The 288,358-nt window shown below is 45.0% G+C and overlaps 3 protein-coding genes and 1 long non-coding RNA gene across 6 annotated transcripts in view; 1 reads left to right on the top strand and 3 right to left on the bottom strand.

Annotated features, from left to right (window-relative positions):
- Nucleotides 1–37,032, top strand: part of USP8 (ubiquitin specific peptidase 8) — a 69,036-nt gene extending 32,004 nt beyond the window's left edge. Inside the window, exons 9-20 of the mRNA XM_088472826.1 lie at nt 436–580; nt 3,887–4,098; nt 5,009–5,431; nt 6,200–6,280; nt 6,449–6,523; nt 7,379–7,632; nt 14,557–14,769; nt 20,658–20,868; nt 27,165–27,401; nt 29,554–29,696; nt 29,801–29,930; nt 35,569–37,032. Of these exons, the coding sequence (XP_088328952.1) occupies nt 436–580; nt 3,887–4,098; nt 5,009–5,431; nt 6,200–6,280; nt 6,449–6,523; nt 7,379–7,632; nt 14,557–14,769; nt 20,658–20,868; nt 27,165–27,401; nt 29,554–29,696; nt 29,801–29,930; nt 35,569–35,754 (2,310 nt within the window). The 3' untranslated portion in view covers nt 35,755–37,032. The remainder of the gene's footprint in view (nt 1–435; nt 581–3,886; nt 4,099–5,008; nt 5,432–6,199; nt 6,281–6,448; nt 6,524–7,378; nt 7,633–14,556; nt 14,770–20,657; nt 20,869–27,164; nt 27,402–29,553; nt 29,697–29,800; nt 29,931–35,568) is intronic.
- A 4,486-nt stretch (nt 37,033–41,518) lies between these two features.
- Nucleotides 41,519–84,487, bottom strand: USP50 (ubiquitin specific peptidase 50). Of its 3 annotated transcripts, XM_088472985.1 has the most exons (8): nt 83,490–83,571; nt 83,247–83,397; nt 80,820–81,008; nt 77,948–78,143; nt 75,692–75,895; nt 71,922–72,064; nt 48,817–48,949; nt 41,519–42,219 (listed from the first exon to the last, which is right to left on the bottom strand). In XM_088472985.1, the coding sequence occupies exons 1-8, from the start codon at nt 83,536–83,538 to the stop codon at nt 42,016–42,018; spliced, it is 1,269 nt and encodes a 422-aa protein (XP_088329111.1). In that variant the 5' UTR covers nt 83,539–83,571; the 3' UTR covers nt 41,519–42,015. The 3 variants fall into 3 exon arrangements, with proteins under 3 accessions (XP_088329111.1, XP_088329109.1, XP_088329110.1); XM_088472983.1 differs by having other exon boundaries at nt 83,247–84,487; XM_088472984.1 differs by lacking the exon at nt 75,692–75,895 and having other exon boundaries at nt 83,247–84,487.
- Nucleotides 84,488–92,053: 7,566 nt separating this feature from the next.
- On the bottom strand, nt 92,054–108,734 carry LOC148523619 (uncharacterized). The gene is made up of 4 exons (XR_015878431.1): nt 108,627–108,734; nt 100,696–100,793; nt 93,130–93,206; nt 92,054–92,313 (listed from the first exon to the last, which is right to left on the bottom strand). It is a non-coding gene; the product is annotated as an uncharacterized LOC148523619 (long non-coding RNA).
- Nucleotides 108,735–118,420: 9,686 nt separating this feature from the next.
- On the bottom strand, nt 118,421–285,177 carry LOC148523618 (transient receptor potential cation channel subfamily M member 7-like). Its single transcript, XM_088472824.1, has 35 exons — nt 284,997–285,177; nt 279,147–279,271; nt 278,892–279,063; nt 274,739–274,913; nt 274,527–274,650; nt 266,704–266,776; nt 265,023–265,123; nt 264,785–264,919; nt 262,607–262,660; nt 238,170–238,301; nt 236,070–236,192; nt 235,008–235,288; nt 234,504–234,732; nt 232,179–232,331; nt 223,557–223,694; nt 222,161–222,289; nt 218,703–218,981; nt 217,955–218,129; nt 200,743–200,869; nt 196,953–197,134; nt 196,623–196,755; nt 194,129–195,012; nt 191,798–191,841; nt 184,033–184,120; nt 173,122–173,192; nt 172,451–172,485; nt 172,338–172,363; nt 171,717–171,767; nt 171,576–171,641; nt 169,340–169,623; nt 166,087–166,169; nt 159,520–159,725; nt 157,590–157,641; nt 143,134–143,240; nt 118,421–119,452 (listed from the first exon to the last, which is right to left on the bottom strand). Exons 1-35 carry the CDS (start codon nt 285,160–285,162, stop codon nt 119,334–119,336), a joined length of 5,322 nt encoding a protein of 1,773 aa, XP_088328950.1. The 5' UTR covers nt 285,163–285,177; the 3' UTR covers nt 118,421–119,333.
- Nucleotides 285,178–288,358: the final 3,181 nt, after the last annotated feature.

Genomic DNA, 288,358 nt, shown 5'->3' with positions numbered 1-288,358 from the left:
AGAAGGTGGGACAAGGAGCTAAAGAATTATAACATAAGAGCCAAGGCTGGATGATCTTTATCCCAGTACTTTGAAAGTATTGGACTGCGATCTTTACTGATGTTTGTTTTAAGGCTCAAGTATATACAATGTGTTAAAAATACTTAAATGCTAACCATATTGCTTCAAGTACCATGCCAAACACTTTACTCAATAACATCTGCTCGGTCAGCTGAATTGATTGGCAGAAATGTTACAGTGGGTAAATAAGCAGGGACTTTTGGGATGAAGATGTCCCCATGCTGTGGATGTCAGTCAGTAGTTTCTCCAGTGTTTTCAGCACAGGGGATCCAACTGTTTAATAAAAACTATCCTCTGAAATGGCCATGACATTCTTTTGCTCCATCAGGTCTGGTAGTCAATATGTGATATGTTCATATTCTGTTTTGTTTCTAGTGGGAAACGAAGACCATTCTGAAAAGTGAACCTTTTATATTAGAGGGTGGTTATGAAAATTGGCTTCTTTGTTATCCAATGTACACCACAAATGGGAAAGTAGCTGTGCCTAGGAGAAAGTCAGCTGAAAACATGTTAATGTCATGTAAGTTTATGCTGCTTAGTATTTCATCTTCTGTAGTAAGAAAGAGAACCTAAAATACTTTTTTTTTTTCTTTATATAGTGTGTGGAACAGATACACTAATCATATTGTGGAGTCTGTTTTTATGTGAGGTTAGACTATAGCCTGGGTAAAATAGCATTATCACATCGTGCTTAACATCTGTTATAATGTTATAGCATATCATTTCATTATTATACATTTATTTAATTAAGTCAAATTAAATAGTAAAACTAACGTGTATAAAATATTTTTGTATAGAAAAAAACAGTTAAATGTGACCGATTGCTAATTTAATAGGAAATAATTTAATTTGGTTGTTTTCATGTTCCTGTAATCATTCAAGATAACTTTTGCATTGACTTTTGCAGTTTACTACTACTATTTCTCCACCAAACCAGACTTTCACCCTACTTGAGAATGCAGAGACTAATTTTTCTTGTAAAACATTCTTTTGCTGCTCCCTCTCTACTGTTATGATTCACGGTGGTGGATCATCTTGGTGACAGGTCCTGGCCGTATTAGGCGACTGGGACACTGCATCATGCCTTGATTTCAGTTCCGGCTCTTGTAGGTAGCTGGAACTCTGTCTGTGTGCAGCTTATTGCTGCATTCCTGCCTGTCAGTTTGTGTGCAGAGATCAGCTGCATACTATCCTGTGATTAGGGAGGCTCTCTGCAGGGATTGTGCTGATTTTAATTCCTACTTCTGATAAATTTCAGCCAGCCCTACACTTCCTGCCGGTGATATTGTCTTACTTCCAGGTTATGTGTTAGCCGGTCTCACCTTGCTCTGCAGTTCCTGCGTTCTGTTCCTGAACCTGTCGTCCTGGTTTATCCTGCTGCTGTTTCACCTGCTCACGTTCTTGCTATTGGTATCATCCGGAGCAGCGACTTCTGCAGCTGTGGCCTATCTCTACACAGTTTGCGCCATTTCTGTCACATTTCAGTCATGTCTTTGATCAGTTGCATCAAGCCAGCAATGTCATCCACCCCGCTGCCTCCAGCCTGTGTTCTGCAGCCCGCGCCATATCCACATAAGTCTTAGACGTGTCAGTCGGTGTTCAGCCGCTTCATGCCAGCAGTGTTCTCCACATCGCTGCCTCCAGCCTGTGTTTAAAGACACACCTGTGATCTTCTGTCGGCCGTACCTCAGTTGATAGCTTGTCGCACCTCAGCCCTCAAGTCCGTACCATGAAGTTTGTCGCACCTCGGCCCTCAAGGCCACACCGTGTTGTTCCTGTCGCACCATGACTTTCAGGGACTAACCTCGGCCCTCAAGGCCGCACTCTATTGTTCTTGCCACCCCGGAAATCTTGTCTGTCTAGTCCTTGTCCGTAAACCCTGCATTACCACTGTCCAGGTCACTCCTCCTGCACAACTTGTACTGGTTGTCTACCAGTATCATGCCTGGCAATCCAGCTGCACCATAGTCCCTAGATATACCTGAGATCATCACTGTCTGCCGCTGTTAGTGTACCTTGTCCATTACTTCTGTACAAGTAACAGCCTGCAGTCTCACTCCAGCTAGTTCTAGTAGTGGAAAAACTGCCACTTCTCAGTTCTACCTTGTTTCTAGTCGGCAGTCCTGTGGTCTCTCATCGGTTGTGTAAGCCTCTACTGCTGAAGGCTCAAATCCAGACGGCCACCTAAGTACCGGTGTGAGTATAAATCACTAAGGGAACAATGTGTCTGTTATTGGTGGAAGATCTTCTCGTTGGCTCTAGAGGTCTTACACAACCATGTGAGAACCGAAACATCTATCAGCTCCTACAATGGTTGTCTGTATTTGGCCAAATCCGATATAAAATACTTCTACTAACATATAAAGCCATAAACAAAATTGTACCAACATACATCACTTTCCTTGTCTCCTCTGCCCTCATATGCCCCAGATCTGGAGCTTTCATCCACATTGATTACCTGCTCCCATTCCAGATTACAGGACTGCACCCAATATGTGGAGTTGCCTTCCTTATACAACCAGACTTTTCTTTGCCTACAAACCTTCAAGTGTCCCATGATAACTCAACCTCAAATCTTTAAACATGTTTATCAGATTCCTGAACCATCTTCTTATCCCTCTCTCCTTCTCGATTACCACCCTACTACATAGTTCACTGAAAAAATGTATTTATTTAAATTCTATTTTCAAACAAACATTTTATTTCCAAACCAACACCACTGTGAGACTGGATCATATAGCCCCACCAAGCATGCTTTCCTATTGCAGTTTGATTGGACCTTATGACATCTGTGGCATTTAAGCTCATGTATCAAACTCCCCTTTCCTTATAAGGTATTAGCTTTGTCTGTTTTTGTATCATATATTTAACATTTTGAAGATAATCTTTTGTTGTTTCTCATCACAAAATGTACTTATGCAGTTAGGTTATTCTTATTTCACCACTCCAGTGCCAGGCATGCATGTAACTGGACCTCTTTATAGTCTATGCAAACTTAAGTATCAAATCCCATTGCATTTTCGCACAGAGAACGTAAGGGGTATGCATTGGAAAAGAAAGGGAAGTTAGTGTTTGCTTGGGACTGTTCTGTGGAACCGGACTTGTGCATTCTTAATGACTGTATACTAGTGCAGAGTGACTGTATTCAGTACTCCTATCATCACTATACTGGGATTTAATTGATACAGTGCTGAGGACATAATCGTTAAAAAATATAAAAAATTGCCTTTCTACGTCTTATTCATGGGGCTGGAAAATTACAGAAAGACAATCCTGCTTTATTCTTAGCATAATTGCCGATATGGCATCTCTATTTGTGCCTTTTCCCGTTTAAAGCCTAGCAGAGCCTTGCCTTGACCAGAGGTGGTTGTCAGATCCTTCTGTCTCAATTAAGGCACTAGAATCTATTCACTAGGTTAATTGCCAATGTAAGGACTAAGGTGTAGCCTCTCTAAGCCAGGTCTGAGATGTGAGGTTGTGGAAACCCCAGGTCATTAACTTTGCTTTCCAGCTGGGGTGACCCTGATGCATAGTGCACCCAAAGGAAACCCTTCAGGGGTTCTCCTCTTAACCTAATGACAACATGTAGAGTGTCTGTGCTTTTAAATTGTATAAAGTAGGGCAAGATCTCCCTTTTTTTATTTTTTTTACTAATCTTATAATCTATAGAGTCTGAGCATTATCCCAATAGTAATAACCAGGTTTCATAAATCAGCCTGGAGCTCAACTCTGGAGTGCTATGTAAAATTTTAAATAGACTATTGATATTTTCAAGTTGCATAACTGATACCTCCTAAACCTTATTTTTTTTGTCACTATGTGATAGTGAATTTCAGCTACCCATCTCTGGAAGAGCCACCCACTCCTTCATCCTCCACTCAAGTCGAACCACCTCCTGCTCAAAATTCAGATCTTGATAATGGAGAAACAATAGAAGTCATTAAAGTAGAGAAAAAGGTGGATCCTGTCAATATAACACACAAGCCAGAGCCTGCACCACAAGTACAGCCATCAGAATCAGTAAAGCCTATCCCACAAGTAAGTAATTCATTGCCTTTGCTTATAATGCAAACAATAATTGAATTTTTGTTCTCTGCTGCTTCTGAATCAATGCTTATTCTCATTATTATATTAAGTTTTTGGAAAGCTAAATGTTCCCAGCTTGCATATTTTCTTTATCGTCTGCTTATGTGATTAATTTTCATTACTATTATCAATTGATCATTTGCATGTCATTGTTTTTGTGACACTTAGGACTCTTTTACATTGACACTTTGATGTTTTGTTTGGGGGGTTGATAGCATGTAGCTTTTCTGGGTTTTTTAAGTACTTTTGCAGTGTTGGAATTGCTCAGTATTTCGAATGTGTGGTTTGATTTATTTACTTTTTTTATAGTAAAATGTTGACTTTATTGTCTTTCTCTGCCATGTTGTCAGCGGAGAGGCTTTACCAATTTACCCTGGGTTTCTCGAATACCAGACACTTGCTGTCAACTTTTGGGATTTTGGAGTATAGTCACACTTCTGTACAGGTGACTGTAGCTGGTTCCTCCTGACCGCCTACTTTGACTCAAGAGCAGAATAGCTAGCAGGGCCTTGACTCAGGATGTTGTGTTGAACACAGGACTGCTGTATGATGGATTAGACAGGTAGTTCTTTTATATAGGTCACAGGATTTCAGCAGGTGCAGATGCCTTGCAGGAATAGAGCAGGATCTTTAGGAACAATCTTGTTTATGGCTTAGAATCCTGGCGCCGGCATCCCGACCAGGTTTTGAAAGAATGGTTACGCACCACCATAAAGTAATAATCACACTACAGAAACAAATACTCTCTACATGAGGGGCTGCTGCAATTGGTATATGTTTTTCTACAGTATCATCAATGGTGAAGTTTTGACTATGTATAAAATTTGTTAAATTTATGCCTTGGTTCCAATTGTATTTTTAGATTGACCGCTCAAAGAAACCAACATTAGTTATAAATGACAACCCCAAAAAGTTTAAGCATGACGTGAAAGAAAACAAACCAGTGTTAAATGGTAAGATTATTCCAGACCGGTCCACAAAGCCGTCATTACAATCCAAAGGAGACAACCTTTCCTCGTCAGATACAAAGAATCCAGAAAAGAAAGAGAACTCGGATAGTGGTGTGGAAGAATTCCGAGTTGTCTGTACTCAAGAAGAAAAAGAAGAGACTGAGAATAATGTTAGAAAGACCGTACAGGAGGTCCCTAATAAAAAACAAGAACTGGAAAGAAAACCGCAAATTGTAATCGATAAAGAAACAAAGGAAATAAAAAAAACTGCTGCTGAACAAAGTTTTAATGATGCAAAAAAGAAAGATGTGACCATGTCAAGCAATCCAAAGAAGGTGAGGTAATTTTTAGCTTTAATATCCAAGACCACCTTCTTATTTGCCAAATGGAAGGCAGAATGTGTACCTCCTCCTCTACTATATGCTTCCGTCTAGTTTGTGATTTGTAGTCTAATATAAGGGTAGGCAACCTCTGGCTCTCCAGCTGCTGTGGAAATACACATCCCTGCATGCACTGCCACAGTTTTAGCATACCCTAATAACAAAACTGTGACAGGGCATGCTAGGGAGTTGGGTACGGGATGCCGGCGCTCAGGATCCCCGACGCCGGCATCCCGACCAGGTTAGACTGCCGACACCTCCCAGGTAAGTACGCCTAACCTAACCCTCCGTCTACGGTGCCTAAAACTAACCACCTCCCCTAGTGCCTAAACGTAACCCTCCATCCCCGCAGCCTAAACCTAACCAGTCCCCAAGGCCACCCCCCCAGTTTAACCCTCCCCCTAGCGCCTAACCCCTTACCCTAACCCGCTCCCTTACTCCAGTACGCGCCGGTATTCTGACCGAATTCCAGCGGTCGGCATTCTGACTGCATGCCTATGCTAGAAGCTGTAGCTGGAGTGCCACAAGTTGCCTACCCCTGGTCTAATACATGATTATACTTGTGAAGGAAGATGTTCATCTATAGCAGTGGAATAGAGGAACAAATGACTTATTTAAAACATTGTGTATTAATAGTTTTGATTAAAAATATCCAATTATAAAATGATCTTGTATCTATTTGCATGGTGTTAAAGTAAAATCTAAAACTATTTTGTTTAACAGCCTGAAACAAGTAAAGATCTTCTTCAAGAGGCTAAAGCTGAGGTGGTTTCAAAAGAGGTTGCTGAGGATGATCGACCCAGAGTATGTATTCTGGCTACATCAGAGAATGTGTTGCTGCTGATTATTAATATAGTTCTGAGATCTTGGGTTATGCTACATGCATATATGGAGATTAGTGAATTTTAGATGAATAACTGTGCCAGCACCCATGTCATTGTTTTTACGTATAATTTGAATATGTTGTTTTAGAGGGAGCCATTAATGCGAGCTCGAAGTGAGGAGATTGGTATAACTGTTCCAGGACTGCCTGCAGGTTGGGTGAAGGTAATAAAAATAGCACACACTCTCACCTTATTCCTGGAAACTGACTAAGAAACTCTTTCTATAACCTACAGCAACAGTGTTACTTATTCCTTAGGGAGAACTTTGCAGTAAATCGTCCATTTAGTATATAGATATGATGATCTGTGCCTGTAATGCGTATTTAATTTTAATTTTTTTGCTTTATAACTGCCCGTTTTAAGTAGAGAAGAATAGAATACTTTATTTCACACAGGCAGTCATCCATGCGCCATTGTCATTTGCTTTATTACAATATAGCACAAATATTCGTACTGATCACCACAGCAATGGGAATTACAGTAAATACCAATTGGAGATCAGCAATGGATACATCTTACTAGTGCGTAGGGTTTGATTGTCTCCTGAAAATAACTCTGTTTAATTCAGTTGAGTCAGACACAATCACAGGCTGCAGCATTGATAGAATTTTTTTTCTCTCTAATATCTGGTACTCTGCTGCAGGGCCATGACTAAGGGTGTCGGCGGCATAGTCACTGCCCAGAGTTTGGCGTTGGAGATACTATTTAGGCCTCGGCCGGCACTCTGCTTCCTGGTCCTGAACCCCTCTTCATAATGTCACATGTACGGGGTGACAGTGCCTCAACCCCCCCACGCTGACCATTTAGGATTGTTTTCCATATTTACATGCAAGTCTTCTTGTACAAATACACACTTTAATTACTATACATTGTTAAGCCACTGCACATCAATTAGTTGATTTGCCTTCAGCCTGAGTGTAAGGATACAGACTGCTGAAGTAATACATCATATAAGAAAATGGAAACATAATAACCACAAGTGCACCACAACCTTTGTGCCATTTTTTTCTCCCTGCAGTTCCTTGAACCTATAACTGGTACCTATCGCTATTATCATTCACCAACTCACACAGTTCATATGTATCCACCTGAAGTGGCTCCATCATCTGCTCCTTCCTCCACTCCGGTTCAGAAAGTGAAGCCTCAGACGCACACAGACATTGACAAGGAGCAAACAAAGTTGAAGCGATCATACTCCTCTCCGGATTTAACCCAAGCTATCAAGGAGGAAGAAAAGAAGAAGCCAACACCTATAATTAACCGTGAAAATAAGTAAGTGAATTTTCATACATGTAATTATATTGTATAGTTGGTTGATTTTAAACATTTACATACCATTTCCACAAGGCTCAGAACTTTATTACTTAGGCAGATTAGAATTTATATATAATTTCAAATTGTCTAATTCATACAAACCTTGTATTAAGAACTGATTTTTCTCTAACATCCTATCTAAGGCATACTGGGTGGAATTCAATTCTTTGTAGCCGTTATCGCGCCCGACAGAGCTATTCAATTCTTGCTCCTGTCGGGCACGATGAGCTGCCAGCGCTACATTTCAGCTCGCAGTCCCTGGGGGGTGAGAGCTGAAATGTGCGAAAAGTGACATGTTTGGGCGCCCAAACATCACTTTTCGCGATCGCGCCCAGCACTTTGGTCGGGTTTAGCTGCTTTACGCGGCTAAACCTGACCTCTATGGGCGCGATCAGCGCGAACATCTTGGACAATTGTATAGCGGCCCGCGATCTCCTTTCACTTTAGACGGGAGATGCGGGCCGCGAATACAATTGAATTCCGCCCACTGTGTCACAGTCTGATTATTTTGTAGATCTGGCTTGGGACCCCTGGGTCTGGCTGACGTGCTTGTGAAACGAGATGGTTTGATCCCGCTCTGGCTCATGAGCAAACAGAAGGCTAGACACTATTGCAAGTGTAGGAACCACAGACTAGTGATGTACAAGGATGTTAAACTGGAACCGGGGTGATTACCCAGGTAACTGGGCACTCCCTTGCCTAGTGACCACGGAGGCCTACTAAACCAGGAATATGTTCCAACCACAAGGGTGACCCTGGAACTCAGAATAGCATAGTACTGGTAGGTAGGAACTCAAAACTCAGACTAGGAATCAGCGTGTTATATATCCAGGATACAACTTTAGAAAGCTGTAACCCAGACTCTGCTTTGACGCAAGACCTTGAAGTGGAACCGGTGCAGAGCTCACAAACTGAATGTTAGGAAAAGTCATAGTCTCTGAACACTTTAGAGCACAGAATCTATACCTCACACTGAACCACAGCCCTGGAACTAGCACCCTTCTCTAAACCAGCCCAAGTCAACAGCACGCAGTTCAGGGAAACCAACACCACTAGCAGGGTATTATACTATATACCTGGATAACTACTGAGCACAGAGTAGAACAGAACAACAAGCAATGTCCCAGCAGTATGATGGTATAGACCGAGGATGTACCCAAGTAAATAGCAGAGTAAAATTGCAGGTTGGAGTGTGATGGTATGGCTGACTTGTATGCAGTATGGGAACTAAAATAAATACACTGCAGCTAATCAGTATAACTGAGAGCTCCAATGATCCTGGCGCTATGTAAAATAGTAAATAAAATTAAAAAATAAAATATACCAAAGTCTATTAATTATTTCAGTTAATATATATGTATGTATGTCTAGTTTAAGCAATGCAGCTGGACTTGCACTGACACAGAAATGAGAAAAACAACAATTGCAATTGTAGACCGCGCTATTGCTATTAGACCACCAATTAAAATAACTTGCTTGAATGATCTCAATAAAATCCTTTATCACATTTATTCACAGAAACAATTTGTAATATATAAGCATAGATAAAATGTATCAAGTACAATTAGTAACAATATATCTTGCAGACGGCTACCTCTAAAAATCTCTCAATGTTGATATTAAGCGCCACAGTTCAGTCGGTGCTAATCCAAAATGGAATATATAAAGTGTTTGTCTAATATGTGATACATACAGATTAAATAGTATGCTTGATGCTCTCCATAATCCCAACTATTCAACATGTATGGTAAATGTTCCTACCTTTATATCCACCTTTGTAAAAACGCTCACCACAATGTGTCCACCAATTCATTCGATCTTTGCTATACTTATAGCAGGATGGTACCTGTATTGCGCCGGTTTTGTCCGGCAATAAATTTTAAATTATCTTGCTGAAATCAGCGCTCTCTTTTTCTTTTCTTTTTTTTTTATATTGTCCGGCAATAACTCACCACAATGTGTCCAGTAATACAACCGGATTGTTATTACGCTGATAGCAGGATGGTACCTGTACTGTGCCGGTTTTCTACTCTCCCAGTACGGCCTCCGTATATTAGTAGTACAGTAAAAGCCTTTGAATTATTATCGGTGGTGCGGCAGTGTCAGTTTTCAGTTCATGCTGTGTGTGGATGTAGCAGCACTGGAGGCTGGTTCTCTGCGTGATGTAAAGACAGCAGTCAGCTGTTGTCTTCCAGCTTGTATTGACCCAGCTTTTTGTAGTCTGCTGTGGCAGTATCAACGGTCGGCTCACCTTGTGTGTGAGTACAGTAGCGCTGGAGAACTGTTTGCCGTATGATTTAAAAATTCGGTCAGTTGCTGTCTCCTGGCCGGTGTTAAACCCGGCTGTTAGTAGCCTTCCACTGCCGGTTCTACTTCCTCCTGGGGCCGCAAATATATAACCGTCTTGCTGTTCACACTAGTCCTGAGAAAAGTAATTAGCCAATGGTGGCGGTGGGTAAAAATGGTAGCAGGAGCTGGTTAGATATCCCAATCGACGCGTTTCGCTCACAACGTGGAGATTTTTCAGATGAATACATATTTCTGAATAAGGCACTTAGTACCTACTTGATTATATTGTATTAGTTTGATTACTAAATATTTTTCACTAGAAAAGCTTTGGGACTTATATACAGCCCTTTTTCGTCTGTGTTATCCTGTGCTACCTCTCCTTTCAGGGTTTATAGGTAGCATATTTAGATTCTACTTTTTCTTTCTGTTTGTATGCTACTGTTATGCTGGCCATACACTAGTACGATGTAGTACGATGCGATTCATTGAACGTTTTCCCTTGAACTCCCCGGCAGTCCCGATGGCACGATTTGGTGCTTTTTAACACACACGATTTGCATACGATTACGATAGATCAGATATCAAACAATATGTTTTAAGAGCGGTGAGAGCGCGCATCGGATTGTATCCTACCTAAATGCTGCACGACTTCGACACGATTCATCGTACGACGCGTCAAAAATCGGGAAATCGACCCGAAATCGCTCTAGTGTATGGCCAGCATTAGCGTGTCTGGAAGGGGATTGTCTTACTCAAAAGAAGAAGTGGTTGTTACTTTATAAGAACAGGAGTAGATTATAGATTTCCTGAAGTCCAGTCTGATTTCATCCCAGAGAATGATTTTTCATTATTTGACACCAGTTGTTGGAAGGTTTTTCTTCTGGAGTCCATTCTCCAGTGTGTCCATACTCTTCCCTGAAAGCGGTTCAGTTTTCTCCTTTCCATGAACTACCTGATCAGGAGCAGATTTTCCTAGATGGTCCAGAGCAGATCCTCGACTGGACAGATTTTTCTAGTGGTCTGCTCAGACCTGCCTGTTGCTTCTGTGATGGCTTCACATGCCCAACCTGACCAATGGGTATCCTATCTCGGTCTGCAAATTGACAATTGTAACAATAGTTACCAGCCAGGGTTGAACTTTGAGCTCCAGTTGCAGGGCCTATGTTACAGGGAAGAATCTACTCTTCCTATCAAGTTGCAGTCTTTATCTTAGAGGTAGACAACTGGGAGGCTGACTTCCTCAGTTGGCCCACTATCCACCAAGGGGAGTGGTTGCTACTTCATGACATTCATCCCGGTTATTGATCTTATGGCCTCCCTGTTGATCATGATCCTCTACCAGAGAAGCTTCCTGACCAGGGACCATCTAGTGACCTTGGTGTATACAACGATGGCCAGGTGATCTTTTCACCTGGGGAATTTGTTTCCCCCAATCTCCATGCTTCCGTGAGTGCTCAAACAGATCAAGAGGGAAAGGGTCTGTGATACTCAGCCATGTTGTTTAGAACCATTTTTGTCTTTCTATAAGAAGCGACCTTCTAAGACAGGGCTTGTTTCTTCACCCCGATTTGAATCGGTTGGCTTCAACAGCGTGGAACTTGAAGCTCAATGTGTCTCTAGTGACATTGTCCAGACCATGCTTAGGGCATGTAAAACGGACTACTGCAAAAATCTACCATCCGGCTCGGAGGACATATATTGTTTGGTGTGAGCATTGGAGAGAGTTCACTCCCAATTTAGACTTCCTTCCCTCTTTTCCTTTTTGCAGCTGACTTTGGATCACAGGCTTAGACTGTTGTTCCTTGAGAATCAGATCTTTTGCTTTCTCAAAGGAAGTTTGCCTCTAATCCTGAGGTTCATACCTTTTTTATGCAACGGTTGGTTTACATCTAACCACCTTATGTCCCACCAGTACCTCTTTGGGATTTAACTTTTGGTCTTGTAAATCCTACAAAGAGACCCATTTGAGCCATTGCTTCAGCCATATGTGTATCAGAATTTGCTGGCCTGTCCTGCAATCCTTCCTAATTGACTTAATATCCTGGCAGGTTGGTTCTGAAGCTTGCACACTAAATTTTTCCTACACAAGGTTGTGTCCATCTTACTCTTAAATCATGATCATTGTCTTGGTAGCTTTTCAGCAAACCTATTTAGCTGATTCCAGCAATCCTCTACATCTCCTAGATGTTGTGTGCGTTTGAAGATCTACATTGATTGTACATGAGCAGTTTGTTGAACTGATGGCTTCTTGGTGTTGTATGATGCTCAAAAACAGGTCTTTTGAACTTCAAATAAATCGGTGGCACGATGGCTTACTGCAACGATCCTGCAGACACCTTTATCTGCTGTATCCTTTTTGCGCATGAAATATAGTTTGGACAGATCATTGGGCAGCCCGGATGGTATAATGGTTAGCATTGCTGCCTTATAGTACTGAAATCTTGGGTTCGAGTACTACCACACAGCCCTAACTATGTAGAGTTTGTATATTCTCCCCGTTCTTGCATTGGTTTCCCTGGGTACTCCAGTTTTCTCCCACAGTAATATACTGGTAGGTTAATTGGCTCCTGACAGCCCTATTGTGTATGTATGTGTACATTTGGGAATATAGATTGTATGCTCCACTGAGACGGGGACTGATGTGAATTGCCAAATATGCTCTGTAAAGTCCTGCAGAATATTTGTGCGCTATATAAATAACTGGTAATAAATTATTAGGAATACTTAACCCTGAGTACTTTGTGGTACAGGTAAAGATGGAATTAATTTTCCTGTTGCAAAATAGGTTTATCTTGGAAATAGTTCAGAATCATCAAGACTTCTGATTTTACAGAGATTGGTTTGGAAATGACTAATAGAACTATACACTGAAGTGCCAGAATTCATGGGATAGCAGTATGTAAAATACATAGACCTGCATCAGTTGTAATCTGACATCTCATGTCATTTTGACAGCCGGCTAGGCTGTTCATGACAAGGCGACATGAATTATTGAAGTTCGAACGGGGCATGATAGTGGGCTCCCGACGGATGGGACATTTCCGAAGTTGTGCAGACGTTAAACACTCCTTGAGCTATGGTGCCATGTGTGTACCGTGAATACCTCATGGAAGGCATGACCATGGGTGCTTTATGATCGTGACCAGTGGCGTCTGCCCAGAATTGTCCATGGTAACAGACAAGCGACTTTGGCTCAAATCACATCCACATTCAATGCAAGAGGTACAAGATGCATATCCAGCAGGTCAGCACTGCTTTCTTTAGCTTCCACGGGATATGGGAGCAGAAGACCCACCAGTGTGTCCCCGTTAACACTACAACACTAGACACAACGCCTCACCTGGGCTTGTGACATGGCTAGTTGAACCATGGAGAGCTGGCAAAATGTGGCGCAGTAAGATAAGTCATGGTTCCAGTTGTTTCAGGCTGATTGTAGGATTCTGGTGTGGCATGGACCCCAGTTGTCAACAAGGTACCATGCAGGCTGGTGGTATTTCCATAATGGTGTGGGTTGGGTCCACTGGTCCACCTGAACATGTCATTGACCGGTAACAGCTACATTGCATTGCCCTTCATGGACTTCATGTACCTCTACAACAATGGAATATTCCAGCAGCATAATGCACTGTCATGGGTCCTAAGTTGTCCATAATTGGTTCGAGGAGCATCCTGGAGAGTTCTGAAGAATGGTGTGGCCACCACGTCCGCCTGACTTGAAGCCAATTGTGCATTAATGGGATGCGGTGGAGAGGTCCGTTCGCACCCAAGAGCCTGCGCCTACAAATATCTGGAACCTGTGGGAAGCGGTCCAGACGGCATGGGTCAACATCTCTCAAGAGGTCTTCTGTCCACTTGTGGAATCGATGCCACATCGAGTTTCTGCACTTTGCTGGGCTAGAAGGGGTCCTACGTGATACTAGGAGCTTATCCCATGACTTTTGGCGCTTAAGTGTATATTTCATGCTCCTTCATATTATAGGGTACCAAGGTATTGGTGAAAGACCTATAAAAGGGAGATCTGCAGCGACTACATGAGATTTATATTTGTGTGTTTTCGTATGTCGTAGCCAAATCCACCATAACCGAGATATAAAGGATGATGGATAGAGGGAATCCCTGATGTGCTCTATTACTTTTTCACCCTCGGTTACACAGGATACAAGACCATCAGATGAAGAAATGCCCAGTTCACCTTTTACTAATGTTTAGGGGTATGTCTTTTTAAAGGAGTATGGCATTATATTATTGGTCATTAAATATAATGAAACCTTGTCCGGTGCTTTTCAAAACTCAACATAGAAGAAATACAGCTTCATTTAAACAAATACATTGGTTGTGTATTTATTTAAAAGACTGAAATACGTGTACCTAAACTAAAGGGAGGAACATTCGGGCTCTTGGTGGTAATGCTGCATGACATCACCATATTAAATTGTATTAATTTGACCACAGTATGATACCCCCCATTAAGTACATATTTAGGCTGTATGGTGCTACATGATGTGGTGGTGGTAAATTATTTTGTGGCATTATAAGTCAACTCATTGCTATTTGAGGATTTTAATGTTAATTTGAAATGTCTTTGTGTTGCAGACCAACAGCTCATACTAAAGCTGAAATCACAAAGCTATCCGCATCAAAGATACGCAGCTTGAATCCTGTATTTGGAGGGGTAGGTCCAGCTCTTACTGGTCTGCGGAATCTTGGCAATACTTGTTACATGAATTCAATCTTACAGTGTCTTTGCAACACTCCACGTCTGGCTGAGTACTTTCACAAGAACCGTTACCAAACCGATATTAACAGGTAATAAGTACCAATGAAACATTTGTAAAACATACAATTTATAGTTGCTGTATGTCTACTTTTGAATTGTTTTGCATCCAAAAGTAAAACACAAAGAGGATTTTTGGGTACTTGCCGTTGAATGCTTTTCTCTGATTCATGCTGGAGGACACTGGACCATGGGGTTGTAGATGGGACTGCAAGGAGCTGGTAATTTACTAAACCTGTAGCTTTAACCCTAAACTCCTCCCATCTGCAACCCCATCATGCCAGTACATCTTTAAAAGTACCTGGTAAGGAGAAGCAATAACCCGGTGAAACAAAAAAAAAAAACTAACCGCAGGGACCAACCTGTCCAAAAACACAACGCAACACGACTGAGCATGAGGGAGGGAACGCAGTGTTGCCGGCATGAAACTGCGAAAAGGATTCTACTGCCCAAAAATCCTTTCTTCAATGCTTAGGGACACTGGACCATGGGATAGTCAACAGCCATCCCAAGGGAGGGAACGCTCAGGCTGCCTGACCGGAGAATTGAACGCCCAATGTGAGCTTTGTCAGAGGCAAAAACATGAAACCTGTAAAACCAAGCGAACATGTGGACAGAGGACCAGGTAGCTGCACGGCAGACCTGTTTACCTTTAAAAGGTACTCGTGCCGAAACGGATATGATGAAGCAGATCCGGCCAGCCAGGACCTACTGCCAGTTTAAATATTGCGGCGTACCACGACCTGTGCGGCCAGTTCGGAGCTACGAGGATCACCGATGCCTCTTGTTCTTTGATCTGCCAGAGTACCCGAGGTAACATGGGAATCGGCCGAAAAAGGTATGCCGGACGAAAGCTCCACGGAACGGCCATGGCATCCACTGTGCAGGCCAATGGGTCCCTGGACCTCGCACAAAATCGGAGAACTTTGCAGTTGTGATGAGAAGCCATCAGGTCCATGTTCAGAAGGCCCCTCTTCTGAACCAAACTGCTGGAAGACCTCCGGGGCAGGAAGGTGGTGCTGTTGAGGGAGTCCACCTCCCAATTGTCCAAGCCCGGAATGAACACTGCTGAGAGTGCCGGAACACAGGCTTCCGCCCAGGATAGAATGCGGGATACCTTCGCCATTGCCCCCGCGCTCTTGGTGCCCAAATAAGTACGTGTAGGTATGTGTCCTTGACATTGAGCGAGGCCAAAAATTTGTTGGCTGCCATGCTGTGGATCACCGATCGGCGTGATTCCATGCGGAAACGGTCCACCCAAAGTCTGGCGTTCAAGGCCTGTAGATTAAAAATCGGGTGATAGGTGCTATTCGGTTTCTGGACAAGGAAGAGGTTGGAGTAGAAGCCCCGTTTCCGTTAACGACAATGGAACTGGAACAATGACCCCTTCTGAAAGTAGAGACCTGGTCCAAGGCCACCCTCTTCTCCGTGTCCCGGGGAAGGGCAGTTGCGAAAAACTGTTACGGCGACGAACCACTGAGGTCGATTTTATAACTACGGGAAACAACGCCCCACATACAGGCTTCGTCCGTCGACTCCACCCACCGGTCCCTGAACTGGAGTAGGCGTCCACGTACCCCCAACCGAACTGGGTGGGCAGAGACCCCATCAGGCACTGTGCTTCTCCGGTGCATTGGCTCTGGAGCGCCTGTAGGTACCAGAAAACCTGCATCCAAGGAGCCGAGCCCCTGCCTGGGAAAAAACTACCTCGGGTAGGCTGACCTCCTAGGAGTAAACACTCCCCCTCGAAAAGAGGAAAGAAAAGCACGAAAATGCGGTCCCCGCTATTTTGGGGCAGCTACAGGTGGGAAAGTGCTTTTCCCCCTTAGTATCTTAGGCAATAATGGTATCCACCTCGGTGCCAAATAGAACCCCCCCCCCCTCCAATGGGAAGAGACTCCAAAGAACGCTTGGACGTTGTGTCTGCCTCCCAGGTGCGGAGCCAGAGTGCCCTTCGAGCCGAGTCGGCCGCAGCCGAAACCCTGGAAGCCACCTGAATGCCGTCCTGGACAGCCTCACACACATTCAGCCGCCCCATGAAGCTGTTCCGCCAAGTCCAGTAAAGCATCTCTGGACAGGTCACTCTGAAGTCCAGCAACAAGTTTGCCGGCCCATGTCTCCATGGCCTGAGTCGCCCACGCTAAGATCAGCAAATGGGCAAATAACCCTGGAACCAATAAAAATGGACTTAATGCTACCTTCCAATTTCTTATGCAGCGGTTCCTCAAAGGGACGCAGAGCCCTGAACCAGGAGAGCAGTGTGCTTAGCCAAACGTGTTACTGCTGCATCCACCTTGGGAGATTGCTCCCACTTGGTGACATGGTCTGCCAGAAGAGGGTAAAGGGACTCAAACTTACGAGGCACGGGGAACTTATCTGGGGCCTTCCATGCCTCCTCGACGAGCTCTGAGAGATCCGGGGACACCTGGAAAGTAACAGTCCCACTGCTTGTGCTTTGGTATCAAAGTCCAGGCAGTCCAGAGACTGCTGCACCGCAGTAATGAGGTCTTCCACACTGTGACCCAAAGAAGGCTCCAGATCCTCCCCCTCGGGGAAAACCACCTGCGGAAGTTCACCCTCCTCTTCCTCGGAATCCAAAATGTCTAACTGTCCCCTGGAAGAAGGAAGACTCTAATGCGCCTCGCACAGCTTAGGATTCTCAAAGAACCGTTCCATATAAGAGGAAACTTTCTCGAATCCAGCCCCTGTGCGCTCCATGGTACGATGCCTGCGCTCAAATAGGCCCCACCTGACACTGCCCCGGAGTCCACATGGCAATTTCACCTGACACTGGGTACACGTAAAAAACAAAGCTACAGTAGCGCTCTTCGCCCTGACGGCCTTCAGTTTATCCGCCATCATTGCCACCTGGTTCTGGTACAAGTCAACAGTTGACTGGCAACTGCACTCCAAGACTCAGGCAGAAAATAAAATACAGGTTACTTCATCTTCCTGGAGGAGAGGAGGAGAGGGCAAAGACACTCTAAAGGGGCCTATCCACTAGGCGACCTGAAAGACTGAACGTCTAGTGACCTTCAGGTCACCGAGGTGCAGTGCCCGCACTGAACGTCATTTAGTGCAGGAGTCCGACCTCCTATCTCTGAACATGCCGAACCTGACGAGCGTCGTCAGGTTGACGGGCATGTTCAGTAGATAGTCGGGGTTGGCAAGGACCCAGCGTGTGCGCACATCGATGGTGTTTGCCAGCTATCCATTACACGACTTTGTGAACCTCCTGGTTTTGGTCGGATTGTTCACAAAGTCGTGTACTGGATAGGCCCCTTAAGTAACACTGTCTAGACCGCAGAGGCAGAATCCATGTTTGCGAGCTGCAGGATGCCTGTCTCAGTATCCTACACAGCATATTAGGCTGAGTCAAGCAATTAGAATGTGGGGGGGAGACCAGCGCTGTTGGGCTCCGCCCGCCCTTCCCCCACCACGCTCAGCACAGCCACACTCCTGCGCCTAAGTGTTACTTCCCCTTTGGTGGGGAGAACACTTGGTATGCCCAGTGTGGGCTGCCTGTGCGAGGGCGCACCTCCCGAAGGGGCCGCCTCTATCCAGCCCGGCAAGATGGCGTCCGCCATTCAGGATAGCGCAGCCGCCAGCACCCTCTAAAAGGGTGAAGGCTCGCTCTGTCCCCGGGCCCAGACGTTCTCTAATGAGACCAAGGTGCTGTGGGGGTGCCGCTGGTGAGCACACCCATCCTCTGCCACGGCTGTAACTGGCAAGCCACGCTCCCTCTAGTCGCTGCATTTTCCCTGTGTGCTGCAATAGGCAGCGCACATACACCTTTACTAAAAAGAAAACTGAACTATTGCAATAGACAAACTAGCTGCAGCCCTTTCAAAGGGCCAAGTATGGGATCCCGGCTATCGGGATGCCGGCTGTCGGAATACAGACAGCGGCATCCCGACAGTCACGATCCCTACACTAACAGGTAAGTTCCCTAACGCTAACCCTTACCCCTAACCTCCCCCACTATTCCTAAATTTAACCCCCGATACTTACCTTCGGGATGCCGGCGGTTGGTGTTGTGGAGCCAGGATCCCGGCACTGGTATTTAGACCGTCGGCATCCCGTCTGCCGGGATGCTGACTACATCCCCTCCCAAATCCTGCCTAACCCCCAAGGCACTTAATCTACACTGGCATGATGGGGTTGTAGAGGGGAGGAGCTTAGGGTTAAAGCTACAGGTTTAGTTAGTCCCATTTACAACCCCATGGTCCAGTGTCCCCCAGCATAGCAGAAAGAAAAATGGAGTTTATTTATCACTATACAGCAACAAATTATCGCAGAAATTTCACAATAAATAAATAAAAAAAAACTTAGCTGATGGGATACCGGCTGGCAGCTTTACTGGATCACACATGCACACTGCACTGGAAGCCCAGACACTATCATCCAGCAGCAGTTATAGCAAAAATAAAGAATAGAAAAGAAGTAAAGAAAAAATATGTTTTAATATACTTTTCAAAAGAATTTGCCTTGAAAATTATCAGTTTGCAGGCCTTGTTAATTAGGGATAATCTGTTTTTCACCTGATTTGAGGACTATTTTCCACATTCATAAATAAACTCCTTAATGATTGTTTTTGTGGTCTTTCTACCTGCAGTTTTTTTTTTTTTTTTTTTAAATCGTATGTTTACCAGGTATACACCACTCACTGGACTGTCCGGGATTCTTGATGCCTGTTACGTTCAGACACTGTTTACTAAATGCTTGCATGTTTCAACCACTTTGAATAGTTATTAATGCCCCTACACCTTAATTTTCCCACCCACATAAAAGGTAATTACACTGTGGAAGGGACATCCAACATGCGATAGGCATTGGGATTGAAATATCCCTATAGCCGCAGGTGTGAGTTTTGTGTCTGATCCCCCTGCAGCTGTGAGGGATGGTCAATTCCTAACTGAACAAGTAGTAATAAAAAATAAACAGTGCTGGGGTATTAGGCCATCAATGGCATTGTTAACAATAATATACAGATAAAAGATGGAATCTAAAACTAAAATAACCTTGTTTGTCAGATATATAATCAATAAAAACAGAGATTCAGCTCATTCCTTTGAAAAATTTGCTACAACGGCAACGAAACGTGTCGGACTGCAACCAAAATCCCATTGCACTGGCTGAAAATATTGCATTATTTGTACAAGAGGAAATTTATTTGTTCTAATTTTTATATTTATTAATTGTGAACAATTCCATTGGTGTTCTGATACCTTAGCACTGTTTATTATTACCATTTAAACGTGATTATATGAGTGAACTTGTGTATGAAGGGGTAATATATTATGCATTGAATACTTTTATATATAAATCATACAGTAGAATGTGTGACGCTTTTCAGCGATAGTGGGGCAACTGATGAGCTTGGCATACTGCAAATTGGACAGCTGATTAAATAATAGTCATATAGTTTTAATGGGTAAGCTGTAACAAACACTTATTTCTCATTTGTGTTGCTGAGTATGCTTTAAGACTAACTTTATACAATATGCTAATTTTACCTGTACTTAGAAGCTCCGGTACCTAGATTATAATGGCTCTTTTGCTGTCCTGGATGACAACCCTCCCTCCTGATTAAAGCAGGCAATGCCCCTCCCTTGTGTATGCATTACTATTAAATGACAGCTAAAGATGTTGCTCTCCTAGTGCCCTTCCTTTCAGAGTGATACATGCGGTAACATACCTAACATTGCAGTCGCTCCAACCATCTAGGAATTTCTGTCACATTCTGTATTCAAATACTACTATTAAAACAAAAATACACTTATTAAATCAGTGCACACATCAGATAGGATTTAGTTATTTACATTTTCATTTCAGTTGTGCAATATTTCCTTCAAATATACTTACATTTTCCTGTTTCTGATGTTCATAACCATTACATAAAAACTTTTTTTCCATACAGATTTAATATTCTGGGTCATAAAGGAGAAGTAGCTGAGGAATTTGGTATTATAATGAAGGCTCTATGGAATGGTCAATACAAATTCATAAGCCCTAAAGACTTTAAGGTAACAATTGGAAAAATCAATGATCAGTTTGCTGGATACAGCCAGCAAGACTCCCAGGAGCTGCTGCTATTCTTAATGGATGGACTCCATGAGGATCTGAATAAGGTAATCCTCCTCTACCATTATTAATATGGGGTTCTATTTGATCTGTTTTCCTGTTTAAGTATAGCTGAAATGCCTGTTCATGTTTTTAATATGTCAAACTGTAAATATTAAATGTAATTTATTTTCTTTTTTCCCCCACTAATCCTAATCTGCATGTACTACAATACCCACCATACGTGATGTAAGGAGATGTTACTCATACTTTGTAATTGGCAGGTCAGGAATTCATCAACTTTATCTCAGAAGCACAAACCCCTTGCCATAACAGAATAGCAAAGGTGATAGATAAACTTATTATTCAAATATTTGAAAGTTAATGGTCATTTCCAAACCATGAAAAATGCAGACCAGTACTGCTATATTTATTTGTGCAAGTACATCTAACTGTCCACCAAGCAGACTTCAAGGTGCACACTGACCGAACAGGTTTGCAGATGCATGCAAACAATGCAAAGTCCAACCATCTACCATTTTATAACTTCCCTTCACTTGTTGGAGACTTCAAGTTCTTTTGCAGGGGAAATAAAAATTCTATACCCACCCATAAAATAGGGACTGCCGACCTAAATACTAGCATAATCCCTGAATAATAGAATAAATTACATTAAGTGAACAGATTGATAATCCAGGGAAAATTAATGGTGGACAAAAGCTTGTAAATGTAGTCACATCCGGCTCATCTTTTATACCTCCTCACAAACAGCAACACTGTTATCTAAATATCCTCAGTCCTCACAAAACTGTTTCCATTATGATTTTTCATCAGACACATTGCCACGCGTATCAGCTCATGTTAGTGTCCCACAGCTGGGTTCACAATCAGCTAATTTCTTCCCCCAAACCCTTACATGTCCTTTCTGTAATGGTGATGATCACCTTGGTAATACTACAATCGAGATTCACTGTCAAATAGGGAGGGGCTAGTAGGTTTTAAATATCTCTTCCACTGTAAACTAGATAACAGAAACTGCATTGGCATGGACCATCCTGTAGCAATCATCTCATAAATGTATTAAAAATCTATACAATATACTCCATTTTGTCCTATGGAAAGATATCATCCTAATGTTTTTTTGTTTTTTTTTATGTGCATTTAACTATGGCTGGTATTGTAGTTATTCTTCAGACCAGGGTAGAAACTGTAAAGAAGGTGAAGGAGATGGGCTTAGAACAGTATGCAGTCAATCGCAATGTTAGAATGGTAGCAGCAGTACTACATTAACATCATGTGTATGTATAGCGTACGATGCAGGAGGGGCTAAGCTAATGTTTGTCCAATTGGAGAGTCTAAACATTGACAGCAGTGAGTGCGCTCAGCCAAATAAATTGTGGGTCCCTGGGACCCCTTACTTTAAAAACTTGGGATCCTACTCCACTGTTTCTGGGTCCCATCGCACATTATGCTTTTGATATCCCCATATAGCATCAGACCACCCCACATGCCCTACACATACACCATGTAAAGTCACACTCATATTTTACTGTATGGATAATGCTTATAATTACTCGTACATTGCCTTGATCTCACGTAGCCACCTGGTGCAGAGAGGGGGGTGAGGGCAGGCAGCAGTTGGAACTGTGCTGGGAGCAGGCAGCAGTTGGAACTGTGCTGGGAGCAGGTAGCAGTTGAGATAAATGGGGTTAATTGCAAGAAGCAGTTAGGGTGGAGCTGGGGGGTAAGGGAAGGCAGTGCTGGGGCTAGGGAAAGGGGCAAGTGCAGACAGCAGTTGGGACAGTGCTGGGGATGGGTAACAGTTAAGGTAGAGGGGGTAAAGGCAGGCAGCAGTTGGGGTAGAGCTGGGGGTTGAGGCAGGGAGGGGGTAGAGGGGGTAAGAGCATGTGGCAGTTGGGGTTGGAAGTTGAGGAGGAGGTTGAGTGTAGATAGCAGTCTGGAAAGTACTGGAGGCAAGGAGGGGGTTAGGGGCAGGCAGTACTGGGGGTTGGGCAGGGATAAGGGTAAATAGCAGCTGAGGCAGTACTGGTGGACAGGGAGGAGGGAGTTATGGGGAAGTACTGGGTGGCAAGGAGTGGCTTAGGGGCAGGCAGTTCTGGGGGTAGGGAGGGAATAAGGGTAGATAGCAGCTTAGGCAGTACTGGGGGGCGAGGATGGGTTTAAGGGACATGCAGTGCTGGGAATAGGGTGTAAATAAGGGTAGATAGCTGGAGCAAGGAGGGGTTTAGGGGCAGGCAACTGCTAGGGGTAGCAAGGAGGTAAGGTGCTGACTGACTGAACACTAAATAACAGTCCTGTGGGACTACCCTCTGGACCCCCCTGCACGCCAGCCACATTGAACGATTGCACTGTTGGTCTTCGCTGCACTCCCAGCCCCCACCCTGTTTGTATTATTAGCTTAACCCGCACCAAAAGACACCCCGTCCGCCTTCCCACCCGCCACCTGCTTAATAAACACTTATGGTGCATACACACGTAACGATTTTTTTCAACTATTTAACTATAACAACGTCAATATCGTTCAATCGTTCAAAAAATCGTTAAGTTTCTGAGTTATAACGATGAACGAAAATCGTTCAAGCGCGCTCCTGTTTGTAGTTCATTTCAGACTGTCCTACAGAACGATTTTCATTAAGGGAAGGAACATTTTTCGTTCATCGTTGTAAATATCGTTTATTACACTTGGTTCACTTTTCAAGGGAAAATATGACATAATCAAAATCGTTAGTATGTATGCACCTTTACTTTGCTCCAGGTCAGAGAATGCAGCAATGCGCAGAGTAACGCCGTGTTCTTCTACTCAGCTCCTTGTGTAGCCACCTGTATTACGCCAGAGCCGCCATCATGCCTGGTCTGCTAGCCTTCTATACTGCCAGGGTGTTTGGGTCGCCTTCATGTCTGGGTACCGGGGCCTCCGTCCGTGCACTACTGTGAGGCTCCCTGTCCCTGTAGCGCTGAGTGCCAGCCAGGTCCCCCAGCTGCTGCATCTAGGAAGGGCACCGAAGGGCTGGCTCCTCCTCCACTTTAGTAGTCCTCCCTACCGCTGGGGCAGGGAGATATCAATCATTTAACAAAGCAGCCAATCCTGGTGGAGCGCGTCCACGGGGACTCACCCATTCTGAAAAAGCTCATTTTCAGATAAAATATGCGTGTATTTGCGATCACTGGATAGCAGAGTAAGGATGTGAGGTTGTAGTGAAAGTGGTGCGAATAGTGAAATGCACTCCTCTATGAATGAAAGTTACACATGGTCTATTCGTTCTTGTACTACTTGGGGCGCTTTGGTTAGAGATACATTATGGTTACAATATCCATCAAGCTATTGTGGTTCTCCAAACTCTGTTCTAACAGCAGATTTTGGAATGTATCATTAATGAATGTGCTTTTATGTTGGGAAATATGTGAATTTTCAATATAGTAAAAATCTCATTTTGTTTTTACTTTCTATTTTACGTGCCCTTTGGTGATGATTGTAGAGAGTAAGTAAGCTAAATCATTTATTGGTGTTTTTTGTAAAAAAAACCAAAAAAAAAAAGTACTTTTCTCCAGTTTCTAGAACAACAAATGTGTTCGTTGTGTGTGGTAGTTTAAATAAAAGAATAATCCAAGTTACGTAAATATAACTCAATTGCTAAATACAAATATTTATTATGTGTATGTAATGTACTGTGTTGTGTTGAAGATCTAGACCATTGTTACCATTACAACAGAATGCTTTTACTTCCTTTCTACATTTGTCTCGGAAGTTACTCATGGTAAAATTGTTTGATGATATAGAACAGGTCTTGTCTATTAAATGGGAATTATTGAATACTTAAAATTCCATTCATACCTTTTTTTATTTTTTAGATTTATTTCTAAAATCTTTAGCTTTCATTGTTCAGCCTAATGTCTCTCTCTTCACTTAAAATGTATTGTCATTGACGATCACATTGTCCTGGCCTGTTTAGTATAGCCTTTTGGCATGCTCCTTCTTTAATCATCTGAAATTTTAATTTAAAATATATTGAGGAATAAAGCATGAAGCAGAGGGCCTCCCTTTGATCAAGCCATGATTTTTGCTTCATCTGTCAACCTCATAACTTAGTTACCCTTGGGGTCCATTTATTAACGATGGCATTTGCAGTGTGATCAAGGCATGATATTACCACTCATGATCGAATTGCATGATGCAGTCATAACACCAGAATGTATCATCCGGCACTCACAGGGACAGGGTCTACGGAAGTAGCCTATCCCGGCGGTGTGCCCGGAGTGCTAACGGGGCTACTGCGCATACACAGTCCTGCTGACTGCACCTGCGCGGCCACCATTGCTGGAGATGGTTCTGGGGAAACAATCTCCCAGCTAATTATGCGAAGTGTAGCCCATAGGCTGCAACAGGCTAAAGGCATCTTCAGATGGCTTACCTGCGGGGGCTAATCTCTGGAATGCTTCACATTCCGGAAGTTGGTAAATCTGACAGCATCGCGGCTGCCGGCGGAAATGGTGGGATCGCAGCAAGTATCTGAGATATCTGCTGCCCCTCCTTTATACATGGGAGGAATACTAAATATTTGCGGTAACCCCCTGAATAAGGCACAAAAAATGTAAGGATAAATGGGCCCCCAAGAGAGGAGAGAAGTGTCCCTGCTTCTTTCGCAAAGGAATAAAGTTGAAGAGAAAAAGGAGCAAAAATAAAAATTTTGAAATATAAATGTATATTTATCACTTTTAATATGCAATGCTTCCCATTTTAATGGTCAATTTCATTCATTAAAATTCATTAATGACATCAGTGTGATGAGTAAGGGATTACGCTGCCTGAAGGGAAATCCACTAAAGTATCCTATTGTCCCAACAGATTTGTTTCTTTCAGTTTATCTTGAATTTTAGGGACAGTATCTTATATTACTCTAGTAGGACAAATATGGTTGGTATTTTTCTGTTTCTAAAATATTCCCACTAAAGAGAAAAATAGTCATGTGGTTCTCATACTGTACATAAATTGTAGAACATAAAACATATACATATATAAAAAGAGCGATATAAAATAAGGAAGATATGAGTCATAGAGTAATATAGGGCGGATTTCAATTGTTTCCAGCCCCCTTCGCGCCCGACTGAGCTATTCAATTGTTGAATCAGACGGCGCTCCATATCAGCTCGCAACCCCAGGGGGATGTGAGCTGAAAAGTGACCTGTGTGAGCGTCCAAACAGCACATTTCGCGATCGCGCCCAGCACATTGGTCGGGGGTAGTCGATTTATGCGGCTAAACCCGACCACTTATGACGTGATCAGCGCGAATAGCAGGAACAATTGAATAGCGGCCCGTGATCTCCCGTCACTTTAGATGGGAGGTCCAGACCGCGAAAACAATTGAATGTCGCCTATAAAAGTGATAAAAATTACTGTGCACTTGTACCTGCCTCCCAGTTCTTATATTTGAGAAACTTATTAGATGTAGAGAGAGGAGTAGAATATTGTCCACATTTGACAATCTTTTTCTCTTAAGTTAGAATCTTTTTGTACTGTAACTGTCAGTGGTAGCACTCCCCACTTTATACAGCAAGCTTAGAGGAGAATTATGTTATAAGTATTCTAGAAATATTTGGTATATGGAAGCAAAAAATTGATCCATATAGGTTTTCAAGATAAAACCTGTGCATCTAGTAAAACTTTTCTGTTGGAATTGTTCTGTTTCTAATAATATTTAGTGTATGTAATTTTAAGGAAAATCCATGATCTATCACAAACGGTATAAATCTGTGCAAGTACTGGTGCAACCATTTAAGGCTTGTTAACGGAATGTGTGTGAACTGTTGTGAACTATTTTATGTTTGCATGTGTTCTCCACACAACACAGAAATGTTTTGTTGAATTGCCTTCTCTTGCATTTGAAAGGACACTTTTATATTTTGTGGTACTGACCAGAATAAACTGCATTGGTGCCACCTGCGGATCAATAGGGAAATTATTCCTTTGGGGTATTCAAACCTCTGCTGCTATTGTTTTCAGTATTGCCTCATCAATCCCCATTCATTTATTTACTGTACAGCTTCTATATTGGAGTACTGTATACATTTGTACTGAGCCACACACAATGTAATTGTTAAACTAGTCATACTATGTGATAAGGACAGTACGTCCATTGTACAGTCGATTTGTAAAGCCCTTGTGGACACAGTAGGCTCTCTATAGTGCACATGGTACTCTGGCATGAATAGTGATAAACGCTTTGTGTTTTTACACAGAGGTGCTTACTAGTCAATCCTTTCACTTACAAGTAATTTAGTAATCCAGTTTATGCTAGTAAAATGTGAGTGACTGTAACAGATGGGCTGATTGTTGTCTATTTGTAGGCTGACAACCGAAAGAGACATAAGGAGGAAAACAATGACCATTTAAATGATTCTCAGGCTGCTGATTTAGCTTGGCTGAAACACAAGCAACTCAATGAATCCATCATAGTGGCACTATTCCAAGGCCAGTTCAAATCAACTGTGCAGTGTCTAACGTGCCACAAAAAATCCAGAACGTTTGAAGCTTTCATGTACTTGTCTCTGCCTCTTCCATCCTCAAGCAAATGTTCTCTTCAGGTACTTATCTACAGCTAATTGCTATGTTTTGTTTCATATAGTGAACTTTTTGTTGCAATAGATGGCAATGCCATAGTGTACAAGTACAAAAACACGTGCTAAGCTGTATTTTTACATTATTTTCTTCTGTGGAACTTTCAAAACCATTAAAAATGTATTAAAAGCATGTGCGCTTTTTCTAACAATAGGGATTAAGTGGGAGATTTACTAAGCCTAATGCTGGCTACACACTAGACGATATGTCGTCTGATCCAGCGGATCGGAGCGACATAGCGGGCACATCATCTAGTGTGTGCCCGCGCGTTGTCAGTGGCATGCATGCAGCTCCGACGGGATATGATTAGCGAGGGCCATGCTGCTGAATGTAGCATGGCCCCCGCCGTCGCTGCCAGCATCGGCAAGTGTGTATGCACTTAACTGATGCTGGCTCCCCCACCGGGTCCCGATGCTGTAGATGTCGGGCACACTAGAGATCGTCTAGTGTGCACCTGGCTTTAGAGAGAGATAAAGTACCAACCAATCTGCTCCAAACTGCCACGTTACAGGCTGTGCTTGAAAAATGATAGGAGCTGATTGGTAGGTACTTTATCTCCCTCTTCAAGGCTTAGTACATCTGATTACATATCAGTACATCTTGGTACATATGATTCCAAGTATCAGTTTGCACTTCATGATGTTTTGCTTTTCTTTATGGTTAACTGTAGACTTGTGAGAACCACACACAGGCTGAAGCAACTTGTTCACATTCATGGATAACTAGTTTTGATCATACTGTAGGCTTTAGATGAAAAAATTAAAAACCATGGTTAACTTTAGTATTCTTACTGTTTTTTTTCTTATATAAATGTATTGAATTTTTCTATTGAAATGCTTTTGGATATGACCTGTGCATATTTTTCATACTTTTGTGATCCAACCACATTTCACAGTTTTTGCTTTTATTTTTAGTTATTCCATGGGCACAAAGTGAAAATACAAAAAAAAAATTTTTCATAACGACGTTGACCCTATTAGTGAAAGCCTAGAAGGTGGTGATGGTTATGTTGTTTGACGCCACAAGCAGTAGACTTAAAACAAATACAGTAAAGAGCATAAGTACAATATACAACAGTGAACAAATCATAAATACTCACATTTCAGTAAAACCATAGCCAAGGAGTGACCAGTACTTGGAAAAGGGTAGGGTAACTCGCTGTACCGAGTCACAGGGGAAGGCACAACAGCTCTCAATGATCCTGTACCCATTGTATGGGCGAGCAGAGAGAAACAAAAGTCAAGGAGCACTGGTTGTAAGGTTCAAGGGAAGAACAAGAGGGAAGAGGGCCCTGCCCAGGACCTTACATTCCACAAGGCTGGGGTAAACAACTGGAGCGAGAATAGAGAAGGAGACAGGAAGAGTGAAAGAGAGAGCATATAGGGGGTTTGGTACGCTATAGTGAAAAGGTGTGTCTTAAGTTTACCAACAAAAATATATTGTATGTAAACCATAATGCAGTTATTGTGTCTAGGGAGAAAAATAGTTTTTATTTATTAAATTATACATTTTATTGTGGAATACACTGTCCAATTTCCCCTATTACAAGAATTGGGAGATCAATTGTAATGTAGATTTAGCAGCAACTGGGTTTGCGTTTGGTTACACTAGACCTATAAGTGTTGGCAGGTAAGGAAGATCTTAGGCCAATCTACCCTGCTACTACCTGAACTTACGAAGCTAAATTCATGGTCATATCAACTTTGGTCAAGGCAGAAGCCAAGTAGTTCCATATCTAACGGAATACAGTGCTCACTTTGAATGCTGCATGCAATGATTGGGCAGCAAGCAACTGTTCCAGGTCATGTCACTAGAGCCCGAGTCTTTCATTGACAGCTGGGTTCTGAGTATGTGTCCTTGCCAATATTTATTAACAATAATGTAATTAAAGACCAACTGCCATTGTTATAATCGAACAGACAGAGAGTAACGGGTTAAAGATGGTAGCCTTTTTTATTTATTTTTTTATTCTAACAAAAGCTAATGACTTTCAGGATTCCTTTGATATTTTATTTTCAGAACACATTATAAATTGTGATTCATTGTGTTTGTTCACAAGATAGTCAACCCTTAAAGTCATAGGCTATAAGCATCCACTAATTATTGTGTTCTTTCTAGGATTGCCTTAAGTCATTTTCCAAGGAGGAGAAACTCACAGATAATAATAGGTTTTATTGTAGTAATTGTAAAAGTCGAAGAGATTCCATGAAGAAAATAGAGATTTGGAAACTCCCACCTGTCCTTCTGGTGCACTTAAAACGGTAATTTTCTATCATACACTTTCATTATATTTATATTTTTAACCCCTGTAACAAATCTCTAATTTTAAATTGTTCACATGTATGCCTGTGACTCTGTTTCCTAGATTTTCATATGAAGGACGTTGGAAACAAAAGCTTCAAACATATGTTGATTTTCCCTTGGAATGTCTTGACCTATCACAATATGTCATAGGCCCCAAGACGTTTAAGAGATACAATTTATTTGGAGTATCTGTGAGTATCTAGTACTACACAACTTCTTACTTAGCATATTGTCTTGTTACTATGCATTGCATTTTCCTGTTTCTTGGAGCTGCCTTTGGCACAGTATTCCTGGAAGCCAGTTACTGCTTATGGTTCAAAGGTTTGAAGTGGGGTGAAAAATTTGCATCTCTTGATAGCGCTGAATGCAGAAATTTGATTTAGTTTCTCTGCCATCCTATCTGGGGGACACTGGATACCATAGGGTGTAGATGGCGCTGTTCAAGGAGCATGTACAAGTGCAAACTAAACTTATTTGTGGGCTGCATCCTCCCCCTCTGCATCCAATGGTGCAATTTTTATTTTGTTTTTCTTTTTGTGCCCAGGGAGTGGGCACCATTTTTGGAACGGCTGTAAATTTAAATTTTTTTCTTTTATTATCCACTGTGGTGTTCAGGTGCTGATGGGGGCAGGGCAGAAGTGCTTTTCTGCTCTCTGTCCACCACACCTGCTTACTTCTTAACTCTGCTCCCAGAGGTAGGTCCTCCGGTCACGAATCCCTGGGTGACCGGTGACCTTCAGGCTGGAACGCTTTGAAGCCCCGTCTTTTGCTGTGCTTGCAGCGATCTCACCCCCAGCTGTTCAGTGCCGCTCTGCTGGACTTCCACCGGCCGAGGGAATACTCTGCCTCATCGCTGAACTCTTTATTTGTATTATGGCTTCTGTAGTTGAAGCTATAATACAAATAAGTGCATTCATGAAGTGTTGTGCTGCAGATTGGTTGATCTTTTTTCCTTCACATGCCAAATGGATAGCTGATCTGTGTTGTGCAGCACGTTCTTTAAAGCTACAGGTAGTTTTCCCAATGTAGGCGATCCCACATGGGCATTTAATAATGTCAATTACATATTTAATGCTACAGCTTCACACGTGTTTGATAGGAACCTTCACGTCTGAGTGTGGATGCGTAATGTATGGCCCTGTTTCTAAATATCTGCAAGCCGTGCATCCCACACCTTTATAAGATCGAGGGGCCTTAGACAAAAAGTGTGTTGGATGCGAAATTGCTCTCTGCATTATATAATTTAGAATTAACCAGTTCTTTACATTTCTGCCCCTTTTATGACAATTCAAGTTCTTGGTGTATTTAAACATTGTCCGATTGGGGTCTGTTATAATCTGCCATAGCTGTTTAGTTGTCTTTACTATTGTGGGACTAGCTGTGGAAAATTGTCTCACATATGGCAAGTCTTGGTTGGATTTAATTTTGGGTATCAAACTTTGTTCTCTAGGGATAAAAAGAACTTTCTACTTGGCAGCTTCCAATTCTGAATGTTGGTATCCTCTTTGTAAGAATTTTTGTATGATATCATCCATCTGTCTTTGTGCTTCTACTTCACAACTTGTTATTCGTCTGATCCTTAAGAGTTGTGAAAATGGCAACCCTTTTTTCATGGATAATGGATGATGATTGTTGGCGTGTAAAAACGTGTTCTTATCTGTTGGTTTGTAATAAACACTGGTCTCTAAATGTTGTTCTTTTTTAGTAATTAACACGTCCAAATAGTGAATGGACACACTATTAAATTCACATATGAATGTAGTACTATCATTCATTTTATTGAGATGTTCCATATGTATGTCAAAATCTTCCTTTGTCCCTGCCCAAATCAGCATAATATCATCGATGAAGCGTGTAAAAAAGAACAACTTTTCAATAAAGGCTATATTTTGAAAGAATAGGCGTTTTTCTGTTTGAAACATATACGCATTGGCGAATGCGGCGCCACGTTTTGAAGCCTTCACGCAACCTAGTTTTTGTACAAAATATTCGCCATTAAAATAGAACAAATTTCTTGTCTGTGTTTTTTCCAACAAGATAAGAAAAAGTGTTAGGTCCGGACCTTGATATTTTGGATTATCTTTTAGCAAATCATGTACAGCTCTTAATCCATTAGCATGAGGTATATTTGTATATAAACTAGGGATGTGCAGGCTCGGATAGGTTCGAATTTGCACGCCGAGTTCGGATTATTCCCTTCAAAAATAGGGTCTCAGAAAGAGGCAAAACGTCATCTTTCATGGACAAACATCATCTTCCATGGACTTTTGTCCAGGAATGATGATGTTTGTCCATGAAAGATGACGTTTTGCCTCTTTCTGAGACCCTCTTATTGGAGGGAAAAATCCGAACTCTGCGTGCAAATTCGAACTTATTCGAGCCTGCACATCCCTAATATAAACTGGTGACGTCAATACAACACAATAAGAAATTGTCAGGTAGATCCTTTAAAGCTGGCCACATATCTAAAGATTATTTGTCAAGGCAGCCAGCTAGTTGATTGGAATGAAAATCTGGTAAGGTATGAAAGCAAATGACAATCAGCAATTTTCTCCCAAACGCTGGGAAATTGACAAAAATTGTTGTTTGAACAAATTGTTTAGATCAAAAATTTAACAAACTTGTCTGAACGACCATTTTCATCTGTTTTCTGGCATTTAGGAGCAAATTGCTGAACATCAATTACTCCCATACGTTACCAGATTCCAGCCAATCAACTAGTTGGCTGGTTGGACAGATAATCTTTAGATGTGTGGCCATCTTAAGTCTTGGAGTTTGAGCAATAGATCAGTGGTGTCTTTCAAAAATGTCCCCTAATATTGGGCAGTTATGTTGAATGATGAGTCACATACCGATATGATCGGTCGTTCAGGAGGACACTCCAGATGTTTATGCACTTTTGACAACGTATAAATTAAAGGCATGATTGGATATGTAGCCATTCAACTCCATGAATGGCTACAGTTGGGGTCTCCCAGACCAGGCTTGTTGGGGTCTCCTAGACCAGGCTTGTTGGGGTCTCCCAGACCAGGCTTGTTGGGGTCTCCCAGACCAGGCTTGTTGGGGTCTCCCAGACCAGGCAGTTGGGGTCTCCCAGACCAGGCTTAGTGGATTTATGTAGATGTGATGGCCTACATGGTGCTCTATCTTGCCCCGGATTCTGCATTTGGCCATGGGGCCAGACGCACTCTCTGGCTTAAATGTTGGAAGGCAGATGTGGAATTGGAACAGGCTTTAGAAGCTTTACCTTTTGCCAAATCGGTTCTCTTTGGTACAGGTCTTAATGCCATCATCGCTGACACTACAGGGGTAAGAGTACTTCATTTCGGTAAAGCATGCCACGAAACCCAGAGGACAGCAATATCTGTCCTTTCATGTCTCCAGTAGGATGCGAGGAGGTCCGCGACAAGAATACTTCAGTTACTCAAGGGGTCTACCAAAGAGGCAAGAGCAATAAGCCTGCTGAAAAGTAGTCCGCATGAAGGGGCTCTTCCCCACCTGGACCGGTCTATGGTGGGGGCCCCTCTGCTCTTCTTCCGCAACTAGTGGACGGCTACTTCCTGGGATGGGGCATCATCAAACGAGGTTATATACTAGACCCCTTATGGCTTTTCGGTCAAACGTTTTTGTTTTTCTTGCCACATTACTTGCACAGACACCTCACCCATCGAAGGTCAATATATTACTTAAAGTTGAGGGTGAGTGTTCCTGTTCGCCAGATGAGACCAGGTTGGAATTTTACTCCCACCTGTTCTTGGTACCAAAAACGAACTTGGCCTTTTGGCTGATTTTGAATTTCAAAACTGTCAATTCACATCTGAGGGTTACCAAGTTCAAGATAGTCCATATGTACGTCATCAATTCCATGGAGCAGAATGAGTTTCTTGCTGCAATGTATATAAAAGATGCATGCTTATATATCAAAATTTCGCAGAGGCATCACTGGCTCCTCAGATTTGCTGTTGGCTAGTATTAAAAAAACCTGTTCAGGGCATTGCCCTTCGATCTCGCCACATCTCTCCGGGTATTCACAAAGATCATTGAGGTACACTTGCGGTCCAATGCGAGTTACAACCATCTCCTATCTGGTCGATCTCAATTCAGAAACTCTGCTCTGGTCTCATCTGCGGCTGACCACAGAATTGAAGCTAACGCCTAGATGGTGATCAACTTCTAGGAGTTCTCCCTAGTCCTGTCACATCTCATGATCTTCCTAGGTCTCCTCTTCGACAACAACACATGTCACAACAGGTCAGAGGATAAGATTTTGGCCATCCAGAGGCAGTTTCTGCACTGCTCTCTGCCAAGTGGGTGTCTGTTCTGCTCTGCATGAAGTTTATGTGCAGGATGGTATCTTCAAAGTGATTCCATATGTGCGCTTCCATACGTAGACCTGTCAGCTGCAACCTTTTGCCTTTGTCTAGTACAAATCCCAACTTAGTGTGTCAAGTGTTTAAGTTGTCACATACAACTCTCCAATCCCTGTGTGGTGGCTCAGCAGACACTACCTGGCAGTGAATAATAGTAACCACAGATGCCAGTCTGCAGAGTTTGGATGCCGTGATGCAAGGCTTCGTCTACTAGTGGTTTGGACTTGGGCAGAAGCAAGACTTCCAAGAAGCATCTAAGAGTTAAGGACCATTCATCTGGCTCTCCTTCAGGTACAGTCTGCCCTTTTGAGGGTGGATGCTCAAGATCCAGTCAGACTATGCAATGACTTGCATCAATCACCAAAGTGAAACACACCGCTCCATGGCGATGACGGAAACGGTCAAGATCTTTAGATGGGTGGAAAGGCACATGCCAATGATATCGGAAATGTTCATCCCAGGTTTAGACAACTTGAAAGCGTATTTTCTAAGGCAGCACAAGTTCATCCCACGGGCTAGTCCCTTCATCTGGAGGTCTTCAACCATCTCCTGGACCAATGGGGTCTGCCAGAGGTGGACTTGATGGCCTCTCTATGCAATCGCAAGGTGCCAGGCATGAGGGATCCGAACGCAATCCTGGTGAATGCAATTACTGTCTCTTGGAAATTTTAGTGTATCGGTGTCCACTGATACATGCTTAAAAGGGAAAAGTCAAGCGAGTTCTCATCATTCTGGTGGCTCTGAACTGGCCAAAGCATTTGTGGTACACCGACATCCTTAGCATGGCGGAGGATCATCCTTGGCAACAGCCCATTTGACCAAATCTGCTTGTTCAGGACCCGTTTTTCCATCAGGCTTTAGCTCAGTAGGCCTCCAGTATCAGGGCTTCAACAGTCATGCTGTCAGAGTTAAGGGAGGGATTCTAAATTTTTTTTGCAGGAATTAAAAAAAATATATATATTTTTACACAACTTTGAAGGATGCAGAGAACCAGAATTCAGGCTATGCTTTAAATGGGGTAACTTCTGAATCTTACAGGCAGCCGTATTTCATGGTGTCAGATGTGCAGTCGGAAGATGATTGCTCAGACTGATGGCAGTCCTCTTCCTACCTCATCTACCAATGTTTCCATAAGATTACTTTCAGGTATGGGGTCCGCCTTGGGACCACACACACTGACATCCGTACCCCAAATATCGCAGCAGGTATTAAGGTTTATGTTGTTTATACCAGTTGTGCTTGAATATTTATTGATCTATATGTTTGCTTTATTGAGTGAATAATATATATTTCCTATGCATTCCAATGAATGTTTAAACTGTGGTCAAAATTTCAAAACATAAAATGCTTTTAAAACTGTAAGAGATTGATTTGTACATTTATATTGTACAGATACTGCAGTCTTTGCTGTATAACCTTGACACAATGTATTTGTAATATAAAATTGTGTTTCACATAGAATCACTATGGAGGATTGGACGGAGGACACTACACAGCATATTGTAAGAACGCAACGAAACAGAGATGGTTTAAATTTGATGACCACGAAGTATCAGAGATCTCAGTATCCTCTGTGAAGACCTCTGCTGCATACATCCTCTTTTACACCTCTCTGGATCTTCGAGCAACCGAGTTTTCAACATAAAAACACAATTTTTCTCAAATTCTGTATCTGGTGAGACCAGTCCTTGCCACAGAGAGGAAATGAGACACTTTGCTGATTCTTATTTTGCTCACTTCATAGGTGACTGTTCCAGTGCAGAAATATTAACTGGGGGAAAAAAAGATTTAACCTTATATTCTAATCTATAGACTCATTAGCAGTTGATAAAATAGATATAATTGTCTTGGAAATGTCCTTATTAAACTCTCAATATGTAACTACTCTTTTGTCTGCCGTGGCCATTTGATCCCTATTTCCATTTGCTTTTCTACTGTGACATAAAAACGGTCTAAGCAGAATGGTCTAAGCAGTATTTGAATCAAGGACTGCATACTTGCACATCATTGCTATGCATATATCTATGAAAAACTTTGTTTTGTTAGATACTCTATTTATATTAGAACTGTTAATCTTCAACTCTGCCATCAAACATGGCTGCTTGTTATCCCATTATGTTCATATGATGATATATAATCTCTCTCTCTATATTACACACTTTACAAATATTCATGAGTCTAGTTCCAAGTGAATTGAGATACACAGTGCATTATTGACAGTGATATTGGGCCTGTAGCCTGCACATTGCAGCATATGTGGCCCAAAATTGACCTTCAGGTCTATAATGGTATTGAAATGGATCAGTTAATTGTCAGACATGTAGCTAAATATGGCCAGATGTCAGGTAGAAGGCTACTGTGACTAGAAGTTATTAGAATGTGTGATTCTCATCCCATGTGGCCAGCTAAGTGTGCCTTCGGCTGACCAGAAGGTCTGATCCTTTATGGACTGAACCAAAATTCATAAGAATGCAGCAACAAAGTGCTGACCTGTAAGTTTACCCTTGTTTAACTGCTCCTGGTGACATCCGCTGCAGAATATTACCTCACTATTGAGGGTTCTTTCATAACAATGTGCTTTTCACCTTGACAACTTGAAGTTGAGACTGCATTTTGGATTTGTGTAGTTGAAAAACTCTAAAATAGATGCAAATCCATGTCTGGCTTTAGTGTATCCACACAGATGTGGATAGTATACATAGCAGAAATCCTGCTGGTATCACCATATTCTGACTTGGACTAAATATAGTATTGAATGGTTTGCCTTCATTTACCAAACCATTTCCTAATAAGTAAAATGCTCCATTCCATTCCTTACAGTTTTATTTTTCTGTTTATATTTTAGTAAAATATATATACTGTATATATGCACTTACTTTTCTTTAGAAATGCATTTTATGAAATAAAGATTTTTTTGTTTGTTTGTTTCTTTCACTGATGATGATATTTTACAAAGAAATAGGGCATGTGCTTTCTTTTTAAAATGGTCCTGCTTTGTCATGTTAATGTCCGTGTTGGTGCTAAGAACTCCCTTGAAAAAAAACAGTGTAAATGCCAGACACATATGTTGAAATTCCTTGTCTGTGTCTTGCAGAATATATTAGCCTTCTATTGCTACTCCGTAGCCCAAGATAAAAACAGAATTTGATAGTTTATTGTTTCAGTATTTGAGAATCCCTTTTGGTTATGTTTGCTGAAGAGGATGAGTGGGACGTCTCCCCCGGATATACAACTAGACTGCAGAGGACAAGCCCTACTTGCTGCATTACCAAAAAAACGATTTTTCCTTTGCCCCATTGCTCCTAGGAGGGGAGTCTCCTCTTGCCGCCCCCCCCCCCCCCCCCCCCTAGTAGTTAATGTCTGGTGATCGCTAGACAAAAAATAGAAACCATACACAAAAAAATGTAATTTCTTCTTCAGGGTCCATAGGGCTCCACAGGGTGACAATGGGGTGTAGGTGGTACTTGGAGGACTGGACACCAACTTCAAAGCTTTTTTCTATCCCACGATGCTCCAATCCTTTCCCCTATACCCTGCTCACAGCCTGAAGGCAACTCCATTTCGGTGGTGTCTGGCAGGAGCTGGATCACCATTGAAACAGCTTTTATTTTTATGATATATTTTTATTTTCATACAGAGCAAGCAGTACTAGACAGTTTCCTGGATGTCTGCACTGCTGCTCCATCACACCTCCGCGGCGCCACAACTCCAGCCCTCGGCTTGGTACTCGTGGTGCGGCTCCAGGGGGACCTAGCTAGCAGGGCTCCTCGAACCTCAGACTGCAGCCGGGGACTCAAGGGGACAGGTAAGGAGGGTCCCCAGTGGTAGAGTATGACCTATACTGGCGCAGGGGACCGCTAATGCCAGGGGCCCGGTGGTTGATGTCGGCATAGGGGAGAAAGCCCGCTCCATGCGGACCCTCCCCCAGCTCAGGGCGCCATTCCACTGTGGTCTTGCCGTCCTTACGCTGCTCCTCCCTCACCCTCAGTCCCCTCAGAGATCACAGCAGCCATTTTCTGCAACAACTTCAGTTCTCCGAAAATGCTGGGTCCAGTCTCCTTGTATACCTCTCCCAGGAGCCAGTTTATACAGTGCTATTTCCTACCAGCCACTGTGTAGTTGAATTTACTGCCCACTGCAGTTATATTGTATGCTCTGCATTGTATGTGACTTGCAAACGCTTGATTTCCTTTTACCCTCTTCCAGCTACTGATTGCACTAAATGGGAAGTTCCCCCTGCAGTGGATTCCCACGTGACATGCCTAGTTAAGAACGCTTCCTTACCTATCCACATTGCAACCGCCTTAAAGGAGACTAAGGATAGAAGGATTGAAGCTTGCCTAAAGTTTATATACTCTCTTACAGGAGCTATTACACGTACTGGCAGGGCTACGGCCTGTGTGGCAAAAGCCAATGAGAGTTGGGCAGAGGCCCTAGATGACACATTTCCCTCTGATGCTTCAAGGGAACAGCTGTCCTACATATCTAACATTAGAGATGCAGCCTCCTATTTAGGAGAGGCAGCTTTGGATACTGGTCTAGCTTCCAATGCATCTGCTACATCTGTGGTAGCCCGCCTAAACAAGGGTCGCCCCTTTTGGATCCCGTACTGGGCACTCCTCACCACGGACACAAGCCCCCTTATGTGGGGCGCAGTGACTGGCCAGCACTCCTTCCAAGGACACTGGACTCCAGCTGAGGCGATCTGGCCAATCAACGTCCTGGAACTGAGCCATTTACAAAGCCCTCACTCTGGCTCAGTACAAGTACAGTCCGACAACGCCATGGCAGTGGCCTATCTCAATCACCAAGGAGGCACTCTAAGTCAGTCAGCAATGGCAGAAGTGTCCCACATTCTCACATGGGTCCGAATGCTATCTCCCAGCCATCTGCATCCTGGGGTTTCCCAAGTGGGAGATGGATTTCCTCAGCCGTCATGATGTGCATGCAGGGGAGTGTTAACCCCATTCCAGAAGTCTTTCAGCTCCTGGTGGACAAATGGGGTCTACCAGACGTGCACCTCATGGCCTCCCGACACAACCACAAGCTTCCAGTGTACGGGGCCAGGACGAGGGACCCCAATGCAGACTTCTGTGGGTCCCTAGTGGGCAGTCTGCTGTGGCGCGTCTGCCGAACAACTATGCAAGGCGGCCACATGGTCTTCTGTCCACACCTTTCTTAGGTTCTATGCCTTTGATACTTTTGCCTCAGGATGTTTCCTTCGGGCGCCGAGTTCTCAGCTCAGGAGCGTCCCCGCCCTTGAACAACTGCTTTGGGACATCCCCATTGTCTCCCTGTGGAGCCCTATGGACCCTGAAGAAGAAAAGGAGAGTTATGGTAAAACCTTACCCTTGTTAACTTCGAAGTCCACTGGTCACCCGCCCTGATGCACCTGGCTTCTATGGTTTTCTTCTCTTGGTCACTTGTTTCCTTCTGTGTGAGAGTGTGATTCTTCAGTGTACCAGTCTTCCTTCTCTCCTATCCAGCTCCTGTCTTGGGCTTGTTAACAAAACTGAGTTGCCTTCAAGCTGTGGGCGGGGTATTAGGGGGAAGGACCGGAGCTTCCTGGGATAGAAAAAAAAGCTTTGCTGTTGGTGTCCAGTCCCCCAAGTCCTGCCTATACCCAACTGTCTCCCTGTGGACCCTATGGAGAGTTTAACAAGGGTAAGTTTTACCATAACTCTCCTTTTTTCACTGATGGTAATGGAGAGAGAGACAATCTAAATACCATATATTTAAGGCAGTAGGTTGCCTAGTTTGTAAAATAGTAGGCCCTGTTGGGCTGCCATATTCTTCCTATGCGCATAGTAAACGATTGAATTGAGACAGTGAAAAGTAAGTTTCATTTCAAATGCAGATTTTATTTTTGTCAAACCTGCTCATAAAATCCTGCTTTTTAGTATTTTTGAAAACAAAAAGTATTTTTTTTGCTTTGGTTTCCCTTTCATGAAATTTCAATTTAAAAAAAATATATATATATTTTTGGCTATTTGGGTTGAATACATATATTTATTTATTTATTTTTTACATGTTAGAAGGATTAAAAAGACTAATGGTATTTTATTTTTATTTTTTTTTAAATACAAAGTTATAATTTGTGTAGGTACCATCTTAAAAAAAATCAGTGATATTGGAATGTGACGAAAATGGCCTCAGCACAAGGATGGTAGAACCCTCAGTTGGGAAGTGGTGAAACGCCACATCAGTGTGACTAATTTTCTGTCCTTTTTAATATATGCTCTTCATTTCTTTTCATGGAAAGACCTGGACCAAAGGAAATTAATTTTAGTTTGTTTTTATTTTAATTTCTATGCTGTACTATGATTTCATATTGGGTGCATAACGCCTTTGTCTAACCACTTTGAAACAGTCATATGGACATTTACCATAATCTGAGCCCAACTTTGTAGCTACATTGGACAGACCTTGTCATTCATAAGGCGACAAGGAACAAATGGTTTGTAATGTGCCCCATGCTATGCACTCTGTCGATTACTGTGTGCACCCATCTATGCAGATTTTCTATTGTGTACAATTAAACCCAGGATCTACAGGACAAAATTGACATGCAGCATTAAATGTTATGTTTTGTTCATGGTTAATGTTTCATTGAAGCCTTTATGAACAACACATGCAATATCTTCTGTTCATATGTTCATCAATGCAAAATTAAGCATGGCACTCCATTTGGAATGTGACACAAGGAGACTATTGGTGGGAGCAGAGGGAGTTACAGGAATCTGCTATAAGGAAGCTTGGCAGGAGAATATAAAAAAAAATGTTTTCAAGCCCTTTAAAAGTAGTTGTAAGCAAAACATTATTTCTTTTGAATAAATTCACTCAAATCAAACTTGCAACATTTTTCTGGTTAAAACTGTGTTAGAATTCTCAGTACTCTTTATGTTTATTTTTAAAATCTAAGGCCCGTATTCAATTGCCAGCAAAAAGTCCCGGACTTTTCACATGCCGGAGTTTTCGCCGTCATCGCCAGTTTGGGCTCTGGAAAAGTATCGTGATCGTCACCGCGATTCGCCCTATTCACTTGCAAAGGACACGAGAACGTGTCCTGGCGAAACTGAGATTGGCAAAAAGTACTGTCAGGCTGATTTCCCCAAATCTGACACCCCCTTAAAGATGCACTGACATGGGTGATCCCTATGGATACCCAGGAATAGCCCTGCTGAAGGTATTTGGGTACTTGAATGGTCTCAATAGGTGCTATTTTAGCGTCTTTGCACAAGTGGTGAAGAATAGCATTTAGCAGTTTTTTATGGTTAAAATAAGTAGTCCCAGCAAATTTGGGTACATGAAAATGGGTGCAAGCATATTTAAAAATCGCTAAAGTGTGTTTTTAAAAAACGCACCTTCGGCAAGGACCTGCAAACAAACAAAAAAAAAACACGGGGCATACTTGGGGGACCCCCTGGAGTCTTTCTCTAGTTTTTAAGTTTGTCCAACAACTTTGGGTTTTTTTTCGCCCCCAAAACGAAAGTGCTTTTTTGGGGTAATTTAAAGTTTTTTTTCTTACTTTTTTTTACACCGTTTACCTTTGGGGGGGCTGTCCCAAGGCTGCAGGGGGTTTCCCCAACTTTGCACCCCAAACCACCAAAACTGCACTTTTTTACGCTTCCTTTCAGTGGCAAATCTTTTCCGCTGGTTACAAGGCGCAAACTTCGCATCGGCGGAAAGTCTTTGCAATTGAATACGGGGAAAATTTCTCGCCTGACGTGAGAACTTTTTGCCGATCTCTGCTTTTTCCCGGCAATTGAATATGGCCCTATATCTGAAACAATTCTAAACTACAGCAGGAAGAAGGATAAATTTAATTGCTCAGAGAGAACTGGTTTACTGTTGGTGATGATGGCTTTATTCAGACAGAGTAATACTAGGGTTGCCTCAGTATTGATTATTTGTATACAGGGCAAGATGATGTCTTTTTTGGCGAGTTGAAGTCCTGGCTGGTATAAAACAACATGTAAGCAAAAGGGGTTTGCACGGTGTATTCTGCAATGCTGAAATGGTTCATGTCATCAAATGCATTCCACTCTTTGGTCCCAGGATGTTTGCAGTATGCAGTGTAATGGCCAAAATCTAAATCTCCATAATGATTCTGAAAAATAAAATAAATATATTGTTATAAAAATCTTAGTGATATAGACAAAAATATTATGAGAATCTGCTTTTGTATGTCCGCCTGGTACTGTCTATGTATCACCCTATAACTTGCATTAACGTTATCTACTTCACTGTAAGCAGTTATCCTTTATTATGAATCCCAAAATGTTCCATTAAAGCGAATTTTTTAAAGTGCGGTGTAAATATATTTTTGTGGCATCACTTTTTTGGGTGGGAAGTGCATAGATTTGTGGATCGATGGAGGTGTATGTGAGGATAGAACATTTTTTCCTAATGGGAGAAGCTGGGCAGATCAGGGAAGTTCCTTGCTACAGATATTTCTATTTTTGTTTGTGGGGTGCTACACTGCATTTTTTTTTAGGGCAAGATTACATGAATGTTCCAGTTACGCTGAGGGTTCCAGTAAGCAGGAGTTTTCCCCCACTTTCAATTTTGTATACTCCAGGTGCATTTTTATAGGAAAGTGCTTTTCAGGATACACTCTGACCGATGTAATAAAGCACAGGTTCTCAAACTCTGTCCTCAGGACCCCAAACAGTGCATGTTTTGCAGGTCTCCTCACATAATTACTAGTGAAATAGTTAGCTGCACCTGTGGATCTTTTAAAACGTGTCAGTGACTAATGAATACACCTGTGCACCTGCTGGGTGATCAGCAAAAAGTGAACTGTGTGGGGTCCTGAGGACCGAATTTGAGAACCGCTGTAATAAAGCCAAACTCAGAACTGTCGTAATGTCATACAGTTTCAATGTTTTTTCACACTCATGATTAAGTAACCACATTAATGAGGGCACATGTTTCCAGGGCCGGTGCATGGTTTCTGGGCACCCTAGGCAGCATTTCACCTACCGCCCCTGCTCCCTCAAATTCAGATTATGCCAGATATTAGTGACCCCAATTTATAATATTCCACACAGCAGCGCCCAAAAACACTGCTCCCAATTCATAATATGCCACACATCTGTGCCACAAATTTATATGCCACACAGCTGTATCCCCATTTCATAACTATACTACACATCAATCCCTCCAATACATATTATGCCACACATTTGTACCTCCAATATATAATTGCCACAATGCATATGCCAAATATCTGTGCACCCAAATGATTGTATGCCACACAATGCCCCAATACATATGCCACACAGCTGTGTCCCCAATACATTCTTTCACACATCTATGCCCATTACATATTTATAACACATCTGTTATGAATGTCAGCACCCATTAACCTCCCCACATGTACACTGTACTCATTAACCCCCTCACACACTAACCCTTTTTGCACTCATTAACACACACCATGCCAAAACTCATTAACCCACATACACACTCACCCTGCCAGTACTCATTAACACACACATTATAAGTGCTCATTAACCCGCACACACACTCTTACCCTGCCAGCACTCATCAAACCCACACACACTCCCTGAGAGACAGGCTTGAACCCGGAGGAAAGGAGATGAATGGAGGAGAAGCAGAGTTGCCCACCGTCCTGCATCAAGGTGGGAGCTCCTGCAACCCTGCAAAGTAGGCTGAATCACCCGCATTCCCACAGCCCTGTATAAAATCTGGACTGCTTATGCGAGAGTCTGGAGGCAAAGGGGACGGGGCCTGAGCTTGACTGTGGCAGGAAGCAGAGTCGTACTCACAATGGGGCCCGGGTGCAGGGAGTCAAGTGTGGCTGCTATTGGCCCAAAGGTCTCCTGGACACACCTTCCCCTGCACACAGACTGCTGGGAGAGATTGATGCTCCCAGCATTCATTGGCCAGCCAGTGATAGGAGGAGGGAGGAGCCGACGCCGTAGGACTGAAGACAGGAGCTGCATGAGACACTGGGGCAGATGGATGAAGCTCTGGAAAGTGATAAAGTGCAGAGTGATAAACGACCAAACAATCAGCTCCTAGCTGTCATGTTACAGGCTGTGTTTGAAATATTACAGTTGGGAGCTGATTGGTTGGTCGTTTATCACTCTCCACTTTATCACTTCCCAGAGCTTCATACATCTGCTCCAGTGAGCATTAGAACTCACTGTAGCTCCTGCCAAATCTATTCATGTCAGTGCTGTGGGAGAGGAGAGAGGGAGGATGGGGGAGATCAATTAGTGTGATGTGTGTGTGCGTGCGAAAATCTATTAATGTGTATTATGATCAGGGCCGGCAACAGAAATCTTGGAGCCCGGTACACGATGTCTCTGGGTACCCCCCACCCCCCTATCCACAGCACCATCCTCCTCGGCCTAAAAACCCTGAACCCCCACACTGCAAGGTGTATTTATTAGAAAGACTCACATAAATTTCAGGGACAAAGGTGACAGGGAAAGGACAGAGATGCATGGATAGAGGTGAGGGCCAACACAGAACAGTGGGGACGGGAGAGAGGAGTGATGGGCAGGATAGAGGGGACAGGGCCAAGAAAGAACGGGAGAGCAGAGAGGGGTGACAGGCCCAGGAAAGGGAATAGGGCCAGGGCAGAGGTGACCGGGACAGGACGGAGGTGACAGAGCCAGGGCAACATTGACATGTCCAAGACACTAGTGACAGAGCAGGAATGGGGGCAGGACAAAGAGGGCAGAGTAGGACAGAAGTGAGGGGGCCAGAACTGTGCCCCCCTCCCATATCTTGGGCTCACTTGGCACCACCTACCCTTACTGGGCACACTTGGCAATCCTCCACCTCTCACTGGGCACACATAGCAACCCCTCCCTTAGTGGCCACACATAGCACCCCTCCCCCAATCTGGGCACACACAGCACCCCCACCCCTCCTTTGTACCCCCCTTTGGCCAGGCCTGAATGTGATGTGTGTGTGGGAATCTTAATATGATGTGTTTGTGTGGGAATCTATTGATTTGATATGTGACTGTGTGTGGGGATCTATTATGTGATGTGTGTGACTGGGAATCTATTAATGTGTGTGTGTGTGTGTGTGTGTGTGTGTGTGTGTGTGTGTGTGTGTGTGTGTGTGTGTGTGTGTGTGTGTGTGTGTGTGTGTGAATCTATTAATGTGATGTGTGTGACTGGGAATCTATTAATGTGTGTGTGTGTGTGTGTGTGTGTGTGTGTGTGTGTGTGAATCTATTAATGTGATGTGTGTGTGAGAATCTATTAATGTGATGTATGTGTGACTGTGAGTGGGATCTATTATGTGATGTGTGTGACTGGGAATCTATTAATGTGATTGTGTGTTTGGGAATCTATTAATGTGATGTGGGTGACTATATGTGGGAATTTATTAATGTGATGTGTGTGTGAGAATCTATTAATGTGATGTGTGTGACTGGGAATTTATTGATGTGATGTGTGTGAATTTATTAATGTATGTGTGACTATGTGGGAATCTATTCATGTATATGTGCGTGTGTGGGGGTCTATTAATGTCAATGTTGCAAGGCAAAAATATTAATGTCAGTGGGGAGCTAGGGTGTCGGCTTATAGGAATATATACGACCATAGGTGGAGCTAGACATTCCCTTTGGATGGAGCAGACCACGCCCCCACAACGGCACGGCACATTGTACAGCCATCTGCAATCTCCCTCAAAGTGATTTTCAACATAGGCAAGTATGAGGAGAGGGAAGGGGCCACCACCACTGTTGCTGACTACACTTAACAAGTGAGAGTGCAGTGCCAGGGATTGGGGGAGTTCATGTGTTAGCCTTGGTCAACAATAGTTAGGGCCAGCACTAAAAGAGTCATCTTTCTTTTTTTTTTGGACTCCGTGGCGCACTCCAGTTGCTGGCGCCCCTAGGCAGCCGCCTAAAGCTGCCTAATGTTAGCACCGGCCCTGCATGTTTCTTGTTGAACAATGATGTCACATAGAGGACATTGGACAGTTGGAATTTCCATTGTGTTCTATGAATTGTCTTATAAAATGAGGTATAGATTTTGATCTGTTAACACCCCTTGGCTGCTATGACCAAGGTGATCATGCCTTCTACATGCAACACAAAACTGTGTAGAATGAGTCCATCTCACCCTGCAGTACAGGGTTACAATAAAACCCACCAAGCAGAGCCCACCATAATTGGTATATTTTCTTGTAATATTGCAGCAAAAGAGTTTTTACAGTGACATGTGTACATACAAGTTGTGATATCATAACATATAGCCTCTTGGCAGTAACCTTGACCTACCTGAGACTAACAGTTATTCAGCAATGTATGACAATAACTCCTTCGTAACTGTTTGGCAAACTTTTTTTTTTTTTAAAGTAAATAACAAATGCATAACTTTTATGCTGTTGCGCTTGGTAGAGCCCCTATCCCTGCATGCGATTATTGGTACATTCAGGTAATACTAGTCACGATAAATTCTAATTATCAGGACCAATTCTTGATTAATGGTAAATATGCCCGTAAATAAGGCTTTTAAAAGTCATACATGGCAATTTGGACCAAAAAATTTTTCATAACTGCCTTAAGCTGGCTACACACTAAATGTCTGTGTACCCAGCGATCTGATGGGTGCCCCCCGACATGTTGGGCAGCCGGTATACATTAGACAATCTGATGCCCGACGTGTCGGCACCAGCCGCATACCGCTGCATGGGGTCGTCTGTCGCATCGTCAGGTTGAGCTACATGTAGGAACGACCGGACGATGCGGCTGACGACCCCACGGGAGCACGCACGCTCTGACAGTGCAAACATACTTCACGATTTGACGTCCAGATCCGTTAGGAATCGAGCAAATCGTTCAAAATATTGCTAAGTGTGTACCCAGCATTACAAGTACAGTAGACAGGTCTGGATCTAAAGTTGTATTGCTGTATTTAAATAAAGTCACTATGAATGACAATACAGGCTATAGGTTACCGTTCTTGTTCCTTTGAGCTGCAAGGAGCAAGACAGGTACCAAGCAAGACTGTTCTGATCCTTTCCCATAAAGTTAGACTTCAGAGCATTAAGCTGTTCCATTACTTCTGCAGGACTGTGTCTGAAGAGCCCCACATTGTTCTGGTTCTTTCAGCATTTAGAAATTGGAAGAATTTAGCCATCAGGAAGGGATGCTTAGTAAATGTTTCTCTTTTATTTAATGCCCCTTTACGTTTCTCTTCACTATACAATCCTGCAATTCACAACATGGTACAGTGTAAACCAGAGACTCAATGACCGGATTCAAGGTAAATCGAGCTCCCTGGATCTCCCACTCCACTGGGGAAGTCGGCAGGATCTTGGAGACTGTCTACTCTCCTGGATTGCAGGTGAACTCCCTGGAATTCTGTAGTTTTTCAGACATTCCGGGAGAGTAGGCGAGCACTGTATGTAGACAAGAAAAAGAACAAATGTTCCCCCAGCAATGAGACCTGAATACTACATGATAATAGAAATACAGAGATCTCAGTTTGCATATATTTGCAAAGATATGTCTAAGGCATCAGGCTGCATCAACACTTCTCTGTGTTGGCGGTCCCTAACGCTACATGATAATAGCATCCACTTCGGGTCATATAATTGCATATGGTTAGGCTACATGATAATAGCTTTATTCTATAAAAGGTCATTGACTTTAGTAGTACAATCTTCTTAAGTGGTACATCATATTACACTTAGGGGCATATACAATTGGGCGCGAGGTTTAGCGAGTTAAAAACCTTGCGCACCTTGTGCCCAATTCCGGAATACCACGGGTATGCACACTCCCGCTACCCGCGGTATTCAATTAAAAAAATAATGGTCGCGGGGTTTTCAGCTCTGAAAACCCTGCGCCGTGTAAAAAAAACAAACAAAAAAATACACCTACCTGGCAGGACGTCTCTGCGGCTCCCAGTGTCTTCCCTTCTCTCTTCTTACTGGAGAGGGGGCTGCTGGGAGTGCCGGTTTTGGCCAGTCAGGCAAGAACCGGCTGGCTTTTTTCTGGCACTCAGTGCCTTTCATAAGCAGCGGCTTTGAGACGCTTTTTATGTCAGGTGTTTTTTTTTCCCTATTGGGCATGCGCAGCAGCAGCGCTGCTGCACAAACCCGGCCGGCAGAAGCCAGTGTGTGTGAAAGGAAACATTGTTTCCTTCACACTACTGGCGTGCAGGGACGGCGCGGCCACGGCACGGCACCGACCTGTATAGTAGTTTTTTCCGGCTATATTACGGCGACCGTGCCGTGACCGTGTCGTGTGAAAGGAGCCTGTCCTTTCCCTGCAGTACTATATTTCACAGCCGGTTAAATACCGGGCGGCTTTTTGCCGCCCAGTCAAAACCGGCATGTGTGAAATAGCTCATACACACTTACATACAGCACACACACTGACATACTCACCCTGCTGCAGAAGAGCCGGATCCCTACGTTAGATGCAGAAGACAGCGCTTTGGAAGGTGAGTAATTAAGGACTAATTAAGCTAATTGGATACTTGCAATTGCTTAATTAGTCCTCGGGGGGTGCCGCGGGGTGTCAGAGCAAGTCCCGGTTATTTTTGCGTGAAAAAAAACTCCCGGTGCGTGTTTTTAAAAAAAAATACGCACCTAATAGAATTGCAAAAACCTGCATCTGCAGGAAAAACCTTACAGGTGCGGGTTCTTTGCTATTCTCGCACACAGTTGAATATGCCCTTAAGGCTCGTATTTTACTTACCACTACAGCATATAAGCTGTACATGGAGTGTTTTCCATTAACGGTTGAGACAAATGGAGACAGGTCTAAATCGTTCAGAGGACATGTGATGTTTGTTTTCAGTTTTCTTTTCACCCGACCTTGATACTCAAACCTGCAATTTAAACAGGTGTTAGGTGTTTGTTTACTTACATGGTTTCATTCATATATACAACTTGATTCCGCACAAGATCAAATAGGACATAATTTATATAATAGATCCCAACATATTGGCTGTTTTGACACAATAGATATAGTACAGCTCTTGGTTGGTGGTGCTCCCAAATTTTAAGTATCTAAACTTTTTATTTTTCTATTCTTGCCAGAAAGCAAGGAGAAGACAAAAAAAACTGCTTTTTGGGGCACACTTAAACATTGTAATTCAAACAATATGATGAGTATATTTATTAAAACACAAATTTTATTGGATACTACCCCTTTATAATATTCCCAGCATGTTCAAAATGGGGGTATATCAAAGAAAATATCATTAAAACAAGTATTAAATATCGAATAATATCAAATAAATTCCCTTCTGATACCCAAAAGAGTCTGGGTTATATGTATTCAGTTAGGCTATTTGTAGTAGGTGTGCAACGACAAAAATAAGTCATGAATGGTCATTCTAACACTTATCACCTATGCTCTACCTAAAAAGGGAAATCTCAAAATTCCACAGTACCTCCTTCAATAATTCTATTTGGCGCTCATCCACTTACATGGTTTGTAATACACCTGTCACACAATTCAGTGCCTACAAAAGTGGCATTAAAAATGTTAAATGTTTTTTTTTTCCTCTGGCAGTAAGGCTTTGGGACACTGGTCCATGGGATTGCAGGTTGGGGCTGGAGTTGGCACTTAAACTACTCTGTAGCTTTAAAATGAAGCTCCTCCCCCCTGCAACCCCATAATCCCAGTCTACTTTACGTGCCTATGGCGTAGCAGCTCCTTTTGTTGGCTTAGTTATTTTATTTTATTTTTTTTGTAATTCTTTTTTTTTTTTTACATTTTCATGTGTGTGCTGCTTGTGGCAGCGCAGTGTGAGTGCAGCTGTGGGAGGAGGGGAGTTGAGCTCCCTGCGGCCCCCCACACTAAGCACTCTGGTCTATGTTAGTCCGCCTGGATCTGGGGACAGGATGTGCTCTCACCTTTTTAGAGGGTGCCGGGTGGCAGCGCTGTCCCAGATGGTGGCTCCATCTTGCCAGGTTTTACTGAGGGTGGTTCCTTTACCAGGAGTGCACGCTTTATAGGCTGCTTGGGCGAAGCATGCCCAGTGCTTTCCTCATGGAGGAGAATGGCACTTATAGCAGAGGGAGAAAGTGCAGCCACAGAACGGAGGGCTGAGCTTGTAGCTGCTGGTCTCCACTGCACATTCCAGCAGCAGTGGTGCAGTCCTGGCTGCTGCTGTGAAGGAAGGTGGCTGCTAAACTCCTGATATCTTTTGGGACCCTACAGGCTGGGATCGTTGGCTGGTGCAGTCCTTTTTCCCAGCTCCTCTCCTCTGCAACTAATGGCCTCTCAGGAAAGCTATCTGTTATTATTGCCTCTGCTGTTCTGAGTAATTGTGCACAATTGTGCTCAGTGACCTGTGTTATTATTTTCCTGTATCTGAGAAATTGTCCGCTATATCTAGCGTGGGACTATGACGGACAAAGCCAAACCCGTCAAGGCAAAAGGCGTTGCTATGGTTTTGTTTTTCACTTGTGCCCAGTGTAATGTAAAATTGTGTGAGAACAGGTGGACTCTGGGGCCTTGCTTGCAGACTGTCAGACAAGGTCTTGTGTCATGCAGTCGTTTGGGGACGCCGCGCCTGCCCTTGCAGAGCCATCGCGGGCACAAGCTCTGTGTTGGCTGGTCTCTGACTTAGTTCGCCTTGTGACACTTCAAGTGGATCAAGCTTAAGGCAGCTGCCGTGCCTGTTTCTCAGGGCATGATTCCGAGTTGCCGGCTCTTGGTGTTGCGACACCCCGATCAGTGTCTGATCCACCCTGGCTCCGTACTATGGAGCGTACGGCATCGGGGTTTGAAAAAGTTTCCACTTATTTGGAAAGCTTTTTTTGCAAGGCGCATAAGTGCCTTTCTCCTTCCAGGGTTCCTTTAGATATTTCAGATTCCGAGGAGAAGGACGGTGAATTAGTAGAGTTTGACATCGTCCCAGAGAGTGAGGATTGGAGTCTTCATCAAGTCATGGAGTGGAAGACCTCATAGCTGCTGTGTGCCACTCTCTGGACTGTTTAGATGTGGATTCCTTGCAAGGTCACATAACTTTATCCACTTCCAGCGCATCATTTGTCCAAGTGGGAATTGCTTCTCAAGGTTGACACAGTGGGAAAGCACCTTTATTCCGATGGCTTCATCTAAACAGTAGGGTCTGTGGTTCCTAGTTTTTCGCTCTTTTCAGGGTAGGGCGTCCACTAGAGGTCAGTCTGTCAGAGGTTGCTTCCCCAGCAGGGTTTCCGATCCTAGGGGATGATTTTCTGGTGCCAATTTGCACTAGGGGCCAAGGCTCCGGAGAAGCCTAGTGCCTGACAAGATGTCTTTCTACCTAGTATGGTCTCCTGTCAGAGGATGGCTGCTCCAGTTCTACTGCTGGAACAAAAATTGGGGCTTTACTCAAGCTTGTTCCTTGTTCAGAAGCTGAGCGGTTCTTTCCGGCCAATCTTGAACCTTCGTGCCTTGAACACCAGGTTATGGGTGGATCATTTTAGGATGGAATCTCTCAGATCAACGATCCACAGCATGGAGGCCAACACATTTTTGGCCTCCCTAGATCTCAGTGATGCGTTTCTTCACGTTCCATTTTCGGCAAGTCATCATTCTTTCCTCTGTTTTGCAGTTGGATCTGATCACCATCAATTCCAAGCCCTACCATTTGCTATAGCCACGGCTCCATGAGTTTTGACCAAGATCATGTCAGTCATAACAAGCTTACTGCGCAGGGAAGGTATCACAATCATACCTTATTTAGACAATCTCCTTGTGAAGGCTGAATTGACATCACAGTTACAGAAACACAACCTGGAGTGCATGACTAGATCCTGAAATTTGAGAAGTCTCACCTAATCTCTTGTCAGCGACTTCAGTTCTTGGGGGTGGTCTTTGACACCTCTCTTCAGCGAGTTTTCTTGCTGGAGTGTAAAACACGGACCCTGCAGTCCTTGGTCAGGATGGTGCTGTCAGTGCCTCGCCCATCGATTTTGTTGTGCATGAAGTTATTGGACCTGATGGTCTCCATATTTGAGACCATTCATTTATGCCAGGTTCCACTCTTGTGAATTCCAGTGGGAGACTCTCCAATCTTGGACAGGGTGCTCAGTGTCCCTCTCCTTTCACATTCTTGTACTGTCCAACAGCACTCATCAATCTCTCACTTGGTGGCTGGTTTCCAATAATCTCCTCAAGGGACGATCCTATGTCATTCTGGATTGGGTCATTATGACCACGGACGCGAGTCTCCTGGGTTGGGGTGCTTTAACTTTACATATTTGGCTCCAAAGCCTTTGGTCACCATTGGAGACAGCTTTTACGGTCGTTGTGCTCGAGTTCCGAGCACAGAACAAAGTTTCTACTGTGGGAGTGGTCTCATAATCCGGAGGTCTTCCAACAGTTGGTACAGAAGTGGGGCCTTCCACAGGTGGATCTCATGGCGTCTCAACAAAACTTCAACGTTCTTCAGTTTTTTGCAAGATCCAGGGACCCACTGGCTTACTCAGTGGATGCCAAGAAAGTTCTGGGGGATTTACATCTTGCATATCTCTTTCCACCGACCCCAATGTTGCCTCAGGTACTCAAGGGCAATAAAGGTTTAACAGGTGTCTGTAATCCTAGTAACTCCGGAATGGCCACGCAGGACGTGGGACGCTGACATTCTCAAAATGTTGGTAGGTCCCGGGTAGCTGCCTTTTCTCAGAGATTTCACAGAAATCTCCTTCAAAGGTTTTATTGGAGCTGCAGATTGCCGTCCCAGTATCATTGTGCGTTTACTGGAAGGCATGGACCCTCCCTGTTATGCTCATGCCAGGTGAACCACTTTATAATCGGTGAATTAGCAGAGGAGGAGTAAGGGCAGTTCAGGGTCTCCATCAAAAAACAATAATTAATTTTGGTCTTAATTAACATAAGAGGGGGAGGTTTAGCTTGCTTCCAGAACTGAGCAATAGCTGCTCTAGTAGCAATAAGAACATGATTTACAGTATATATTCCACGATGATGTTCCAGTTTACCACAGATATTTTATAAGTATGTAAGAGTGCAGTGGAGGGGGACAGGGTCATCCGTAGGCAAGTAACCTTCAGAATTAAATCTTCTACCTCTAACCAAAGGGGGCATATAACAGGGCAATTCCAAAAAAAACATTAAATATCTCTCTTACTTGGCCACATGCACGCCAACACAGCCTAGATTGGTAAGGCCATATTTTGTGTAATCTGTCAGGAGTCAAATAAATGCGACAATTTCATATACATTTCAATATGCGAAATACATCTAGACATTTTAAAAAAGGAAAAAATTATTGGGACCATACATGTGAGTCTAAACATATATTTAGGTTTTGTTCACATTTCAAAATGGCTTGTGACTTATCCGGTTCTCCTGCTGTCGATATAAGAGAATACCAGAAAGATATACCTCCTTTGCGAGAAGTCGAAGTCACGCAGGAGAGAACATGAGGTGGGACAATACCAGTTGAGCCTACCATGAGTGGAAAAGATTGAATCCAGTGTCTGATTTGAAGAAATATATAGAAATCTCTGGAGGGTAAGGAAAAAATAGCTTGTAGTTGGGTGAATAACATAAGAATATTATTTAGAAACAAATCACGAAGAGTGTGAATACCATTGAAGGGCCAAGAATGTATATTCAAATTTGGAATTAAATATGGCCGACCTTGGATAGAGAGGTTAACAGATGGCAGTTGAAACTGTAGGAAGAATGGTAGGCCGTCCCATGCTTTAAGGGAAGCCAGTGTCGCCCTGGACATTGATTTTAAAAAGACTGTAGAGCTAGATGGGATCCACATCAAGTCACAAAGGGGAAATTTGCCCAATATGTCACTCTTCAGCTTAACCCAAGGTTTAGGGTTAAGGACTGTCGACCAATCACTAATTTGATCAACCAAGCACGCAGTTTGATAAAGTGCTAGATTTGTGTAGGCTAAACCCCCAACGATCTAGACATCATAAGATATTTTTTTTAGCAAGTTTGGCTCTCTTATTGTTCCATATATATTTATTAAGTACGGCATAAAATCTATTTAACCAGGAGGAGAGGAAGGTCCTAGGGACAGGAGTTTGGGAAGGAGTGTCATTTTGACAGCCGCCATTCTGCCCATCCAGGAAACCTTGTGATTCATCCAATCTTTTGTGAAGGCAATAAATTGTATTAACAGGGGACCATAATTATATTCAAGGAGAGTTTCCTGTTTAGCTGACAAAGAGATACCCAAATAACGAAGAGAAAGTGGTTGCCAGTTATAATTATGGTGTGATTTAAGAGAGAACAGAAGCTTAGGTGGAACATTTAATGCCAGACTTCCATTTTAGATGTCTTCAATTTATAATATTGTGCCACAGAATAATCATGATGCAACTGTTGTATATTTGGAAGAGAGGTTTTGGGATGTGTAACCAACAAAAGGACGTTGTCGGCAAAAAGACCAATTCTATGTTGCGACCCATTAATAAGGGGACCATGAAGAAGAGAGGAGGTATGGATATGGATATGTTCTGCTAAGGGTTCTATTGCTAGGAAAAAGATTTAAGGGAGATAGGGGCAACCCTGTCTAGTACCATTGCTAATAGGAAACATAGAAGACAGCAAACCATTGCTAAATAGATGGGCCCATGGTGTCCTGTAAAGTGCAATAATGGCATCTAAAAACCAAATTTGAGGAGGACAGCCTTCATATATCCCCAGTGTAACCTATCAAAGGCCTTTTCAGCATCTAATGAAAGTGCCAACAGTGGGTCCCCCACCTGCGTAAAATGCCAAACAATATTAAGGGCTCTACGTGTATTGCCGGAAGCTTGTCTACCCAGCACAAAGCCCACCTGATCTGGATTGATCAAGTCAGGTAGCAACGGGTTTAATCTATATATCAGTGTTCAGCAGGACTAAGGGTCTATAATTTTCTGCATATGCTGGATCCTTGTCCGGTTTTAGGATGGTAATAATTCAAGCCTCGAGCATTTCAGGGGGAAATGAGCATAAAGAGGTCCCTGCCTCAAACACCAGCACCAGAATAAGGTCCGCTTGAAAGGCTATATAAAAATTGATAGAGAAGCCATCAGGGCCAGGCGCTTTACCGCGTTTCAAGGACTTGTTGGCATCCCTCACTTCCTCATCTGTCCAGGGAGTATTAAGGATGTCTAAAGAGTGATCATTAAGGATGGGCAGGGAAAGATCTGAAAGGAAAGCAGAGATAGTCTCTGAAGTGTGTTGTAATGTGTTTACATCATCCTTCAAGTTATAAAGGTGAGAATAATATTCTGCAAAAGCTTTGGAAATGTCCAGTGGATTGGTCAATTTAGCTCCAGAACAATTATATAGGGCCCTAACTTTAGCACAAGCCTCTTTCCCTCTTAACATCCGTGCCAAGAGGCGGAATGCCCTACTTCCATCTACGTAGACTCTTCATCCTATCAATGGTGGTATAAACCTCAAGCTCTTCCATAATTTTTTATATTTTTGAAAAACCATAGAATTGGAAGGGTCAGTTTTATATTGATCTTCCAGAGCTCGAAGTCTAGTTTCCAAATCTTTTTGCATTTGACCTTCTTCGCGTCTAATTCTAGAGGCTACCTGAATTACCGATCCTCTTAAGGGCACACCAAAAGTTAAAGGGTGAGGTATCCGTGGACATGTTATGTTGGAGATAATCTGAAAGGGTTGATTGGATGGCCTGTTTCGCTTCTGCTGAGAATAGGAGAAAGTTATTAAATCTTCATGGTCTGGTGAAGGGAAGAGGCCAAGTAAGGTCCCATGTAAGTGTCAAGGGGGCATGGTCAGACCAAGTTATAGGGAGAATATCGGAACATCAGACCTGTTGCATTGACCATTTATCTATAAAGGCAAGATCTATTCTGGAATATGATCTATGAATACGAGAGAGAAAAGTGTAGTCACACGTTGTAGGGTGTATTGCCCATCACACATCACACAGACCATACTCCAGAATCAGCTGACCAAAGGCCATTGAGGCACCAGAAGGATAAGCAAAAGTACCACCTACTGCATTATTAGATTTATGGAACCGAGGGCCAAGGACTAAATTAAAGTCACCAAGAAGGATAACCTGGCCGGAGCACACTTTCTAAGTAACCCTAAGGAACTTTCTAATAAAAGACAATCGAGCAGAATTTGGGGCATATATAGATGCTAGAGTAACCACTTTTCCCTCTAACTCCCCTATCAGAATAAGGTATCTCCATAGAGCATTGGCTACTTGGAATTTTAAAATAAAATTGCAGTGGCGGTGAAAAAGAATTGGCACCCCTCTTTTTTTAACAGGACCATTTGCGAAATAACCAGATGAATAGTGAGGGTCGGAGAAATTAGGGCAGGCAGCTTTCGCAAAATGGGTTTCTTGGATTGCTATAACATCCTTTTTGTGGGTTCAGAAATAGCGTAGGGCAACACTTTGTTTCTGAGGAGAATTTAGACCTTTAGCGTTGATAGACAAAGTTCACCATTTAAACAAATCTGGAAAGATGCGGAGGCTAGACAAAGGCAACCTTTCTGTACAGGGTCGATCAATACCGACATAATAAATGCAGAGAAAATAAACATCACATAGCCTATAGACATAATGGGGGAAGGGAAGGTCTTAGAGAAAAACAGAAAATAAAAACATAAATGACTCCACATAGGGAGTCAGAGGGACCACGGAATAGAGTGGCAAAAATTGGACAACAGTGGGGGTAGTGACATGGTTCAACATGGGAACAAAATAGCATATAACACTAGACAGAAGTAACACACCAGATATAGCCTAAATGGCATACAAAACATAAGAATATAAAATTAAGCCTTTTTACGGCAAGTGTAAACATAGAAAATCACGTTACCGAAGTAATGTAAAGGGTGAGCATAGGAAAATAGCAATACAAATATACATTGTAACAATCAACATTGAAAACAAATATTTTTATTTACAGTGATCCGGATCTTCGTGGCTTGTGTGAGAGACAATTGGAACTGTAGGGCACTACAAGAACTATGAGGTCTCAAGGAAAGTTCCAATGTCCACTAAAGAGGATATACCGCAATCCTTTAAACAATGAACCAGGACGAAGAAAGGCATCTCAAGCAACAAGACAGTGTCACGTCTGAGACTGGAGAAGAGGACGTGGTGGGCCTAAGTTGGGGAAAGAAGCGGAGACGAGGGGCCTGGATGTACGTTCTCCTCATCCACAGGTCTTGAGTGTTGGCGAGACCTGGGCAAAGGTGCGGAGTCTAACCCACAGGATGGTGTTCGCCAGTGACCCCCCCAATTGGGATATGGGCTTAGCTGCACCCCGTGAGCAGGTCGCAGTCCTTTGACCAGGTACCCAAGCCCTGCAGGTATAGAGACACTACACCCGTGGCCCAGCGAGGATATGCCTGCTAGGCACCAAACAGTCCCTTAAAACACTGTATAGAAAACACCTTGACACGAGGATCAAATGTCAATAAGGATTTCAAGTGGGAAGCAACTCACGGTTACTTGAGACGTCACCAGAGATAGAAGGCACACGGGTAGAGGTGGTATACGTTGTAGCACGGATGTTCACTGGAGACGTAAGGCACACAGGTGGGGATGGTAACACTGCTGCATGGGTATTCACCAGAGACGTATAGGCACACAGGTAAAGGTGGGTACACTGCTGCACGGGTATTCACCAAAGACGTAAAGGCACACAGGTAAAGGTGGTAACACTGCTGCACGGGTATTCACCAGAGATGTATAGGCACACAGGTAAAGGTGGTAACACTGCTGCTGTACGGGTGAATAGGAACCTGGACCGGGAACTCACTAAAGCACGCTAGGAGACAACCGTTGTTCAGGCAATTTCCCATAACCTGTGGAACAGTTTTATACCCAGGGGAACCCTTAGACAGGTGCACAGCATCAGCTGAGAATGGGAGAAAATCAGGGAGAAGGGTCCAGTCACATGGGCCGACTGTCATGGCGGCGCCCATGTCTGGATTTGCGATGCCGGACACCAGCCCTCCACGAAGCCACAGCATGCGGGGAGAATACTCAGCTTCTCCCCCGCCGTCGCGCAGGCCGACCAACCACCCAGGATGAGAGGGGAAGCCGGCGGTGCGGTAAGCGGGCGCCGATCCCCGGCTGAGCCCTGACAGTACCCCCTCCTTTAAGGGTGGGCACTGAACACCCATCAGGCTTATCTGGAAATCTCCTATGAAAACTCTGGATTAGTCGCGGAGCATGTACATCAGAGGCTCTGATCCAGGCCCTTTCCTCGGGGCCGTAGCCCTTCCAATCGATGAGATATTGAAGGGTGTTGAATCTGTGCCAGGAATCCAAGATCTTCTCCACCTCAAATTCAGTGCCTTGTAATGTCTTGACTTGAGGCAATTTAGGGGAACAATTCTGAAAACGATTGAGCACCAGGAGTCGTAAGAGAGAAACGTGAAAAGTATTTGAAATCTTCATTTGAGGAGGAAGTTCCAATTTATAAGTTACCGGACTGATTATCTTAAGGATACGATATGGACCAATAAAACGTGGAGCGAGTTTCATGGACGGGACTCTTAAGCGAATATTTTTGGAAGATAACCAGACCCTGTCCCCGACTCTCAACAGTGGAACCGCCAAACGTCTCCTGTCTGCAAATTTCTTGTAATTCCTAGAAGATTGCTTTAGAGATAGGTGAATTTTATTCCATAAAACTGAAAAGGATTGAATCTCTTGATTCATAGCCGGAACATCTATAGATGGAAGCCTCTGGAAATCTGGAACTCGTGGATGTCTACCAAAAACCGTAAAAAAAGGAGTGGATTTAGAGGAAGAATGGAATTTAAAATTATGAGAAAACTCTGCCCATGGCAGGAGGTCCACCCAATCATCCTGGGAAGATGACACAAAGAGCCTAATGAAGGTCTCTAGCTCTTGATTGACCCTTTCCGTTTGACCATTCGACTGTGGGTGGTAGGCTGAGGAAAAGTTCAGTTTGATTCCACAGGTATTACACAGGGCTCTCCAGAATTTGGCTGTAAACTGAACACCTCGATCAGAGACTATTTCCCTGGGGAGACCGTGTAATCTGAAGATGTCTCGAATAGAAATTTTTGCTAATTGAGGAGCAGAAGGAAGGCCAACGAGCGGGATAAAATGTGCCATTTTAGAAAAGCGATCCACGACCACCCATACCGTGTTATGCCCCTTGCACCGAGGTAATTCAGAAATAAAATCCATTGAGATGTGGGTCCATGGAGCAGTTGGGATAGACAAGGGACGAAGAGGACCAACCATCTGTCTACGTGGAGTTTTATGTTGGGCGCATTTGATACAGGAGCGGACAAACTCCGTGACATCCTTCTTCATGGTCGGCCACCAGTAAGATCGAAGTAAGAACTGGTAGGTCTTGGTGATTCCAGTGTGACCTGCGAACAAGGATGCATGAGCCCAAACCAGCAATTGTATTAGGAGGTACAAAAATTTTCCCAGGTGGCAAGGACACTACTTGAGTAGGAGCAAATACAATTGGGTAAAAAATGGAACGAACTTGAGAACACTCCTCCTGCTCCAAGTTAGTCATAAAGGAGCGAGATAATGCATCGGCCTTCTTGTTCAACACACCAGGGCGAAACTGGAGTTTTAAATCAAACCTAGAAAAAAAAAGTGACCATCGTGCCTGCCTGGCATTCAACCGGTGTGCAGTTTGCAGATAGATCAGATTCTTATGGTCTGTAATAATCGTGACAGGAAATTTGGCCCCTTCCAGAAGATACCACCATTCCTCTAAGGCTAGGCGCATGGCTAGAAGTTCTTGGTCGCCTATAATATAATTCCTCTCAGCAGGGGAAAATTTACGGGAGAAAAATCCACAGGGATGCATCTTCCCACCTTCAGCAGACTGAGATAATACCGCGCCTACTCCAACGGAGGATGCGTCCACCTCCACAATGAATGGTTTGTCTATTTGAGGCTGACAGAGAATGGGAGCTCGAGAAAAGGCACCTTTTAGGTTTTGAAAGGCTTGTACTGCTGGAACAGACCATTTAGAAGGATTGGCTCCTTTCCTTGTGAGGGAGGTAATGGGTGCTACCAGTGTAGAAAAGTGTGGAATAAACCTCCTATAATAGTTTGCGAATCCTAGGAAACGCTGAGTACCTTTTAAAGAAGTAGGCAGGGGCCATTCAGAGATTGCTTTTAGTTTATCAGGATCCATCTGGAGACTCCCCCCAGAGATAATATGGCCTAAAAAAGGTACTGAAGTTTGGTTAAACATACATTTGGAAAGTTTCCCAAAGAGGTGATGAGTGCGAAGGCAGAACAATACCTCCCGTACATGAAGATGATGGCTCTGTAAATCTCTGGAAAAGATTAAAATGTCATAGAGATAAATCACAACAAATTTATGAAGAATATCCCGGAAGATCTCGTTGACGTAAGCTTGAAAAATAGCTGGTGCATTACAAAGACCGAAGGGCATTATGAGGTACTCGAAGTGTCCGTCTCTGGTATTGAACGCGGTCTTCCACTCGTCCCCGGTTTTAATTCGAATCAGATTATACGCACCACGTAGATCCAGCTTTGTTAAAACCTGAGCCCCTTGAACCTTGTCAAAAAGTTCTGAAATTAAAGGTAGAGGGTACCGATTCTTTATGGTGATTTGATTTAGTCCTCGATAGTCTATACAGGGGCGGAGTCCACCATCCTTTTTCCCTACAAAAAAGAAACCTGCCCCTGCAGGAGAAGAAGAAGGCCGAATGAATCCTTTAGCAAGGTTTTCCTTAATGTATTCTTCCATGGCCGCGGTCTCAGGCACGGACAAAGGGTAAATACGGCCACGTGGAGGACTTTTTCCGGGAAGCAAATCGATGGCACAATCCCAAGGTCGATGCGGAGGAAGTTTATCTGCGGCTTGTTCACAAAATACATCAGCAAAGTCTTGATAAGCCTCGGGCAACCCCGGCTGGGGGGAATGTTTAGAAGACTCTGGTCGAAGGGACTTCTTAGCCGGGTTGGAAACCGTCGCTTGGTTACATACTGGAACGACCTTGGTCAAACAATCTTGGAAACACTGTGAACCCCAGGATAGGATTTGCATAGCATCCCAGTCGAAAACAGGATTGTGTTTTCTCAACCAGGGCAGCCCCAATACCAGCTCATAGGAGGATTCGGGTAACACAAAAAATTCCAGCATTTCATGATGTAGGCACGTAATTTGAACAGACACAGGATGAGAGAGCGAAGAAATGGGTAGCCCCATCAGAGTTTTACCATCTAGACCAGACAGTAACAATTTATTAGGTAGGGAAATTACTGGAACACCCAAGGTGTGAATCAATCTCTCAGCAATAAAATTACCAGCGGCTCCAGAATCAATTAAAGTGTGAACCTTTCTTGTCCTGGACTTATGGGAAAGCGACACTACTAAAAGACTCTCAGATAATTGGGATGGCTTGAGAATAACCCCCAACTGAATGCTCCCTACTTCAGTCAGGGTTTCGCATTTCCCGCAAGTAAAGGCCAATTTTTCAGAATGTGGTTAGGTGCAGCGCAATAGATACACTATTTATTTTGGAAGCGTCTATTGCGCTCTGCCGGGGTGAGTTTGGTTCTGTTGACCTGCATCGGTTCCTCTTCACTAGCTAGGGTAGGTATAGGCGGACTAACAGCAGAAGAACGGACTGGTAGACGTTCACCTCTTCCCCTACTAGCCCATCTTTCCCGGTGGCGAAGGTCAATTTTGATACAGAGAGAGATAACGTCAGCGAAAGATTCTGGCAAATCTCTGGAGGCAAGCTCATCCTTCATCCTCTCAGAGAGTCCATGAAGGATGGACGCTTTAAGAGCTCCCTCGTTCCATTTTAATTCTGATGCCAGGGTCTGAAATTGGACTACATACTGCCCCACGGACCGTGTGCCCTGACGCACTCGGAGAAGGTCAGAAGATGCAGATGCAGAACGGCCTGGCTCGTCAAAAATTCCCTTAAATGCGGAAACAAATTCCTCGTAGGTAGATACGATGGGGTCGGCCCGTTCCCATAAAGGGGAGACCCAGTCTAACGCTGCTCCTGTTAATAATGAAATCACATATGCTACTTTTGCCCGAGACGTGGGAAAGTTCTGGGGAAGACATTCAAATTGGATTTCACATTGGTTGATGAACCCGCGTCACCACCTGGGATCGCCATCAAACCTTTCTGGAGTGGCAAGCTGTAGTCGGGGTTTGGGAATAGGAACCACTGGTGGAGGGACTGATGGAGAAGGTACAGGGACCGCAGGTGGGGGAACCGGGAGAATAGAAACCAACGTGGTTTGAATCGAAACCAGTTGCCTCGAGAGCTGCTGTAAATGCAGAGCCACTTGTTGTTGTTGCGCCTCCTGGTTGTCCATCCGAGAGGTCAACTCTTGCAGTGACCCAGTACCTTGGGATCCTGCAGCCTCCATTTGGCCTGAACAAACTGTCACGTCTGAGACTGGAGAAGAGGACGTGGTGGGCCTAAGTTGGGGAAAGAAGCGGAGACGAGGGGCCTGGATGTACGTTCTCCTCATCCACAGGTCTTGAGTGTTGGCGAGACCTGGGCAAAGGTGCGGAGTCTAACCCACAGGATGGTGTTCGCCAATGACCCCCCCCAATTGGGATATGGGCTTAGCTGCACCCCGTGAGCAGGTCGCGGTCCTTTGACCAGGTACCCAAGCCCTGCAGGGATAGAGACACTACACCCGTGGCCCAGCGAGGATATGCCTGCTAGGCACCAAACAGTCCCTTAAAACACTGTATAGAAAACACCTTGACACGAGGATCAAATGTCAATAAGGATTTCAAGTGGGAAGCAACTCACGGTTACTTGAGACGTCACCAGAGATAGAAGGCACACGGGTAGAGGTGGTATACGTTGTAGCACGGATGTTCACTGGAGACGTAAGGCACACAGGTGGGGATGGTAACACTGCTGCACGGGTATTCACCAGAGACGTATAGGCACACAGGTAAAGGTGGGTACACTGCTGCACGGGGATATTCACCAAAGACGTAAAGGCACACAGGTAAAGGTGGTAACACTGCTGCACGGGTATTCACCAGAGATGTATAGACACACAGGTAAAGGTGGTAACACTGCTGCTGTACGGGTGAATAGGAACCTGGACCGGGAACTCACTAAAGCATGCTAGGAGACAACCGTTGTTCAGGCAATTTCCCATAACCTGTGGAACAGTTTTATACCCAGGGGAACCCTTAGACAGGTGCACAGCATCAGCTGAAAACGGGCCTATCAGGAGAAGGGTCCAGTCACATGGGCCGACTGTCATGGCGGCGCCCATGTCCGGATTTGCGATGCCGGACACCAGCCCTCCACGAAGCCACAGCATGCGGGGAGAATACTCAGCTTCTCCCCCGCCGTCGCACCGGCCGACCGACCACCCAGGATGAGAGGGGAAGCCGGCGGTGCGGTAAGCGGGCGCCGATCCCCGGCTGAGCCCTGACAGACAGTCAACTGTTACTGCCTGCTAAGGACCAATCTGATCTAATCATAGGGATGGGCTCATCAGACAATCACTGGAGAGGTGAGAATGCGAGGTCTGGTGTGTATCCACAAAGATGGTGGGATAATAGTCACATTAAAGAGAAATCAAAGCCATGAGGACATATTTAGAGGCAGATGATTCCTTGTGGAGCAATGTAGCGTATTAGCCACACAATGGCAGCGGAGTATCACGGTTAGAGACCATGAATAATCGAATACACTCACAGCCAAATAGTACAGGTGAATAAAGTAGGGAAACACAGCTCCTTTTTCACTGCAAAATATTAGTAGAATGGGCACCCATAAGAATGGGGAAGAGGAGACAGAACGCCTGTTAGAGCACTGTTTCTCACATTAGTGCCTACCGCTATAATAAAGGAGCTAGAGGCAGAGTTGAGATCTCGGACCAGCCGTCAGGTAATACAATACTTGGAGGGTGGTTCTCCATCTAGGAGGAGAGGCCACTTTTAGGCAATAAAGGAGTATGATTTAGGGAGAGCTCCTGGCAGCATGTCCTCTCCGTCTCACAGGCAAGCCACGCCCCGAGTGCCGCGATTTTTAATACATACAGTAGGTCCCTAAGTCTCCATAAACATCAGCAAATATATGAAATCAGTTATTCAGACACTGAATCAAAGGGAATTCATTTGTTTTATCAAGTCAAGAGTTAAATGTAGTATTTTCTGCTAAAAGGCTTGATATACTAATTCAAAGGGAAATCATCAATTTTAATAAGCCAAAACAGAAATGCAGTATAATCTGCTAAAAGGCTTGATCTATTAACTAATGGCCATATTTGGGCAGCTCTCCAGCTTACTAATGAAAAGACGCAATGTATGAGTAACCTAAATAGATCAATCCACCTCATCAAGCCAAGATATTTAAATAAAGGTATACAAATATAAAGGGTCTATTTACTAAGCAGTGTTAGGAGACAGAGTGAAAAGTGATAAGAAAGTGATAAGGTGCCAGCCAATCAGCTCCCAAATGCCATCTCATTGTCTGGCATCTTATCACTTTCTTATCACTTTTCACTCTGTCTCCTAACACTGCTTAGTAAAAAGACCCCTGAGATACATAAATTAAGTACTTTCAGCTAAAAGACTTGATAACTCATACGGGATCCCGATGGTCAGAATCCCGACCTGGTTACAATGCCGAAGCCTAAAGGTAAGTTCTGCTAACCTAACCCCTAACTCTCCCTCCCCGGTGCCTAAACCTAATCTCCCCCCTACTGCCTAAACCTAACCCTCCTTCCCCACACCCTAAACCTAACATCCCCTCCCCTGCAGCCTAACCCTACCCCTAGTGCCTACCCTTACCCTAACCTTCCCTCTAACCCCAGTACTTACCTTTGGGTTTCTGGCAGTCGGGATGCCAGAATTCTGACCGCATCCCATTTTACATACTGAGACAAAATAATTCATGCAGTACCTACTTTCAATAAAGATCTGAAATGTACTCAATAAGAGAATTACTTATGACAGTGGTTCCCAAAGTTTTTTTTACTCAAAGCGTCCTAGAGTATCCGCATTTTTTCCACGGCACACCTGGGCCAAAAACTTTTTTATTGAGAAATTCATCAAAATTGAAATGAAGTAAATTGTGCTAATATGTCACCCTTAGATTCAGTTATGTGGTGGTTGACAGGGCTACTCATCTTTGTGTTCAATTTTTTTGATTGGCAGTTACTAGCACTGGTTTTGCCAATCACACTGACTAAAAATTATTTTATTTAGTACTGAACCACCAACCTGAGGCACCTCTGCAAGTGCCCTGATATTGAGCCAAGGTTATTTAACCAGTGCTTACTGCTAATCAGGATCTGATATATATATATATATCGACTGAATACCAATAGAATAACTTATATTAAATTCCAGCATTAACAGTATATATAGGTATTTATAGAGATTATATATAGTATCAGAAATTGTGTATATAATTGCCAAGCATAGCCTTTCTTTAAAATATTTTTAGTGTCTATTGTCATTTGATTTATGTTTTTTGTATATTTTCACAGATTTTATAAAAACGGATAAATTATATTTTATTATTTTTTGGAACCTAGGGCACCTTCCCTCAAAGTTCTTAATTTCCTTTCTTTTTGTTAAATATGGTCTACTGTAAGAACATACAAGGTTGCAACTCTCTATTTAGATTATAACAATACAGTGTATATTACAATAAAAAAAGACGTTTATGGCACTATGTATCAAGCTTTATTTCCATAAAATTATGTAGAAACTGCAGTTTCTGCATAATTTGATATATTGTAGCTATGTAATATAGCCCAATGCAGGAGGTTTCACAGAAATCTCTGGAAATGTGCTAATTAACGCTGCAGATAGCAGTCCCCATTATTTTCAATGGGGACTATGATCTGACCCCTGTATACCAAACTCCAAAAAGTGTGTATGCGCAGTGTCAGTTTTCCCTGGGGAAGTCTGTCACTTCTGTGAAATACATCTACACACATATATATATATAGAACTCGTAGGGACTAATACATACTGTAGGCCCCTTACTCTTTTCATGTAATATTAGGGATAAATGGTTAAATGCTGGTGTGGTGATTCCTCTCCATTACAAACTGCAACTGCAGCATATAACATACACTGCTGGGCTGATAGAGAAGTGCTACTGCTACTCTTTGGGGTTAATTCAATTAAGAGCAAATTTGTTTAATGAAACTCGCATGTATCGCACTAATGCTCGCAGCCGAGAAATGCGAGATTCATTTATAAAAGCCAATTTGAGGGACTTGCGGTGAGGATAGATTTGCAACTTTTCTACAAATTACGACCTGGGAGAAGTGCATGAAAAAATTGGGAAAACCATACTGGAGCCCAAAAAAGTGACAAAGGAGATAGCAGGACCATATAGAAGGCTGTTAGTGGCCATAAGGAAAGTATTGGAGGTTCTTACAAAATGTCAAATGGCGAATGGTTTTTCATTAAACTAAACTCTTTCCACCATTTTGGGGTACATAATAATGTCTTGTACTTTTTCAGAGTTTTTTTATACGAGTTTGTAAACAGTTAACCTAAACCACAGGGTTACTCAGATAGCCAGGGGAATGAGAGTGGGGGGCAGTACGGATTGCCCAGGCTTCCTGGAGGAACCCGGCAGTTCTGTTAGCGACAGCAGCGCCCAGCGTACACTAAAAATATACAACAATGCTGCAGTGAGTACAGGGAGACTGCTACCACTGAGTGCAGCAGCCTCCTCTGCCTGCACCTGATAGGAGGGGTGAGAACGATCACACTCCCCCTGGATCTATCTCTGGCAGAGGGGCACAATGGTGACGCAAAATATGAGATATGGTAAGAACTTACCCTTGTTATCTCTATTTCTACGAAGTCCATAGGGTTCCACAGGATACCTTGGGGTATAGGTGTGACGTCAGTCGCCAGGCACCATAGAGTTAAGCTTTTCAGCCTCCCAGGATGCACTAGGGTCCCCCTCCTATACCCCGCCCCCGAGCCAAGGCACCTCAGTTAGTTATCAAGCCATAGGCCGGAGGAGGAGAAGGAAGAGAGAGAAAAAAGATCTGGACACATACAAGAATCACATTCTCACCAGAGGGAGACGGAAAACCGGTGACCAGAGCAAAGCCCATCTGCAGCACAGGTGCGACAGGGTGGGAGTCCTGTGGAACCCTATGGACTTCGTAGAAATAGAGATAACAAGGGTAAGTTCTTACCATATCTCATATTTTCTACTTCAGGGTCCATAGGGTATCCACAGGATACCTTGGGGATGTCCCAAAGCAGTATCCTTTAAGGGTGGGGACGCTCCTGTGCAGAAAGGAGAATCCGCCGCCCGAAGGAAGCATCCTGAGAGGCGAAGGTGTCAAACCTGTAATACCTCACGAAGGTATGGACAGAGGACCACGTAGCAGCCTTGTAGATCTGGACTGCAGAGGCACCATGTCGAGCTGCCCACGAAGGACCCACAGACCTAGTGGAATGAGCCTTCAGAGAAGGAGGAACCGGTAGACCTTCATGAATATAAGCTTCAGAAATAGCCATACGGATCCAGGCTGCCAAAGTTTGCTTTGAGGCAGGCCAACCCTTTTTACGGAAGCCATAGAGGACAAACAAAGCGTCCGACTTCCTAAACGAAGAAGTGCGGTCAACATAAGTCCTTAAGGCCCGCACAACATCCAAAGTGGCCTCACCCACGGAAAGACCCGGTGAGTTAAAGGCCGGAACAACGATTTCCTCGTTAACATGAAACTGGGAAACAACTTTGGGAAGAAACTCGGGCCGAGTTCCCATGAAAAACCAAGAAAGGGGGTCTACAAGAAAGAGCCCCTAAATCAGAAACACATCTGGCCGATGCAATAGCCAGAAGGAAAACACTTAGCTGTTAGCCATTTAAGATCCACTGAGCTCAGTAGTTCAAACGGCGGTCCTTGGAGAGCCATCAGGACCACAGCCAAATCCCAAGGCGCCACAGGTGGAACAAAGGGCGGCTGAATGCGGAGAACACCTTGCATAAAGGTGCGCACATCTGGGATTGTAGCAATTCTACGGTGAAACCAGACAGATAGGGCCAAAACCTGTACCTTCAAAGAAGCAAGACGAAGCCCATGATCTAGTACCGCTTGCAGGAAGGCGAGAATCCGAGACAGACGAAACTCCCGCAGTGCATAACCTCTCGGTCGACACCACTGGAAGAACGTATGCCACACACGATGGTATATCCTCGAGGAAGACGGTTTCCGAGCTCGCAACATGGTACGCACCACAGAGCTGGAAAACCCCCGGGACCTCAGCATGGCCGTCTCAACAGCCACGCCGTCAAAGACAGCCGAGTCAGGTCCGGGTGAAGACAAGGACCCTGAGACAGAAGGTCCGGTCGTAGCGGCAACCGCAGAGGACTGTCCATGGACAGACCCTGAAGGTCTGAGAACCAGTGCCGTCTGGGCCATGCGGGAGCTATCAACAGGAGCGTCCCTCCTTCCTGTTTGAATTTCCGGATTACCCGTGGAAGAAGGGAGACCAGAGGGAACAGGTATGCGAACCGGAACGTCCACCGGACGGACAGAGCATCCACCAGAGACGCCCCTTCGTCTCTTGTGCGAGACCCGTACACCGGCAACTTGTTGTTGTGCCGGGACGCCATGAGGTCGATCTCTGGAAGACCCCACCTGTCCACCAGCAGTTGAAAAACGTCCGGGTGCAGGGACCATTCCCCCGGATGAACGTCCTGGCGACTTAGAAAGTCCGCCTCCCAATTTAGCACTCCCGGGATGAAGACCGCTGATATGGCTGGAAGATTGCGCTCCGCCCAAACCAGGATCCAAGAGACCTCTACGAGAGCCGCCCGACTGCGAGTTCCTCCTTGCCTGTTTATGTAGGCCACGGTGGTAGCGTTGTCCGACTGGACCTGCACCGGGTGACCCTGGAGAAACCGATGTGCCTGCTGGAGAGCATTGAAGACCGCACGGAGTTCCAAGATATTTATTGGAAGCTCCGCTTCTGTCGGCGTCCACCTGCCCTGGAACAAGTGTGGACCCGAAACTGCTCCCCAGCCCCGAAGACTGGCGTCCGTTGTCAACAGGACCCAATTTGGAACCCAGAACGGACGTCCCTTGTTGAGGTGGGTCGTCTGTAACCACCAAGCAAGGGACAGGCGAACTTCCGGGGTGATCACAATCATCTGGGACTTCAGAGACTGAGGCAGCCCGTTCCACTTGGACAGGATCAGGTGCTGCAGAGGTCTGGAGTGAAACTGGGCGAATTCCACCATGTCGAACACCGACACCATGGAGCCCAGTAACCTCATTGCCGAGTGTAGGGACACCCGGCGGCTGTACAGACAACTGCGCACCCTTGACTGTAAAGCAGAGATCTTGTCCTCCGTCATGAAGATCCTTTGCTGTCCCAAGTCCAATAAGGCTCCCAGATGCAGAATCCTCCGAGACGGGATTAGAGTGGACTTCTGCCAGTTGATTAGCCAGCCGTGCCGTTGCAGCAGTGCAATGGTCAGGTCCAAGTGGCGTAACAGGAGCTCTGGAGATCCTGCCACCAATAACAGGTCGTCCAAGTACGGCAACATGCGGACTCCCTGCAGCCGCAGAGAAGCCGCCATGACCGCCATCACCTTGGTGAAAACATGTGGTGCTGTCGCCAGGCCAAAAGGTAACGCCCGAAATTGGAAGTGGTCGCTGCGGATTGCAAACCTGAGGAACTGTTGATGGCGCAAAAGAATAGGAACATGCAGGTAAGCGTCCTGTATGTCCAATGACACCATGTAGTCCCCAGGTTCCAGCGCCAGAATGATGGACCATAGGGTCTCCATCCGAAACTTCGGAACCCGCAAAGACTTGTTGAGTGCTTTGAGGTTGAGAATCGGATGATACGACTCATTGGGTTTCTGTACCAAAAAAAGATTTGAATAGAAACCCTGGCCCCTCTGGGAGAATGGAACAGGCACTATAACTCCAGCCTGGAGCATAGTGTGCAATACCTTCCACAGGTCCGTAGCCTTGTTCCGGTCTGATGGTAGACCCGTGGTGAAGAACCGCGCCGGGGGTCTGTGCCGGAAGGAGAGGGCGTACCCATTGGAGACCACCTCGAGAACCCAAGTGTCTGTCGTAATGGCCGACCAACACTGGGCGAACTGCAGCAGGCGGCCTCCCACCCTGGGATCCCCCAAAGGGAGGCCCGGACCGTCAGGCCGCAGGCTTGTCATCTGGCTTGAGGGCCGGACGTCTGGTACTCCATGCCTGCTTCCGGGGCTTGGCCGATTTCTTAGGGCCAGCCTGTTGAGGAAACGACTGTGGTTTGGGCCTGCCCTGGGCCCTAGATGACCGAAAGGACGATGGTCCAGAACCAGAAGGAGCAGCGGCCGACGGGAGACAAGCCGATTTGGCTGCCGCCAGCGTGGCCACAATCTTATCCAGATCCGGACCGAAGAGAACTTCTCCGGTAAACGGCAACGCCTCCAGACCCTTTTTGGAATCTGCGTCCGCCTTCCAGGATCGCAGCCACAAGGTGCGACGAGCAGCCACCGCTGCTGAAGAAATTCTAGACACCAGAGTACTAATGTCTAGGGCCGCCTCGTTGATATAAGTGGCCGAATCACGGAGATTACCAATCAACTCTGCCTGTTCGGCCGGACAGTCGGAATCAAAAGAAGCCTCTAATGAATCCGCCCAGCGCTCCATCGCTGTGGCAACCCAGCAAATGGCCATAGCCGGCCGTGCTGCCCCCCCCCCCGCAAGGGAATAAGCGGACTTCAGGCAGATCTCCACCTTCCGGTCCGTAGCATCCTTAAGGGAGGACATGGATGGCATCGGCAATGTGGCACTACGGACAAGACGGGTCATGTGAGAATCCACCTGTGGAGGGGATTCCCACTTTGCAAAATAATTATCCGCGAACGGATAAGCCACCGCCAGGCGTCTCTGCGGCTGGTATCTTTTGCCAGGCTGTTTCCACGCCTCCTCTAAATGGTCCACTAACTGACCCGAAAGAGGAAAGACTGTGGCATCGTCCTTCACATCTTTGAAAAAGGCATACTTAGATTTAGCCGCTGGGGGAACTTCGTCCTCAATCACCAAGGCTGTGCGGACCGCCCGAATAAGTCCAGGAATATATACTTTGGACTTAGCATCAGCGTCCTTAGTGTGGAGAGGTTCCTGATCGCAAGGATCCAGAATCTCCCCATCATCAGACGTCCCCTCGTCATCCTCATAAGGAGCCGACAGAGACGCCACCGGCCGTTTATGCGGCCGCATCACAGACTCCCCTTGCAACACATCCGACAAGTGCTGTACAGAACTCGTCAGGGAGTTAACCCACGCTGGCTCCTGAGAAACCGGGAGCGGGGAAATAGGGAGACTGTGGGGTACCACCAATTGTCGTGGGAAACCCTGCATGGGTGACGACACCTCCGACAGGTGCACTCGACTCCGGCCGGGCACCAAACTAAACTGAGGTGCCTTGGCTCGGGGGCGGGGTATAGGAGGGGGACCCTAGTGCATCCTGGGAGGCTGAAAAGCTTAACTCTATGGTGCCCGGCGACTGAAGTCACACCTATACCCCAAGGTATCCTGTGGATACCCTATGGACCCTGAAGTAGAAATACTGTTTTGTTTTCTTTTTAAATTATTATTATTTAACTTTTGTAAGAAGGCAGTGATCACTTCTCTTTACATTAGGCCACACCCTCTTGCCAGTACCCAGGCCCGGCCAAGCTCTCTAGAGCTCAGCAGATGGCTAATTGTGTCACAGAATATCCGATGCTGCGTCTTAGAATTCAATACTCGGATCTGCAATGCTCTCAGGAGGCGTCTTTTCTCCTCAGAGGCCTCCTGCTTTATACGCCTATATAGTAATGTTATACATTTACCCAGTTTGGTGCTATACCTTTTTAAATGTAATATTAGGATCTTCGGAAGTTTGCATATCCGTACTTTGACTGAAGTATCTTGTTTGATTTTACAATAAGGGCAGAACATTTTATCTGTCCATGTTAGCATGACTTGCTGAAAAAAGCATTCAAGGCATTCCTGTAAAGTAGGAGAAACACAAAACAATGAAACATATAATTCAGCCTGCTTTTAGATACAAGCAGTACACTAAATGTTACATATGTTTATTTACATGTTGCAGTGTAGGCACTTGTTCAGTGTGCACATGTCCATATGTGATGTGTTCTGTATTGTGAGCTCAGTACTGTTTATGCTTCTTGATGGGGCAAATGCTGTAGTACAGTCAGGGGCAAACAGGATACACATACACATTATACATACACTAACGCATACATACACAGTAACACACATATACAGTACTGTGCAAAAGTTTTAGGCAGGCATGGACAAAATGCTGCAAAGTAATAATGCTTTCAAAAACAGAAGTGTAAAGTTTATTTTTTGTTAATTAACAAAATGCAAAGTGAATGAAAAGAAGAGAAATCTAGATCAAATCAATATTTGGTGTGACCACCCTTTGCCTTCAAAACTGCGTCAATTATTTTTGGTACACTTGCACACAGCTTTTGAAGGAACTCGGCAGGGAGATTGTTCCAAACATCATGGAGAACTAACCACAGATCTTCAGTGGATGAAGGCTTGCTGAAATCCTTCTGTCTCTTCGTGTAATCCCAGACAGACTCGATGATAATATAAATTTCAGGGGGCTATATCATCACTTCCAGGACTCCTTGTTCTTCTTTACACTGAAGATAGTTCTTAATGACATTGGCTGTATGTTTGGGGTCGCTGTCCTACTGTAGAATAAATTTGGAGCCAATCAGACGCCTCCCTGATGGTATTGCATGATGGATAAGTACCATCAGCATTGAGGACACCATTAATTCTGACCAAATCCCCAACTCCATTTGCTGAAATACAGCCCTAAACTTGCAAGGAACCTCCACCATGCGTCACTGTTGCCTGCAGACTCTCATTATTGTAATGCTCTCCATGGAGCCTTTCGGCAAACAAACTGCCTTCTGTTCCAGCCAAATATTTAACATTTTGACTCATCAGTCTAGAGCTTTTCTGCACCCCAGTTCCTATGTTTTCGTGCATAGTTTAATCACTTGGCCTTGTTTCCACGTCGAAGGTATGGCTTTTTGGCCGCAATTCTTCCATGAAGACCACAGCTGGCCAGACTTCTTTGAACAGTAGATGGGTGTATCTGGTTCCCACTGGTTTATGTCGGTTCTGAGCTGATGGCACTGCTGGATATCTTCTGATTGCAAAGGGAAGTAAGCATGAAGTTTCCTTGGCCGACCACTGCATCTACGGTCCTCAACGTTGCCCGTTTCTTTGTGCTTCACATCTTGCTGATGCAGTATAACTAGCTTGTGTCGTGTTGCTGTGCTCAGTCTTGCTATGGTGTATGACCTGTGACCTGAAACTGTCTTCCACAACCTCACCTTTGTAGCAGAGTTTGGCTTTTCCTCACCCAATTTTAAGCCTCCTACACACTGTTTCTGTTTCAGCTAATGACTGTGTTTCATCCTACATATGAAAACTGTGATCATTATCACCTGTTTGGTATGATTGGTTAATCATACACATGACTATAATCCTATAATGTCCCTAACTTTGTACCAGTGTACCTAGAAGAATTGATGCAGTTTTAAAGGATTTATATTTCTCTTCTGTTCACTCACTTTGCATTTTGTACATTTATAAAAATAAACTACTAACACTTCTATTTTTTAAAGCATTCTTACTTTGCAGCATTTTTTCCACACCTGCCTAAAACTTTTGACCAGTATTGTATATACACCAGTGGGGTCCCTACCTTTAGATGAACCTGGTGTGGGCATCGGAGCAGTGTAGCCACGCATCGGGGAAAAGGGGCGTGGCCTCACATGTGGGGGTGGGGTCACGCACGCGAACCACGGTTTAAGTCTCTCCGGGGATCTGGGAGGTGCGGGCTGCCCCTGTGGACCACTGTACTTGTAGTGCCGGCTCCCTTACTGTGACAGAAGCCGAGTGCTGCACGTAATTCTACAGTGCAGCACCCAGCTCCTGTCACTGAGGTGGAGTCTGCACTTTGGTGTCACCCTTTGGCAGGTGACACCCAGGTGCGCACCCCCCGCACCACATTGTGACGCCACTGATATACACATATACACAATAACATATTTACACACAATAACATATACACACTAACACATACATACACACTAAAATGGTACACATACATATTTACACTTTTGATGGAGCAGCTGTTGCAGGTGCAGGTTGCTAATGGGGGTGGGCACCTCACATAATTAGTCCCCACCCCCTTGCGACGCAATGCCTTAAATTGTGGTGAATATAGAGGTGTTACTTGCTGTATTGGCCCCGCCCCCCCTGCGGCCAGTGTACTAGGGAATCTGCCTGTCGGTGGGGGGGGGGGCTTAATATTCTAATTTTTATATTAAGTAAACTGTGCTTACCTGTCATCCTAAAGTTCAGTTATGTGGTGGTGGACAGGGCTGCACTTCTGTTTGTCCACATATTTTATGACTGGCAGCCACCAGCACTGGTTCTGTCTATCATATTAACCATCCGCTCATGCGCAGTAGCATAGCTGAGGGGGCAAAGGAGGAAGTAAAGTGATCGCAATGCGATCACATTAATCTCATTAATTGCTGGGATGGGATCCTGTCCCAGTGACTCCCCAATGGTGCATCTGGATTAATAATGATCCCTTATTGCTGTGCAATGCTGCAATAACGAATTTTTGGGTGCTGCCCGTAAATGATTATAAATATATTCCTTACATGTACTAATGTTCAGAGATTAGAGCAGTGAGACTGATGTGCACTATGACCAGTTCTCAAGTACAAGGATATTATATTTACATTACAGTACATATGTTATTCCAAAGTACAATACGAAGGATAAGATAAATGGGTAGAGCATTTTGTACAAAACACTGGGAAGGATAGAAGTAAAGTTCTGATTTCTTTCTGTCACTGTGTTAGGTGACAGCTTGTTAGATAACTGCTAGTGATTGCTGCATCTCTCTCTCTGTCTCTCTCTGTTTAGTGTGTATGGCCAGTGGCGTATCTATAATGGGTGCAGTGTGTACGGGGGTACACGGGTCCAGGGGGCCCTGCACCGCACACACTGCACCCATATTATTTTAGACTTACCTGTCAATGGTCCCACGTCGCGTGTCTGCGCTGCTCAGAACACTGGAAAATGACCACCGCTGCAATTTTTCCGCTGTTCTGCACATGCGCAGTAGACTCTGGGCACACTCTAGTGCCTGGAGTCTACTAAGGTTCCGGTGGCTGGCTAGCCGCTTCAGTCGGCTGCAGGCCACCGGGGAGAAAGGAGAGGGCCCGCACATGGGCCCCCTCCTCTCTTAAGATGCCCCTGTGTATGGCACTGTAGACAGGACACGTCAGAAAACCAGAGGTCTCATACCACTTAGAAGACACTAGTTTTCAAAAATTGTATAGGAATACAGTTTTGTACAAACTAGACAGGGATAGGCTCTCAATGTAGGAACTCTGCAATATTTGTGAATCATCACTAAAATTATACAGTGAATAATCACTAGAATGGGAAACATGGTGCCACAGTGGTTAGACTGTAGACTCCACTGTGTCTGAGTTGAATGATTCAATATTTTCTGTAAATACTGCAGAATAATAAATATACACTTCTATTACTATATTATACCTGTAAAGAGGTTTCATTTCCAGGTGGTATGGGAAGAGAGAGTACAGTAAAAAATTCATCCTTGTGACTAGTGTATCCACATTTCAAACAAATTGTTTTCTGTCTGAGAACTCCCTGGAACAAGCGAGTAATAATTGAATCTGATACATTATTTCCTATAGAGCTGCCACTTCCAATGGGTTTAGAAGGTCTTCTGCTAAAATTCTAGAAAATAATCAAGGCTTTAGATTGCTATAAAAGTCATAATTAGGAAAAGCAAACAAAATAGTGTAACATTGCTAACTGTAGCAGGTAACTAGGGATATAAAATGTTAGTCTGGTTTAATGTGAAATATGTATGTGTCCACATACATCTTACCTCCCTGCGCTATAAGTCACGTTAAACTTAACGCATGAACGGCATGTGACTCTGTAGCGCTGAGCCTCATTTCTTGCAACTTTTTACCTTCAAATGTGTCTTATTCGCAAACCGATACAAATATAATGAGCAAGCAGCTTCTACTGATTAAAATGATATGCAGCATGCCTACATTCTGTGTGCGACTGCATCTGCATGCAAAATGCTACGTTATAGTGCCAGTGGCTGTGACACTGTAACGCATCATTTCACATGCACATACAACGGCAGTCGCACACAGAACATAGGCATGCTGTATATCATTTTAATCAGCAGAAGCTGCCTGTGCTTCGTATTCACATTGCTTTGCGAATAAGACATATTGAAGGGGAAAAGTCACACAAAAATACGGCATGGCGCAACTAGGACTGTGTAACACGCAAGGAAGTAAAATGTATGTGGAAACAATTTTAACCTCAAGTAAGGAAGGAAATTCTTTTAACCTCAAGTAAGGAAAAAATACTTCTTAAGTTTAATTTGGAGGTTACCTCAATGTAATCACAGAGGGAGCCAATCAGGCACAATATATTCTGTGCAGATAAGTTATATAGATTTAAAGATGCAAGTGTGGGTGTACTTCTTTCTTTCTGCACATATAGCAGGGGAAATTACATGATAAACAAACAACTACATTTCCAGGGACAAATCTGCACTGCTGCTTTATGATACTGGTGGTCTATGCAGAGCACCTGGTACTTCACCAGCGGGAGCCACCGGTACTCTGCACACATGGAACAGAAGAGATGGGAGCTGCTGCAAAGAAGACCAGTCCTCCAGCACCAGACGTTGCATTGGGTACGAATCTGTAGGGTGGGAGGGGTGTGATAGATGTGACCAAGAGAGAAAGGCAGGGGAGTATATGTGACAACGGGAGAGTGGGGAGGGCATATGTTATACACGTACGCACCACTCCCCTTGGGACATATGACCTCCACCCTGCCTCATTGTCACATAAGACACCCCACTCTCACTCTCTTGTCACATTCGGGGTAACAGGAGTAATGGAAGGGTTGGAAGCATATAGGCCCTGATTCAGAGCTGGACGCTCTGACCAGAGCGCTCGCTCTGAATCAGGGCCCTCCTCCATTAAAATGGAGCGTCCTCCTGGACGCTCGTATAGCTGTGGGTCACCACCCACAGCATATACGAGTGTCCAACAAGATGGTCGCGATGGTCTTGACCATTGCGACCATCGGACTTGCGAGTGAAACCCTGTGGTCGGGTTTCTCAACCACAAGCCCTGGAGTGATTTTGGCTCTATCAGAGCCAAAATCACTCCCACTGACATCACTAGTGATGTCAGTGGGGCCGGCTTGAGACGGTAGGCGTTCCCATGGGAACGCCTCCATCTGGCAGGCACGCCCACCAAAGGGGGCGTGCTGTCAATCAACATCGACAGCACGCCCCCTTTGGTGCGAGACCCGGAGCGATGGAAAGTCCTTCGCTCGCCGGGTCTCGCGCATGCACAGTGGGGACCATCGACCCACTTGCGAGCGTACTGCCGCTCGCGAGTGGGTCTAAATGACCCCCATTGTGTGATTTATCAAGCCTTCTAAGAGTGGAAAAGTTGGCCATAGCAACCAATCAGCTTCTACCTATCCTTTTATAGAATGTACTTGATAAATGCTGACTAGAAACAGATTAGTTGCTATAGACTTTAGAGAAGGTTTGATACATATCCCCCAAAGTGAAATAATGTTACCCATGACCAGGAGAGAAACTTTGACAAGTAGCAGGACCTCATGTCTCTACTACCTGTCACTCGTACATTATGCAGTGTGCTATATTGCCTAATATACAGTAATTGTGCACTTCAGTCTGATATTGGTTGTAAAATACTTCTCACTAAATGTGCTTACACTGGTTAGGTCCTCATGTAATGCATTGAGAGTGTAAATCAGTAACTCTTGAGCATCCTGTTGACTCTGCTTCCCAAAAGATGGATGAACGTTACGGATAGCAAAGCAAAAATCTTCTGGTGACACATGCTGGGCTTCCCCAAACCACAAGTCTGCCACAAGGTTAGCATAGGCGTTCGCAACGTCTCTATTCTCCCTGTAAGAGAATCATAAATATAGTATATAGATATTCATATATGGAGACAGCCACTTCTCTTATTAGTGACAATATAGAGCCATACAGACATCTCACATATTATCATCAGTGGTCTGCCTCCTCCTTCAACCTCAGAATCTTGCTTGCATATGCCCTGATGTTACCAATCCTGAGGTTATAACCCGCCAAGGAGAAATAGACCCATGTGCCAATTTAAGCAGCAAAGACGTTAAACACAGTTATTTAATTATTAAGTTATTTGATGTGAGCTGACTAAGTCATATGATATATTCTGGAATGATTAAAATAATTATTCACATATCTTGGTGTGTTGTGTCATTGCTAATTCTGCTATAATTTACACAATGGAACAGTGGCCCTGAATCAGAGCCGGACGCTCTGACAGAGCGCTCGCTCTGAATCAGGGCCGTCCCTTCTCCTTTTTGGAGCAGCCTCCTGGCCGCTCGCATAGCTCTGGGTGACCACCCACAGCTATAGCAAGCGGGCAAAATGATGGTCGCGATGGTCAAGACCATCGGGCTTGCGACGAGACCCTGCGGTAGGGTCTCGCTACCGCAAGCCGGGGAGTGCTTTTGGCTCTATCAGAGCCAAAAGCACTCCCACTGACATCACTAGTGATGTCAGTGGGGCTGGCCCCAGATGGTAGGTGTTCCCATAGGAACGCCTCCATCTGGGCAGCCACGCCCCCGGCAAGCCCACCAAAGCGGGCGTGCTGTCAATCACTATCGACAGCACGCCCCCTTTGGTGCGAGACCCATAACGACGGCTTGGCCGTTGTTATTCGGGTCTCGCAAAAGCGCACGACGGAGCCGCCTCCGTCGTGCGCATGCGCACTTGGGCAACATCGACCCGCTTGCGAACACTCAGCGCTTGCGAGCGGGTCTGAATCAGGCCCAGTGTTCAAATGAATCGTGCCACACAAGTGGGTGTAGCCTGTTTATGGAGTAACTACAGAAAGAGATCTGTAGAGAAATGCTTTCTATATGGAAAGTTTTATATAAAAGTGTGAATGACACAAACAGATCTTTAAAATGGAAGCAATTTGTATTGCATATATATTGTAACTTATTTGTCTATGTCCTAATACATTCGCAACCAGTCAGAAAAAAAAAGTTATGTTGTAAAACTTTTACAATCAAGTATTTAACACTGTCTAATATATAAGGGGAGGTGTACTAAGCCTTGGGGAGAGATAAAGTGGAGAGAGACAAAGTACCAGCCTAATGACAATTAGCAGCTGATTGGTTGGTCCTTTCTCTCTCTCCAAAACTTAGTACATCTCCCCCAGAGAGTGAGAGACCTCTTTCATGGAATTTTAAAGGATTTTTTTTCCACTTTAAAGTTAATGCAGAATAATACATTGACTATAGTAAGCACACAGTAGAAGAAACTGAGCACATTTTACTTTCAGAGCTCTTAAGTCTCCTGGAGACACCCAAACGTGAATATTTCTAGACCTGCATTTGTACAGTGGACTCAAGCAGTCAGTAGGATGGCAAGTGTCAGCCACTACCGGCAACAAAGCCGGGAGCTACTTGTTACAATGGTTGTTAAGAATGAATTATTCAGATCAGGTCTGTGTTTTGAAGCTGATATCATTGGCAGATGTGCATCTGCTGGACCTGATGATTGGCTTTCCATCTATGAGTTGCTCTGTATATTATGTGCAGTTACTGGCATGAGCAGAGGGATGGAGGAGTAATAAATTCAGCAGCTCAGGCCATTCAGAGCACCTGTAGGTAGAGGAAAGGAGACATGCTGCCATATGTTGGGTAGGAGAATAGTTAATGACGATATGGTTTTTACCTTTAGCATAGGAAGGGACATTTGTGGAGCAGGTTCTACCAATTGAAAAGTCAGTACCACTTATTATGAATGCCTTCAAGCTTATTTAAAAGTTCTTCATAAGTAACACAATTATTGATGGGAAACCAACATCTTGCACGAGGTACGCTGCCCACTTCTACAGACTTGTTTATGCCAATCTCTTTCCCAGGTAGTGATTTCTTATTGCGGAGAAGGAAAACTGTATTTAGAGCAGCAGCATTCCAATCTTTGACCTTGAGCATCAAAAGCCAAAAGTATTTTGGCTTTTGATGCGCAAAGAATGGAATGCCCGTACAAAATTGTATTACTTAAACTTTTAAATACACTTGAAGCCATTTATATTGTAAGAAGTGGCACTGAATTTTCAATTGATAGAACCTGCGCTAAAAAAGGACCCTTCCTATCTTAAACTCACCACAAGAGGTTCTGGAATGGGAACCCTCTCTTTCCTTCAAAACGCAGCAACTAGTACCATTTGACTTAAAAGCTCCTTCAGTGAGAGAGTGCAGATCATTTCCTTCATCATCTTTATTCTTTAGAGCCACAGAACAAAATCACTAATATCAGGAAGATAAGAGCCACAAAAGGAAACAGGAAATAAAACAATCGGAGAGACATAAACAAATCTGGCTTTTGATCAATGATTGGATGTAAGGTTGGAAGGAGGCATTAGAGCCAAGGTTCAGCCCCTGAATGTAAGTATGGGAAGGAGGAGTGGCTAATGTGTTGTTGACAGTGATGGACAATTCATGGACATGAGAAGCATGTGTTTGAGGCATTATTACCAAAATGGTTTTAGATCTTACAACTTATATAAATGAATGTTACCCAGCGATATAGGTTTCAAACTGCCATGAGAGAAAGTATTCGGCAAGTGGTGTGGTGCAGCTCAGACATTGTATCACTGCATTCATATAGCAAGTGTTGCCCAGATTACGCAGGCCTGTCACTCCTTTCATTTTCTTGAGTTGTTCATTTTGCAGAATGCTGTTGGAGGCGGCAGATAGTCCAACTTCACTGTGTTAGAATATACAATGATTATGAATAAGTCACAGAACATGACTGCTGGCAATATTAAATAAGTATATATATATATATATATATATAAATATAATGAGAAAATATATACTACTGAAAAGAGTTATAATTGTTTGTTTAAAACCAATTGATGTAGAATGAATTTCACATATGCTACAGTGCTTTATTATTTACTGAGATATTACACTGTACAGAACAAGAGTATCGATTGTTTGGATTACTATAGTATTTCCTATTTACATTCAGCAAAATATGGTGCCCTGCGCAGAATGACTGATACCCTTATGTTTTACTGAGCATGTATAATTGGGTATATTTTTCTATTATTGTTATTACTTTTACATCAATCAAGCTTCAGACTGGCAGAGCATGAAATGAATGCATCTGTAAAATAAAAATAGCAATGTAAAATGCAAATTGCCTATCAAGATGTAAGTATTATATTTAGATGTCTGTGAAATGGTATAAATATAGCCGAAATGTAACAGCCTACGATATGTAGCAAGATAGCCACTAGATTTAAAGTGACAATTAGTTTTAAGGTAAAACCACATTGTAGCTATCTCGCATGAATCGATTGGGTGCCCATAGATAAAGATAAATAATAGTCTTGCCTGAACGCTGGCCTGTGGGAGGCATAGGGGCCTCTGTTACAATTGGACTATTTGGTGATTTAGGGGTCTATTTACTAAGCAGTGTTTGGAGACAGAGTGAAAAGTGATAAGGTGCCAGCCAATCAGCTCCCAACTGCCATCTCACAGGCTGTGATTGCAAAATGACAGTTGGGAGCTGATTGGCTGGCACCTTATCACTTTTCACTCTGTCTCCTAACACTGCTTAGTAAATAGACTCCTTATCCTTGTATATCTCTCACACATACTTTATCTATATTAGCATACCGTATGTAGGGCTCTTCATTTGCATTATTCCATTCTTTTATTAGTGTCCTTGAAAGTTACCTGGTCTCATGCAGTTACATTTGACATTATGGTCTCTAAATTCCCTATGGCATAGAGCAGTTAGGCCTTGAGAATCATAACTCATTGTTACATCACAATGAAATCACCGTGACAACAGTACTATGTCATACTTGCCTACTTTTGAAAAAGCATTTCACGGAGATTGTGAAAGCAGCACCTATGAGCAGGCAGTAAAGTGGGCGTGTACTGCTACATCTGAGAAGCGTGTCGTAAAACTGACTTACATCCAAATGTAAATGAGCCCCAAAGCAGTTAGTAAGATCTATTTGTTGATGAAAACACACTAATACTTTTCAGAAAATGCATGTAGCCCATAGGGATCATTGTGCCTTATACACAATGCAGGGAACAGTTACTAATGATCCCATTTGAATGTATATATGTTTTTTTTTATATATCGCTTCATAAAGGGGGTAAGATGAAATCAGGGAGATTGCTAGACTCTTTAGGGAGACAGGGAGATTGCTACTAATTCAGGGAGTCTCCCTGACAATGAGGGAGAGTTGGCAAGTATGACTATACAGTTACTAGCAAAGGTGGAGAGGTATCAAACCTTGGAGAAAGATCAAGTGGAGAGAGATAAAGTACCAATCAATGAGCTTTTAACTGTAATTTTTCAAACACAGCCTGTAAAATGGCAGTTAGAAGCTGAATGGTTGGTACTTTATCTCTCTCCAAGGTTTGACACATCTCCCCCTACATTTGTACTAATTAGGAACATTTATGAAAACTGCTGCATACGTAACTGTTCCAAACCAGTTGCTGTAACTCATTGCAACCAAATGTTCTATTACAGGTTACAAAAGTAAATCAGTTGGATGATTATGGGTTGCTTTATGGTACAGAACTTATTTTCTTGTTACTTTAATGCAAAACAAAATAAAAAGAAATAATAGTCTTGCCTGAACGCTGGCCTGTGGGAGGCATAGAGGCCTGCAGGCTTCCATTGGTGGGCACAGGCAGCATAAATGTGTGTGTGGGAGGGGGGCTAGGTGCACACATTTATGGTGTCTCTTGTTTAGTAAAAAACTGGCCAGCACTTATTTGCATGTCTTGTTTGATTAACAAACCTCATCAGTTAGAAAAGAAGGAAATGTCATGTTTCAGAAAAAAAAAATAAAGCAGGAATATTTAGATGCTATTGAATCTAGTCATTTATTAAGACAAGGACAAGCAATGCATTACAGGATGAAAGTACACAATTACAATATAAAACATCATTGTGCCTTCCACTCACCATTCTGTCTCACTGTACGAGTCTGTTTCCTGATCCCTATCAGAATAGACAGCGCCAATCCTTTTAGAAAAACCTAAATCTGCATATTTGCCATGTATCTCTTGAGAGAGAAGTTTTGCAAATTCCTCTGGAGATAATTCTTCTTCTGAGTCTGCATTATCCAGGACATAAAGGATAGAAGCATTAATGCAGGAAAAGTGAACCACAAGCCAAAAGACTACCAAAAACATGATTGAAGCGTACTTTCTTTCATACAGTGGGAATATGGCATATCCATCCACGTCAGAAACATTCCTGGGCACGTTGATAGACTGTAACAATGTTTTTGTGTGGCCACGTTGCCCTCTGTTCAACGCTGATGAGGATTTTCCACCAAACTGAGAAACCAGCTCGAATTTTATACCGATTTTGTGAAACTCTTCTTTGATGGCTTCATTTATATGAGCAGAGCTGTCTATCTGCAGTGTATAGTTTTTGTTACAGAATGGAAGAAGGAGCTTACGTATAACGTATAGGAGTGGGATACACTCAGCTTGACGGAGAACTTCAGAAATAGAGTATATAAAGAAATTACAAATGTAACCAGTGTCCTTGTCTACCAATATAACAGCTCGTAAGTCACTGGGATGCTGTCCATCACTGATGGCTACTGTGTACTTGTTAATGCAGAGAATTTGAGTGGGCTCATAAGTTGTCCTAAAGTTGAATGCAAGTCCTTCTTGCAGCTGATTAACCTCTTGGTACAAGGCAGTTACATTTTTGTTTTCGTCTGTGCAAAATAAACTGGACAAATCTTGTAGCTGGTCATTTGGGAAAAGACTCAGATATCTATTCACTAAAAGTCTTATTGATTCTTTTGTCTGTTTCTTGCCAAATCCGAATAAGCCATTCCACAACAGGCCTCCCACCCATTCCAGTAACTTGGTTTGATCCACCTTTGCCGAGCTCCAAGATCCTCTTCCATTCCTCTGTAATCTCCGACCATTTTTGTTGATCTTCTTTATCACTTTCTCTAACAGGTTTTCGTCTAAGAACTGATTAAATATAGATTTTTTTGATAATTGTACTTGATAAACAGGTCTAACAAGTCCACTCTTGTTACTCCCACTTGGTTTCACTTTATGTTTCAAGGTGAAACAGCTTCCACAGAGACTGCAGGAAGAAGCTCTAACAACTGTGACTGAGGAATAATCCTCAGATGCCCATTGCACTGACGTGAGCGTGGCAACAGTTACATCCATGCCCACCTACTGTATACGAGAACAATAATCCTCACTTCAAATAAAAGCAGTAGATAGTATGCACTGACTTTTTGTTTGTGGGAGTGGTAAGTGGTTTCCAGTGACTCCTTATTAAAGACTTGAGCATTAGCAATCTGTGTGCACTTGTCAGTTAGAGCCACAACATTGTAAACATGGGGAATTATATGAGGAGAAACTTGACACCTGTATATCTGTAGCACAGGAAATGTGTTGTAATGGAGGAGTTCACTAAATTTTGCACATCTAATAACACAATCTACAATTTATATTAATATACAGATACATTTGGCATCATTTACACGTTTCTTCTCTGTGTGGTATTGTTTTCCAAAATGACCCCATTAGCGGGTATTGCTATAGCTGCGTATAGTCTTGTTTCTTTCATAAACTACTACAAAGCCTGTTTTATCTGGGGAATAGAGATTATGTGCGGGGTGGTTCTGGGGATGGAATGTGCACATTCTTGCAGTTCGGGAATCCTTCATTTGTTACAAGAGCTCTTTCATGTCAACTTGTAATTTAATTATTTCATAGAAAGCTAAATTATTGTGTAATTAGCAACAGTGCTGATGTCAGGGTAGATGTTATTTGCAGGTTTATACATTTGTATTACTACACTGATCTATATGCAGGGCTATTACACTCATGTGGCAGAAAAACTGAGACACCTGTCTAGTAACGCGTAGGGCCTCCTTTCGATCGGATTACAGCAGCAAGACGAAGGAACATGGACTCCACGAGCCCTCTGAAGTACGGTGTAGGTAGTATACACCATGCCTCCTGAATAATGGTCCATAATTGCTTAATATTCGCTGGTGGTGTACCTGCCATTGATGGCACATTGAACTGCATCCCACATGTGTTCAATTGGGTTCAAATCCGGCAAAAAGGGTGGCCAACTCATGATGCCACACTCATAGGAATGCTCCTCCAGCTAGGATCTGGGGAACCTGTGCAGTGGCGCATTGTCGCGCTGAAAGAGCCCGTCCCCGCTGAGTGAATGCATGGCATGAGTGGGTGCAAATCATCCGCAAGTATGTTATGTAGCATCTGCCAGTCATTGATGTCTGCAGATGTACAGTATCAGTGGTCCTATTTCGTGCCAGGTGAAAACACCCCACACCATAACATAGCTACCGCCACCCTGGACTATCCCTTGTTGTCATGCGTGGTCTATTGCCTCGTGGGGTTTTCTCCACATAAGTAATCATCCATCTGCCCGGAACAGTTGGACCCTTGACTCGTTGGACCAAGCTATACGTTTCCAGTCATCTTGCATCCAGTGGTGGTGTTCACGAGCCCAGGCAGTGCCCAGAGCCTTGGGTTTGGGGTCAGCAATAGGACCAAAGTGTGCCGTTGGCTACTGTACCCAATAGAAGAAAGGGAATGTTGCACTGTAGGAATGCTGATGTTACTTGTGGCCCCAACAATAAATTGTGCTGTTATCTGCAGCAATGTCGCACGCCGGTCGGATGTGACAATGTGTGCCAGACGATGTTGTACATGATCTTCAGCTGTGTGACACACTGGATATCTTCCCTTATGCGTAGTCGTGGTACACCTATGAAATTGTGTTAATTTCAGAGATGAGGTGACCCATCCCTCTGGCACCTACAACCAAGCCTCATTTAAAGTCGCTTAAATCGTGACGCACTGCATACGATATGACAATGGATAGCAGAGATATCTGCCTACATATAGAGGATTTTAATTAAGATACCATTAAATGCAGGGGTGTGGTGGCATGAATGGAAGTGACTGCCTCAGATTTTCTGGGTGAGTGTATGAGTGTATTAATAGTTTATTTTACTATAACTGTTTTTTTCTTTTACTAATTTTTAATGATCTCAGCCCAGCGCAGCCTCTTATATACTTGCTCATTTTCATACTTGTATAATTTCACATACTAGAGCACACTTCCAACATTTCCAAATGTCAACTTGGGACAAAATCAGCCCTGCTTGAACCATCCAAACACCACTCCAATTTCTCCATGAACACCCACAGGAAAGTCCTGCGGACTGTGGGACAATTGGGATTTATACTATAGTATTATTAACTATTGTTTTTCCCATTACAGATTATTGCCACAGCTTCACTAGCGATGGAGGAGAAACCCTAGTGAGAGGAGTTTTGTTAGCATAAAAGCACATCACAATCTCTACTAAAAACTTGAAGGCTAATTGATGCTACTTAGTAAAAAGTAAACTAAGAAAGAATATAAAGTGCAGTGCATGATGTACTTGTCACTCGGGGTATGAAGAAGAGTTGGTCGCAGTTTGGTATAAATGACTCAAGGAAAGAAGCACATAGGAAAAATAGTTTTTCCACCTGTATGGTTTTGCTAAGTCATTATTATCTGCAGGTAATTATTAGCTCCAGCCCTGTAACATGTACAAAACATACTCATAATAGGAGTGTATTCCTAATTCTGCTGGTCTGCATAAGCTGGATCTGTGTAAACACTTCTTTAGTGTATTTTGCATGGTCCATACCTCCCCTGTTCTGCTTCTCCAGTGTTAATACGGTGCAAGTGCCAGATACTCGCAAGTCTGCATTGGCGTACATGTGTGCGTCCTCAGTGTAAATTTGCACAATTTCTGTACAGTAGCACAAACTGGCATAAGTTGAACTCTGCATCAGGTACACTATACCTAACCTTACTTCAACTGGAACAGACTTTTATTCCAACCTAACAACTTTACTAAATAAAAATATTATTGTTAAGACAACATGCAATCTATTCTCTACATCCCAAGCTGCATATTCCTACAAGCATGACAGACAGCTGCCATCATGGGCGTCGGAACGATTTTATGTTGATGGGGGCAATAAAATCGTTCCGACGCCCGCCTCTCCACTACCCCAAAAACGCACTGTTGCTGGGCCGCTACGGCCCCTCCCGGGTGGACGATGCAATGCGACCGGCAGCTGCGGCTGAGCTGTGTCCGCATCGTGATGCAGTCCCACACATCCTCTGGTGTCATGGTCATCAAGGAGTCCCAGAAGCCCACGATGAGACTCCTCCTATCGCTGACGCTGCTCTCTGATTGAGCAGAGGCTACTGCTTCTCCTGCCCTGAGTGTGGGAGCTCAGGGCTGTGGGCGTTGGATGCTGCAGACAGTGCAGAGGGTATGCAGTCGGGAAGCCGGCGGACCTAATCCCGACAGCCGGCTTCCCAACAGTCATATCCCGGCAAGGGTCTAAAGGCAGGCGTCAATATGCCAACGCCTGTCATTAGACATACGCCAGGAGCCCGATCTAAGGGACGCCGGACGCTGAGCGCGGATAGCAGCGCGGGGGGGGGGTTAGGTTTAGGGTTCCCGGGGGGGACTTAGGGTTAGGCACCCCCCCGGGAGGTTAGGTTTAGGCGGGGGGAAGGGGGGTTAGCGTTAGGCACTCCCCAGGGGGACTTAGGTTTAGGCGGCGGGGAAGGGGGGTTAAGTTTAGGCACTTAGAGGAGGGATTAGGGCTAGGCACTGGGGGGAAGGTTAGGGTTAGGCACCCCTAAGGGAGGGTTAGGGTTAGGGGGTAGAAATAGGTTAGTATATACTTACCTTTGACGATTGGGATTTCCTCCTCTGCCGGGATGTCGCTGTAGGGATTCCAACCGCTGGGCATGGGTCCGGCGGTAAGTAATACAGATTCCGTGCAGAGCGCACAGGGAACTGGGAGGAGCAGCTGTCAGAGCCCCAGTCCCCTGCTGCCAGCAGCACCCCAGTCTCCTCCCTGGCTCCTTTCAAATGTTTAGGGGGGGTGAGCTGCTGCCCCCCCGTTTGGATGCCCTTGACTGCCATATAATATGTGTGTTGTATAGTTTTCTTACCCTGTATGAGCCAAATTAATTTTAATAGGAGTATTGCACTGGAACTGTGCATAGCATCTTACTGTACTTCTAAATCCTTTTCTCTTTAGCTTGTTACTCATAACATTATTTATGACAATAATATAACAATAGAATCAAGCGCTTGTATCTGTTTAAAATGTGTAGCACAATACCTGTGGGAAAAAAGGGCTTAATATAGTATGTTTGTAGCTGCTTTTGCAGATGTGAACAGCGGAAGATGCAGCATCTGTGCAAAAGAAGGGAACCAGCCAGCAGCGACAGCAGTGAGGGACAGTTAGATTCTCACACACTGCATGTTACATTGTTTATGGCTACAATCAGAACCCTGGATACACTATAACCCTGACTGTTCACATCTGCAAAAGCAGCCTACAAACATGCTATTTTAACCCCTTTTTGTCCCACAGGTATTGTGCTACACATTTTAAGCAGATACAAGCGCTTGATTCTATTTTTATATTATTGGAAGTTACTAAATTAAGCAGCTATACCGATATATACCATCCATTAGCGCAGTGATTTTTACTTTTATATTATTTATGACAACATTATGGGCAGGGACACCTACATATAGTACTAGTTTTAATTGCTAGCTCACGAGTATCCAACTTTGAGATTGCTATTTTATTTCGTTTAGTGTAAATCTCGGTCTCTGTTACTAAGTTATATGCTAGGTGTTATTCTTCTACTTTGTCTCATCAATCATAGGACTGATTTGAAAACATTGGTACATTCCATGTAAGAAGTAGCCGGGGCCCATATTTCGGTTACAGCAAACTTAAACCGCCAATGGCTTTAGGGCTTAGGGGTCTATGTACTAAGCAGTGATAAGAGACAGTGAAAAGTGATAAGGTGCCAGCCACTCAGCTCCCAACTGTCATTTTTCAAACACAGCCTGTGAGATGGCAGTTGGGAGCTGACTGGCTGGCACCTTATCACTTTTCACTGTCTCTTATCACTGCTTAGTACATAGACCCCTAAGCCCTAAAGCCATTGGCGGTTTAAGTTTGCCATGAGCAATAGGCTGTAACCGAAATATGGCCCTCGCTAATCACTTAGTACATAGACCCCTTAGTGAGAAACAAAGTGCACAGAAGCATTGGGGATCAGTGAGAACTATTAAACTTTATTTTTTGTTATTTGGGCTCAGCTTTATGTGCTGGTCACCTCATAGCATTCCCCTTTGGTCACCAAATGAAGTAGTTTTATATATGGTCACCAGATGGGGCACATTATTACACAAGTGCCAAAAGTCATGGAATTGATGCCTAGTATTGTGTAGCACCCCCTCTAGCCTGGTAAAGTACAAAAATTTGATGTGGCATCAGTTCCACAAATGGATGGAAGACCTCTGGAGAAATGCTGACCCATGCCATCTGGATAGCTTCCCACAGATCCCTGATATTTATAGGTGCAGGCTCTTGGGTGCAAATGGACCTCTACACCATGTCCCATAAATGCTTGATTGGGTTTATGTCGGATGATTCGTTGGCCACACAATTTTTTTGGAACTTTCCAGAATGCTCCTCAAACTAATTTTGGACAACTTGGGACCTATAACGTGGTGCATTATCCTTGTGGGAGTACATGAAGTCCATGAAGGCTCCAAATGGTCATCAAGCAATGTAATGTAGCGGTTACTGGTCAATGACGTATTCAGGTGGACCAGCAGACCCATCCCATGGCATGTGAACAAGCCACACATTTATATAATCAGCACCAGCCTGCAGGGTGCCTAGTTGACAACTGGGATCCATGGGGTCTGCACCACACCCGAACCCTACCATCAGCTCAAAACAACTTGAACCATACCACATGTTGCCAGTCCTCCAGGATCCAATTAGCAACGTCAAGAGCCCAGGTGAGGCGGTGTTCGGTGTTGTAGTGTTAACAGGCACTCTGGTGGATCTTCTGATCCCATATGCCATGGAAGCTAAAGAACGCTGCACTGACCTGCTGGTTATGCATCTTGGGCCTCCTGCATTAAATGTAGATGTGATTTGAGCCAGTGTCCCTTGTTTGTCACAACGGACAATTCTGGCCAATGCCACTGGTGACTATCATTAAGTATGCATGGTCAGCCACTGCACTATCCACGGGGGGTGATATGTATACCAGGAATACCCCCTGGAAGGCAATGAGACACTGTAGATGAAGGATTGTTGCACAGCTTTTTGAATTAGAATGTCCCATCCATCTGCCACCCATATAATAATTCATGAGCAACCTAGCCGGTGTTCAAACTTAATCATGAGATGTCAGATTACAACTGATGCAGGTGTGGGCATTTCCAAGACATCACTGTACGGTGACGCCATCTACCATTACCTTTACATACTGCTATCCCATGACTTTTGGCACTTCAGTGTATATACTAATTACCAAATGGGTCTAAGTAAGTGCTTGTTAATATCGGCAAGTGTAATACATATTTCATTATAATATACTTAGCATTTGCAGTCTATGACAGGGGTAGGCAACCTCCAACACTCCAGCTGCTGTGGAACTACACATGGTAGTATTCAGTGTCAAAGTTTTAGCATGCCTCAACAGCAAAACTAAGACAGGGCATGCTGGGATGTGTAGTTTCGCAGCATCTGGAGTGCCAGAAGTTTCCTACCTGGTCTAGGATAGGTTATGAATGGATTTACTATGGTGTATAAAAATACAGTTAAAGACAATCCCTTTATTATGCATAACCACACTCCTTATTTCTATTGGTCTGTGGATAATTTTGTCTCCAGATACTGCGCTTACATATTTTCTCAGATGATATCCCGGTATATCACAGATACCTTGTTAGTCATATACTCATTGCTACAAAAGGCAGCCATAGCTCAGTTCTCGAAGGATAGGCGTCCCCCCGCTTGCTTTAGTTAAGTCCAAACTTAGGGCCTGATTCAGCAGCGGATGGATTAGCCATCGCAGCTGCTAATATTGTAGCAGCTATGATAGCTTTAATATGCTTCACGCCTCCTGCATGTATGTAGAACGCAACATTGGATTATCTGTGTGTCCATCGGCCGGCTAAGTGACCCATTGGGTTACGCAAGCCGGCCGCAGAAGATGCTGAAAAGCAGCCAGAAAATCTCCTTCAGCCGACAGAGATCCTGGCCTCATCACTCCCCGACAACAGCGGCAGCGTGCCTCAATTTTGGGAAACGGAGGCAGTCGCCGCCTCCTCCCTGCCTGAAACGGCAGCAGACTGTCATTCACTAACAGCCTGCTGCGGACCCTGTACTACACATGCACAGTATTGGGTCTGGCTCATGCACAGATTCCTGAACATCGGGAATCTGTGTACAAAGCTTAATTGCAGTTTCTTGATGGAAACTTTAAACTGCCCAATCAACTAAGTCTCCATTGATGGAGTGGTACTACAAACTGGCATGTATTTACTACAGGAGGTCCTCGTTTTCCAGCATGCCCACAAATTCTATCCCCTCTTTAAAACAATGTTCATTATCTTCTGTTAGCATTAAATCTTACAAGTGGGTCCAGATGGTGAGAATGCATGTCCACTATACAATGTTTCACATACCTGTATCACCCTGCCTTTTCCCTGTATCCCTTTATTTCTTGAAAAAAAAATAAAATAAATGGTGCTGCCTGAATGATAATTTATCTTGGATCATTAGGATGTACATTTACTAAAGGTCATAGATTATGTTTTGGATTAAATAAAAGAACTCATTGAGCAGTGTTTAGAGAATATTTATTGAACATGGAGCAAAAATCATCTGGATTACAGATCTTAAGGGCAGATTCTAAGATTGCTCATGATTTCCTCGGCTTTTTGACGAAACCAGTCATTAGCAGAACCTGCTCTAGTCTGTAAACCAGGCTGTCTTCCGTCTTCTATACCAGCTGAGCGCTACTGGATGGTGCAAGATGTTTTGCTCCTTGTGATCTTCTCACCACGGTGTCCTTCTTTCATCTTCTCCAGTGTTTTAATGATCTAAGCACACAGAGTAAAAAATATACTGACACTTGTGACTTCTCTAAGGTTATATTTACCCAGAACACTATGCCATAATAAATACATAACATATAGTGTTATCATGGGGAGATCTAATTCAAGGCAGAATATATAGTGAAACAATTTAGACCAGGATTTCCCAAACTGGACTCATCCTAACAGTTCAGGTTTTAAAGATATCCATGCTTGAGCACAGGTGGTTAAATCAAACTGATAGAGGTACTAATTAAGTCACCTGTGTTGAAGCATGGGTATCCTTAAAAACCTGGACTGTTAGGGTGCCTTCAAGACAGAGTTTGGGAAATCCTAATCTGAGCTGGAACAACAAGGGGCGGTTGCCCAGGAGCCCCCACAAACTGGGGGGCCCTACACACATAGCTAAATCACCAGCGTGGGGGCACTGTGGCATATGTGAACTGGGGTTTCTGCATGGCATAATGTGATCTGGGGGCACTACAGCATGCATAACACATTTGTGGTGCTGGGAATATTTACACATACTTTTTAATAACCTTGCCAACATATCTTTTATTGATAATTTTATTATAAGGACTCCCCACAAGTTAGTTGCCCTGGGGCCCCCACAAAACTTTAACCCCAAATTAGACTAATCTTGCTTCAAGTGGCAGTTTACAGCCTTGTGTTCTTCTAGAAACATAGGGTCACCTATGATATTAGGTCTCTTCTGTAGTATTCAAGGCAAATTGTTTCATCTTGTTCCAAAGTAATTAAGCTGACACTTATACCAAATGACTGGACTTATATCACTGGCAATACAGATCTCGACAGACTTACGTCTTCAGGGAATGGGAAGCCACCGCATTCCAGTTTAGAGAAGATCAACTCATCGTTAACTTTGACTTCAAAGCTTCCTATTAAGAAATTAACAGTTTACCATACTTAAATTAATTACATAGCAATTAAATTTGTGTCCTTTCCAAACAATATATTCACCATTCAGGAATAGAATGCAATTAAGAAAAAAATAAACCAAAGACCATGTATTTACATTTTGTGCACTAAATGATACACTTAATAGTTATGTTCATAAAAAAACAAAAAAAAATTATATATATATATATATATATATATATATATATATATATATACATACACACACACACACACACACACACAAACATACATACATACATACATACACACACACACACACACACACAGTGGATTTTACAATGCCTTGTATATTCTTCCGTTGTTTATGTGTGCTTTTTTTGTGTGTGCTTCAGTCCACACACACATGGCAGGCTAACTGGTTTCTTATCAAGTTAAACTCATTATGTACTATATGAGAGTTTGTCATTGGTGGGTAAATGAAGGCCCCCACATACATATGCATTGACTGGGGCAATTCCCCAATCCCCAGATTCCAGGGCACTGGTGAAGGCCAACATATTGGATTTCCCGAATTTGCTAATCTCAACCAAATAATGATCATGATCAGCAAATCGCGGATTATTAACATGAATTTTAGAGATTCCCAGACGGATCGGCGATCATTGATTGATTTCGACAGAGGGATCAGTGGTTCCAATTGGGCAATCGGCTGGCAGATGTATGGGGGCCTTTCCATTTATAGACTTTGAAGGTCTGAATGACTAGAGTTGAGACATTCAAGTCGCCGGATGCTGAGCTGCACTGAAAGACGTTCACTGAACGTCTTTTCAGTGCTGCCGCTGCTGCACGTCCGGCTTCCTATCTCCTAACATGCCGTACCTGACTACTGTTGTCAGGTTGACCGGCATGTTGGAGAGATAGTCGGGTCGGCAAGGACCCAGCATGCACGCGCATCGCTGGTCCTTGCCGGCTATCCACTAGCAGACTTCCTGCACATTCCGACCAAAACCTCCTGGTTTTGGTAGCATCGTGCAGAAAGTCTGCTAATGGATAGGCCCCTTTAGACTAAGTTCCACTGGGCTAGTGGATTGTAATTAATGGATAAATGTTGTATAGCCTTAAGCATTATACATCTGTGCTATATAAATAAAGTATGATATTGTCTTAGTGTGATTTAAAGGTCATTGATACATAGCAAAACTATTCTTATGGACATAACCTTCAAATTTATGCTACATTAACTTTAAAGATTTGGAAGAGGCATCAACTTAGTGGCCTTCGCAAATCTACAGTCTATACAGCAAGTAAAAACACTTATTCCTCAGCTTTCCTGTCTTATCTAAACCCTTGCCAGCACAAGAATGCTCCCTAAAATGTGAATGACATCTATGTCACCCTAACTTCCCTCCTTTGTGCACAGACATACTGCTGAGCCATGCCATCAAAGAGAGAAAAAAAAAACAATTTTATCTTTGAACAGTGACCCTGTACCCCATACACGCCCTCCCATTTGAAACTTCTATAGCAGAACGCAGCCACACCACACCATGGCGAGTGAGGACATACCTTCTAATTTCCTCTGAGATATGAGAAATGTGCAGACTCTGGGATGGTGGCACTGTACCACCAAAGTTTGGACAGTTGCGAGGTATACTATAATTGGCAGGCTTTAAGTAAAGTATATATATGGTGAAGGTGATGCGGTCAGAATGCCGTCCGCTAGGATTCCAGCGGTCAGAATACAGTCGCTGGCATCCCGACAGCCGGAATCCCAAAGGTAAGTACTGGGGTTAGGGTTAGGCACTATGGAGGGTTAGACTGCAGGAGGAGGGGGGGGGGGGGGTTAGGTTTAGGCTCCTGGGGGGGTTAGGCTTAGGCACTGGGGGGGAGGGGTTAGGTGTAGGCACCAGGGAGGGAGGATTAGGATTAATTTCCTGGGGTGTCGGCATTCTAACCTGGTCGGGATGCCAGTGTCGGTATTCTGACTGGCGAGATCCCAAGTGCCAGCATCACGTACCCAACCCATGGTGAAGTACTGCTCTGCAGAAGTATCCATATATCCCTGTGTTTACCCAAAGAGTAACAATATCCATGGGCAGAATTATGGACATAATCGTTCTTGTTGCTTGCTTCCTATCTATCAGTGTTTTTCTCAAACTCACATTTTAAAAGATCCACAGGTGGAGCTATTTATTTTACTGTGAGGAGACCTGGAAAACGTGCACTGTTAGTGCTCCCTGAAGAATAAAGCTTGGGAAACACTGCTGCTGTATATTATGCCAGAAAACAAAAAACCCACGCATATAATTCCCAGTAAGGGCCTGATTTAGAGATGAACAAAATGCTAATGGCGGACACTGGAGTAACTTATTGCCACTGCGCATGCACCAATGCTGCACTGCGAACATGCAGTAATTGGTTAGCAATGGCAGTAGCAGAGAGGTTCGACAAGCGACTGATGTTTCTGCTTTTGTATGTAAGCAGCGCATGCGAAATGCTGGAGGTGAGAGTCTTTGTCACAAGATGGCTGCTGAGTCATTAACATATTTTCGCAAGTCCACTGCGTACAGGATCTCAGCAGCGCTGGGTATTGCATGCATCTCTGAATCAGGCCCTAAGCTACCAAAAAGGAACTCAAAGGGCTGATGTGGAACTGAATGGATGCCGGTTTGTGCCACGGAAAATACAAATTGCGCATACAAATGCAGACTTTTATGTATCTGGCACTTGCACATTCTTATGACGTGGTAAGTAGAATGGGTAAGGAAAGGAGTACAATCAGAAATGTAAATGAGGCTCATGCAGACCAGCAGTTCTGGGCATATATGCGTATCTTTTGCACCTGCTAGACGGTAGGTACAAATGAACACACTGATGAAAACTGCCAATGCAGAGCCGAACAGATCAGGAGATGTGTATGGCTCTGCATGTGTGCGGTAATCTGCTGTTTTTGCAGTGTAGTTTATGCCCATTTTGAGAAAAACTGCATCAGCCCCAATAATTAAATGGACTACACCAACTGTAATAAACTGATAACTGCTCTGGTGGATGAGCCATTAAGAAAACTGGTTATGTAGAGGTTAAACAAAGGATTGAAATAAATTAATGAAGACATTTGCGTGTGGCATCATTTTCCCTGCAAGGGCATGGACGCCACTGCCATATATACGGTGTACACGAAGCTGCACAGTAAGTACATGCAAAAGGTATCACTGCTTACAAATACTGAAGCAATATTAACTGTAACCCATCAATAAGTTAGGAACCAGTGACATCACAGCGGAATGAGAAGTATAAATGCTGGCTCCAAAGTGCGAGAGTTTCTATATTTTAGTTTGTTAGCATGTAAGAAACATGTAAACGTAACAAAGGAAATGTAAAATCCCCAATGCCAACAAGGAGTGGTTACACTTTGCTTTATTTTTATCATACTGTAATGGAATCCAGTCCAGCCTCTGCTACATTCTCTTGTTACATTACAATGAGAACATATCAGGGGCCATTTCCCTTAAAGCATATGTAAATTGTTGGGAGTACAGTTATCAGGAGATAAAAATGGAATTTGTGGAGCTGAATATTTTATTGTCAGATAAGGATAAATAGTGACTGGGACATTTTGTAGAAAATACTTTGCAATCACAAGTTAAACAAACGATCAAACCTTATGCCAACAATACAAAAAATACATTGTGCACATTACAATTAAACTATACAAAAAAATAGGAAATATTATGCATCACTGTGCACAGATCCATTGCTCTCTAGTAGATGAACATCACCGGCATGTTGGCCACCTTGATAGAGGTCCATGTTAGAAAATTCTCATTTATTAGTAGATAAACATCACATTAATCAATGTAGAAGTCCTAAGGGGCCTATGTATGAAGCAGTTTTTCACATAAAATTATGTATTGTTCCAATGTACTAATGGCGCAATGCAGGAGATTTCGCAGAAATCTCCCACAAAATGCTAATTAGCGCTGCAGATCGCAGTCCACATCATTATAAATGGGGACTACGACCTGACCCCTACTGTATGTACCAAACTCCAAATAGCGAAGCTTTTGGAGTTGGCCCCAGTAGTTTACATCATCTTCAGATTATGTAAACTGCTTTAAGCCTATGGAGGCTCCAGGAGCAGGAGGGAAGATTTTTCGATTTCACTCTCGCAGCCCCGGAATCTGACATTGTTTGTACTGTTCCCGTTTTGTACATAGTGGGGATATTTTCAGAAAAAATTAAAAATATCCCCTGTGATATGGATACATAATAGCGGCAGTTAAGTGCAATAGTTGCACTGCTTTCCAGGTGTTAAATACTACCCATCCCTTTTCCAAACAGGGCCCAACATCCAGGATCCGACCAAGTTGCATCTGAGTGTAATGCTGGGTAAACACCTAAAAGATATACTGTATCTGCAGATGATTGTTGTTCATACACACTGGACAACCATCACTGCTATCTGGCCGGGGTCCCCCTCCCCGGTCAGCTGATCACCCCTACACACAGCACCAAGGACAGATAAATCTGCAGGGAATCGGTATAACATACTGCCGGACTTAAGCCCGGCGGATGTAATACAGACGCTGGAAGGCAGAAATCTGAAAATCCAGACTAAGGCAAATTCTAACCCTAACCCTCTCCCCCCTAACCCTCCCTTAGGGGTGCCTAATCCTATCCCTCCCCCCAGGGGTGCCTAAACCTAACCCCCCTTCCCGCACCCTAAACCTAACTCTCCCAGGGGTGCCTAACCCTAAGTCCTCCAGGGAGCCCCTAAACCTAACCCTCCCTCGGGTAAGAGGTCCCTACGCCCGGCTTACCTTCGTTCGGTAAGCCGGGCGTCTGGATTTTGGCATCTGGATAATGATAGGCGCCGGTATTTTGACGCCTATCATTAGTCCCATGCTGGGATTTCACAGTCATGACTACATACCATCGGCAGATATATCTGCCATCGGCTGTGCAGCACAGCCTGACGCGATATATCAGTGAACGATGTTATTCATAGACATATCGCTGGTACACACTGGCCGACGACGGACATACAATATATTGGCCGATAAATTGATCGGCCAGTATATCTGCCAGTGTGTACCCAGCTTAAGACATCAGCAGCTAGGGAAACTGCAAGAGCAAATGGGAAAGAGATAGCTACACCCCATGTATAAGAATTAGTCCCACAGCCTGTTACATGATAATGACCCACTTCCTGTTAATGACACCTACACACCTAACACAAGAGCACTTTAAGTTCCCAATAAGCCCCTATACACATTGTATATCTCACACACAGTGTAACTTTTTTATTTCATAAACTCTAATTAGCAGTGTATAGTTTAAGAATTCTGTGTAATTTTTAAATTCACTCATACCATGGGGTCTATTCATAAAGAAAATGAAAACAGAATTGCCACTATAGTAGCAATTCACGTATACTTACCTTTCCGGCGATGCAATCTGGTAGCCAGGGCTCTGGCGGTCCGGTCTTCGGCTGTGGTCCACGGTGAGTAGCCGGGAGGTGAAGGCAGTCCATTCCAGCGCATGCGCCGGTGGCTGTGCTCGGGGGAGGCTGCTGAGTCATCAAGGGGGCGGAGCCAGCACCGATCAGAAGACAGAAGTGAGCAACTTCCCTGCCCGTTTCACACTGATGTTCAGATGACGCTAACCTGAGGTGGCGAATCTGTACACGGCAGCAGAATGGAAAGCAGAGATTTCCATCCTTTAATGAATCTGACTCACCATACTACAGTATGGTGATGCAATTCAGCCAAGGAGTGGTGGTGCAGAGGGAGAAATAATGAACTTCTCCACGGTAACCCGCTCTGTGAATTGCATCAAGCAGAGAAAAGCCCTGCTTACCGCAAAACAGGACTTTTCTCTGCTCCATGAATAGACCCCCATGTGACACACATGTGAGGTTGATTCATTATTTAAACAATACTCAGTTGCAATTTGACCTGCCCTGAAGAAGAACACAAGTGTATGATACCGGATGTGGATCCGTTACTTTACTATTAATCAGTAATTTCGGTAGAATGATTTTAATACGAGAAGAATAAATAAGCTAAGGTACTGTAATAAGGCTAAATATAAGAAACTATGTAGTCATGAATCTGACTGATAGTGTCTCCCTGTTATGTACAGACAGAAAGGATTGATCGTTGAACACTTACATTCTGACATGGGAGATAGAGAATTGATCTATAGATCATAATATAGAATAAGCACCGAACCAAACTATTCTCAGATTCTAAAGCTGGGCACACACTGAATCGATGACGGACCGATATGTCATTACGAAACGGCATATCACTCCGTGTGTACGCATGACTGCGCGCTCCCTCTGGTCGATAGCGACTGTCGCTGATCGTTTGTACTGCATATCAAACCTAGCGATATCGCTAGCGATATCGCTAGCGATTTTGTGCCCATCATGCAGTGTGTATGGCAAACCAGGCGACAAACAATTTGTCGGACAGATTTGACATCATGTCATACCCTGGTCCTCCCACAGCCCTCCACCATTTTTCTGTATGCTGGACCCCGTGCAGAGTGTACAGGTGTTCTTCATCAGCACCATTATTCAAATTTCCAGGGGATCCAAAGGACGGTCGTTCTAGTGTGTACAGGAGCAATGCTAAAAATAATTTGTGACCAAACAATATAATATATCGTTCAGTCGACTGCAATGTGTGTACGCTCAATATCGCTTGTTCTTGGCTCAAAGGAAATAGTCAGTAAAGTAGAATCGATTGCTGATCGTTCCAGTGTGTACCCAGCCTTACAGTAGTTTTGAAAATGAATGTCATCATGTGACTGGTTGTCCGAGCAACTTGACTTCCACAGTTAACTGAAGATGAAATTTAAAAAACATCCCTATTATTATTGTATAACTATTATTTGCAACATCTCATATGACTTCCCAACAGAAAACCATTAAAAGAAGAGCAAGAAAAAGACATTTTATTGGGGGCAATTCAATTCTGTGCGATGTTGAGTAGATCCGGTAAGGAGTTCCCGGAGCTATTCACTTGACTGCGTAAACTCCCAACTAGAGGATTTCTGCTCACATCCTCCTAAGGTGCGAGCAGAAATCTGACTAAACTAGGCCAGCGATGATGTTATCCAGCCTAGCGCATGTGCTAACAGCATGGCGGCCGACACAAGTCAGAGAATGCCGATAACTGCGATTTAACACCTGGCTTAAGGCGCGGTAACCGGCATCTCTCGACTAAGTGCAGGGCAGAGCGGTCTATTGAATAGCTCCGGGAACTTTCCCCCATTATGTTTATGGAAGATTGTTTAGCTGCTGTACGAGACATAGATTTACATTTACTAAGCGCTGGGTTTTCAAAGAACCGATTTTCTTTCCCTACAGATTTTAAAACACCAGTAAAATTACAGGCAATGATTTTGCACTCAGTATGATCGCTGTAAACCCTGCCTCTTAGTATATGTAGCCCCTTGATGGAGTGAAGACAATAATGAAGACAACCTTATACTTACCAACTCTGCCAACTCCACCACTGATATCCGCATCAGGTACATGCTCCTTAATTGTAGCTGCAAGCTCCTGATAACGGGCCTCATAGCCTCACCTTCCACTGAGAAAGAAACACCCAACAACATTACCATTATATATTTATTCACCTCAGCGATTACTGGGTGCCAAACTACATATTTTCTTAATATTACAATTTATTCCTTATGAGTTCTTAAACATAACTTAATTATGGTAATTTCACCTAATGTAGGGTAACAGTAGCCTAGGTGTATGGAGTGTGATACAAGTTATGAATAACAGGATTTTGGTACTTACCGTTAAATCCATTTCTCCGATTCCACAGGGGACACTGGAGCTTCATGACAGTGGGGTATAGACGGTGGGTTGAGTTGAGCCTGGCACTTTAAAAATCTACAAGTGTGACTGGCTCCTCCCCCTCTATGCCCCATCAACCCCAGTTTTAAAGAACTGAGCCCGAGAGGAGATGGAGAACAGACTGAAGAACAGAGAAGGAGAACAGGAAAAGAAACATCCAACATACTGACACACTGCAAGAACACAGCAGGCTGCAGTGATAAACAGTCACACAATAAAAACAGACAAAACTGCAACAGAACTGAAGCAGAACAAGCAACTGAGAACAGGCAAGAAGCACTGGGTGGGCGTCCAGTGTCCCCTGTGGAATCGGAGAAATGGATTTAACGGTAAGTACCAAAATCCTGTTGTCTCCTTCATCCACTAGGGGACACTGGAGCTTCATGACAGTGGGGACGTCCCAAAGCTACCCTCCTGGGGGGGAGAGTACTGAACGCCCTGCAAGACACTACGACCAAAATTTGAAGCAGAAGCCGCAAAAGTGTCAAATCTGTAGAAACGTACAAAAGTATGAACCGAAGACCACGTCGCTGCCCTACAAAGCTGTGAAGCCGAGACACCTCTACGTGCCGCCCAAGAAGTACCCACAGAGCGCGTAGAATGCGCAGAAATGGATACCGGCGGTGGTCGAGCAGAAGCAACATATGCCTGACGAATAGTCAGACGAATCCACCTGGCCAAAGTTTTTTTAGACGCAGGCCAGCCACACCGATTAGCATCATAAAGGACGAATAGAGCCTCTGATTTACGTAGCCCCTCAGTACGAGACACATAAATGCGAAGTGCCCGAACCACATCCAAGGAGTGAGAATCCCCAGAAGAGTCCGACAACGCTGGCACTACAATCGGCTGATTCAGATGAAAACCCGAGACCACCTTGGGCAAAAAGGAAGGCCGGGTACGAAGTTCCGCCCGATCTTCGTGAAAAATCAAGTAAGGGGAACGGCAGGACAAGGCTCCAAGTTCAGACACACGTCTGGCCGAAGCCAGGGCCAATAAAAGGATCATCTTCCAAGTCAAATACTTCAATTCCACCTCCTGCAAAGGCTCAAAGGTGGATGACTGAAGAAAAGATAAAACAAGATTCAGGTCCCAAGGAGCCGTGGGTGGCACAAAGGGGGGCTGAATTCTAAGTACCCCTTGAAAAAAGGTCTGAACCTCCGGAATCAGAGCTAGGCGACGCTGGAAAAAAATAGAAAGAGCAGAAATCTGCACTTTAAGCGATCCCAAGCGTAACCCCGCATCGAGGCCTTTTTGAAGAAAAAGAAGAAGACGTGGTAAATGAAAAGAGGAAGTGGAGGATCCACGACCTTCACACCAGGAGATATAAGCCCTCCAAATGCGATGATAATGCGCTGATGTTACCGGTTTTCTAGCCCTAAGCATGGTAGGAATGACCGACCTAGGAACTCCATGGCTTCTTAGGATGGCGGTCTCAATAGCCACGCCATTAAACGAAGCCGCCGTAAATCCGGGTACACACATGGACCCTGTTGTAGAAGGTCCGATCGTAGCGGAAGAGGCCAAGGTTCGTCTGCCAGAAGGAATAAAAGATCGGAGTACCAAACCCGACGAGGCCAATCCGGAGCCACTAGGATGACGGTGGACGACTCTCGTTTGATCCGCTTGAGAATCCGAGGGAGGAGCGGAAACGGTGGGAACAGGTACACAAGGCTGTATGGCCAAGGGATCAGTAAAGCATCCGCTCCCACCGCTGCCGGATCCATGGTCCTGGAGCAGTAAAGGGGTAGTTGATGATTTATCCGAGATGCCATCAGGTCTATCTGTGGCTTCCCCCATCTGCAAACCAGTTGATGAAAGACCTCGGGATGAAGGGACCACTCCCCGGGATGAAGATCCTGACGACTGAGGTAGTCTGCTTCCCAGTTGTCGACCCCCGGAATAAACACTGCGGAAATTACCTCTACGTGTCTTTCTGCCCACAGAAGGATGCGACTGGCTTCTCTCATTGCCATCCGACTGCGGGTTCCCCCTTGGCGATTTATGTATGCCACTGCCGTGGCGTTGTCGGATTGTATCCGAACCGGAAGTCCTCGTAACAGAGGAGCAGCCTGTATCAAAGCTCTGTAGACTGCCCGCAGTTCGAGAACATTGATTGGTAAGAGGGACTCCTGCTGCGACCAAAGCCCCTGGAAGTGATTGTCCAGAACCACCGCTCCCCATCCGCGGAGGCTGGCGTCCGTGGTGACCAAGGTCCAATTCCAAATTCCGAAGCGCCGACCCGCTAACAGATGCACCGTCCGAAGCCACCAGAGCAAGGATATGCGGGTCCGGGGAGACAGACGCACCAGCCGATGCATCTGTAGGTGGGACCCGGACCACTGAGACAGAAGATCCAGTTGAAATATTCTGGAGTGAAATCTGCCGAATTGGATGGCCTCGAAGGAAGCCACCATTTTCCCCAGGAGACGGATGCAAAGATGCACAGATACTTTCCTGGGTCTGAGCACTAGACGAACCAGCTCCTGTATGGCTATGGCCTTGTCCCTTGGCAAGAATATACAAGCAGAACAGTGTCTAGAATCATTCCTAGGAACTGAAGTCTCTGGGACGGCATCAACTGAGACTTCTGGAAGTTCACAATCCATCCATGTTGAATGAGAATCTGATGTGTAAGGGACACTTGGTGTAAAAGGACTTCTGCCGTCGGAGCCTTGATGAGTAAATCGTCTAGGTACGGAACTATCGTCACCCCCCGAGAGCGCAAGTGAGACACCATGACGGCCATTACTTTGGTGAATACCCTGGGAGCTGACGAGAGACCGAATGGCAGGGCCTGAAACTGGAATTGAGCTTCCCTGATGGCAAATCTGAGGAAAGCCTGGTGAGGAACCCAAATTGGGACATGCAGATAGGCGTCCTTGATATCTATCGACACCAGAAACTCTTCTGCCTCTAGTCCCGCAATTGACAGATTCCATCTTGAACCTGTGAAATGAAAGATACTGGTTCAATGATTTCAGATTCAGAATGGGTCTGACTGACCCATCTGGTTTCGGAACCACAAAAAGGTTTGAGTAAAACCCTTGTTGCCTTTGTGCAGTGGGAACCGCCACAAGGACCTCGGCCAGCAAAAGTTTCTCGATCGCTTGACGCAAAATTAGTTGCTTCAAGGGATCGACGAGCAAACCTGTTGTAAAATAACGCCGAGGAGGAGTGAAAGCGAACTCGATTTCGAACCCAAGTGTCTGGAGAAGTCCGTCTCCAAACCTCCGAGAAACGCTGGAGGCGAGCCCCCACCTTCGGATTTCCGAGATGGGATGGGAGCCTGTCATGCCACAGGCTTGTCTGCTGGCTTGGGATCTGGACGGCGGCCAATATTTGCTTGACGTCCTCTAGCACGGCCTCCTCGCCCCGCTGAAGACGAACCTCGCGATCGTCCCTGAAATCTTGCCGATGCTCGAAAGGAACGAAAGGAAGGTCCCCTAAACGAGCGACGCGGAGGAGGTGCTGATGAAGGTAGAAAAGTACTCTTACCTCCAGTGGCCAGCGAGATCCATTTGTCCAGCTCTGGACCAAATAAAATATCGCCTGTGAAAGGAAGAGCTTCCACTGCTCTTTTTGACTCCGCATCCGCTTGCCAGGCACGAAGCCAAAGTGCCCGGCGAGCAGAGACCGCCGAAGCAGAAATCCTAGCGCCTACCTGGCCGATATCTCTGGAGGCGTCTCCTAAGTATACAGCAGACTCCTGAATATGTTCTGCCAAGGTAATCAGATCTGCCTTGCTACTCACCGGGCTGCTGCGGCCAGAGCGCTGGGCAGTGAGGGGAGAGCGGGGACCCGGACACAAGCCAGTGGTAGCTGTGGCGGGCCCCGCTGAGTCTGATGACTCCTAACTGCCTAAAGCAGCCTCCCCTCCATAGGGTGACCGGACACAGGCTGCAGTAGCCGTGTGGTCCCCTCTCTGGCGGCTCCCACGATGCAGGCAGACTGTCACAGCTAACAGTCTGCCTGTCCTCTTGACTTTGATTCTCTTTATCTATATAAAATTAATATAAGGGCTGGAGACAGCCCCTGTGCACCGGCTCTACTCGGGCACATTCTAAAAACTGGGGTTGATGGGGCATAGAGGGGGAGGAGCCAGTCACACTTGTAGATTTTTAAAGTGCCAGGCTCAACTCAACCCACCGTCTATACCCCACTGTCATGAAGCTCCAGTGTCCCCTAGTGGATGAAGGAGAAATTGGTTTTAAATATTTTTGATGGCCCTTACTGGTTATAATGTACTGGTCATATACAGATTCTATATCCTGGACATTTGCTGGGTTTGATATATAAATGCAGTGTATGGATGGTGGATGGTTTTATGTTTGAAAAATACTAAATAAGAAAAAACACATTAGCTGCATACCCACACCCACTATTTAATGCTATTTGGGGGTTTTACACAGTTGTGCTGGGGATGTCATGTTGAATATATATAATGCCGTTGTTATGGAATTGTCCAGCGATCAGGTCATATTAGGAATGTGTGGCAGAACACAGCCTCCAAGAAGGCACAGCCATGCTCATACGGAGCACACCCAATAGGTGTGGCCCTAGTGGAGTAACAAGGGTAGGGCAAGAGTGGCATGTGCCCTGCGTGCCACTACAGAGGAGACGCTGGGGTAGAGGCTCGTGTGCTGGGTCAGAACTGACTCAAAAAATCCAAAGCCCTTACAACTTACTCCTTCACAGGGCACTTCAGGCGGTTCTGCCAGTGCAGAATCAAAGCAGGGACCTGGTGGGATTAATGCCCCAATAGAAGAAGCTCTTCCAGATTCAGCTGTTTGAAGGGAGAAGAGGTCACTGGAGAATCTACCTCGGCAATGCCAGTACCCGGCAGTGGATATGATATATCATGATGCGATGCTGCCTGTGGGCGGGGGCCAACCTGTGGTGGCATTATGTCTGTGGTGGCATGTCTCAGGGGCCCCTGGGGGCAATCCTAACCTTCCAACCCTGGCCCTGGCTGCTGGAATCTGTGAGAATAATTCTGGGCAGAGTGCCCATTACATAGGCCCTGGAGAGAACACTGGTGTCATATGTCTGTAAAGGGGATAACAGAGCTGTAATATGACCATGCCTCATTTTGGATGGATAAAGTGTTGAATGGGGGCATTCAATTTAATGCTGTGGCTGTGAGGTGCAGGTGTTCTGATCATTTATTCAGCGCCAACTTCCCAGATATATTTGCGATGTTGCTTTACTGTAATCATCAAATAAGTGTGTAGCCAAACATTGGCGATAATTGAATACCCCTCTTGGTCTGTATTAAATGTAACAAATGTCATATTGGCAAGTGTGGTTGGCGTAGTGGTTAGTATTACTGCCTCTAAGCACTGAAGTCGATTCCCACCAATGCTCTATACACACACTAATATATATATATATTAGTGTGTGTGTGTGTGTGTGTGTGTGTGTAATGTACCTGCAAGCGGTAGGGAATATAGCTTGTAAGCTTCACTGGGGCACAAACAGATGTGAATTACTAATTATTATCTCTAAAGTGCTACAAAATGTGTGCGCTATATAAATAACTTAATATTACATATTGTGGCCACGTTATGCTAGATATCTGTACTGTGTATAGACTATAGAGTGTAACAGAATTCCATATTTTACAGTGATTCTACCTTTCAAGATTATTTCAGCAGGTTTGCAGAACAAAGGTCCTACTGAAAAGAGGGCTAGACAATATGTGAAAAAGCTATTATTAAATACAATTGAGGTAAGCTTACATGCAAAATTTCAGCTATTAAGTTATTTATAAGACAACATCATATTCTGTTGTTCCTAACAAATAGAAACAAACCAGTAATAAAACAAGACTGTGCAATAACAGAAAGACAAAGTGGCAAGAGGGCTCTGCGTGAAAGTTTACACTATATAGGGAAATAGGATACAGGTGTTAGGTTGGGTTATTATACTTCAACTAAACATTGTTCATTTGGGTGCAGGTTTTTATGTTTAGCTGAGCCGTAACTAGACTTTTTGGTGCCCTGTGCAAGAAAGAGGACCGGCATAAAACGCATGCCCAAAAATGGACGTGGCCTCATTTGGAAAGGCCATGACAAATCTGATTTGTCCAGTATGATGATAAAGGGGTATCGATCCTGTTTTACCACTGTTACCCAAGTTACTGCCAAATACAGTGTAAATCCAGTAGCTGCATTGATGATGCCAGGGAGGAGATAGCAGCCATGAGATGGCAGGGATAAAAGAAGAGGAAGCTATAAGCGAGAATGATAATAAACAGGAAAATTGACATGCCCAAACAGCACCCCCTGCCCTGTGGTGCCCTGGCACCCTAGTTACGGCCCTGATGTTTAGTAACCACATAGATACACACTGATACCTGATAACAGCGGTATCGCTGTTTATTTTTGTTACAAATATAGCTACCTGGTCAGTTATTGAAGGCTAGAAAGCTGCACAACTAGCCAATTGCACTGAGCAGAAAGTCACACTTTGTACCAGACTACTGTATAGACTCACATCATTACTATATATTAGGGATGTGCAGGCTCGGATAGGTTCGAGTTTGCACGTTGAGTTCGGATTTTTCCCTCCAAAAAAATGGAACTCAGAAAGAGGCTAAACGTCATCTTACATGGACGAACATCATCATTCCTGGACAAAAGTCCAGGAATGATGATGTTCGTCCATGTAAGATGACGTTTAGCCTCTTTCTGAGTTCCGTTTTTTTGGAGGGAAAAATCCGAACTCAACGTGCAAACTCGAACCTATCCGAGCCTGCACATCCCTACTATATATAGAACCAATTTTACAGCCGTTATCTACACCAGGGGTTCCCAATCATGGTCCTCGAGGCACACTAACAGTCCAGGTTTTAATGATAACCATACTTGAACATAGCTGACTTAATTAGTACCTCAGTTATTTTGGGCGTGGCACGGCATAAGGTGGGCATGGCAGGGAGATGCATCATTTGGTGAGTGGGGGGGGCATAGCCACGCAATCATGTCATTGTGGCCCTGCCCCCTCTTCACAATCCCGAGATTACCAACATTGTGAAGCATACAGCGGGGCCACGATGGCGCGTTTCAAAGCAAATCGTGTAATCGCCCCCCACTATGTGCATGGGGATGCGGGAGGTCCGGGGGGGGATGGGGGGGGTGGAGGGTGGCCAGCCAGGAGACTTGCCCACTTTTTCTAGCGTCCGGGAGTGCCACCAAATCTTTGGGAGCCTTCCGGCCATTCTGGGAGGGTAGGAAAGTAGAATATGCATGCTTGAGTATAGACAGTTAAATCAAAATGACCAAGGTACTAATTAGGTCTCCTGTGCTTCAGAATGGACTACATAAGATCTGGACTGTTATGGATCCTTGAGTTCCGAGTTTGGGAAACACTGCCCTGGCACAAGACCCTCTGTTTATTGCAGTCTTTTAGCTTTCCTGGTGATCCAGCACGATTGTAGCTCCCCTCTATTTCTCTCTTGCGAGTTGCAAGAAAGGCATTGAAGCGATCACTGATAGAATATTAATCTAATAACCACGACTGCACAAGTACTAGAGAATGCATATTCTGTACTTACCAGTATTCTATATAAATCTTCATTGCTTGGCTCTTGCTCTGCATTCTGCAGCCTGTATTGTAATGATGCTGCTGGGCTGTGCTGCTGCTATTTAAGGCAGCTGCGGGGAGTGGTCGGTGTGGGAAGAGGCTGCCTTGGAAATGTGCCTAGTCATCCCCAGTCAGTGTATCCAGCCAGCCCCACGTGACTTATTACCTGGACATAGAACAACAACAGCAGCAGCAGCTGCGCCTAGAAACGGCCTCTGTATTCCCAAGATATACACTTTAGCTGATTTATTTATACTGACTGCATAATGCTTGGTACCAGCGTTTCCCATGGAATGGTTACAGCAATCTGTTTTCAGTCTGGTCATTCAGCTATTAGACTATGCGGTTAGAATTGGACATTCCACTCTGGGGTGAAGCAGCCCAATAGGAAAACACATTCTTTATATATTTATGTTCAGTAGATAGAAAAACCTGTTTAGTTCTAGCTTTGTGCCTTGTAGAGTTTATGTGACATATAGGCACACAATACAGACAACAGGCTTACAATAGCTACACAATTTATTCTTTCTATTATGCTGTTTGCACATCTATTAATACTTTAGTAAAGACTAGGCAGATCTAGTCATACTTCACTGATGGCTAAGTATTATGTTATGGGGCCTATTTATCAAGCATTTTTTTTCCATAAAAGTATATAGAAACAGCAGTTTATGCCTATATATTATGATTAGTTGCTATTGGCGGGATGTACTAAGCATCACATGAGGTAAATCCCGCCTGTCTTCGGGTACATACCACGGATCGCTGACGGCTAGAAGGACTTCCGGGTTTAAGGGCTCATGGGAGGGATCCGATAAACCTATAGGCTTCTATTGGGCAACGCCTCCCATTGGGACGATGGTACATTAGTACGTTTGCGGAAAGCGGTAAAACCCCCAAAAACAGCATTTTCGGGGGTTTTATGGCTTTTTCACATTTAGTACATCCCGGCATATGTGTGATAACTGTCTAAAGCAGGATATTTCACAGTGATTTCCTACAGAAGGATAAATAGCTCTGCAGACAGCAGTCCCCATTATTATCAATGGGGACTATGGCCTATCTTCCAAACTCTTCTTCCATAGGCATAAAGTGGTTTATGCCATCTAAGGATGGCATTAACTAGAGATGAGCAGTTCGGTTTTACTTGGTTATGTTCGGATCCCAAAAATTACATCATATTGTCTATCCGGCTCTCGTGTTTTGGATAGCCAATGAGATTAATTCAAACTTGTGCTAATTTGGCAAAAAGAACAGAGGCCCTGATTCAGAGCCGGACGCTCTGAATCAGGGCGTCTTTTTTTTTTCTTATGGAGCGGCCTCCTGGCCGCTCGCATTGCTGTGGGTTGCCACCCACAGCTAATGCGAGCGGCCAGGATGATGGTCGCGATGGTCAAGACCATCGGGCTTGCGACGAGACCCTTGTGGTAGGTTCTCGTGGCCACAAGCCCCAGAGAGCTTTCGGCTCAAACAGAGCCGAAAGCTCTCCCACTGACATCACTTGTGATGTCAGTGGGACCGCCCCCAAATGGTAGGCGTTCCCATGGGAACGTCTCCGTCTGGGCAGCCGCCCACCAAAGGGGGCGTGCTGTCACTCAACATCGACAGCATGCCCCCTTTGGTGTGAGACCCGGAGCAACGGATTGCCCGTCGCTATCCGGGTCTCGCACATGCGCACGATGGAGCCGACTCCGTCATGCGCATGCGCTCAGGGCCACCATTGACCCAGTTGCGAGTGCTCAGCCCTTGCGACCGGGTCTGAATCAGGCCTAGAGTCAAAACTGAACTGCTCATATCTAGTTTCTGCCATCATTATAGGCATGTGCCATCATGTGCCTATAGAAGATTATTTGGAGCAGAGGGATCTTACGATCCCTCTCATGAAGCCTTTGTCTGACACCGGGTGCATGCGCAGTGTCAAATTTCCCCGGAAGACTCCTCCGAAAGTGCCTGGGATCTAACTCGCAGGGTCATCAGTTATTGCTACCGCTGCCCTTTTGAGTTATCTTTAGTTCATAGAAGGACAAATTTTATTTAAAATGAAAATGGCAATCACGAATATTAATACATAGGCCCCCATGTCTTTTTGTACTTTTTTCTTGGAATGTTTGCACCGTTTCTATGTTTATACTTTGTAAGGCGCTGCGGAGTACAGACCACTTGTGGCACCATATAAATAAAGGCTAATAGTAATTATGTTACAAATGTCCAAAGACCTGTTGAGTGAAATAAATAATTGGCCTGTTGTGGGATCCGTTGGAGTGTAAAGTGTTTTATCAACGCTTGCAAGCAAATGAAACGCACAGGAATTGTCACTGTAAGAAAGTAATTAGAATTTAGAAACCAAATGTTTTGACTACATGTATAGTTACACAGATATATATATTGTGCAAAAGGCAGGCATTGCAACAAGGCATGTTACTTCACTAAGCCAAGGTGTTGTGGCCTGTTGTGTAAACCAACTAGCAGATTACTGAGTACACAATTTCCACCTAACATTTCCTCTGTGTGACTGCCATACAGCTTGGTGTGGTGACTTACACTATTTTAAACATACAGTAGTATCAGGGCTTGGAGAATTTAGTTAATTTAAACAAAAATATAATGTTCTCATTCTTTCCCAGCTTATTTGCTAATAATATCATTCCTCTCTATAATCCCTAGTGTGACAAAACTGTCCTGAGTGTTGGCCTGGCTAAGTGTGTAATTAGTGAAAAAGTTTATAAAACTGGACAAGCTGTTCTAAAGTTAATAGACTATGGCAGTGCCGGAATAACAACAAGGTGGCTGGGGCGATCCCCCAGAGGCCCCCACACACTAGTGACCTACACACATAGCTACGTCATCAGCATGGGGAAGGGGGCACTGCAGCATAATGTGAACTGGAGGCACTAAAGTGTGTTCAACACAATTGTGGTGCTGGGAGTGTCAGCTCTTATAGCTTGTTCTTTGCAAGTAGACTGCTGTCCTCGGCTCCTGCAGCCACCATATTACCTCCACCGGCTGGAAAGCAGGAGCTGGACATTTGGTCGCCTGCATAGAAGTGCCGATACTTCCCCCTGTGGCACGTAGGACCAGGAAGTTTGGGTGGCTGTGCAGTGTATGGGCATTTCAGATGCCCAATCCAGCATGTAACACCTCCCACCTCAACCTTTTAAGGAGACTTCACCTGACACCAGAGTGATTGGTTTCCTGCCAGACATAGAGTATTTACATATTAGACTCACAGAACTATGTGTATACTATTACTATTATACTATTACTATGTGTAACTGATTTCCCTGTTATATGAAGTGTTGTTAACAGAACCACTGTGTTCCAAGAACAGAGCAGAGTAAGTAAATCCATCTGCGGTAGAGTATAACTGGGGTGGTTGGGCAATAACAATTACTTTTTTATTATTATATCATTTGGAATAAAATGCAGTGGGACAGCCGATCCTTCATTGAAGTGGAACGTTCCTGTAAATACCTAGGTGTAACGGTCAATATGCGCTATGGTGCTGCCATGTAAATATCCAGCCTGTTGTGGGTTCCTTTGTTAATAAATTCTTAGGTTTAACAAGGCTTCCACTGAATTTACAAAGCATGATTACATTTTTCCCCATTCTCTTAACTCTACCCTTTCCTCCTCTTATTAAGAGATTGTATTTACATTGGAGATTTAATTCAAGCTCTGTCTCATCAAAGTGCTGTATTGTATTATGTGTCTATATTTTCTGGCCTCTGTTACCCTTTGTGCATTAGGCATCCACCTTGGTCATTGGGAGTGGTGATGGGCGTCCGACTCTGAATCAGGGCCTGTGTCCCCATGCTGCCTAATATTTTTCTCTAATGTATTACAATGCAGTGTCAATTTGGTCAAAATCACTACCAACTATTCACCTCTCCCTTCTTTGCATCTACAACGTTTTAGAATAATTAAATTCAAAGTCTAAATAAAGAAGGTTTGGTTTATTTATTTATTTTACGTACAAAAGATAAACTTCCAGGGTACTAACAGCTCCGATAAGGTTCAGAGAAAATGAAGCCAAAACACACATTGATATATAATTCCCAATGTATGCTACCAACTATTTAATGGATAATATGGTAGATATTGATAACAGGTGAAATTGTTGGACACTTGAACAAGGTTCAGGAATTGCAGATACAGATGAGGAACTTGGGAAGTGATATAAATGCAATTTTTTTTAATATTGATAAAGATTCCCTTGTGGATGTGATGGATTTACTGTATCTTAGGAATTGTAGTTTATAATACTCAACTCTCTTGGGGGCTTATTCATTAATTATCCTGTTTTAGATCCAATACTTGTAATTTAATATCATCACTTATCGTGGCAATATTGGAAATTATGTATTGCCAGCATTTAACAAGAATCACACACAGGGACAGTAGCTCTGTTAGTAGTCCGTCACTTCGTTGTGTAAAAATAAAGTGATCACTAATGCTGAAGATGAGCTTTGTAAATCTCACAATATAGCAGCCCCCATAGAAACCCATGGAGCCTGTTATTTGGATCAGAAATGGGGGTACCCTTACATACATCCTGAGGATGCTTAATTTTTGTGGGTATCCCCCAAAATCATCCATTTTCTGTGGAATTCCGCAGGGCCAGAATGACAATGTCACAGATGGGATAGAACTTTAGACCTCGAAATAAAAATAGGCCCATCATCATGACAGAGTGATGATGACCAGCAGCCCTGCTGGCCACACAGCCGGATATAAATCATAATGATTCAAATTGTATTTCTATTTTCTTCACAAAATTATGTAATTTTTGTACTTTTTCTTATTTATTGAGGCATTGGGGCTGATAGTGTACATGCCCACATGGCATTGGCCACACACACACACACAGCACATGCCATAGTTACACCGCTTATCATAGTAGGCCATTGATAAGTTTCAACCCCAGGCCCATTGGCCCTTAATCTGGCCCTCGATTTCCCACAAAATTACTTTAATAAATATGCCCCTTAAAGTACATTCTAGTCATAGCCTAATCTGCTTTTGAAATTTTAGAGACTCCTGTATACAGAATGATGAGTTTTGCCTATTAGCCCAGTCCCAAGTGTATTTTCATTTTCCCTTAGTTGCATGTCACCCATGATCATCCTAAAGGTGCCTAATACACTAGACGATATTTTGCACAATTTGGCCGATTTCGACGCATCGGAATGACAAATCGAGCAAATCGTGTAGTGTCTATGAACAATAACGATGCGAGTACCCATATCATTTGCTAAATATGATAAGATGTTAATGTGAGTTTGATTAGTGGATCATCTGCTGAATATTATAAGATGGTAATTAGCTAGGTGTCATAAACATTTACAATTGCTGGGTATTTACTAGAAATAATGTGTCATGTTAACGTGCTGTGCATTATTAATATTAATTTATTACTGTGAATAATTTATGTGCATTGGCTATAAATTTGGGTAAGAAAATAATAAGTGACAATCTGACACCAGGGTACATGTAACAAATAGGGGAAGGAAGTCCTCCAGTCCCTGGCAGTGACATGCGGTGAGGTCAATGGCCGGGAAGGCACACATGGAGATGGGTCTGAGTGTTGGGAGTCTGTCTCACCCCCTACTCACTGTAACTCTCCCCTCATTACACTAAGCTTCAGTGTCCATTGATTCTCCTACCTGTATCACTATGTCTTTTCTTGCTGCTGAGCTTTGATCGCTAAACACTGCAGTGCACTTCCTTGTCACATGACACATCCAAGGTGTCCATCAGTGCTCAAGGCACGCCCCCCATATTCAGAGGCATGCCTCTATTAGCTCTCTTTCAGTGCAGCTTACAGCCTGTGGTGTGGCCCCGCCCCCAGTTCTGAAAGCAGTGTCTGACTATACAGAAGTGAGACTGGGCTGTTTCTGCCTCATCTCTCATCTCCCTGCAGTCCCAGGGAGCTTCACAAAGCTGGTGAGTATTACCTATAAAAATGATTACAATTAACAAAGAAAATGTTTAGAAGTTATACATATCTTTGTATTATTCTAATCATTTTTATATCAAACTAGCTGGAGTACCTGGTGTTGCCCGGGATATTAAGAATGTTTGTTTACACATCATCCTCCAACCAACCTCTCCTTGGTCAGGCCTCATGAAAAGTGACAAACTTTCCCATCAACAGTCCTAAGGTCTTCGAAGGAAGTAGGACCTGTAACGGTGTAAAGCAAACTTTGGAGATAGAAGCACTAAAAATTTGTAGGATGTACAGTGTAAACACGGCCAAGAGCTCCTGTTGCTCTGATACCAGGATGAACATCTACAGCGACTCCCTGTTTTCTGTGCAGAAAAACTTTTGGAGAAGCATTCCATGTGTAATATTTTGGCAGCTCACAGTACAGCAGGGTCCTTGCAAAATCATCATTTTGATACAGTTGGAAGAAAGAAGTGAATGTTGTTGCGTAATTTAGTATATTTAGAGAGCGGTGAGAATGCTGGCACAGCCTGCTAAAGCTGTCTTCAATAATAAACATTAAGATCATGATAACACAAAATGCCTGCTCCGAGGCCCTACCCATATGCCGTGAGGCCCCACAATGAGCGTCCAGCAAAAAATGTGTTTTTTAATTGATTAAAAATGAACAGTAATTCATTTCCATTTACATTTTTTTAGTTGCCTTCGCCGTGTTTTAATACACTTGTATGTAAAATGTCACGATCGTCGCTTGTAAACTGTGGATTTGCATAGAAAGACAGAAGTACAGAAGGACGAATTTTCGCTTTTATATAGTAGAGAAGATAGAAAAGAAAAAATAGTAGATAAGCTAAATCCTTTTCTAATTCCGTACCTGACCTGTAGAGGGCGAATGCTATTCAAATTTTTTTTAATTAATTAAAATGTAACAGTAATTTATTTCGATTTAGTAGAGAAGATAGATAAGAAAAAATAGTAGATAAGCTAAATCCTTTTGTAATTCCATACCTGACCAGTAGAGGGCGAATGCTATGCAAAAATTGTGGTTTTTCATTAAAATTTAACAGTAATTAATTTCGATTTAAAATTTGTTTAGTTGCCTCCGCCGTGTTTTAATACGCTCGTATGTAAAATTTCACGATAGTGGCTTGTAAACTGGATTTGTATAGAAAGACAGGATGACAAATTTTCGCTTTTATATAGTAGATAGATCTCAGGAGTATGACAGATCCTGACTGCACATCCATGGTCCCTGGCACCTCCTGAAGTGTACTCTTTGTAACCTGGCATGTGCTGCAGCTCATAGTGCTGGAGTACTCTATCCATCTAGTTTATCAACTTTACTGGAGATAATTGGACAGAGTGTAATAAAAGGTTTAGGTTGCATCAGTTCTACAGCAAAAGTGAGCAGGCTGCAGATGTTTTTAGCTTCATAAACAGTACGTACTAAGACAACGATACTCATGAAGACATAACCAGTTTAACAGAGATGTTAAGATGAAAACAGTTATTTAAAAAAATGCATTTTTATTCAACAGAAAATTTGATTGGCATAAAAATACAAATACATAACATCATAACATAGTAATACTAGAGGATTGATATAAAAATAGTTTGCAATTACATTTCCAAATATAGATTTTTTCATTTACAGTGAAATTGTTACCATCCAAACCTGGTTCAGATTTAATCAGAGTATTATTTTGTGTTTGTCTTGTGGCTCTAGTATTAGCTCTTAGGGTTAAATTGATCAAGTATCGGGTTTTAGATCCGATAATTATAATTTCTTATATCGCTGGGATGTACCAACGCTCACATACAGGGACAGTGGTTCTGATAGGGGCCCATTCCATCGTTGTGTTAAAGTAAAGTTTACTGCGCAACTTGCTCACTGTGTGCAGTGGTGTAACCCTGATGCTAGGAAGGTCTGGGTTGCTATTGAGGCTGCTAAGTTGGGCCTCTTTACAGTTTCTTCTCTCCTTTGGCTTCCAAGGTCACACCGGCCTAAAAATGTAGCCTTCCATCCAATTGTTTCCAGCTCGCTATCAATGGGATTATGCTAATAAAAAATTTGGGCTGGCTCCCAGTCCTTCTCCCGTTATTCCGATTTTTCATCATCCCGATTTCCCTCCAGGCAAAAATAAGATATATTTTTCACCAGGGAAAGAGAGGAACATTCTCTATTAAACAATATTACTAAAGATTCGAGTTTTCCCAGATCCAGGAGGTTACAGCACTTCCCTCTAATGTTTTTGTTCCAATTTTTGCAGCTTAGGCATTTCCACTCTAAAGTGAAACACCTTTTAACTAATAGACCCCGTTCCAACGTTGAGGCTTTATGCTTGAGATGCTCCTCAACCAGAGGTTTAATTTCTTCCCTCTATACAGTGCTTGTTGAGGGGTTGTCTCCGCAACGTGACTCTTGTGAAAAGGCCTGGGAAATGGATTTGGGTACCTCTCTAGATGATGAGGAATGGACAGAGGTCTGGGATAATGCTGCCTCCAGTTCAATTTGTGTTAAGATCAAAGAGAATACATACAAGCTATTATATAGGTGGTATTCTGTCCCCTCTAGATTGAGTAAAATGTATCCTGGTACGTCAAATAGGTGCTGGAGAGGTTATACAGCTGAGGGTACCTTTCTTCATATCTGGTAGACTTGCACTAATATAGTAAATATTTGGAAGGAAGTTATTGGCCTAATATACTGTTTACTTAATATACCTATCCCTTATTATTTTAAATGTATTCTTCTCCCTTTAGATCAGGGGTGGGGAACCTGTTTTCTGCTGAGCGCCATTTTGATATATATATAACATTATTTGCAGGCCGGTGCAGGTCACACCCCCTCCATGTGACATCACAAATGGGTGGGGCCACAATCACCGGTGATTACAGCAATGCCCGGGAGCTGTAAGGGCAGCAGTGTGACCGTCTGAAGCAGGTGGCACTGCTGCATAGATTCTGACTGCAGGGTACCATTCTAGACACCCTACTAGCCAGATGAGGCTAGCAGAAAAAATCTCAGAGGGCCAGACCAAATAATTCCGGGGGCCTTATACGGCCCCCGGGGCTGAGGTTCCCCGTCCCTGCTTTAGATCTTCCTACGCTAACTAGGAAGTGGGCAGGGTGCGGGAGATCCGGATACTCTTCCCGGGGATGCAGGGGGCTCCCAAAAAATTCAGGAGCCTCCCGACACTTCTTGGAGAGTAGGTAAGTATGCCTTACACACCCCCTTGATGAAGTAATTCAATCATATGTACAATAGACAGAAGCAGGGGCCCCGTGTGGGCCCCCTTCTCTCCAGCAGGGCAGTAAGCCTGCGTGCACTGCACACACTGCAGATACATCAATAGACACAAGGGGATCACGCATCCTTATTACGATGTGTTTTTTGACAGTTGAATTGTCGCCCATCCACCAAAGTCACAGCCTATATAGCATAGTATACACAAAGTCTAGTACACAAAGTAATTTAACCCTAATATTCCAGCTACTCTTGACCATAATTTAAAAAATAGCAAAAAAAAGACTTAAGGCTGGGTACACACGTAAAGATTTTCTGTCCAACCATCCAACTAGTTGATTGGTTGGAATGAAAATCTGGTAATGTATGAAAGCAAATGACAATCAGCAATTTGCTCACAAACGCCGGAAAATGGACAAAACTGTTGTCTGAACAAATTGTTTAGATCAAACATTCAACAAACTTGTCTGACGACCATTTCATCTGTGTTCTGGCATTTAGGAGCAAATTGCTGATCATCAGTTACTCCCATACCTTACCAGATTTTCATTCCAACCAATCAAGTAGTTGGATGGTTGGACAGAAAATCTTTATGTGTGTATTGTACCCAGCTTTAGGACAACTGCCATGTTCCAGTTGGATGTGACGATCACTAGATTATCTCTGAATAATCTCAGACATTTATAGTTATAAACTCCCAATATTGTGTAACCACATCCAGCCTGTTAATCATACTGTATTCCAATATAATTCCAAGATAGCTGCTACTACTATTTTATTTGGACAGCTTTGACCTTCCTTGTGTGCAGGGAATACAGATTTATGCTGACAGCACAAACAGAATGTATGACACAAAGACAGCAAGATAAACTCTATTATTAAGTTTTTTTTCTCCCAATGCTTCCGTATTTATAGTCTTCATTTACAAAATACAGCATGCGGGATTACTACAACCCCATGACACAGATCTGGCTCCTAACTATTTCCTATGCTACCTCAGGTGTTAATGAATTTGATGAAAATATATTAATACCAGGCCTTCATACAACATGTATATCAAGAGTTAACCTCAAACTGTTTTGTTTTTTTTTAAATGTACGGTGGATAAACCCTTGGCTAACACTGTGTAAGGATTATAGTTGTGTATTAGCTACAGATCTTGGCAAATGTAACAGAAGCCTCCAGTATGCATCACATGCTATAGGTAGCTCCTGTTGAAAAATGCAATGTAACTCAAAATACATTTAACATAGATGTTGTTACTCAGCAGTGTGTTCATCATAATATAATTTTCCAGTTCAGTCCTTTAGAATGACAATGACTTCCCTTACCATAGCATAATTGTCCTAATGCTAATACATATTCCACAATGTCAGGCCATCAGAGGTCAAACAACCCCACTTTGATGTGAAAGGAGCTACAACACATTGCAGTAATTATTGTAGATACAATAACACAAGTTACATGACCGGCAGAGCTGTAATCAGTCATAGCATGACATTGACAAGTTGCTGACTTGACCCTTCCGTTCCACAGCCTTCGTTGAAGACATTAGTGTTCCTTCGTAGTAAAGCTTCATCTGTTATATACTCATTCATTTTCATCTCTGTTACAACACATAAAAACATCACAAATGTATAATAACACTGATTAGACAAAAGCAGAAGCAAAACATGGCAAGTGCATTCTTACGCTATAACCCTTTTCCTGCTGCACACATCTAAGAATAATAAGCAATGGTAACGCAATGAGGACATGCTGTTACCACAACACCCACATGAGCACAAGCGCACATCCTCTATGACCCTGACAACATGTAATAGTACGGGTGTGGTGTTGCATTTATGCAGTGGCGTCACAAGGGGGTGCGGGCCACACCCGGGTGTCACCTGCCGAGGAGTGGCACCAAGGTGCAGACTTCCCCTCGGTGACAGGAGCCGGGTGCTGTACTGTAGAATTACATGCAGCACTCGGCTCCTGACACAGTGAGGGAGCCGGCACTTCAGACAGGCTGGTCCCCGGGGGGCAGCCCGCACCCCCGGTGTGACAAAAAACGGGTCGGACCGTGGGGTCACGCCCCCTTCTCCCCGGTTTCCCAGCCATCACTACTCCCTGCACCGGGTGTCTAATGAGGTAGGACGCCACTGCATTTATGTCTAAACAGTAGGAAGGCAGACATTACCTATACTCATTGCATTTGGGATGAAGAATTTGTTGTGAATTTTAATTATTAATAATAATATTTATAATAGTTACTTATATAGCTCCAGTATAATCCATTGTGCTTTACAATTGGGAACAAAACGGTAATAAAACAAGACTGGGTAATGACAGACATAGGGCCGCACACAATTGTCGGCGAAAAAACGCTTTCAGTGAAAAGTTCTCACTGGTGACTTCATTTCGCCAGGTGAGAACTTTTCCCCGTATTCAGGGCCTGATTCAGAGCCGGACGCTATTTGCGCTCGTTCGTTCAGAAAAAGGGGCCGGATATTTAAATTGAGCGCTCGCTCTTTGCGGTCTGTTGACGCCTCTAAGTCTGAGCGAGCGAACGAAACATGCGCTCGCTATTTTGTAAAGACGCCCCCTGGCCGCTCGCATCCTACGTCATCTATACTATTTATTAGATTAATCGAGTACATCGAAAGGCGTCTGAACTGCTCGCAGTGCTTGTGGTAGGATTTTCCTACCGCAATCATGCGAACAGTTCAGGCTAAGAGACAACCAAGTGACGTGGCCGTTGACGGTGCTTTGTTAATTATGCACACCCTTAAAACGCCCGTTTTGACCTTTTGGCACGCCTGCGTTCGGATCACCACTCCCCGTTTTCAAGCACCTTTCCCTGTTACCACCCACAAACGCCTCATCCTGTCACGCTTGATTTCCGACCGCACTGACTGGTTGGCGCATGCGCATTACGACCCATACGCATGCGCAGTTGTGCGAACATCGCTCGGTGCGAATGAGCGGCCGCTTACGAGCGACTCTGAATCAGGCCCTCAATTCCAAAGTCTTTTCGCCAGTGTGAAAAGTCTGCGCCTTGTAACCAGCGGGAAAGATTCGCCTCTGAAAGGAGGCGGAAAAAAGTGCAGAATTGGGGGTTTGGGGTGCAAAGTTGCGGCGACACCCCTGCTGCCTTGGGACAATCCCCCAAAGGTAAACCGCTTCCAAAAAAGTTTGAAAAATACTTTAGAACACCCTAAAAAGGTACTTTAATTTTGGGGTGAAAAAATCCAAAGTTGGGGGACACACTTAATACTAGCTAAAAAGACTCCAGAGCATCCCCCAAGTATGGCCCAGGTATTTTTTTGATTGCAGGTGCTTGCTGAAGGTGCTTTTTTTAAAACATTACTTTAGCAAATTTTAACCATGCTTGCACCCATTTTCATGTACCCCAAATTTGCTGGGACTACTTATTTTTTGCAAAAAAAACTGCAAAATGCTATTCTTCACCACTTATGCAAAGACGGTAAAATTAGCACCAATTGAGAGCATTTAAGCACCCCAAATACCTTCAGCAGGGCTATTTGGGGGTATCCATAGTGATCCCCCATGTCAGTGCATCTTTTGGGGAATGATTTCCCCAAATCTGACAGCACTTTTCGCCTGTTTGAGTTTCGTCCGGAACGCATTTTCGCGTCCTTTGGAATTGAATAGGCCGAAAAGCGGTGACAAGCGCGATACTTTTCCGGAGGCTAAACTAGCGATGACGGCGGAAAGTACACCATGCAATTGAATACGGGCCTTAGAGGTAAGAGGGCATTGCTCACAAGCTAACAATCTATAGGGAAATAAGCACTGATAAGTGGTCTTTCCAGATTGCAGGGGTTCTTGGTGGGCTGTATGATACAGTCACCCAGCAGTGTTGGCCTGGGGTCAGGGAGATGTGAAAGTGAAGAAAGAAAATATGTAAAGTGTAGTGTAGACTGTATAAAGGGGATATAAATGAGTAGAATAGCTTATAGAGGTTATGTGGGTGGTTCTGGAATTTGACAAACTTGTATAAAGAGATGAGTTTTTAGGGAGTGCTTGAAGGTTTGGAGACTAGAGGAAAGTCTTATTGTGCATGGGAGGGCATTCCACAGAGTGGGTGCAGCTCGAAAAAAGTCCTGTAACTGTGAATGAGAGCAGGTAATGTGGAGGAGAGACACAGATCTTATGGAGTGGTTGAGTTGGGCGATATTTTGAGATGTACTTAGAGATGTATGTTAGTGTAGTTTGTTTAATAGTCGTATATGTAAGTAAAAGTATTCTATATTGAATATGGTAGAATACAGGTAAACAATGGAAGGAATGAAAGCGGAGTAGCAGACGATGAATGTTTAGCAAGGAAGATTAGCCCCACAGCTGCATTCAAAATGGATTGTGGTGGTAAGAGTCTATTTTGGGGAAGACCAGTAAGGAGACTATTGCAGTAATCAATAATGAGTGCATAAAATGAGAGTTATGGTAAAACTTACCTTTGTTAACTCTCTTTCTTCGAAGTCCATAGGGTCCACAGGGAGACCTTGGGGTGTAGGTGATGGATGAGGACACCGTGCACCATGCAGTTAAAGCTTTAGCTCCCAGGATGCATCGGTCCATCCCCCTATACCCCACCCCCGAGCCAGAGGCAGCTCAGTTTGTGACAAGCCAAAGGCCAGAAGAGGAGAAGAGAGAAGACTGGTACACACAAGAATCACTCTCACGGAGAAGACAGGAAACAGAGCACATATGTAAGCCAGGAACGTCAGGGCGGGTGCCCTGTGAACCCTATGGACTTCGAAGAAAGAGTTAACAAGAGGTAAGTTTTACCATAACTCTCATTTTCTTCTTCAGGGTCCATAGGGCTCCACAGGGAGACCTTGGGGATGTCTCAAAGCAGTAATTTAAGGGTGGGGATGCTCCTGTACTGAGAGGAGAATCTGGCACCCAAATTAAGCATCCTAAGAGGCAAATGTATCAAAGGCATAGAACCTCAGAAAGGTATGGAAAGAGGACCAAGTGGCTGCCTTACAAAGTTCTTTAGCTGAGGCTGCCCACGAAGGATCCACAGAGCGAGTCGAATGAGCAGTAACAGTAGCCAGTACAGGAAGGCCTGCCTGCATGTAGGCCTGTGGGATAGTCATGCAAAGCCATCTAGCCAATGTTTGTTTGTTGGCTGGCCATCCCTTCTTGTGAAATCCATAGAGAACTGGTACGGTCCACACATATCTCGAGGGCATGGGCCACATCCAAGGAGGCCCACCTGCCGAGAGGTCTGGTGATTGAAAGGCCGGGCTACAATTTCCTCATTAATGTGGATACTAGTAACCACTTTAGGAAGGAAAACAAGGCGAGTCCTAAACACAGCCCTGTCCTGGTGGAATATTACAAATGGGGAGCGACAGGAGAGCGCCGCTAAATCTGACACCCTTCTGGTGGACACTATAGCCAGAAGAAAGAGTCTTCGCTGTTAACCACTTGAGTTCCACAGTATCCAGGGGTTCATATGGAGGACCCTGGAGGGCACGAAGAACTACTGACAAATCCCAAGGAGCCACTGGAGGAACAAAGGGAGGTTGGATCCGGAGAACACCCTGGAGGAAGGGGTGAATATCCAGTAGTGGAGCAAGTCTACACTGAAACCAAATAGACAGAGCAGAGACATGCACTTTCAGTGAGGCCAGGCGGAGTCCAAGGTCCAATTCAGCTTGAAGCAAGGCCAGGACTCTGGAAATCCTAAACACCTGGGGGTCATAGCTTCTAGTACGACACCATTGGAAATATGCATGCCACACTCTGTAGTAGATCCAAGCAGAGGCTGGCTTATGCGCTCTGGGCCTGATTCAGAGCCGGACGATATTTGTGGACTGTCGTTCCAAAAAAGGGGCCGGCTATTTAAATTGAGCGCTCGCTCTTTGAGGTTTGTTGACGCCTCTATGTCTGAACGAGCGAACGAAAAATGTGCTCGCTATTTTGTAAAGACGCCCCTTTTCCGTTCGCATCACACGTCATCTCCGGTATTTATTAGATTAATCGGGTACATCGAAAGGCACCAGAACTGCTCGCAGTGCTTGTGGTAGGTTTTTCTTACCGCAATCACTGCGAGCAGTTCAGGCTAAAAGACAACCAAGTGACGTGGTCAATGACGCTCCTTTACTAATTATGCACTCCCATTAAACGCCCTTTTGACCGTTTGGCATACCTGCGTTCGGATCTCCACTCCCCCATTTTCAAGCACCTTCCCCTGTTACCACCCACAAACGGTACATTCTGTCAATCAAATTAGCAGCCCCTCGCTGTTTTGCGAGCACACGATTTCCGACCGCAATGACTGGTTTGCACATGCGCATTACAACCCATATGCATGCGCAGTTGTGCGAACATCGCTCAGAGCGAACGAGCGGCCGCTTACGAGCGGCTCTGAATCAGGCCCTCTGAGCATAGTTTTGACTACAGAGCTAGAGAATCCTTTGGACCTAAGGAGGGATGTCTCAAGAGCCACACCATCAAAGACAGACGACCCAGGTCCGGGAAAAGGCAAAGACCCTGAGACAACAGGTCTGGTCATGGAGGCAGCAGGAACGGAGTGTCGATGGAAAGACTCCGAAGATCTGAGTACCTATGACATCTGGGCCAAGCTGGAGCCACCAGCAGGACAGTGCCTCCGTCTTGACTGAACTTCCAAAGAACTCGAGGAAGGGAGACTGGAGGGAATAGGTACGCAAACTGGAAGGTCCACTTCACTGATAATGCGTCTACAAAGGTTGCCTCAGCATCTCATGTTCTGTACCCATACACTGGCAGTTTGTGGTTGTGTCGGGAGGCCATGAGGTCCACCTCTGGACGCTTAAGAGGCTTACTGGGTAGGGGCTTCTCACCTTGCAACATAGTTTGAAAGGCATTAGATGTAGCCACCAGACTCTGCAATGAGTTAGAGAGAACATCTATCCATGGTGGGGGTACAGGAGGTACCTGTATCACCTGAACCTGTTGTGGCAACCCCAGAGGGGAAATTACAGCCTGCTGTGGTAACCCCATAGAGGGAACTACTGCCAGAACCGCTAAGTGGTCCGCAATAGTAGCCAGCACTTCATAGGAAGAAGCCCAGGCTCTTGTACAGGCGCTGGGGAATCTGATGGACCTGGTGGAGTATAACACTTACTACATAACCCATTTTGTAACCTGCAGCACATAATATGCATGAAAGCAGTATGGGTGTAGATGCTTGTTTGTTACTCTTGCCTTTGCTAGACATAGCTGCAGAGAAATATGGCACTGGATATAATGCAACCACTGTATATGTAAGATACTAGTAGGAATTAGAGATGAGCGGTTCGGATTCTGTGGAATCCGAACCGCTCCGAACATTGGGGATCCGAGTCCACCCGAACCCTGTTCGGGTGTTCACCGCCTGACTCGGATCCCCGTTCGGGGCCGAACGGCGGCCGCCTGATGTCGGATTCTCACTAGAGAATCCGACATCAGGTCTCCTCGCGTGTAGGGCAGAGCGCAGTGATAGCGCTCTGCCCTACACAGAGACACAGCCGCCAGCGGCAGCTGTGTGTTTGTTACAGCAGCCAATGAGAGTCACACAGACTCTCATTGGCTGCTGCACGGAGGGAGCCGGCTGGAGCTCACACATGAGCTCCGTCTTCCGGCTCCCTCCTCAGCGTGTGACAGAGCGGACGGCGCGGGAGCGGGGAATCAGGTAAGTTTTATTTTTTTTATTTTTTTACTTGTCAAAGGTCCGGGGGCGCTACTGGGGGGGGCTATACTACTTGGGGGGCCATACTACAGAGGGGCCTGCTACTGGGGGGGGGGCTATACTACTGGGGGGGGGTCTGCACTACTGGGGGGGGGTGGTCTGCTACTGGGGGGGGGCAATACTACTGGGGGGGCCATACTACAGAGGGGCCTGCTACTGGGGGGGGCTATACTACTGGGGGGGGGTCTGCTACTGGGGGGGCCATACTACTGGGGGGGATCTGCACTATTGGGGGGCTATACTACAGAGGGGCCTGCTACTGGGGGGGGCTATACTACTGGGGGGGTCTGCACTACTGGGGGGGTCTGCTACTGGGCGGGGCTATACTACTGGGGGGGCCATACTACAGAGGGGCCTGCTACTGGGGGGGGCTATACTACTGGGGGGGGTCTGCTACTGGGGGGGCCATACTACTGAGGGGCCTGCTACTGGGGGGGGCATACTACTGGGGGGGCTTACTACTACTGGGGCAGCCTACTACAGGGGGGGCCATACTACAGGGGGGGCTACTACTGGGGCAGCCTACTACTGGGGGGGCCTGCTACTGGGGCAGCCTACTACTGGGGGAGCCATACTACTGGGGGGGCATACTACTGGGTGGCATGCTAATGGGGGGGCCTGCTAATGGGGGGGCCTGCTAATGGGGGGCATACTACTGGGGGGGGCCTGCTAATGGGGGGCATACTACTGGGGGGCATTCTACTGGGGGCACTGCATAGTGGACCCTACTACTAAGGGGACTGCATAGGGGGCACCACTGCTGGGGGACATTGTGTAAGGGACACCGCTACTGTGGGCATTGTGTAAAAGGGTCACTACTGTGGGCATTGTGTAAAAGGGGCACTACTGTGTGTCGTAACATAAATAAGAGACACTACTTTATGGTGTAATGTGAATCAGGCCCTATGTGCGGTGTAATGCTAATAAGATTGTGCACTGTGACTCCTAGGGCCGTAGCCCACTTTGTAAACAAGTACTATGACTCTGCTGGCCGTACCCCACTGGGTGGGTGCCCTACTTTTCATTTCTGCCACTGCTGTGTGGCAATGTGTCATAGATGTGCTTTATACTGTGGTGTCTGTGTCGTTGTGCCGCTGCTTTGTCGCTTAGTAACCAGTCAGCTCACTGCAACCTTTGGCCAATAATGTTGAAAACAATATTATAAGCTGTGATATGGTCTAAATTGACTGGAAATTAATGTTATTGAGGTTAATAATACTCTAGGAAGAAAAAAAAGACCAATTTATGTGATTTTAGCTTTTTTTGTCAATTTTTGTAAAAAAATCCAAATCCAAATCCAAAGCCAGTCACCGCAGTTTGGCAAATCCAAATCCAAATCCAAAGCCGGACGACGAATTAGAACCAAATCCAAATCCGGCAAAAATGGTCCGGCGCACATCCCTAGTAGGAATGCAATATACTGGTCCTGTCTTATACTTGGGCAAGCTGCAGGAGCACACAGCACAAATATGGCACAGTGCAATAAACGACTATGTGACAAGCTCTCAAATACTTAGTTTTATAGATGTGAGGCACAGGAAAAACCCTGAATACACCTGTATGTTAGGGCAAAAGAGAAAAAGGGAAAGATATATGCTGACAGTATAGAGAGAAACAGACAGGCAGCGCTAGCATAAGCCACATACAATGCAGCAGTAACATATAACTGCAATATGGCACTACAATCAACTACACAGACTCAGTGTCTGGTAGGCTATAGTGCTACATACACTGACTCCAGGGAGAGGTATGTAGGGGGACCAGACCTTGCGTTTCCCTGAGAGAGCTGTGGCTGTGCCTAAGAGAAAATGGCCGCCGGAGACCTCTAAAGGGACGTGGTCGGAGGAGGAGAGCAGCTCAGGGAAACGAGACTTCAGAGGAATGGCGCCCTGAGCTAATGGGCCGCTTTAATGGGGAAGGCTGACCTCCCCATGCTGATTGTTTAACCAACGGGATGCTGGATTCCCGCTCCATATGTATCCTGGTGGTCTAGTGGATCACACTGGAACACAATCGCTGTGTTCACAAGCGCCTCAAATCTGTCTCCTGAGACCGGAGGTATGACTGCCAAATAGCAGGTCACCGCGAGCGATGACCCGCCTTACCTGTCCCCTTAATGTCCGGGTTGAAGTCTGGGTCCATCCATGGGGTCGGCTAGCGAGCACCCCGAATACCCGCCAAAATCCTCACCCGAAATTGGCATTGCAGTGCCCGGAGGGGTGGAGCCCCAAGGTCTCCCTGTGGAGTCCTAGGACCCTGAAGAAGAAAAAAGACCTTTTGCAGTGTCTTGTTTAAGATACTGTATGGTCGTGTTCTGGATATGTTTGTTAAATGTATGCAACTTGATTTGGAAACAGATCGAAAATGGGATACAAAGGACAGTTCGGAGACAATGATGACACCTAGACAGAGGGCTTATGCAGTGGGGTTGATTGTCGAGTTATCAATAGGGATAGACATATCAAGTTGGTAACTACTATTGGGCGGTGGAAATATTATTAATTCTGATTTCAAAAATTACGTTTGAGGTGGCAAGATGACATTCAAGATGAAATGGCAGAAAGGCATTCAGTAATGCTAACCATACAGATGGTGACAAATCTGGGGAGGATAGGTACATGGTGACAAATCTGATAGAGGTAGCAAAGATGAGGTGGATTCAGAGAGACGAACATGGAGAATTATGAAACAAATATATGTGTTACTAGGGGTGTCTGGTCTGAGCACAGACTAGGGCTGAGCGTATATCTATTCTCTTAATTGATTAACTACACAGATTTTGTTGCAAGTTGCATTTATTATGCAGTCAACTGTATACACGTGTTGTTTAGCAATGCTCTACAGTGCATCCAGAAAGTATTCACAACGCTTCACTTTTGGGACATTTTGTTATGTTACAGCCTTATTCCAAAATGTAATGAATTAATTTTTGTCCTCAAATTCTACACACAATACCCCATAATGGCAAAGTGTAAAAAGTTTTTTGAGATTTTTGCAAATTTAATGTAAAAAACCCCCCGAAGAAATCACATGTACATAAGTATTCACAGCCTTTGCTCAATACTTTGTTGATGCACCTTTGGCAGCAATTACAGCCTCAAGTCTTTTTGAATATGATGCCACAAGCTTGGCACACCTATCTTTGGGCAGTTTCGCCCATTCCTCATTGCAACATCTCTCAAGCTCCATCAGGTTGGATGGGAGTCGTCGGTGCACAGCCATTTTCAGATGTCTCCAGAGATGTTCAATCAGATTCAAGTCTGGGCTCTGGCTGGGCCACTCAAGGACATTCACAGAGTTGTCCTGAAGCCACTCCTTTGATATCTTGGCTGTGTGCTTATGGTCGTTCTCCTGCTGAAAGATGAATCGTTGCCCCAGTCTGAGGTCAAGAGCGCTCTGAGGCAGGTTTTCATCCAGGATATCTCTGTGCATTGCTGCATTCATCTTTCCCTCTATCCTGACTAGTCTCCCAGTTCCTGCCACTGAAAAACGTCCCCACAGCATGATGCTGCCACCACCATGCTTCACTGTAGGGTTGGTATTGCCCTGGTAATGAGCGGAGCTTGGTTTCCTCCAAACATAATGCCTGGATTCACGCCAAATAGTTTAATCTGTCTCTTTGTTTCTCATGGTCTGAGAGTCCTTCAGGTGCATTTTGGTAAACTCCAGGCGGGCTGCCATGTGCTTGTTACTAAGGAGTGGCTTCCGTCTGGCCACTCTACCATACAGGCCTGATTGGTGGATTGCTGCAGAGATGGCTGTCCTTCTGGAAGGTTCTCCTCTCTCCACAGAGGAATGCTGTAGCTCTGACAGAGTGACCATCGGGTTCTTGGTCACTTCCCTGACTAGGGCCCTTCTCCCCCGATCACTCAGTTTAGACGGCCGGCCAACTCTAGGAAGAGCCCTGGTGGTTCTGAACTTCTTCCATTTATGGATGATGGAGGCCACTGTGCTCATTGGGACCTTCAAAGCAGCAGATATTTTTCTGTACCCTTCCCTGGATTTGTGCCTTGAGACAATCCTGTCTCGTTGGTCTACAGACAATTCCTTGGACTTCATGCTTGGTTTGTGCTCTGGAATGCACTGTCAAGTGTGGGACCTTATATAGACAGGTGTATGCCTTTCAAAATCATGACCAATCAACTGAATTTACCACAGGTGGACTCCAATTAAGCTGTAGGAACATCTCAAGGATGATCAGTGGAAACTGGATGCACCTGAGCTCAATTTTGAGTTTCATGGCAAAGGCTGTAATTACATATGTACATGTGATTTCTTAGTTTTTTTTTCTTTTATTCAATTTACAAAAATCTAAAAAAAAAATGTTTTAAAGGTTGTCATTATGGGGTATTGTGTGTAGAATTTTGAGGCCAAAAATTAATTTATTCCATTCTAGAACAAGGCTGTAACATAGCAAAATGTGGAAAAAGTGAAGCGCAATGAATACTTTCCGGATGCACTGTATATTTTATGCTGCCATCTTGTGACAATGTTGTATAACAACACAAGAACATCTCTAGATAACTGTATACAGACTGCACTTATTCCAGGTTATAACTTACTGGAAGTTAAAAATGAACATCCTAATAAAAAATATATATTTTTTTAAATGCTAAGATACTTGTATCTATACACATAAAACAGTATTGTTTCCAAATTTTTTTATGGAAAAAAATTGACATTTATTTTTTAAGCAGTTATGGAAAAAGGAACTATTGCAATCTATGTCAAAAAGGTTGGAAAATAAGGAATGTGAGCTAAGGAATGCTAGTGGAAAATAGAGGCACAGGGGAGATGTAGTGAAAGGCGTATATATAGTTATACAAATTTATCTTAGTTCTACAATCTCAGCTAATGCTGACTATGGGCCTGATTCAGAGCCGGACGCTATTTGCGCTCGCTCGTTCAGAAAAAGAGGCTGGCTATTTAAATTGAGCGCTCGCTCTTTGCGGTCTGTTGACACCTCTATGTCTAAGCAAGCGAACAAAATATGCGCTCGCTATTTTGTAAAGACGCCCCCTGGCCGCTCGCATCCTACGTCATCTCCGCTATTTATTAGATTAATCGAGTACATCGAAAGGCGTTTGAACTGCTCGCAGTGCTTATGGTTGGATGTTCCTACCGCAATCATGCGAACAGTTCAGGCTAAGAAACAACCAAGTGACGTGGTCGATGACGCTGCTTTGTTAATTATGCACACCCTTAAAACGCCCGTTTTGACCTTTTGGCACGCCTGCGTTCGGATCACCACTCCCCGTTTTCAAGCACCTTCCCCTGTTACCACCCACAAACGCCTCATTCTGTCACTCAAATTAGCAGGCAATCGCTATTTTGCGAGCACACAATTTCCGACCGCAATGAATGGTTCGCACATGCGTATTACAACCCATACGCATGCGTATTACAACCCATTCGCATGCGCAGTTGTGCGAACATCGCTCGGAGTGAACGAGTGGCCACTTACGAGCGGCTCTGAATCAGGCCCTATGATCTGCCACATAATTCTTCCTCTGGTGGATGGATATCTCATACCTTCCAACTGCTCCAGTTATGGTGGGACAGTTCCGATATGAGGGCACTGCCCTGCCATCCTGACCGCTCAAAGAGGTAAGTCTTATTCATGGATGCTCTGTATAGCACGGCCACCACATGTACCTGTCGTGGTTTGTGCTGGACTAAAAGGAAGGGAGAAGGACAGGGGGTGGCCCACCACTTTGGAAACACTGGTCACGCTCCCTCATTAACCATGGCCATACTGCCTTATAGTGCACGCAGTTGTCCCAATTACTCTGGCCCACATGTTATGAGCTATGGTTATATATACAATATATCTGCTGAGAGCAATAGACAAATCACACTTATGGAAATATTATGCTCATCTGCTTACAACTTGAAAATTGGTACTGTAGGTATGAAAATGTTTCCTGCCAAGAAAAGCTGCTGCTTGGAGAAGCCCCTGGTTAGGCTAGGAGGGAAAAGAGTGAGTAAGCTCTATCTAGTAGGAGGTAATGACGTTTTGCTATAGCTTTAAATTTTATAGCCCTAACTACAACTGGGACTGTTGAGAGCTCAACGAGCCCGGTTACTGGGGGCGCTGCGTGACTAAATCCAGGAGGTGTGGTCTTGCAATAAATCCCACAAATTAAAAACACTTTGCACGGCTCCCTGTGCTGCAGCTGTCCTGGGCCCCTGCCAAGTCCCTCCAACTGACCTAAGCCCAGTTAATTGGTACCTACCCGACCCCTATATCATCGCCCCTAACTACAACCAATTACTACATATGATAAAGGCTCTACTATTATCATTAAAAAGTAACCCTTTATATTATAACAACACAGTTTTAAAGTGAAAACTAAAAGTTTTATCTAATGAGATCTCCCTTCTGAATCCATAAATAAACTGTTGTATGCTGCAATAGCACACAAAAGTCATTCTTTAGTTCTTAACACTATTATTCCCTGATTCCTCATCTTACACCATACTTACTGGCTTTCTATCTGGGCTGCCCAGGATATGCCATTGTGGCCCTGATCTCTGCTATACAAATGAACAATTCACAGCATTGTGCAGTAGAGGCAAAGCCATAATGATGTCATTAACTGTGAATTGCATCATTGAGACCCTGGACTGCCCACTTTTCTGGGGAAGTAAGCAGAATCGGGAGGCTGGTCTACTCTCTCAGGTGTCAGGAAGAGCTCCTAGAAGTTTGGGAGACTGGACACTTATGTTGTACACAGAACAATGTTCTTGTCAAGCTGCACCACTATAGTCAAATTATCATTTAATATCCCAACACTGAAAAGACATTAAATATATTGTACATAGTACTTATTTATTTAGGTTTTCTCCTATTGAATGAAAACTTAAACATTGCAATGTGTCAGTGGGTCGGTACCTGACAAGGAACATTCAGTCGGTGCAGAACTGTGTTTGTTTTTTGTTAAGCTGTGTTTGATTCAAGTTTCTGGGTGGAATATTAACTATTGCATTTTGGATGCGATGCCATCCACCACTGATCGCATGCATATCGGCATCTAGTAACACCGTATGCATGAATATTTAGGCAAAGGATAGCTCACCCAATAAGAGTTGTCTTTTGCGGGTTGTGGGGACTTCTGGGTTTATTACCCAGAAATCCCTCTGGTATCCTTCTGAGCTTGTGAAAGTTGTGGGGACCATGGGAAGGATCCTCCTGGATGTCTGTCGGGGAAAAAGCAGAAAAAAAGCCCATGGGCTTTTATTAGGCACCACCATTTGTAAATGGTATTGCCTAATGGAACCAAGCTCCGGAAAGTTTTGCTTTCCGGAGCTTGGTGCATATGCAAAATGTGGGCAAAACTCAGAAAATGGCATTTTCGGGGGCTTGACTGCATTTTGCCTCTGATGCATTTTGCCTTTGATGCATCCTGCCCTCTGTGCCTTATGGTTTTCAATCATCATTTCCTGCTCATTCAGAATGTCATCAGTTTTGAAGCATTGAAAGAGCAACCTGATCATGAGAATAGCCAATCAGAAGCAGCAAGAGATGAGGGGGCAGATGTTGCAGGGGGCAGTGACCTGTCTCCTTGTGTGGTTATGTGAGGACAGGAGTGCATGTGACAGGGCCATTTATTGTTAGACACTACAGTGGTAGGTGGCAGCGGTGTGCAAAAGAAGGTTAGATCACACAGCAGATGACTTAACCAAAAGGTGGTTTATTAACAAGGTCGAAAACAGAAACAGGTAACACTGGATTAGCAACAGGTACAGGTTGTAAGGAGTTCCTAGTGCAGCCAGGAGCTTTAGGGTTATGGTGGGCATTGTGGTGCGCCAGTTGTAGTAAATACAGTGGAAGGCTTAAGCATAATGCTGGCAGCAGGCTTTTTTTTAAATATATATATATATATATATATATATATATATATATACACCCAGCGCTGGGTGACTTAGCTGCTGTCTTGCGCACTGAGACGCCCACCTTTGGCGTGGGAAACCCGCCGTTTACTTACAGAAGAGGGAACATTGATCGCACATAGAACTTCTCAGACAGAGCGGCTCTCCTAAGATGCCGGGGCCTCTTCAGCTGCGATCGAATTAGCAGAGGCTCACTACAGCACGGCCAGAAAATCATCCAGACACATCTGCATTTCTCTAACTAACCCATATTACCCCCCATCCCCCCAAGCGCTGACTACCTGTCACTCACTTTGCAAAGATATATGTTGCTAATCCATCACTGCGCGTGCGCAGTGTGGATTTGTTGCATGCGCAGTGGCAAACAAATTGCTCCATTGCGTCCAACATTGACATTACATCCATCTCTGAATCAGGCCCATAGTGTGGATGGGGTCTCACTGAGGCTTCCCGCTGTACGGGATACTCAGGGGCAAGTCCACTATGCTGGACACCGAGGAGGAAAGACATTACGCATTTGTAGAAGGTGCATCTCGGAGGTCGCGCCTCAAGTGGAGAGTTGCTAGGTCCTAGTGCCCGGCAGCAAACAATGTAGGCATGATATGAGGAAGGGTATGGAGGAAAACAGGAAGTTATCAGATGGAGATATTGTGGAAGGAGCAGCCTACTTCTACAGCTCATAGTAATAACATCATGCACTTGTCCTATGCTAGGTGACAGGTCACATGATGAGTACTCAATGCAATGTAATAGGCGAAAAAGTTTCTCCTAAGAATAGCAGGTGAAATGAAGCTCAAAATCTTTATTTTGGGGTGCAAATGTGGGGAAATGACCCAGAACCCTTGGAAAAGTCCCCCAATGGACAAATCTGGAAAAAAAAATACCTAACACCACCCCAAAAAAGTACTTTAAATTTTGGGGCAAAAAAGTAAAAACTGGGGGGACAAGCATGAAAACTAGCGAAATAGACTTCTTGGGGATCTGCAAGGATGGGTCAGGTGTTTTTAGGATTGCAGGTGCATGCCGCAGGAGGGTTTTTGACATTTTCTAAAAGTTCACTTTACAGACATACAAATATGCTAACACCCATTTTCATGTACCCCAAATTTAACTGGAGTGCTTGTTTACAACAAAACATACTGCTTTATGCCATTCTTCACCACTAATGCAAAGATGCCGTCGAAGCCGGATGGTTGGCTGAGACCTAAATTATAAAATTAATATCTGAAGACGCCATGTTTGCGTTGTCTACACAACGCCATCTGGCGAAGTTGGTATAATATCATTGTGTACGGCGCTATTTTAGCGTTGTGGACATCTGCCGTGTTACTGCACACTGTTAAAAATATATAATAAATGCACATGGATACAAATATATAAATATATTTTTAAAGACTTCATATATTCAGTGATGACAGACGAGTCTTGTGGACATGTTTGTGACAAATAATTAAGAATACACAAAGATACTGTGAGTGTTTACTTCACATATAGAAACAGTATGTCTGTGGCAATTGAAGTAAAACACAGACACTGATATGCTCAGAGAGAGTGGATTTAGAAACATTGTCAGACGTTTAGCTATCATTAGAAATTGTAGGCCTTGTGTCCCATGCTGATGTGTTTAAGAGGGACTGACAATTGTATTCTGAATAAACATAGAAGAGCCTTTTGTTAAAATTATCAGACTGTTTGCCAAAGCTTGCTCAACCTGTGAACAGGACAAACTCCATTGTCTGTCATTATTTTAGTTAAGACAGAAGTAATATTACTGTTTGGAGTTATGTATGTGTATATATATATTTATTAATATATTGGTGTATATATGTATATGTATCTTTTTACACTGTAGACACACAACGCACACTTACATATAACCAGAAATATACACGCACTCATAAAAGGTTCCTGCACATTATGGTTCATATTAAAGGTATTAATTATGATGTAAAATGTATGTATTTGATATTAATGGTATACAACATGATAGACATGGCATGTTTGGTACTAAACTGACACACTGTTTATTTCCAGATATCTGAATCTATCAGCGAGGGAGTCGCATCTTGTGTTCGATGGTTATGGAATATAGGAAATTATTGGTTAGAGACACTACATTACAGTGTATACATTCTATCTAGTTTAAATCAATTAAAGAAAGACAATGTAACCTGGAGAATTGGGACATACCCCTAGTGAACTGTCCTATGAACTACAGCGTACTACAAAGACCAAGAACCAATGGAATTATGTGTGCCTGTCTACATTGTTGTTATCATGATCTGTTAGGGTATATAGCCTGTGTCCCGGTCCCAGTTAGTAGCCATTCTCATGGATGACCACAGACCTCAGGATTGATGACTGTAACTGGGACCGGTGCGCATACATATGTATCGACTGTACCTTATGTATTTAATAATCCTTTGCGCTCATTGTTTAGATCAAAGCGCGTAATACTCTTTTATTGTAATAATAACTTTTTGTGCTTTGGAACCACACTCTAAGTCTGGAAAGCAATTATTTCTTGTGCAACTTGCAACACTAAATAGCGATATTTGGGATAAAGGTTATTAGATATTCATACCGCTAATAAGAAGAAATATAAACAACTTAAGTACCCCAAACACTTTTATTAGGGTTATTAGGACACATCTACATTGATTCCCTATTTTAGTGCATCTTTTTTTGGGGTACAGACTAATTTCCCCACTTCTGACAGTACTTTCCGTCTGTTCGCCACTTTCCGTTTTCGCTTGTTTAGGAATTGAATAGGGCGAAAAGCAGGGATGCGCACAAAAAGTTTTCGCCTCTGAAAAAGGCGGAAAGTCGGACAGGCGAAAAGTCCGGCACTTTTCGCCTCTAATTGAATACGGGCCTATGCCTGTATTTTAGATTAATAAGAATGTGTAGTAGCTTAATATAGTTAGAATTCACAGACTTTCACTGTATGTATTGTGCACCAAATTATAAAGTATAACAGCATCAGTATTCTGTATATAACATCTTTCAAAGTATTAAGACCATTTTATATAACAAGAGATATGGTAAGAACTTACCTTTGTTATCTCTGTTTCTACGAAGTCCATAGGGTCCACAGGGTTGACCTTGGGGTATAGCTGGATCTGGATCCACGGGCACCACGCAGTTAAAGCTTTGCTGCTCCCAGGATGCACTTGGGTCCGTCCTCCTCTATACCCCGCCCCGGCCACAGGCACCTCAGTTGGTAAGCAGCTAAGGCCGGAGGAGGAGACTAAACAGAGAGAAGGAAGACTGGAACACACAAGAAACCATACTCACAGAAATGGGAGACGGAAAACCGGTGACCAGCCACACAGCCCATTTGAAGCCAGGTGCGTCAGGGCGGGCGCCCTGTGGACCCTATGGACTTCGTAGAAACAGAGATAACAAAGGTAAGTTCTTACCATATCTCTTGTTTTCTACTTCAGGGTCCATAGGGGGTCCACAGGGTTGACCTTGGGGATGTCCCAAAGCAGTTCAACTAAGGGCGGGGACGCTCCTGTGCTGAAAGGAGTACCCGGCGCCCAAAGGATGCATCCTGAGAGGCGAAGGTGTCAAACGCATAAAACCTCAGAAACGTCTGAATTGAAGACCAAGTAGCCGCCTTACACAGCTGAACAGCGGAGGCGCCACGTCTAGCAGCCCAAGAGGGACCCACAGAACGAGTGGAATGAGCCTTAACAGAGGCTGGCACAGGTAATCCCTCCTGTGCATAAGCCTCACAAATAACTGAACGAAGCCAACGGGCTAACGTTTGCTTGTTGGCAGGCCAACCCCTCTTGTGAAAACCGAAGAGGACAAACAAAGAATCCGACTTCCTAACCGAAGCAGTCCGGTCCACATAAATTCTAAGTGCCCGGACCACATCCAAGGAAGCCTCACCAGCCGAAAGATCAGGTGACTGAAAAGCTGGCACAACAAGTTCCTGATTAATGTGGAACTTTGAAACCACTTTGGGCAAAAACTCAGGACGCGTGCGGAGCACTGCCCTGTCCTGGTGAAAAATCAGAAAAGGAGGGCGACAGGAAAGCGCCCCCAATTCTGAAACCCTCCTGGCCGAAGCAATTGCCAGGAGAAAAATGGTCTTAAACGTCAGCCACTTGAGCTCCACCGACTCAAGCGGCTCAAAAGGAGGACCCTGCAAGACCCTCAGTACCACCGTCAAGTCCCACGGAGCCACCGGAGGCACGAAGGGAGGCTGAATCCTGAGAACACCTTGGAAAAAGGTGTAAACATCTGGCAGTGTAGCAATCCGTCGCTGAAACCACACGGACAAAGCAGACACATGAACCTTCAGAGAGGCCAGGCGTAAGCCGAGGTCCAAACCCGATTGAAGAAATTCCAAGATTCTGGAAACCCGGAACACCTGCGGATCATAGTTTCTGGATTCACACCATTGAAAATAAGTGCGCCACACCCTGTGGTAAATCCGCGCGGAGGCAGGCTTGCGTGCCCTAAGCATGGTACCAATCACTGAACTGGAGAAACCCCTAGACCTCAAGACGGCTGTCTCAAGAGCCACGCCGTCAAAGACAGCCGACCCAGATCCGGGTAAAGGCAGGGCCCCTGAGACAACAGGTCCCGACGCTGAGGAAGAAGGTACGGAGCGTCGATGGAGAGGCACCTCAGATCGGAGTACCAAGGACGTCTGGGCCACGCCGGAGCCACCAGCACGAGCGTGCCGCCGTCCTGCTTGAATTTCCGCAGAACCCGAGGAAGTAAGGATATCGGAGGAAACAGATACGCCAGGTGAAACGTCCATTTCACCGACAGAGCGTCTACCAGACAGGCGCCTGCGTCTCTTGTCCTTGACCCGTAAACGGGCAACTTGTGATTGTGACGGGAGGCCATCAAGTCCAGCTCCGGCAGCCCCCACCTGTCCACGAGTAGCTGAAACACCTCTGGGTGAAGCGACCATTCCCCGGGATGCACATCGTGACGGCTGAGGAAGTCCGCCTCCCAATTGAGGACTCCGGGAATGAAGACTGCCGAGATCGCTGGAACGTGACACTCCGCCCAAGCAAGAATGCGAGACACCTCCGACATTGCTGCCCGACTGCGAGTTCCCCCTTGGTGGTTGATGTACGCCACCGTGGTGGCGTTGTCGGACTGCACCTGAACCGCCCTTCCGTGAAGAGCGGGGCCGGATGACTGCAGGGCCCTGTACACAGCCCGCAGTTCCAGGATGTTGATGGGGAGAAGTGCTTCTTCCGCGGACCAACGACCCTGAAGCGATAATGAGCCGGTCACTGCCCCCCAACCCCGAAGACTGGCATCCGTCGTGAGCAGGACCCAGTCCGGGATCCAAAAGGGGCGCCCCTCGACCAGATGCACCGTCTGAAGCCACCAAGCCAAAGACTGCCGAACCTCCGCGGACAACACCAGCATCTGAGAGCGGATCCGGTGAGGTAACCCGTTCCATTCCGATAGAATCAGCCCCTGCAGGGGCCGGGAATGGAACTGGGCAAATTCCACCATGTCGAATGTCGACACCATGGACCCCAGAACTCTCATAGCTGAATGGACCGACAGGCGGCAACTGCTCAGGCAACTGTGTATCCGCAGCTGCAGGGAGGAGACCTTTTCTGGAGTCAGGAAAATCCGCTGCTGACGAGAATCCAGCAGGGCTCCCAAATGAACCATCCGCTGTGATGGAATCAGGGAGGACTTCTTCCAGTTTATCAACCACCCGTGTGCTTGAAGACAAGCAATGGTCAGGTGGAGATGTTGAAGAAGCACCTCCGGGGAGCTCGCCAGCAGCAGAAGATCGTCCAGGTACGGCAACAGACGTAGACCCTGACCCCGAAGGTGGGCAGCCATAACCGCCATCACCTTGGTGAACACCCTCGGAGCCGTGGAAAGGCCAAAAGGCAACGCCCGAAATTGGTAGTGATGGTTCAGGATAGCAAACCTCAGATACCGCTGATGTGCCGGTGCTATGGGCACATGGAGATAGGCGTCCTGGATATCGAGGGAGACCATATAATCCCCGGGTTCCATCGCCAGAATGATGGAACGTAACGTTTCCATCCTGAACCTGGGAACTCTGAGTAGAATAGTACCCCGTCCCGCGCTGAGACTGCGGAACGGGAACAATGACCCCTGCTTGTAGCAAGGATTCTATAGCTACCTGAATCTGACCAGCTTTGGTCTTGTCCAGAGAAGGACTCGTACAGAAAAACTGGTGGGGCGGCCTGAACCGAAAAGACAGGGCGTACCCCTGAGAGACTACTTCTCGAACCCAGGCATCCGTGGTGGTATTGTGCCAACACTGGGCGAATTGGAGAAGTCGGCCTCCCACTCTGGGGTCCCCCAGAGAGAGGCCCGTCCCATCAGGCAGCAGGCTTATCCTCCTGCTTGGAAGAAGGGCGCCGAGCACTCCATGCCTGCTTCTTGGGCTTGGGTGCGGCCTTGGTCGCCGAATGTCTCGGGAAGAACTGGCCCTTGGCCTTACCCTGAACCCGAAAGGACCGAAAGGCAGAGCTCCTCACTTTAGCCGGCGCAGAGGCCGAAGGGAGAAAAGCCGACTTGGACTTAGCCAAAGTATCCACTATTCTGTCCAAATCCGGACCAAATAGTAAATCACCATTAAAAGGCAAGGCCTCCAGACCCTTTTTTGAATCTGCATCAGCCCTCCAGGACCTCAGCCACAGGGAGCGCCGAGCAGATACCGCTGCAGCCGACACCCTAGAAGTGAGCAGGCTGGCATCCAAAGACGCTTCCCCAATATAGGAAGCTGCATCCCGCATCTGTCCCACTAACGCTCTCTGGATATCCGGAGCCTCATCAGGAAAGGTATCCTCCAAGGCATTGGCCCATGCCTCAATGGCTTTAGCCACCCAGGAGATAGCCATGGACGGGCGAGCCACCGCCCCGGAAAGAGAATAAATGGACTTTAAACAAGTCTCCACCTTCCTGTCCGTGGGATCCTTCAAAGAGGAGATAGACGGCAATGGCAACGTCGCGCTTTTGATCAAGCGGGTAACGTGGGAATCCACCGCCGGCGGAGTTTCCCATTTCCTGCAATGAGCTTCAGGAAAAGGATAGTTCGCCGCCAACCTCTTCTGTGGATGGAACCTCTTACTAGGTAATTGCCAGGCCGCCGCCATATGATCCGATAATTGATCAGACAGGGGGAACACAGTTGAGGTCACCTTGGCCTTTTTAAAATTAGGAAACTTCGACCTAGGAGCCGGCGCATCATCCTCAACATGTAGGATAGCCCGCACCGCCCTAACTAAGGCTGGAACATTAATGGAGGACTTAGCTTCCACCTCCTGCCCCATGACATCAGAGTCAGAGTCCTCATGGATTTCTCCATCATCTGAGGACACTTCCGAGTCCGACAACTGCGCAGCTAGTGAACTCACAACCGGACGTTTAGACACCCTTGGTGGCACATCACCTTGCAACATGGACTGAAACGCCGAGGATGAAGCCGCCAGACTCTGTACGGAGCTGGACAGAACATCCACCCAAGGCGGAGGAGCCGTCGGAGCAAAACTCTGCAAAGGCACTACAGACTGACGCGTCCCTGGGGAAGACTGCACATACACAGGCAGTCCCGAGTAAGGACCCACAGTCTGGGCCCCGGGGGAAGACCGCAACATTTGTGGAACCCTCGGGGAATGGGGGATGGTGGGCTGCGGTAACGCCCTAGAAGGGACCGCTGATGGGACCGATAACCGGTCCGCAATAGATGCCAGCACCTGTGAAAACATCGCCCAAGGAGGGTCCTGTGATACAGGGGGGTTGGAGGGGCCCGGTACCAGCTGGCACCGCCCGCACAGACCATCCTGAGATAAGTCCTCTCCATCAACTCCAGCAGCACAGCGTCTGCAGGAAAATAGCACAGGAGCCACAGAGCGCTCAGTCTCCTCATCCGACATGATACCGTAAATACACAAGAAATAGGTATCACCAGAGGAATTACGGTTTTAACACCCGCGCACTCACCAGTATGCGACACAACAGCCCAGATATGGTACTGTGTAGCACACAACAGTATGTGACTGACCCCACAAATACGTGTTTTATATATGTGAGGGTCTCAGAAAAACGCCCTTCCCCCACACACCTGCCGGCCCGTAGGAGAAGGAAAGGGATAGTTATAAGCTGACAGTAAGGAGAATAAGTCACAGACAGGCAGCACTAGCAATAGTCACATACAATGCAGAAAAGTTAGTACTCACTGCACCTTCCGCTACAATCAACCGCCCAGATTCAGTGTCTGGGAGGGCTATAGCGCTGTGTACACTGTCCTTTAGCAGGGGAGAGGTACACAGGGGGACCGGTCCACTTGATACCGCCTGGGAGTCTGCGATGTGCCAGTAAAGATGGCCGCCGGAGACCTCAGAGGAGGAGTGGCCGTAAGATAAGAGCAGCTCAGCGACGCCAGACTGCTTGTTGAAAGGCGCGCTGAGCTGAGGGGAGGAGCCGCTAGACAGGGAAGGCTGCCTCCCCTGGCTAGCAATTAACCCCCGGGTTGCCGGTCCCGCTACCAGCCTGATACCCTGGTGGTCTAGCGGACACGCGGGGTATTCCTCAATTGAGGGGGAGCCCGCCGCCGCCGCTAGCGCCTCCGGTCTGTCCCCAGAGACCGGAGGCTCCTGACTGCATTGAAGTATCCGCGGGCCGCCGCACGCGGCGACCCGCGGCTTACCTGATCCCCGTCGCGTCCGGCAGCAGTCAAGGGAGTCCCCAGAGCCCGGCTAGTACAGGCTCTGGGGTCCCGCCGCGATCCCCAGAGCTGTACTGGCGTCGCGGCGCCAGCGGGGAGAAGGAGCGGCAGCGTGGACGTCCTAAAGGACAGTCTGATGCTGCCGCTCTAACAGTGTAAAAAAAAAGAAGAAAAAAATAAAAAATTTCTCTTTTAAAATAAAGCTTAGGGGCTGCTCCTGCAGCCCCACTGCGACAGGGTGACCCGACTCCGGCCGGGCACCAACTAAAACTGAGGTGCCTGTGGCCGGGGCGGGGTATAGAGGAGGACGGACCCAAGAGCATCCGGGGAGCAGCAAAGCTTTAACTGCGTGGTGCCCGTGGATCCAGATCCAGCTATACCCCAAGGTCAACCCTGTGGACCCCCTATGGACCCTGAAGTAGAAATATATAAATATATATATATCCACGAAAGATCAGCACTCACTTTCAACCAGCACAGCAATTATTGCCTGGGGTGACAATTCAGTGATATCCAGTTGGTATCAAAAAGTATAAAGTACAAAAAGGAATGCAGTCACCAGGTCTTCTCTACAGGTTACAGAAAAAGTAGGCAACCTACTTTAACCAATGCATAATAATGAAGTCACAAGGTCGACATTTCGACCGCACAAACGCGGTCTTCATCAGGACACATATAAACAAGGCACAGGACACACATGTGTAGGTGTAAAGTAGGTTGCTTACTTTTTCTGTAACCTGAAGAGAAGCCCTGGTGAGTGCATTCCTTTTTACACACACACACATATATATATATATATATATATATATATATATACCATTCAGATACTGTAAATTGTGTCTGTTGAGTCACAAAATACAAATAATGCTGTTTAAAGATAATATGACATTACATGAACAATTGTATATTTGGCTTTTGTGAATGTGGTGCATATTAGATCAGTCATTCTGCCTCCCTTCTTACTTACCTGGAAGTTTTAGACATCGGCAGCACGTGTTACACTGATGTTTTGTACAGAAGTTTTTAATAGCATCATCCCCAAGATTTGCTGGTCCAAATACCATATCATTTGATCTGGTCAAGAAGAAAAAAAGATTTAAACAATGGAGGATAGTACAAGTTTAAGCTTATCATCATAGGGTTCAGTGGCAAACGCAGGATTTCTAGAGGGGGGTTTCCAAATGCTTGATTTTAGAGTGAGTGTGGCCAGTCCATGAAGAGGGTATAATTAGCACTTATCCAGCTTTAATATGTTACATTCAAAGTGTACTGTGTTGCATAATTCCAGCATATACAGGACCAGCGATCATAGTATGCCATTAGATGCAGCAGAAGGTCCATCCTCTCTGAGTAGAATGTTTTTTTTCAGATGTGGGCTCCATTCTAGAGTATGGGAGCAAGTCTGGGAGTCTGGGGGAGCAGCAGAAGAACTTAGCACTGCCCTGGACATATATGTACATATCGGTCTCCTTATTTACTGGAAAATGTATTATTATACATTATTAAATATTAACTCTCTTGATGGTCTATAGCAGTGCACCCCTAACAGTGCATGTTTTCCACATCTCCTAGTTGGTGCCAGGTATATTTATTACTGGCTGACACATTTTTTAAAGATCCACAGTTGGTGCTAATCATTTCATTTCTGAACATGCAGCACTAGTAACATTCTATTATATTACTATTTCTATTGTGGTCTTAGTGTGTGCTGGGGAGGGGGGTTTCCAGGCAGATGGAAACCCCCCCTGCGTTTGCCTATGGGGTTCAAATGAACTAAGTTGTAGACAAAAACATTGTTTTAACAGAATGGATTACAGTACACACTGATACAGGACAGTCTTCTATTTGAAAGCTGATGAATATATATTATTTAAAAAATGATTTACCTAATATGTTCAGTAATGAAAATATAATTGCAAAATAATTAATTAGAAAACAATAATAGTTATATGTATAACTTTGCTGTTCCTCAATTAAACTACTAAAAAATTATGATACAATTATTACCTACAGATATATACAGTCAGGTCCATAAATATTGGAACATTGACAGAATTTTCATATTTTGGCCTCTATTCACCACCACAATGGCTTTGAAATTAAACAAACAAGATGTGATTTAACTGCGGACTTTCACATTTAATTTGAGGGTAATTACATCCAAATCAGGTGAACGGTGTAGGAATTACAACGGTTTCTATATGTGCCTCCCACTTTTTAAGGGGCCAAAAGTAATGGGACAAACTAAACAATCCTAAATCTAACTTTCACTTTTTAATACTTTGTGAAAATCCTTTGCAGGCAATTACAGCCTGAAGTCTGGAACGCATAGACATCACCAGATGCTGGGTTTCATCCCTGGTGATGCTCTGCCAGGCTTCTACTGCAAATGTCTTCAGTTCCTGCTTGTTCTTGGGGCATTTTCCCTTCAGTTTTGTCTTCATCAAGTGAAATGCATGCTCAATCGGATTCAGGTCAGGGGATTGACTTGGCCATTGCATAACATTCTACTTTTTAGCCTTAAAAAACTCTTTGGTTGCTTTTGCAGTATGCTTCGGGTCATTGTCCATCTGCACTGTGAAGCGCCGTCCAATGAGTTCTGAAGCATTTGACTGAATATGAGCATATAATATTGCCCGAAACACTTCAGAATTCATTCTGCTGCTTTTGTCAGCAGTCACATCATCAATAAATACAAGGGAACCAGTTCCATTGGCAGCCATACATGCCCACGCCATGATACTACCACCACCATGCTTCACTGATGAGGTGGTATGTTTTGGATCGTGAGCAGTTCCTTTCCTTCTCTTCCCATCACTCTGGTACAAGTTGATCTTTGTCTCATCTGTCCATAGGATGTTGTTCCAGAACTGTAATGGCTTCTTTAGATGTTGTTTGGCAAACTCTAATCTGGTCTTCCTGTTTTTGTGGCTCACCAATGGTTTGCATCTTGTTTGCAACCCTCTATATTCACTCTTGTGAAGTCTTCTCTTGATTGTTGACTTTGACACATATACATCTACCTCCTGGAGAGTGTTCTTGATTTGGCCAACTGTTGTGAAGGGGTTTTTCTTCACCAGGGAAATAATTCTTTTGTCATCCACCACAGTTGTTTTCTGTGGTCTTCCGGGTCTTTTGGTGTTGCTGAGCTCTCTGGTGCGTTCTTTATTTTTAAGAATGTTCCAAACAGTTGATTTGGCCACATCTAATGTTTTTGCTATCTCTCTGATGGGTTTGTTTTGATTTTTCAGCCTAATGATGGCTTGCTTCACTGATAGTGACAGCTCTTTGGATCTCATATTGAGAGTTGACAGCAACTGATTCCAAGTGCAAATGTCACACTTAGAATCAACTCCAGACCTTTTACCTGCTTAATTGATAATGAAATAACGAGGGAATAGCCCACACCTGTCCATGAAATAGCTTTTGAGTTGATAGTCCCATTACTTTTGGCACCTTAAAAAGTGGGAGGCACATATTGAACTGTTGTAATTCCTACACCGTTCACCCGATTTGGATGTAATTACCCTCAAATTAAATCTGAAAGTCTGCAGTTAAAGCACATCTTGTTTGTTTCATTTCAAAACCATTGTGGTGGTGAATAGAGGCCAAAATCTGAAAATTCTGTCAATGTCCCAAAATTTATGGACCTGACTGTATATATGGAGCTATACTGGTTGCAAGACACCTGCAAGCTATAAAGAGTGTTTTTTTATTTTTGTAATCTTTTTGAAATAACATATGATTTAACAATGGGCAGATATGAATGCTCATATTTATTACATATATAAAAGTCACATATTACAGTTATAAAGTGTAAACATCAGATCAGTATAAATAAGAGACCTCGGTTTTGAAATAAAGATGCAAGCTCTTATTACACTGCAGTGGCAAACGCAGGATTTTTAGGGGGGGTTTCCAAATCTCTCTCTATATATACACACACACACATATATATACTGTACATACGTGTATATATATATATATATATATATATATATATATATATGAGATACACCCCCATTTTTAGCTATTTGTAACTGTATTGTGACTCTTATGCAGTGCCAGGGCCGAATTAAGGTTTGTGGGGGCCCCAGGGCAACTAAGTTGCGGGTGGCCCCTTCAAGCCGTGCCCCCCAGTAGCAGTCTGCCCCAGCGGTGCCCCCAGTAGCAGTCCGCCCTCAACAGTAGTCTCCCCAGGAGTACCCCTAGTAGTAATCCCCCTCTATGCTGTATCCCCCAGTAGTGGTCCCACCTGTGTGCAGTGCCCCCAGTAGTAGTCCCCCCAGTAGTACCCCCAGCAGTGCCCCTAGTAATACCCCCAGCAGTGGCCTTAGTAGTACCCCCAGCAGTGCCCCTAGTAGTCCCCCCAGCAGTGCCCCTTGTAGTACCCCCTGCAGTGTCCCTAGTAGTAGTAGTACCCCCCCAGCAGTGCTCCTTGTAGTACCCCCTGCAGTGCCCCTAGTAGTAGTAACCCCCTAGCAGTGCCCCTTGTAGTTCCCCCTGCAGTGCCCCTAGTAGTAGTAGTACCCCAGCAGTGCCCCTTGTGGTACCCCCTGCAGTGCCCTTTGTGGTAGTACCCCCCCAGCAGTGCCCCTTGTACTACCCCCTGCAGAGCCCCTAGTAGTAGTAGTACCCCCTCCCCAGCAGTGCCCCTTGTACTACCCCCTGCAGTGCCCCTAGTAGTAGTACCCCCCAGCAGTGCCCCTTGTACTACCCCCTGCAGTGCCCCTAGTACAACCCCCTCCCAGGCACACACACAAAAAAAACAAGTTCCACTTACCTTAATCCCCGCTCTGTCGTCTGCTCCTCCGTCCTCCCGGGCCGGCCCGCTCTGCATGATGGGAGAGACGTCATGGCATCTCTCCCATCAGCCACTGCTGTACCCGGAAGACGGAGGCTCCGGTAGTGGTCGCAGCCGATGAGAGTCTGACTGACTCTCATCAGCTGCTAAAGCAAACACACAGCTGTCGGCACCGGCGGCTGCGTGTTTGTGCTGTGTAGTGCGGATGACACTTATGTGCCGTCTACACTATCACCCTGCCCCAAGCTGATGCAGCAGCACTGACTGTGCTGCTGCATACAGTAGAATGGCCGCAGCTGCATAGCGCCCTCCTCACGGGAACAGGTGCCGCCGGCAGGGTCACACCGACCCTGTGTGGGGGCCCTCTGTGTGTGGGGGCCCAGGGACGACCGCCCCTGTCGCCCTCCCCTTAATCCGGCCCTGTGCAGTGCCCCTAATGCAGTGCCCCCAGTAGTTTTGTCCCATATGCAGCGCCCCTTATGTAGTGCCCCCTGTAGTTTTGTCCCATATGCAGGTCCCACTAAAGTAGTGTCCCTTATGCAGTGCCCCCTATATTTGTGCCCATTATGCAGGGCCCCTAAGTAGTTTTGCCCTATATGCAGTGCCCCCTGTAGTTTTCACCCCATGCAGGTCCCTCTAAAGTAGTGCCCCTGCCCTAAGTAGTTTTGCCCCATATGCAGCGCCAGTTATGCAGTGCCCCTTATGCATGGCCCCCTAAAGTAGTGCTCCTTATGCATGGCCCCCTAAAATAGTGCCCATTATGCAAGGCTCCCTAAAGTAGTGTCCCTTATGCATGGCCCCCTAAAGTAGTGTCCCTTATGCATGGCCCCCTAAAGTAGTGTCCGTTATGCAGTGCCCCCCCCCGCGCCCAGTACTTACCTCACCACCCTGCTGGCTCCCACTCCGGCTGGCTCTCGTTCGCTGCTGCTTTGGCTGGATCTGTCTGCTCCTAACATCAGTGCATCACTGGGAACGCTGGCCTCTGAAGCGATCGGAGGCTTCTTTAGCCTCCAATCGCTTCAGAAGCCAGTGTTCACAGTGCAGGGAGCCGCAGAGGTCGGAGATGGAGCGCTGTCTCCATCTCTGAAAAAAAACAATTGGGATCGTCAGGGGGGGTATCTGGGTACTCCGACCCCCCCCCCCACCCCCACCCTCAGTGGGTGTCATGTACAAAGTGGAAAATTGACAGCTTTGATCCTTGATTTACCAAAGTGCACATATATTTCAGCTGAAGAGAATGTGTTTGTGAATAACATTGCAGCGTGTGTGAAGGAAAAGAAGTTTGCAAAGGCCAATGTTAGGAGTTGAGCAGAGTGAGGGTGTTAATTGCAAAGTACAGAGTGTTGGTACCAGGGGCAGATTGGGAACTTAAAGTGGCCCTGGAAAAATTCTGAGAGTGGCCTAATTCAAATTTAAACTGTAGGTGCCCCAACACAAACATAAGTGGTGCTAGCAAACAGCCAACTTGACATCTATACATGACAGAGAGCATCTGTGTGCCTGCCATACAGCACAAACAGCATTCCAGTCAAGGGCGTAGCTATAATAGATGCGGAGAGTGCGGCTGCTATGGGGTCCAGGCCGCCTCTGGGGCCCGACCCCCTCCCTGCCATCTCCTGAGCCCTGGTTTTTCTATTCTCACCAGAGTGCTGCTGCAGGGCACCTGGGCCCAGAGCTGATCCAAGCTACAGCCATCTCTAGCTGCTCCCTGCATGCATTGTGATGTCACAATGCAGATCACAGCCCTATATAAAGGATGCCCAGCTACTGGCAGCCATTTTGTGGTGACATTTTGTCCTACATTGATAATTTCTGAGTAGTTCCTGCTTTATTTAGGCGACTTTGGATAATGACTACTGATAAGGACTTTGGATTACATCTTCCGATAAGGTCCTCTACAGCAACATCTTCAAAAAAAGAATCAATAACATCTTCAGGTAATGACTATATAACAAATTTTGGCCTGTCACCCTTACCCCTTCAGACACCTTCCTCCATTTTATCTGCAGTTTCTAATTTAGAAACAATGGATAAAATAAATTATTCATCTGATGTGACATTGCACGACTTAAAATGGATACACACTTGTCCAGTCCTCTGAGGATCCAACTCCAGACGAGACTGTTGACATCATAAACAGTTAGGATTATGGAGAAAGTCTCTCTCTCAGTCTCTCTCTCTCAGTCTCTCTCTCTCTCTCTCTCTCTCTCTGTCTCTCTCTCTCAGTCTCTCTTATATAGGCCATCTATAATACTTACTATATGCTAATCACCATTCATTTAATCATGCATGTCAGCTAAACAGGCAGATATATATATATATATATATATATTAGTCATTAACAATCAAAATGGATAAACTGCAAAATAATTTCCACAGGGGGTGGGCCCTTTGGAAATTTTGCTATGAAGCTCCCCTGATCCCACAGAGAGCATCTCAATCACCATCACAAGTATAGAGACCAGCTTGGTTACCACCATAGGCACAGAGATCATTCCAGGGACTGCCACACATTCAATTGAGCATCCTAGTTACAACACAGCACAAACAGCATCCTAGTTACCACCATACAGCAAAGACTGTATCCCATGATCACCAAACAGCACTGACAGCATCCCTGTGACTGCCATAATATACAGACAGCATTCCATTGAATGTCATACAGTACATCGAGCATAAAGGTGATGTCATACAGTACAGACATTCCTCACTTGACGACCGAGTTTCGTTCCTACAACTTGGGGCCGTATTCAATTGCCGGCGAAAAGCCGTTCTCTGCGAAAAGTTTTCGCCGATGACGTCATTTCGCCTGTCGGAAACTTTCCACCGTATTCAATTGCAATAACTTTTCGCCGGTGCAAAAAGTCTGCGCCTTGTAACCAGCAGAAAGATTCGCCTCGGAATGGAGGCCGAAAAAAGTGCACAATCGGGGGTTTGGGGTGCAAAGTTGCGGCAAACCACCTGCAACCTTGGTACAATCCCCCAAAGGTAAACTGCGTCCAAAAAGGTAAAAAAAACCCTTAAGAACACCCCAAAAAAGAACTTTCGTTTTGGGGGCAAAAGGGCAAAGTTGAGGGGCAAACTTAAAAACTAGCGAAATAGACTCCAGGGGGTCCCCAAGTATGCCCCAGGTGTTTTTTTTTTACTTTGCAGGTGTTTGTGGTAGGTGGATTTTCCATGATTTTTAAAGCTTCACTTTAGCAACTTTTAAATATGCTAGACCCCATTTTCAGGTCCCCCAAATTTGCTAGGACTAGTTATTTTGATGAAAAAATATTGCTAAATGCCCTTAAGCAAAGACGCTAATTAGCACCTATTGAGACCATTTAAGTACCCCAAGTACTTTCAGCAGGTCTATTTGGGGGTATCAATACTGATCCCCCATGTCAGTGGAACATTTGGGGGGTGTCAGGTTGATTTCTCCTAAACTGACAGCACTTTTCGCCTGTTTGAGTTTCGCCGGGTCCCGTTGTCACGTCCCTTGGAATTGAATAGGGAGAAAAGCAGCCGGGCGCGATACTTTTCCAAACCCAAAACCAGTGATGTAGTCGGAAAGTGCACCAGGCGAAAAGTCCCCGGACTTTTCGCCAGCAATTGAATATGCCCCTTGGTCGTTAAACGAATCGGTCGTTAAGCGAGGGTGTATAGTGGCCGGGAAGCAGCAGGACCAAGGCAGATGACACATGCCTGTGAGTGTCCTACCTCCTCCTCAAGCGTGCCGCATCCCAGTCCGTCCTTTCCTTCATGGAAGGCAGGGAGTCCCACGCTGCAGCCGCGCCCACCCTCTGTCGGCAGGGTCCTTCTTTTTATGTCATTTGAATTCTGCAAAGTGCAATTCAACCTACAGTTTGGTTTTCCTACCGCGGTCGTAAGTCCGATCAGTCGCTATACTGGTAGGTCATTAAATGAGGAAAATCTGTACATCATAATGTACATAGCACCCCAGATTTGTAGCTTGATCACTGTTGGATTAGGAGCTCATGGAACAGCACTCTGGCCATAGCCCGTGTCCAACAGACTGTGCGGAGATCAGCATGGGAGATCACCATGCTTAAGTGTTGTAGACTTTGACCCTTGTTCCCCAATTCTTGTTACATGTTGGACAAAACAGATTACATACATCTACTAGTGAAGCCTACGACCAGGGGTGTAGCAAGGGTGGTTCCAGTGGAGCATAAGCTCTGGGCGCCAAAATGGACTAAGGGCGCCATCCAGGGTTCCGGGATTCATGGGGTGCTGCACATTTGCTCTATATCCTAAATAAGTTGCGGATCTGAGATCAGTTTCTACATTTCATGCTTCCTCAAGATGCCCAGATTGCCTCCCCTCCGTCTCTCCCTCCTCTGTGATCATCTTCTGTCACATCCCCTTTCCTGTCAGATTGATTACATTCACTTCTCACCTCTTTAATTCCCTCCCTTCTCTACCCTGAGATCGTCTCATTGCCGCTGTCCACTCCTTTCATATTGGCCTCTGTCACCTCCCCTCTCTGATCGGCACTTTAATCTCCCCTCTACTCTTTGATCCCCTCCCTCATTCACTCCTCATTCATTGTGCTTCAATGGACTTAATAGTTACACATTTGAGGTAAAATCCTAAACTTCAATTATAAGTTATGAGTTTAAAAAGAGTCACTGCTTTGCTATTTAAAGAAATGAGGTGCACCCTGGCATAACCACAAATTGTTATTTGAAAGGTATTTTAAAAAATATTAGGAGACCTGAAATAATAATAATGGTGGTAGACAGAACATGATTAGTAGTACTTACATTAATATAGGTATATTTGCGATCTACTGTAGGAGCATAGCTGAGGGAACACATACAAATTACCGCTGGACACAAGTGTGGCGGTTCAAATCCCGACAGTGGCAGGCTGACTTGGCTGAAAATCCTGATCGTCCACAGGTAAGTATGAACTAACCTAACCACCCTAACCCTCCTTAGGGGTGCCTAACCCTAACCTTCCCCCCAGTGCCTAACCCTAATCCCCCCACTAAGTGCCTAAACCTAACCCCCCCTTCCCCTAGCCTAACCCTAACCTCCCGGGGGGATGTCTAACCCTAAGTCCCCACTGGGAGCCCTAAACCTAACCCCCCCCCCCACCGCAGCTGTCCGCAGTGGCACCCAGGCATCACTTCAATCGGGATGCCAGGCGCTGGTCTCCCGGCGTCGGTAAAATAACAGGTGTCTTCTGTTACCACCGCTCTATTATCAACTCTTTGCCCCCCCCTCTCCTTCTGTCGCTACAGCTCTCTGATTGGCTTTGCCCCTCACCTCTCCTTTCTTATTGGCTTCAGTCACCAACCCTCTATGATTGTCACTTTTCTCTCCCCATCCCGTTTGATCTTTCTCTTCTCATTCATTAATTGTGCTTCAATGGACTTAAAAGTGACATCTGCGGTAAAGTCCTAAACTTCAATTATAAGGTATGAGATTAAAAAGATCTTTTATAAACTATTAGGAGACCTGAAATAATAATAATGGTGGTAGACAGAACATGATTAGTAGTACTCACATTAATATAGGTGCAATGTATATTTACGAAGAAGGAGCATAGCTGAGAAGGGAGCTTCCTATAGGTGTTCCCACTCCAGTGAAAGCTGTTTGAGGCAGTAATTGCAGTAATAAGCTGTGCACCCTGTGGAATCTCACTCTAGCACATGTATTCTATCAATTTAAGTTAAATGATCAGAATATATAATACAATCTCCTCTATTGACTAATAACAATGATTCAAAGGACCAAAAGTCAGATCCTACATGCTATACATAAATAAAGCAGTGACAAAGAGCTACCCCTTAATGTCAGATGCTTACAGCATGATACTGCCACTGCTATTTTTCTCTTCACTTCAATATTTCCCTGCAGGCTGGCCATACCCCACTGGCACAGTTCAGTACAGGGTAGGGGGGGGCTTTCTCATGGTACTTTCTCTGGGTGCTATGGTTCCACGCTACTCCTCTGAGTGCAGATTGTGTTATGCAGCCTATTGGAATGGCTGCACAGAGGGGAGTTACACCACTGGGCAGCGTAAAATTATTATTTACAGTATATACAATATAAAACACGAAGCAGTACACTGGGAATTACTGGTGAAGTTATGCCCAGATCCGGGGGGGTTCTGACTGGGCCTTTCTTATGGCATCACCACTTAATTCACATAGAATACTTTTATCACTTTTCTATTTGTTTGTATATTATTTATGTCATTTTAATTCTTTCTCATTTCATTAACACTTATTGATTTATACTTACACATCTTTTCTTTATACTTCACTATCACCTTTTTCGTGTGATGCCCTGGGGATGGCCCTTGGTTGGAATTTTTTTGGGGTGCCTTGCTTCTCGGACGTGAACCCCTTAATGCTAGGGACGCCAGTATAGAGGAGCCTTGACGATTGGCCTGGCGCTTATTCATATATTTGCAAATGTATGTAGCTAATACCTCTGAATCGCTATTATCATGTAGGATTTAAGTATTGTTATTGCTGCAGTGTGCTGGGGGGCAAATCTCTTTTTTTCTGTGTTCAGAGTAAACCCCGCCCTTTACAAGCACCTGTGTTATGCAATTAAGCTGATCTGAGCAACTACCATTTTTTTTTGCAAGTTTGGAGAGGCATGAAGGCAGTCAGCATTAGGAGGATGTGCTGATGCTTATAGTGCCATGTGGAGGTTTTTTGGGGTACCTCCAAGGTAAGTTAGCTCTCAGCTTTTATATGTACTGTTATCATGCAGTACATCAATTGTAATTATATGACCCAGAGTGGGTGCTACTATTATGTAGCAATAATTATTTTGGGGTGAGCGTTTGGGAGTGGCGCCCCCGGGGGGGTTCTGACTGGGCCTTTCTTATGGCATCACCACTTAATTCACATAGAATACTTTTATCACTTTTCTATTTGTTTGTATATTATTTATGTCATTTTAATTCTTTCTCATTTCATTAACACTTATTGATTTATACTTACACATCTTTTCTTTATACTTCACTATCACCTTTTTCGTGTGATGCCCTGGGGATGGCCCTTGGTTGGAATTTTTTTGGGGTGCCTTGCTTCTCGGACGTGAACCCCTTAATGCTAGGGACGCCAGTATAGAGGAGCCTTGACGATTGGCCTGGCGCTTATTCATATATTTGCAAATGTATGTAACTAATACCTCTGAATCGCTATTATCATGTAGAATTTAAGTATTGTTTTTGCTGCAGTGTGCTGGGGGGCAAATCTCTTTTTTTTCTGTGTTCAGAGTAAACCCCGCCCTTTACAAGCACCTGTGTTATGCAATTAAGCTGATCTGAGCAACTACCATTTTTTTTGCCAGATTGAAAATGACACAAGTATTAGTTTTCACAAAGTTTGCTGCTTCAGTGTTTTTAGACCTTTTTATCAGATGTTACTATGGTATACTGAAGTAAAATTACAAGCATTTCATAAATGTCAAAGGCTTTTATTGACAACTACATTAAGTTTATGCAAAGAGTCAATATTTGCAGCGTTGACCCTTCTTTTTCAAGACCTCTGCAATTCACCCTGTCATGTTGTCAATCAACTTCTGGGCCACATACTGACTGATGGCCGCCCATTCTTGCCTAATCAGTGCTTGGAGTTTGTCAGAATTCGTGGGTTTTTGTTTGTCCACCCGCCTCTTGAGGATTGACCACAAATTCTCAATGGCATTAAGGTCTGGGGAATTTCTTGGCCATGTACTAAAAATGTTGATGTTTTGTTCCCAGAGCCACTTAGTTATCACTTTGCCTTATGGCAAGGTGTGCCATCATGCTGGAAAAGGCATTGTTCATCACCAAACTGTTCTTGGTTGGTTGGGAGAAGTTGCTCTTGGAGGATGTTTTGGTACCATTCTTTATTCATGGCTGTGTTCTTAGCCAAAATTATGAGTGATCCCACTCCCTTGACTGAGAAGCAACCCCACACATGAATAGTCTCAGGATGCTTCACTGTCGGCTTGACGATTACATGTGTAATAATGTCTCAGCCCGAACAACTTCAAACTGAATACAAAATAAATAACTATTTCTTATTGCTTAACTGAGATTCAAAGCCACACAAAGAGATTACTTAGTTGCACTACAAAATTCCACAGATGTATAGTGAGGTAGCTATTTATTGTACCATTGATCAATTGTTAGTCATTCCAAAATCCTCACTTCTGGTGCAGGCATGCCGGCTATTTAATATACAGCCGTTAATGGTAATTAATTAACACTGGCGTCCCAGTGTTACACAAAGTATCTTCTGTTTTGAGCTCCTGAGAGAAATCTTAATATGCCGGTGTCCTTGATTGTATCCAAGGGGGTGAGCGATACACGGATCTGTGTGGCCTCACCAAGGTCCGTTTTGGCTGGCGCTCCAATCCCCACACAGGACTGCGGCTGAAGGTATTGATGGAGTTCACACTTATAAGCAGCAGCTGCAAGCAGTCTCCATCCCTGCTGCTCAGCACAAAGATGCACAAGTCTCAGAGCATGCGCCGGAGCAGTGACATAAACTTACACTGACATGCAGCAGCTGTTAGCGATCTTTATTCCCGGCTGTTCAGCATAAAGTCTAAGTATCTCCCAGCATATACAGGGTGGTGGCAAGGACCTCGATAGCCTGGAGGGTGACGCAACTTGTGCACACATTTGCAGACACTACAGGAGTTGTATTGCCAGGAGTAGAGGGCACCTAGCTCCAGAGGAGCCTCAATGCTTATACCACCAGCTTATACCCTACCATACTTCCAGTCTGCCTGCCTATAGACCCTAGTGTACTTCCAGGGGCCTGTAATGCAAAGATGCTGCAGCCCCCACAGACAACCAGGTGGGTAAACACCCTGCAGCACCCCAGACAGCAGCCTCCCAGGTGCATGCACACCCCAGAATTGAGGCACTCACACAGCGGCAGGAAATGCTTGGTGTCCACTGCTGGCCCGGTGATAAATGAAAAGAAAGTCTATGGGCTGCAGGCGGGGAGAGAGAGCAAGTGTGTGTGTGTGCGCGTGTGTCTGGCTTTGAGACGCTGCCTGTGCCGCTCACCTCCCATCCCTACTTTCCAGCACCTGACACCACCAGCGGGGAGCCAAGGGAGGGTGGGTAGTGGATCAAGAAGGGGTGGGCTGATCTGTGAAGCACAGCCATAGGTGACTGGTTCCTGGGGTTAACCACCAAGAACAAATCATGTTGGCTTCAGCCATTAAAATGCTAGGGCTGACTCCCGTTGTGTGGGTCGGGTCACATATTTAAAAAATAAATATATATATATATATATATATATATATATATATATATATATCAATCAGAAAGATAAATTGTTTTCAGTGGCCCAAAAACAGTCCGGGCAACCGGGAAAACTCCCGGTGAGGTCTATGGCCAACCGCCTCTGGTTGGTGCACTGATCTTTGTGGAGCAGTACAAAAGCAAGATTTTATTATGCCGAACATGGTTGTTGAAAATATAGAGGTGCCATTTTTCTGAGCATTCTTTGATGTTTGTAGGGGCATCTGCCCATTTTCACTCTACAATTATGCACTAGCTCAGAGCTGGTGATCTTTGGCTTTCAAAATATACTTTTAATGGAATTCATTTTGCACCTCCCTGGTGTATTTCGGTGAAGAAGCACAATTCTCTAGGTCCAAAAACATCAATATTTACATTTTTAAATTTAATAGACAGTCATATTGCATCCTAACCCTTATGATTAATTCAGATATCAATGAGCCCAAACCATAAATGAGCCGAATCTGATCACTTCAGCACACTTCTGGCCTTAATATTTTTTCACCATTCCACATAGGCATGAACAGGGTCATGATAAGGGATGTGTGGGCCCCAAATTCACATGATACGCAGTCATGCATAAATTCATATAACACAGAGCAATGCCCCCAATTGATAATATGCCACATGTCTGTGCCACAATTTCATGACTAACAGTAATACCTGGATAATAATGAAGTAGAAGTACTGTTTACTTAGGAATGCTTGTTGGTTTAGTAAAGTTGCTTAGTCTACTCAGAGCCATAACTAGACTTTTTGGTCCCTGTGCCATGAAGAGTATTGGTGCCCCCCTTCAAATTTTAAATAGGGACATAAGATAGTGCACCTGAAAAAGGGCCATGGCCTCATGGGGAAGGGCCAGGGAAGAGATAGGGGAGGTCAGGAGATGCTGGAGGTAAAAGAAGAGGAAGCTACAAGTGATAATGATAGTTAACAGGAAAATTGACAGGCCCAAACAGCGTCCCCTGCCCTGTGGTGCCCTGTGCCATGGCACTGGCCGCACTACCCTAGTTACAGCCCTGAGTCTACTCCCCGGTTAGGACTTAGCAACCAGGAAGCAGGCCGAACAGTTGCCTGCCTCAATTAACTGAAAACAGAAGAGCAGGCTAGAAACGAGGGGCTTGATTTCACTCCCCTGACCTGACCTAAGGGGGAGAGTGGGTAAACAACACACACACGGTGAGCACACGTGTGTGCCACTCCATGACCATGTTGTGAGGCAGTCACATTGGTAACCCAGCCTTGTGGAGCATTTTTACACTTTTTGTGAAAAACTTTACACATTTCCAGTGCAATGTCCTGTGTAATATTAGTGACATTTCTCTTATGAAGCCATCTCTCACCTGCGTTCCCCAGCTTTAATAACAGATGGATCGGTCAGATTTTCACCAACACCTTGAGGAAATAAATAAGTACAAGCTTTTATATTCATTAACAGCATTTTTTTTTTTTACAAAGATATCCTGCATGCTATACCTCACTCTGCTATTGCTTTACTATCCTAAGTTTTGTCTAGACTATTGTCCACTCTAACTATACATACAGGATAGTACATAATAGTATGTTGTAATGTTGTTAGTTATATATATAGAAAACATTGTCTTACGTTAATGTGTACATTGAAGTCTGTAGGGGTGTGTGTGCATGTTTTGGCAAACTGATCCTCATGTGTGACACATTGGCTTGAGAACTGCAATGTACACAAATACATCCAGCTGCTTTGTATCTCCAAGTTACAGATAGGGCTTCAAGTGTCTTTTTCCCCAGCCTTAGCACTCAAGGATGACTATGATTTTTGTAGTTAATATGTTAACTAGGGTAAAAAGTAAGATGGCACCAGGATTATTTAATTAGATCAGTGCAGTCTGCAAGTTAAAGTTAATAAAGCATTTGCCTGTAGACCTTGAACGACACTTGGACTCGCCAGATGATGTATTACAATTGTACAGTTAGCCAGGGATCTGCACTTGCAGTATCAAGGAGCACAGTCTAACGTACCCCATAGTGTTTACCAGGGACCATAGAAAGACAATATGGACTTGCTCTATATGCTCCCTTCACATAACTAGTAGGGATTAGAAATAGAGACACAGTACAGAATCAGGATCCTAGAGAATGATCAGACAAGCCAAAGGTCAAGCAAGGTCACTAGCAAGGGTTGTAAACGAAGATACAAACAGGTCAGGTTCACAGGCAGAGATGCAATCGGCAGAAACAAGCAAGATCTGGTACACAGAATTCCACACAGTAAACAGGTATACAGGAGCAAAAGGACTTAAGTGAGATCTAATTAGGCAGCTCCCGTTCAAGCATCACACTCCCATGGTGTCAGTGGTCAGCTGACAGATTCTTTAAGTTATGGCCGATGTCGCGTGCACCCCTAGACGGTGCAAAGGACAGCGTATGGCGGTGGCACACCGAGGACTCTGATGAAGGGATCAACATGGCGGTCACAAGCAGGAGAAAGTACAATTGGGACCACACGCAGGAGAGAGCAACCCCAGTTTGGGGATCAATAGATTTTGAGTATAGAAAGAGAATGGTTTCCATGAACTGTAGGGTGGGCTGGTAGAATATTTTAGGGTGGTTTTATGAATTTGATAACCTTGTCTGAGAAGTTTTAAGTAATCTCTTGAGGGTTTGGAGACTTGTGCAGGTTAGAGTATCCAACAGAGTGAGTGCAGCTGGAAGAAAAGTCCTGTGACCTGGAATGGGAGCAAGTAATGAGTGCGGAGGCATAGATATTGGGCAGAACAGAGGGATCGGTTTGAGAAATGAGATAAGTTTGCTTATGTATGTCAGTTCAGTTTTGTTATAGGATATGTAAGGGATATTTAATATTTTAATTCTGTAAAGTACATGCGTGGGGAGTGTTGGTGGCATTTAGGTATTAGGAGCCAGAGAAGAGATGAAGTTTGGAAGTATATATTTTCCTTGTTGCATACAGTACTGTCATACTCAAGGCTAGTGTTCCAATTTATTACTAGTAGCTCGAGAGTCTAGAGTAATTTTGCAGTCTGCAACAATATTAATGATTTAATAAGAGGAAAATGTCTCTACATTATATATTATAGAATGTTATAGCAGTTTTAAATATAAGTATGTTATTTTTCTTAATTATTCTCAAGTGAAATAATTAAATGTACTAATTATTATTTTCACATTACAGTATGTGATGGACATAAAGCTCTGGATATTTCAGAAGTTGTAATAGTAATTGTTTTATATTAATAAGTAATCTAGTGGTTCAAATGGCCAACAAAAGGAATGTACCTTGCAGGTCCAGGACCAGAAATTCCCCTCTGGTGTACTCATAAGTCCAGTGGCTGAAGGCCAGCATAGTCTTCTCCAGCCTATTTGTTGGGACACTTTCATTACCGGTGTTGTTGTTGTATTTTCTAAACCTTCCTGCCATATTTTCTTCAATTGTGAACCACTGCCCAGCTGAGTGACAGTACAGGAGGAACACTTCCAGAAATCTGCAAACAAAGGAACTTTACGTTAGCACTGTATGTCCTGGCACAGCCAGATAATATTCAGTACATTTGTACTAACATAAGACTTGGGGGTATATTTACTAAAGTGCGGGTTTTTAGAAGTGGAGATGTTGCCCATAGCATCCGATCAGATTCTACTTAACATTTCTTCTTCAGGGTCCATAGGGCCAACAGGAAGACCATGGGGTGAAGGTGGTGGATGAGGACACCGGGCACCACGCAGTTAAAGCTTTAGCTCCCAGGATGCATCGGTCCATTCCCCTATACCCTGCCTCCGAGCCAGAGGCACCTCAGTTTCGTCGGTGCCCGGCTGGAGTCGGGTCACCATTGTGCAGTGGACTGCTTAGGCAGCCCAAATAGCTTTTATTTTGTTTTGCTCTATGAGCACGCCGCAGCAGTCTGTCTACAGGATGTCTGCGCTGCCGCTCCGACACCCCTCCGGGCGCTGCAATGCCAGTTTCAGCTGGGGATTTTGGCGGGCATCCCGGGGTCCTTGCTAGCCAGCCCAGCGGACGGACCCGGACATCAAGGGGACTGGTAAGGCGGGTCATCGCTCATGGTGACCCGCGATTTGGCAGTCATACCTCCGGTCTCAGGGGACAGACCGGAAGCACTGATTGTGGACACAGGCTCCGTCCAATGTGATCCACTAGACCCCCAGGGTACATATGGAGCAGGATTCCAGTGTCCCGTTGGTTAAACAATCAGCATGGGGAGGTCAGCTTTCCCCATTAAAGCGGCCCCTCCCCTCATCTCAAGGCGCCATTACTCTGAAATCTCGCTTCCCTGAGCTGCTCTTCTCCTCTGACCACGCCCCCTCTGAGTTCTCCGGTGGCCATTTTCTCTCAGCACTCAGCTCTCTCAGGGAAATGCAGGGTCTGGTCCCCCTACATACCTTTTCCTGGAGTCAGTGTCAAGTAGGCTATAGCACTACATACACTGAGTCTGTGTAGTTGATTGTAGTGCCATATTGCAGTTATATGTTATTTCTGCATTGTATGTGACATGCTAGCGCTGCCTGTCTGTTTCTCTCTATACTGTCAGCATATATCTTTTCCTTTTTCTCTTTTGCCCTAACATACATGTGTATTCAGGGTTTTTCCTGTGCTTCATATCTATAAAACTAAGTATTTGTGAGGCTTGTCACATACAGTTGTTTATTGCACTGTGCCATTTTTGTGCTGTATGCTCCTGCAACTTGCCCAAGTATAAGACAGGACCAGTATATTGCATTCCTACTAGTATCTTACATACACAGTGGTTGCATTATATCCAGTGCCATATTGTGTGCCATATTACTCTGCAGCTATGTCTAGCAAAGGCAAGGGTAACAAGCAGGCATCTGCACCCATACTGCTATCATGCAAATTATGTGCTGTAGGCTTAAGTGAGGAGGATTTGATACAAGATGGGTTATGTATTAAGTGTTATACTCCACCAGGCCCATCAGACCACCCAGCGCCTGTACAAGAGCCCCCCTGGGCTTCCTTTTCTCAGGTACTGGCCACTATTGCGGACCGCCTAGCGGTTCCGGCTGTAATTCCCTCTATGGGGTTATTGCAGCATGCTGTAATTCCCCCATTGGGGTTGCCACAACAGGTTCAGGTTATACAGGTACCTCCTGTGCTCCCACCATGGGTAGACGTACTCTCTAACTCGGTGCAGAGTCTGGTGGCTACATCTATTGCTTTTCAAACCATGTTGCAAGGTGAGAAGCCCCTACCCAGTAAGCCCTTTAAGCGTCCTGTGTTATCATCACAGTCCATGTAACTCTCATATTCTGAGGTAGCATCCGAGGAGGCAGAAGATGACGATCTCCCTAACCCTGACTCCCCTCTGGAGGAGGATGAGAGTCGGTCAAAGATTAATATTCCTGCCTTGGTACAAGCTGTCAGATCCATCTTATTAATAGAAGATGATGAGCCAGATCCTAAATTCAAGCACCTAAAGTGGCTTCAGCAGAATTCCCTCTATCGGATCAACTAGTTGAACACATGGCTGCAGCCTGGCAATCGCCTGGTAAGAGGTTTCAACCACATAAACTTCTGACCTCATGTTACCCTTTTCCTGTGGCTCATTGTGCAAAATGGGAAACACCCCCTGCGGTGGATTCCCATGTTACGCGTTTAATTAAAAGCGCTACGTTGCCTCTTCCTACAGTTACTTCCTTGAAGGATCCTACTGAAGGTGGAAGCTTGCCTGAAATACTCTCTTTCAGGGGCTGTTGCCCGTCCAGCCACGGCTATTGCAGCTAAAGCTATAGAGAGCTGGGCTGATGCACTTGAAGACTCTTTTCCCTCAGAGGCTTCTAGGGATCAGAAGTCTTTTGCTGCTCACATTCAAGATGCAGCTTCCTATATTGGAGAAGCAACGTTGGATGCCAGTCTCCTAACCTCCAGAGTCACGGCTGCGCTTTGTCTGCCCGCCGTACCCTGTGGCTATGCTCATGGAAAGCAGTTGTGGATTCCAAGAAAGACCTAAAAGGGTTTCCCTACAAAGGGGAGATCTTGTTTGGCCCAGACGTGGACGTTGGCAGCATTGCAGATGGCATTTCTGCCTTCAGCTGCTTCTACTACATCTTTTAATCCTTTCGTCCTCAGGGAAAGCCTAAAGGCCAGTCCTTTCCTAGGCAGTCGGCCTCCATGAGGATCGCCAACCCAGGACCAAGCAGACCTGGAACACCAGACGCCCTGCTTCAAAACCCGAGGATAAACCCTTAGCCTGATGGGCTGGGCCTCCCTCTGGGGGATCCCAGAGTGGGTAGCCGACTTCTTCAGTACGCCCAGTGCTGGTGTCAAACCACCACGGATGCTTGGGTAAGAGAAGTGGTCTCTCACGGATGCGCCCTCTCATTTGTTAGACGGCCTCCCCACCAGTTTTTCTACACAGGTCTTCCTTCAGACCTGAACATGGCTTTACATCTCCAGAAAGCCATACGGTCCTTGCTGCAAGCAGGGGTAATTGTGCCAGTCCCACTATTTCAGCGAGGGACTGAACCTCAAATCCCTGAACAAATTCCTCAGAGAACCAAGGTTCAGGATGGATACCCTACACTCCATCATCCTAGCTATGTATCCTGGGGACTTCATGGTATCTTTGGATATTCAGGATGCATAACTACATGCACCTATAGCGCCCTTTCATCAGCGATATCTCTGGTTTGCTATACTACTACAGCAACACTTTCCATTTCAGGCCCTGCCCACTGGACTGTCCACAGGTCCAAGGGTGTTAACCAAAATTATGGCTATCATGGCGGCCCACCTGCATGGTCAGGGTGTCCGACTGCTTCCATATCTGGACGACCTCCTGCTCTTAGCAGGATACCCAGAGGTGCTTCAAAGCCATCTATATTTAACCATCCGTGCTTGTGAAGGAAAACAATAGTTAATCAACTAGAAAAAGTCCTCCCTGAATCCTTCACAGAGAATGATTCATCTGGGACCCCTGCTAGATTCTCTGGATCAGAGAATCTTTCTGACATCAGACAATATCTCCCACTTCAACTACGAGTGCGCAGATGTCTCCACAGTCACCGAGTGTCGATCCACTCAGCAATGCAGGTTCTGGGATCCACAGTGTCCACCTTCGACATGGTGGCGTATGCTCAGTTCCATTCCAGGCCTTTGTAAAGGCTGATCCTCTTCAGATGGAACGGGTTACTCCATCGGTTCAAAACTCAGACGATGGTGATCTCTCCAGAGGTGCGTCTATCTCTATCTTGGTGGCTACAGACATCTCATCTAACCAAGGGTCGCCCCTTTTGGATCCCGGACTGGGTAATCCTAACAACAGACACCAGTCTCCGGGGCTGAGGCGCAGTGACCAGTCCGCATTCCTCTCACGGCCGTTGGACATCAGTCGAATCAAAACTTTGAGCTGTCTACAGGGCCCTCAAACTGGCCCAGCACACACTTCATGGAAAACCTGTACAGGTTCAGTCAGACAATGCCACAACAGTAGCTTACATCAACCATCAAGGAGGCACTCGAAGTCTGGCAGCAATGACAGAAGTGTCACGCATTCTGACATGGGCCGAGGGTCACCTCCCAGCCATCTCTGCAGTGTTCATTCCGGGAGTTATCAATTGGGAAGCAGACTTCCTCAGCCGTCACGACATGCATCCCGGGGAATGGTCGCTTCACCAAGAGGTGTTTCAACTCCTAGTGAACAGATGGGGCCTCCCAGAGGTGGACCTCATGGCCTCCCGACACAATCACAAACTGCCAGTGTTTGGGTCCAGAACAAGAGATGCAGAGGCAACCTCTGTAGACGCATCAGTGAAGTGGACCTTCCAGTTTGTGTACCTATTCCCTCCAGTCTCCTTTCTTCCTCGAGTTCTTCGGAAGTTCAAACAAGACAGAGTGGCTCCAGCTGCTGGTGGCTCCAGCTTGGCCCAGACATTATTGATACTCAGATCTTCGCAGTCTCTCCATCGATACTCCATTCCTGCTGCCTCAACAACCGGACCTGTTGTCTCAAGGTCCTTGCCTTTACCCGGACCTGGGTCTTCTATCTTTGACGGCGTGGCTCTTGAGACATCCCTCCTGAGGTCCAAAGGTTTCTCTAGTGCTGTAGTTAAAACTATGCTCAAAGCACGTAAGCCAGCCTCTGCTCAGGTCTACCACAGAGTGTGGCATACATATTTTCAATGGTGTCATACAAGAAGCTACGACCCCAAGGTGTTTAGGATTTCCAGAGTACTGGCCTTCCTTCAAGCTGGATTGGACCTAGGACTCCGCCTGGCCTCACTGAAAGTGCATGTCTCTGCTCTGTCCATTTGGTTCCACCGTAGGCTTGCTCCACTACCGAATATCCACACCTTCCTCCAAGGTGTCCTCCGCATTCAACCTCCCTTTGTCCCTCCAGTGGCTCCTTGGGATTTGTTGGTAGTTCTTCGTGCCATCCAGGGTCCCCCATTTGAACCCCTGGATTCTGTGGAACTCAAGTGGTTAACAGCGAAGACTCTTTTTCTTCTGGCTATAGCGTCAACCAGAAGAATGTCAGATTTAGGGGCGCTCTCCTGTCGCTCCCAATTGCTAATTTTACATCAGGATAGAGCAGTACATCAGACTTGCCCTGAGTTCCTTCCAAAAGTTGTTACTAGTTTCCACATTAATGAGGAAATTGTAGTCCCGGCCTTTCATTCACCAGACCTCTCGGCCCGTGAGGCCTCCTTGGATGTGGTCTGTGCCATCAAGATATATGTGGACAATACCTGTTCCTTTCGGAAATCAGACTCCTTATTTGTGCTCTATGGATTTCACAAGAAGGGATGGCCTGCAAACATTGGTTAGATGGCTTCGCATGATTATCTCACAGGCTTACACGAAGGCAGGCCTTCCTTTTCCGGCTACTGTTAGTGCTCATTCTACTCGCTCTGTGGGCCCCTCATTGGAAGCTCGCCGTGGCGCCTCAGCTAAACAGCTTTGTAAGATGGCCGCGTGGTCCTCTGTCATACCTTTCTGAGGTTCTATGCCTGTGATACATTTGCCTCTCAGGATGCTTCATTTGGGTGCTGGATTCTCCTCTCAGCGCAGGAGCATCCCCACCCTTAAATGACTGCTTTAGGACTACCCCCAAGGTTTCCCTGTGGAGCCCTATGGACCCTGACGAAGAAAATTAGAGTTATGGTAAAACTTACCTTTGTTAACTCTCTTTCTTTGAAGTCCATAGGGTCCACAGGGCACCCGCCTTGACGCACCTGGCTTCATATGGTCTCTGTTTCTGGTCACTGGTTTCCCGTATCCTTCTCCATGAGAATGTGATTCTTTTCTTAGGTGTACCAGTCTTCCGTCTCTCTTCTCCTCCTCCGGCCTTTGGCTTGTCACTAAAGGAGGTGCTTCTGACTCGGGGGCGGGGTATAGGGGGATCCTGGGAGCTAAAGCTTTAAATGCTTTGTGCCCGGTGTCTTCATCCACCATCTACACCCCAATGTCTCCCTGTGGACCCTATGGACTTTAAAGAAATAGAGTTAACAAAGGTTTGTTTTACCATAACTCTCATTTTATCTAACATCTTCTAGAAGATAATAGCTAGAATCTGTTTAGTTACTATAGGCAAGATCTATATATTAAAAAATCTGCACTTAGTAAATATACCCCTTGGTGTTTCTGGGTAACCGTCAGCACACTTTACAACAGTGGTTCCCAAACGCGGTCCTCAAAGCTCCCCAACAGTTCAGGTTTTAGAGATATCCATGGTTGAGCGCATGTGACTTAATTAGTACTTCAGTCAATTTGATTTAACCACCTGTGCTCAACCATGGATATCTCTAAAACCTGAGCTGTTGGGGAGTCTTGAGGACAGAGTTTGGGAACCTCTGCTTCACAATATCACTTACTTTGGAGAGTATGGGATTGTTTTTGGTTTCATTTGGTTGAAAGCAAATAGCAATTTCTGGGCAGCTCTCTGTTGCTGAATTTCCTAGAAATGAAAGTTATAAGAGATCAATAGGTAGAGTCAAAGGACACAGGCCTATGTTTGGTAATTACCTGCATAAAATGACAACAAACGTGGAATACGAATGGTTGTATATACTGTACATACATTGCTCTTCTTTTTAAGCAACCTACAATGTCATCAGCTGCATAAAAAGGAATTAATATGTATTTATAGGGATGCAGTCAAAATCCCGACTGCGGAGATCCCTGCGGTCAGAATACTGACACCGGAATCCTGACACTAGTAAGAATATCAACGCCGGCATCCCGACCGCCGCGATCCCGAAGGTAAGTACTGGGGTTAAGGGGAGGGTTGGGGGTTAGGGTTAGGCACTAAGGGTGGAGCGTTAGGTTTAGGGTGCTGGGAAGGGAAGGTTAGGTTTATGCACTAGTGGGAGAGGTTAGGTTCAGGCAGCGTGGAAGGAAGGTTAGGGTAGGGAGAGGGGGAGGGTTAGGATACTGACTGACAGGTGTCAGTATCATAACCCTGTCGGGATGCTGGCATCGGGATTCTGACTGCCGGGATCCCGAACGTCAGCATTCTGTACCTATCCCGTATTTAGTCAATTATGTCACTCTTTTTTTTTTTAAGCCAACCATGCTATAACACCACTTTCTGTGATTAGATATTGAAGATAATGGACCCCCTACTGTAAAATATAGGGATATTAGAAGCAAGATGTTCCATGACCATATACAATCATGTGGTCACAGTGAAGGGGTACATTATTACTCATAAAAAGAAATTTCAATTTGAAACACACAAGTGGTTTGTGTAAAGTGATCCTGATATTGAAATAGGTTGTACCTTCACTGACAGTTGACAAAATTGACAACATTTTTTCCAACTATAACACATATTGTATAAAACACTACTTATCAAATATAAGGATATGTTTTACAGGCTATTGAACATAGTGTGCATGTGTGCGTGTTATACAAGTCTACCCCCCGGACCCACTGCTCACCTCTAGGGCTGGATACCAGGAGTTGAAGGGGAAGAGGAGTGAGCCATTGGCAGAGGGTACCATTCAAAGCTGCCATTTGTGCTAGAAAGTACAGCTCCCAGGATCCTCAAGAGATCGGGACAGAGAAGTGACATCAGAACCCACCAAATGTGGAGAGCTTGGAACCAAGAAAGAAGAAAGGGCAGGAGTGCGGCCAAAGAGGAAGTAGGCATGGACATTTTTTGGACCATTGCCATACCCTGAGGAACCAATGGGAGACAGAATGTACCACAGCCAAAGCCTGCTAGTGAGAGAATGGGCTACCTTAATAATAAGTACAAGTGCTGAAGAGAAAGGAAGAGATAAATAGGACAATCACAGCAAACAGAGACAGTAGGAGATTAAAAAAAAAAAAAGATACCAATCTCTTAGAAAGAGCAGGTGTCACAGAGAGGGTTGCCAGTACTGCCAAAAGAGCTGCCAATCTATTAGGAATTCCACCAGTCATGTCAGCGGAAAATGACAGACTAAAGGTGCCTACACACTTAGCGATATTTTACATGATTTGCCTGATTCCGACGCATCGTGACGACAAATCGTGTAAAATATGTTCTAATCGTGAGTGTCTACTCAGGATCACGATGCCGATGCACGTACCCGCTGGTCGTACATCGCATCTTCAGATCTGCCGTGCTGTAGGGCAGATTTGCCAATCTCAGTCACTGGAATAGTTAGGAGGAACGATAGATTGTTTGTCACACTGGACAGTTTTTAACACCAAATCGTGCCCACAACTGCCGGGGAGCTTCTGGGGAGAGTTCAAGGGGAAATCGGAAACAATGTCGGATCGTGAGTACATTGCCAAGTGTGTGAGTACATTGCCAAGTGTGTGAGTACATTGCCAAGAGTACATTGCCAACAGAGGGAAATGTTAATTCCAGAGTAGATTCTGTCATTGTTAGAGACCAGAGTGCTAGGGATCCTGTACATGCAAGCTGTGAGTTACTAAGGGAGTGCATTGCACCATATGCACTTTTTGCAGTGTTACTGTAAAGATGGTACTGCTACATAGCCACATTCTGGATGCATTACATACATTCATGCATATAGCAGATTAAGGACTACATACTGGGCAGGTTCTAGCCTTTGCGGAGCTCAGGGCGAAAGTTTCTTGTGGCGCCCTGAGTTCATCGGTCGTGGACTGATCAGGGTCGTTGCCATGGGCGCAAAAAAAATATACATAGAAAAATACTAATTACGCTGCACAGGGGGGAGGGCGCCGCTTGCCAGGAGGGGAGGGTGTTTGCCTTGGTGCCATTTGCCTAATTCTTACTTTGTGAAGGCCGACGAGTCCCTCCTCCTTACTGCTCCTCGGTTCTCACTCTCGCTATTTACGCTATTTACTAAGAAAAGCCAGGACGAAAAAGAGTGGACACAAACCCCCCCCTCCTTCAGGGGTCTATTTACTAAGCTTTGTTCGGAGATAAAGTGAACTGTGATAAGGTACCAGCCAATCAGCTCCTAACTGCCATGTCACAGGCTGTGTTTGAATAATGGCAGTTAGGAGCTGACTGGCTGATACCTTATCTCCTAACAAAGCTTAGTAAATAGACCCCACAATCTTTTATTGAAAAACTGACAAACTAACAGATCAAATCCAGCTTCCCTTACTTCATGTGAGGAGAAGCAGATATCGGCAGCTACACTAATATATTGGGGTTTTGTTTTGTGTAGCGTGTCTACAATTAGTGCAATTATATCCCATCACCATTAAATATTATTAATACTTGTATAATGTAACATACAATAAGTAACTAACAGAAAGATGAACTCTAAAACTACAGGTCCATAACGAGGAGTGTGCGAAAAGTGCCTCAGCACATGAGACAAAGCCAAGGAGGCGGCATGGTTGCTGTCCAGACAGCATTGTTTTCTACCTTATGGGATGTCTGTAGAGGTACCCCACTATAAAACAAAATGCTCCGGGCTTCCTTTTTCTTATTCTAATGCTCTCCCTGTGCTTGTTGTATGACATCATGATGTCAAGTGCACCGAGGGTGGGGGGTGAGGTGTGCCAGCCCAGAGCTCTTCTGTCCCTGCTACAGCATTATGAAATTTCACCACAAAGAGTGCAAGAGTGTAAATATGCAACATATTTAATAGTAAGTATATTAAATATGTAATATTTATTATTTATAATACTCACTCTGAGACATAGTTGCATCACTGTATTATCTTTGTAAACTGCTGACCAGGTATTTATCACCTCTGGAAGGAAAGACTTGATGATATAGTGGTTCCCAGCCTTCAGAATGTCATTGTCAGACCAGGAGCATACCGCTTTCACAGCTCGTCTCAAGCCACCGCCCATCTCTTCCTTACTCAGAAACTTAATAGTAGCAGAAAAGCCATTGTGTGACCAGGAGGACATGCTGCTATTTAGGATATTTGGGGAGCTCTCTTCCAAGCGATACACAGTCACCAGCTCTTCTGCAATTAGTAATTTGCCCTTGTTTAATGCACGAATATAGGCTTGAAATTCGGCTTCAAATAACAGATATAAATGCATTTTGTCTTTTAAATAATTAAAAATATAGGGCCCCATTTAACGGGTTGAGTATGAGTTCCTGGCGGTCGGTATGCCGCCGGTCAGAATACTGACAGTGGCATCCCGACAGAGAATCCCGACACCTGTAGGAAAGTATATTACCATAAACCCTAACCCCTACCCTCACCCTAACCCTAACCCTTTCTTCCCGGTGCCTAAACCTAACCTCCCCCTCCTCGCACCCTGAACCTAACCCTATCTGCCTGGTGCCTAAACCTAACCTCCTCCTCCACACACCCTAAACATTCCCCCTTTGTGCCTAATCCTAACCCTCCCCAGGGCCGCAACTAGGGGTGGAGGGTAGGAGGTGCACGTGGACCGGCTGCACCGCTGCACCCGCCGCCAGTGTCCTCTAGCCCGGTACTGCAGGTGGGCTCCGAGCCAGACACCAGCTGAGATTTTATTACCAGCGTGCGCCCGGCTCCTTCCCTGCAGAGCCGCGATAGCCGGAGGCTGGAGTTCTCTCCTGATCTCCAGCTTCCGTCTCTCCCCATGGGCACTAGTTCCGAGGAGCAGCTGGGCAGACTGGACGGCGGTGGACGTGCAGGGTTTAAGATAAGTATTGGGTTTTTTTGCGGCACTACAGGCACATTACTATGGGGGCATTACCATATGGGCACTACTAAAGGGACATTGCTATGGGGGCATTACTTTATGGGCACTACTACGGGGGCATTACCATATGGACACTACTACATGGGCATTACTATATGGGAACTACTACAGGGGCATTACTATATGGGCACTACTACAGTGGCAATACTATGGGGGCATTACCATATGGGCACTACTACAGGGGCATTACCATATGGGCACTACTACAGGGTCATTACCATATGGGGACTACTACACGGGCATTACTATATGGGCACTACAGGTTGAGTCTCCCATATCCATAATGCTTGGGACCAGGGTATTTTGGATAACGGAATATTACGTATTTTGGAATAATTGCATACCATAATGAAATATCTTGGGAATAGGACCCAAATATACACACAGAATGCATTTATGTGTTATATACACCTTATACACACAGCCTGAAGGTCCTTTTATACAATATTTTCAATAATTTTGTGGCTCAAACAAAGTTTGTGTACAGAAATGAAATTCTCATATACACCTTATACACAGGGCCTGAAGGTGATTTTATTCAATATTTTTTATAATCTGTGCCTTAGACAAAGTTTGTGTACAATGAACCATCAAAAATCAAATGTTTCATTATCTGAGTCCTGCCAAAAAAATTCTGTATTTCGGAATATTCCGTATTTCGGAATATTTGGATATGGGATACTCAACCTGTACTACAGGGTCATTACTATAGGGACATTTAACAACAATGCATAACCCCTTTAGCACTCACTAAAGAGGTTATGTCATCCATTCAGTATTTAACAATCTAAGATTACTGCTGTTTGTCACTGAATCACTCTCGCCATATTTGGTTGCCGATGTGGTCACCAGTGGACTCGGCAGCATCCTTTCTGGCTTCTGCGAAGTCTTCCAGGCACTGCGGGTCCATGCCAGGTTTCTCTGTCATGTGCATGTGCGGAACACAGAAACCTGTCACTGGCAGCGATAAGCTGCCAGCCACAGAGATGAAGATGTCGCTGAGGAGGGAGATCGTGGCTGGACCTCGCTGGAGGGGCAAGTAATGATGAATATTAGTGGCATATTCGTTAGTATCGCTGCGATACTAAACAAAATATGCAGCTGGTATTTAGATTTGTTTATAAATGGGGCCCATAGTGACAATTTGTTTTTAATAATAAAATTGAAGAATCTGTTAGAAAACCATAATGCTGTATATTGGACAACGTGCTCAACTTACCTACTGGAGGAAGGGGCGTAAAGGGAATATTCTGGGACAGCCGGTCCAAGTTGTTTCTTTCAATCGCTGCAGGATAGTAACCCATTTTTAATTAAGTGATAACAATTCAACATAGTAGATATTTTCATTAGTACTGCTTACCTGAATAATAGAAAGATATGTCCATAGATGTTTTGAAATTACACCCAAACCCTAAAATAAAAAATAAACAATAAAATCTTCCATTTTAGGAAACAGATAGTAATTCTAGCCTTCTGGATTTGTAGGACAGTTATGGAATGTCTGTAATTCAATAGTTTCCAACTTTTAAGACATATTCCTGAAGTTTTGTACATTCATTATCAGTGATAATGCTGCATATTAATGGCAAATGCACAATACAAATGCTGTTTTGTAATATCGCTTGGGCTCAAATACTGTCATTTGTACAGATAAGGGCCCATATTTGCGGGCCGGGGTAGTAGTGTCTGCAAAGGTGTACTGCTGTGTCTTGTCTTATTGTCTCCTGCACTCTGCATTATCAGTATGTTGCCAGAGGGGTTAGCTTGTGGGCAATGAACTTTGGGTGTCTGACAGCATTGCTTATTACCTCCAAGAAGGGTTCTTTGACTTAAACAATATGCTTATTAGACTCCACACCCAAAGTCAGCCAGTGCCACCTACTAGCTGCAATGTGGGTCCTCTAATCATGTCTCGACACAGCAATAAATTAAATATTAACATTCATATATTATAAAAAAAAACGCATAATAAATGTCTTACTGGTGAAGGATTCTTTCTGAAGAGGCCTAAACGAAATATAAAGAACTTAAATACCATTATGAAACTATAAATTACATAATAAATAATCATCATAAAAATAGAATTAAACTTACTTATTGTGTCCTGAAGAGTATCGGCAGTACTGTTCCTATTTTAAAAAAATGAAGCTTAAAATTGCAGGGTAGAAAGGTTATGTCTAAACATTTGAAAGTTAGTAAACGTAAAAAAAAAATCGCGTCTTCACCTTCAGTATACTGAACAGTGTAGAGAAATCGCTGATCACCCCCCGTAACTCAGCCTGAGCACTTTGGGCAGCCACAATATTCTTTTCCTCCCCGGTGCCGAGCTCTTAGCCGGGTGTGTTACGGGAAACGATTGCCCTGATTACGTGTGTGTGTGTGTCCCCCCTAGATCCACCAGTTCTCTGCTTGTCAAGACTCCCATTCCTGTCCTATCCAGAGCTGTGAGCTCACTGCTGGAGGAAGAGACAGCAGCGTGACATCACTGGCCCTGTCTCTTAAAGAGACATTTCTGGTAGACGGTAATAATAATAATACTGAGCACATTTCATTTATCTCTTCGCCAGGACAGGTCATTTTCACATGGTCTGTCCCAGGAGGCCTTTTTATATAAATATGCAAATGCGATGTACAATGAAAAATGCTGATAATAATCCAGCAACCATTGCATTTTTTACTAAATAGACCCCTTAGTTCTAAGTATAGTAATAAATATTCTTCTTTTATGCATGTTCACTGGGTTAATATTTAAGAATAAAACAAACCTTCAGTAAGGCTGCTTTGGAGTCTGTCTGACACAAATCTTCATTAGACATTGATGTGTTATCCAAATAAACTAGGGAAGAAAATGAGACAGGATATCAGTAAGATAAAATATGGAGAAAATAAGTGCAGAGAAATGTAATAGTACCATCACCAAATTCTGTTTCTCCTCCAAATGCTGAGCAATGATTCCCAAACTCCATGTCCGGACACACTTCTCTGTGACACATTACATGCATCACAAGAATTCAGTGGTATTCATTTGATTATATGCAATGAAGATTAAATATAAAAGAATATTTTAATTGTACATGATTAAATTACTTCTACTTTTCATTGATAGGAAATTTTCAAATATTTATGTTTCAGGTTTTATTATTTTTCTATTTTAAAATTATGGTTTTGTAATTAGATTAAATCCTTTTCCCTCAGTCGAATTGGTAACACTGGAAACAAAGGCCCTCATTCAGAGGCGCTCACAAGAAGCGAGTGCTCGCTCTGAATGAGGGCGGCCGCTTGCTTTTTTAAGTGCGGCCTCCTGGTCGCTAGCTAAGCTGTGGGTTACCACCCACAGCTTTAGCGACCGACCAGGTTGATGGTCGCAATGGTCAAGACCATCGCAACCACCGGGGCTTGAGACAAGACCCTAAGGTTGGGTCCCGGCAATCGCAAGCCCCAGGGATCTTCCTGCTCTGATCGAGTAGGAAGCTCCCCACTGACATCACTGCTGATATCAGTGTGGCCGCCCACAAAACGGCAGGCATTCCTTAAGGAACGCCTCCATTTGTGAAACCACCCCCCCGCCACGCCTACAAAACGGGGCAAGCTGTCGATCAACATCAACAGCCGCCCCTTTTGTAGTGAGCTCCGGAGCGAGAGAAATTCTCTCTCACTCCGGGGCTTGCGCACGCGCAGTGCGTCCACTGCATGTGCGCAGGGCATGAACAAAAGTGTGCACTGACAGGAGCATGGACACCTTCAATTTACCAGCAAAAATCGTAAGCTTATTCCCCTGTATAACCATACAGACTGCTTGGGGACTTCAAAGGACAGAAATACAGAATAAAGTAGGGATGGCCATCGGTGTGGTTACCATCGATGGTAAAAGCATTGACATCGGCCATAAACCATCGATGATTAAGAATCATCGATGGTCATCCCTTGAATAAAGGGAAAAGAAGAAATACAACATTCTCCAATGAGAACAACACTTCTAACTAGGGTAACATAAATGCAATGAATAATAACAGAAAACACAAAGGAGGGGGACTTCTAAAAGCTGTTTCTACGGGCCATATGCAAATATGTAGCGTTGTACAGTACTTTACATCTAAATCTGGCATATTTTGACACACAAATATTATATCTGTAGAATTGAGTAAAGGTGTGCACCGCAGACTAGGTGGTCACCGAGCACAGTTGCTCAGCAGAAGTCCAGAGGTGCACCACCCAAGGGGCTCCCATCTACAGCATCTGGCGGCCTGTGTTCTCACAATTTCAGGGACAGACTATCATGCCCAAATGTAAACCTGGTGAATTACCAAAGTAATCCACCTAGCAATGGCATGTTTGGAAGCTTGTCCAGCCTCCTGTGTAAATCCCAGGTCCTATGGATATACATTCTCAATGGTTTTACAATTTCCAAAGAATGAAGACAGTAGTCTTCTTATGAAGACTTATCCCAGTCTAAGGGGTAAATTTACTATTGCTCGAGGATTGCTCGCAAGGTTACTAAAGTTTATCCTGCGGCTCCCACCTTTGAGTACAATGGAGGAGCCGTTCATTGGCTGAGAGGCGGGGCCTGACCTCTCTCAGCCAATGAACGCACAGACACGGAGCTTCAAAGGATGAAGACGCGTCTGTACCATAGTTGCCTACCTTTCAGTTGCTCTTCCCGGGAGAAGCCTGGGTAAGAGAAGCAGCAGGGGGGGTGACGTGGGCGGGGCCTGTCAAATCGCGTCATTAAGACCCGCCCCCTCGCGGTAAAATTGCCGCGATTGGTTAAAATTTACATAGGGGGCGGGGCCAAACAACGTGATTCATGTAGAATCACGTCTTAAGCCCTGCCCCCTACACGGAGACCCGCAATCGCCGCCAGAATTCTCCTCATTCTGCCCACTTCACTAGGAAGTGGGCAGAATGCGGGAGAAATGCCTACCCTTCCGGGGGTGCGGGGGGTTACCCGAAAAATCGTGAGCCTCCCGCGAAAACCGGGAGGGTAGGCATGTATGGTCTGTACGCTTCATACGGGAAGGAGTAATCTGTCTGGTTAGACTGATTACTCCTTAGTGCGAGGGTCGGGTTTTATCGTTTTTTTATTTTAACCCATGGATGCCTACTGGAGAAGGGGACCAATGGAGGCAAGATAGGTGAGTATGGTCTGAGTGTGTGTATGTATGCATGTATTAAAGTTATACTTTGTAAGGTGTGTGTGTGTTTCTTGGGACATTTCTTTACAGGTAAACTACAAGTCCCAGTGGGCCCTTAATGCCCCGCAAGCTGGTACTTGTGGTTCTCCAAGTATCAGCATGCAGGGGAGGCTTGCTGGGACCTGCAGTTCTACTGGAAAGACAATGTTTATTTATATCTATTTTTACACCACACTGTCACAATCAACCCGCCACCCACTGCCCAGGGGTGGCGGGGATAGCCCCAGGCTATTAGCCCAGGCTAGGGGTGCCCTAGAGAGGGAGACCCCTTTTTTGAAGGGGTCTCCAACTCCCCAGGGATCCCTGGCCTGGGCTGACTAACGGTCAGGGCTGATGCTGCGGCTGGGGAGCCCGGTGATAGGGCTCCCCTGGCTGTGGTATCAGCCCACCATTAGAAAGGGTCTCTTACAGTGAGACCCTACGCAAATGTTTCCCTGTAAATCCAGAACCAGCCCTGCTTCCCATAGCCGTGTGCTGGTTGTACTAAGTACAGGGAGACCCTACATCATTTTTTCCCTGTACTTAATCAACCAGAACAGGGTTGGCAAAGTCCGGGGCTGGTTGTGTTTTGGGGGGTGACCTCACATTTTTTTTTTCTTAATTTAACTCTTTAGACGCTTTTTACAGTGAGATACATGCAGGCATCTCACTGATGTCTGCATGTATCTGTGTGAATCCGACCTGCTCATGCTCAAATCGAAAGCATGAAGCAGGTCTATTGTATTAGGGATTTGAAGTTCGATTTGAAGTCCGATTTTGAGGTCGATTTCAAATCGAAAAATAGTAAATAAGGGTTTTGTGTGCTGGGCTATGTAAAAGTACCAATATTTTTCCGATGGTCGATTTGAGGCGGATTTGACTCAAAATTTGATTTGAAGTGCGATTTGGCATTTAGTAAATACCCAAAAGCGAAATCGAAGCCAAATCAAATGAAAATCGCACCTCAAATCACTCAAAATGCCAAATCGACCTTTAGTAAATTTACCCCTAGGTGGTATATTTACTAAAGTGAGAGTTTTTAGAAATGGAGATGTTGCCCATAGCAACCAATCAGATTTTACTTAACAGTTAACTAGCACCTTCTAGAAGATAATAGCTAGAATCTGATTGGTTGCTATGGGCAACATCTCCACTTTTAAAAACTCTCACTTTAGTAAAATACACCTAAGAGTATTGTACTTTGGGCCTGATTCAGCATGGATCACTTTGCAAATGCATACACAGATCGGCCAATGGTGCGCACTGCACATGTGTATGCACCGCAGTGCGTGTGCGCATGTTAGCATTGCGATCACACACGCAGATAGAAAGCCATTGCAGAGTAAGTGACGGGATGTCAGCGTTTGGGGGAGGTGACAGGGGAGAGGTCAGATAAATGCAGGTGTGCCTGTCGGTTTGAACGCCGTCACATGGGCGTGCATATGCAGTGTGGGTACTCACTGCGTGCAACAAGACTTGCAATGTCTGAGACAGGTCAGAGCTGCTGTAATTGCGCATTAGGGACCGATGTTACTCGATGTTACTGATGTATACACAGGACTGCGAGGTCTTACGGATGTGAGAAAGCGGTAGTGGGCGTCTCTATGCTGGCTGAGTGGTTGCAAACATTAGCATATTTTCGCAGAAGAACTGCGTGTGTAATCGCAGCTGTGATCGCAATAGCGATCCATGCTGAATCAGGCCCTTTACTCATAAAACATACACATTAGTACATTAAATACATATAAAATATTACATATGTGTGATTGGGTCTCCTGGCTGTGGCATTACAGCCTGGTCGGTTTGGGTCCGGTGCTGGTTTTAATTATATGGGTACCCCTACGCAATTTTGTTCCCCCTATAATTAAAACCAGGACTGGCCCTGCAGCCAGGTGCTGATTCTTAAAGTACGGTGGAACCCTAGTCATTTTGTTCCCCAGAATTTTAAGAACCAGGACTGGCTGGCAAGTCCAGGGCTGGTTAGCCTTTTGGGGGGGGACCTCACGTCAATTTATTAAAGAAAATGTAACCCTAAAAATAAAAATAAGAACAAACAGTCTGCACATATTTCACTGATATGTGCACTCTGCTTGTTCGGGAGACAAGTTTGGCCGTTTAAATCGGGACTTCAAATCGGACAGGATCGACCAAATGCACCATCAATCAAAACTATCCTGTCAAAACCAGGACCTTGGTAAATTCCTGATTTTTTTAAGTGAAAAAAACGGCCGTTATTGATCGTCCTATCCGAATTGAAAAACGGGACAAATCGGGACCAACACGAATTTTAGTAAATTTACCCCATACAGTAGAAATGCATGTGGTAAATAATCTCAATCATGGTACAATCAAAAACAAGAGATATGGTAAGAACTTACCTTTGTTATCTCTGTTTCTACGAAGTCCATAGGGTCCACAGGGTTGACCTTGGGGTATAGGTTGGGAACCAAATCCGGGCACCACGCAGTTAAAGCTTTTAGCTCCCAGGATGCACTGGGTCCACTCTCCCTATAACCCCACCCCCAAGCCAGAGGCACCTCAGTTTGTAAGTAGCCAAAGGCCGGAGGAGGAGAGAAAAAGAGAGAGAAAACTGGAACACTCAATAACCATACTCACCGAAATGGGAGACGGAAAACCGGTGACCAGCCACACAGCCCATATGAAGCCAGGTGCGTCAGGGCGGGCGCCCTGTGGACCCTATGGACTTCGTAGAAACAGAGATAACAAAGGTAAGTTCTTACCATATCTCTTGTTTTCTACTTCAGGGTCCATAGGGGGTCCACAGGGTTGACCTTGGGGATGTCCCAAAGCAGTTCAACCAAGGGTGGGGACGCTCCTGTGCTGAGAGGAGAATCCGTCGCCAAAAAGGAAGCATCCTGAGAGGCAAAGGAAACCAATGCCTAGAACCTTAAAAAGGTGTGGACAGAAGACCACGTGGCCACCTAGTAAGGCAAAACAGCCGAGGCGCCACAGCGAGCCGCACACGAGGGTCACATGGCCCGAGAAAAAACAAGCATCAACAACAGGAAGGCCTACCCATGGGTAGGCCCCTGAGGAAGACCTACGAGGCCATCCAAGCCAACATTTGGTTATAGGCCGGCCATCCTTTCCTGTGAAAACCAGAAATCTCAGACCACCAATAAGGAGTCCGATTTCCGTAAGGAACCTGAACGGATCACATAAATCCAAAGAGGCCAGACCACAGTCAATGAGGCCACACCAGCCGAGAGGACTGGGGACAGAATGGCCGTACCATAAGTTCCAGAATAATATGGAACCTGAAAACCACTAAGAAGAAACACAGGGCGAGAGCAACTCCCACCCTGACATGATGCCCTCCAGAAGAGGGAGCCACATGAGAACGCTCCCAATTCAGACACTCTCCTGGTTGATATAAACACCCTGAGAGAAAGAGAGAGCCTAAGCAATAGACCATGTAATGGCTATCACAACCAGCGGTTCCATTGACTGTCCCCGGAGGTAACGAAGAACCACTACTTACTCCCAAGGAGTCCCTAGGGAGGACAAATGGAGGCATAATCAAGAAAACACTCCAAAGGATGAACTGGATACCAGAGTGAAGCAATTCCATATCTTAACCATACTGACAGTGTAGAGATCCGCACTGTCAGGAAGACCAGGCCAAGTGAGAAACCCAAGCCAGCCGGAAGGAATGCCAGAATATCTGGAAATCCTGGACACCGGAGGATTGTATCGACAGGTACAATACCATAAGATTTATGGCTGCCACAGTTTGTGGTAGGTCCCAGCAAAAGCTGATCCATGTGCTCTAATCATTCCAACGATGACAAAGCCAGGGAAGCCGTAAGACCACTGTAAGGACACAGTCAAAGACAAACGACCCAGGTCCAAGGCAAAACCAAGGACCCTGAGACAACAGGTCCGGGCAGTGAAGCATCAGGGATGGAGTATCGATGTAGAGACTCCGAAGATCCAAGTACCCCTGACATCTGGGGCAATCAGGAGCCACCAGCAGGAAAGCATCTCCGTCTCGATTGAAAACACTTCCAAAGACCTCGAGGAAGAAGGGAGACCGGAGAACACAGGTACACAAAGTGGAAGGACCACTTCACCGACAAAGAGTCGCTGAAGTTTGCTTCAGAATCCCCAGAGCTGAACTGTAACACCATAGTGTGATAAAGTCAGAAGGCCATGAGGGTCACCTCAGGGGGGCCCCCCCTGCTCACCAGGAGATGAAACCTCTCTTGGGGAAGAGACTAGTCCCCGGGATGCACGTCGTGACGGCTGAGGACTCCCGCTTCCCAATGGAGAGCTCCTGAAATGAACGCTGCCGAGATGGTCGGGAGGAGACCCTCGGACTATGTCCGAATATGTGACATACCTGTCATTGCCACCCAACGAACAGTGTTGCTAAAAAGGAAGCCACTGTCCTGACCCTGTCGGACTGAACCTTTTCAGGTTCACCGGGAAACAAGAGTTATGCCAGAGTAAGTTAATTGACAGGGTGGAATCGACAGACGTCCAACTGCACTGAAAAGGATTCGATCCAGACACTGTCCCTAGCAAAGAAAACCCTGGACGAGATGGCCATAGCCACCCGGACAGGGACCGACTTGCCTCCGGAGAGAGCATCATCGTTTGAACAGTTATCCGACAGAAAAAACTCATTCCATCTGGAGATGAGCCAATTATGGAAAGGCCTGGAATGGAACTGAGCCCATTCCACCATGCATCCCAGAGTGTAAAGACATCTGTCGACTGCGCAGACAACCATGTACTCCTAATGGAAGAGAGGAGATTCCGTCTTACGCCAGAAGAATTCTCAGATTCTGAGAATCCAGCAGGGATCCTAGATGAAGAATACCCAGAGAGGGATGCAGGGAGGACTTTTTCCCCGTTGATTAAACGTCTGCACCCTGAAGAAGCCACAGTCATCCTGACCTGGCCGTAAAGTACCCCGGTGATCCCGCTAAGAGCAGGAGGCCGTCCAGGTACAGGAGCATTGGGATATACTGAACAGAAGAACTGTCAGAAAATCCAAAACGCTGGTAAACCCCTGTGGGGCTGAGGACAGTCCCAACAGGCAGAGCCCGAAAAATTGTAAGTGTTGCTGTGATACAGAAAACCTCAGCCCATGCTGAGGAAAGGTCTCTGTAAGTACCCGTAGGCACGCGTCCTGTATATCCAGTGATACCCTAAAGTCCCCAGGTTCCAAACATCGTATGATGGAGCATAGGGATTTCCTCCTGAGCCCAGGTAGCTTTAGGAACTGGTTCAGGGAATTGAGACAGAGAACAGGCCAAAGAGGACCATTCAGCCACCGCACCAGAAAGAAAACAGAACAACCAGTCCCTCACTGAGATAGTGGGGATGGCCCAATTAGCTCCGCTTACCGCAACAACTGCATAGCTTTCTGGATCTGTAAGGCCCTTGTAAAGAGGGCGTACCCTCCTACCCACGTAGCCGCGGCAACTTGACACTAATACCGGGCGAACTGAGAAAATCGGTATCTCCCAGTTGTAGGCCTGTCCCGTCAGACTGAAGAGATATCCGTAGGTTCAGAAGCAGGATCGGCTGGCAGTCCAGGCCTGCTCGGTACTGGATATGTCGGCCCTTGTAGATGCCGACAGTCTACGAAGAAACAGACCTTTAGGCTGACCCAGAGGACAAAAAAGACTTAACAGACTTAGTCTGAGGCCTTGTAGTGGGCATAGCTGAAAGCGGTAAACTTGTCGTTAGTAATACTGCCAATGTTACTACAATCTTGTCAAGGTCAGGACCAAACAATATCAACCCTAAAGATGGTATCTGCACCTCTGCATTCCCAGAGCGCAGCCATAGGGTATTACGGAGGATACAGTCGCAGCCGGAACTCTGAAAGTTAGGAGACTGGTATCCAATATAGGCATTTCCACCTATGACAACAGCATATATTACGTGAGCGACCAAATACATTTGAACCCCCGACGTGTTGGAGGGGAAAAACGTTACAAATGCATCAACCCAATATGCAATAGTATTAACCAACCATGCTATAGCCATGGTAGGATGGGTAACAACTCCTGAAAGCAAGTATACTGATTTCAGGCAGAGTTACCACCTACGGATCCGAAGAATCCGACCACGCAGGAATGGGAGGCGTAGTAACGTCTGTAATCAGACGAGTAACACGCCCATCCCCCCCAGGAGGGGCTCGTGATGACCCTCAGGGAATTTGGGACAGGAGGCCAAACACTGTTGTAACACCTCCTATCTGGCAACAGCCAGAGTCCCGCTATGCGATCCACCCGCTAGTCAGCAACAGGTAACCCGAAGGCACGCAATACTGAGGGTGTATGATACAGGTGCAGGTCAACATTCACTCTAACCAGAATGGACCTGCTACCAGCCCTAAAGCAGGGATAATAATACCTGAAATAGGCTTCCCCCCGTGTAAGAGGGAAAGAGCCCCGAACAGTACCCAGTTCACGGCAGAGCCAACTGGGAAGTAACCACAGGGCGTCAACCACGCCAATTAGCGTTTCGTAGAAAACGACATCCACCCAGGGTGGCTGTTGTGGTAATCCCTGCAAGGGGAATGACAGACTATTGTGGCACCAGGGGGAATTCATATACTGCGAAAAACCCCTGCAGGGAGCGGTAGTCTGTGTCACAGGGGAAGAGTGCAAGAAGCTGCGAGATACCCTGAGATGAAAAGGGCAGTATGGTGAAGTAACCCCAAGTGAGGTACAACAATGGGGCCCGCCCGGCGATCCGCAATTGAGAGGATCCCGAGAAAACAAACCGCCCAAGGGGGTCGTGAAAGAGGCCGGCACCAGATGACGCCACATACAGAACCCTTTATGAGTCAAATCCTCCGCACTAACACCTGCAGCACATGACTTGCAGGATAGTAAAAATGGGTGCAGTATAACGCTCTATCTCCTGGTCAGACATATCTGACCAATCTTGGCGGAAATATTAAGCAGCACTATACTGGTCCTGACTGATGCCAAAAATTAGCTGCAGGGACCCATTTTCAGCGTATGCAACACACAGTTCCATCTAAAATATGGCAACGTGCAGCACGCAACAGTATGTGACAAACCACACAAATATTAACAAGTATATAAATGTGAGGTCTCAGAACCACCCTAAGTACAGCTGTATTAGGGCAGATAAAGAAAAGGGATAGATATACACTGACAGGTGAGAGAATAAAGTACAGTCAGCACTAGCATAAGTCACATACAATGCAGATATATACATATATACATAAACATGTCATATAATATACTGCACTATTACACTGCATTCAACTGCCCAGATTCAGTGTCTGGGAAGGCTACAGCGCTGTGTACACTGACCTGATGGTGAGGTACGCAGGGGGACTGGACTCACTGCCATCCTGAGAGATTTCTGCTGCACCACAGAGATAAAATGGCCGCTGGAGACCTCAGAGGAAGCGTGGCCCGCGGAGGAAGCAGCTCAGCGACGCCAGACTATGGATACTGAAAGGCGCGCTGAGCTGAGGGGAGGAGCCGCTGTAACAGGGAAGGCTGCCTCCCCTGGCCGGCTATTAACCCCCGGGACGCCGGCTTCCTGCACCGATCGTTAAGTCCCTGGTGGTCTAGTGGACACACGGGGTATGGGGGGCCCGCCGCCACTGCCGGCGCCTCCGGTCTGTCCCCTGAGACCGGAGGCACAGGACTGCATTTGAAATGCGCGGATCACCGCAAGCGGTGATCCGCGACCTTACCTGCTCCCCGTGGATCCGGCAGCAGTCAAGGGCGCCCGCAGAGTCCGGCTAGTACAGACTCTGGGGTCCCGCTGAGATCCCCAGATCTGTACTGGCGTCTCAGCGCCAGCGGGGTGACGGAGCGGCAGCTTAGACGTCCTATGGACAGTCCGACGCTGCCGCTCTGAAGAGTCCAAAGTCCATGAAAAAACTTTGTCCCTAAAAAAATAAAATAAGCTTAGGGGCTGCTAATCAGCTCCCCCTGCGCTAACGGTAACCCGACTCCGGCCGGGCACCAACTTAAACTGAGGTGCCTCTGGCTTGGGGGTGGGGTTATAGGGAGAGTGGACCCAGTGCATCCTGGGAGCTAAAAGCTTTAACTGCGTGGTGCCCGGATTTGGTTCCCAACCTATACCCCAAGGTCAACCCTGTGGACCCCCTATGGACCCTGAAGTAGAAATATATTACTGTAATATACACTGTGCGGTCCTGTGGAGTGCAGAGGATGCCGCTCACACTGAAAGCATGGTGTTGGGGGGGTGACACACATGTCAAATGTTGTAAGTTAAATGGCCACGCACAGCTGCACTATGGCAATAGGCAGGGACCGGCCAAATCAAGGCACTTAAATGCATATGCCACCCTGCCCCCGTTCCAGTCTGCCTCTGATCAGTGAGCCACATACTGTACATGTTGTGGAGAGAATAAAGGAATGGGTTGCTCTCTGTTGCCTATTAGGCTGTATTGACCCACCCGTGGATTAGAATATAAACCGCTTTCATTACATGGTGAATATTATAACGTACATCTTGATGATGGAGAAATCAATTGAAGCTCTTGTAATTCTAAGCAGGATTGTGTTCTTGTGAGGTTACTCTCATCATTACGACATGGCTGTAATTCAAAAGAAGGAAGGACATTGTTATTTTTTGTATTGGATTTAGGTAGAGACAGAACTGTATTTGGGATGTAGTTATGAGGCCGCCGGTCTCAATCCCGACAGCTACATCCCAGCAAGGGATGTAACATAGGCGTTGAAATACCTACGCCTATGTTAATCCCGATGCCGGACTGCCGACAGGACGCCGGACCGATTGTGCAGCGCCGGAGATTAGTGTCTACTACCCTGGGATGTGGGGGTTAGGTTTAGGGACCCACCGGGGGGACTTAGGGTTAGGCTAGGGGAAGGGGAGGTTAGGGTTAGGCATTTGAGGGGGAGGTTAGGGTTAGGCACCCCCCCAGGGAGGGTTAGGTTTAGGGAGTGGGGAGGGGGGGTTAGGGTTAGGCACTTACGAGGGGAGGTTAGGGCTAGGCACTAGGGGGGGAAGGTTAGGGTTAGGCACCCCTAAAGGAGGGTTAGGGGGGAGGGTTTGTAATAGTTTAAAACACCTGTCAGGATCTCTACTGTCGGTTTGCCGACGTCGGGATTTGAACCGCCGGACTTACTGTAGGTCCGGCGGTAATATATACCCATTCTCTGCATTTACCATATAAGAAGACTACATGCCTTGCATCAGCACTATCCATAGAATATAAATGGTTTTATTCAAATTATATTCTTTTTTGTTTCTTAAATTGTCACTAATTTCTAGCATATAACTCAAAAAATTCTACTTTCTCTACTTTATTCCTCCAATATGTCTTATATGTCAAATCAGTTATAATCATACTTGCAGACTTCATATTTCTCATCTGTGGGAATTCCAGGAGGGAAGATGCAGATAGCCAGTTGCCAGGACAACAGTTACAATGCAATGCCATGATTTGTGGAGTCATGCAGAGGGGGCGGAGCTATGATGCAGCAATTCAGTGATAATAGTATAATTAACTGAATAATTGAATAGCTCCTGGGGTGAAACCAGTAGCTTTTCCCCACGCCTAAATGAATGCACCCCGTAGGATCTGATTCTGAGTTGGGAGTAAAGCTTAAAACCATGCACCTTGGCAAAACCATGTTTCACTGCAGGTGGGGCAGATTTGAAATGTGCAGAGAGATTTAGATGTAAAAGGGGCATGTCTAAATTCCAAGTTGCAGTGTAAAAAGGGGATTTTTGTTGCTTACTATTGGTTGAAACTTGAAACCTTTTCTGTGAATCATGCTGGGGGACACTGGACCATGGGCAGGGGCGCCGAGAGGGGGGTACTAATTACCCGGGCCCGGGCTTGTTGGAGGGGCCCAGGTCCAACGCCGCTCCCACTCCCTCTTTCCTGTCAGCAACCCATGCTCATGCTGGGCCATCTGTGGGGGAGGGGAAGTGATCACACTGATCACTCCCACCCCCGGCTTTGCGCAGGGTTGGGCTGGGGCTCACATCGCAACTACCAACAGGCCAGTACAACTTCAAAAGTGCCCGTTAAGGAGAAGAAGTAACCCAGTGACACTGTTGCAACAATCAGAAAACAGACAAGTAGGGAAATGACGGTCAAAACAAAAACCATACGACTGAGCGTGAGGGAGAAAACGCAGTTTTCTCCAGCATGATTCAGAGAAAAGTATTCAACACTAAGCAACCAAATTTCACCTTTTCTCTTTTATCACAGCACAGGGGTACTGGGCCATGGGACGTTCAACAGTCACCCCCAGGGGAGGGAATGCTCAGGCTCCCTGACCGGAGAACTGTACTCCCAAAGTGGGCATCGTCAGAGATGAAAACTGTAAAAAGGAGAAAAAAAGCGTGGACAGAGGATCAAGTAGTGGCCCAGAAGACCTGCTCAGCAGAAGCCCCATGCTCACAGCTCAGGAGGTCGCCACCACCCTAGTAGAATGCGCCGACACCCTGACCAGTCCCGGTCGCCTGGCTCCAGAATTAACCAGAGAGATGACTGAGTGGATCCAACACAAAATGGTCTGTTTCAGAGCAGACCAACCACATTTTTGAGTGTCATAAAGGACAAGCAAACAATCCATTCAGCAGACAGAGAAAGTATTGTCCAAGTAGATCTGCAGGGTCCAGACAATATAGATCCAGATCGTCCTGTCCCGGGAAAAAGTCGACGGAGAAAAAAAACTTAAGATCTTCCTAATCCAAGGGCTGTAAGGGTGCTTGCATGAGAGCCGAGACAACCAAGATCCCATGGTTGAATCCGTAAAACCCCCTGTAAATAGGTCAGAACCTATTCTGGAAGCAGGGCCAGATGCTGCTGGAAGAATACCAACAGAGCCGAAGTTTGCACCTTCAAGGAAGGCAGCCATAAACCGTTATCCAAACTCCCCTGAAGGAAAGCCAAAAAACCATGAGAGGCGAAACCTGGAAGTATGAACCCTGCGCTGTTCACACCACAAGATGTACATCTTTCAGACTCTGTGGTATTTGCACAACGAAACCAACTTCTGGGCCCACAACATAAAGCCTGATTCATTGCCGATCGCTATTGCAATGACAGCTGTGATTACTTACACAGTTCTGTTGCGAAAATATGCCAATGTTTGCAACTGCTCACCCAGCACAGAGACGCCCACTACTGCTTTCGCACATCCGTAAGACCTCGCAATCCTGAGTATACATTGGTAACATCGAGTAACATCGGACCCTCACGCAGCGCGATCACAATCCTGGCCGGCGCATGTGCACTGCGGTGCATACGCATGCACAGTACGCACCATCAGCCGATCTGTGTACGCTATTGCAGTTCTGAACTGTGATTAAGCAAGCCCATAGTACAGATAACCGAAGCAGAAATCCTTAGGGGCATATTCAATTGGGTGCGCGAATTGCATAAAAACGCACCTGTGAGGTTTTCCTGCAGATGCAGGATTTTTGCAATTCAATAAGGTGCGTGTTTTTTTGTTTTTGTGAGCCGGGAGCTTTTTTTCACGCACCTCCAGAGCAAGCATGATTTTTCCTAAAATCAATATTTTTAAGAAAAATCAGTGGGACTTGCTCTGGGACCCCGGCAGCACCTCCTCTTAGGACTAATTAAGCAATTGGAAGTTTCCAATTAGTTTAATTAGTCCTTATTTACTTACCTTTTGCAGCGCTGTCTTCTGCATCCAGCGTTGGGAGCCGGCTCTTCTGCAGCAGGGTGAGCTTGTCAGTTTGTGTCAGTGTGCGTTAGTGTGTATGAGTGTGTGTGACCCCCGGTGTATGTGTGGCCCCCCCGGAATGGGCGCTGGGAGAACTACATTTCCCAGCAACCCTTGCCCCTCCCACCAGCCCCTGGAGCCTACCAGCAGCCCCCGGGACTCCCAGAAGCCCCCGCTCCAGTGTGAAGATAGAGGGGAAGCCACCGGGAGCCGCGGAGACCACCGGAGCCCCCTGGACAGGTGAGTGAAGAGTTATTTTGTTTTTTTACGCGGTGCAGGGTTTTCAGAGCTGAAAACCCTGTGACCACTATTTTTTTAATTGGATTCCCCAGGTATCGGGAGCGCACATACCCATGGTATTCCAAAACTGGGTGAAGGGGCGCGAGGTTTTTTCCTTGCTAAACCTCGCGCCCAATTGAATATGCCCCTAAGACTTCAAGAGCCCGGCCTCAAAAGCCAGGCCATTTGAAGCCAACCAAGGAAGGTCCTCTTGCAGAAACGGACCCTGTAGCAGCAGATCTGGCCACAGTGGAAGACGCCTTCATGGACCTTCTGGCCAGTCTGGAGCCACGAGGATCACCGGTACACATTGCTCCTTGACCCACTTAAGTACCCGAGGTAACATCAGAATTGGGGGAAAGAGATATGCCAGATGGAAGTTACATGGAACTGTCATTGCATCCACTTCAAATGCCATTGAGTCTCTGGACTTGCACAAAAGTGGGGGACGTTAAAGTTGTGATGAGAAGCCATGAGGTTTACCTCTGGAAGACCCCACTACCGAACCAACTGTTGAAAGACCACCGGATGGAGGGACCATTCCAATGGGAGAAACGTGGTTCGTCTTACTAAGTCCGCCTCGCAATTGTCCACGCCCAGTATGAACACCACCGATATTGCAGGAACAAAGGCTTCCAACCAGGACAGAATCCGTATCCGCCATTGCCCCCACGCTCATGATGCAGCCCTGATGATTGACATATACCACAGCTGTGGTGTTGTCTGACTGAATCTGTACCGGCTGGCTGGCCAGGACAGGGCACCCAATAGAGCTCGAAAGATGACTTGGAGCCCATGCACATTGATGGATAGGGCAGCCTCCGATGATGACCAAAGACCCTGGTGGCGAAGATGTAATGCCACTGCACCCCAACCAAGGAGACTTACATCCTTGGTCACTATGACCCAAGCTGGAGTGACCAAGTATTGGTCCTGGAGCAGATAATTGGAAACCATCCACCAAAGGAGGGATTGATGAGTACTGGCAGACAGCACAAGTAGCTGAGATGAGAGGGACTCTGGGCCTGATTCAGCAAGGAGCGCAAAGGAGAGAATGCATGCACTCGGCCAATGATTCTGCACTGCGCATGTGTATGCATAGCAATGTGCATGCACGAACTACCAACTGCAATGGGAACTGCATGAGCAGAGGCTACGCAGACCCAAGGCAGATTGATTGAAAGGAAATGCCATTTGTGGGTGGTGAAGGGTGAGTGATCGGGTGAACACAGGCATGCCAGTGCGTTGGGATGCCGTTATAGGGGCATGCATAATTAAGGCAGCATACGCAGCCATACCATCAGGTCTATACAGGAAGCAGCCAAAATCCTGCGGCATGTAAGGTCAACCGCTAATATGCTAATGGGTCCGATGGTTCTCGATGTTTACTATCTTGCGTACTGATCAGGCTTTGAGTAAAGGGAGATAGGCGGCTTAATTTGCCACTGGGCATCTGCATCTTGTGCTGCAGTCTCTGTGCATATGCATTGATTAGCATATTCTCACAGCAGATGGGTGCGTACGTTCTCTCCTTTGCGTTCCTTGCTGAATCAGACCCTCTGTGCACCCGGTCCAATTCTAGACAATCTCCCACTGGAATTCCCGTGAGTGGAACCTAGTGTACTGGATGGTCTTGAAGGTAGATAACATGGTGCTCAACAGCTTCATGCACAGGAAGATGGTCGGGCAAGGCATGACAGTAGCATCGTGACCAAAACCTGGAGCATCCAGGTTTTGGACTCTGGCAGGAAGACTTGCTTTTTTGAGGTGTCAAAAGACCACCCCCAGGAACAGCAGGTGCTGGCAAGGCTTCAGTTGAGACTGAAGTACCTGCACTGTGCGGTCCAAATGTACCTGTACTGTGCGGTCCAAATGTACCTGCAACTGGGAAGCTGAAATCACAAGCAGATCGTCCAAATAAGGAAGGACTATTATACCTTCCTTGCTCAGCAGGCTTGCCATCATCACCATGATCTTCGTGAAAACGCACAGGGCTGCTGCCAAACCGAATGGCAGGGCCTGAAACTGATAGTGACCTGAGCTGACGGTGAACCGGAGAGAGTGATGACCTACCCAAATAGGCACGTGAAGATATGTGTCCCTGATGTCCAGTGAGGCCAAAAATCTGTTGGAATCCATGTCGTGCATCACCATTTGGAGATATTCCATCCAAAAAATGATCCATCCACAGTCTGGTGTTGCTCCTTGCTGCATTTGCAATCCCAGCACTGTGACCGACGTTGCACGCTGGGATCACAATCAGAACCATCACTGCTGAATGTCGCGTTGGTTGCTCCTTTGGTCAGGCTCTAGGAGCTGAAGCCTGTATCCTGGCTGGTGCCTGGTAACGCAAGAGGCCAGGAATCTGCGTCTGCCGGTGACCCTGGCCTCATCCCTCCCAGAAAACGAGGCCGACATCACAGGCTGGGATCACCATTGGAACCATCGCTGCTGATGGTCGCTCTTCTGATGGTCGCTCCTTCGGTCACTCTGTTGGAGATGAAGCTTCCCACAGCCTGGCCAATGTCTGGTCACGTAAGAGGCCAGGAATCTGCATCCGCCGATGCAGACCCTGTCCTCGTCCCTCCCAAAACGCCTCCGTTTCCGGGAACGGCGACCATTCAAACCCCCGCTCTGCCACACAAATGCTGCAGCATGTCAATCATACTGCTGATTGGGGGATCTGCGAGGGAGACCACAGGACCTGTTCTGCACTTGCAAATCAGACACCGACCACCTTACACAAGGTACCCGAGTCCACCTGACCACATGGCAATTTCACGTGACACTGGCCACGAGTAAAAAATAAAGCCATACTGCACCCTTGAGCCTTAGTGGCTTTTTCCTTGTCTGCCATAAACCCACTTAATGTCTGCCAGAAGCAGGCCAGTATGAGACAACTCATGGAACAATGACACTGGGCACTGTATAAGCAAAAAATAAATAAAATGTAGGCACTTAGCCTTACTGAAAAGGCTCGCACTGGAACAGCATCAAAGAGGAGCTGTAGATGGTCCTAACACCTGTAGCAGACTCAGTAGTGATAGTCCACACAGAAATGGCGTATGTGGAGGTGGTGCGCACTTGCAAAGCCAGACTGCACCACAGCAGGGGTGGAGACCAACATCTCACAAGCTCCGCTTCCCCCCCTCCCCTCGTACCTGCTACAGTGCATAGACCAGTGAACTGGTTGAACCCGCTTTGTTCATTCTCTGAAGGGAAGCTGAAGGGAAGCTGAAACAATGGTGGCAGCCACCTGGAACAGCACTACACCCCTGCACCCTCTAAAAGGGTGAGAGTACACTCCAGTCCCCGGGTCCAGATTGTCTCAGTGAAACCGGAATGCTAGAAGAAGAGCAACGCTGCTCAGCTCCCCACCGCTGTGGCTGCAGAGCGGCGAGCCCCACAATCTCCCTACAGCCGCAGCACTCCCCGCTGCTGCTAGCAGCACACAGCCTGACCTAAGTGGAAACAAAAAAGTTAATAAAACAAAAATAAACCTTACTAAGCAGCCCACAAACTTGCCCAACTACGGAGGGCACTTAGATTGCACTGGCCTGTTGGGAGTTGCAGAGGGGAGGAGCTTAGGCTTAAAGTGATAGTTTTTCATTTAAGTTTCAGCTCCTGCAGCACCAGCAATCCCATGGTCCAGTGTCCCCCAGCAGTGATGAAAGAGAAAGTAAAGCTGTCCAGTCTTTGTGGTCTACACTCTACATGCAAAATCAGCCAGTATTTTGCATTGCAACATAGACTGTCCAGGTACACAGTTACTTGCTCTTTTTTTGCTTTACCCCCACCTCAGAATCAGGCCCATAAAAAAGTAGTGCATACCTTTGGGTATACACCTTTTGCAGTTTGTAAATAGGGGCGCCGAGAGGGTCCGGGCTTGCTGGAGGGGCCCGGTGGTGCCCCCCCTCTCCTACCTCACAGCAGCTGGGAGAGCTCCTCAGCCTGGCAGTAGTGGGAGACTGCAGCTGAGCAGCAGCCGCAGCAGTCTCCTAAGCCTGTGGGGGGGGGGGAGCAATCACACTGATCGCACCCCCCCACCTTTGCTTTCCGCCGGGCTGAGGAGCTCAAGGCGTCCCCCTCCCTAGCGTGCAGCGCCGCTACAAAAATCATTTTATTTTTATTTTTTAATCCTATGGGAGCGTGGCCAAGCCTCCCACGATTAGGCCACGTCCCCTTCCCCTGGGCGGCTCTCAGCGCCCCTGTTTGTAAATGAAACCTAAAGGTCATAAAGAGCTGCTTATTGCAAATTTAAATATTACCTCTTCCTCAGCTGACCTCTGATTTGCCATGTGATGCTTGAGTCCTAAGGTAAAATAGGTAAAGAACATTAATAATGTTATGGACAACAGAAGCCACAACCTTGCAAATCTATAACAGATTTAACACATTCTCTTAAGCCGCGTATCCACTTGCCGACATCATAATCGTTCAGTCGTTCCTCATCCTGTAGGTACCCACACTGAACGATATGTCATACAGTGCAAGTACCCTCCCTCATCCCCAAACATGTTCAACCTGCTGATATCGGCAGGTTGATTGGCATGTTCTGGCGATGATAGATGTGGGAATTGACTAGCAGGATCGCGCATCGCTGGTCTTTTCCGACATTTAACTACACGATCAGTGCACGATTAATGAGCGATTGAACCATAATGTCGTAATCGTCGATCACGCATTTAAATCGCCTCGTGGATGCGCGGCATTAGAGACAGAATAAAACAAACAAGTTGGATGTATGAACCTTGTTTCCCTTAGAAAAGTGTATTGGACAGTACAAACTTGACATATCTGTCTGATAGGAGCATGACATCACCTATACTGTTGGGAGATACAGCACTTTCAAAATATCTAACTCTCATGGAGAAATTGTTTGAAAAATGGATACCTACAGTGCGCTAACCAGCAGCCTCTCTCCTCACAGAATCAAAGGAAACCCACCTCGCTTCCAAAAAAAATAGCACTATTAACCAGAAAAGAGACTGTGCGTGAGATGACGCTTGCCGAGAGTAGCCCATGAAACTGCAGCATATAGAGCTCCCATCCATTTGAAAGTAGATGTGGTTCATCTGGTGCCTTAAATATAAAAAGATTCTTTAGGGCCAGTCTTTCGGTCGGTTCGCGTCGGTAGAGGGAGGACTGTTTGTGAACCTGAGACCAGCAATTGTTCCTAGAGGTGATTCTTGACCTGGAGTCTGGACTTTTTCAACTTAATACAGGTCAGATCACCTCGTTTTCCATCTATTTCTTGGAACTTATGCAACTCTTTTTTCAAACTATATTATTGTGGATGTAATAAATTTTGAAAGTAAGAAGAAATTGCTTCTTTACTTTCCATATGATTATTGTACGGTGGGTGACCTTGGAGGGAGAGTATTTCTGTTGGGATCGTGCAGATGTCCTTAAAGAAACCGCTATATGTTTATAAAGAGAATTATTATTGTAAGTTGGGTACGTCTACCATGTCTTGCCTATCCGGTGTATGCACAATTTTATGTGGTAGAAAAAGGATTTAGAGAAAGAAACCTGTATATAGTATGTACAGCACCATTTTAATACCGGTGGGTTGGGGTACGCTCCTCTTCTACGGTTTCCAAGGGAACCGTGTGCATCTACTGTCATAGAATTAAGACGGGGTGCATTTTATATGCAGGAAGTAAAAATTAAACACCCGAGCCAGTTTGTCTGACTACGAGCTATAGAGGGTTAAGTTTGTTACTAAGCAGTTATAGAGTATGAGGTGAGTTAGGTCAGCCTATAGGAAGGATGCTGGGGGGGTGGGGTTTCAGGGACATTTCAGGGAGACTGTGCTAGCAGCTATTTTAGGTTATCTTCCTTGGGTTTGTTCAGCTGCAAGGAAGGTTCTTGGTGCAGTAAAGCAATATGAGTATTGTTATTACTCTTATTGTACTCACCTTCTTTATCTTCACCCTCATCTCCTTCCGTTCTTTTCTCTGTTCCCATCTGTATCTGTCTCTTCTGTGCTGTATTATTCCCCCCTTTATTCTTTCTGGTCCGTCTCTCCTTTATTTCCTTGTCTCCTCTCCCCCTGTGTCTGCTGATATGCCTCGCCCCCGCCGCTCTGCCCAAGTCCCCGTTCGCCCCCGCCGCTCTGCCCAAGTCCCCGTTCGCCCCCACCGCTCTGCCCCAGTCCCCGCTCACTATGCGGAGGCCGCGGGTCCTGTGACTCAGGCGCAGGCCCCGGCCACAGCTTCTGGTGCGATAAAGCAACCAATCTGATGGATTGGTATGATTTGACTGCTATATTGCACCGTGTGTGGGCATGATGTCGGACTGGGCGCGCACCCGTGGGGTCGTACATCGCATGCCCTGATCTTACTGCAGGTTCAGTTGATCAGTGGATACGATGTGCGATCCCATGCAGCGCTATGTGGGTGGGGAAGGGGGGAGCCGGCATATCGGGCAGTCGGCCAATAGAAAATTATTAAATTGTCTTTTTTATTCACTTTTAAATATTTAAATCTCATTGTAAATGTAACAACAAACTTTTTGGAATGTTTTAAGGTATGAAGAGAATGCAATCTACTGGGGTACGGTGTACATAAATAAACTAGAAGTGATATGACAATTACCTGAACTTTTCGTTTTTGTCCACAGTTTCTGAAATACTCCAGTATTGTTGTTGGATTTTACATCCAATTTGCTGGCAGAAGGTTTGTCATCAAGGTTTTGAATATTATCACTGTGACACTCACTGTTCCCATTTGGTGACACTTCAGGTGATGTGGAATCAAGCAATTTGAAATCTTCAGGACAGTTTTCATGTATAGCTCTGCCATTGTCATCAATAAATACACAGTTAACAACACCTTCCTTTGTGTAAGCCTTGCCGAGACCAGGCGAGCTGGCAGATTCTGGACATGGTGAAATTGTTTGTAATGGCTCATTTTTAGACCGAACAACCACTTGGACATTTATTTCTGATGGGACCTGTATTTTTGTAGATGATTGGGGAGTATTCTGCATTACTGCTAAGCTTGGAGGAGACCTGATCTTCATAAAGTTGTGTTTGTTATAACCTAAGTTCTTAAGTTCTTCAGAGAGAGCTCTGTGCTGTGATTCTAGGAGACATTCGGCTGAACGATACAAAGCACTGTGATCTGACAGGAGGATCTTTTGCTGTGAATTTGATGCCCTGGGATTAATACTCTTTTCTAAACCAGTGTGCGAAAAAGAATGACCCCAGATTTGGTCACTTCCGCTTCTCTTCCACACGCTTGATTGCCCAAGTCCATCATCAGTGGTCTGCTTTGAAAGGCTTAAATCAATGGACCTAATGCTGAGGCTTTTTTTGGATTCCATGGCTTTCTGAACAGTCAGAGTTTTCATGGAATCCAGAGTAAGACCTGATAGATCCTGTAGGTGCCCAATGTGATCATCTAAGTGGTGGAGTAAATTTTTAATGAAGCCGACATGATCTCTGACATCCTTCATGTCACTGAAGATATCTTCCACTCTAGAAAATAGAAGTAATGGGAAGTATTGTCACTGCAATTGGGTGCTCTCTCATCACTTATGGACCATTTGAAAACATCATAAATGACATCACCAAGACCATCTTATATAAAAGTGACATAAGTGGCAGGAAAAGCATACCCTTCCTATGGGTAATAGGTATAGATATGCAAGCAGCTTAAACATAATAACATCTGTCAGGTATCTCTGTTGAGAGATAAATGTAAACTTGAAGACTTATCTTTAAATAAAATAACTGTACTATGTAAAAGTGGGAGAGGGCAATGGTAGTGCCTGCAAGTCTAAGAACGTATGCAAGATGATTAAGAAACATTTTGCCAAATTCTGATTCTATGAAAAACAAGGAACAAGAAGAATTGGGATTGAAGTGGCACCTTTATTGGCTGACTGATTAGCATTATGTATATTCCATTCCAAGTCTACCAAGGTATCTTCTTCTGTATAAAAGTTTTATATCAAATCGCAGTCTATTAGCTAATAAAGGTTAATATGTTACTTTCATTTCTATGGGGGACATGCACTAAGTCTTGGGGCTCTATTTATCAATTTATTTTTACTAAAATAATGTGAAAAAGGGTGTTTTCACTGAAATGAAGTTTTCACTGAAATGAAGTTTTCACTGTATTCACTGTTTTCACTGTATTAAAAGGCAATTGGAGTAGTTTTCCTGAAAAACTACTCCAAGCCCTTTCATTCGCATTTCTTTAGCAAGCAGATCGCATTCCCTATACTTGTAATGGGAAATGCGATCTGCTTGATCTACTATAACAACGCCATCTGAAGGTGGCGCTATGCAGGGTTCTCCTCGGTTCCCCGACTCCTGCTCCGCACTGACAGGCAGAGCAGAGCCGGGTGCAGGCCCTCTGTGATCAGCTTTAAATATTTTTTTTTTTTAAAAAGCAAACACTTACCTGCAGCCAAGGATCCGCTGATCAGTGAGCTCTCTCCTCAGGTCAGCTCGTCGCCGGGGCCCCTGCATTGTGACCCTGGTCAGTTGTGCTGTAAACCGGCATCTCATTTTACAGCACAGCTGATCAGGGTCACAGACCAGGAGCCCCGGCGACCAGCTAACCGAAGCAGAGAGCTCACCGATAATCGAGGTAAGTGTCAGCTGAGGAGGGGTCCCGGGGGCAAGGGATCACAAGGGGTGGGGTGTCCGCGCAGGAGGGGGGTTAGCACTAGCCAGGGTCAGTCAATGCATGTGTGGAGGCACTCTCTATATATTTTTTGTGAAAAATACAGTGAGAATTATGCGGTGGGGATTCACAGGGACAGAGCTTTCTCACATGCTCTGCCCCTGCTTGAAAATGTTAATACATTCTTGTGATCATTTGACTGGGGCGGTACACCTGTCAAACCGTAACGCAGGTGTCCTAAGGCGAGCTCAGGGAGGACAGACACCAGAAATGATCACACTACAATCCGCATTTGAAATTGGATTGTAGTAAATCTGAGTCTGGGAGAGAGAGAAAGTGGAGAGAGATAAAGTACCAACTAATCAGCTCCTACCTGGAACATAATGCTTGATCCCCCTATGTAAGCTAGTGGAGTTTAAGCTTGCTCAGGTTGCTATTTAGAATAAAAATGTACCTTTCAGTTGTTACTCGAATTCTTTCATCACTCGTTGAGCTGTCTTGGTCTTTCTTGTCATTGAAATAAATCTGTACACATTCTTCTTCAAATTCATGCAGCCTCTTTTTATCTTCTTCAGTCAGGAAGAGTTCTATGGGTAAATCATGGCTGTAATTAGGTATCAGTGTATTGGCTTATTAAGATGTAGACAGTTCACTTGCCTGTAATTTGATATTGGATTGCCAGACAGAAGCTATAAAAATATACAATATTTACTAAGATCAGCACATTTGTTTGTGCTTCTCTTTAGTAATTTTGTTAGTGAACAAATTTTTTTATTCAACTTACTTGGCCCTGATGAAGTTGTTTTCACTCTCCGTAGACAGAGCCTGCTTATAACAGCGGCTATATGGCTGAAGAGAATGAGCGGTGGGGGAAGCACAGGCTTGTTATGATACTGCATGATAAAATGATAGCGCTGAAACTTCCACAGCTGGTTGGAAATACTTTTAAATTCCATGAACACATTACTGCAAGACACAACGAAACACATAACATATAATCACAAATGTAAATAGATTTACTGCTTCTATTGTTGGTTGCTACATGGCAGTCAGCACAATAGTCTTCCTGGGGATGTGAGGTCAGCAGGTGTCCCATAACTTTCTCATTGTCTCTCTTGTTTATCATCAAGTCCTTACTGCTATTCTGTTAGCCTTTATATTTATTGTGATCACAGTAATAATGGGTGAAATTAATAAAATGTTGGGATAAGAGTAAGTAATAGAGAAAAGAAATAAAGTGCCTGTTGGCCCAAATTGAGAAAGTGATGCCTTTTTACATAATATTTACACTTGCTTATAAGTACAATTTTCTTATCAAATATATACTTTTATTGAATTGGGTATGAAATACCAGCACTTAGGATGCCGCCTGTCAATAGACCGACAGCGGCATACCCATGCTGACAATCCTGACAAGGGAACAGTAAGTACTCTAACCGTTCACTGTTCACTCCCTAACCCTCCTTTCCTGTATCCTAACACTAACCATTTCTCTCCCGCACCCTAACCCTCCCGGTTAGTACCTAAACCTAACCCTCCCTCCGGTTGTGTCTATTCCTAAACCTCCCTCTCCACAGCCTAACCGTAACCTCCCCACTCATGCAGCCTAATCCTAACCTCCCAGTGGTGCCTAAACACATACTTGCCGACATTCAGCTCCCTCCTTCCGGGAGGGGCTGAATGTCAGCTTACAGCGGGGGGCGTGGCTGCACTATAACGCCGTTGCGGGGGCGTGGCCAGTGCAGAGAATAAAAGTTTATACACACTGACAATTTCCTGAATGCTCTATGGACTGTGACTGTGATAAAGAGTACTCATGCCCAGCAAGCATTTGGGTAATTCTGTCACTGTCAAGTTCGATCAATGATCTCTGTTTTCACAATGTGGAAAATTCAGCTTCCCAGAACTTTATTAAATGAACCCAGGGCCAGATTAACAATGGGGCTAAGGGGCTACAGCTCCAGGCCTCCACATAAAAATAGGCCTATCAGCATGATGTGACCAGCTGCCCAACTGGCTGCAAATTGTCCATAAACCATAACTATTACATTTCTATTCACCTCACAAAGGGCTCTGGGCCTGATTCAGAGCCGGACGCTATTTGCGAACGGTCGTTCAGAAAAAGGGGCCGGCTATTTAAATTGAGCGCTCGCTCTTTGCGGTCTGTTGACGCCTCTATGTCTGAGCGAGCGAACGAAACATGCGCTCGCTATTTTGTAAAGACGCCCCCTGGCCGTTCGCATCATACGTCATCTCCGCTATTTATTAGATTAATCGAGTACATCGAAAGGCGTCTGAACTGCTCGCAGTGCTTGTGGTAGGTTTTACTTCCCGCAATCACTGCGAGCAGTTCAGGCTAAAAGACAACCAAGTGACGTGGTCGATGACGCTGCTTTGTTAATTATGCACACCCATTAAACGCCCGTTTTGACCTTTTGGCACGCCTGCGTTCGGATCTCCACTCCCCGTTTTCAAGCACCTTCCCCTGTTACCACCCATAAACGGCTCATTCTGTCACTCAAATTAGCAGGCCCTCACTGTTTTGCGAGCGCACAATTTCCGACCGCAATGACTGGTTGGCGCATGCGCATTACGACCCATACGCATGCGCAGATGTGCGAACATCACTCGGAGCGAGAGAGCGGCCGCTTACGAGCGCCTCTGAATCAGGCCCTTTATTTACTACAATCCGCATATTTGGGGAAATGTATGAAGCCCAGAAGCGGTATAAGCGCACGTTATGTGCGCTGATACTGCTTCTCCCCAATGTATGATCGGGGGTCTGGGCGGTAAATGACAGAGGCGCTATGCGCCCCTGTCATTATCGGCGCTGCTATCTACAAGATAGCAGCGCCGATAGCCTGGGCCATGTACAAACGGTCAGATCGCCTGACCATTCGGGCCGCTGTAGCTGTCATTATCAATAGCTACAGCCTGGCGCTGCCCTATCTCCACAGCAGGGACAGCGCTGTCCCTGCTGCGGCGGCTGCCGGCTTCAGGCTGCACGCGGGGATCTCGCGATACTTGCAAGATCCCGCGCATGCTCAGTGGAGCCGGCCGGGACAGAGACACAGCACATCAGCACAAGGCTGATGCGCTGTGGTCTCTTGTGGGTAGCGCCGGAGGGGGGAGTTAACACTCCCCTGCTCAGGCCGATGAGATGTTCTTACATTTCATCGGCAGTGCTTCCTGCTTAAGTGCCGCTATCAAACATCTATCCCATTGAATGCAGATTGTAGTGTGATATTAACGACTGAATTTGCATTGCAAATTCAGGCAATATCACAAGGGTTTACTACAAATCCCTTGCAGGGACAGAGCTTGCGAAAAAGCTCTGTCCCTGCGAATCCCATCCGCACACTAGTCATGGTATTTTCAGAAAAAATACCGTGACAAAGTGCCCGCGCATACGCCGACCGGCTGTCACTGCTACCCCCCCAGCGCTAAGCCCCGCCCCCGGGCGCTAAGCCCAGCGCCTGCGATCGCGGACCCCCAGCGACCCCCTCCCTTAATTGCACGTACCTGCATGATTCGGGCCTCTGGTGATGTCTTCCATGCCTCCAGTCAGGTGATATCCCATACTGCACTGGGACCCAATCACCTGATGACCGGGCCGCAGTTCACTATGGGAGACCAGCTGACCGGAGGGAGGACATCACCCAGAGCCCCGATCACCAGTCCCTGGAGTCAGGTAAGTAAATTTTTAATTTTTACTATTTTTTTTACAGTAATCAGCTTGCGGTCTGTTTAGACCACACAGCTGATTACTGGGACCGACTCCCGGCTCTGCTCTCCCCGTTAGAGCGGAGCCCTAAATGATTCAATGCTTCTACTTATAGGAATTTAGGGAAACATTGGGGCTGATAGTGTAGGGTGTACATGCCCACATGCACAGGCCACACCCACACAGTACTAGTCACACTTCCTCCGCTTCTCACACTAGGCCCTTATAGGTCTATTTGCTATAAACAGGGCTTTTCTCTGCTTAGTGCTACTTATAGAGTGGGTTTCCGACTTCTCCAGTGGCACCCCCTGCTCCGTGGCTGAATCGTATCACCATGCTCAGCTTTCCATTCCGCTGCTATGTTCACTTACTTCCCTGTCTTCTGCCCGTCACCCATTCTGGCTCTGCTCCTTGATACCCAGCAGCCACTGCAGTCTCCCCTGAGCTCAGCTGCCGGCGCATGCACAAAAAGGACCTGCCTTTGCCTCCTCACTTCTCACACTGGACCGCAACTGAAGACAGGACCGCCAGAGCCCGGGATACCGGATTGCATCGCCGGAAAGGTAAGTATACATGAATTGCTACATAACCAAGCTGTACATTGCATCGAACCGATTCGATATATAGTGAAAAGTAACAATTCTGTTTTCATTTTCTTCATGAATAGACCCCCCCCTCCCCAATCATTTTCAGCCCCAGGTCCATGTGGCTCTTAATCCAGCCCTGTATAAAACACTTTTCAATACTAAATCAGCAAATTAGTTTCCATTATTAGAAAATGTAATATAGATGTGTATTTAATTCTAAATGATTCATAGTGTATTACCATGTTATTTGCTATTTAACTTACTTGAATATAGCAATGAGAAGATTAACCATAACAATGTACTGAAAAAACACATAAACAGCCTGTAGAAATCCATTCAGCCAGGTTCCAGTCCCGCAGAGATGTGGTACGAGTGTGTCATTAGCACACACTTGGAAAATGAAAAACAAGAAAAATATTAAAGCACAAAGAAGTTCTGAGACATACAGTATAAAGGCACAAAGCTATTTGTGACTTTTAATTAACATTCTTAATGGGCAATTGAATTGGCGGTGATGGTGCCAACATTCTGATTGTTTCTCTGGCACCTTCCCTGATGCGCAGGAAATACTGCGTAATTATAGGTCATCCTGCTTGTAAAGAAACAGCTGGTAGACATATACTGTACTTTATAGGTTTTTCAATATATTTACAGAAAAGTATCATGACAATTAAAATGAATGGGGAGGACAAAATTACCACCACATTTTATAGCATATAAAGAATTTTTTTAAATAATTTTAGCAATTTTTATTTTCTGAAAATGCCTTTTAATTTTTTTTAACCTGAAGAGTAATTTTTAGGACAGTTTTTCTTTTTAAAAAACCTCATGTTATTGAGGGGAGCAGCTTGGATACAGAGTGAAAAGGCTGCATTGTACCAGAGCTCCAAATAATTACTGTATCTGCTTCACCATCTAGCACCCTGCTACCCCATCTGAAAGCGGTGGTTCTGCTATGCGACCATCTTCTCTGTGAACCAGACATCTATCATGCTCCAGTCACGGTGTGGTCTGTGATCCAGATGTGCAAGGGGGTTGGGCACTTCCCCGCAGCCATAAAGCCTGCAGTTTTTCTGACAACCCTGTAAGTACCGCTGCCTTATCATTGGCTCTCCACTGGGCACCACTTACCTTTACTCTCCTCACAGCAACCTCATTTTGACCCCTCTGCTCACCGGCTGGCCTATGGAGGTGATTGCTGCCATCTTGTTTGAACTATCTTTCTTTGGAGGTCTCTTCTCCAGCCTAGCTGTATCAGCCTTGAACTGTGCTATCCAAGCTGCTGTGGCCTCATCTTTAACAAGAAACCCATCTCACTAACACTGAACATGCTAAACTAAAAAAGCGTCAGCAAAAGGTGCTAGTGCTTTCATCATATTCCTCTAAGTGTGGCTATATTGTGCCCATAAAGACTTGCAGGTATAAATTCCCTATTCCACGGTGGATCCAGCTGGGAGGTTCGTTATAATGGACGCCACCATTGCAGGTCACAGATATATTATTGGCAATATTTATGCCCCTAATGTTATACCAAGTCTTACTTGTAGATTATATCCCCACACTGTCACTCATATCCTACTTGGCGGGGACTTCAATATGGTGGCCTCCAATATACTGGATAAAAGATCCCCAGCATCACATCCTACACATAAGTACAAGATTGGTATCAAATGTACATACGTGGCCAACTACTGACAAATATTTGGATTCTGCAACACCCAGCTACCAAAGACTAAACTGTTCCCCCCTACCAATCATTCTCTAGGCTTGATTACTGGTTGCTCTCCACTGCCTTGATTGCACAGGTATTTTAATCCAGTATTGATCTCATCCTAGTGGCTGACCATGTCCCCATTTGGACAAAACTAGAAAACTTTAACACAGGTTCTTCTACACAAAAGGGATTCCCAACCTCTCTAGCGGCTTTGCATAACTTAAAGATATGCTTTTGGCAGCTTGGGACATATGGCCTGATTCACAGATGTATGCAAACCCCATGCCTTGAGTACATCTCCAATGGTGTGTTGAGTGGGAATGCGCCAGTGCCACAGTACGCATGTGCTGCAATGCAGCTGTGGTCCCAGACACAGTGTCGGAGAAGCCGCAGCTTGATTTACAGGCTGCGGTCATTTGGGGACGGGGCGGAGATGGCCTGTGTCCCTAAATATCCGGGGCATGTTGGCTCCGTTTTCTGGGTGTGCAGAGGTCAGGATCTGCATTTTCCTGTTCTGATTTAATTTCCCTGGCAGAGGTGTTCTAACGGCCATTCTGAGGAATCGTAGGATTACTCAGATGGCCAATAGCTGCCCGATGGTGATCCCTTGCTGCTTCCAGCAGTGGATCATAGAAGTCTGCAGGAGGCGTCTATTTACACTAGAAGCCTCCTACGGCATTAGCATATGTTAGCATCGCTGCTGCATCCAAAGATGAGGCAGCAATGCTTACAGAGTACAGCTCTGAATCAGGCCCTTTTTTGCCTTTTCTAATGCATATCACATACACGACCCCTTATTATATTGGCAGGCTACTTAGGCATCCCTTATACCTCTAAATATAAGAAAAAGATTTAACTGCCTCACTTTTGAAATATCAACTTCAGTCTTATCAAGCTATGATTCCGGGGTGGGTGTGTTTTGTTGACATTCATAATGTTGACATGTTCCAAATGACAACATACTTAGCATTGGCCATGTAAACACTGATGAAATTTTCGACATGATTAGATTTTTAACAAAACTGTGTGTTCTGCGGCTTCATTTACCTGGTAGCGGCAATGCAGCGATGGCTTTGAATGTCGACCTGGTGATTACATCCCATAATTCCTCCCCTCCTAATGTGCAATCTTACAATCTTTCTAAAACACACTATAACAATAGTTTGAACCAAATTGGGGACAAATATATTAATGCGGGTAGGTATCGCAGCACTAGGAGGTTGGTGATTCAGGTAGGGACCCCTAAGGCTAGATGTATCTGCTGGAGTGTGAGTAAAGAGGGATGGCCTAATAATGCTACTCTTCATACAGGCTACTGGTAGTGGTAGTGGGAGACTGCTGCAGAGGAAGTCAGAAGGGCAGATACTGAGACCAGATAGAGGCTAGTAAGATATCGTGTGGCTGTAGCAGGATTTGCCAATAGCTGGAGGGTAGGCAAGCGCAGGTTTACAGGCATATACTGGAGCAGCATGCCGGGATATCTGGAGCAGACTGCAGATTATACTGGAACTGGGTGCCGGAGCACAACTGGAGCAGGCTGCCGGAATGTACTGGAACAGAATGCTGTGAAGCAATACTGAAGTAGGTTGCTGGATTATATTGGAACAGAATGCTGTGAAACAATACAGAAGCAGGAGCCACGGTACTAGATCCTCTAAGAGAGAAGTTTTACTGGCAATGTACTGGCAGTACTTCCTGGTTTAAATAGGGTGCCCTATGCGCAGAAAGGCTGAGTGGAAAAAAGTGACAGATGTTGCTAAGAGGTGGTTGGCAGAGCGGATCATGTGACACTGTCCTAGATGGTGGTGCCCATAGTCCAGAATGGTGGAAACTACCAGGAGGAGGACGCCATCCACATTTCTGGTAAGTGACTTAAAAACTTGGGGATGTCACAGAAGGCCAGTGGGGGCAAAAATGGACACTAAGCTACACCGCCAGACTGTGTAACGGGGATCTGGGCTCTAGCATGTGACAGTTGGTTTATTTTTCATAAATACAGGAACAAATCTGTTCAATTGTTTTCAATTGTTTTCTAACTTGCTTTGAGGTAGCATGCAGGCTGCAGATGTCAACGCTCTTATGACCCCGGCAGGTAACTTGACTTTATAAGGGAATGAAATTACTGATATTTCAAGTATTTCTTTAATGATGTCTACACTCAAGATTTACCATATGTAGCAAATAAGCAAAAATTTGGGAAGGTTTATCCATGCCACAGCTGACTGCACAACAATCTTCTTTATTATTAGATCGAGTTACTTGGAGATAGTTGAAGCGGTATTGAAACTTTTAAAACCCCTTAAGGCCCCTGGTCCAGATGGCTTGACTAGTGAATTCTTTTTAAAATCTACAAGCTAAGATAACCCTTTCCCTCAAGGACTTCTTTAATGCATTGATCGATGATGATGATTTACTGCAGCATTTTAATATTGCCATAATCAAAGTACTCCCTAAACCTGGTTGTGACTCAGAGTTGCCTTCCTCCAGGGGCGGGCGATCAGTGCAATGGATCCGCCACTGTCTTAATCATACTTAATATCTTTACACAATACTGATTATAAACTATTTAGAAAAATACCAGCTGAATGTTTAGGGGGTGGGGCCTGCAGTTTGGGGGCGGGGTCTGGAAGCCCAGGGCAGGCTGCTGCTGTGGAATCGGTTTGATTCCCGGCAGCGCCTGGCCGACCACAGCAGAGTTCCCGGCAGCGGAAGCCCGGCAGCGCTGGAAATCCCGATCGTCGATAGGTAAGTATGTTCTAACCTAACCCCCTAACCCTCCTTAGGGGTGCCTAACCCTAACCTCCCCCCCAAGTGCCTAACCCTAATCCCCCCTCTAAGTGCCTAACCCTAATCCCCCCCTTCCCCGCTGCCTAAACCTAAGTCCCCCGGGGGGTGCTTAACCCTAAGTCCCCCACGGGGGTGCCTAACCCTCCCTCCCCCTAGCCTAACCCTAATCCTCCCAGGGGGGTGCCTAACCCTAACTCCCCCCCGAGTGCCCTAAACCTAACCCTCCCCCCCGTGGCTGTCCGCTCACGGCGCCCGGCATCCCTTCGATCAGGATGCCGGGCGACGGTCTCCCGGGGTCGGGGAAATGTCAGGCGTCTACATCTAGACGCCCGGCATTTCACCCTCACCGGGATATGACAGTCGGGAAGCCGGCTGCCGGTATTAAGGCAGCCGGCTTCCCGATTGTATACCGCTGCTGTAACAGGAGTCTGCAGCACTGAGTCGGAATGTCCAGGAGGGGAGGCGGAGCTGCGGGCGTGGCTCTCCTTTCCAGTCCTCCCCCTCTGTATTGAGGTTACTGCCACTTATGCCATCATGTGTATGCAGCGTACGTCTGCAGTCAGCTGGCGGAACCCCAGGGCTTAAATTGTGGCGGCCAGTGGAGGCAGATGGCACCCTGGCTCCCGGCCCAGTCCGCCGCTGGCTGAGGGAATACTTTTTGCTGTTTCTTGTATAGAAAAACCCTTTCCTTACAAGCACCTGGGTAATATTACTGAAGTGACTGAGCAGCTACCAACATGTATTGCTGAATCCTTAAGCGAAGATGCTGACGGAATAGGCAACGTAGCATTTCTGAATAAGTGCATCACGTGAGCATCCACAGTAGGAGGTACCTCCCACTTAGTACATTCATAAGCTGGGAAAGGATACAACAATGTTAATCTTTTATTCACATAAAATCGTTTATCCGGTATGCCTCTTCCATAAGCTCAGTGAGCTGCTCGGATTTGGGAAAACTCAGTTTTAGCCACCTTACGGTGTTTAAACACTGCAGCTTCTTACTAGGAGCTGCTTCGTCATCCTGTATATCTAGGATTGATTTAACTGCCCTCACCAAAGAAGGAACATCCACTGTGGACGGATGTGTCCTCCTCTCCCAAGCCAGACCCTGGAGAAGAACCCTGTGCATCATCTGATTCCTCTGATGATGCAACTGAATCCATATCCTGAGCAGACTGATAAAAGCATAACTTGCGTTTAGGCACCTTAGTAACTATCGGCCTGCTTTCAACAGTCGATTGCACCATACACTGACTGGAGTGGCCATAAACATCCCACCAGGTAGGATGTATATGTAACCCCCCTTTTTTACCACTAAAGGGTCACCAGGTTACTAACACCCTTGTTATCTAATGTACCCACCCTTAACATTCCTCTAAGTGGTGTACATTCTTTTATCAGTGCCTCCACCCAAGTATTAGTGGTCAGTCTGGGCCACTTGGGAAAACCCAAAGATTAATAGGAATTAAGTAATTTGGGGTAGATAACCCAGTACATAAATTATAATAGTAGTCCTGCTCAAATCCTGTCCCTCTTAGGTTTGGCGTTCACCAATAACTCTCGGTGCTCCTCCAGCTAAGTAACACACTTAGATTATAATTCATATATCTTTATATGAATAAGTAATACCTAGGCGATAACAAATATTTACTATATACTTTAACTTTGAAATATAGTTATACATGTTTATAGATTCATAAATTTTAACTGGACAATACATTTATACCACATCAGAATAATCTATATAAAGATATATTGATCTGTAAATAGAAACTATGCAGGAATTTAGAATCTTACAGCGAATCCGACATTACTGGAAATATCACCGTCATATACAGTTATCCATTTCCACTTGTGTGAATAGTCTCATACAGTAAAGTAGTTGGGTCAGAGTAATAATGACGTATCATAAAGGCTGCAGAGGAAGTAGCCATAGAGTAAACTTATGCAATGACCTGTGGCTCTGACATCCTCTATACTCTATCTGTAATGGTAGTAATATACTTATTTATCCCAACAAAAGTGTAATATCGTGTAATTGGCAACACTTGTATTTCTAGTTGGAGCTGCTGCAAACTTTAAAATTGAATTGCTTTAACCCCTGGAATTAGCAGTTTTCCCAATGAAAGAATACCTGAAGGCCTGTCACTGAATTACCTCACAAAGTTGTTATATAGATTATACCTGAGTGAGGGGAGGATATATTTCAATATATGTAATCCTCTGGCACAATTAATAATCCTAATATGCTCCCCCAGCTCTCCTCTCAAGCTGAAGATTTCTTGGAAGTGCTGAGTGTAATATTGTGTTCCAATCACTCACTGCCTGTTCTCCTATCTAGCTGACAGCTATAGTGAGCATACAGTATATACAGTAGGTGAATGATATATCTCCTATGTTTGCTGTTGGTACTATGTGGGTGCTCACCACCTCCTATAGTAGTGGGGACTTCTGCTATCTGGGCTCTGCTCAGCTGACAGACCCTTGAATTTGGCTATATGCAGCTGTCTCCTCCTGGGTGGCTGAATAGTCCGGCCCCTTAGGTGCTGCATTGTCTTGATGTTACCGATGTTTACGCTATCTTGCGTACTGATCGGGCTGTGAGGGAGATAAGCGGCTTAATATGGAGCTGGGCGTCTGCATCTTGTGCTGCGGTGTCCATGTGTGCATTGATTATCATATTTTCGCAGCGGACGGGTGAGTGCGTCAGCTAGCGTGTGTTCCTTGCTGAATCAGGCCCGATGTGCTTGATTCAGAGATGGACACATTTCAGATGTTCCCTGCATTTGAGCGAATTAAGTAGTGTTATCGGTGGTCTGCGCATACCTCTTGCAATTTAGAGGATCCCAAAGCTTTCAATATTTTTGTCTTGTGGGGAAGTAAAGCAGTGAATTCACCAAGGTCAGGCAAATCCCTGGTCCTGGACGAGCATAAGGAGCTCCACAATCCTTAGGTCAAAATAGGAGTGTGTTTAAGGTTATTAAATGGAGCAGCGGCCCGGCGTGACGTCATGCGCGCCGTGTCATAACAAGGGGCCGGGCTGCTGGAAGGAGAGGATCGAGAGGAGCCGTGGAAAAAAAGCAGCCAAGGTAAGTGGCGGCTCTGGGGCGGGGAGGCTGAGACACGCACTGGGGCTGGGGGGGGGAAGGTTGAGACACGCACTGGGGCTGGGGGGGGGAAGGTTGAGACACGCACTGGGGCTGGGGGGAGGAATGTTGAGACATGCACTGGGGCTGGGGGGGAAGGTTGAGACATGCACTGGGGCTGGGGGGGGAGGCTGAGAAATGCACCGGGCTGGGGGGGAGGCTGAGACACGCACTGGGGCTGGAGGGGGGAGGCTGAGACACACACTGGGGCTGTGGCGGGGCAGGATGAGACACACACTGGGGCTAGGGGGAGAAGGCTGAAACACACTGGGGCTGGAGGGGGAAGGCTGAGAAACGCACTGGGTTTGGGGGGGGGGGGAAGGCTGAGACACGCACTGGGGCTGGGGGGGAGGCTGAGACATGCACTGGGGCTGGGGGGAGAAGGCTGAGACATGCACTGAAGCTGGGGGGAGAAGGATGAGACACACACTGGGGCTGGGGGGGAAGGCTGAGACACGCACTGGGGCTGGGGGGGAAGGCTGAGACATGCACTGGGGCTGGGGGGGGGGGGAAGGCTGAGACATGCACTGGGGCTGGGGGGAAAGGCTGAGACATGCACTAGGGTGAAGGCTGAGACACGCACTGGGGCTGGGGCGGGGAGGCTGAGACACGCACTGGGGCTGGGAAGGTTGAGACACGCACCGGGGCTGGGGGGGGAGGCTGAGAAATGCACCAGTGTCGGGGGGGAGGCTGAGACATGCACTGGAGCTAGGGGGAGAAGGCTGAGACATGCACCGGGGCTGGGGGGAGAAGGCTGAGACACGCACTGGGGCTGGAGGGGGGTGGCTGAGACACACACTGGGGCTGTGGGGGGGGGGGAAGGATGAGACACACACTGGGGCTAGGGGGAGAAGGCTGAGACACACTGGGGCTGGAGAGGGAAGGCAAGGCTGAGACACACTCTGGGGCTTGGGGAGAGAAAGGGCTGACACGCTGGAAGTGGGGGGAAAGAGGCTGACATACTGGGGCTGGGAAACATGCTGGAGGGGAGAATGATGCTGACACACCCTGGGGCTGGGGGGAGAATGAGGCTGACACAGTGTGGGAATGGTGCCGAGAGACACACTGGGTCTAAGGGAATGGGGCTGAGACATTCACTAGGTCTGGGGGAATGGGGCTGAGACAATCACTAAGTCTGGGGGAATGGGGCTGGTGGAACTGCAAGGTGGGGTGCCGGCCTTTTATTACGTGTATGTATAATATATATATATATATATATATATATATATATATATATATTTAAATACATGCTAGGAGGCATCAGCCAAAATTTTGCCTAGGGCACCGAATTGGCTAGGGCTGGCTCTGGACGGATTCAATTAGAGACGAAAAGTGCCATTTGGAGAAAAGTTTTCGCCGATTTGGACTTTCCACCTGTTTTCAAAGTATCTCCATATTCAATTTCAGGACGATTTCGACCGAAACGGAAACTCAATGCATTGTAGGGATGTGCGCCGGACCACTTTTGCTGGATTTGGATTTGGCTCTGATTGCGGCGGGGTAGGGTCTACCTCAATCGATGCGTGCTGCTCCAATGGCTCTCGATGGTTCTGATTAATCATACACTTCCTGGAGATGACGTGTGTTAAGAAAGAAAAGTGGGCGTCTTTAGACTGGTGTGCGTTCGCTCTGCCGTCGCTCTCTAAGACATAGAGGGCGTCTTTACAGCAGACAGTGCAATCATGGAATTTGAACACCCGGCCCCTTTTAGCTGCGAGAGAGCGCAGCTTAGCGTCCAGGTCTGAATCTACCCCATAGTGCAATACTATCCAGAAATAGAAAAGATTTATTTTCAAGTTGCACTCACATTTAAAATAAGATAAAAAGCATATCACCAAACACTGGATATAGGGTTTAACATTCGTTGCTGAGTCCCTGCAGTTACCCTCCCAGGGTAGATATCCAGAGGCCCGGTACTCCCCACAGCTTTCAGGGTATTTAAAGGTATCAGCAACGGTATCCCCACAGCACGATCACCAGCTTAAAGCTTTTCGGACCTTAGTCCTCCCTCAGAAGCATGGTCAGATCTTTGGATGGTGATCGTATCTACCCATTACCCATCTGGGAGGGGAACTGGAGGGACTCAGCAACGAATGTTAAACCATACTGTATATACTATATACACTGTGTGGTGATATGCTTTTTATCTTATTTTAAATGTGAGTGCAACTTGAAAATAAATCTTTTCTATTTCTGGATAGTATTGCACTATGTTCTTTCTTTTGAGAGATTATACATGGTCTGAGGGGAAATGAAACTACTGAAAGTCCGAGAATCCATTATATGAATAGGAAGAATTGAGTAACGAACAGAAGGATTGTGGACACATTTATTTTTCCATTGCCTGTGTAAAGACTTTCTTCTATATCTATATACTGTCTGTTTTGTGCACCATTGAGAGGATATATATATATATATATATATATATTTTTATTATTATTAATTTCCAGTCATCTACAGTCAATTTAGACCACCTCACAGCTTATAATATTGTTTTCACCATTATTGGTCAAAGGTTGCAGTGAGCTGACTGGTTACCAAGCGACAGAGCAGCGGCACAGACACCACAGTTTAAAGCACATCTATGAAACATTACCACACAGCAGTGACAGATATGAAAGGTAGTGCAAGATGGAATTGTCCTTGGGTCCTCCCAACCACCCTTATGTTGGATATTAAAAAGGACATGCACACTTTAACAAACCAAGCACTTTAGTGACAGGGACTGCCACTTTTGTGACTTGAAGTACTTGGTTTGTATGGGCCCCCACAAAACAAGCTACCAATCGGCTTAAGATGTCATAGTCATTGCCATCCTCCCAAAGACTCTGGATTCCCTGGCCGTCCAGAGAATCACAGGTAAGTGCAATTTCTTTAAATTACACACTTTAACTTAAACACATACATAAAAAATACATTATGTGTTTTTACATATACACCAAGCCTGTGCCCTGCATCAGGCTGTTACACGCTGCAGCACTGTAGCCCAGGATCTGCTTTCCTGGCTCAGTGCTGCACATACCACTTGTTTAAATACCCTTTTATACTCTATGTACCTCTGTTTACATATGTGCCTTTAAACAATCAGTGCTGAGCTTTACTTAACCAGCCCTGCAGTGCTGGGTCACTGGGAGCTGAGCACCCAGTTCCCAGCTTAGGGCCCTCAGCTCGGCAGCCTGGGGACCTCTGTCCCAGCAGTTGCTGCTCTGTGTGCTCTCCCCCCCGGTGCAGCACACCGGGGGTTAAACTTCTAAGTGCCCTCGACTGCCTGGCTGCGATGAGCAGCCAGTGCGGAGTTACCGGCGGTCCCCAGCTCTCTGCTCCTACCAGCCCTGCATCGCTGCCATGGGAGCCGGCTTGCCCAGACCCCCAGCATGCAGCTTCATGCACAGCCCAGGGTTGAAGGTACAGGGAAGCTGGACTCCCTGTCCCCATGCAGGTGGCTATTCTGCTCATAGAGAAAACAGACAGCAGTGCTTGGGTACTGGGAGTCATGCTCCCAGTCCCCAGCACTCAGTCCCCCCTCAGTGCTGCTCACCGAGGGTCAACTGCCATCCATGCCGCTCTATGGACTCCCTGTCCCCAGCGGTCACCGCACAGCACCAACTGGGGAGCCGGCAGGCCCGGTCCCCCACTGCGTCACTTAGCCCGGGAGTGCTGGAGGGCCTGGAGCTATGCTCCCGGTCTCCTGCATTTGGCAGCCCGGGACTCAGTCCCAGTGGCTGTGGTGCCTTCCTCTTACTGCTGGGGCGCCGGGAGCTAAGCTCCCGGTCCCCAGTAGCCGGCACACAACCCCCCCCCCTGCCACGCTGCCGGAGCTCACCCTCAGCAGACACCGGCACTTCAGCACAGCCCCCCGGCTTCCGGCCACACTCTACTCATAGTCTTCTTGGTCCACTTCTGGGATGAAGATCCACCCCCACAGAAGCAGCGGCAGCAGCAGGCCCAGCACTCAAAGATTCTTGTGAGGAGTCCTGGAAAGGGGATGAGTCACCTAGTAAATTGGATGCTGGACTACCTCTGATAATTACTGAGGATATTGAGGATGAAGGTGTAATACCCTTAGAAGTGCTTGCTGGTAAATTTGTGTTTGCAGTTGCACGGATAGGAAACTGGAGGTTGCCAATATATATATATATATATATATATGTGGTCATGTTGCTTTGTTTGTGGGGGATCCAGGTACTGGTTAATATGTATATACAGTGCATTTGGACCTGTTAACCCCTTCCTGGGGAACATTGGAGTGAACTACCCCCTCAGGGGGAGCAAATGGAGCCTGCTGCCCACTCTTGGCATTGAGGGAATCAGTGGGCACGCGGCCAAGGACAGGACAGTCCAACTTTTATGAGGGGAGTCCTTCCCCCCTTTGGCTTGCATAGGTGGCCAGTGAGGAGAGCGGCGCATGTGGTGAGCGGGAAGCTGACCCGCACGCGACCGCTAATATATAAGAGGACCCGCGGGGACTGCCGGGAGGAGTCTGCTTGAGGTAAGCCAGCGTAAGGGAGGAAACGCTGCGCTTGTTGAGTTGAATAAGGGGAAAGCGGGACCTACCGGTAGCTGTGGAGCGGAGCCGCAGGACTCCGTGTAGCGTCTGCCGGGACCGGAGCTGCTTAGCGACTGGAGGCATTGCCGGAGGAGGTCGCACCAGCCGGGCACCGCCTCTAAACCTGCCCTGCAGAGTGACAGACAGCCGGGGATCTGTGCGGCTGATGCGGGGGGCGTGAACAGAGGGAAGCGGCCTCACCGGTGGAACCGCCCGGCCTCCTCCCTCTGCACAGAGACTGACAGCCGGGGAGCCAAGCGGCTGCTGCGGGGGCATGAACAGAGGGAAACGGCCTCACCAGTGGAACCGTCCGGCCTCCTCCCTCTGCACAGAGACTGACAGCCAACAGTACAGGTTGGGTCAAATCTTTATACACTGGCACTTTAACACTATATGAACTGCTCAGTACATGCATCATAGTGAAGTATCAGTCAAACTTCCAGTTAACTCCCGCCCTGTCAGCTGGTTACCCTCTGCTGTGGACTCAGTACAGCCAACAGTACAAGTCTGTCAAATCTTTATACACTGGCACTTTAACACTATATGAACTGCTCAGTACATGCATCATAGTGAAGTACCAGTCAAACTTCCAGTTAACTCTCGCCCTGTCAGCTCAGGAGAGGTTTAGATGCGAGGCAATAGATTCTTGTGACTCTTAAGCAGGATATCTTATAAACCCAGCAGTTACAGCTGTTATAACGTGAACTATAGTTTACCTAACTGTGAATAAAGCCAGAAGGAGAATTAGCAGAACACTTTCAGCTAACATCAGGTCAGAGTTGGGCAGGGAGAGAACCGTAAGGTCATCTCAGCAGGCATAATTAACCCTGTGACTGCAAAATTAAAGAAAAAGCATCTATCCTTGGCATAGTTAGTAAAGAATTTATCTATAGCTCAGAAGGGCACCGTGCGTTCATTACAGCATTATCAGCGAGTGGAGTTACCAGTTTCTCACAACCCATTTACAGGGAACTTAGCCAGGAAAGGCTGCTACAATTTATTACACCCCATCTATAGCATCGCAGGACTTTGTATTGTCTGAGGATCTATAGACTTCTTCTCTACTTAAGCTACACATCATCCCGGGCAACGGTATATCCATATCAAACTGATACAGTTATCTCTGGCATGCAGAGATATAACAAATAGATTAGTGCATTAGAGGTTCAGGTGCACCTGAAAGTAATCAATTGTGTCATTTGGGTTCCAATTATTGCAGAAGAAGGTGATATTGTATGCTCTTTTGTGTTTAACCCATTGCTCCCGTAGGTGGATCAAGTATCCTGCGTTCCTGTTTAATAAATATTACTCGGACCAGAGAGTTACTTTCATTCTCAGAAAAGTGTCCATTATATTGTTTTTTCTGAAATATATTAATGTATTGTATTGTATAATATTGTTGCTATAAAGTGTTTAATTGAATTCAATTGCCTTATTTGAGGATTGGAGAATAAAAAATTGTCAAGCGCATTGGTAAGCAAATTGATTGAAAGAAAATGCATCACACTACGCAAACTCAGTCCTAACATTTTAAGTGTTTATTACAAAGGTGTTGGCGGTGGAGATTGCAGATGCTGGGATCTAGTAGAGAGCAGGGAGCTAGCTGATGCTGGACTGCTTGTTGTTATTTTTTTAGCACCAGTTTCTGATGTTATAAAATGCTTTTCATGAGCTCGCTGCAGATGACGTAATAGCGTGGAGGTTCCTAGATGCTTAACTTCCCTACCTCTACTTACTGTGGTTCCACAACGGCTTGACAAATGATTTTGGTAAAAATAATTTCAGACATAAGAGGAGGATTTGTTGGTCTTATGGCCAGGCATGACAATGGCCTTCTGCTTATCATGGCCAAGAGCTGCTTCCACCGTTGCTTGACTTACACAAACAACATCCTCATCATCAATATCCTTATTAGTGCCAGCGTCAGCTACAGAAATATCCCCCTCCTCTTGCAATTCCACGTTGGCATCCTCAATTTCTATGTAATTCACTAATACTTATAGTGCTCATCCCCACAAATACAGAGGGAGCAGAAACTATGGAAGGCGGCTCCTCTGAAAGATCAGGCTCACACATAGCACTCATGAACATGCTTAGACTCTCCTCAGGAATTTTTGACATTTGCTTTGCTGAACGCACAGTTTGCTCTATTGCCTTAGTGGTTTTCAGTTTTTTTACACTTCTTCTAACAGGTCTTTCACTGTCATCATGAGAGGCAGAAGATGCCTCACTGACTGGTGCAGAACCACCACTAAAAAATAATGGCCAAGGCCTGAGCCTTTCCTTGCCACTGCATGTGTTGAATGGTATATTGCCAATTTTTGTTTTTCTGCACTAACCTTTAGAGGTTTTTTGTGTTTACCCATGTGAAATCTTGATTTTTTTATTTTGGATGTCCTCATTTTTTAAAGCCTCTGTGCCCTTGAGCATCAGCTTTAGCTGATAGTGAATGACTAGTATCGTCATCATGACTGGTTCCAGCAGCTGTACTGCTAGTATTTTCTTGCTGCTTCTGCTCTACACTCGGTTGGTTGTCATGATCCATATTGATGAAAACACACAGAGGGCTACTGCCTAATTAGTCACGGTGCTTTTATACACAGTGGGCTTATGCCCAAGAAGTCACAGTGCTGGTATACAGAGGGCTAAGGCCAAGCAGTCACAGAGCTTGTATACATAGAGTGCTTATGCCCAAGAAGTCACAGTGCTTGTATACAGTGGGCTAAGGACCGGATTCAGACCCGCTCGCTAGGATGCGTTGGCTCATAGCTGGCCAATTTTCACATTCTGCGCATGCATACGCATCACAGTGCGCATGCGCCAACCACAGCCAAAGATCAGAATGTGATCATCAGTGATATCTGTGCCACCTATACAGCCACTTTGCCAGGTCAGCCACTTGTCCCACTCAGCCAGTGATATCAGCAGAGCAGTGTGCAAGTGAAATGGCGCAGAGTCCCGGTCTCAGCACCTTATGTAGAGGCAAACTGTCGCGAGGATCCGACGTCAGGAGGCTGACGTTCGGCCTCGCCATGGGATCCGAGTAGGCGGGGACACCCGAGCCGTGGCTCGGGTGGACTCGGATTCCCGATGTTCGGAGCGGTTCGAATTCCACAGAATCCCTAATGCATTGTAATTGGCGGAAAAATATCTCCAATGAATAGCAGGTGAAAAAGAGAGCAGATTCGTTATTTTAGGGTGCAAACATGGGGAAATGAATCAGAACCATTGGGACAGCCCCCCAAAGGACAAATCAGCAAAAAAAAAAAATTACCTCAGAACACCCCAAAAAAACACATGTATATTTTGGGGCAAAAATGTATACAGTGAGGGACAGTATAAAAACTAGCAAAATAGGGTTCTTGGTGTGCTGTAAGGAGGTGCCAAGTGTTTTTGGGATTGCAGGTGCATGTATGAGGGTGGTTTTTTACTTTTTAAAAGTTCACTTTAGAGCACAGGTTTTCCAGGTCCCCTTACAGCATCACAAATGAAATAATTAGCTCCACCTATGGATCTTTTAAAATGTGTCAGTGAGTAATGAATACACCTGTGCACCTTCTGGGTGACATGCAAAACGTGAACTGTGTGGAGTCCTGAGGACCGAGTTTGAGAACCACTGCTTTAGGGGATGCAATCGGGAAGCCAGCTGACATTACACTGACAGCCGGCTGACATTACACCGACTGTCATATCCCGGCGAGGGTGAAATGCCAGGCGTGTAGATGTAGATGCCGCTCATTTCACCGACGTCGGGAGACCGGAGCCCGGCATCCCGATCGAAGGGATGCCGGGTGCCACGAGCAGACAGCCACGGGGGGGAGAGTTAGGTTTAGGGCTCCCGGGGGGAACTTAGGGTTAGGCACCCCCGGGGGGAGGTTAGGGTTAGGCACCCCCCCGGGAGACTTAGGTTTAGGCAGCGGGGAAGGGGGGGGTTAGGCACTTAGAGGGGGGATTAGGGCTAGGCACTTGGGGGGGAGGTTAGGGTAGGCACCCCTAAGGGAGGGTTAGGGTTAGGGGGGTAGGTTAGGTTAGTTAATACTTACCTAGGGACAATCGGGATTTCCAGCGCTGTCGGGCTGCCACTGCTGGGATCTGTTCCAGTGTCGGGCTGCCACTGCCGGGAATCGAACTGCCAGGCATGCGGCCGGCGGTATTTCATACCGATTCCCTGCTTTAGAGATATAAAATTATGCTCGCACCCATTTTCAAGTACCTCAAATTTGAATGGACTACTTATTTTCACAAAAAAATACTGCTTTATGCCATTCTACACTACTTTTGCAAAGACGTTAATAAGAACAAATTTAAACAACTTAAGTACCCCAAACACTTTTATTAGGGTTATTAGTACACATCTACATTGATTCCCTATATAAGTGCATCTTTTTTGGGGTACAGTCTGATTTCCTCAATTCTGACAGTACTTTCCGCCTGTTTCGCATTCGCCGCTTTCCATTGTCGCCTGTTTAGGAATTGAATAGGGAGAAAAGCGGGGACGCGGGCGTAAAGTTTTCGCCTCTCAAACAGGCAAACAGGCGAAGGAGACGGAAAGTCGGACAGGCGAAACTTTTCTGACTTTTCGCCTATAATTGAATACGGGCCTGAAATTCAATCCAAGATCAGTAGGGTGTTCGAGTCAACCACGTGGTACTTACTGCATCCACTTACCTGCTTTCATCTTCTGCTTACCTATTGCATATTGTATACACTTATGATCTATATTAATCTCTCTTATGACTGTAATTCTATCACTTTGAATCCCACTATGTTCAAAAACCCCATTTATACAATACTTGTCAGAATTGTGATTTTGTTTTGGCTGCTCTCTCCCCACCGCCCAGACCCCCCCCCCCCCCTTTTTTTTTTTAAACGGTCAAATTGCCATTTATTTCTATTACATTGAATTTATGTTTTCAATGACATACTGTTCAGATTTATTGTTTGTTTTTGGTAATTTCTTATTCTACTAATGCCATTTTGATGTATCTGTGAAATGCTTTAATAAAATGTTTATTCAAAAAAATCTCATGTTATTTATATTGTCATTTCAAACCACAACTAGTTTTACAAAGGTTTATGTGATTTGGATTTGTTGCTAAACTATAGAACATATGTTTTAGGCTGTTGTTTTTTTAATGAAGTTTTTAATCATGAATTTACTCAATTTCTGCATTACTGTATTTGAAAATATACATATCCCGCACTTAAACCTTATTTACTGGTTATACTTATTTTCTATGAGTTTATAATAAAGATCTGTTTATAACTGATGCAAAACTTACCATCTATTTCATAAGCAAACATTTCACCATAGGTCATCCAGTATGGGCGAAATACGACGTCTTTAGCCAAAGACCAGGAAGGTTCTTCATTAGGAAAAAGGATAGATTTTCTTGGGACGCCAAAGGAGAACACTACAATACCCATGATTACCACGATGAAAAACATTCTTGACATCTAAGATAAAAGGAAAAATCCTATTTTACTTGTGCACTACTATTTGCAGTCCTATACAAGAGTTTTGTAATGGATGGCAAGAAAACAGCATTAAACAACATCAGTGACCAGATTTTTTTTGCCACCTGACCAGATCATCTGGGTGCCTATTAATACAATCACGGACATAAAATGGCAAATATCAGTTTTCGGCCACCCAGATTTCAAAACAGTCAAGATTATAATTCTATTGATCATGATCAGATCATTAATTTTTACATATGCATTTATGTATGTTTACCTGTAATACATAATACAGTATATGTAATGTTAATTGAGTAGTATATCAAGGCTTTAAAATATTTATTTGAATTTAAAATATTTCATTTAATATTTAATTTAAAGTCTCTTATTTCACTTTATGGGATGTCTTACATATATCTACATAGCAAGTGCCTATGTGAAGTGTTCACAAACTTTAATTCACAATGGTGTTGTAAAATGTTTGGCTATTTAGGCATTTCTGTTATTACAGGCACATCACCTGCTGCATGAGATAAATAAGCAACAAATGAATATACTCCAAAGGCTTACCATTTTCCCAATCATGAAAACATATGGGCCAGCATCTTGATGCACAATTAATATGTCCAATAACTTTACAATCCAAAATGTAGTATTTAGGCAGTATATTATTCTTCCAGCTGTAAAAACTAAATCCTCCGCGGAATCGTTTGTTAAATTTCTGGAGCCAAATCTTAGACCAAAACCAACAACGAAAGTGATTATTCCCAGGAATTCATTAATATTCAGGTAACTGCTGAACCAGACTTTAAGTTTCATGGAAATTTTACCAGCTTCTGAAATGAAAATCTACAAGAGAGTAAGTAATAATGTTTAATTTGTTGGCAAAGGATTAATCATTTAATTAATTGACATCTACAGTAATTTAATCAAATGACAGAATACAAAGTATGAGTGTGCTCTCAGACAAGAGCACCTAACACTTCAGAACAAACTGATATTACCAGGAAATATTTAGCTGATATACCAGCACAAGAAACAACTTCCTGTGCATCAACAGGCCTAATTCAATATGGTACTGCACTGACCTTGACACTTGTATGTAGTTCCCTGTTAATTACACAAACTGGAGCTTAAGCTGGGCACACACCTGGCCGACCTATCTAACGATTGGTTAGTGCAAACACACCGTTCGGCCAATGAGAATGGCCAGCAGGGTCATTTGAATATGCCCGCCTACCTGTAACGTCATATTCAATGACTTCTGAGGTCAACATATCGTGCAGTTGGTGGGTAGGCCTTACAGCTAGCCATATGAAACGATATATATCTGCTAGATATATTGTCATCGATTGTGCTGCAGTGTTGATCTAATATGTCTGTGAAACCACCGATGATAGAACAATATATCATTCGTCACTAGATCGAACAATATATTGTTCAAGTGTGTACCCAGCATAAATCATACCTAGCATTGCCTCTGTGCTTTCAGAATACCCACTACTGAATATATTCATTGTAGGTGGGTTGCACTGTTATATGGCATTATCAAGTTTTTTGAAGCGCCATACATGGAGATATTCAATAGTATAAACAAACAATACAATATAAAAAGATTCAAACAGACAGTACAAGGGCAAACTGAAATGAATATAGCTACAATAAATAGAAATTTCCTCTTCTAACTCTTGTGTATGGTAGGAGTGAGTAGGACAATGCTGACTTTGAGTGTGGTACCATGAATCTTCCGAAAGACTTCCCATGCCCCTGTATTTAATTTAATTTAAAGTTACATTTTTCCCCCTAGATTTTTAGGTCTGGAGACCTATCTCCAGTATGACAGTCACATATCCCACAAATCTAACTCTGTAAATATGCAAAGAAGGAGTATTATGTGCCTATATCGGAAGAGAGAGGAAACCTAATTTGTAAAATTATGTAACCAGGAGCTGTGACCTGGACAGGCATGGCGTGAGATGCGTGTTTTAGCACTCCTCAGCCAAAATATCTTGATTACGTATCCTGAGGCTGTCTGAGGGCTCCCTGTTCCTGGTACACTTAGTGGCCATTCTTTTGCTCATTCAGAGGTGCTCGCAGTGGGCTCCAGTCTACAGCTATGCCTGCTGGCCTCGCTAGTTTGTGTTGGGGCCTCCTCTCCTTCCGGATGCTGAACTGCCACTGCTCTCTTCTCCTGCTGGCTGCCTCGCCTGGTGTTGGGGCTTTCCTGGCCACCCGACTGTTCTTGCCTGCTGCTGTGCACTGTGGACTGCTCCTGCTCGCTGGCTGCTCCTACATTGCTGGACTCTGTGGTGTTTGTTCCCTGCTGCGGTCTCCTGTCCACCACCATCTTGACTGCCCGGGAACGCCAGGGTGCCGACTTGGCTGTATCCTGTCTGGTGTCCCACTGGTTGCTGGAGCCTTACTTTGTAATCGATGGCTATTGCTAGTGGGCTACCTCCTGTCAGCTGCTGTGGATTGTTGTTGTCCTGTGGTTGCCTCCTCACTGGTCCCCATGACAAGGCCTCACAAGCCTCCCGTCCGCTGCATTCATCTTGGGTGGCTCGACTCAGGACAGTAGGGTGGCAGCCCGGGTGGAGGCTCTGCATACTGACTTATCTTTTCTGTCAAGATATACAATAACAATCAAGAGTTAGGTTTAATGTGATTGAGACTTGTATTTCCATCTTGGAAGATGGTACTACTCCTGTCACTGGTCGGCTGATCTCTTAGAGACTCGGAGACGGCGTATCCGGAAATATTTATCGCTATTGAAAGATGTCTTGTTAATAACTAATTTCCTCCTCCGTTTGCTGTTGAGCGGGCCCGCCATATCTTTTCACGACCTCTTCCATCGGGAGACCCATTGAGGATGTCTATTGCAAATATTCTGAATTATCTGGAGATTGCGGCTTGGCTTGGACTGCATGCCTGGAATGATCTCCCCTGATTGCCTTCAGTGCACTTGAGTTCTTACCACTTTTTGATACTGTTTGTCTGTCTTCATAGTGCTTAATTATTATTCATGCCTTTGAATTCTATTTCATGGTTTTTGTACTGTTTATTATTTAGTATTTAATTGCATCTGGGGCAGCACGGTTTGGGGTTAGGTGCTGGGATATAGCTACATTGCACTGATGCTTATTCTATAGTTCATATTTGTTGCATTGATACACACTAGTCTCCTGGTGTCATGTTGAGTGGGTCTGAATGGTGCTTTCGTATCCCCATTTCACTACTACTACACTGTAGGTGTTTTAATATATGTAGATTCTATGTATTATGTAAGATAGTGCTGTGTGGTTGCCCTGGGCCTGCTACCCCTTAGGCGCTCACTATGTTTTGCTTTATGCTATACTGTACATCTCTGTCATATGTTTTAATCTCTGGATTACTGGGCCTTATTCAGAGTTGCATGCATGGTTTGCTTACAACTCCGATGGTGGAGATAAACGCATGATGTGTACTGTGCATGTGCCAATCTGTGTCTGCGACGATGGTTGCCCCCAATGCCACAGCATGATTGACGCTGTGGCTGTTTGAGGGCGGGGAAGGGGCGGTGATGGCCAGCATCCCAGAAAATGGGTGCGTGGCAAGGCCAGTGGCTGTTGGAGGGCGGGGAAGGGGCGGTGATGGCCAGCATCCCAGAAAATAGGGACGTGGCAAGGCCAGTGACTGCATCTTCCAACGCAGGTTCACTGGCTGCAGCTGTGTGAATTCCCCTGTCATCCTGAGTAACCTGAGGGTCACTCAGATGGCCGATGCTCACGCAGTTGATCCGATGCTATGTCCTCGGGGGCAGCAGCGCATCACAGAAGTCAGCAGGAGGTGTCAATAATTACACAGGCATAATATTGTACAATGGCGATGTAATTAGCTATAGCTCTGAACCAGACCCAGTGTGTGCCGGTCATGTCTTCTAATATTGTTTCTGGGGGTGAAAATATCAAAACTTCAAAAATAAACACAATTAAAAAAGAAAAACGATGTAACCAACATTATACTTTTTATACTATTTCCGCAAAACACACCTCACGTATTGTATCTACAGCTGTGGTGAATATGAATGAGATCACAATCCACTCTTGGATAGAAGGAAGACTTTCCATTTTAACCAGGACTACATATGTGTAGAGCATCAGAAACACCAGGTAAGCCATCTAAAAGCAAATATACAACAGATCAATCATTGCTATTTAAAATGAAGAAACATGCAGATGCAGCACATCCCTGCAAACTACAGACTGTTATCCCTTGTGGACCACATCATTCATTCAATACATTTCCATTTTCACCTAAAATACTGGCCATGAATCTGGTTTTGAGGGGGAATTTCCATGTAAACCGACACCCTACCCCGGTACTTTCCCTATGAGCTATGTCTGAAAATGCAACTAGAGATTTCTGCAGTTTGAAGCCCATAAACATGTTTGTGGCAGAATCATCAAAAGAAGCCGATTCATAATTTCCAGCTAGTATTCTCTGTTCGTGTCCAAGGATCGCGTTCATTTATGGCCTTTGTATTAACTGTCAACAATCCATGTCTGCTGGTTGCCATTCAAGTTGTAACTGATATTTTAAATATTTTGATTTAAAGTAACACTATTTACATAATATTTTCACTTTTTTCACGTTGCACAGTGTTAGAATTTTCGCAATTTGTGTTTGCTGCTCATTTTGTAATCGTCACTAAAAAAAATGTGTCACCTGACTCGAACATGGTCTCCAAATTAGCCAAATTTTTGGTAATTGTTCTAAATTTGAAGAAACTCTGGTGAATTTTAGAATTTTGTACCTTTTCAACATACCAGTTAAACTATCTGATTTGAGCAACTCTAATTGCAACCAACATACATAGTACTGTGCATTAGCCAAAACATACAGAATGTTATCAGATACTGAGATCTCTATCTTATACTGTATATACTACAATGGAGCTGTAACTGTGCAATTGGTCAGTATTATAAACTGGGAAATTGGCAGAAAAAAAAAATTCAAGAGATGCAACTGTAAATCTCAAGCCCAGCCCTGGAAATTAGCAACATTTGGCAGCTATGTGACATAATTATATATGGATACTTGCAAGTACTAAGGGTGGTATTCAATTGTTTCGCCCCTTTACGCACCCGACAGGAGCTATTCAATTATTGCGCCTGTCGGGCGTGATCAGCTGCCAGCGCACAAATGGGCGAAAGGTGACATGTTTGGCGCCCAAATAGCACTTTTCACGATTGCGCCCAGCACCTTGGTCGGGAGTAGTCATTTTACATGGCTAAACCCAACCACTTTGGGCGCGATCAGCGTGAAAAATAGCAACAATTGAATAGCACCCCGCGATCTCTCATCACTTTACACGGGAGATCGGGCGCGCTCTAACAATTGAATACCGCCCTAAGTATATGTGCTGGAAGAGAATGTGCCATTTACCGTGTTAAACCAGAATTTCACAATGGGTGCGTGGTAAAATGCAAAGAATTTCTGTGCCAGCGGAAGATGCTGGGGTTTTCCTTTAATATTCGTCCTAGGAACATTTGCTCCATCAAATGTAGCTTCTTTGTAAGCATCCTAGAAAAAAACAATTGTGCAGAACTATACTTTACAAAGCAATGTGCAACCAAATTGACTGACATACAACTGCGACAGTATGCTAATACATTGCGATCACTATTCCCTCGCAGCACTTCACAAGGACGCTCACTTTATTTAGCACACATCCGTAATGTTTAGCAAGACTGCGAAACCTTCGGTACAATCGAGTACCATCGCAGCCTCACGCACACTTGCACAAGCTCTGACCTTACTCAGAAGTTGCTAATGACCACGCACGCTATGAGACCTCAGACTGCGTAGGCCATCGCAGTGGATAATTTATGCACACCCCTGCAATGGCACTGGCACCACCCACAAATGGCAATTCCTGTCAATCACTCTGCAATGAGTCTGCATAGTTACTGTGATCGCAGTCCCGATCGCAATAGCTAGTTCTCGCATTCGCACTGCGATGCATACAAAAGCACAGAACGCAGTAATCGGCCGATTGCGTTTGTAATCAGAATTAGGCCCTATGTTTCATGCATCGGCTTCATCTAGTTTCCTGAATCATTTTTCTGCATCACGTAAAACAACCACTTATTTCTTCATTCAGGTACTCTAATGAATGCTTTAACACTCAGCTGAGCCCTGCGCTGCTCACAACAGGACTTAGAGCCTGATTCAGCAGAGGCTGCACTAGCTATTGCAGCTGCTAACATGGTAGCAGCTGCAATAGCACTAATATGGTAATGCAACAGGAGGCGTCATGCCTTCTGCAAGCATTACTGATCCAAGCTGTGTTCTAGAATGCAACATCGTATTATCTGTGATGCCATCGGCCAGCTAAGTGACTCATGGGGTCAGCCAAGTCTGCCGCTGCAGATGCTGAAAAGAGGTCAGGAAATCTCCGTCAGCCAATGGAGATCACTCTGAAACAGGGAAACAAAGGCCGTTGCCGCCCCCTCCACACCCCGAAATAGCAGCAGACTGTCAATCACTGACAGTCTGCTGCCGAACTGCGAGCGATAATGCAGACCCGTACTGCACATGCACAGTATGGGTCCAGCACATGAGCAGATTACTGCACATTGGGAATCTGTGTAAAAGACTGAGCTGTGTCCGCATCTGAATCAGGCCCTCAGTCTGCAGTAACTGCATTCACAACAGATACTACTTTACTATTTTCCATACGGCTGGGACTGTGGTGGGGCACTCTCATCCTGCATTCACTGCCGCATAAGCTCACGCAGGAAAGCAGATGTTACCACACACAATGTAGTGTAAAACACTACCCTTCCTGGCACTGTTCACAATTTATAACCTAATCTACTGCAAGTAACTCGGGTCTAGTTAGGACCCTAAATTTATTACCAAGTGAAAAAAAGAACTACTAAATAGTTACTGCACTAGAATTAAATTTCCTTTTTTATTTATGCTCAAATAGTAAATTAATTACAGTTTGCTCTCTATTAATGTACAGGAGGCTTGTTCGGTTATACCAAAAATGGTTTTATTCACAACATCAATACCACAGCATCTGCACAGTACCGCTAATATGTCCCTACCTTCAGGATATATAGCTGCAGCGTCTGCACAGCAGCATCTACCCACCTCCAGCCATTGGCACGAGAAGGACACAGAGTGCCCGGTTCTTGTAAGTTTACTAAAGCATGGCCACGTGGTGGATTGCATATAGTAATATGCCAGTAAGTTACCTAAACATTATATTGCTAACAGCCAGCTTATTAACAACGTGTATACTCATGCTATATTAGAACACTGGATTGACATTTGGCTATATATTATCAAACTAGAGGATTTGCAGCAAATTGTGGACTTGTTTTCAAATGCATATCATCTTGTCGAGGAAATTGGATACAGAATCATTCTATACAGCAAAAGGGATTTTACACCTGTGATAATTTTATGTGAAGTATATTTTTTATGTGTGAAGTATTTTTGAGTATGTATATGTATATTATTTTATATACACAAACATTAATGATATATGAAGAGTAGATCTTAACCATTAAGTTGGTGTCATATGAAAATTGCTGCTATATATGTGTAATATTTTCTTTTAACATATATTGATGTTGTGAATAAAACCATTTTTGGTATAACCGAACAAGCCTCCTGTACATTAATAGAGAGCAAACTGTAATTAATTTACTATTTGAGTATAAATAAAAAAGGAAATTGAATTCTAGAGCAGTAACTATTTAGTAGTTCTTTTTTTCCAAAAGCAGATGTTACCCCTAATCATGTTACCCAACTATACAGTTTAATATCTCTGTTATTCTCTACCTTGTGGGTAATTACCTCTCAGTGTACAATTCTCAATGACAAATTCTTGCTTTTTCACCTGCACTATTGCTTGGACTAGCACTTCTTAACTAGTATATTATTCCACTATAGAAAAATAAATAAATATGTATATATACTGTGTGTGTGTATATATATATATATATATATATATATATATATCCTGACCATAACATACATTTTGATACATTTAATTTAATCTGTACCCTATTATAGTGCATTGTAAAAGTTTGTGACTACAATTTATATCAGACTCATTTTACTAGACTTACTATTAAAGTTTACGTTTTAAACAATACTGATAGAGATATTTCCGTTTGAACTAGAACACTAGAGTACCCCATTAGATGAGTCCTCTCTCTCCCTTTAGTTACCTTGTGTTTTCTCACAGGCTACATCACCAAGGCATGTGCCATTACCCTTTTACTTTAAAATAGTCAGAATTGGGGTTTCCCTTGTAATGTTCCTTACTGTAACAAAATATCCTGTGCGGCTGCAGAGATTCTCCTTCCCAACTTAGACATGAATGTCAACATCAGTATGTCGACATGTTTCCTGCTGACATTATGACCATGAACACATTATGCAGGTCAACATGGTCAACACCAACATAACAAACCCTTCAATTACTACCTGGGAAAAGGAGTGACGTAAATATTCTATTTAATGCTCTGAGTGATATGTACTGTATGTGCTATATAAATAACTGTTAATATCATTTAATATTCTGTTACAAGCAAGGATAAGTACAAAGGTCTTTGCTTTCAACAGGTGTTGTTTCAGCTCCCAATGGGCTCTATTTACTACAATCTGCATATTGAGTGCAGATTGTAGTGTGATATGAACGACTGAATTCGCATTGCGAATTCAGGCAATATCACAGGGATTTACTACAAATCCCTTGCAGGGACAGAGCTTGCAATAAAGCTCTGTCCCTGCGAATCCCATCCGGAGCCTTAACACGGTATTTTCGCAAAAAATACAGTGATTAAGTGACCGCGCATGTGCCGACCAGTCGCCGCTACTACCCCCCGGTGCTAAGCCCCGCCCCCTGGTGCTAAGCCCTGCCCCCGCGATCACGGCACCCCAACCGCGCCCCCCACCTCCCCCTCACACACCCTATCCCCGCGACCCCCCTCTCCCTTAATTACCCTTACCTGCATGCTCCAGGCCTCCGGTGATGTTCTCCATTCCCCCGGTCAGGTGATCTCCCATACTGCACTGGGACCCGATCACCTGATGACCGGGCAGCAGTGCACTATAGGAGAGCAGCTGACCGGAGGGGAGTCATCGCCGGAGGCCCGATCACTGGTCCCTGGAGTGAGGTAAGTACATTTTTTTTTACTATTTTTTTTCTTTTTTTTACAGTAATCAGCTTGCGGTCTTATTAGACCACACAGCTGATTACTGGGACCGACTCCTGGCTCTGCTCTCCCCGTTAGAGCAGAGCAGGAGTCCGGTAACCGGGGGAGACCCTGGGTAACGCCACCTCCAGGTGGCGTTATTATCACAGGGCTTTCCCCGATAATTTTTCACATTTTATTTTTAGTAACTCTGGTCGGATCACATTTCCCATTACAGTTATGGGAAATGTGATCTGATTACTAAAAATAAGTAATACTTAGGGGTTGGAGTACAATTTTACGAATTCTACTCCAATTGCCCTATAGTAACTGTAGGTGATACTAAAATAATGTGAAAAGTATGTGAAAACACCATTTTCACTTTATTTTAGTCAAAATAATGTTAATAAATAGAGCCCTATATCCTAATTGTGTATAAAACTATTGTGGTAAAAGGAAAGAAAAGGGGCTATTACAGCAGTTTAATACTCAATAATGTAGAGAAGTCTTTACTTGGTTTATCATCTTTTTTCATTGCATTTATCTTATGTAATATTAAGGTATGAACTCTGAATGTTTAATACATTTCCCATTGCAGGAATGTTCTAACTTTTAAATCCATTACTAAAACTCCAGAGATCGTTCCTAGAGAGTCACTGTTCTTCCTCTGTCCCATAACTTCCTGACCTCCTCCCAAACTCATCTATCAGTCTTATACATGTCATACTCACAATACTACAGCTTAGGGCGGTGGCCTAGTGTCAGCATTGTGGAATGATTCATTTGGGACATAGGGCCTGATTTGTGCAGTGGCATGACTCAGTAGCGCTGAGCGTCTTTTTGTGCGTCTTTTTTTCCTTCAAATGCGTCTTATTCGCACCACTATGCAAACAGATAGCACAAGCAACTTCTGCTGATTAAAATGATATGCAGCATGTCCATGTTCTCTGTGTGTCTGTGGGTACACTCGCAGTCGCTCAAAGAACATACTGTAGGCATTCTGCATATCATTTTAATCAGCAGAAGCTGCTTGTGCTATCTATTCCAGTCACACTGAGCTCCCGCATTATGTTTGGCGCCACTTGTAGCGCACAGAGGATAGATGTATGTGGGCATATCTGTATGTTGACCAAGTATACGGATGTAAGGGGAAGTGGGCGTCCGTATGTCAGGCTGCGATCGCAATGCGAATGCAAACATTTACATATCACCGCTGATATTAGCAACTGCGTTGTGTGTGTGTATAAGCAGAATAGCGATCCGTAGTGAACCAGGCCCATAATATGACATCACTGGGCAGACTTTAAGGAGATCATCATATAACTATGGCTATGCATTTGCTTATAATGCACAAATGGCTAGCATCTAGTTAAGTCTAGCATGTATTATATATCCTCATTTATTAGGTAAAATTAAGCAAATAAAATGTTTCAGACCAAAATGGCTTTAAAATGTTCTTTGTATTAAACAGGCAAACTTAGGGCCTGATTCAGAAACGGACGGAATTGCAGAGCCGCACACAAGTGTCTGTGCAATTCTGCCCATCTCAAATGTAATTGCAGCAGGAGTTGTTAGTAGGAAACAGATACCTCCTTGCTGCATCTGCAATCCCAGCGCTGCGACCGAGGTCGCAGGCTGGGATCACCATCGCGATCATCATTGCCCCTTGGCCAAGCTGCGGTAGCTGAAGCTTATCACAGCCTGGCCAGATTGTAGCAGCTGCAAGGCTAAGAAATCTGCGTCTACCAATGCAGACCCTGGCCTCAACCCTCCCAGAAAACGGGGGCAACACACCCCCATTTTCGGGAACGTAGGCCGTCCTCGCAACTGCACCGTCCCCCAAACGCTTCTGCCTCAGTGGCAAATGCAGGATTTCTAGAGGGGGGTTTCCAAATGCCTGATTTTAGAGTGAGTGTGGCCAGTCTATGAAGAGGGCAGAATTAGCACTTATCCAGCTTTAATATGCATCATACAAAGTGTATTGTGTGCCATAATTCCAACATATATAGGACCAGCGATCACAGTAAGCCATTAGATGCGGCAGTAGGCCCATCCTGTCTGAGCAGAATGTTTTTATTTTAGATGTGGGCACCATTCCAGAGTATTGGAGAAAGTCTGGGGGAGCAGCAGAATAACCTAGCACTGCCCTGGACATATATTATTATTATTATCCTTTATTTATATGGCGCCACAAAGGTTCCGCAGCGCCTTACACAGTACATAAATGAGCACACAAGAAAAACAGTTAATAGTAATACAAAACAATGCAGGACAAGGTTATAAACTCAGCTGCAAAACACAAGCAGCAGGACATGAGCAACCAGGTGTTAGGTGCCGTTGTGGGGAGTTAGGAGTAAATGATACTATAAGTAGGGGGAGGAGAAGCACGTGAGGATGAGGGCCCTGCTCGTGAGAGCTTACATTCTAAAGGGGAAGGGCAGACAGACAGGGGCGACACAGAGGGGTAGATAGTGAAGAAGGAGCATGGAGCAGTGGGTTAGGATATGTGCTGCGGAATGTGTGTGTATAAGACGACCTGATGTTATGTAAAAATTAAGTCATTCATACATCTATCTCTATGATAGAAAATAGATTGTTTGTGTTATTTACATGAGAGATGTACAAAGTAAAGTAGAAGCACTTTAATTTGTGTGTTACATTTTAGCATCTATATACAGCCTGACAAGAAATGCAGCTATTATGGGTTGTCCCGCCATCCTAATACAGTAGTGACTACTTTAGTTCCAGCTGCTGGGTGCTATGCCATGCTCCTGTGAGTGGGTGCATCTCACATGCTAGACCCACTCACAAATGGGTGCAGCCATACATGATGTGGTCCCACAGGATGTTGCAGTACCCGGGCCCAGAATTTCTCTTGGCAGCCCTGGAGGTGACAGACAGAACGAGGAGGGAATGGGGCTTAGTAGTGGGGTAACAAGACCATGGAGGGAGGTGGTTGAGAGTGGAGGTATAGGAGAGGTGGGGGAAAGAAGCAGAGGGTTGGAAGCAGACTGATGAGAGAAAAAAAGGAAGAACAGCAAGTGGAGGAAACAGGAGGGGGAATATATGTACATATTGGGCTCTATAGCAGTACATCCCTAGCAGTGCATGGTTTCCAGATCCCCTAGTTGGTGCACGGGTTATTTATTACTGGCTTATACATGTTAAGAGGTGGTGCTAATTATGTAACTTGCGATACTGATAAGAAGATGCAGCACTAGTAATTCTATTATAATACTATTTCTATTGTGGTCATGGTGTGGGCTGGGAAGGGGAGTTTCCAGGCAGCCGGAACCCCCCCTGCTTTTACCTATGTGCCTGTTAATCAGGGAGAGGCTTGTGGAAACTCCGTGAGGTATCGCAGGACCCGTTCTACACATGCGCAGACCACTTGCCATCGGAGATGTGCGCTAATCATCGGGTATTTATGCCAGTGCCCCTAGCTTTCTACCAGGCGCATAGGCTTACAAAGCAAAATGGCAGCATTTATTGAGAAGTACAAATTTAAGGGGCAGAGTTCAGTGAACTGAAGGTATTGCTGGCGAAATTCAGAATAGGCGCACCAGTGGGCCTCAATTTGCATAGTAATGCAGGAACAAGATTTTCATTTTGTGGAACAAGATTATTGTAATGAGCAATTGAATCTAAGCAGGGCTGGAGGAGATCAGGTCCTATACCTTTACTGGTATCCATATTGCATGTGCATGTTGCACTATAGGGAAGAAGCACTTTTCAATTACACATTTCACACATAATTTGCCACCTTCAATAAAGACAGTTCCTTTAACCAGTGCCGGCTCATCTGTTACGCTGGGTACGCGGCCACTAGATTGCCATCCTAAGGATGGCGCTGCTGCTGCCAGTTCCCCAATGTGCAGAAGCCAAGTTTGCTGTTGCTGGCAGGGAGAGGAGAGGGGGCTGTGCTGTGAAGGGCTATGATGAGGGGGCTGTGCTGTGAAGGGTTGTGATGAGGGGAGCTGTGCTGTGAGGGGCTGTGATGATGGGGACTGTGATGAGGGGGACTGTGACAAGGGGGGCTTTTATGTGAGGGGCTCTGATAGGGGAGCTGTGATGTGAGGGTCTATAATGAGAGGGACTGTGTTGTGAGGGGTGCTGTGCTGTGGAGGGCTCTGAAGAGTGGGGCTGTGCTGTGAGGGGCTGTGATGAGGGGAGTTGTAATGTGAGGGTCTGTGTTGTGAAGGGCTATGCTGAAGGGGGGCTGTGCTGTTAGGAGCTGTGCTGAGGGGAGCTGTGCTATGAGGGGGCTTTGATGTGAGGGGCTGTGATGTGAGGGGCTGTGCTGCGAGGGGAGAGGGTTTTCTGTGCTGTGGGGGGATGCTGTGATGTGGGGAGAGGGGTGTGATGACGGGTGCTGTGCTGTGAGGCGGCTGTGAGGGGGCAGTAAGTGGTGCTGTGAGGATGGTCAGTGTGTGTGCTGTGATGGGTATCATGTGCTGGGGGAATGAGTGAGCTGAGATGGAGGTCCACTAAGGGGTGCCAAAATCTATATTTGCTTAAACAAAAAATTGGCTCAGGCCGGCCCTGCCTTTAACAGTATAGTATAAAATCCTTCAGTCTATGGCAGAGATGTGCATTGTAGTGTTCATTCCAAGCCGTTTAATAAACTTCACACACACAAGGTAACAAATGTAATAAAAACGGGGTCCGCAGCTGAGTGGGCACTCGCCTTTCCTGACAAACCCTAATGTGTATTCGTGAGGTTTTCTTTACCATTGGGCCCTTACACACTTTTTGCTATGGGATACACAAATGTCTAGTTATGCCTCAAACCTACATTGTTTTCTATAACACAGAAATCTATTAGGAAAGTCCAATTTCATAATCTTACCAGAGTTACCCCTTCTTCCGAGTACTTCACCTTCCATGGTTCATTCCATATCATTTCATGAGCATCCTGAGACACTGGAATGTGGGACATTCGTGCTTTGGTTTTGTATTCCAACAGTGGTATTATTGGTGGCAACAAAATACCTACTATCACCTAAAAATGAAATGTGTATCGTTTTAAATAAATGATAACTACTACAAGTTAGTGATGCATTCTAAACTATCATAACAACAAATACACACACAAAAGAGACAGGACATACTAAAATTGTTCTATGGGCTCAAAAGACAGCAAACATATTTTGAGTTTTTCTGAAAACAAATGTTTGATCGTAATGATATGAACTATAGTATGTGCACATACCCCACTTACAAGTTACTTTCTCATACTTCCCAGCAGTCACATTATAAACAGAGATGTGGCTACCTCCACTGCACTCAGGAATCCTACCATGACCTGGTCTGTCTGTGCTGAAGGACCTAGCCATGGCACCACCAAATGGCCCACACTGCCAGGTTATGAACCCACAGTCACAGGGATCAGTATTGTAGATTATTTTGTGGGTCTATGAAGCTCTAGGGTGGTGTGTGGTAGTAGTTTTAGGAGGAGGTAGGATAGAATGGGGAAAGAATATTGAAAGATTAAAAATGGGTGTAGAACCGGGTTAACTGGGGTAGGATGTTCCATCAGTGGGAAGAAACACGTGAGAAGTCACTGAGATGGAAGTGAGAGATGGTTAAGATAGAGGAGGCAATGCACTGGTCAGAGGCAAATCTAAGACCGTGCAAATAGAAAGTATATTGAGATGAGGTCAAAGATGTATGAAGGTGAGTCTGCATAGCTAAAATTGGATTCTATAGGTTACAGGAAGCAAAGTGTAAGGATTTCTGAACTTTACAACAAATGTTGAGCGATGAGAGGACAAGTCCTTGCACAGCATTTGAAATGGATTGTAGTGGGGATAGACAGATGAGGGAAAGGCCAGATAGGAGCAGCAGTAACTAAAGCAGGAGAATGGATAAGTACTTGGTACATCCAGAGTGGAAAAGAAGCCTATTCTGACAGCGTATTGAAGGAGGAGGTAACGTGACAGCACAGGGACTGGAGAGGAGGAGAGATGAGTCAATAAAGAGGTGCAGTAGGGCCGAAATATGAGCACATGTACAGTATGAAGAAAGAAATCAAAGTGTCAGTAGAAAGTGGCCTTTTGAAGAGGTGAGAAAGTGTTGGGGGGTAAGAGGGTGAAAAAGTTGGGATAAAATAAGGTCAAATAACAAATTGAGGGGGGAGAGGAAGATATGCACACATATATACATGCATACACACACATACATATGTCACACATACCTAAACACACATACATACATACATACATTACACACACCCTTACCTTGTAGACCTGGCAAGCTGGCACCATGTCATTAGGCCCCTCCCCTAGCATGAAACTACAGCAATTTGTGGTTCAATCTGGAGGGGACGGGGTCAAATGATGCGATTCTAATGGAATTGCGTCATATTGGCTCCGGCCTCTCTCGATTGACCCGTGAATCTAGGCATTTTGCTATGAGGGGGTGGGGCTTGAGAGCAGGATGCCTGCTCTCAAATTTGTCAGGGGGTACTCTGGGTACTCAGAAACCCCCACTGTGTGCACTACTGGCTACAGTTAAGACACGCATAGTGCTTGTTTTTCATAATATCGTAAAAGAGCTAATATTATTGCTAATCAGTAACGAATTGTATTGCTTTTAAGGCTATTTTTATTGTTTCATTGATTTATTGCTTGTTGACACAAGCTAACATGTTATTGCTTTAGTATACTTACTCATACCGCTCAGTTCCATTAACAACCTAATTTGAGCTACTCTAGCATACAGCAGTGCAAGTCTTGAATACAATTTATAATATTCAGGATAAGCCAATAAATAAGAAAAACGAAGATCTCCAGCTAGATTTCTTCAACACCTCCCCTCAAAGGATGTTTTTGGGTGACTTGTAGAAGGAATGTTTCTCTAGGTAGGCATTTATAGAATATTGAATCAATTGGATCATTATAGAACACCAATAATCGATGGTGGTGTAACATGGTCAACATGTCGTTAGGACTTGGGATTGCCAAAACACGATTACAGGTATAAGCACCATTAAACCAGATTATAACTGTATGTTATCCATAAATGTATACTGTGCAATGGCGCTGTGTATTTTATCCTTACTTATAGAACTACCTGAGCTCCAAACGAACAATACCATTGACAGTGGAATCTTTACAGCTATTACTTGAATACCTTTTAATTGATAGTTTACTTTTAATGATTTCAGAATTACCTTAAGCCATGCATTTTTCCTGAGGTTAAGTCTCCCCATCCACATATCTGTGAGTAGCTTCTGGGTGCAAGTGTGGGAAACAAAAGTACGAACATTTCCAGACACTGCAAGTTTAAGGCAAGTAGATTTACTCCAGTTGCTCAGTTCATACATCAATAACTTCATTGCCATTCTTTCATTCTGTTTGTAGGTCTTATCGAGGAGTTCTACCGCTAGATGCACAAAATCTCTATGAGAGAGAAGACAAGAAAAAGAATAAAAACATCATCTACAACATAATTGGCTAACAAAAACTTGTACAGAAAATGTTCTATTCTTTTCAAACACACTATGAATTGTCTTTACAGCCGATAATTGTAGTGTTCATGCCATTCCATAATTCCCTCTGTAATGTAATCTTACCTATCTGCTCATTAATTAGCACTTAATGATAACTGTCTAGGTTTTTGAAAGGAAATGTTGACAATATCCACCCATCCATGAATTTACCATAAATGTGCTTACTTGGAATAAGCTTTCAGCTTATCTGGTGTATCATCAAATATATCCCATTGGCGAGCCTCATGGGACATGGCTCGATAAAGACATCTGGCCACCAATGCCTTAGCCATTGATTCTTCTCCATGTTGCCAGAAAAAGAGTGCCATCTTCTGCCTCTTCATCAACACTGCCCAGACTAGAAGCTCATTAAAGACATAATGGAAAGGTCTTCCATTATCATCTTCATTGTCAAAGAGTCCAGCTCTGTCTGATTTTTGTGTGGCTTCTTTCTCACACATGTCCTTCTGCCAACAGGAAGACATGAATATCTTATTAGCTATTGGTAGGGAATAGGCATGGCCTTAGATTTCAGGTCCTTGGAAATGCTTATTACAATGCATAACTATCACTAGACTGACCCACTAGCTCTTAGGATGATTTTGTGAGGCTGTTTCTAGGTCCAGTCTATTTCCTGCAGCCCTTAAAAAGCCCCTTACTCATCTCCCCCCTATATCAAAATCCAAAGCTCTGTGATGCTACTACCCAATTAGCAAGAAATATAATTTCACTAAAAAAACAAACAGATAAATGCAGCAGAGACTTCTAGGAACATTTTCAGTATAGATTTACATGTCTCCACAGCACCGCTGTTAGAAAAGAAATAGTTTTCATGATCAACATAACACAAACATGGCCCATGCAGACCTGAGCGGAACATATGAGATTAAGGGGTCTATTTACTAAGCAGTGTTAGGAGACAGAGTGAAAAGCGATAAAGTGCCAGTCAATCAGCTCCCAACTGTCATTTTTCAAACACAGCCTGTGAGATGACAGTTTGGAACTGATTGGCTGGCACCTTATCACTTTTCACTCTGTCTCCTAACACTGCTAAGTAAATAGACCCGTAAATTATCCACTGCAAGTTTCCGGAAAATCATGGTTATTTTAAGAGTATTCAGAAAGACTATAATTTTGAAATCCACCAAATAGTCATATTAAGCTATTCTTATTGCAGCATCATCCTAAATGATATGTATTACAACAAGAATAATAACTTGCTTTGCCTAGTAAATAATACATAAGTACCTTTGCCTTGAAGGGCTGAGCAGTTTGAAGGAAATGACCGTGTCTTGTTTTTTCCTTTTTTTGTGTTCTGTCCAAAGATTTATCAGTTTTAGACTTGCTGCCTAAATCATTAGCGACGGAGTGCTGGGAAAACAAAATTCCATTCAGCTAAAGGATTAATCGAGCTTTTAAAACCATTTAAATAGGTAGATGCAAACATTACCAGTGCCCAAAATTTAGCAGTCCCCCCAATTTTGTATTTGATATTAGAATCTTCTTTGAGTAGATAATGTATAAGTATATTACATTTTACCAAACTTTAAGGGTGATTTAGTAACCATAACATGTTGACATGCAGCAAGTTTGTCGCAAATGTTCCTATTGGCACACATTGCTCATTCATAGGTGCCACCCACGTCCTCCTTTTGGGAAATAACTCTGTGCTAATGTTTTACATAACTCTTTGCAGGATTGTGCTCTGAGAAATAGTAACAACATCACTTATAATTCCTGCCTAATATCAGTAACTATTAATTATTGAAAGTTTTGGCGATATCCAGCCTACTCCACTTCCGATTATGGGCAAAAATCAATGTTTTACAGGGGGCAAAAAAAGGTTCATGGCAGTGCATTAATCTAGAAACACCTCCACCCCATAGATGTACTAGATCTCATCCTGTAGTGTGATATGTTGTTTCTCCATTTGTGCAACATAAAAGACGCATTACTGCACCTAACATATATTCACTGTTCAGTAATGAGCCAATCTAAACGCCCTGTCCCCAGATGGAACAATATACCATTGTGGGGGAGATGTACTAAGCCTTGGAGAGAGATGAAGTGGAGAAAGATATGGTACCAACCAAGCAGCTCCTAACTGTCACTTTTCAAACTCAGCATGTAACATGACGATTAGGAGCTGAGTTGTTGGTACTTTACACCTCTCTTCAAGGCTTAGTACATCTCTCCCTGTGGCTTGATAAGCAATGTGCTTATTCATATAGGTGTGTGAGAGGGAAACAATGTAAAAAAGCTATTTACACTGAATTTAAGAAGAAGGTGATTCCTTCTGGTGGTTTTATAATTACCTTAATTTTTTAGGTTATCTATCTGGTAATGCAGATTTATTGTACTAAGAGCTGCTATAACACAGCATAATCAGTGTAGTACACATGACCTTATTTATATGTTTACTTTTTTTGTCCAATTCTTATTGTACTATGGGATGTAGTCAATATACCGATGGCCGGGAAGCCGTCTGACTAAATCCCGGCATCGAAATCCCGACTTGGGACTAAAGATAGGCGTTGAAATCATGATTGGCGGCTTCCCAAATGAAGGTAAGCCGGCTACAGTTAGCTCTTAGCCGCGGGGAGGACGGAGGGTTGGGATTAGGCACCCCCAGGGGTACTTATGGTTAGGCACCCCCTGGGGAGGGTTAAGGTTAGACTGTGGAGAGGGGGGGTTAGGGTTAGGCACCCCCCCGGGAGGGTTAGGTTTAGGGTGCGGGAACGGAGGAGTTAGGTTTTAGGCAGCCCAGGGAGGACTTAGGGTTATGGACCACCCTGGGAGTTTTAGTGTTAGTCACCACCAAGGGAGGGCTAGTGTTAGGGGGGGGGAGGGTAGGGTTAGCTTACTTACTTTAGCCTTCGGGCTTATTCATGTTCGGGCTTCCGGCGTCGGTATTTCACCCGGCGGGTATTTAGCCACTGGGATATCATACCCAACCCTTTTCTTCTTGTTAATTTACAATGCATGCCCATTTTTACTAAAAGTACCTTTTTTGTCATTAAAGTTTCCAGGTGTGTCCTCGAACATTAATAGACAGATCTAACTTTTACTTGTTGGAATATATCACTAGCGCTAGGCTGTAATGCGAGTTCACCTCTACTTGGGGTTATTTTGAATGTGAATTTATTGGGATGAGTTGCCAGTTTTCTTGCTTCTCTATTCTTTTCTGCAGAGAGTACACTTACTGAGTGTCACAGGTTGTACCAGATGTTCCTTGTGGGGAACACTTGGGTCATCGTTTATTCAGTGTAAACCTGTTTGCTATATTTTTAATTAAATAGAAGATTATTGCAGTATGTCAACCTGACAACATAACAGCACAATCAATACCTGACTGATCAATTTGTACATAGCTCTGAAGCGTCTCTTGGTGTAGCTGCATCTATATGTTCCACCCATCAGGTATTCTATCACAAGTCCAACATCCAGGAGACTGATCTTGTACTGTGCTGAGAGTTTACCCTGAAACGAGACCAACAGTAAAGTGTGTCAGGAGACCTATAGAAAACGTGCACTTACTTATTAAATATGTACTAACTTTTTTTTACGTTGCCTTTGCAGTTGTCTGATAGAAATAAACTACAAATGTATAAATTAATATTTCTGCTGCATGACTGTACCCAGTTTATACAAACGTAGAGCACTATGCCAGTTTGTGTGACATAAATTAAGAGCTCAGCCCTGGGGAGGAGAGGGAGGTGGTGACAGCCCATAGGACGCGGTGTGTGTGTTATGGGGGCAATCACCATGATCACCCCCTCCTTCTGGATCCACCACTGGTGCATATCCAGAACAGTGAGTGCAAACATTTGCGCCAATGCAGATTTGTGTTATTCTACCATTTATATGAGTTTGTACCTAGAGGTGGGAGGGAAATAGTGCAAGAAAGAACTTTGTAATGTGTCTCCATTACTAACATATTTGATGAGGTGGAGAAAGTATTTCTGAAAATTTCTGGCCAGTCATCTTCTACTAATCCATGTAGATCGGTTTCTCAATCACTTGGGCCTAACAGAAAAAAGGCATTCAGTCAACATTGTATAAATAGAGGAAAAAGGGTGCGATGGAGACTCTTGAGACATACACATATTTTCAAATGGGGTAGTCCCCCGCCTATATGCTTTAGGGGGGCCTTAAGCTTGAGAGAAAGTATTTTAATAGAATATATTTCCAAATCTCACTATTAGGCAAAGCCCCCTTAGCTTGAATAGAGGGGAAACTCATGACCCCTGATCCATCAAACAAATGGTTCACCTTAAGAATCCCCTGTGAGCGCCACAGTCGAAATTAGTTATTCGAAATCCCGGGATACCAAATAGAGGGGTTAAAGGAGAAGGGATAGGGGAAAGGAGAGGTTGAGAACGGAAACGCCCCCAGCAAGAGACAGTTGGACCTAGGTAAAGGATGTGTAACCCGGGGAAGAACCGGAGGACAGAGATGCTGCTTCGATATCAGCCCACTGCTTCCTATTATGTAGTCTACTCCATTCCATGACCCTCGTGAGTAGGACTGTATGATAATAAGAGAGGAAATGTGGCAGTTGTAAGCCCCCTTGATGCTTCCTCCTATAAAGTACCTCATGCTTGAAGCGAGGTTTACAGCCCGCCCAAACAAAGTAACGAACAATACGATGAAGCGCAGTAAACCAGGAACAGGGTATTTTAATGGGGAGAGTTTGTAGGAGCTAAAGGACCCTAGGCAGCACATTCATTTTAATAACTCCTATCTTAACTGTCCATGAGATCCTCTTGGAACGCCAGGTAAAGAGATTTGTTCAAAGCTTAGCAAGCAGAGGGAGAAAATTAGAAGAGAATACTTGTGAGAGGTCTTTGTGAAGTATCACTACAAGATATTTTATATGTGTACGGTGCCAGAAAAATGGCAGAAAGATTGTATGTCATTCTTGCATGTCTGATCTACTGTGAGATTAAGCGCAATTGATTTGGACAAATTCACTTTAAAATTGGAAAGAGCTTCAAAATTTTTAAACTCCTTAAGGATGTTGGGGATTGGAGTCCGCGGGTTAGTAATTACGGCCAAAAGGTCGTCTGCAAAATGGGCTAGTTTGTATTCCCTCTTTCCAACATTCAACCCAGTTATATTAACATTTAGATGAATGGCCCTCACCAGGGCCTCCATACATAAAACAAATACAGATAAGGGGCAGCCCTGACGAGTGCCATTGGAGATCAAAACTGGTTCAGACAGGTCTCCATTAATCCTCACATGGGCAGAAGGTGCATAATAAAGAGCTCGGATTCTCTGAATGTCTGTCGGACCCAAACCCAGATGCTCCAATACTCCCATTAAAAAAATCCCAGTCTACCCTGTCAAACGCCTTTTTTGCATCTGTAGACAAAAGTATAGCTGGGATCTTCTGGGAAAACGCCACATAGATCAGGTCTAGTACCTTTGTGGCATTGTCCTTGGCTTCGCGACCAGGGACAAATCCCACCTGATCTGAATGGATCAGATTGGGGAGAAACAGTTTGAGGCGGTTAGACATTAGCTTGGCAAAAAGCTTCAGATTTAACAGGGAGATGGGTATGTAACTGGAGCAAAGGGCAGGGTCTTTCCCTTCTTTGGGTATAACTGAGATATGGGCAAGCAGAGAGTGAGAGGAGAAACATGAAAGATCCGAAACCTTATTGAAGGCACGGAGCATCAAGGGGGACAAAACTTCTCTGAACATTTTATAATAGGCAATAGAAAACACATATAGGCCTGGACTTTTACCATTAGGGGTTGATTTAATAACTGTTTCTAGTTGCTCTAAAGTAAATGGCTCCTCAAACGACTCTATCTCTATATCCGACAACATGGGAAAACCAATCTCTTCCAGGTAAGCCTTAATGGAGGCCTTCCGCAATAGCATGACTGCCCCCGCCCTGGAATCTTTTAGATTGTACAACTGGGAATAGTAAGATTGAAATGCCGCAGCAATATCCTTCGTGGAGTTACATAGAGAGCCAGAGGGTGACTTTACATGGGCAATAAATGTGGCTGCACATTGATCATGTAGCGCCTTAGCTAGCAGCCTACCCGGTTTATTCCCCCCAGATAAAGTATAGACTACGACATTTACGGACATCTGATATAATTTTATCTGACATAAGCATGTTAAGCTCATGGCGGGCATCTGAGAGTGCTTGGAAAATCTCAGGAGAAAGGGAGGATTTGATCGAAAGTTCTAAGTCCCCGCCAAAAACCAACACACCTTCAACATGTGCCTGGACACGGTTCAAGGTCCTTTAAAAAAAAGTTGGTTGGGCCATGTTCGGTGTGTATATAGTGACAACAGTAAAGACCTGTGTAAACAGTTTAAACTTTATCAATAAAACCCGGCCTGCAATCAATGGTAAACAAGTGACATCAGTAATGGGAGTATAATTAGCAAATAAAATTGCAACTCCCAGGGATTTGCCCTCAGGATTATTGGAAAAGTATCCACATGGAAAGTCTCTATACCTGAGAGGCGGTGCCGCACCTTCTTCTTCTTGGAGAAACACAACATCAGCCTTTTCAGCCTTCAATTCTCGCAAGGCACGTGACCGCCTCTCAGGAACATTAAGACCCCTCACATTAAAAGAAACAATATTTGACCCTAATAGATTGGTTCAAAAGAATTGAACTATATCGCTCAATGGACGATATAATATTGTCTTCAACTGACCAATCCAAAAACAACTTGAAAATTTGGTCTCCATGGATAGTCTTTTGTGATTCGACGCGTTATAAATCCCTTATGGGACTATTATAAGTAAATATATATCCTACGCACTCTAGATTACTGGATTTTAGATTTTCACTCAGGTTCTTAGGTTCCCGGTGGAAACACCCCCCCCCCTCTCTTTTAATTTGTTATTATTTTTTATAATTTAATTTATTTTATTTTATTTATTTTTTATCACTTCATTTCTATTATTATTATTTTTATTATTACTATTATTACTAAGTTTTATTATTATCTCTGTATTTGTTTTGTTATGTTATACTACTAGGTTAACTACATTTGACAATTTTTATGTGATGGTTTACTAAATGGCCATACTATTTGATTATAGACGCTGAGTCTGTATGGTGTTTACTTTGTAATATTTGGGCTATATTATTTCGAACAATGTTATGAATTATGTACCTTTTCACATGTTATTATGCTTATGTAACTGTTATGTGAAAATTCTTTAATAAAAACTACTTGCAGAAAAAAAAAGAAACAATATTTAAATTAGTCATTACAGGTGGTAAAAGTATTCACTATACAGGGTGTAATGGTAAAGCAATCATTAGTTCCTCAGCAACATTCTCAATAAGTAACCAGTATTGACATGGATAAAAACAAACAGGCATAGGAGCAAAGAGCGAACATACTGTATCTAACAATTAGAGTACAAAAATCTGTTGGACTATACAGGACATTTTGAACAGAAAAAAAAGGGGGGGGGGTAAAATCTATAATAATAAATCCTGTAATAAATGACAAATCCACATAGGGAAAAAATAATATAGTCAAGCCATGGACTGGATCAAGCAACACTTTACTCATGTGACCTGGCTCGGGAGGTTTTAGGGGCATCCAACAGACACCCAAACAAGAACTAGTGTGATATTATAGCTCTCAGAACAACACAGGCTAATCACACCTCATGTAGGAAAGTCCCAAAGTACATATTCAGGTGAACCAAGTTAAATTAAAGCAAAGGACCAAAAAGTCATGTTCCAGCAGCCTGGGATGTCACAGAGGCAGGGGAAGTAGGTTGAAGTCTTCTGCGAGAACATAGGGGGGTTCCTACAATCTGAAAAGGCGTTGTCTTAGAAGGGGTTGGAGGTGGAATGAAACGATCCTGAGGAGATTGCCTGTCCAGAACCTGAACCGGATCAATGTCCTGAGCAGAGCAGAAGAGGCCAATGTCATCAGAGAAACGTAAGGTGACAGTCTTCCCTCCATTATAGCTGTGAGAATAAATGGATAGCCCCATCTGTATTTAATATTGCGGGACCGTAAAACATCAGTTAAGGGTTTGTTTTGATGTCTCAGTTGAAGGGTATGCCAAGAGAGGTCCTGGAAAACCTGCAATGGATGACCATCGAACTTAAAACTGCCCAAATCATGAAGTTTCCGTAAGATTTCGTCTTTCTGCGTGAAATAATGCAGGCAGCAGATCACATCCCTCGGATGCTCGGATTGTAAACCTCTAGGACGTAGGGCTCTATGAGCTCTGTCAAAGACAATGGAATCATTGGGGTCAGGTCCTAAGATTTAGTTGAAAAGTTTTGGTAATACATCCTGCAGGCCATGGTGAGAAATCTCCTCCGGGATACCTAGAACCCTCAGGTTATTTTGATGCCCCCTGTTGTCAAGGTCATCTAAATTGGCTTTAAAATTTTGTATTTCAACAGCTTGCAATTTCACAGTGTCAACAAGGGCATGTTGTAAATCATCCACAACCTCTCCGCGTTCTCCCAACGCCACTATACGAGACCTCAATGTGACAACTCAGTTTTAAGTGAGGCAACCTCTGAGTGCACCACCTCCCGCAACTTATTTTCCAAAGATGCAAAATCTGCTTTAGAAAGGATATCCATTTTAGTGGGCAGGGTTTTAAAGCGTTGCAAAACCCTCTAGAAATCTTGACATTCACCTTGACCAGGAGTAATTGAAAGATCATCAATCCCAGACAGGGTATTAGAAGTTGCAGAGTTGGCCGGTTAGGTAGGACACGAGGAGGCACTCATGATGGGATCTTTTTGAAAGTAGAGGAAGCAACAGAAATCAGCACTGGAGGAGTCCTTAGAAGACGCACCTTTCGACCCCCGATCTCTCCGTCGACTCATGAAAGGACTTCTCAAGTACCAGAGTGTAGGTATGTAGAGTATAAGCTATAACTGTTCCCTTAGTGAAGGAGGCCCAGGAGGGTCAAAAAAGCATGCCAGATGATCAGAGAGGTGGGTCATTTGCAGAGGGAGAAAGAATCCAAGGTATCTATAGCCGCATGAGTATTTAGAAAAGGCAAGTTATTATCATTTTCCACAGTTGATGATGTGTATGGTAGAGTTCATAAAAGAGATTGCTGAGACATCTTTGAACAGGTGCAGTGGCTATCCTCAACCGTTAGTCCCCATAGAGGCACTAGGGACCCACCAAAGGGACCAACACCCCAGCAAGAACTCATATAGCAAAGTAAATCCTTAAGACTTGCTTTGGCAGCAACTGACCACAAGATGGAGTTAATCAGTCACAAATTAATTCACATAATGCTCAAAGACAGTCTCACTTTAGAAAAAAAAGTAACGTTGATTTCAGGTAATAGTGTTAGGATCAAAAGAATGACTGCCTGTGGTGGCCAAGGGGGCATCAGGTCAAAGGGCAGCTCAGCTCCACAGCTGGGATAGGGGAAGCAGATAACGCAGGCAGTTATTTAGTATGTCTTGCAGGCAGGGGAGGCATATAGGAACAGCCCCAGGGAGATACACTACCACCTCACAGGAGAGAATAGGAGGGGGACTGCCTGAAGAGCCCCTGAGTAGGCTGCAGTAGTTCCATTGAATTCATCAGTCACGGACCTGCCGGCAGCTACAGAGTTTCAGGAGTACACTCCATTGGAGGAATCCAAGATGGCGGGTGTTCCCTGAGACCGGTAGCCGGCTACTGCAAAGGAGATACAGGTGACGATGAAGGAGTCCAGGTGCCCGAAGGGTGAGTGCGGAAACTTGCCAGTTATATACCGCTGGGCAGCAGTAAGAGGGACAGGTAGCACTGCCGCTATGGGTGTAATCCCCATTGCGGGCGTCAGGGCCACTTCAGAAATTAAGTCCCTGGGTTGTATGGTGATGGCAGGCCACAACCCGCAAAGAGGTAGGAGACCTCCTCTAGCTCCATGATCACCACCACTTGGGACGCAGCTGGTGTATGGACACTGGGGAGACACTTTTAGTGGCCAGAAAGAAAGACAGGTGTTGGTAAGTGCGAATATTGGTGCCCCAGGCATGGAGCCCCAGTACAGCACGCCTGTTCTCGATGGCTGCCAAGCCACGCCCCCCTTTTCCTAGGTTATTAAACTAATAATCTTAATAAGATGATTAAACCCAATATATTACAATAAATAAAGTTAGTAACTTTTCTATGTGTCTCAGTATTCTCAGGACCATCTCTCCTTTTCCACTCAAAATATTTTAATTAATATTAAATTACAATATTAATTTCTAAATCATTAAACCTTTGAAGGCCCCAAATTAATACAACAATAAATCTTATTTATTACATGAAACTAAGTAAGTGGTGGATTATGATGGTCAGAGCATAATTTGGATCACAAACATTATGGGAGCCCTAAACATTGGAAAGCCTAATGCCATACACACCATTGAACTCTACAATATACTACATCTCACACTTTCTGCACTAAAACCTCTACCAGGTGTAGTATATTTTGCCGACATTCAGCACGTCGACATGTTCTGGATGTCGACATTCAAGATATTGACATTTACAGAATGTCGATATGTGAAATGAATGTCAAGACCGACATAATGTTGACATTGCCAGAATGTTGACATGGTGAAAGTTGACAGTCAGCATGATGACAATGGGATTTGCAGATCAGTCTTACTCTGAGCCTCACACTAACTCTAATGGCAGCCTAACCCAAATTTCACATTAACACTAATCTTAAAATGTTGTGTTGACCTTCCGACTCTTGACATTGACAATGTTGACACTCCAACAATGTGGACATTATGGCAGTGTCGACATTGTGAATGCCAAAATTCTGTACATGTTGACATTCTGAATGTTGACAAACTGACTGCATACCCATCTACCTACACCACTAGACAGCACACATTACACCAAATGTCACAGTTCCTACACTCAGACCTTTATGTACACAATTAAACAAACAACACACACATACTGTATCACCCAGTCTATGCACAATTAATAATAGTGTGTCTTTCTGACATAACTCTGTGTAGTGACAATAGGAGTTCCCCAAGGTTCTGTTCTTGGACCTCTCCTTTTCTCCCTTTATATGTCCTCTTTAGGTGAACTCATTAACTCCTTTGACCTCCAAAATCATCTCTATGCTGATGATACTCAAATTTACCTTTCCACCCCTGAGCTCTCCCCCTCGCTCCTTACCCGTATCTCCAATTGTCTCTCTGCTGTCTCTTCGTGGATGTCCCAGCGCTTTCTTAAACTTAACATGTCTAAGACTGAGCTTATCATCTTCCCACCCTATTCCTCTACCTCACTTCCGACAATTTCATTATCTATTGATGGCATAACTATCGCCTCTAGCCCCAAAGTGCGCTGTCTTGGAGTTATCCTAGACTCCTCCCTCTCATTTAAACCACACATTCAGCACCTCTCGCAGTCCTGCCGTCTCCACCTAAAAAATTTCTCCAGGATTAGACCCTTCCTCACCTAAGATGCCACTAAAACCCTCATCCACTCACTGGTCATCTCCAGATTGGACTGCTGCAACCTTCTCCTAGCTGGCCTCCCAGTCTCTCACCTCTCTCCACTACAATCAGTTCTCAATGCTGCTGCTCAGCTCATCTTCCTCTCCAGACATTCTACATCTGCTTCCCCTCTCCTTCAAGCCCTACAATGGCTCCCCTTCCCCTTCAGATGCCAATTCAAGGTTCTTACACTCACCTACAAAGCCCTCAAAAAATCCTCTCCCACATACATTTCTGACCTCCCGTCCACTTCGCTCATCTAATGCATGCCGCCTCTCTTGCAAACTGATTACTTCCTCCCACTCCCGCATCCAAGATTTTGCCCATGCTGCTCCCTACCTTTGGAATGCTCTCCCTCTCCCTATCAGACTCTCCACCTCTCTACAAATCTTCAAATGGGCTCTCAAGACCCACTACTTTATCAAGGCCTTCCAGCTCTCATCCTAACCCACCTCATGCTCTTTCCTCACTATCTTCCCCTTCTGTGTCACGCCTGTTTGTCTGCCCTCCCCTTTAGAATGTAAGCTCTCACGAGCAGGGACCTATTCCCTCATGTGGTTCTCTTTACATTTTCTTTGACTCTTTTCTCCCCATAAGGGCACCTAACACATGACTGCCAACTCCCTGCTGCTTATTGTGAGTGTCTAACTGCTATTGCAGCAATGTATATAAATTGTGTCCTTGTCCTAAGAAAGGATAATAATAATAATAATAATAGGCTATTATCATTTCACAGAGTTATGTAAGAAAAACACACATCACACTACGTCGTACTATGTCCACCTACCTGCTTATTATTACGCTCTCCAAACTCTGCACTTCATCCATAAACTTGCATAACAAACTCACACTGTACCGCCTCAAGCACTTCACAGCGCCTGGCTAATCCATAATCAGCCTAAATATATTTAGCTGTCATGGTTTGTCACTGCAAATATTGCAATATAAGACATTCACAGCACTTCAGCTGTATATGCATCTAAAACCACCCTCAACTGCCAACCTGGCTAGAGGGAATGACTGACTTTTGTCAGTAAAGACTATATCAATGAAAACACCCAGGAGTATATTTACTAAAGTGAGAGTTTTTAGAAGTGGAGATATTGCCCATAGCAACCAATCAGATTCTAGCTATTATCTTCTAGAAGGTGCTAGATAAATGTTAAGTAGAATCTGATTGGTTGCTATAGGCAACATCTCCACTAATTTAAAGAGACCGAACATCGAGGCCATTAAAGGTCCGTATAGGTGAACACCTTAGAAACATGCACTTTAAAAAAGATTCACAAATGTTTGGTTTCTGAAATAAATAATTTTTATGGGATATGTGCAATAAAAAAACAGGACAGAGGACAAGATGTACCTGAAAAATTAGCGAGAACAGAAATAAAATTAAATTTATTGTTTTAACACTTTATGTCCCATAGGTCTCAATTAAGATTTTGAGCTAAAATGGTTTTAATAGTGTTTTTACTAGTATTTATTGCGATTTTTGCACGTTTCATCCAACCTCTGCACCCATACAATAAAACCTGGCCAAAATTACCTATTAGAAGGCCTATATGGTATGTGGTTGTACATATATCGTTTGCCCTTATTAAAAATGACCCCTTTCTAATTATTCCCTTTCTAAATATTTCCTCTTTAAATTATCTTCTGGAACACTATTTATCTTAGAATGTTTTTAAACTGTTTATTATACTATTTTATGATGCCTAAAGATGGTGGCTTTGAACTAGTACTAATCAATGGTTATGTCTAGACTGTACAGGGCTGATGGCCCTGTGACGTCACACCCACGTGACTCGGCCTGAAAGGGGGAGGGGCGGGGATGCTAACGGGGGACCAGAACTGTCCCCTCGTGGGCTCGCTACGCTCACCACGCTTCGGGCACGGTGGCTCGCTGCGCTCGCCACAAATATATATTCCCCCTCTATGCCCTAGTGGATGGTAACGCAGGAGCGGTCCAGCCTCCTGCAGCGGTCACATGGTGTCTACGTCACAGAGGTCCTTTCTCCAACTTGGAAATAGCAGCAACCAATAATCAATACCGCGTTTTTAATCTGCTAAGTAGATTACACTTCCGGCTCCACGGGCAAATAATGCAAGGGAACGACAGTTCCCAGTAACCAACAGGATAGTTTGTAAGCACGTCCACTTCCGGTCCCTCGGGGGATGAGGTATGTAGTTACTGGACGTGAAAGACGCACACACTTCCGGGTCCGCGGGGCTAATACATGCGAGCGCCGGAAGCAGTGAGGACATGGGGATGGTAATGAAAGTTACACCACGGATGCCCATGCAGACGGACTAGGCTATGTATTCAAGTGGGTGTCTCTTAATTTCTGTCCAAATCAGACAGACAGCTCTAACAGCCTAAGACTGATTAAACAGCTCTAGCAGCTTATTACCTATTGACAGCCAGATTATTTGAGGATAATTTCAAATGTTATTTTTTATTCATATGTGTAAGGAAAGTGCATTCAACTTGTTTTTATTGATACATAAATACTATGAGATGTTTTTATATTATAATGTATCTTTATAATGTGTTTTGTATATTGCATTGTTAATGAACACCATGTGATAACTATGTGACTGATTAACAGTGGTATAAATACCAGTTAATTCAGCATTCCCCTATACCTTTATAAAGACCACAGGATGGTTGAAACATGTTGGTGAAGGGGAACTCTGCAACTGTTCTGTGACGTATAAGGAGGACCAAACATTCCAGCTGGTGGCATACCCGGGTTTATTTAAAAAACACTGCTTGAATTGGGGAGAGCATTGTAGGCACTTATGATTTTTTTTACATTAATAAAAGGTTTTATGCTATGTTGCTTTTCTCTCATTTTCTATACATGCATTGGGAGTGGTACTTCCTACATTGGAAATCTTGAGAGACAACATTAAGCCCGAGGACAACAGAAAGGTTCCTGTGGATCAAAGGATATATGAATGACAATGAACTTTTAAACTATAATCTTCATATTTTACTACTTGACGTTTCCTATCAATCCAAGGCACTTATATGAGTCATCTTTATTTCTCTTTTGCAATTGTGTCTGCACGAGTGTTAGGTGTCACTCGCAAAGACTGACTTGTGATCAATGGTCGAAGTGGGAATTTTATAGTGGGGGTATGGAAAATCTAAGGTTGCACTTATGTGCGCACTGAAGGCGCGCATGCACCGGAAAAGGGTGCATATCATTATGACGCACTCTTTTTCAGTAGTATAGTGTACCACACCGTAGTACCCCTTATACACATTATGCCACATAATAGTAGTGCCCCCTATGCAATGCCCACAGTAGTTGTGCCCTTTATGCCATGCCCACAGTAGTTGTGCCCTTATACAATGCCCACAGTTGTAGTGCCCTTATACAATGCCCCCTATGCAGTGCCCACAGTAGTAGTGCTCTTTATACAACACCCTCCTATGCAGTGCCCACAGTAGTAGTGCTCCTTATAGTAGTGACCCCTGTACATTGTCCCACAGTAGTAGTGCCCCTATACAATGCCCACAGTAGTGCCCAGAGTAATAGTGCCTATATTAGTGCCCCATGTAGTAGTGCCCCTTGAAGTAGTACCCATAGTAGTAACAGTAGTGCCCATAGTAGTAGCAGTAGTTCCCCTTGAAGTAGTGCCCATAGTAGTAGTAGTAGTAGTCGTAGTGCCCATAGTAGTAGTGCCCCTTGAAGTAAAGCCCCCTTACACATAAATACACAGACAAACACACATAAAATCATACTTACGTGAAGCCCAGCTCCAGTGCCCGCCGCTGTCCGCCAGCTCCTCGCTCTGCACTGTGGGAAAGGACTCCCACAGTACACAGTGCATAGTCCTCTCCCGTCTGCTCCGCGCTCTGCACTGTGGGAGAGGGAGAGACGACACGACGTCTCTACACACTGCAGGAGCCGGGAGGCGGAGCTCAGTAGTGAGCTCCGTCCTCCGGCTGCAGGGAAGGAGACGCCGGGCGCCTGCTGGTAACACAAACTCAGCAGGTGCCCGGCATATGGAGAAGGCAGCATCAGCGCCTTATCCATATGCCTCTCGGCGGCAGGCGGGTCAGTGATGGTAGTGCCGATATGCCATACTCACTTCGAGCACTGCTTGTGATAGTTCCTTTGCGCATGATACAGACATCACTGTTTTGATAATTAAGATATCATTCATTTGATAGTTCTCTTGACTAATAATTGTCTCAAATGACTGTATTTAATACCAAAACCCTGACACCATCCATAGATCTGTTGCTTTCCATGCCACTTATGTCATACAGTAAGTAGCTCAAAAAGAAAGAACACTTTTTAAAAACTGATCAGGGGGCACCGATTAATATTTGTGGATTAGATTATCCAAATTTAGGTTACATAAGTAAGTGGTGCCAATTGCGAATGTATATTTGAAGTCACCCCCGTTGCAATGTACTCACGGCTGCAGCTACCTTTAGACAGGCCTAGGGGAACAAATGAGGTGGGAGGGGGGAGTGTTGGGGAGCCCCAAGTAGGACACAGGACCTGTATATAAAATTACTCAAAATCTCTATGGAAGTAAAGTGAGGAGGACGTGCTGGTATTTTATGCCTTTCTCACTGTGTAATTCCATATAGTGAAGAGCAAGGTTTATAGAAATGACTCTGTGCTGTCTTCACACATGTAGAATAAAACACCATACTGAGAAATACACCTCAGTGTGATATATGTGTATGTCATCATTGGTGCAGCCCATTGTGTTATCATCCATCTGCCATTGGGACATCACCTATTTCATGTGTTCATGAGTCACATAACAATTCTCATCTGTGCAACTTCACTCATCATTAGATGATGTATTTAGGTGACATAAGCGCGATGTGTACCATTGTGATGTCAACTGTGATATGAACCATTTTAATGATACCTGGCTAGTCATTCAGTTGTGATGTAGAGGGAGATAGATCAAGCATTTTACAGAGTGGAGAAGTTGTCCATAGCCACCAATCATATTCTAACTGTCATTTGATAGAATATACTTTATAAATGCCCACTAGAAGCTGAATGGTAGCTATGGGCAATGCCTCAATTTGTCCACTTCTACGCTCTTTAGGAGGCTTGATACATCTCCCCCACAGAGTAACTATGTCATCAGAAATGTCACCTTGACAACAGTGATTCCAGTAACTGCATGCTGCCAGCGATGATGACATTAATGCTGGCACTGCCTGTGAAGCTATCAATGCCATCCTTTAAAAATATCATTTAGACTGAACCATAGGTATGCAGTCACTGTGTCACTGTTTAACATGTTGACATTCACAATGTTGACAGTATTAGGTTGACATTGATAATGTTGACATGGTTAAAATGTTATCATCTTTACTGTCAACAACGGCAAAATGTTGACATTTCCGGGAGGTTGGGGTTAGCCTTAGGGTTGCGATTAGGGTTATGGTTAGAGTTACCGCTAGGGACAGAATCAGTAGAACATGGTATGTCGACATTAATCAGTACTACTCCAACGCTTATCTACCTTTGCCCCCTCCCTACCCCCAGTACTGCATGCCCCTAACCCCCTCCTTGCTCCCAGTACTGCGCCAGCTGCTATCTACCCTTGCCTCTTCCCTACTCCCAGCACTGCCTGTCCATAGCTCCCTCCTTGCCCTCCAGCACTGTCACAGTTGCTGTCTTCACTTACCCCTCCCTACCCATGGCACTGCCTGCCCTTACTACCCTCTACCACAACTTCTCCCTGCCTTTACCCCCAGCTCTACCCCAACTGCTGCTTGGCCTTAACCCCCTCTACCCAAACTGCTACCTGCCCCCAGCACTGTCCCAACTCAAGGGCATATTAAGAGAGGAGGGGGCCCATGTTCACTCCCCGTCCAGGGCCCCCTCCTCTCTCTCAGTGAACTGACAGCAGCAGTAGACTCCAGGCATTAAAGTGTGCCCGGAGTCTACTGCGCATGCGCAGTTCACTGGGAAAATGGAATGGCAGCCATTTTCCTGGTGATTACCTAGTGCGTAGGCGCAAAACGCCGGGAAAATGCCCGCAGTGGCCATTTTCCAGGCGTTTTCTGTAGTGCTCCTCGGTGGGACATTGGAGAGGTAAGTATGAAAAAAAAAGTATGGGTGCAGGGTGTGCAGTGCGGGCCCACCCTGGCCACAGGGGCCCGTGTGCACCGCACACCCTGCACCCAGGATAAATACGCCCCTGTCCCAACTGCTGCCTGCCCTCGCCTCCCATAATATGTGATAAACTGTGGAGTAGGACTCCAATCTTTTTTTTTTTTTGCTCAGCGCGATCACTGGTAATTACAAACTTTGTGTGATATCAATCAGACACATTCTCAGCTGCCCATCACACCCTGTGGGAAGCTGCAGGGGCGGATTTACCGCTAGGCAACCAAAGCGGCTGCCTAGGGCCCGGCGGGTCCCAAAGGGCCCGTGGACGGGCCCCCCTGAAAGCCGGCCCTGCTGCACTGCAGCAGGCAGTATAGTAGCAGCCCAACAGGGGAGGAGGCGGAGTTACAGCCCAGGAGCCGGGTGCCGCGATCGGAGATCAGCTCTGATCAGGCAAGAGTTCTGTGTTTGTAGAGGCCCTCTGACATCCTGTAGCCGCCCGCGGCGCCGATGCAATAAATGTTTTTTTGCTACAGCGCGCGCGCCGTGCAGAGAGAGACTGCTGTAGAGGAGCCGCAGAAGTGGAGCATTAGGGAGAACCTGAGTATGGTGAGTGTGCAGTCTCTCGGCCAGGCAGATTTTATTTCTTTTTACTAATTAAATTTGAAGCACTGGGACCTACAGTATGTGTACTATATATACATGTGTGTATATTTGTGCTGTAATATTTCATATATATACAGTCAGGTCCATAAATATTGGGACATTGACAGAATTTTCAGATTTTGGCCTCTATTCACCACCACAATGGTTTTGAAATGAAACAAACAAGATGTGCTATAACTGCAGACTTTCAGATTTAATTTGAGGGTAATTACATCCAAATCGGGTGAACGGTGTAGGAATTACAACAGTTTCAATATGTGCCTCCCACTTTTTAAGGGGCCAAAAGTAATGGGACTATCAACTCAAAAGCTATTTCATGGACAGGTGTGGGCTATTCCCTCATTATTTCATTATCAATTAAGCAGGTAAAAGGTCTGGAGTTGATTCTAGGTGTGACATTTGCATTTGGAATCAGTTGCTGTCAACTCTCAATATGAGATCCAAAGAGTTGTCACTATCAGTGAAGCAAGCCATCATTAGGCTGAAAAATCAAAACAAAGAGAGATAGCAAAAACATTAGGTGTGGCCAAATCAACTGTTTGGAACATTCTTAAAAAGAAAGAACGCATCGGAGAGCTCAGCAACACCAAAAGACCCAGAAGACCACGGAAAACAACTGTGGTGGATGACAAAAGAATTATTTCCCTGGTGAAGAAAAACCCCTTCACAACAGTTGGCCAAATCAAGAACACTCTCCAGGAGGTAGATGTATATGTGTCAAAGTCAACAATCAAGAGAAGACTTCACAAGAGTGAATATAGAGGGTTCACAACAAGATGCAAACCATTGGTGTGCCACAAAAACAGGAAGACCAGATTAGAGTTTGCCAAACAACATCTAAAAAAGCCATTACAGTTCTGGAACAACATCCTATGGACAGATGAGACAAAGATCAACTTGTACCAGAGTGATGGGAAGAGAAGAGAAGGAAAGGAACTGCTCATGGTCCAAAACATACCACCTCATCAGTGAAGCATGGTGGTGGTAGTGTCATGGCGTGGGCATGTATGGCTGCCAATGGAACTGGTTCCCTTGTATTTATTGATGATGTGACTGCTGACAAAAGCAGCAGAATTAATTCTGAAGTGTTTCGGGCAATATTATATGCTCATATTCAGTCAAACGCTTCAGAACTCATTGGACGGCGCTTCACAGTGCAGATGGACAATGACCCGAAGCATACTGCAAAACCAACCAAAGAGTTTTTTAAGGCTAAAAAGTGGAATGTTATGCAATGGCCAAGTCAATCCCCTGACCTGAATCTGATTGAGCATGCATTTCACTTGATGAAGACAAAACTGAAGGGAAAATGCCCCAAGAACAAGCAGGAACTGAAGACATTTGCAGTAGAGGCCTGGCAGAGCATCACCAGGGATGAAACCCAGCGTCTGGTGATGTCTATGTGTTCCAGACTTCAGGCTGTAATTGCCTGCAAAGGATTTGCAACAAAGTATTAAAAACTGAAAGTTAGATTTAGGATTGTTTAGTTTGTCCCATTACTTTTGGCCCCTTAAAAAGTGGGAGGCACATATAGAAACCGTTGTAATTCCTACACCGTTCACCTGATTTGGATGTAATTACCCTCAAATTAAATCTGAAAGTCTGCAGTTAAATCACATCTTGCTTGTTTCATTTCAAAGCCACTGTGGTGGTGAATAGAGGCCAAAATCTGAAAATTCTGTCAATGTCCCAATATTTATGGACCTGACTGTGTGTAATATATATATATATATATATATATATATATATATATTGTGATAGGATCACTGGTAAAGTGGTCTGTGGCAGGGACATTTATCCCAGATTCCTGTCCTATGTGTTTAAAATCCCCAGGAGAAAGTCTGCAGTGTAGCAGGCTTGAGTTTCGGCTTTTTGAAAAGCCGGTTTGGGACCTGGGGGTTGTGGGTGAGAGGAGAGGGAGGGCTCCACCCACGGCCACTCCAGGTTTTGGTTCTCGCAGCCTGGTTACAGGCTTGATTGGGTTCCCACCTGAGAGTGGCCAATATAAGCCTAGTGTGTTGAGGGCTGATTGTCTCACCTGGGAGAGCAGACAGGGAGTTTGCTCAGAGACACTTGGAAAACCTATCTGTGAGTACTGTGCTGTGCTTTGTTGCTGGCGAGGGCATTAGGCCCTGCCAGGTTCTGGTAGTGAGGGAACTACCTGTAAAGTTAGTGCCCCGATAGGGCTAGGATTTACGTTTATGTTTTCTTTGTGTTATTTCTGACATTGTACAATAAAGACTGGCGCCGACCAGCTTGTACTTGCATCCAGACTGGTGTGCTGCTTCCCTGCTGCTGTGTGTGTGTGTAAGGAAGGAGTCCTCTACCCAGGAGAGGGACCCCCTAACCTAACTGTGTCACAATATATATATATATGCTCCAAGTGTGAACCGGCACTCACAAGTATTGGAAATGCGAACCAGGGTGCCTTCTGTGCAAATTGGATATCAGAAAAAAAGATCAGCGGCACTCCCGGATTTATATCATAGTGGAAAATGACTTTAATGCATGCCTAACAGCCCACAGGCTTTTTTTCGGATATATATATGCATATTTATAGGATGTACATGTTTGTATCTGTACATTATGTGTGTGTGTGTGTGTATATATATATATATATATATATATATTAGGGGTGTGCACCGGCCACTTTTCGTGTTTTGTGTTTTGGTTTTGGATCTGGATCTTTCTTCGTGTTTTGGATCTGGATTGGTTTTGCCAAAACCACCCTTCCGTGTTTTGGGTTCTGGGTTTTGTGTTTTGGATCTGTATTTTTTTGAAAAAAAGCATAAAAACAGCTAAAATCACAGAATTTGTAGGTTTTTCTGCTCCTATGCTATTATTAACCTCAATAACCTTAATTTCCACTCATTTCCAGTCTATTCAGAACACCTCACACCTCACAATAGTGTTTTTATGTCCAAAAGGTTGCACCGAGGTAGCTGGATGACTATGCTAAGCGACACGAGTGGGCGGCACAAACACGTGACCCATCTAGGCGTGAAACTGCAGTGGCAGACAGGATGGCAGTTTGAAAAACTAGGCCCCAAACTGTACATAATGCAAAGAAAAAAAATGAAGTGCAAGATGGAATTGTCCTTGGGCCCTCCCACCCACCCTTATGTTGTATAAACAGGACATGCACACTTTAACAAACCAATCATTTCAGCGCCAGGGTCTGCCACACAACTGTGGCTGAAATGATTGGTTCGTTTGGGCCCCCACAAAACAAGCTGGCAATTAATATGTCCCTGCACAAACTGGCTCTACGGAGGCAAGATGTCATCCTCATCCTCCTCATCCACCGATTCCTCACCCTCTTCAGTGTGTACATCCTCATCCTCACAGAGTATTAATTCGTCCCTGCTGGAACCACAGGTCCCTCTGTACGTTCTAGAGGCTGGTCTCCCTGGAAGAGTTGATAATTCATTTTATGAACATCATCTTCTCCACATTTTGTGGAAGCAACCTCCTACGCCTTTCGCTGACAAGGTTCCCGGCTGCACTAAACACTCTTTCGGAGTACACACTGGAGGGGGGACAACTCAGGTAAAATAGAGCCAGTTTGTACAGGGACCTCCAAATTGCTTCTTTTTCCTGCCAGTACAGGTACGGACTGTCTGACATGCCTACTTGGATGCAGTCACCGATGTTATCCTTTAACAGACAGACACACGCTTGTCACTGCTGCTTTGAGGATGCAAGTGCGGCTACAGCCCACACATTTCACAAAGACCGAAAAAAAAAAAGAATATTTTTATTGTTTGTGTAGCACACTTTGAGAGTTACACCACCCTTTAACAGACAGACGCACGCTTGTCGCTGCTGCTTTAAGGATGCAGGTGCGGCTACAGCCCACACAATTCACAAAGACAAAAAAAAAGAACAATATTTTAATTGTTTGTGTAGCACACTTTGAGGGTGTCACCACCCTTTAACAGACAGACGCACGCTTGTCGCTGCTGCTTTAAGGATGCAGGTGCGGCTACAGCCCACACAATTCACAAAGACAGAAAAAAGAAGAATATTTTTATTGTTTGTGTAGCACACTTTGAGGGTGTCACCACCCTTTAACAGACAGACGCACGCTTGTCGCTGCTGCTTTGAGGATGCAAGTGCGGCTACATCGCACACAAGTCACAAACACATTAAAAAACATTTTTTATTTTTTGGAGCACTTTGAGAGTTACAACACCCTTTAATAGACAGACGCACGCTTGTCGCTGCTGCTTTGAGGATGAAAGTGCGGCTACAGCCCACACAATTCACAAAGACAGAAAAAAAAAGAACAATATTTTAATTGTTTGTGTAGCACACTTTGAGGGTGTCACCACCCTTTAACAGACAGACGCACGCTTGTCGCTGCTGCTTTAAGGATGCAGGTGCGGCTACAGCCCACACATTTCACAAAGACAGAAAAAAAAAGAACAATATTTTAATTGTTTGTGTAGCACACTTTGAGGGTGTCACCACCCTTTAACAGACAGACGCACGCTTGTCGCTGCTGCTTTGAGGATGCAGGTGGAATCTAGACGGGATTTGGAACCGAGGACACACTACCTCCATCAATTGTCTAAATCCCACTGCACTAATGGCGGATACCGGACGCACGTCGAACACCAACATATCGGTCAAGGCCTCAGTTATACGTTTTGCTTCAGGATGACTGCTGTCGTACTTCATCCTCATCGCTAGGGACTGTTGGAGGGTCAATTGTTTAGTAAAAGTAGTGATGTTCCTACTTCCTTTCTGGGATGATGAACAACTCCCAGCAGCAGCAACAGCACTAGGAGGAAGTGGTTCTTGATCTTTCCCTATTTTATTTTTATCGGAGAAAGTTTGGTCCTCCATTTATGTTATATTGATATATACGTGCGGCTAAAGCGCACACAAACACAGAAAATATTTTTTTATTTTTGCTGGAGAGTAGTGCACTTTGTGGGTTACACCACCCTTTAAGAAATGAGCCAGCCGGCCCTTTACTTATGACACAGGCGCACGCTTGGCACTACTTTGTTGATGCACGTGCGGCTACTGCGCACACAATTCACAAACACAGAAAATAATTTTTTTTTGGTTTGGACTGGAGTGTACTTTCGGGGGTTACAGCACCCTTAACGGTCAAGCCAGCCGGCCCTTTACTTATGACACAGGCGCACGCTTGGCACTACTTTGTTGATGCACGTGCGGCTACTGTGCACACAATTCACAAACACAGAAAATAAATTTTTTTTTGGTTTGGACTGGAGTGTACTTTCGGGAGTTACAGCACCCTTAACGGTCAAGCCAGCCGGCCCTTTACTTATGACACAGGCGCACGCTTGGCACTACTTTGTTGATGCACGTGCGGCTACTGCGCACACAATTCACAAACACAGAAAATAATTTTTTTTTGGTTTGGATTGGAGTGTACTTTCGGGGGTTACAGCACCCTTTAACGGTCAAGCCAGCCGGCCCTTTACTTATGACACAGGCGCACGCTTGGCACTACTTTGTTGATGCACGTGCGGCTACTGCGCACACAATTCACAAACACAGAAAATAATTTTTTTTTTGGTTTGGACTGGAGTGTACTTTCGGGGGTTACAGCACCCTTAACGGTCAAGCCAGCCGGCCCTTTACTTATGACACAGGCGCACGCTTGGCACTACTTTGTTGATGCACGTGCGGCTACTGCGCACACTATTCACAAACACAGAAAATAATTTTTTTTTTGGTTTGGACTGGAGTGTACTTTCGGGGGTTACAGCACCCTTTAACGGTCAAGCCAGCCGGCCCTTTACTTATGACACAGGCGCACGCTTGGCACTACTTTGTTGATGCACGTGCGGCTACTGCGCACACAATTCACAAACACAGAAAATAATTTTTTTTTGGTTTGGACTGGAGTGTACTTTGGGGGTTACAGCACCCTTTAACGGTCAAGCCAGCCGGCCCTTTACTTATGACACAGGCGCACGCTTGGCACTACTTTGTTGATGCACGTGCGGCTACTGCGCACACAATTCACAAACACAGAAAATAATTTTTTTTTGGTTTGGACTGGAGTGTACTTTGGGGGTTACAGCACCCTTTAACGGTCAAGCCAGCCGGCCCTTTACTTATGACACAGGCGCACGCTTGGCACTACTTTGTTGATGCACATGCGGCTACTGCGCACACAATTCACAACACAGAAAATATATTATTTTTTTAGCACTTGGGGGGAGCACCCCTGATGGACAGAGCACCCCCTGGACAACACTACAGCACCCCTTTAGGACTGGGACACTGCACAGGACTTTGGAGTGGACACAGCCCCTATGGAGAACTGACTGCACAACACAGTCCAGCCAGCCCCTATGGACTTTGAAGTAGTGGACACAGCCCCTATTAACAACAGCAGCACAACACAGCCAGCCCCTATGGACTTTGAAGTAGTGGACAACAGCAGCACTACACTACACTACACTACACAGCCCTAACTCCCACCCTCCCTCTTCACTGTCCACAGCTGAGTGAGAAAATGGCGCCGACGCGGGTACCTTATATAGGATCCAAAACCCGCGAGACTCGGAAGGCGGGATGATGACGTTTTGCCTCGATTTCAGATCCGAGTCAGGCGGGAAAAGTCGAGCCTGATTCGGATTGGACTCGGATCGGGGGGGGCTTGGGGGGGTTCGGATTTCAGAAATCCGAACCCGCTCACCCCTAATATATATATATATATATATATATATATATATATATATATATGTATATGTATGTGTGTGTGTGTGTGTGTGTATATATATATATATATATATATACACACACACACACACACACACACATGCATATATGAGTGTGTAAATATATATGTATATATATACATTCTGTGTGTGTGTGTGTGTGTGTATGTATATATATATATATATATATATATATATATATTATATACAAACACACACCACATACATACATATAATATGATTTGCCGGCGGCTGAATACACGGAAGCTCGATCACTGAAGATCCCGACAGGGAAGATAAGTACACTAACCCTCCCCCCCTACACCTCCCTTAGTGGTGCCTAACCCTGGCCTCACCCGGTGGTGCCTAACCCTAACCCCCCCCCCCTTCCTGCACCCTAAACCAACCTAACCCTCCCAGGGAGTGCCTAACCCTAAACTCCCCCCAGTGGTGCCTAACCCTAACCCCCCTCCCCGTAGCCTAACCCTAATTCTCTCCAGGGGGTGCATATCCCTAATCTCCCCCTGGGAGTGCCTAAATCTAACCCCCCCATTCCGGGGAAACTAACATACTTACCCAGGTCTGGACGTTCGGGATTCCGGCATCGGTATATGGACAGCAGGCTTCCCATCCGCTGGTGATATAACTACATCCGCATATAACTACATTCCCCAGAAGCTAGGTGATGTCAAAGATATTGAAGTGTGTAAGCTGGGATGAAGGACTTCTGATGTCACAACCATGACAGGAGGGGTAGGGTCAGTGGGCCAACAGTTTTACTATGGTAGTGGATAGATCCCCTTCAGTATTTGTACCTTGACGTCATCAGTTACTGTCCAACGTCATTCCTTGCTATCCACGTGAACATAGAGGGGGAATATAAACCTGTGGCAAGAGAAGCGAGCCACCGTGCCCGAAGCGTGGCAAGAGAAGCGAGTCACCATGCCCGAAATGTGGCCTTTATGGGCCCTCACTCCACATCACTTCCAGGTACAAATATTGAAGGTGATCTATACACTACCATTTTACTATCCACCCATTACCTCTGTCATGTCCTTGTCACCTCTCTCTCCTGTCCCCTCTGCTGTGTCCTGGCCCTGTCACCCCCGTCCTTTCCCTGTCCCCTTTGTCGTGGCCCTGACATTTCTGTCCTGGCTTTGTTGCCTCTTTCCTGGCCCTGTTACCCCTAACTCCTGTCTCCTCTGTTCTGTCCTGGCCCTCAGCCTTTCCATGTCTTCTCTGTCCTAGTTCTGCACCTCTGTCCTGGTCCTGTCAATGCTGTCCTGCCCCACTGTCCTGTCCCTGTCACCTCTATCCTGTCCCTGTCAATGGTGTCCTGGACCTGTCGCATATGTCCTGTCACCTCTGTCCTGTACCTGCACCCCACTCTCCTGTCCATCTGTTCTGTCCTGGTCCTGTCTCCCCTACCCCCACTGTCCTGTTCCTGTCACCTCTGTCCTGATTCTATCCACACTGTCCTGTCCTTGTCACCTCTGTACTGTGGGTTGGAAAGTTAGGTGACCATACTGTTTACTAGAGAATAGCAAAGTAAACCCAATGGTTTGCATTCATCTCCGATGGTGGGATGCTTATGCATGTTTTGAACCCATTCCATGATTTTGCAGCTGCGTTAGCATAAAGTCAGATGCAACTGCAGCAAAAGACTGCGTCGCTGGAAGGTCGCTGCTGCCTCCGACTCAGAATCGGGCCCTAAGAGGAGGGAATATCCTGCCCCCTCAACAGACTCTACCCACTTAGGGCTGCTTCCAAAAATTTCCCAGGCTGATTTTCCATCCCAATCCAACCCTGAGAATGATGCCAATAACCTGCATTTCCCCCTCTACTAAATGTATTTTCAGTGTGTATCTGGGAGCTACTATCCTTTCTCACCTGCATCCCTCTACTCATGCTGCCTATCTATTTGCTGCTAATGCCGGCAGATGTAAGGGGAGAAAGGTGCTGTGAGGTGATGGGAGGACGGTCTGTGCTGTGAGGGTAGAAGGGTCTGTGCTGTGAGGGGAGAAGGGTATATGCTGAGGGAATAGGGTTCTGCTGCCGAGGGGTCTATGCTGTGAGGGGAGGGAGGTCTGTGCAGTGAGTATAGAGGGGTTCTGTGCTGTAAGGAGAGAGGGGGTGCTGTGCTGTAAGGAGAGAGGGGTGCTGTGCTGTAAGGAGAGAGGAGGGCTGTGCTATAAGACAGCAACTGAAGGGGTCAGTACGTGGTGCTGTGAAGTTACAGTGAAGGGAGAAGTATCTGGTGTTGTATGGTGGGCAGTAACTAGGTTAGTGTGTGTGCTGTGGGGGGCTCATTGTACTATGGGGGTGCTATAAGTGAGCTGGGATGGAGGTCAGTGTGTTGAGTGAGTGATTGCTTTGAGAGGGCAGCGAGTCAGTGTGATATGGAATGTACTGGCAGTGAGAGCATTAGAGGGGGCAATCAGTGGGGCCAAAATTGAGAAAGCTTAGTGAAAGCTAGAAAATAATCAAATGTATTATACATACTGTATATAGCCGACATTCCAAGGTGGACCTTTTCTTCAAAGTGCTGTACAGGGACATGTATCAGGAATGAAAATATAATGCATTGGATTGTTTGAGGGAGGGGAGGGCCCAAAACCGGTATCTTGCCTAGGGCCCTATGAGGTCTAAATCCGGCTCTGGGAAGCTGCATTGGTTTTGGCCATGGATCAGCCTGAACTGCCACCAACATTACAAAAATATAAAGGAATCACAAAAATGAAGAAATTCTTGCACTTGTCATTCAGACCAACAGCTCTGTCAATAATCTATGTTACATGATTATTGTAAAATATATTGTAGCTACCTTCTTGACATCCTGGATAAGGTGTAGGAGAATGTCTTTACTGGCATCTGGAGTCTGAAAAGAGGAACAAGAGCACATTTCTTTTCATATAGACTGGAGGTTTATGTAGATGCTGTTCAAATACACAAAATAACTTGTTAAAATGCTATGCAAGATGCATACTGTCACTTATTCAGTGCCTTTATTTTCACTGTGGTGCACCCTCATTATGTGACAGCCAATGATATGAAGGTTCAGTAGCTGTCAGCTTCTTAGCAGTGAATGGCAGTGTGCTGGGCTATAACCTCATAATCCAGCACCACATTTCCACTCACAGGTAGGAAAATGCTGCCCTTTCATGTCAGTGGCCGGAACGTTATAAGTATACCCTGCAGTGCAAATAAAGTCATTGAAAGAGTGACACAATGTCATTAATACTGTTTTCAGGCACCCTCTATAGTCTATACCCTGGAACACTAAAGCCGCGTATCCACTAGACGATAAATTGGACGAATTGAACGATATCGTTATCGTTCATCGTCCGCAATATCGTCCAGTGGATATGCCATCAATGTCCAGCGATGCAGGCTCCCGCTGGTTGTTGACAACATCTTCTATCACATGGCTGCAGGGCAACCATGCGATGAAAGATACTTGCAACCTGACGATATCGTCAGGTTCTGCAAGTACGGGGATGAGGGAGGGTGATGTCACTGAACGATATCGTGATTGATGACTTTAATGACATTGAGAACATCACTGCCGGGGAAACACTGGCTGATATCGCTCATGGTGCATATAGTCTAGTGGATACCCACCTTAAGGCCGGGCATACATCAGAATTGACAAAAAGAGAAAACAAGGATGTCCTCTTTGTTGGCGCACTAATAAATCCTTATAAAATATAACTTTTATTTGTATTATTAAAAAGATCAAAACTTCATGAAGTGAAATATGTTATAAATATCATCCATGTAAATTTAAAAATAAATTAAATAAATATGGCTTGGTTGTATGTGTCTCTATTATTAATGGATCATAAATCATTTATTAACCACCAAAAGGCATACATCAGTACAATGTGTTTCCTGGCTGACAGGGTGACTGGTGGAACGACATTACTTCACCTGCACACACTAAACGATATAGCGTGCAATCACGTGATATACCGAAGTCCTCCCAAACTTTGCTCCTTCACAGGTGCTGATCTCCATGCGCTTTCACAAAGAGTACATTTGTGCAATAATAATAAGCTAGTCTTATTTACCTATGTGTAGGTTTTCATGCTGCCATTTTTTATGGAAATAATTACTGTTATGGAGGGGACCTTAAACATTCACTTCACGCAACCTCACAAAATCTTCTGATAAAAGAAATGATCATTCTACATATTTCCAGGTTTGCTTTAAAAATGTTCTACAATATTGTCTCATTAATTACAGCGATGTACAGTATATAATAACATCATTATATCTAGTTCACTGGAGACATGCATAAATTGCATTATAGTATTATGTAATTTAGTACAATAAGGTAGTAAATAAAAGCAGTATATGACAGCCATGCTACATTTAATATAACAGGAAGATATGATATTTTTTGGTTATTTTTTATGAGTTAATGTAAACTCAAATTTCTGAGTAGATAAGACGGCATACGTTTAAATTGCCGGCGGATGGGATCCAGGACAATGATATACCGACACCGGAATCCAGACACCAAGCAAAATGCCAGCGTCGCTTTCCCAAATGAGATCAGGATACCGGCGTCGGCATTCTGAACGCTAGAATAACAAATGTAAGGATCCGGGTAAGTATTAGAATTTCTCCGGGGATAGGGGTGTTAGGTTTATGGACCCCCGTGGGGAGATTAGGGTTAGGCACCCCCTGGGGAGGGTTACGTTTAGGGTGTGGGAAGGGGGGTTAGGGTTAGGCACCACCTGGGGAGAGGAGGGTTAGGCACAAACAAGGGACGGTTAGGGTAAGAGGAAGGGGGATCCTGAATGATTGGGCTTCCAGCGTCGGGATTTGAACCGGCGGCTGTATCATACCAATTCTGATAAGACAAATGCAGATGACTACCTTTCCTTGTAATTCTTATAAACCAACTTATATATAGTTATATACATACATATTTTGTCATAGCGTTCTGAGCATCTGTACGTTATGAAATGAATTATTACCCATCACCAGTGCTTACTGCATTGTACAATTCCTCCAGCCTGGGGATTGTCAGAAATCTGTGCATGCTGACTCCATTTTCTATGAGAAGTTTGACAAATGTAACTCTGTCCATGACAAGTGCATCCAACATGGCTTGTTCCAAAGGTTTTGTCTGAGGGAAAGTATATATATTATATATTAATTATTTTTAAAATGAATATTATTTTCTGTACCATCACATATTTTTCAATAGAGTTTAAACCATGTTTACGTACCAGCCACTGTTGTCCATGTACAAAAATATAGTTTTTGGCAATGTCCACTCTGTCCCATGCCAGTACCAGAGCCAGCTGATCATATGGAGACATATTAGTACCTAAACAGAATGATGATACACAGAGCTTTACAGTCATATTGTAAAAATCGGCAAAATTCAACATTTTAATGCAGGGACTATTCTTTGTATTTTAATTTCTTATATTATTGAAGATAACCTACAGTTTCATGAGGTTGGAGAATAATATTTTATTTATGTATAATACATGTCTATGTACTTTGTAGACTGTCATTTCTGTAAAGAAAATCTGTATGGGACTCCAGAATCTTCTTTTATCAACTCATTGGCTTCAGCATAATGGCACCATTATACATACTCTCTAGGTATGTGGGACGGATCCATGATGCCAAGGTCAGAGAGTAATGACATGAAAATTGCAGTTCAGTATCAAAGGCTAATCCTCCTAAATCAGATGCATCTGGTGTATTAAGTGTAATGTAGCATGGGGCAAGAGCTATAACTATAATAATGGGATGTAGTTATGAGACCGGCGGTTTCGATACCGACACTGAAATCCCGACAAGGGACTTAAGATAGGCGTCGAAATACTAGTATTTTGACGCCTATCTTAATCCCGATGCTGGAATGCCGAAGGATGACAGCCCGAACGAGGTCAGTTTGGGGCGCCCAGAGCGTTAGCTGCTGGGGAGGATGGGGGATAGGGTTAGGTTATGGGAGCATCGTTAGGGTTAGGTTTAGGGAGCATTGTTAGGGTTAGGTTTTGGGGGAGTTAGGGTTAGGTTTTTTTGGGAAGGGAGGTTAGGGTTAGGCACCCCTAGGGGGGAGGGGTAGGCACCACTGGTTGTTGGTTAGGGTTAGGCACTAAGGGGGGAAGGTTAGGTTTAGGCACAAAGAGGAGGATTAGGTTAAGGCACTAATGGGGGGGTGAGTGAGGGTGCAGGGTGGGGAGGGTTAGGGTTAGGCTACAAGAAGGGAGGGCTAGAGGGGGGAAAGGCAGAGGGTACCAGCCATCGGGATGGCGTTGTCGGTATTCTGAAAGGAGACATCCCGACAGCTGGCATTACGTACCCATTCCTATAATAATACATTAATTAATTAATAAGAGAACCTAGATGAAATATTCTGTGTATAAAATGTGTGTGTCTGGCAGTCTGTGTATATGCCAATTTAAGAACTGGTGTATTATAAGGAATAATGTAGAAAACTATTATAAGTTACATCACATTCCATAACTTAATAAATGGCCTGAGGCTTTGTACTTTCAGATGATTAAATCTTTATAATTTACAGTAAGGTACACATGATCACATATATAATATTAGTGTGTATACTGTGCATATATCATAAAACGATGTCCTTCTATGCTCCCATTGGTAAATGAGTGAGCCCCATGTTTGCAATGCAAGAACGTTGCATGGGGGATACCAGGTATCTTATGGCTATAATGTAGTAACCTCAAGCAGCAGGTTAGGGAGCAGTAAAATGAAGAATAAAATAATATAAAGCTCTAAATGAGTGGCAATAACCTTGTATATAGAGCTAATATTGTGTAATAAGTTATAACACATTGCTCATCATAAAACGTTATAGCAAAGAGAGTAGGGTCACAGCGAGGAACTGCCAACCACAGAGAAAGGGCGATATAGAGTAATACTGACTTTTTAAAAGTGAGGTGAGGATTGCAACATCAATATCCTGCTGTTCTTCTGGCCCAGCATGAAATACTGTTATCTAGAATACAAATATAGTCATAAGATTAACACATATCTAGCCTAAAATCACCATTTATCTATATAAAAGTATACAGTCAGGTCCATAAATATTGGGACAGTGACAGAATTTTCATATTTTGGCCTCTATTCACCACCACAATGGCTTTGAAATGAAACAAACAAGATGTGCTTTAACTGCAGACTTTCAGATTTAATTTGAGGGTAATTACATCCAAATCAGGTGAACGGTGTAGGAATTACAACAGTTTCTATATGTGCCTCCCACTTTTTAAGGGGCCAAAAGTAATGGGACAAACTAAACAATCCTAAATCTAACTTTCACTTTTTAATACGTTGTTGCAAAACCTTTGCAGGCAATCACAGCCTGAAGTCTGGAACGCATAGACATCACCAGACGCTGGGTTTCATCCCTGGTGATGCTCTGCCAGGCCTCTACTGCAAATGTCTTCAGTTCCTGCTTGTTCTTGGGGCATTTTCCCTTCAGTTTTGTCTTCATCAAGTGAAATGCATGCTCAATCTGATTCAGGTCAGGGGATTGACTTGGCCATTGCATAACATTCCACTTTTTAGCCTTAAAAAACTCTTTGGTTGCTTTTGCAGTATGCTTCGAGTCATTGAACTGTGAAGCGCCTTCAAATGAGTTCTGAAGCGTTTGATTGAATATGAGCATATAATATTGCCCGACACACTTCAGAATTCATTCTGCTGCTTTTGTCAGCAGTCACATCATCAATAAATACAAGGGAACCAGTTCTATTGGCAGCCATACATGCCCACGCCATGACACTACCACCACCATGCTTCACTGATGAGGTGGTATGTTTTGGATCATGAGCAGTTCCTTTCCTTCTCCATACTCTTCTCTTCCCATCACTCTGGTACAAGTTGATCTTTGTCTCATCTGTCCATAGGATGTTGTTCCAGAACTGTAATGGCTTTTTTAGATGTTGTTTGGCAAACTCTAATCTGGTCTTCCTGTTTTTGTGGCTCACCAATGGTTTACATCTTGTGGTGAGCCCTCTATATTCACTGTTGTGAAATCTTCTCTTGATTGTTGACTTTGACACATATACACCTACCTCCTGGAGAGTGTTCTTGATTTGGCCAACTGTTGTGAAGGGGTTTTACTTCACCAGGGAAATAATTCTTCTGTCATCCACCACAGTTGTTTTCCGTGGTCTTCCGGGTCTTTTGGTGTTGCTGAGCTCTCCGATGCGTTCTTTCTTTTTAAGAATGTTCCAAACAGTTGATTTGGCTACACCTAGGCCTTCATTCAGAGGCGGCCGTATGGTCTACGACCGCACAGCCGCCTCGATGTTTGTCAAGTGCGCATGCGCACGAGGGAGCCGGCTCCTTCGTGCGCATGCGTGAGACCCGCTACGACCGACAGTGCCGGTTGTAGCGGGTCTCTTTCCAAAGGGGGCGAGCTGTCAATGTTGATTGACAACTCGCCTCGTTTGGAAGGCGGGTCTGTGGGGTGGCAGCCCAAACGGAGGCGTTCCCATGGGAACAGCTACCGTTTGGGGGAGGCCCCACTGACATCACTAGTGATGTCAGTGGAGAGCTTCCGGCTCTGACAGAGCCAGAAGCTCTCCGGGGCTTACGACAAGTGAGACCCTACCCTAGGGTCTCGTCGTAAGCCCCGATGGTCGCGATGGTCTCTGACCATCGCGACCATCACCCTAGCGGTCGTTAGAGCTGTGGGTGTAAACCCACAGCCTAACGACCGAAACAGAGGTGGCTGGTCAGGATGCAAGCGGTCGCCCAGTTTCTGAGCGACCGCTTGCATCCTCCGACCACCTCTGAATGAGGCCCCTAATGTTTTTGCTATCTCTCTGATGGGTTTGTTTTGTTTTTTTAGCCTAATGATGGCTTGCTTCACTGATAGTGACAGCTCTTTGGATCTCATATTGAGAGTCGACAGCAACTGTTTCCAAATGGAAATGTCACACCTAGAATCACCTCCAGACCTTTTACCTGCTTAATTGATAATTAAATAACGAGGGAATAGCCCACACCTGTCCATAAAATAGCTTTTGAGTTGATTGTCCCATTACTTTTGGCCCCTTAAAAAGTGGGAGGCACATATAGAAACCGTTTTAATTCCTACACCGTTCACCTGATTTGGATGTAATTACCCTCAAATTAAATCTGAAAGTCTGCAGTTAAAGCACATCTTGTTTGTTTCATTTCAACGCCATTGTGGTGGTGAATAGAGGCCAAAATATGAAAATTCTGTCAATGTCCCAATATTTATGGACCTGACTGTATGTTCAAGGCTGAGGTTGCTATATTAATTTCTAAGAGTACCACTTGTAGAAACTTCAATATTGCCACCCCAAGAGCACCACCTTTACTGTTATAGCAGAGGTGACACCCGGTGCACACTATATAGCCCCCCGCGTGTGCCCAAAAAGGGAGTGGGGCCTAACAAAGGGCGGTGGTCTATCAGTAAATCCCGATAGTGTCACTTTGGGGGTGTGCCCAGCATCCCTGGAGATGCTGGGCTGCCCCCGGAGGCTAGTGCCAGGACTGTCGGCTCCTTTTCTGTGACAGGAGAATGTCACACTACAGCACCCGGCTCCTGTCACTGAGGAGGAGCTGGCATTTTGGTGTCATCCCCTCCGAGGGTGACACCCTGGTGCGGCCTGCACCCCATTGTGACGCCCCTGAGTTATAGTTAACTTGTCTGCGACGCCATCAAAGACAAAAAGGATCTGTCCCACTAATTACAAACAGGAATATCGTCATAGATTCGAAATGATTTCCATTTAGCTGCTTTTTCCCAACATGCTACATTGTATATTTATATTTTGCATGTTATTATTATGGATCATTGTGTCGATTAACCTTGTTTGATTGTTTTTATATGTCAATTACTTTGTGTCTATTTTATTTGTAAAATTATTTATCAAGTGAACCAGCTGTGTATAGACACTTTTCTATTCACTGACACTGAGTACAGCGCAGTATATATTATGTTCTTAGATCTAACTAATGATGGCTAATTAGACAAGTTGATAACTAAGCTTGAGACTAAAGTGTTTTGCAGTCAAAATTATATTAATGTTTTTATTTCTACATGAAATTCAATCTGAACATAGGCCCTCATTCAGAGCCGTACGCTCTGAGCAGAGCGCACGCTCTGAATGAGGGCCGGGCTCCATTTTCATGGAGCGTCCTCCTGGACGCTCGTATAGCTGTGGGTCACCACCCACAGGCTATACGAGCGTGCTTTTTGATGGCCGCGATGGTCGAGACCATCGCGACCATCGAAATTGCGAGCCGGAGCCTGCGGTTGAGGTTTTCAACCGCAAGCTCCGGAGTGATTTTGGCTCTATCAGAGCCAAAATCACTCCCACTGACATCACTAGTGATGTCAGTGGGCCGGCTTCTGACGGGAGGCGTTCCCGTGGGAACGCCCCCGTCATGGAGGCACGCCCCCGGCACGCCCACCAAAGGGGGCATGCTGTCAATCAACATTGACAGCACGCCCCCTTTGATCGGACACAACGAGCGAAGGACTTTCCTTCGCTCGTCGCGTCTGGCGCATGCGCACGACGGAGCTCCCTCCGTCGTGCGCATGCTCAGTCCATAACATCGACCCACTTGCGAGCGGACAGCCGCTCGCGAGTGGGTCTGAATCAGGCCCATAGTTTTTTTCTTCTTTTTAGCTTTCATTTGACCTGTTCATATAAGCACACCTGTTTATGTTTTCTTGCTCAATAACACTAACCTGATCTCTGATTACAAATGTATCCAATGCAGTGAGGCTAATGATACAGATACTTGACTAATAAGCTGCATGTATGAAACGTGACTTATATAGAGCTGCACTTAGTATCCAGGTACCCTATAGCAGGCCCGGCGATAGGGGGGCCTAGGGGTACAACTGTACTGGGCACAGAAATCATAGGGGCCCCTGGAGTGTAACCACTGCCTGCGATCAGCAGGTTGAGGCATTTACGGGCCCCTGCTTATCACTGCAACAGCAAGTCCAGTGGCGGGTAGGGCCGAGAGGAAGGGTGCCATCTGCCACCCGGGCCAATAGAATTTAACTGCAGCCGCATGCTGCATACACATGTACTGTAGCTGCAAGGCCGGCCCTGTCTTTTACGGTCTGTGTCACTGGCCAGGAGAAGGTCAGCACTGCGGTGGGGGCAGGGTTGCTGCTTGATGTTTCCTTGGATCTCTCAGCGAGTGATCCGAGGAGTCTGATATAAGTTGAACTGTCCACTCAGATCACTGGCTGAGAGATCCAAGCAGTCATCAGGCAGCCTCGCTCCTGTCCCAGTGCTCTGCTTCTCCAGTCCTGCCAAGCAGCAGTCAGTAGGGATGGCAATCGGTGGTGTTACCATCTATGGCGATATAGTAAGTGGCCATGGATGGTTACCAACTATACAATGGATGACCATCGATGGTTTCACCAACCGATGGTCATCCCTGTTCTTTGACTACTGGCCCACGGGGCAAATCGGAACCTGGGAGCGAGGCTTCGTGGGTGTCGGGGACGGAGCAATGTACCTTGTCCCGGCACCATTCAGTTAGATGCTGTTCCATCGATGTAGGGAAACCATCTGGTTCTCCCCATCGATGGTAAAAACATTCAATATCGGCAACAAACCATCGATGATTATGAATCATTAATAGTCGATGGTCATCCCTAGCAGTAAGCACTGCAGCAGCTGCCTGCGGAATACTGATTTGTGACACAGGCAGCAACTTTCAGCAACACAGCAGACTGCAGTCAGACTCAGAGGAGCTAGGACTCTCACTGAGGATCTCATTCAGACCTGGTCGCAAGCGCCGATGCGCTCGCAACCGGGTCGATGGTCCCCACAGAGCATGCGCATGATGGAGCCGGCTCCATCGTGAGCATGCGCGAGACCCAGCTAGCGATGGTCGCTCCGTCAATAGGGGTCTTGTAGCAGACCGGGTGAGCTGTCGATGTTGAGTGACAGCTCGCCCCGTTTGCTGGGCGGGCCGGGGCCGTGCCCGGCCAAATGGAGGCATTCCAGTCGGAACACTTGCCGTTTGGGGGCGGCCCACTGACATCATTGATGATGTAAGTGGGGAACTTCCTGGTCAAACAGAGCAGGAAGTTCCCTGGGGCTTACGAGTGCCCAGACCCAATCTTAGGGTCTGGTCGTAAGCCCCGATGGTCGCGATGGTGATGACCATCGCGACCATCACCCTGATCGCAAGCTAAGATGTGGGTGGTAACCCACAGCTTAGCTTGCGGCCTGGAGGCAGCACTTCAAAACAAGAGGTGCCCGCCCTCATTCAGAGTGAGCGATCGCTTCTTGCGATCGACTCTGAATGAGGGCCCGAGTCTGTAAGAACACAGAAGACTGCCCAGGGCATTTTCTTTCTGGCTGGCCTTGTAGGTAAGTGCAGCCTGGGAGGGAGGGGGGAACACAAAGTGTGCGGATAGGGTTGGGGAGCACAGTGTGAAATATGGGAGAGCACAGTGTGGGATGGGGGATGGGAGAGCACAGTGTGGTATGGGGGATGGGAGGGCACAGTGTGGTATGGGGGATGGGAGGGCACAGTGTGGTATGGGGGATAGGAGGGCACAGTGTGGTATGGGGGATAGGAGGGCACAGTGTGGTATGGGGGATGGGAGGGCACAGTGTGGGATGGGGGATGGGAGAGCACAGTGTGGGATGGGGGACGGGAGAGCACAGTGTGGGATGGGGGACGGGAGAGCACAGTGTGGGATGGGGGACGGGAGAGCACAGTGTGGGATGGGGGACGGGAGAGCACAGTGTGGGATGGGGGACGGGAGAGCACAGTGTGGGATGGGGGATGGGAGAGCACAGTGTGGGATGGGGGAGCACAATGGGGGATAGGAGAGCAGGGGTGCCGAGAGGGGGGCTGAGTGGGTACTAATTACCAAGGGCCTGGGCTTGCTGGAGAAGCCCCGGCACTGCCCTCCTCCCTCCTACTGCACAGCAGCCCAGCACAGAATTGTATTGAAACACAGTCGGCTATTTAGCCGCCGGTTCAAATACCACCTCCAGAAGCCTGACAGCAGGAGATCCCGACGTGACTAGGTAAGTAATCTAACCATACCCTGCCCCTTCCCCTAACCCACCCTTAGTGGTGCCTAAACCTAATCTTCCCTAACACTAAGTCCCCCCAGTGGTGCCTAACCCTAACTCCCCCTTCCGGCACCCTAACCCTAACTCCCCCTTCCGGCACCCTAAACCTAAGTCTCCCGAGGGGTGCCTAACCCTAACCTCCCGCGGGGGGTGCCTAACCCTAACCCCGCCTCCCCGCACGCTAACATTAACACTCCCGGGAGGGGGTGCCTAAACCTAAGTCCCCACGGGGGGATGCCTAATCCTAACCACCCCAATCCTCGGCTTACCTTCATACTTACCCCCTGTCTGGATGTTCGGGATTCTGGCAGTCGGGATGCTGACGCCGGTATCCTGATGTCCGTCGGGATATTGGCGTCGGCATTATGCCCGTGCGGCGGGATTGTGGCATCAGTATTTTGACTGCCAGCAACCCGTCTGTCGGCATAATAACTGCATCCCGCCCAGTACACGCTGCTGTGTGCTGGGCTTCATTGGGATACTGCTCGTAGCTGCTGAGCTGCAGCCGCAGCAGTCTCCTATCTATGCCTGTGGGGGGGGACAGATCACACTGATTGCGCCCCCTCATGGCTTTGCGTCAGGCTGAGGGGCTCACAGCACCCTCTCCCTGGCGCTCAGCTGCAAAAATGATTTGTTTAATTATTGTTATTGTTCTTTATCCTAAGGGGGCATGGCCTGTCGCAGCTGTCAGCGCCCCTGTAGGAGAGCACATTGTGTGATGAGGTATGAGAGAGTGTAGTGTTATATGGGGGAGCAAAGTGGTATATGGAAGAACAGTGTGGGATGGGGAGCACATGTGTATGTTAGTGAGTAAAAAAATATACTATATATGCAAAGGAGCGAATAACAGCCCCCATGCTGCTCAGGTTAAGTTCATCAAGAATCAAGTTGCCGGCGGAGTCAAGAGGCATGAGAGAATCCGGCGCATGGCGAGCTGTGGCGCTGACACATACACATATTAGTTTTCTGTCACTTTTTTTTCCCCCATAGACAAGCCGGGACCACGTGCTTGTGTTTGCCGCCCCCGCCCCAGCCTAAAAGTTGCCAGCCCCTGGCAGCAATGCAGTCAGCAGTAAGGGGTCTATCTGGAGGGGAGCAGCTGTATTGCACTGGTTTTTTTTGTCTGTTGCGGCGCAGTGCAGTGCGCGGCACCATGGAAAGACACCCAAGCAGAGGAATCTCCACAGGCAGACATAGAATAAGGTAAATGTGGGGCATGGAGGGACACTGTGGGAGCTCAGAGGTTCCCCAGAGAAACCACATATAGGTAAGGCAGACTCTCAAGCGACTGGCCTGTATTTGCCAGGACCTGGGTATGGGGAGCCCCTAAATAAATGGGTGTACCAGGCCCCATGATTTCTGTTGCTGATCCTGGCCTGGAGTCCGCTACAGAATCGAAGCTGGGGTTCTGTCACATCCTAGCTGATATGGAACTTCACCACTGATAGATGCCCTGTCAGCTAAGGAAGATATGAACCTAACCTATTGATGATTACAGAGTTCCCGCTTAAATCAGGACACTGGGAGATGTGAAATATGTCAGGTAAAAAGAATATACAATATCCATAAATAGCCTTGATAAATAAGAAAAAAAACACTGCTGTATAGTAAAGGCAATTAAAGTAGGCAGACTACGAAACTCACTAGGTGCTTGGTCCTCATGCAAGCCATTAAGGTCTGGAACATGTGTACAGCTTCTGACTGACTGAGACTGAGTGTTTTCTTTATGGTGGCAATAACATCGGGCTCGGTGCCTTCTGGAAGATTCCTAAGAATAAGCAAAATATTAACAGAGTACCTCAACAATGGTGACTACTTCTTCATTATATATCAGCTGATCCAAATGATTCTCTTACCCTTTGCTCTCTGTCTGCTTATAGATGTATGCCAGTATGTCTGCTGCTCTGCCACTCCCTTCACACACCACCACTGGCACTGGAGGACTTTGCTGAAGATAATCAAAAACTGTGAGGATGGTGCTGGGTCCACCTTCTACTATTAGAGCCACAATAGGTATTCGCTTGCCAGTCCCTAAAGAAATATGGTATTGAATAAAAGAACACTTTAGATAAGAACATCGGACAAACAATCGAAAGTTTTATATAAAAGCACTCAGATTTACTAACCATTGGTTTGTAAAGCAACTGAAAACCAACCATAAACTACCAAAAAACACCCCCAAATAATAGACATTCCTGTGGCAGGCGAGCTTAGGAGAAGCACAACACAGATCACTATGATCTGTGCAGGCTTCTTAGGGTTACAAGAAAAAAACTCTCACATTTCATACTTACCTGCTCCTTGGATGTGCTCATTCTCCTTCTCCATGTAGTAGTCCACGGACCTTGGTAAAACCAAAAACCGCTGATGGACATGCAGTGACACAGCCTGAAATGACAGTTCTCACATGGATCACTGTCAGTGGAGTCTAGGGGAAAGCACTAGTTGGCTAAGAGCAGGGGCAGATAGGGCCGTCGTGAAAGCGGGAAATTTCCCGCTGGGTTGGTCCCATTCTCCACTTGCCAGGCCGGCTCACCCTGCCTACCGGCCTCGGCTGATCCATATGTCTGTCAGGCTGGCTGCAGCGCTTCCAGGATGGAGTGCTGGGCTCTTCCCCAGCCTGACATTAAATGGGAAGTGTGCCCCCAAATAACGTATGGGGGTGTGACCTATGGTAATTAGACCATGCCCTCTTGTCAGCCGCGCATGGCTTCGGCACGCTGGGTTAACGGGCGACACAGTCCTGTTCCTGTGAAGGGCGCAGCTCCTCCTGGAGCCGACCCTGCAGTCAGAAAAAATTAAAGGAGATGAAAATCTACTATAGATGTCTAAGATTAATATTTAACATATGAGGGAATTACTTTGCCCCTTCAAATGACCTTTCACCATTAGGACTGCTTCCAGAAATTTCCTGGGCAGGTTTTCCATCCCAAACTGCCGCTGGCTAAGAGCTGGACACTCTCAGCCAATCAGCGGAAGCTGCCATAGAAACCATCCGCTGATTGGCTGAGAGTGTCTGGCTCTTAGCCAATCCAAGGAATAAGCAAGTTTGAAGAGTAAATGTGTTTAATAAAGGGTTAACACAGTCGTGTGTCTGTGTCCCGTCATTAGTTTAATATTTCCATTACAGTGAGACCTACAGGAGCCAGCTTGCTGGTTCTACAAGTGTAGGCGTGCTGGGACGTGTAATCCCACTTTAAAGAACAATATTATTTCTACATTTTACACAATTACTCCTGCTTTCAGCCCAGTGCTGGTAGATCCTCAGGAGAGGGGACCCCATTTTATTTTTGGGGTCCCCACTGTCTGAGGATTTCCAGTCCTGAGTTGACCAGTTCGGGCTGGTTTTACATTATGGCAGGGGGACTCCACTCTGTGTGTCTTCCTGCTATAGTGTAATCCCCCCAGCTCCTCCAGCCTGGTGCTGGTTATATGAAAATAGGGAGGTCCCACAACGGTCTTCCCCCCTATTTTCCTGTACAGCATGTCTGTTATGGCTCGGGTCACTGTGTTTTTTTGTTTTACCAAGACCCTGGACTACTACATGGACAAAAACCGACCACATCCAAAGAGTAGGTAAGTATGATGGGTTACAAAAAAAAAGGGTGTGTGCGTCCTGTCATTTCTTTTATATTTTCTTTACAGTGGAACTACAGATACCAGCGGGCACTTAATGTCTGGGCATGCTGGCACTTGTGGTTCTCCAAGTGCTGGCATGCCGAGGCAAGGTTGCTGGGACCTGTAGTTCCACTGTAGAGATTAATATTACATCTATCTTTTACACATTACCTCGCTCCCAGATCATAGTGATCTGTGCAGTGCTTCTTATTTGGATGGGTTTGCCATCATGCTTGACCTTCTATTGGCCTTCAAAGTGATGGCATTTACACCTGCAAAATCAATTGAAGTTGAAACCTGACAGATGATAAATATGCGGATTTTGTAGTCAGAAATCCCGTCTATGTCGGTTGATTGGGAACGATTTTCAAATCAACGTAAATCTGACCTTTAGTAAGTTTACCTATAAGAGCAAGAGGTGGATGCAGATGAAAGGTTTTCATTAACTCCCCCTCATTGGAAGAAACTTTATCAGACATCATCTATTACTGTTTAACTGTAATATACTTATTACAACTCATTTTCATTGAACTTGACACAAAATTAGATTGTCCTAAATTGTAAATAGATTTTTTCACAGATAGATCTATGTGATGCAGAGTTGTACCCTAATGCTCCCGCAGCTGCGATTGTCATAGCTGTGGATATGCAAAAATAGCAGCAGCTGGGACTCGTACTGAGATCAGGGCTGGCAACAGAAATCTTGGGGCCCGTTACTCAGATATCTCTGCACCCCCCCCCCACCCTCGACCCCGACCCCTACCCCTTGCCAGCAGTGACAGCCAGGGCCATTCTGCATTCGACAGCATGGTCCCGCTAACTATATCGCCATTGACCTGCATGCAGGACCTATGGAGGATGTCACTGATGATGCGTGGGAGCGCGCTTCATCAGCAACATGACGGATATACCCTAGACCACAGGTTTTCAAACTCTGTTCTCAGGACTCCAAACGGTGCATGTTTTCCATGTCTCCACACTGAATCATGTGAAATAATTAGCTTCACCTGTGGACCTTTTAAAATGTGTCAGTGAGTAATGAATACACCTGTGCACCTGCTGGGTGACCTGCAAAACGTGACCTGTGAGGGGTCCTGAGGACCGAGTTTGAGAACCACCGTCCTAGACAATGTGCCAGAGATATCGCTCCAATCCGCCAGATCTGACGGCATATTGTCTATATATATATATATATATGTATGTGTGTGTATATATAAATATATATATATATATATATATATATATATATAAAATAGATAGATAGGTCTATATTTATATATAGGCTGCCTATATGTGTAATTAATTAGGGGGGCACACTGCCCTGTCAATCTTAGTAAAAATGAATACTGTCTGTCAATCATGTAACTGACTTACCCGGACAGACAGTGCACAGTAGAGGACCAGGGCAGGACGGTGCAGCCCAGCCAGACCCTACAGGTGGATGTTGCCTCTCTGTGTGCCGGCAGTCAGCGGGTGTCGGTGATTAACTGGCTCCTGTCCAGCTGGACTCCCTGCTGAGCCTGGTGCCTGCTCCTGGGTAGATGTCAAAGGAGGCCAGGGTGGAGGGCCGGCGCAGCATCATGAGAATGATGTCATGACGCTGCGCATAATGTTATGTGCAAGCATCCGACGTCCACCGCCAGCGGCCACAGCCCACACACAGTGTACATTACGTACAAGTAAGAGACTGGCCGGCAGGGCGATGCAGGAGGGGGAGTTTTTACACAAGCCGCGGACCCGCAGCAGAGAGGTCACGTTTCTTTCTCCATAGCACTCGGGGTCCCTCAGAACCTCGGGGCCCGGCACAGGTGTGCCCCTAGTCCCCCCTGTCGCTGGGCCTGACTGAGATGCCGACCTGAGTCATCACAGCTTTCTGCAACTGTGTACACATACGCAGCATCGGACACAGATCAGGCAAACATCGCTCTCCTGAGTGATTCTATGGTCACTCAGAATGGCCGCCATGACTGAGACACCAGAGCCATGTTTTCTGCGCACAGGATCGAAGACGCAGTATGTGACACCCTCCTAAAATGGTCAGGACATGCCTGCGTTTTCAGCCGACACTCCCTGTTGCCTCCCCCAAACGTTCCCTGCCTGTCAATCACACTGCGAATAAAGACTTGCAGCATACGATTTCGGTAATGTACAGTACAACTCTGAATCAGGCCGATGTCCAGAACGTCTCTCCTGTCTGTGTATTGTAACTCAAACTAATACAGAGATTCAGGGGTATATTTACTAAAGTTTATTATTTTATTTATTTATTATCGGTTATTTATATAGCGCACACATTTTCCGCAGCGCAAGCTACAGTATATAAATAACGATTAACTCACCACAGAGATTCATTTTCATTTTAAAATCTACTAAAATCTCAGAGATACTCACTTGCATGGATTTGTTTTAGACAGATTCTACTTTCTAACTCTTTTCGTATGTGAACTTCTGCTCCGTAGCGTCCAACCGTGCCATCATCCACCAAGATGAAGTTGGTATGGAGGCTATTGAGGACATGGAACTTGCTGAGAGGGTTCATCAGAGTTTGGTATGGAGCTACAACCTTGTAGAAAATAAAGCACAATGAAAGATAGAAAAATAAAAAGTGAACTTCGAGATTAAAAGTTAAAAATGTAGGTGCATTACATCTCTTCCAATAAGATCTTGTCTACCATCAATTATACCCCATGGGGTTATTCCGACAACGCAGAGCTTATGGCACAACTGGGAAGCATGTTCCTTCAAAGAATCTCCAATGTGTTCGGTGACTCCTATATTCAACAAGAAAACAAAGACATGTAACAATTCTTCTTAATATTAAGGAGTTGGCACATACTGTCAAACTGCAACGTTTTTGTTTAAATGACAATGTCACCCCATAATGGAAATTATTTTACTGAACAGCCTGATTATGTGAGTTCATCATCAGAATCTAAACATATGGAGGGCATCCTGTTATAGGGACATAACACTATAGATAACTCAGGACTAAGCTGGGTACACACTATATGATAGATTGCAACGGCCATCATACTGTGTGTACACACCCAATTCATCATTTGTTTGATAAATTGTGTGCTCGCATCTTCCCATCTGATGTTGTGACGTACAATGCAGTTCGCTAGCATAATACTGTAGCGATATATTGTGCTGTCACACGATAGACCACACAGTGTGTGTGCGGGCACAATATACGGTATCGTTAAATTGTATAGGCTCGTAGCCAGATCATTCAGGTGTGTATCCAGCTTAAGACGAACAGGTAATTGCCTTGTACTATATATGGTAATCTATACAGTCAGAATACGGGAACTCCCACATGCTGAAGTGCAAGAAAAAGAATGACCTGGTTCACTGTAAATTTATGATGGGAGATCAATAATGGTTCAGGGATGCAGCCAGTAATAAGCAATTCTGGGTAGTAATTAGGAATAATACTTATGACAAAATGAACCCCTAGTACAGTATATAAGTGTATTAGCCTGGTAGGCTAAACAGATTATAAGATTCTCCAATGAGACAGAGACTCTTGTGGATAGTTCAATAAAGGCTATTAATAATAATAATAAATTATTAGTAATAATAAATTAATAATAAAGGTCAATAATTGCAAAACATGCAATTCAAAGAATATATATACAGTATATTTCCGTAGATGAAGTTATCTATGTCGTGCCTGGAATTCTTAGCAGATGACCCCTGCATTACACTGAATCTCATGTAGGGTGATGCACCTGTCTGTAGATGGAATTATGTTTCAGTACTAGCTGTATCATATTCAAAATGGCTGTGGTATAAGAGAGACAGTAATCAGTTAGACAATGTCTAGATAGACACCAGATGTTAGACAATCAATAGTTAGACAGGGACAAAAGTCAGACACACTAAAGTTCGACATGTAAGACGGTCGACAATTTTTTTTTTTTTTAGCCCTAATCTACACCCTAACCCTCCCCTCCTGGTGCCTAACCCTAACCGTCTGGGTAAGTGCCTAACCCTAACTGTGGGGGTAAGTGCCTAACCCTCCAGTAAGTGCCTAAACCTAACCCTAACCTTAAAATCTAACCGTCTGGGTAAGTGCCTAACCCTCCAGTAAGTGCCTAACCCTAAAACCTAACCCTAACCGTCTGGGTAAGTGCCTAACCCTAACTGTGGGGGTAAGTGCCTAACTCTCCTGTAAGTGCCTAACCCTAAACCTAACAAAAAAATTACTCTCCGGATCCCACTCAAAATACTCAGGAAATGTAGAATTGACTTAAAGGCTGGCATGTAAATCTTATACACTATTGTCCTTTACCAATTAAGTATAGCAGTGGTTCTCAAACTCGGTTTTCAGGACCCTAAACAGTTCACATTTCCAGCTCACCTAGTAGCAGGTGCACAGGTGGGGAGGCAATCGGGAAGCTGACTGCCTAAATACTGGCAGCCGGCTTCCCGACTGTCTTATACCGGCAAGGGTGAAATGCCGGGCGTCTAGATGTAGACGCCCGCATTTCCCCGACGCCGGGAGACCGGCGCCCCGGCATCACGATCGTAGTGATGGCGGGCGCCGCGAGCGGACAACCGCGGGGGGGGAGGGTTAGGTTTAGGGCACCCCCCCCGGGGGACTTAGGTTTAGGCAGCGGGGAAGGGGGTGGTTAGGGTTAGGCACTTAGAGGGGGGATTAGGGTTAGGCACCCCTAAGGAGGGTTAGGGTTAGGGGGGTTAGGTTAGGTTAGTGGATACTTACCTATCCACGATCGGGATTTCCAGCGCTGTCGGGCTTCCGCTGCGTCGCACTCTGCTTCTGTCGGGCTGCTGCGGCCGACGGTATTTCATACCAATTCCCACAGGTGTATTCATTAATCACTGACACATTTTAAAAGATCCACAGATGGAGCTAATTATTTCTCTTGTGATTCTGTGAGGAGACCTGGAAAACATGAACTGTTTAGGGTCCGGGGGACTGAGTTTGAGAATCTATGAAGTATAGTATACTAGGTCTATAGATGGCATCTACATCTACGGTAGAGGTTCCTTATCGCGGTCCTCAAGGCACCCCAACAGCTTAGGCTTTAGACATCCATGGTTGAGCTATGGTGGTTAAGTCAAATTGACTGAGGTACTAATTAACTCACCTGTGGTCAACATGGATATCCTCAAAACCTGGATTGTTAGGGAGCCTTGAGCCAGTTTGGGAACCTCTGTGTTAGGGTTTTAGTTTCCATTCCCCTCCAAGTTTCATGTGGCTCAGCTCATATGCTTTCATTCTCACACAATCCACTGGACAATCATCATGTATTTGTTCCCAGACTGTAATAACTATTGTGGTCAGTGGCCCTCATTCAGAGCCGTACGCTCTGAGCAGAGCGCACGCTCTGAATGAGGGCCGCCCTCCATAAAAATGGAGCGTCCTCCTGGACGCTCGTATAGCTGTGGGTCACCACCCACAGCCTATACGAGCGTACAGTTTGATGGCCGCGATGGTCTTGACCATCGCGACCATCGAAACTGCGAGCCGGAGCCTGCGGTTGAGGTTTTCAACCGCAAGCCCCGGAGTGTTTTTGGCTCTATCAGAGCCAAAATCACTCCCACTGACATCACTAGTGATGTCAGTGGGCCGGCTTCTGACGGGAGGCGTTCCCGTGGGAACGCCCCCGTCAGAGAGGCACGCCCCCGGCACGCCCACCAAAGGGGGCGTGCTGTCAATCAACATCGACAGCGCGCCCCCTTTGATCAGACACAACGAGCGAAGGACTTTCCTTCGCTCGTCGCGTCTGGCGCATGCGCACGACGGAGCTCCCTCCGTCGTGCGCATGCTCAGTGCAGACCATCGACCCACTTGCGAGCGGACAGCCGCTTGCGAGTGGGTCTGAATCAGGGCCTGTGATTTGATCACTCCTAAAGCAAAAGGCCAATGCCCACTTCTAATTCCCATGGATCTCTCTGCTGTTGACCCAACTCTTCTCATACAAATGCACCATTCCCTATGTCTTTTATATAGAGTCCTGAGCTTGTTCTCATAGTCTGTATGCTCTTTTGTACAGTGCTGGGGACCTTTTGTGGTACATTATAAATAAATAATAATACTTATCAAATAATTATTTTAATCTACTCTATCTATACTTCTTCTCTGGGAAAACTCCTCTGGATTTCAATATCATCTATACTGTATGTGACTGATTCCCAAATTATCCTCTAACTTTAAAAGGGACAACTTCTCCACTTGTCCTCTTTAAAAGGTTTGATACATCTACCCCTGGATCTCTTACCATATATGTTGTCCCACATTGCATAATATCTTTCTGACAATTCATCTTGTCACCTCAAAATCAATCTTTCAAAAACTGAGCTAACTGAGCCAAAAGAAAGCGAACAGAAGATATGTACCTCACATCTCTATGTCTGGTGCCCTTCAGGCTCACAGCCTGCTGTAGGTGTCATCCTTTAGCATCCTTTAATCCCCTACCCAATCTGTATCAAAATCCTGTTACTGACATTGACGAACATTTCCAGGATACACACATATCTCATTCAAGACATTAATTTCCTCTTTATTGCTGTTCTAATAAACAGCTATTTGAAGGCCCCATTTATAAATGAACGTAACTACCAGTGGCATCTATCGTTTTGTGTCACTGTGATTCAAACGAAAATGCCACTGGTATTTATCAATACTTACCGCTCCGGCGAGGTCCAGCGAAGTCCTGCTCCTCTGCGAGGTCCTCTACTCGGCTGCTGGCAGCCTAACGCTACCAGCGACGGGCTCCTGTGTAATGCGTATGCGCGACATCTGCACATGTGAATGACACGGGGACCCGGCAGGGAATCGGTATGAATTACCGTCGGATGCAAGTATATACTAACCTCCCCCCCTAACCCTCCTTAGGGGGTGCCTAACCCTAATCCCCACTCTACGTGCCTAAACCTAACCCCCCCCCCTTCCCCGCCGCCTAAACCTAAGTCCCCTGGGGGGGGTGCCTAACCCTAAGTCCCCCCCTCGTCGGGAGCCCTAAACCTAACCCTGCCCCCCCCCCCGGCGGCTGTCCACAGCGGCGCCCGGGATCACTTTGATCGGGATGCCGGGCGCCGGTCTCCCAGCGTTGGTTAAGTGACCGGCATCTAGATGTAGACGCCAGTCATTTAACCCTCGCCGGTATGCAGCAGTCGGGAAGCCGGCCGTCGGAATTATGTCCGCCGGCTTCCCGACTGCATACCCCCGGCAGTGCCTGGAAGGCTTCGCTGAAGCTAGAAGGGCAGCACCGGGTCCACATTCCCGGCAATGGGGAACGCATCGCTCTTGCCACCAAGAAGGCGAGAGCGATGCTGTGACAAACAGCACTAATCTTAGATTACCGATGTTTGTTAAATACAGAAAGGATGACATAACCCCTTTAGAAAGCGCTAAAGGGGTTATTCTTTGTTAATAAATGGGGCCCTGAAGCGGCTAAGCTAATTTTCCTCACAAAACATTATTCTAATGCTACTCTTTGTTGTTAGTCCCTAAATTGGTTACCTGCATTTCATCCAATTCTAAAATACTTTTATTAACATACAAAGGCCACCACCATTCACCTCTTCACATGTTTCACAATATCTGCCAATTCACAGCTTCTGCTCTGTACAAAATCTGTGGAATGTCATCTCATACAACAAGACTAGCCTCCAAACCTTCATGCCTTCCCTGAGCAGTCACCTCTTCAGGCAAGCTTATCAAATTACCGTCCCACCCTCCTAACCACCCGGAGCTGTTTTACCTGTTACCTATTATTTTTCTATTTTCAAACAAACCTCTGACCTCCAAATCAATATTGCTGAGTTAATGAATCACAACTCCTTTAAGCACTTTTCCCATTGTAATATGACTGGACCAATATGTAATATGTCGTACTTAACCTCACGTATCAAGCACGGTACGATTTGCAAACGATCCAATCTTGTTTGCGATTTCCCTTGAATTCCTGAACACTCCCTGACAAACGATATTGTGCCTACACATGGAACGATTGTACAAACCTACCAATTGATATAGAAGGATCGTTAACGACTGCAAATCATCAACGATATATCGTCTGGCAGTAAACAACCTCACAATGCATCTGCTGGAACATTTAAAAATACTGTGATCAGTGACGTCAAATCGTCCATCATATTGTTCATCGTGCACACACAGGAACCGATACGTGCCAAATCGTTAAAGATCGGTCGATATCTTTCTGCAGATAGAATTGATCAGCGACTGATCAGCGACAGCGTGAGTGCGCATCGGCATCGTTATCATGGCCACACACTACACTTTTTAAACGATTTGTCAAAAACGGCCAATTCATTTAAAAAATCGCACTGTGTGTGGGGGCCTTAAGCTTGCAACCACGGGCCCTCTTACCGCTTTGTCTTTTATCACCCAATCTTATTTTATTCCTATTTCTTCCCATGTGTAAAATGTTGTAGAATATGCTAGTGCCAAATATTAATGAATAGATAAAAAATTATTATTATACGTGTCTGGTCAGTTACCATTATTGACTCCCCCTGTCAATATCCAAGCTCCTGTTGTCACGGCAGCTTTAACGAATCCCCTGGACAGAGCTTCTTTAATACGAGGGTTTAGGTCGAATTTCTGTGTCCCGCCATGTACAGAGATAACCAGTTTTGGGAGCCGCATCCGCCATTCCTTGACCATGAGATGAAGTATGTCTTCAATCTTACTGTCATTTGATAATCTGGCATACTAAAAGTAAAGGTAACCATAACATTAGATAATCACATCAATAAAACTTTAACATCACTTAATTTTTTTTTTTGTATACAGTACCAATCACAGTAACTTTTCTGTCTGGTGTGCCCCAATCTAAACTGTGAGCCTGATTCAGACCCGGTCGCAAGCGCATGCGCGAGACCCGGATAGCGATGGGCAATCCGTCACTCTGGGTCTCGCACCAAAGGGGGCTTGCTGTCGATGTTGAGTGACAGCACGCCCCCTTTGGTGGGCGGGCAGGGGGGGTGGCTGCCCAGATGGAGGCGTTCCCATGAGAAAGCCTACCGTCTGGGGGCAGCCCCACTGACATCACAAGTGATGTCAGTGGGAGAGATTTCGGCTCTGTTAGAGCCGAAATCTCTCTGGGGCTTGAGGCCACGAGACCCTACCACAAGGGTCTCGTCGCAAGCCGGGTGGTCGCGATGGTCTTGACCATCGCGACAATCATCCTGGCCGCTCGCATTAGCTGTGGCCACTCCATAAACAAACAAAAAAAGACGCCCTGATCCAGGGCGAGCGCTCTGTCAGAGCGTCCGGCTCTGAATCAGGGCCAGTGTTTTACAATAATTTGAATCCAAAAGTCTGCCAAGTTGTGTGCACAAATACCAGTGGATGCAAGAAAATAAAATAAAACTTTGTGTGTGTATATACAGTGCATCTAGAAAGTATTCACAATGCTTCACTTTTTCCAAAATTTGTTGTTACAGTCTTATTCCAAAATTGAGTAAATTAATTTTTGTCCTCAAAATTCTACACACAATACCCCATAATGACAATGTGTAAAAAGTTTTTTGGCAATTTTTGCAAATTTAATGAAAAAAAAAACTAAGAAATCACATGTACATAAGTATTCACATCCTTTGCTCAATACTTTGTTGATGCACATTTGGCAGCAATTACAGTCTCAAGTCTTTTTGAATATGATGCCACAAGCTTGGCACACCTATCTTTGGGCAATTTCGCCCTTTCCTCTTTGCAGCACCTCTCAAGCTCCATCAGGTTGGATGGGAAGTGTCAGTGCACAGCCATTTTCAGATCTCTCCAGAGATGTTCAAATCGAATTCAAGTCTGGGCTCTGGCTGGGCCACTCAAGGACATTCACAGAGCTGTCCTGAAGCCACTCCTTTGACATCTTGGCTGTGTGCTTAGGGTCGTTGTCCTGCTGAAAGATGAACCGTCGCCCCTGTCTGAGGTCAAGAGCGCTCTAGACCAGGTTTTCATCCAGGATGTCTCTGTACATTGCTGCATTCATCCTTCCCTCTATCCTGACTAGTCTTCCAGTTCCTGCAGCTGAAAAACATCCCCACAGCATGATGCTCCCACCACCATGCTTCACTGTAGGGATGGTATTGGCCTGGTGATGAGCGGTGCCTAGTTTCCTCCAAACATAACGCCTGGCATTCACGCCAGAGAGTTCAATCTTTGTCTCTCATGGTCTGAGAGTCCTTCAGGTGCATTTTGGCAGACTCCAGGTGGGCTGCCATGTGCTTTTTACTAAGGAGTAGCTTCCGTCTGGCCACTCTACCATACAGGCCTGATTGGTGGATTGCTGCAGAGATGGTTGCACTAGTCTCCAACAAAAATAAAAAATTATTTTCTGTGTTTGTGTGCGCCTTAGCCGCACGTATATATCAATATAACATAAATGGAGGACCAAACTTTCTCCGATAAAAATAAAATAGGGAAAGATCAAGAACCACTTCCTCCTAGTGCTGAAGCTGCTGCCACTAGTCAAGACATAGACGATAACATGCCATCAACGTCGTCTGCCAAGGCCGATGCCCAATGTCATAGTTGAGGACACATACAATCCCTAATGACAAAGTTCAGGAAAATGACCTTAAAAAAACATTTAAATCATCTTAGGAGAAACGTAAACTTGCCAATATGCCATTTACGACACGGAGTGGCAAGGAACAGCTAAGGTCTTTCCGTATGTTCATGACTAGTGGTTCAGCTTCACATGACGATGGAAGCCCTCCTCCCGCTAAAAATATCAAACGAGTTAAGCTGGCAAAAGCACAGCGAAGAACTGTGCGTTCTAAGAAGATATCACAAATCCCCAAGGAGAGTCCAAGTGTGGTGGCGGTTGCGATGCCTGACCTTCCCAGCACTGGACGGGAAGAGGTGGCTCTTTCCTCCATTTGCACGTCCCCAGCAAGTGCTTAAAGGAGCACCCACAATCCACTTGCTGATATGCAAATTGAAGATGTCACTGTTGAAGTACAACAGGATGAGGATACTGGTGTAGCTGGCACTGAAGAGGAAGTTGGCGAGGAGGATTCTGTTGATGTGGGTTGTTTAAATAAGGCTCCGGGGGAGACAGTTGTTGTCCGTGGGATGAAAAAACCCATCACGGTCATGCCTGGGCAGAAGACCAAACATTCCACCTCTTTGGTCTGGCAATATTTCTATCCAAACCCGGACAACAACTGTCTTGCCATATGTACCATATGTAAAGGTGAAATAAGTAGGGGTAGGGACGTTAACCACCTAGGAACATCCTCCCTTATATGGCACCTGCAGCGCGTTCATAAAAAGTTACTGTCAAGTTCAGAAACTTTGGCTAAGACCGTAAGCAGTCCAGGGACACTTAAATCCTGTTGTCCTGTTGTATCCAAGCGCCTGCAAACCACACCGTCAACTCCCTCCTCGTCAATTTCCTCCTTAGTCAGGATCGGAAGTAGTCCAGCAGGCCATGTCACTGGCATGACTGACTCTCCTATCCGGGATTCCTCCGGAGGATCCTGCATTGCTACGCCTACTGCTGCTGCTGTTGCTGCTGGGAGTCGTTCATCATCCCAGAGAGGAAGTAGGAACACCACTACTTTTACTAAACAATTGACCCTCCAACAGTCCTTAGCGAGGAGGATGAAGTACGACAGCAGTCATCCTGAAGCAAAACGTATAACTGAGGTCTTGACTGCTATGTTGGTGTTAGACGTGCATCCGGTATCCGCCATTAGTGCAGTGGGATTTAGACAATTGATGGAGGTAGTGTGTCCCCGGTTCCAAATCCCATCTAGATTCCACTTCACTAGGTAGGCGATACAGAGACTGTACAGAAACGTCAGAAAAAGTGTCCTCAGTGTCCTGAAAAATGCGGTTGTACCCAATGTCC

The sequence above is a fragment of the Taudactylus pleione genome, unplaced genomic scaffold, assembly GCF_031769625.1.
Source record: "Taudactylus pleione unplaced genomic scaffold, aTauple2 ptg000129l, whole genome shotgun sequence".
Classification (NCBI taxonomy): Eukaryota; Metazoa; Chordata; class Amphibia; order Anura; family Myobatrachidae; genus Taudactylus; species Taudactylus pleione.
Note: the sequence above shows the minus strand (reverse complement) of the source record. Positions and strands in the feature narration are given on the sequence as shown.

What these genes read in the sequence shown, in the direction of transcription:
- LOC148523618 (XM_088472824.1), bottom strand. Translation starts at nt 285,162, where the DNA reads ATGGTCAAGGAATGGCGGATGCGGCTCCCAAAACTGGTTATCTCTGTA. An exon ending in TCTAAAACAAATCCATGCAA is followed by an intron (nt 274,914 to 278,891) that starts GTGAGTATCTCT and finishes ATATTTCTTTAG; the next exon opens with GGACTGGCAAGCGAATACCT. An exon ending in ATTCGAGTAACAACTGAAAG is followed by an intron (nt 195,013 to 196,622) that starts GTACATTTTTAT and finishes TCTATTTTCTAG; the next exon opens with AGTGGAAGATATCTTCAGTG.
- USP50 (XM_088472983.1), bottom strand. Translation starts at nt 84,487, where the DNA reads ATGGATGTAACTGTTGCCACGCTCACGTCAGTGCAATGGGCATCTGAG. An exon ending in TCGTACAGTGAGACAGAATG is followed by an intron (nt 81,009 to 83,246) that starts GTGAGTGGAAGG and finishes ATTCTAACACAG; the next exon opens with TGAAGTTGGACTATCTGCCG. An exon ending in CTAATATTACATTTAAAAAG is followed by an intron (nt 48,950 to 71,921) that starts GTATAGCACCAA and finishes TTTAAATTGCAG; the next exon opens with GTTTGAGTATCAAGGTCGGG.